Genomic DNA, 246,860 nt, shown 5'->3' with positions numbered 1-246,860 from the left:
GTTAGGTTCATGTGTCAACTTGGCCAGGTAATAGTACCCAGCAGTCTGGTCAAGCAAACACTGGCCTAACAATTGCTGCGAGGACGTTTGTGGCTGCTTAATAAACCAACAGGCTGGTTTATTAAATCATCAGTCAATTGACTGCAGCTGTGATTGATGACTCACCAAAGGGCATGTCTTCCACAATGAGAGAATGCAATTTGCTGGATTTAATCCAATTAATCAGTTGAAGACTTATAAGCGAGACAGAGGACCTTCACTTCTTCTTCCGCTGCCCAGTGAAGCGTTTCCTGAGGAGTTCATCGAAGTTACCAGTTCATTTCCTGAGGAGGTCCTCAAAGTTGCCAGTTCATTATATTGGACATCTTCCTTGGAGTTGACAGTTTGCTGACAGCTGTAAAGAATTTGGACTCGTGCATTCCCACAGTTGCGTGAGTCACTTTTATAAATTTTATAGTCATAGACACCTCTCATTGATTCTGTTTCCCTAGAGAACCCTAACTAATACAACTTGGTACCGGGAGTGGTTCTTGAGAAACAGAATCTTAAAATGGGCTTTTACAATTTGTTTTCTACTCTGATTAGATTCAGAGGCACTAAAGACTCTATTTCCAATAATCAAGAGGGCACTGACAGTCCGTGGCATGAATTGGCAAAGGAGATACGCAAAATAGCACCATTTGATTCTCCTAATCATACTCTAGTATGAAGCAAGGCTCTGGGTGACAGTGTTTTCGACACCTTCACTGAGTTTTGCAGAATTAAGAGGTATAATGATGTTGGCTGGCTGCTCTTAGATACTTTGGATAAAGTTGTAAGAGAAAGGGACACGCTAAAGGCTTCAAATTCAAAACTTAAATGCCATATGACTGACATAAAGGTTTCTATGTGTGCCTTGAAAGAAAATCTTATTTCCTGTGTCCGCAGACTTAAAGTTTCTGAAAACCAGACACAGACTCTCATTGTGCGAGTAGCAGATTTACAACGTAAACTAAATTCTCAACTTCTCAGGGTGTCTGCTGTTAAAGTAAAGGCATCAGTTGGAAAAGAATGGGATCTGGAAACTTGGGATAGGGACATACGAATTGATAATAATGGCAGTGAGGACATTGGAACCCTGGATTCTGCTGAGTCATTATTAGATTTCCCTGTAGAGGGCTGTCCTGAGGAAACAGCTTCCCCACCTCTAGTCTGCCCTAAGGAGCCTGCCATCCAACCCCCACCTAAATAGATTAACCCTTCAGTGCCTGCTAATCCTGTAGTCACCTCCCCTGAGGAAGCAGCCCTCACTCCTGTGTCTGGAGAAATTAATCCTGTTTTAAGAGATGAAAATGCAACAGAATGTCCTGAGGTAAATGGCTTGAGGGATAATTGTAACTCTTTTCGTGACCCACCACCACCACCAGTCTTTGCTTCAAGACCTATAGCTAGGCTAAAGTCCCAACAGGCCCTGAAGGGTGAGGTACAAAGTGTGACCCATGAGGAAGTACGCTATACTCCAAAAGAATTGTATGAGTTTTCCAACTTATACAGACAGAAACCAGGGGAATATGTGTGGGAATGGATATTAAGAGTGTGGGATAATGGTGGAAGGAATATAAGGTTGGATCAGGCTGGATTTACTGATATGGGCCCACTAAGCAGAGATTCTGCATTCAGTGTTGTAGCTCGAGGGGCTAGAAATGGTGTTAACAGTTTGTTTGGGTGGCTGGCTGAAACATGGATCAAAAGGTGGCTGGCATTACCAGAGGCTGAAATGCCAGAACTGCCCTGGTACAATGTGGAGGAGGGGATTCAAAGGCTTAGAGAGATTGGAATGTTAGAGTGGATTTTGCTCACACACCCCTGGAATGTCCAGAGGACACACCTTTTACCAGGACTGTGAGGAATAAATTTGTGAGACTAGCTCCATCATCCCTTAAGAGCTCTGTAGTTGCCCTTCTCTGTAGGTCAGATATTACTGTAGGAACTGCTGTCTCTGAGCTGGAATCCTTAAACACAATGGGGATAATCGGGTCCTGAGTCGGCAGAAGCCAACTAGCTGCAGTTAATCGCCACAGACAAGGTAGGCGTGGCTACCATAATGGAAAACAGGCTCAAAGCAGCAATCAAAATAATATGACTCGCAGAGACTTATGGCGTTGGCTAGTGGATCATGGAGTACCTAGTAGTAAAATAGATGGGCAGTCGACTAAATTCTTGTTTGAACTATATAGGCAGAAGAATTCTAGGTCACATGAACAAAAGTCTCCCTTGAATTACAAAAACAGAGAGTCACGGCCCCTTAATCAATTCCCAGACTTGAGACAGTTTACAGATCCAGAGCCCCTTGAATGAAGGGAAGGCTGGGTACCCTTGGGGAAGGACCCTGTTACACTGCCAAACATTTATACTGTTAATCTTCCTCCTAGCTTCCCCAGGGGGACCTACAGCCTTTTACCAGGGTAACTGTGCACTGGGGAAAAGGAAATGATCAAATATTTCATGGATTATTAGACACTGGTTCAGAAGTGACATTAATTCCCGGAGACCCAAAACATCTCTCTGGTCCACCAGTCAGAGTTGGGGCTTATGGAGGTCAGGTGATTGATGGAGTTTTAGCTCAGGTCTGTCTCACAGTGGGTCCAGTGGGTCCCCAGACCCCTGTGGTTATTTCCCCAGTGCCGGAATGCATAATTGGGATAGACATACTCAGCAACTGGCAGAATTCTCACATTGGTTCCCTGACTCCTGGAGTCAGGGCTATTATGGTGGGAAAGGCCAAGTGGAAGCACTAGAACTGCCCCTGCCTAGCAAAATAGTGAACCAGAAGCAATACCGGATTCCTGGAGGGATTGCAGAGATTAATGCCACTCGTAAGGACTTGAAGGATGCAGGGGTGGTGATTCCCACCACATCCCCATTCAACTCTGCTATTTGGCCTGTGCAGAAAACAGATGGGTCTTGGAGGATGACAGTGGATTATCATAAGCTTAACCAGGTGGTGACTCCAATTGCATCTGCTGTTCCAGATATGGTATCATTTCTTGAGCAAATCAACACGTCCCCTGGTACCTGGTATGCAGCTATTGATCTGGCAAATGCTTTTTTCTCAATTGCTGTCAGTAAGGACCACCAGAAACAGTTTGCATTCAGCTGGCAGGCCAGCAGTTTACATTCACTGTGCTACCTCAGGGTTATATCAACTCTCCAGCCCTATGTCATAATATTGTCCGCAGGGATCTTGATCGTTTCTCCCTCCCACAAGACATCACACTGGTCCATTATATTGATGATATCATGTTGATTGGACCTAGTGAGCAAGAAGTAGCAACTACTCTAGATTTGTTGATAAGGTATTTGCATGGCAGAGGATAGGAGATAAATCCAACAAAAATACAGGGGTCTTCCACCTCAGTAAAATTTCTAGGTGTCCAGTGGTGTGGGGCCTGTCAAGATATTCCTTCTAGGGTTAAGGATAAGCTGTTGCATCTGGCCCCTCCTATGACCAAAAAAGAGGCGTAACGCTTAGTTGGCCTCTTTGGATTTTGGAGACAACATATTTCTCATTTAGGTGTGCTACTCCGGCCCGTTTACTGAGTGACCAGAAAAGCTTCTAGTTTTGAGTGGGGACTGGAACTAGATGAGGCTCTGCGACAGGTCCAGGCTGCTGTGCAAACTGCTCTGCTACTTGGACTATATGATCCAGCTGACCCAATGGTGCTGGAAGTGTCAGTGGCAAATAGAGATGCTGTTTGGAGCCTTTGGCAGGCTCCTATAGGAGAATCACAATGCAGGCCCTTAGGATTTTGGAATAAAGCCTTACCATCCTCTGCAGGTAACTACTCTCCATTTGAGAAACAGATGTTGGCCTGCTACTGGGCCTTAGTAGAGACAGAATGCTTAACCATGGGCCACCAAGTTACCGTGAGACCTGAGTTACCTATCATGAGCTGGGTATTGTCTGACCCACTAAGCCATAAAGTTGGGCGTGCACAGTAGCACTCCATCATAAAATGGAAATGGTATATACGAGATAGAGCTCAAGCGGATCCTGAAGGTACAAGTAAGTTACATGAGGAAGTGGGCCAAATGCCCATGGCCCCCACTCCTTCCACCTTACCTTATCTTTCCCAGCCCACAGCTATGGCATCTTGAGGAGTTCCTTACAGTCAGTTGACTGAGGAAGGGAAAACTCTGGCCTGGTTTACAGATGGTTCTGCACAATATGCAGGCACCACGCGAAATTGGGCAGCTACAGCACTGCAGCCCCTTTCTGGGATGTCCCTGAAGGACGTGGTGAGGGGAAATCCCCCTAGTGGGCAGAACTTCAAGCAGTGCACCTGGTTGTTCGCTTTGCTTGGAAGGAGAACTGGCCAGAGGTGCATTTGTATTTGATTCCTGAGCTGTTGCTAATGGTTTGGCTGGATGATCAGGGACTTGGAAGGAACATGATTGGAAGATTGGTGACAAAGAAGTCTGGGGAAGGGGTATGTGGATAGACCTTTCTGAGTGGGCAAACAACATGAAGATATTTGTGTCCCATGTGAATGCTCACCAGAGGGTGACTTCAGCAGAAGAAGATTTTAATAACCAAGTGGATAAAATGACCTGTTTGGTGGATACCAATCAGCCTCTTTCCCCAGCAACTCCTGTCATTGCCCAATGGGCTCATGAACAAAGTGGTCATGGCAGTAGGGATGGAAGTTATGCATGGGCTCAGCAACATGGACTTCCACTCACCAAGGCTGACCTGGCCACAGCCACTGCTGAGTGTCCAGTCTGCCAGCAGCAGAGACCCACACTCAGTCCCCGATATGGTGCCATTCCCCGAGGTGATCAGCCTGCTACCTGGTGGCAGGTTGATTACATTGGACCACTTCCATCATGGATGGGGCAGTGATTTGTTCTTACTGGAATAGACACATACTCCGGATATGGGTTTGCCTTCCTTGCACGACATGCTTCTGCCAAAACTACTATCCGTGGACTTACAGAATGCCTTATCCACCATCATGGTATTCCACACAGCATTGCTTCAGACCAAGGAACCCACTTCACAACAAATGAAATGAAGGAATGGGCACATGCTCATGGAATTCTCTGGTCTTACCATGTTCCCCATCATCCAGAGGCAGCTGGTTTGATAGAATGGTGGAATGGGCTGTTGAAGACTCAATTACAGCAACAACTAGGTGGCAATACCTTGCAGGGCAGGGGCAGTGTTCTCCAGGAGGCTGTGTATGCTCTGAATCAGCTTCCACTCTATGGTGCTGTTTCTCCCATAGCCAGGATTCATGGGTCCCAGAATCAAGGGGTTGAAACAGGAGTGGCACCACTCATTGTCACTCCTAGTGATCCAGTAGGTAAATTTTTGCTTCCTGTCCCTGCAAGCTTAAGTTCTGCTGGTCTACAGATCTTGGTTTCAAAAGGAGGACTGCTTCCACCAGGAAACACAACAATAATCCCATTGAACTGGAAGTTAAGACTGCCACCTGGCAACTTTCGTCTTCTTATGCCTCTGAATCAACAGGCAAGGAAGGGGATTACTGTACTGGCTTGGGTGATTGATCCTGACTATGAAGGGGAACTAGCACTGCAACTACACAATGGAAATAGAGAAGAGTTTTCCTGGAATACAGGAGATCCCCTTGGGTGTCTCTTAGTACTACCATGCCCCGTGATTCAAGTCAATGGAAAACTGCAACAACCCAATCCAGGCAGGACTACCAATGGCCAAGAAACTTCAGGAATGAAGGTTTGGGTAACCCCACCAGGCAAAGAACCACGGCCAGCTGAAGTGTTTGCTGAGGGTAAAGGGAACATGGAATGGGTAGTGGAAGAAGGTAGTGATAAATATGAACTACGGCCACATGACCAGTTACAGAAATGAGGACTATGATGGCATGAATATTTCCTCCTTGTTTTGTTATGGTTATATTTGTATTTGTCTGTAAAGCAAATATCTTTGCTTTCTTCTCTGTCTTATCCCCTTATCATATGGCATAACCCGTACTGTTCATTTTGCTGTATTTAAGCTAAAGGAAATCAATTTTAAGCACTAATGTCACCCAAGGACTTGCACCCTATTCTGGAGAGATGTAGTGTGTTTCCAGTTGTATGCTGCACAATGGAGTATTGTTAGGCAAAATATATATCTGTTATTGTTATCTACTTAGAGATAAAGTATGGTTTTAGGTGATGTGTATAACTGCCAAGTTGACAAGGGGTGGACTGTGATGGTTAGGTTCATGTGTCAACTTGGCCAGGTGATAGTACCCAGCTGTCTGGTCAAGCAAACACTGGCCTAACAATAGCTGTGAGGACGTTTGTGGCTGGTTAATAAACCAACAGGCTGGTTTATTAAATCATCAGTCAATCAACTGCACCTGTGACTGATGACTCACCAAAGGGCGTGTCTTCCACAATGAGAGAATGCAATTGGCTGGATTTAATCCAGTTAATCAGTTGAAGACTTATAAGCAAGACAGATAGAGGACCTTCACTTCTTCTTCCGCTGCCCAGCAAAGCGTTTCCTGAGTTCATCAAAGTTGCCGGTTCATTTCCTGAGGAGTTCGTCAAAGTTGCCGGTTTGTTTTCTGAGGAGTTCATCGGACATCTTCCTTGGGTTGACAGTTTGCTGACCGCGCTACAGAATTTGGACTCATGCATTCCCACAGTTGTGTGAGTCACTTTTATAAATTTTATAGTCATAGACATCTCTCATTGATTCTGTTTCCCTAGAGAACCCTAACTAATACACTGACCAACAATCACATGGGCGTGTACTATGAGTTCTTTTATAGCTTTTAGGTGTGGACTTGCGTGTTCCATCCAGTTCTTGCCAGTTCCCTTTTTAACTGGATAAAACTTTAAGGTAGATGTATAGCTAGCAGCCTAGAACCAGTTTAAATGACTTGCCCAATGCCTCAAATAGAACACACACCCTTGGCCTTATTAGCATTGTGTTCTAATGAATTGTGCTATTGTTTCTGAGGGTAAGTGGCCTGGAAGGTAAATATGATGCTACAAAAAGCAGCTAGGCTGCAAGGTGGTCTAGCTATGGCATCTGCCACCTGGTTCATTCACAGGATTAATTGATCTGACATCCTAGCCGAGAATCCTCTGCCTCTGGGAACTCAATGTGCATCTTTCCCAAACATGTTAGCTCAGTCAAAAGAGTGATGTTTGCAGACTGAGAAAGACTATTCTTAATCAAGGTATATAGGGAGCAGTATTCCATGGCTAGATCATTCCTATAAGCACTAACCTCCCTTTGCAAGCAAGTGCCAGTTATTCAAATCTTTTTTACAAAGTACCTCTCTCCATCTGATATTTTGTTATAGTATCAGTCAAATCATAGCTCCATATTAGTTTTACTCAGAAAGCATATAAACTTTATAAGATGAATTCATACTAGCTTTGACCTTGATGAAATTCTAGTCATTTCAGAGATAAGATATCATGTTTTCCATTCAGCAGGGCAGATACACTTTCTGATTAGACTGTACTAATAGAAGCTGATAAAATACTTAAATTTACTTTACTTTCTTATTTGATTACTACTTATCCCATAAGCAAGACTGTGAATGTTAAAATGAAGAGAAGCTTCGTGTCTATAAAAAGGACTCAGGAAAATCAACATACCCATAAGAAATTCCATCAAGTGCAAATGTAGTCCACTCCTTTATATATTCGAAGGAAAAACTGACATCACTAATTTTTATTTTAAAAAACCTCAACATTATATTAGAAAACAAAATAGAAACTGTTAATTTTGATCTATACAGAAATGGAGGATTGGTTATCTAAGAAAAAAAAAAAACTGCTTAGAGGAGATGTTCTGACCCCAAGTCAGCCTCTGAAGCATCCAGTGGACTCAGTTGTGCTAAATCTAAGCTACATTGACAAGGGTCTCTTCAATATATAGGGTTGACAATAAAATTAGTTACAGAAACATTTTAGTTAGGGACCAAGTATACAACTCTTGATGATTTTATTTAATGAAAAAAAAATAGCTGTTGCTAATTAGAAGCTACTAGGCTTTTTAGCTCTCATCTAGTCTTTGAAAAGAGATTACCTATGATAATGATTTATTTATTGGGTTATTTCAATATCTACTTTGTGGAAATATTAGTATTGGTAGTATTTTCATCTTTAAGAAACAGATGAAATATTCTGTAAAACACCAAAGCATAATCTTTTAAAGAACACATTTTCAGCAAATAAAATAACTCTCAAGAGAATGTATTCTGCAGGCTCTCTGCAAGCTGGTTCTAGACACACAAGAAGCCCTAAAGTGAATCTGGTAAGGTAAAAAGAGATACAGGAATTAGCAGTACTGAGCTGTAGGAAAAGAACAGGGGCAGGTATTTGAAGCCACCACCTTGGCTTTCTGCCTGCCTTGCCTTTCTGCTTCCTCCTCCCCTCTGCCTTTCCTCCTTGCTTTTAAGTACTTTATGCCATTTGTGCCGGTTTGTATATATTATGTCCCCCAGAAAAAGCCACGTTCTTTGATGCAATCTTTTTTTTTTTTTTTTTTGGCTTGCTTTTTTTTTATTTTTTATATTGTGAAATATAACATATATACCGAAAAGTGATAACTTTCAAAGTACGATTTGAACAAGTAGTTACAGAACAAATTTCAAAGTATGTTATGGATTACAGTTCCACAGTTTCAGTTATTTCCTTGTGAAATATATTAGAAAAGTGATAACTTTCAAAGTACAATTAAACAAATAGAGAACGCATTTCAAAGAGTGTTATGGGTTACAATTTCGCCATTTCAGATATTTCCTTCTAGTTGTTCTAATACCCTAGAGAGTAAAAGAAAAATTTTATATAAAGATTCAGTATTTGTAATCCTTTGTTAAATCCTGTCTTGTCTGTTGCTACTCCTCCCTTTTATTTGATCAGTGTCTCAGTCTTCAGGGATATCTGGGCAGTGACCACCCTAACTTATTCATATTGAAAAGGGGTGTCGATGTTATGGTGAAGTGGTATGCATCTGGTTGATGTTATTGAAGAGGCTGTTGCCTCTGGGTTTTGGCACTTATCTGGCATAGGAACACTTTGGAGGATTTAAGTTTCTGAGAAATAAACTTAGTGAGTGAAACTTTTATAGAGCCTCTGATAGGGACCTGGGTATTCTTAAGGATTTGGGGGACTACTGTTCTTTAGGGCTTGGCATACCATGGCCATTTGGAATATCTAGCTGGAGCTTGCATAAGAATAATCTCCAGGACAGACTATTTGAAATCTCTTAGCCACTGAAACCTTATTTTATTACTTTTCTTTTCCCTTTTTGGTCAAGAAGGCATTCTCAATCTCTTGATATCTGGGCCAGGCTCACTCCTGGGAGTTGTGTCCCATGTTGCCTGCTTCATTTTTTTTTTTTTCTTTTTAAATCTTTTTTTATTGTATAACATATATACATAGAAGTGAAAACTTTCCAAGTGCAATTTAACAAGTAGAGAGGAAATTTAAAAAAATATTATTGATTACAGTTCCACAGTTTCAGTTATTTCCTTATTGTGAAATATAACGTATATACAAAAAACCCATATCTTTCAAAGTATGATTTAACAAGTAGATATATAGGAAATTTCCAAAGTTGTTGTGAGTTATAGTACCATAGTTTCAGTTATTTCCTTATTGTGAAATATAACATATATACAAAACGGTATAGCTTTCAAATTACAGTTTAACAAGTGGCTATAGAACAAATTGCAAAGGATCCTATGTGTTACACTTCCACCATTTCAGTTCTTTCTTTCTAGCTATTCTAATACCCTAGCAACTAAGAAAAAGAAAATTATGTAAAGATTCAGTATTCATAATCCTTTGTTAAATTCTGTCTTGTCTGTTGCTACCCCTTCCTCTAGTTTAATCACTTTCCTGATCTTCAGGGATGTCTCGGCAGTGACCACTCAACCTGTTGATGTTGAAAAGGGGTGTCAACTTTATGAGCAAAGGGGGCACATCTAGTTGATGTTCTTGAAGAGGCTGTTGCCTCTGGGTTTTGGGACTTAGCTGGCATAGGAGCTCTCTGAAGGATTTAAGTTTCTGACAAATAAACTTAGTGAGTGAAACTTTTATAGTCTCAGATAGGGATCTGGGTATTCTTTAAGGTTTTGGGGACTCCTATTGATTTGGGCTTATCATATTGTGGTCATTTGGCATATCTAGGTGAAGCTTGCATAGGAGTAACCTCCAGGACAGCTTCTTGACTCTATTAGAATTCTCTTAGCTACTAAAACCTTATTGTCTTGCCCTTCTTCTCCCCCTTTGGTCAAAAAGGCATTCTCAATCCGTTGATGCCAGGGTCAGGCTATTTCCCGGAATCCATGTCCCATGTTACCAGGAAGGCTCATTCTTATTGGGGTCCTGTCCCACTTCGGAGAGAGGGTGATGAATTTATTTGCAGAGTTAGGCTTAGAGAGAGAAAGTCTTCATTGAGCAACAAAAGAGGTTCTCTGGAGGTGACTCCTAGGCACAATTATAGGCAGAGTTAGCCTCGCCGTTATAGCCGTAAGTTTTACAAGAGCAAGCCTCAATATTGAGGGCTTGACTTCCAAAGTAGGGGGTTTGAGTGAATCTTTATATTGAGATATGAGAATATGAATGTGAGAATGAGAAAAATTGATAGATAATAACTCAAGGTTCATGAGAAGGCAAAATAAGGTTGTGGTACAGAGAGAGCACAGGTAGTACGGGATCAACCTGATAGTAAGGGATCAACCCTAGAAAGGAGAAAGGAGGTAAGGATGAATGCTGACTGAGGAAGTTAGTAATAAACAGTAGTAAAAGTGGAGGTTGTTGTTTTATGATTTGTGTGTTCTCCATGAAGTACAGAGTAAGTGTTTTCTGTTGTGAGTAAATGGGGATGTGAGGAGGATATTCAGGGTTTGAGGAGGATCCCAGAAATGTGAAATGCTATTGTTATTTTTGGAGAGTGGGAAAGTGAACTGACGAGCGAGGGATCCAGATAGCTGGACAATTTTGAGGGTCTTTTGAGGTTGGAGTACATGAATTCAGACTATTGAAGAGGAATATTCAGGGGAGAAATTTGGGCTAAGACTCAGAAATTATCAGCATGTAGAGGATAATCCAAGCCACAGAGCAGAAAAGAGAAGATAGTATAGCTCATTAAAAAGAGAATGGCCTTGGACAGACTAAGGCCCAACTGCATTTATTTTATTTTTTTTTTTAATCATCATTTTATTGAGGTATATTCACATACCACGCAGTCATACAAAACAAATTGTACTTTCGATTGTTTACAGTACCATTACATAGCTGTACATTCATCACCTAAATCAATCCCTGACACCTTCATTAGCACACACACAAAAATAACAAGAATAATAATTAGAGTGAAAAAGAGCAATTGAAGTAAAAAAGAACACTGGGTACCTTTGTCTGTTTGTTTCCTTCCCCTACTTTTCTACACATCCATCCATAAACCAGACAAAGTGGAGTTTGGTCCTTATGGCATTCCCAATCCCACTGTCACCCTTCATAAGCCACATTTTTATACAACTGTCCTCGAGACTCACGGGCTCTGGGCTGCAGTTTAACAGTTTCAGGCATCCACCACCAGCTACCCCAATTCTTTAGAACCTAAAAAAGGTTGTCTAAAGTGTGCGTAAGAGTGCCCACCAGAGTGATCTCTCGGCTCGTTTTGGAATCTCTCTGCCACTGAAGCTTATTTCATTTCCTTTCACATCCCCCTTTTGGTCAAGAAGATGTTCTCCATCCCACGATGCCGGGTCTACATTCCTCCCCGGGAGTCATATTCCACGTTGCCAGGGAGATTCACTCCCCTGGGTGTCTGATCCCACGTAGGGGGGAGGGCAGTGATTTCACCTTTCAAGTTAGCTTAGCCAGAGAGAGAGGGCCACATCTGAGCAACAAAGAGGCATTCAGGAGGAGACTCTTAGGCACAAATACAGGGAGGCCTAGCCTCTCCCTTGCAGCAACCGTCTTCCCAAGGGTAAAACTTATAGTAGAGGGCTCAACCCACCAAATCACCAGTCCCCTATGTCTGTGGTCATGCCAGCAACCATGGAGGTGGGGCAGGCGAACACCCCTGCATTCTCCACAGGCTCCTCAAGGGGGCACTACATCTTTTTTTTTTTTTTCCTTGTTTGTCTTTTTTCTTTTCTTTTTTTTTTTTTAACTTTCCCTTCTTTTTTAAATCAACTGTATGAAAAAAAAAGTTAAAAAGAAAACAAACATACAATAAAAGAACATTTCAAAGAGACCATAACAAGGGAGTAAGAAAAAGACAACTAACCTAAGATAACTGCTTAACTTCCAACATGTTCCTACTTTACCCCAAGAAAGTTACATAATATAGCAGCATTTCAGTGAACTTGTTCCTACTACATCCATCAGAAATTAACAGACCATAGTCATTTCTGGGCATCCCCAGAACGTTAAATAGCTTATCTGTTCTTCTTGGATTATTGTTCCCCCTTCCTTAATTGCTCTCTACTGCTAGTTCCCCTACATTCTACATTATAAACCATCTGTTTTACATTTTTCAAAGTTCACATTAGTGGTAGCATATAATATTTCTCTTTTTGTGCCTGGCTTATTTCGCTCAGCATTATGTCTTCAAGGTTCATCCATGTTGTCATATGTTTCACCAGATCGTTCCTTCTTACTGCCGCATAGTATTCCATCGTGTGTATATACCACATTTTATTTATCCACTCATCTGTTGAAGGACATTTGGGTTGTTTCCATCTCTTGGCAATTGTGAATAATGCTGCTATGAACATTGGCGTGCAGATATCTGTTCGTGTCACTGCTTTCCGATCTTCCGGGTATATACCGAGAAGTGCAATCGCTGGATCGAATGGTAGCTCTATATCTAGTTTTTTAAGGAACTGCCAGACTGACTTCCAGAGTGGCTGAACCATTATACAGTCCCACCAACAATGAATAAGAGTTCCAATTTCTCCACATCCCCTCCAGCATTTGTAGTTTCCTGTTTGTTTAATGGCAGCCATTCTAACCGGTGTTAGATGGTATCACATTGTGGTCTTAATTTGCATCTCTCTAATAGCTAGTGAAGCTGAACATTTTTTCATGTGTTTCTTGGCCATTTGTATTTCCTCTTCAGAGAACTGTCTTTTCATATCTTTTGCCCATTTTATAATTGGGCTGTCTGTACTATTGTCATTGAGTTGTAGGATTTCTTTGTATATGCAAGATATCAGTCTTTTGTCAGATACATGGTTTCCAAAAATTTTTTCCCATTGAGTTGGCTGCCTCTTTACCTTTTTGAGAAATTCCTTTGAGATGCAGAAACTTCTAAGCTTGAGCAGTTCCCATTTATCTATTTTCTCTTTTGTTGCTTGTGCTTTGGGTGTAAAGTCTAGGAAGTGGCCTCCTAATACAAGGTCTTGAAGATGTTTTCCTACATTATCTTCTAGGAGTTTTATGGTACTTTCTTTTATATTGAGATCTTTGGTCCATTTTGAGTTAATTTTTGTGTAGGGGGTGAGGTAGGGGTCCTCTTTCATTCTTTTGGATATGGATATCCAATTCTCCCAGCCCCATTTGTTGAAAAGACCATTATGGCTCAGTTCGGTGACTTTGGGGGCCTTATCAAAGATCAGTCGGCCATAGATCTGAGGGTCTATCTCTGAATTCTCAATTCGATTCCATTGATCTATATGTCTATCTTTGTGCCAGTACCATGCTGTTTTGGCAACTGTGGCTTTATAATAAGCTTCAAAGTCAGGGAGTGTAAGTCCTCCCACTTCGTTTTTCTTTTTTAGAGTGTCTTTAGCAATTCGAGGCATCTTCCCTTTCCAAATAAATTTGATAACTAGCTTTTCCAAGTCTGCAAAGTAGGTTGTTGGAATTTTGATTGGGATTGCATTGAATCTGTAGATGAGTTTGGGTAGAATTGACATCTTAATGACATTTAGCCTTCCTATCCATGAACATGGAATATTTTTCCATCTTTTAAGGTCCCCTTCTATTTCTTTTAGTAGAGTTATGTAGTTTTCTTTGTATAGGTCTTTTACATCTTTGGTTAAGTTTATTCCTAGGTACTTGATTTTTTTAGTTGCTATTGAAAATGGTATCTTTTTCTTGAGTGTCTCTTCAGTTTGTTCATTTCTAGCATATAGAAACATTACTGACTTTTGTGCATTAATCTTGTATCCCGCTACTTTGCTAAATTTGTTTATTAGCTCTGGTAGGTGTATCGTTGATTTCTCAGGGTTTTCTAGATATAAGATCATATCATCTGCAAACAATGACAGTTTTACTTCTTCTTTTCCAATTTGGATGCCTTTTATTTCTTTGTCTTGCCGGATTGCCCTGGCTAGCACTTCCAGCACAATGTTGAATAACAGTGGTGACAGCGGGCATCCTTGTCTTGTTCCTGATCTTAGAGGGAAGGCTTTCAGTCTCTCACCATTGAGTACTATGCTGGCTGTGGGTTTTTCATATATGCTCTTTATCATGTTGAGGAAGTTTCCTTCAATTCCTACCTTTTGAAGTGTTTTTATCAAAAAGGGATGTTGGATTTTGTCAAATGCTTTTTCAGCATCTATTGAGATGATCAATTGATTTTTCCCTTTTGACTTGTTAATGTGTTGTAATACATTGATTGTTTTTCTTATGTTGAACCATCCTTGCATGCCTGGAATGAACCCCACTTGGTCATGGTGTATGATTTTTTTAATGTGTCTTTGGATTCGATTTGCAAGTATTTTGTTGAGGATTTTTGCATCTATATTCATTAGGGAGATTGGCCGGTAGTTTTCCTTTTTTGTAGCATCTTTGCCTGGTTTTGGTATTAGATTGATGTTAGCTTCATAAAATGAGTTAGGTAGTGTTCCATTTTTTTCAATGTTTTGAAAGAGTTTGAGTAAGATTGGTGTCAGTTCTTTCTGGAAAGTTTGGTAGAATTCCCCTGTGAAGCCATCTGGCCCTGGGGATTTATTTGTGGGAAGATTTTTGATGACTGATTGGATCTCTTTGCTTGTGATGGGTTGGTTGAGGTCTTCTATTTCTTCTCTGGTCAGTCTAGGTTGTTCATATGTTTCCAGGAAATTGTCCATTTCTTCTACATTATCCACTTTGTTGCCATACAGTTGTTCATAATATCCTCTTATAATTTTTTTAATTTCTTCAGGATCTGCAGTTATGTCACCTTTTTCATTCATTATTTTGTTTATATGGGTCTTCTCTCTTTTTGATTTTGTCAGTCTAGCTAGGGGCTTGTCAATCTTGTTGATCTTCTCAAAGAACCAACTTTTGGTGATATTTATCCTCTCTATTGTTTTTTTGTTCTCTATGTCATTTATTTCTGCTTTAATCCTTGTTATTTCTTTTCTTGTACTTGGTTTAGGATTGGTTTGCTGTTCATTTTCTAGCTTCTTCAGTTGATCCATTAGTTCTTTGATTTTGGCTCTTTCTTCCTTTTTAATATATGCGTTTAGTGCTATAAATTTCCCCCTTAGCACTGCTTTTGCTGCATCCCATAGGTTTTGGTATGTTGTGTTCTCATTTTCATTCGTCTCTATATATTTAGCAATTTCTCTTGCTATTTCTTCTTTAACCCACTGATTGTTTAGGAGTGTGTTGTTTAACCTCCAGGTATTTGTGAATTTTCTAAGTCTCTGATGGTTATTGACTTCTAATTGTATTCCATTGTGGTCAGAGAATGTGCTTTGAATAATTTCAATCTTTTTAAATTTATTGAGGCTTGTTTTATGTCCCAGCATATGATCTATTCTGGAGAAAGTTCCGTGAGCACTAGAAAAGTATGTGTATCCTGGTGATTTGGGATGTAATGTCCTGTATATGTCTGTTAAATCTAATTCATTTATCAGATTGTTTAGGTTTTCAATTTCCTTATTGGTCTTCTGTCTGGTTGATCTATCTATAGGAGAGAGTGATGTGTTGAAGTCTCCCACAATTATTGTGGAAACATCAATTGCTTCCTTTAGTTTTGCCAGTGTTTCTCTCATGTATTTTGTGGCACCTTGATTGGGTGCATAGACATTTACGATTGTTATTTCTTCTTGCTGAATTGCCCCTTTTATTAGTATGTAGTGGCCTTCTTTGTCTCTCAAAACATCCCTGCATTTGAAGCCTATTTTATCTGAGATTAATATTGCTACACCTGCTTTCTTTTGGCTGTAGCTTGCATGAAATATTTTTTTCCATCCTTTCACTTTCAGTTTCTTTGTGTCCCTGTGTCTAAGATGAGTCTCTTGTATGCAACATATTGATGGTTCATTTTTTTTGATCCATTCTGCGAATCTATATCTTTTAATTGGGGAGTTTAATCCATTTACATTCAACGTTAAAACCGTGAAGGCATTTCTTGAATCGGCCATCTTATCCTTTGGTTTATGTTTGCCAGATTTTTCCCTCTCTCTATTAATATCCTTTATTGTACCCATACCGAATCTCTTTAGTACTGAACCTTTCTCCAAGTCTCTCTGTCCTGTCTTTGTTTCTCTGTCTGTAGGGCTCCCTTTAGTATCTCCAGTAGGGCAGGTCTCTTGTTAGCAAATTCTCTCAGCATTTCTTTGTCTGTGAAAAATTTAAGCTCTCCCTCAAATTTGAAGGAGAGCTTTGCTGGATAAAGTATTCTTGGCTGGAAATTCCTCTCACTCAGAATTTTAAATATATCGTGCCACTGCCTTCTCGCCTCCATGGTGGCTGCTGAGTAGTCACTACTTAGTCTTATGCTGTTTCCTTTGTATGTGGTGAATTGCTTTTCTCTTGCTGCTTTCAGAACTTGCTCCTTCTCTTCTATGTTTGACAGTGTGATCAGTATATGTCTCGGAGTGGGTTTTTTTTGGATTTATTCTATTTGGAGTTTGCTGAGCATTTATTATTTGTGTATTTATGTTGTTTAGAAGATTTGGGAAGTTTTCCCCAACAATTTCTTTGAATACTCTTCCTAGACCTTTACCCTTTTCTTCCCCTTCTGGGACACCAATGAGTCTTATATTCGGACGTTTCATATTATCTATCATATCCCTGAGGTCCATTTCGAGTTTTTCAATTTTTTTCCCCATTCTTTCTTTTATGCTTTCATTTTCCATTCTGTCATCTTCCAGGTCACTGATTCGTTGTTCAACTTCCTCTAGTCTTGTACTATGAGTGTCCAGAATCTTTTTAATTTGGTCAGCAGTTTCTTTAATTTCCATAAGATCATCCATTTTTTTATTTAGTCTTGCAATGTCTTCTTTATGCTCTTCTAGGGTCTTCTTGATTTCCTTCATATCCCGTACTATGGTCTCATTGTTCATCTTTAGTTCTTTGAGTAGCTGCTCTAGGTGCTGTGTCTCTTCTGGTCTTTTGATTTGGGTGCTTGGGCTTGGGTTATCCATATCGTCTGGTTTTTTCATATGCTTTATAATTTTCTGTTGTTTTTGGCCTCGTGGCATTTGCTGAACTTGATAGGGTTCTTTTAGGGTTTGTAGACCTATTGAAGTCCTTATCTCTAATTTATCAGATCTACAGCTTCTTGGAGTACACTTTCTCTAACTAACCAGCAGGTGGCGTCCACGAGCCACCTGTTCTCCACGAGCCAGTTCTCCCCTGCTTAGCCTTTTTGGTGAGTGGGGGAGTGAGTCTTGTGGGGCCCAATTGGTGTACCAAGCTTGCGTGTGTAGTTGGTGTTGCCTGCCCTGTATGTGGGGCGTGTTTCTGGGCAGTCGGGGAGGGGGGGGTGGCCCTAAGAATCAAATCTCCCTGATGATCCTAGAATTTTAAAGCTGCTGCAATAGTCTAATCCTTCAGTTCAGTCCTGCCACAGTTTGCCTCTGCCACTGACCCACAAGTCTTTGGTATTGGCGTATGGCTCCTGAGACTTGCAAGTGGGCCCCTCTTCCAGGCTGTGCACCCCGGGTCCTCTGTTGAGGGATGACTGTGCTATGTCACAGGTGAGTGCCGTCCCCCCAGGGCAGTTCTGGGCTGCTGGGCTGTGTAGGGAGGCTCCCAGTCTGCTGAAATGATGGCTGAATGGGGCTTTGTTAATTCACACTGCTCCACCTTCCCAGCTCTGGGACAATCAGCTGAGGTTGCAGGGAAGGCTAATGTCCACGCCCAGTTTTGTGGTGTGTGCCTGTTATTTGAAGCACTTCCGTCACACTAGGTTGTCTGTGGCAGCTCTGGGCTATGGGGCTGGCGATGGGCAGGAGTGTTTCCTGTCCACCAGGATGGTGGCTGTGAGGGGACACCCCCCTTTTCTTGGGAAGTTGTGTTGTTTAGTGAATTTTCTCAGCCACTGGATTATTGCCTTTTGTCTCAGAGCTCTCTTAGTTCTGCTCTTGACTTGACGTGCCCAAATTGCAATTCTTTGAAGCTTTCTGTATTGGGCTTCTTAGAGTAATTGTTTTAGAAAAAGAAAAAAGTATTAAAAAAAAAAAAAAAATAACAAAAAAAAAAAACGGCCCTCCTCAGAGATCTAATGGGTTATTGAAATGCTAATAGACAAAGCAACCAGGGCCATTAAGGAAAGGTCCACAGGGCAGAGAGATCAGCTTTGCTTCGGGATTTGCATATGCGCCTCAAGGCCTGAGCTCCGCCCTTCCCCTTTCTGTGTTCACCAGAACTCCAAAAATCCTCTGCTTTTATTTTGGAGTTTTTTGTGTTGTTTTTTTCTATGCCTGTCTCCTCTCTGCTGGGCTGGCTGCTCTCAGAGTCTCTGGTGTCTGGTCTCAGTCTATCTATGGTTGGAGTTTGAATCAGTAGAATGAGTTTCCGATAAGAGCAGCCACTGCAGTTCTCCCTTCTCCTTCCCGGAGCTGACAGCCCCTCCTCCCCCGGGACTGAGCCTGGCAGGGCGGGGCGCGGGTCCCCTAGCCGCAAAAACTTACAGATTTCGCTGATCTCAGCAGTTCCACGTTTTCATGAGTGTTGTATGAAGTATGCCCAAAGACAGATTGCTCTGTGGTGTCCAGTCCACGCAGTTCCTGGCTTTTTACCTACTTTCCTGGAGGAGTAACTAAAACTTACAGCTCACCAGTCTGCCATCTTTCTTTGATGCAATCTTATAGGGGCAGATTGATTAATCTTTTTAATTAGGGTGTGAACTTTTGATTGGATGTTTCCATGGAGATGTGACCCACCCAACTGTAGGTAATAACTCTGATTGGATTATTTCCATGGAGGTGTGGCCCTGCCCATTCAGTGTGGGTCTTAATTAAATCACTGGAACCCTACAAGAGCTCAGCCAGAAGGAGCTCAGGGCTAAGCCACAGCCAAGAGATACATTTTGAAGATGGCCATTGAAAGCAGACTTTTACTGAAGCTTTAGAAATGGCTAGCCCAGAGTTTGCTCCAGAGAAGCTAAGAGAGACATTTTGGGGAATGCCATTTTGAAATGCAACCTGGGAGCAAGCAGACACCAGTCATGTGCCTTCCCAGCTAACAGAGGTTTTCCGGTCGCCAATTGCCATCCTTCAGTAAAGGTACCCTATTGTTGATGCCTTACCTTGGACACTTTATAGCCTTAAGACTGTAACTTTGTAACCAAATAAACCCCCTTTATAAAAGCCAATCCATTTCTTGTGTTTTGCAAAACAGCAGCATTAGCAAATCGGAACACCATTAGAGCACCATTCTTAACTTTTTTTTTAAATCACCTACCCCTTTGAGAATTTGATGAAAGCTATCCATTGTCTCCTGAGAAAACGGTGCATATACGTTAAACACGCAATCACGAACACCATTCCAGAGGCTCAGGGACTTTGCACCGAGGAATGGAGCTGTGTACATTATGAAGATTTGCTTCAACCCCTCACCAAATCTCTCAATAAAAGAGTCCTATAAGCTCATTCATACTAAAGTACAGTAAGGTTTAATAGTTGGCTGCTCCTCTCCTAGAAGGGAATTTTAAATGAGGTCATTTTATCTCTACCTGTGGAATATAAGCATCATTGTACAGCATGGGAGCAAAATTTTATCCCCAGCGGTTCTCCCTGAAGCTCAAAGGTTAAACCCTCTTTGCCCATTTGGATGTATTATGTCCCCAAAAACTCCATGTTCTTTGATGCAGTCTTGTGTGGGCAGATGTATTAGTGTTGATTAGATTGGAATTCTTTGAGTGTTTCCATGGAGATGTGGCTCAATCAACTGTGAATGAAACGTTTGATTGGATAATTTCCATGGAGGTGTTACATCACCCATTCAGAGTGGGTGTTAATTGGATCACTGGAGTCATATAAAGGAGTTCACAGACAGAAGGACCTCAGAGCAACTGAGAGTGACATTTAAAAGAGGAGCTGCAGCTAAGAGAGGAAAAAACACCGCAAGAGCAACATTTTGGAGAATGCTATTTGAAATGCAGTTTGGGAGCAAGCAGATGCAGCCACATGCCTTCCAAGCTAACAGAGGTTTTCCAGATGCCAATGGCCTTTCTCCAGTGAAGGTACCCTATGGTTGATGCCTTACCTTAGACACTTATGGCCATAAGACTGTAACTTTGTAGCCAAATAAACCCTGTTTATAAAAGCCTATCCATTTCTGGTGTTTTGCAAAATGGCAGCATTAACAAACCAGAACACCCTCATATAGGGTAAGTTCGATTTGGAATGCCCTCCCTTGAACCCAGCTTAAAATAAATCAAACTGAACTCATCATCCTTCCCCCTGAATATTAATTCCCTTTCCATCGATTTTCAACTACTCTCCCCTCATCCAGTCAATTGTCAAATACTGTCACTTTTTCTTAACAATGTCTCTCATATCCTTGCCTTCTCTCTTAAGTTTCCTATTGCCACTATAAAAATCACCACAAACATAGTGGCTTGAATCCACGTAAATTTATTCTCTTACAGTTCTGGAGGTCAGAAGTCCAAAATGAGTCCCACAGGACTAACATCAAGATATTGGCAGAGCTGGTCCCTTCTGGAAGGACCAGGCGAGAATCATTGCTTCTTCCAGCTTCTAGCGGCTGCCCACACTCCTTGGCTCCTGGCTGCATCACTCCAATCTCTGCCTCTGTCCTCACCTCACCTTTCTCATAAATTTCACCCTCCTGCTTCCCTTTTGTAAAGAGCCTTGTGATTACATTGGGCCCACCTGGCTAATCCAGCATAATCTCCCCGTCTCAAGAGCCTTAACTTAATCACACCTGCAAAGACCCTTTTGCCATGTAAGGTAACAATTCACAGGTTCTGGGAGTTAGGACATGGACAGCATGAGGGGTGGGGAGTGATTTTTCAACTCACCACACTCTATACCCTCATTCTATCCTCATTTGTACACCTGGACTACTTCAACATTTCCCACCCTGGTTTCCCTGATCCCAGCCTCTCTCCAACACCCCTGCCATTCTACCTACCAATAACAAATATTCCTCAAAACTTAGATCTTTATCCTATTCCCCACACCCATTCCAAGGCATCCCTAGCTTACTTCAGCCCAGCATTGTCACTCTTGTCAAACTGATCTCCACATGTCCCCCTACCCATATAAACCAAGGATATTCCTGTATTTGTTCAGATTACTCCCTCTCTACTGCCCTAATTCTCCAATTATGCTCAAGTCTGACATAAATTCCACTTCATCCATGAAGTTATCTCAACAATTCTAACTGTTGAGATCTAATGATTTTTACTTTCTTTGTGAACAGCACTTTTTCTTGGAATGATGCCTCTAGCACTTATCACATGCTGCTACTGGATATGGATCCTGGCTCTAAGATTTTCCCATTATATGATTTTAGATGTCATTTCCCTTTCCATTTCTCTGCTTCCTCATCTGGAAAATTGATAATATTCATACTTTAATCATAAGGTTATTATGAGGGTTGCAAGAGATAACCATGCATTTTAAATACTTAGCATGTAGCTTTCAGTAAGTGTTACCTCCTCCTCCTTTTTGTTCTGATTTGTTTTCTTTAATATATAGCCTATATCCTTAGGGACATTCTGATATGGTTTTCAGAACACCAGTCTAGTTCTTGTCACTCTATTTCTCATTCTGGTCATGTAACTGAACAACTTCTATTAGGCTGTACACATGTCTATTAAATGATTACACTTCTACTAAGCTGTTTAGAGAAGATGAATATATATGCTTGGTTCACTGTAGATTCACACATAAGGATAATGCTGGCCTTCATCAAGAATTGGTTGAAAGAATGAACCGTCTAGTGTTTTAGATTCTGCCAGTTTATTGCCTCCTTTATCCCTACTTTATCACCTGAAAAATGAAGAGGTTGTATTTGAATTTGTAAAGTCCATTGAAGCACTAAAATTCACAAATTCTTTAATTCTGTAAATAGGGCCAGAAACTAACTTGACCAAGAAATAACTCTATCTTACCTTTCTGATTCTTTCCTTGAACCTCCTCTCTCTGTAAACAAGAGAGAAAACTCTTTTCTACTAACTGCTAGATATAATTGTCAATAGCTATTACGTGAGTAGCTATTATTTGAAACTTTGGTATTACAACTCTATTTTACGTATATATGTAATTATAAAGTATCTTTTGTTCTAATGCAAAGAATTTTTAAAAATAAATATATATGTAGTATATATAAAAATGTCTATTTGATTGACAATAATATAATGAAAGTGTACTTTAAAAAACATGTATAATTAAGATTGAAAATGCAGAATTACAATTAGTATGGTCTTTGTTAAGAAATATCTGAATCCTGTTCTAGGTCAGCAACCTTTGCCCTTAAAGTACTTTTAAGGGGAATATATGCACAGAGGATAAAGCAAATCAAAATAACATTTGTTAACTAGATAAGGCTTTAATCCAGTCCCCAGTGCAGAACTTTAGGAAGCTATTCTGGGACCTAGGGGAAAAGTACCTTTGCCTAACCCAAGTACCAAAACATGGGTATATCTACTTCTACCTGATAGCTCAAAGTCAAGTCTCAGATCTTGCTACTCTATTACCCATTACAATCTTCTTTATGCTTCTACCACAGGATCCTATTCTGAGAAAACATGGCCCAATTAGTGTTCTTTAACTTCACCAATACATAGCAGCTCCACCTCCTTGAAGGGAAAAAGTAATTGCTGTGGCCAACAATTTTGGGGGAAAAAAAAAAAGATAAATTCTTCCCTTTTACTATATAGCAAGGTAAATTCCGGGTGGGTTTAAGAAATAGCAACAAAATTTTCAGAAGAAAATAAAAAGCGAATACTTATAAAATTTGGGAGTAGGGAAGGGCTGTATAAGTATGTTGCCTCAAAACAAAATGAAAAAGACTGATGGATTTTATTACAGGAAATTTAAAGCAGAAAAATAAAAAAATAAAAAAGTTAAAAGAGAATGACCAATTTGAGGAAACATTTGTACTATTATATGAAATAAACTGCTTTTTCAAATGAATAATAAAAAATACTGCAACCAAAAAATGGCAAAGATCTTGAACAGGCTTTATACACACACACATTCATACACTTGTGTTAATGGGAAGATCTATTCAGTTTTTCCAGGGAATCCCTCTGTGGTAGATTGAATCATTTACCCCAACAAAGGGCATGTTCTTAATCTTAATCCAATTCCTGTTGGTGTGAATCCTTTTGTAAATAGTATCTTTGACTGTGTTAAGTTGAATCAGGATGTGGTTTCATTTGTGAATAGGCTCCTCTACAATCCTACTTAGGTAACCACATTGAATCAGGGTGGGCCTTAGTCCATATTAGTCCTTATAAAGAGAGGAAATTCGAATGCAGTCAGTCAGTAGAAACCAGAAACTGAAAGGACCTGGGAGACATAGAGGCCAGAAATCTGAGAAAGCCACAGAAGGAGAGACCGAAGCAGATGGCCATGTGATGAAGGAATGCCATCGCCAGAATGCTACCGACTCCTGGAGAAAGCATGGCTTTCCCCATGCCTGGATTTGGGACTTTGAGCCTCCCAAACCGTGAGGTAATAAATTCCTATTGTTAAGCCAACTCATTGTGTGGTATTGGCGTAGCAGACCTGGCAAACTACAATACCCTTCCTAAAGACAAAACATTTAAGGTTAAACTTTAAGAATGTGAGGAGATGCCAGTCAGGGGAAGAGTATCCCTGGCAGATGGAACTGCATGTTGAAAGCTCTGAGGCTGGGAAGAGCTTGTCATTGACAAGGTACTGAAAGGATTGCCGGTTTGACTAGAACAGAGTCGGCAGCAAGGGGACTGGCAGGGACACTCCAGAGTTTGTAAGGGTTTTGATTTTTACCTAACTGCAATAAGAAATCACCGGAATGTTTTAAACAGATCACTGGATCCTGGATGAATGGCAGGGGTGGGAGGGGAGCAATAGTAGAATTAGAGGGACCAGTCAGGAGGTTATTTGTCTGTCAGCAGACAAGACACTTAAAGAGATGTCAAGTTACTCCAAGAGAGGTGTTGGGGTCGCCAATAGAAGCACAACTCACACGGCACTGGATGGAACAATATTTTACTCACGTAGACAAGAGACAGAGTAAGGTCAGCTTCACTAGCTGCTGTTGGTTCCTGATAGCCAGCAGGTCTAAATCTATGGCCAACACAGGGAGATATTCTATGTAGAGCTCTCCTCTCTTATGCTTATGTGCCTTAGCTGAGGAACCCCACTCCCTTCTTGGCAGGGGATAGATACACCACCTGGATGTGAGCTGGGGGTCATAAAATAATCCCACCAGAGTCAGACTGTCTCCAGTGATTATTTACATATGCTTGGACAATAAGGGAAGAAATGTACTGGCAGTCCCATTACCTACTAGGGGACTGTGTTTTAACCCACCAGGCCGACACACCTGGTCTTGAGCACAGGAAGTATTTGTGGGTCCCAGGAAAGGGCGGCAGGCCATGCCCGGGCTGTTCCCTACCACACTGTAGTAATCCAGGCATGATCTGCTAGTGGTTTTGGTTCAGATGATGGCAGTGGAGATGAAGAAAAGTAGATGGAGCTTTTCGCCCACTACACACACACACACACACAGGCACCACTCCGCTTTCACAGCAACCTCTGAGCTCCTGCCATCGCTGTCGCCACCTCCCTCTAGCTGCCCTCATGATCATCTACCAGGAACTCTTCAGTCACAATGAGATGTTCTCCGACGTTTACAAGATCCAGGAGATCGTGGACGGGCTGTGCCTGGAGGTGGAGGGGAAGATGGTCAGTAGAACAGAGGTGGCATTGATGACACACTCATTTGGTGGAAACGCCTCTGCCAAAGGCCTGGAGGGTGAAGGTACTGAAAGCAAAGTCATCACCGGTGTTAATACTGTCATGAACCATCACTTGCAGGAAACCAGCTTCACAAAAGGAGTCTACAAGAAGTACATCAAAGATTACATGAAATTAGTCAAAGGCAAACTTGAGAACAGAGACCAGAAAGAGTAAAACCTTTCATGACAGGCGCTGCAGAACAGGTCAAGCACATCCCTGCTAATTTCAAAAACTACCAGTTCTATATTGGTGAAAAAATGAATCTGGATGGTATGGTTGCTCTCCTGGACTACCATGAGGATGGTGTGACCCCATATATGATTTTCTTTAAGGATGGTTTAGAAATGGAGAAATGTTAACAAACTTGGCAATTCCTTGGATCTATCACCTGTTATCGTAACTGACCACTGCTTTTCATCTACACAATACCAGGACTTGGACTGATGCCGTCTTGAACTCTTCATTTATTTTGACCTCAATTTATTTGGAGTAGAGGTATTGTTTTTAAGAAAAACATGTCATGTAGGTTATCTAAAAATAAAAATGTATTTAAACCTGTTTGAGAGAATGCCTCTTAGTTTAATAAATTTAAACTAAATTCATCCTGTAGTATACTGGAGAAGCTAGAGCCTGTTTGTAGATAACTGCTATACCGCATAAGATTGTCCTCAGATAACATCTGCAGTTAACTTACTTCTGGGACTGAAATATAAAAACAAGAACCAAAAGTCTCAATTCTGAGTTGAAGGGAGGAGACCATGTTCATAGCAGTGCCAACATTTGAAGTGGATCTGTATACATTTCATCTTCTACAAACGGAAGTAGTTAACTCTGGAAGAGTTTTACCAAAAGAATAAAGAGACTATAATACAGTTGGAAACTAAGTATTATCTGAGCTTATTTATCATAAGTCAAGTAGAACCAAGTTCTAGAGAAATCTAGAAGTCTCCTGGAATGAATGGCAAACTCCCTGGCGCTGGGATAGTAACTAGAACAGGGTTCAGGAAAACTGGCCTGTATTACCACCCATTTTTGTGCAACATATGAACTAAATGGTTTTATATTTTTTAAATGGTTGAAAAAAATCAAAAATACCTTGTGATGTGAAAATTATATGAATTTTAGATTTAAAAAAAAAAAGTAGATGGAGTCAAGATCTATTTTGGAGGTAGAAGAGAAGGGAGCTGGGAAAAATCAAAGTCCTAGATTTCTGGCTTGAACAGCTGGTTAGACAGTAAAGCCCTTTACCAAGGTGAAAGAGATTGAGAGAGGAACATGTTTTAGAATGTAAATAAAAAGTGTCTTCTCAAAATATAAGATCCTTGTGGGAGGGTCTACATCTAGATTTGCTTACTGGTACATACCCAGCACCTAGCACACTGCCTGACATAATAGGCAGTTGTTCTAGTTTGCTAATGCTGCCAGAATGCAAAACCCCAGAAATGGATTGGCTTTTATAAAAGGGGGTTTATTGGTTACAAAGTTACAGTTTTAAGGCCATAAAGTGTACAAGGAAAGTCATCAACAATAGGGTACCTTCACCAGAGGATGGCCAGTGGTATCCGGAAAACCTCTGTTAGCTGGGAAGACACGTGGCTGGCGTCTGCTCCAAAGTTCTGGTTTCAAAATGACTTTCTCCCAGGACATTCCTCTCTAGGCTGCAGTTCCTCAAAAATATCACTCTTGGTTGCTCGTGGGGTGTTTGTCCTCTTTCTTAGCTTCTCCGGAGCAAGAGTCTGCTTTCAACGGCCATCTTCAAAATGTCTCTCATCTGCAGGTACACTCTCAGCTTCTGTGCATTCTTCAAAGTGTCCCTCTTGGCTGTAGCTCCTCTTCAAAATGTCACTGTCAGCTGCACTGAGTTCACTCTGTTTGTCAGCTCATTTATATGGCTCCAGTGATTTAATTTACACCCACCCTGAATGGGTGGGGTAACACCTCCATGGAAATTAAACAATCAGAGTCATCACCCACAGTTGGGTGGGTTGCATCTCCACGGAAACACTCAAAAGAATTACAATCTAATCAACACTGATGTGTCTGCCCACACAAGATTACATCAAAGATAATGGTGTTTTGGGGGACATAATACATTCAAACCAGCACAGCAGTACTTGTTGAATTACTGAATACTGATTGACTGGGTTTAATGACAATCCTGTAACATCCTGACCATTCACCTCTTACAAAGAGGGATTCAGTAAATTTAAATGAAATATTAAATGGACATGGAATGTAATTAAAGAGTCACATTTTGGATTTCTGCATAAAGTGACAGTGACAAGTTAAAGTCTCATAATATATGAGTCTTATGTAAAACAAGGAACTTTTTTACAGAAGGTCTGATGTAAAGAACGCCTGATGCTGTAAATAGGAATTTCAGGAATAAAAAAGGTCATAAAAAGCTCACTTCAGGTAAGGGCTTTATTATTCTTTGAAGCTCTTAAATTCCATTGCTTTAATGAGTTGACTCCTGAAGGCAATGCAGCTTTGTACCCCTGACTTTTAGTAGACAGGGAGCAAACATGAGAGCAAGTGACATTGTCTTTCTGTCAGCTGTTGGTGCTTGTCAGATGTGACAGCTTAAGAAGAAGCCCGAGAATGACACTGAGACCAAATCGGTATTCAGCTTTTCAATTCTGAAGGCAGCATGGTTTTGAGCATAATTACATTAATATGCTCTGTGTATGCCCCAACTCTTCTAGAATATAGTTTATTCATTGTGTAAAAAGGAGAAATTCTATAAAGATAGGAAAGTGTATCTTTTTTTGGTATTCCTTCAAACAGCATCTACAGTCTGATCCTTTTCAAAAGGTAATTGAAATCTAATGTCTTTACTACTCCAGTAAACGCTTTACAAAAGTTGGCACTGGGTAACGTTGAAAATCAGAGGGAAAATCAAGGAGACCTCAAAATCAGTTAAATTTACCCAGAGCAAATTTTATATCTTGCCTAATTAGATTGAAACACACACACACAACTCGGGTATAGCCAAGCAAAACATTTTTAAAATATTCTGAAAGTTTTAAGAGAAATAACTATTAATTAACTTTAAGTAGCAAGTGGCCTGTCATATGAGCAACATTATAATAATCTGAAAGTATGAGACATTTAGGAGTGGGACGCTAGTTGTAAAACTGTCTTCTGAATGCCTAGCACAGGGAGTTTTAGTTAATAGTTGGGTCAATTTGAGACAATAGTGTGATGAGTGTGGTCACCTAAAAGCAAATGTGGTTTTAATATGCCCCATGGAATTATTTTATCTAGAATGAGAAAAGGGTAGTCCACCTCTCTGTTCTTAACAGACCACATGAGTTCTGCTTAGCTGTGGGGAAACCTTTTCAGAGAAACATAAATAAGCTGAAATGGGATCGGGCAGGAATAATCAGGAGAAATAAGGTACCTGAAAAATAGCTTATGACAAATAACTGAAGAAAGTCAGACTGGCTTTAATGAAAAAGGGTGATTTGTGGGTGGAAGAACAGAATTAAGACAAAAAGTTGGAAGCTATAATCAGACAGGTTTTTGATCAGTAAAAACTTCCTGACAATGTCTATAGCACTTTATCAGAATCTCTCTTGTAGAACTTTCCATCTTTAAAGTTACCTCCAGAAATTAGCTCAACATCCACAGAGCACCTGGTGGTACACATATTAAGTCCTGAAATATTTGTTGAATGAATTAAAGAATAAGAGAATGAGTAAACAAAAGACTATCAGAACTAGCTAAAGATGGAAACTGAGCTGTCACATGATGGAAGGTGCTCAAACGCAGGCTAGTTAACCACTTGGCAGAGATGTTATGCAGGAGATCTGAGCTTCATTTACTTAGTTGGATTAGCTTCAGACCCTAAGTTGGATTAGTTTCAGACCCTAAGAATCTATGGTTTCACGATCTAGTTAAGTCCTGGCTTTGCCACTGAGTAGCACTATGGCATTAAATGAAGTCACTTAGCTGCTTTAAAACCCAGTTTGCTCAAATAGGATTATACGGTATACCCTGCCTACTACATAAGTTACTTTAAGGATCAAAATAACATTTAAAAACAAAAGCAAAACAAAGCAAGAAGACCAAAAGTGTCCTTCGTGGTTGGCAAGAAGGCATGCGTGGACTTACAAGAGAGCCCTGGAAAGTTGGGTAGAAGCCTAGGCTGGGAGGGACAAGAACCAGAGGCAGTGACTGTATGAAATGGCATTCCCCTGATGGGTAAGGCAGTGTTAACAACCCCAAACACTGTGCCAGGGAACATAATATCAGTCTTGATTAGGGTCACAGTCCCTATCTGTAGAGAGCCCCAACAGGGAATAAAGCCTCAAGAATATGCTCCCATCTGCGGGGACTGAGCTTGTACCTCGACTTGCCGGGCCTGGGCCAGGGGACCTGATCACCCCCTGGGGAGGGTAGTAGGTACGGGCGTGAGTGCCCTCTGCAGCCCCCCCGAGCCTGGGGAGCGGGGTCGAGGCAGCTCCCTTTTCCTCACCCAAAATGCCACTGGCAGGGGAGGCTTGCCGGAGGAAACCGCCTTTCTCCCAACTGCCCTTTCCCCACTTCCTTATCTTACCCACTCACTCCCTGGTGCCAAGGCCACTCCTGCCACCGCCAGCGCGCATGCACCGTGGCCAGAACAACCCCCGCCCGCTGCAACGGCTCCTGCGTCCTCTCAGAACCAATCCTAGCCCCTCTCCCTTCAATATTGCCATTTAAGGCTACTTCACCTCTTTTCCAGCCCTGCCCTTCCTACCAACCTATATAACCTGTAATCACCCCTGAATAAAGCCTCTTTGGCGCATACTCCTACTGGATGAAGAGTGTCTTGTCCTTATCGCCGCCCTCCACACCTTGCACGCCTCTCGCCGAGGACCCGGCCACGTCCTCCGCCTCGCCCTCGCCTCCGGGAAAGAGCCCCCGCCGCCGGTACCCTTTAAGCAGCCCCGAGAGCTGAGGGCTCGGCTACCGGCCGCCACTCCCCCTAGAAGCAGTAACCCCGACCGCAACTGGTGCCCCGTGTGAGGGACGTCTCCACACAACAGTTTGGCAGGTCGCCCGCTCGCCCGGACGCCTCTCCAGCTTCCCGTTTCCTCGCCTGCAAGGTAAGGGCCGCCTCTCCTTCGCCGCTTCCGGAGCCGTGGGAGGTTCCTTGCTCCGAAGCCGCTCCTCCCTTCCCCCACGCTCTCTTCATCCAGTAGGAACTCCTCCCTTCCCCCACGCTCTCTTCGTCCTCTTGTATGCGCACTTCTATGACCCCCGTTCCTCCTAACGCTCTCCCTCTTCCCCTCCATTACTTTGCTGTAGTTCTTTGTATCTTTCTTTCCTCATTTGGCACCGTGTGCCTCTTTGCAACCGCCCCCCCTGACTGCTCCCGTTGCCAAAGGGCACTGCTTTCTGCTCTCACCGTCTCCTTCGGCCTTGCAGCCACAGTTTATCTCATTCTCTCTGCTCGGTAAACAACTCCTCCTCCTCCTCCCCGCCAGCCGGGCCGGCCCGGCTCGGGAACAAACCCCCCTCCTCTCCCCTCAGCTATGGGTAATCGTATATCTACATGTCAGGCACCTCAAGTTCGTGCTCTAGCGGGTCTCCTAGACACGCATCGCTGTAAAGTGTCTGTCCGGCAGCTGCAGATATACTGGGATCTCCTGCTGCCCTTTAACCCATGGCTCACCACTTGCCATCTTTGGGACCCTGTTATTTATGATCGTCTTATTGATCGAGTCACCAACGCCATGGAACATGAGAGCAAGCGTTTCCCTCCCGGCTTGCTCCCCACCTTAATAACCATCCGCTCCTGCCTTCAAGGCTCCCTCCCCCCTGATCGAGGCCCCGTTAAATCCAAAGAGGCCCTATCAACCCAGCCAACAGATTCAGATAGCGATACTAATTCAAATCATGACTCGGACACGGAGTCCTTAGTCGAGCAGATTAACAACGCGCTCGAGGTGACTCCCAAAAAGCAAAATAACACTGCGCCATGCCAAGATGGCGAACTTCCTCCTTCTTCTTCCATCGAGGGGAGGAAATGCTCTGGCGATGACATCAGCCCTAAGCTGGGCCGGAAACCGCATATGCTTTACCCCGCCCTTCCACAGGGCAGAGCTAGTCCACCATCTTGTGCCTTGAACCCCACCCTTTCACAGGGCGGGGCTGATCCACCATCTTGTGTCTTAGCCACGCCCACCGCGCCGCCATCTTGCGACGCTTGGGGCCTCCCACTCCCACCTCCCCCTTCGGCGAGCTCCCCCTCGGAGCCGCTACCGGCAGCTGCCGCCGCTCCTTCCACCCCACCGACTAACAACCCCTGGCTGCCTTCTACACCTCCAGGCAACCCTTGGGGCAACGCTCCCCCTACCCCCACTCCCGCGCCAGGCCCTCTGCAAGCGCGTCCTCCTTTCTCTCGTGCCTTTCACTGCTTTCCTCTTAACCTTGCCCCCACCCCACAGAAACCGTATGACTGGTATCCCATTGACTTAGATACTATCAAGCAGCTTCGCAGGGCCGTCAAGGAGGACGGGTTAGGTAGCCCATATGCTTCCCAAATACTGCAGGATCTCGCCATGGACTATTGCATCCCCCAAGACTGGGCCTCGCTTGCCCGTTCAATTTTTAACCCCGGTCAGTTTGTTGACTGGCGTGCTCACTTCCAAGCAGAAGCAGCTAAGCAAAGTGAGCAAGATGCAGCCATTGAAGTCTATCATCCCCCCGAAGCCTATCTAGGCACAGGAGCGTTTCTAAATGCGTCTGCTTATATTAATGCACCTGCCACCTTTTGGCCTATCCTTTGGGGAATCGCCTTACGAGCATTTGCCAACTGCTCTGCCTGTCGGCCTAATAAATTCACCAAGCTCTTCCAGGAGCCGAGTAAGCCTTTCGCCACCTTTGTCTCCAGAGTCGAAGAAACCTGCGCTCGAAAGGTAAGTGATCCCCAAGCCCAATATTACATGTGCCCATCCTCAAATCCTGAAAAATCGTACTGCAATTCCCCCAACGAGTACTACTGTGCATACTGGGGGTGTGAAACATTAGCCACTAATTGGAAGCCTCCTGTTCCTAATCATTACCTTACCTTAAAGTGGGCCCCTACAGGGTGCAAACTCCCTACTGTTAACTGGCTCGGCCAAGAAAGTAAGGGATCCTGCACACATCTTAATTTTACAGTGCAGCTCCCCACTGATCCCTCCTGGTTACTCGGTCAAACCTGGGGCTTCAAAATCTATTTGGAAGGAGCCAACCCAAGTTCCCTTATTTTGATAAAAAAGGAGGCTGTACTAAAAAACCCCTCTGCCATTGGTCCCAATAAAGTCATTAACCCCCTTTTTCCACAGCTCTCCAGCCGCACCTCAGCTCCAACCAGCCGCACCTCAGCTACAAACAACGCATCGCCAACCCCACCACCCCAGCTTCCTCTGCCCCCTTCTTGTTACTCCTCTCCCCTCCTCAGCCTCATCCAAGCCACCTTTGCCTCAGTGAACTCCTCCAACCCCAATTTTACCTCCTCCTGCTGGCTCTGCCTCTCCACCTCTTCCTCACTGTACGAGCCCGTTGCCTCCAACCTCTCCTTTTCAGAAAGCACAGAAGACAGCCCCTTGGAATGCAATTGGAATACCTCTGCCGTCCCCCTGACCTTTCATTCAGTCTCCTATACGGGAAAGTGCGTCCGCCCTCGCTCCATTAACTCTCCCGACCTCACTGCCTGTGCCAGCTACTCATCTCCCAGCAGCTCGGCAAAATTTCTCATTCCTCATAACTCCTCCCAATGGCTCTGTTCCTCTACAGGACTTACCCCCTGTCTCAGCACGAATATCATCAGTGAATATAAAGAAACTTGCCTCCTAATTGTCCTTATCCCTAGGGTCTTATACCACAGCGAAGAAGACTTCTTCCTCCGTCTAAAAAAAACTGCAGCTCCTACCCCACTGCTTTTCTTGGCCCCTTATTAATAATTATTCTAGCTCTCATCTTAGGACCCTGCCTCATCCGCAAAATTGTCCAGCTTGTAAGAAAACAAACGGATGCCATTTTTTCCTCGTTCGTGCAAATCCAGTATCAGCAACTCGCCACCTCTAACGCCCCCCACTCCAAGATGACAGCCAACCCTCCGCGACCTCAACGCCACCGGTCAACCCGCCGACCGCGAGGCCCTTCCCAATCACCTGAACATCGCTCTCGCCTCGAGTTCCAGCTTCTCTGAACCCCTGAACTTTAAACCCCTCACCTTCGCCCAGCCCGCTGCAGCGAAGCCATTGTCAAGCGCCCGGGCACCACACCAACACTGAGCTCCAGCCTCGCTGAGCCACCGTCAACCCCTTTTTCCCTTCCCTGACCTCCCCCTTCCCTCACCCTTAGTGGGCCTCTCCGGTAAAGCCTCTTCCTCTAATTAGAAAAGAAAGGGGAATTGCGGGGACTGAGCTTGTACCTCGACTTGCCGGGCCTGGGCCAGGGGACCTGATCACCCCCTGGGGAGGGTAGTAGGTACGGGCGTGAGTGCCCTCTGCAGCCCCCCCGAGCCTGGGGAGCGGGGTCGAGGCAGCTCCCTTTTCCTCACCCAAAATGCCACTGGCAGGGGAGGCTTGCCGGAGGAAACCGCCTTTCTCCCAACTGCCCTTTCCCCACTTCCTTATCTTACCCACTCACTCCCTGGTGCCAAGGCCACTCCTGCCACCGCCAGCGCGCATGCACCGTGGCCAGAACAACCCCCGCCCGCTGCAACGGCTCCTGCGTCCTCTCAGAACCAATCCTAGCCCCTCTCCCTTCAATATTGCCATTTAAGGCTACTTCACCTCTTTTCCAGCCCTGCCCTTCCTACCAACCTATATAACCTGTAATCACCCCTGAATAAAGCCTCTTTGGCGCATACTCCTACTGGATGAAGAGTGTCTTGTCCTTATCGCCGCCCTCCACACCTTGCACGCCTCTCGCCGAGGACCCGGCCACGTCCTCCGCCTCGCCCTCGCCTCCGGGAAAGAGCCCCCGCCGCCGGTACCCTTTAAGCAGCCCCGAGAGCTGAGGGCTCGGCTACCGGCCGCCACTCCCCCTAGAAGCAGTAACCCCGACCGCACCCATCCATTGCTTGGAGGCTTGGGGAATAGAAAACAACCCCTGGGGAAGACAATTGGACAGAACTGGATTGATCAGTCTCAGCCAGGAAGGTGGGGACTCAGAGCATCTGAAACACCTGGGGTATAGGCCAGCGTAGAGGTTAAATAGAGGAAGGCTGTGGTCCAACTTAGGCATTTCAGATTCTAGACTTAAAACATTAAAATGAATGTCAGGCCCTAACTAAAAAGTCTGAGTCTGTAACTGTACTGCCTGCCTTGGTCAAAATAGACTCATCACTGGCTTAAGGTTAAACCTGTAGGAGGAAATCAACATGGATTATGAGTGAATCCAGAGAGGCAGGACTGAAGTGGGAAAATGCCTTGTGAATTATAAAGAAATATACAGGTGTACCTTTTAATAGCTTAGTGATTCGAGTGCTTCCTCTACAGGTGGACTGTCTGGATTTGAATCATATTTGCCACTTAATGGTGGGGCTCTGCCTTACCTTTCTGTGTCCCAGATTACTCCACTGTAAAATGGAGGTAATGTATTGTTCCAACTTCATAGCATAGTGTGAGATTCATGAGATAAAGTGGTCAAGCACTTAGAGCAGTACATGGCATAAACTGAGCTCGCAATAAATATTAGCAGTTATAGATTTTTACCTAGGACTTGGTGATCCATTTCAATCTACACACCTAGGTCTTTTTTTCTGCTCATCTGTTCTTCAGTTAACTTTTTTAAAAAATATTTTTGCCTTTTATTTGGTCACACCAAGTAAGAAGGAGGCTAAAAACAAGGGACCCATACATTAGGTGTGTAGCACAAAGACTCCTGAGGTAGCAGGTGCTTCTCGACACCTTGTCTTCCCACCATCCCTCTGGCATATTCAATTTTTTTGACAAGTGCAGTCATTTCAACAACAGGGCCATTCAGAACCACTTCATTTGCTATTGACATCTAGTGGGTAGAAGCCAGAAATGTTCCAAAATATCCTATGATGCATGGTGCAGGCCCAGAAGAAAGAATTATTTGACCCCAAATGTCAGTAGCATCAAGGTTCAGAAACTCTAACCAAGACCCATTTCTAATAGCCAGCAGAATTTCACTTATTACAACTTAGAAGGAATAAGGCAATGTATTCTCCTTCCCTTACTTCCCAGGGCCCTAATACTCTGAAAAGATGGAGTGCACATAAAACTGCAGTTCCCAGTTTGCACTACCACAAGGAAACTCTTCCTATCCTTGTCTTTTTTGTTTGTAGTGCCCTGGGGTAGGGGACGGGTTGGGATTTATACATCTCAGGAAGCAAAGGGCAGCTTTGATTCCTTCCTATATCCTACCTAGTTGCTTTCAGGGAGGTGCAGTTCCCAAATGGATATTGATTTGGGGGTGGAGGTGGGTGGGTGTAGGGCAGTCAGTTCTCTGGTGCCTGAGAAAATACTGCCCACAGGTTCAAGTCATGGCACAGAGAGGGAAAATGCAGGGCCTTCATAGCTATTTTCAACTGGGAAGGATCATTCTGTTACAGCAGCATAATGTGGGTGCTCTGTCTATTTTCTTTTTCAATCGTGTTTTGTTTTGTCATGGATGATGGAAATTCTTTTTAGATCTGTAGAATAACCAATCCTGCAATTTTTAGAGGAGAGTTTGAGGTTTTACCTTTTCTGGAACATCACAGGTCTTTTCATGAACAGCTGCAACACAGGTGCCATTTAAAATAATTTCCTTCTCTATACTTTTGCTGATTTGGGGGGAAAGGACAGATTCAGGCACGGAAGTCTCTTTGGGGACCATCAATGAATATGCACCATTTGCCTTTCCTCAGATTCATTCTCAGAGATGTTAGAATTAGATTCCAAACCAGTGCAAAGATGGGGATGGGGTGGAGAAGGGAAAGCTCTGAGCTGTTAGGTCACCATCCTCTCATCCAGTCCCAGGAGGTCAGTACTCAAGTAAGCAAATGGTCCAATAGTTCACGAGTCCCCAATGATACTGCCTGGTAGCAATACGAATAAATTGTTACATTGTGTAGATTTCTAATTTCAGGATTAAAATATTCAACTAAAATGGCATCTAATCAAGAGATTAAGCTGTATAATAATTGGAATATTGGCCAGATTCTAAACATGATGAGCTTTATGGTCCATGTGCACATAAAGAATGTTTTTTAATTACTGATGAGTAAGCCTAATTTTCATCTTCCATTCCAAATGGCTATGAATTTTCTTTTTCTCAGTTAACATTAATCTTGAATACGCTCAGATGTTAAGACCCAGCTGTTTCTCTTTGTGAACAAAAAGCAATCTTAATTAGTTTTTATAACATACACGTCTTTCACTCTAGAAAAGTGCAACACTCAACAAATAGCATTTTAAGTAAAATCCAGTGAATGCTTTTTCCTGTTCTTTTTCTCCATTTTAATCAAGGCCTATATTTTTTGCATCTGTTCCCAACGGAGAGTTATCTCCAAAATATAATTTTTCAGGTAACAGAATCAAACAATCAGATTTTGATTGTACAATTTATGATTGAAATGTCTCCATTTATTTAACTTTAATTATAGGCTTCACTAAGGAAAATACTGCAATTATATCATGCAATTATATCAGTTTTACATATTGATAAAATCAGTTTTTGATTAGAAGGTGGCTTAAGGCCACAAACATTTTATTAACTGCCACCAGCTGAATAAGAGCCATAACTCTGAATTTCTGGGTCCTTATTACTTAGTAAAATTACCAGGAAAACTACATTATCAAAATAGACTATTTTGGAGGTTTTGTTATTAGGTACTCCCTATATTATCTGAATTGAATAAGTCTAATTGGTAATTCCACACCCTTTCAGCACATATGTGAAATCAGTTCATAGACTTCCCATGTTTTTCATTTTGATTTTGATGGAATAAAGTAGTCCCAGGTGATAACTGTTTCCATACAGACAAATTAGACATAAACTATATTCAAACTGGAGTCAAATTATATAACAAGGAAAGGTTGTTTGGAGACTCCCATATGCTAATTATTAAAGATGGCAAATTTCTGAACTAACAAATCTCACAAACCTGAGAATATTAAAGGCCTATTCAGAACAATGGGGCCCTGAATACAATGGAATTGAAATGCAGGCTGATCTAAAATCTATGTTAGTTATATCTGAGCCTTTGTACCTGGATCCTCCAGTCTGCACACCAAGTTTGTCCTTCTAGGACAAAGACAAAAGGGTGATTGAGAGTTCAGAATAAATCTGGAGATATTTTAAAATCAAAGCTAGTTTCTTCTTTTGCGGCTTAAAGTTGTGGGCATTTCAAGTGGGCAAAGGCAATCATTGGTCTAACATGGATCATCCCACTTACCTTTAGGATATTCTCATCACTAATTTCTATATTATCTGTTTATTCCACAGATGACTTATTTACTAGCTGTGACCCTTAACTTTCTAAGCCTTGTTTTCATTTCTAAAACAGGGATAATAATAATACTTACCTCATGGGTTGACTTGAAGATTAAATGTGATAATGCATGTTGATTGTCCAGCACAAAGTATGTGTGTAATAAATATTAGCCAACATCATGAAGGCAAGCACCACATCTGGATCAAACTACTGTGTACCCAGTGCCTGAAAGACAGGAAACACTCAATAAATATGGGCTCCATGGATGAAAGAATTAACCCCAATGACTTGGGGATCATTTAAACAAAAACATAGAGGCAGAAAGAAGAGGAGAGTGCTCTATTTTGATTTTTTAATGTAAGAAAGCTGTCAGTGTGTTTTAAAAGCATTTTATAAGGTAGTAGCCTTCTGACTTTAAGAGATAGTCCCATGCCTGAAAATTATTTTTTCATTCACACATTCATGAAACATTTCCTTCAATTCCACAATTGTCTAGGCTGTTTCTCAGAATTTATGGTTCTAGCTTTTTGTTGAGAAAAATAAAAACAGCACTGTATACTATCCCATTAAATTTTTTTTAACTTGAAAGTGATTATTTCTACCTCCACTCTCCACACTATAGATTTTAGGAATGCCAGTGGCTTGAAGAAGAAAGGAAGGAAGCTGTAATGGCTTTCTATCACTAGCTCAATCCTTGGGTATGTCCTCTTTCCCCTCCTATCTACCACCCTAGACAGGTGAGGTGGAGGCAGGAATGTTTAAAAAAAAAAAAAAAAAAAAAAAAAAGTGGTCACCGGACTGGATGGCACAGACATGTCCCCACATACTCATAATTAAATTAGGGGGGTAGCATGATAACCGTAGAGGAACCAGTGTCACTCCCTTTTGCTCACTTCACCTTCCCTGGAGGCCTAGGAGGAGGAGCTGTCCAATTCCTAGAGCAAGTGAACACACAGTGCTGGACAGTGCCACACAGAGCTCCTTCCCTGGCCACATCCCTAGGGCAGGGAGAACAGATGTGCACGGCCTGGAGGGCAGAAGATCAAGGTTCAGGCCACACACCATAATTTTCATAGATACATGGATATAAGTATGCAAGCAAATGGGAAATGAGTATGAATACATTCAAAGTAGTATACGTATGGAGAATATTTAAATGCCATAAACCACATATATACAAATGGCCAGATTCTGGGGTGAAGGTTAAATAAACATATAATTTATCAACTATTCAAGTTCTTGTTATGTACCAGGCACTGCTGCCACAAATTACCAATACGCGAAACAGAGCCATTTTATAAACTAAAACTCTTGCTAAAATACTAAGTGCAATTCTCTTCTTAATATTCTCAGTTCTTGTCACATAGAATTTCTCAATGAAGATTTTTTAAATAAAGGAATGAATAAATGCTCAGCATAGCATAATTGAAAACTCATGGACTTTGGACACTTAAAGATGCAGAGTTCAAATCTCAGCTCCTCAGCTGCAGCACCTCTGCGTCAGTTTCCTTAACTGTTAAATGGGAAAATATCTACCCCAAAGATTATACTGAGAATTAAATGGGCTCATGTCTTGAAAGGATTAGCACAGTTTCTGACAGAGGAGCTCTGAATTATTAGTTCTCTTCCCTCTCTGCTTCTTTCCCTTCCACTGAGTACATTAATGAAGACATTTGATTAAACTAAAGCATGAAGGAATGAATTGATATAAAGAAACAACTTTCCAGACAGTGTGTATTTTCATATATTATAACAGTTAACCCAGGAAGTTTGGGGCTTAAGGAATTTCTAGTTTCCTTCAGTAGAGATGAGCTGTTCAAAGCAGTCATGCAGATGGAAGAATGGAGTGAAGACTTAATAGAATGGGGGAGGAATAGAAAAGAGGAGACTTGTGACTTAAATTTTCAGTTTAACTCATTTTTTTTGAAACATAGCCTTTCACAATCCAATATGTAATTTTAATGCAATAAATCAGAGTAGAAAGATAATGGGCTAGGGATAGGCAGAAGATTGCATCCTAGCTATGTGTGACCATTGGTATATTATTTCACTTCTTTAAGGCTCAGTTTCCCCATTTATAAGTTGGACATGATAATACTTGCTGCAAGGTTGTTATGAGATTCATTTGAGGTATAGGCATAGTGCATCATACTCAATGAGTAAAACAAAGTTTAAATAAAACCAACCCTGAACTGAGGGAACTTGAGCCATTTATATTGAGAAATTTCATTGAGATGGTGGAAAGAGAAGTTATAAAAATGGAGGAAGTGTGTGACAAAACCCAATTTATTTCATTGGGAAGAAAATGTTCTAGATCTCTATAGCTCTGTTCATGACTATTAGCCTCAGTGCACTTGAGAAAAGTAAGTTAGATATAATACATAATAACTTGCTAAATTCTTTGCAAGAATCTTTGTTAACATGCTCTCATTGACCTCTAGGCTTTCGTGCATCCTATAGCTTTTGCTTGGGACAGTTTTCTCCTTCTCCTCCCAATGCTTAACACCTTCTTGTCCTATAAGTCTTGGCATAAACATCACTTCTTCTGGAAAGCTTACCTTGTCTTAACCCAGAATAATTTAAGAGCCCTGCTATGTGCTCCTGTCACACTCTTAACTTCTCCATTTGTAGCACTTTTCACAATTTATTGAAATTTTGACCATTCCCTGAGGGACTGGAAACTCTGAGAAACAAGTTGGCATCTTTTTTTCTTTTGTTGTATCCTAACACGTGATAGGGAAGTCACAGACTCTTGTTAAGCGGCCACCACCTAGACCTCGCCTACCCCCACCTCCTTTTCTGGAGAAGTCAAGAACACACACTAAGCAGCCATCCTCTTGCCTTCTGCTACCCCTACCTCCTTTTCTACTGTGTGCCATTCCACAACCTGGGGGAGAAGTTAAGTCTAATAAAATGGCCCAGTCAGACCTTTAACCCAGAAGCTGGGAATATGCAGCCCCAGATGCTTATCAGAACAGGAATTCTCAGTAGCAAGGCCCACTTCCCCCACCCTCCCGCCCCAGGTGGATAAAACCACACTCAAACAGTATAGGTTTGTCACTCTTCTCGAGCAAAGTGAGCTATGTGGAGCTGCCATCTATTGACGTGACCCAGAACAATTTTCGGTCACCCTGGGAGACCAGCCACGATGGCACTTCTTCCCCTGCTCTTTTGGACTCTTTGTGTAGTTTAAGTGACAAGGAAATTATTCACCCTTTCTGGATTCTTTATTCATGTGCAAGTAATAAAGGGATCATTTGCTGAAGTTTCTGTTGTGCCCCGAACCTAAGTTCCTACAACACACCGTTGTAGCAACTCACTCCACTGCACCTGGAACAGTGCCTAGAACATCCTAAACGCCCTTTTTTAAGTGAAGACAAGAATAAACATAAATTCTCAAGTGAAAGTCCGTGTATTTTGTCTTTATACTTAGTATTTATTATTATATCAGAAAGTGTCCATTGGAGTTCATTTCTTCATATTTAAAAATAACACAAGTGGCATTTGCAGGATGCTGTGGCAAGTTCTGTGCACTATATTGGGTCTTTGAACCAACTGCTGTATAAATTTCCTTCTATCTCAAATTTCTGGGATTTTATGATTCTTTGATTTTAAATTCATAAAAGTCAGTCTCCCTATATTCAAATCATTCCAAGATAGTAAATTTGGAGCACCAAAAACAAATTATTTCAGAATATTATTATGATAGCATGATGACACAATTCTTAAAAAGTAAAGATGACATTGGTAGAAGTAGATAGAGGACATGAAGGTTTATTTCTTCCAGCAGTGATGGCTAACTGGTGCTGAACCATCTGCACTCCTTTTCACCATCTTCCTTGTGACCCATGTCCCATATTTCAAGATGACTAGTTAGCATGAGTATTTATAGCCATGAAAAAAACGTGAAAGCAGCTGGGTTACAGGAAACATAAACTGCTACATTAGTCTCAAAGCTATACATTCTACCAATAAAATTGCTAAGCAAACCATATGACAAGTTGTTACAGTATTGTGGGAAGGTTGTGAATTTTACCCTTAAACATTAACTGCATCTCCCTGAATATCCATTTCATCATTAAAGGGAGACTTGAGTTCTAAGAACAATCTAGGAATGTGCTGGTGCCCTGAAAGAATTATTGAAGTTTTTCAAACCATGTAACTTGCAATCTGGGAGCAGGTATCATAGACCATATTTGCAGAAATGTATATTTAACTCCTTCCACAAATCTTTATTGAGCATGCATATTCTAGGCACTGTATTGAGAACTGTGGAAATGAGTCAAAGAGCTTAGATTATTGGGATTTAGATGTTACCATTTATAAAAATTGGGAAATGTGAAGGAAAAGCTACTTCCTATGTTATTGGTATTTTTATGATAATTGTTCTAAGAAATGTATTCTTAAAAAGTATATTCTTTATTAATAGTTATACTATATATATACTCTATATATATACCTTATATATTAATAGTTACACTATATACATACACACACACACACTCTCTATATATACTCTCTAAATTAATAGAGTTATACTATATATATTGGAAAGAGCTCTTTGTCTGCACTCACCATGTAGATATGTGCCTGTCGTGCTCTCTCACATCTTCCAGGCTTCTTCTCAAAGGACGCTTCCCCTGAGACAGTTTCCCTGACCACCCAACTCTTACTCTCCCCGTACCCTGATTTATTTGTCTTCATAGCACTTATTATTAACATTGTGTCATATATTTATTTGTTTTTAAGCCATATAATGGCCGAGGCTTTTAAGCATTTTCTTTACCATTCTATCCCTGGGACCTAAAACAGAGTCAGGCACATGGTAGGTGCTCAGTAAGTATTTGCTGAAGGAAGAAAGAGGTAAGGGAAGAGGGGAAGGAAGGAGGGAGATTCACAGGGTTGTGCAACCATAACCACAGTCAATTTAAGAAAATTGTTGTCCCCTCTAAAAGAAACCCCGTACCTATTAGCTGGCACTCCTCATTCCTCCCATCCCCTTCCCCAGCCCCTGACAACCACTAATCTACTTTCTGTCTCTATGAATGTAACTATTCTGTACACTTCAAATATATGGACACAATGAACTTACAATGGAATACTTGCAATGGAATATTATTCAACCTTAAAAAGGAATGAAGGACTGATAACATGCCACAACATGGATGAACCTCAAAAATATTATGCTATGTGAAAGAAGGCAGACATAAAAGGTCAAAAGTTGCATGATTGCATCTATATGAAATATCCAGATTAGATAAATCCATAGAGACGAAAGTCAATTAATGATTACCAGGGGCTGGGGGCGGGGGGGGGGGAAATATAGTGGTAACAGAAGTTATTTTAGGAATCCAGCTCGAGTTAAGGCAGTAGCAATGGGTATAGGGAAAAGGAGACCCTTATGAGAGATATTTAAGAGGTTGATTTTGACTGCATGTATGGCCACTTATTGATCCCATGCTATGAGTCAGGCACTATACCAACTACTAAGGGAATAGATAGGAAAGAAATAGCTCTTGTCTTTTAAGAATTTCTAGTCCCGTGGTGGATGGAAACAGTTAAGCCAATTACAAATCAATATGGAAAGCATTATGATGAAGGTATGATCAGGTGCTATGATTGCCCAAAGAAGATGTAATAAACTCAGAATGGGAAGGGGAAGGGAGAAGAGAGAAAAGGTAAGGAGAGGGCAGGGGAGGGGAGGGGAAAGAAGAAGTGGGTGATTCCCAGATGAAATGAAACTGGATGTGTTACACAGAGGGAAGGGTAAAACGTATGGTTATTTTGCAGAGCTGCAAATAGCTTCCTATGGCTGACCATAAGGTACATTAGAACACATGATGAGAAATAATGATGGAGAAACCAAGATGAGAATATTGCCATGGAGAGGAGTTTAAAATTAGTTCTGAAGTTTGTAGGGCCCCATTGAAGAACTGTAAACAGGTATGTAACATGATCTAATTGGTGCTTTGAACGATGGCTATGGAGGCAGGGTGGAGGAGGGATTACAAAAGGGTGAACAAACAACATCAATAATGGGGTCAGAACTGAGTGCAAGTGAGGGACTAAATGAAAGCTAGGTTAAGAGGTAGAATTTATAGGACTTGTGACCAATCTAATGAGGTTTTAGAAAATAAAATAATTGAAGAATGCCTCTTCTTCAGCTTTTACCACAATGATTATTTGGATACAATAATACTCATTGATAGAACATAGTTAAATTGCCATTTTTCTTTGAATGAGTTTGACTCAACCAACTAATTCTTCCAAAATAAAAGTATTTGTTTAAGTTAATGCTGCAGAAAAGGTGTCGTTTTTAAAACTACAAGGGTTTGCTATCATTTTATTCATGTTTTAATCCATTACTGCAAATGCTTGCACAAAGCTTTGGGAATACTAAAGAGGAGGTAATGTTCAAAATGATTACTTTTCACAGTGACACACAGTTTAGAAGCTGCAGTGCAGCTCCTATGTAACACATATGCTCCTACCCAGATTGCTTCATTTTTCATTGAAAGATATGAGAGAATAGCAAGACATTTGATAAGCCTAGAAACATTTTATGTATCATGTAAAGGAGCTGTAGCATGGAAAGCTAGCATCAACAAAGGAAGAATAATTTTGGTTCTTTTTCCTATTTTTAGAGCTTCCAACATTAATTTCAAAGCTTATCCTAGCCCCCATTTCGGTTTTACTTTTAACTCTTGTTATGACCCCTCTCCCTAAATCTGACCAATTATAACTATAAATTAAAAACTCCCATTCACTTTTTCTATATCTTATTTATCAGCTGATTCTATTCCTAATCTAGATAAGCTTCCCAAACTAAGAAGCTTCTCCTTGGAATTAACAACCCACCAATTTCACTATCATTCTTCTCTCTACTTGTCCTCATCATCTCAAACTTAACTAAGGAATATAATATTCTCACTCAATCTCTGATAATGATGGGATTTATCTGCATCCTTAATTTACACAACCACCATCATACATAACAAGAATTAAATTTAAATTTATTTAAGGTTATACAAAAAAATTCTTCAGCTTGGAGGTTCCTCAAAGAGTAAACACAGAATTACCATATGACTCGTATACCACTCCAAGGTATATACCCAAAAGAATTGAAAACAGGGACTCAAGCGGATGCTTGTACACTAATGTTCATAGCAGCATTATTCACAAGAGTCAAAAGGTGGAAACAACCCAAATGTCCATCAACAAACGAATGGATAAACAAAATGTGGTATATTTGTACAATGGAATGTTATTCTGTCCTGATATATGCTACAACATGGACAAACCTTGAAAACTTTATGCTAAATGAAATAAGCCAAACACAAAAGGACCAATATTACATAATTTCACTTATATGAAATATGTAACATAGGCAAATTCATAGAGACAGAAAGTAGATTACGGGATACTAGAGGATGGAGAACAGGAAAATAGGAAGTTATTGCTTGATAGATACAGACTGGGGTGATGAAAAAGTTTTGAAAACAGATAGTGGTGATGGTTCTACAATAATGTGAAAAGAAATTGTAAACTTAAAAATAAATTTACACTTAAAAATGGTTAAGATAGCAAATTTTACGTTATATATGTGTTACCACAACAAAATTTTAAAAGTTAAAAAAATCTTCATACCTACATGAAATGTCTTATTAGATTATGATAATATCATTTTTAATAAATATACCAAATATTTTTTCTAGAGTGCTTTATATCAATTCCTATCACAATTAACAAGAAATAGCCATATAAAAACATGCACCCTAATTCCATGAGTTTACTCAAATCCCTGCTTGTGACATACTCAAAAGCCATCTGGGAAAAAATTTTCTTGACCTTAAATCATGTGTCTTTAACATATCTCAAACTGAATAATAATAACTTATATATACAATCATAAATATGAATGATGAGAGATACTTTGGTGGAATAAATGTTACGACTCAAACCTGTATGCAAAAGTGCAAAAGTTCCATGCATTTACACTTCACTACATTCAAGTGAAGTCAGTTACTTAAATTGCTGAATCCACACTCTAAAAATGTTGTTTTATACCATTTAATTTCTGTACTAAATTTCACCTGTGTGATAATTGTTTTATTTAGTTTGATTCTAGATATAATCTTGTGTGTGGCTCTCAGTGAACATTGGTTTGAGAAAGACTGGAAACTCTCATTTTACCCAAAAACCACCATTCATAATAAACAAAAGCAGAAGCACATTCTAGTAATATTTGCTATAATTAGCTAGGCATTATTACCAGGCCAATAAATGCAGTGTAAGCCTCACAGTTCAACTCATAATTCTGACTCTATCCATGAAGCTAGGCCTTATGTGCTTCACAATTAAGTGTCAAGGCATCCCATTTAATTCTCATATTCATTCTCATATTGCCCGCAATCTCAATTACATACTAACTTTCCATCATTAGCTTTTCCAACCTTCCATTAGTAAAGTCCTTAACTTTATTTTGCAGCTGAGAAGGCTTAATCAAATTCAACTGGGAAAAATTATAGCCTATGTCTCAATTTTTCACAAAGACTAAATAGTAGTCATTATTGCTTTAAAGCCCAATACTATGGGTCAATAGTGGGGGAGGGGTATGGGAGGATTTGGGTTTACAATTTTGTTTTTGTTTCTTTTCTGGAGTAGTGAAAATGTTCTGGGATTGATTAAGGGGTTGTATGTGCAGCTGTGGGGTGGTGAGCCAGTGATTGTGCACTTCAGATGGTTTGTGTGGTGTGTGAACATGTCTCAGCGAAACTGCATTAAAAAAAAAAAAAATGGGGGTGAAGGGGAGAAACCCACAGCTAACATCATCCTCCTTCATGGTGAAAGATTGAATATTTTCCTCCTAAGATCAGGAACAAGACAAGGATGTCTACTCTTGCCACGTCTATTCAACATTGTACTAGAGGTTCCAGCCAGGGCAATTAGGCAAGAAAATGATAAAAGGTATCCAGATTGGAAATGAAGAAATAAAAGTATCTCTATTTGTAGATGACATGATCTTGTATATAGAAAAATACATAACAAATTCACTAAAAAACCATTAGTGTTAATAAACCAGTCAGCAAGTTTGCAAGATGCAAAATCAATATACAAAAATAATCACGTCTATAAAAAAAGCCATGAATAAACCAAAATTGAAATTAAGAAAACAATTTGATTTATAATAGCATCAACAGGAATAAAACACATAGTAACAAAAAGTGCTAAACTTATGCTCTGAAACTATGAAACAAGAAATTAAAAAATTTCTAGATAAATGGAAATGCATCCTATGCTCATGTATCAGAAGACTTTATATGGTTCAGATTTTAATACTCTTTATCAAAATCCCAGCAGACTTATTTGCAGAAATTGACAAGCTGATTCTAAAATACGTATGTAAATTCAAGGGACTCAAAATAGTCAAATAAAACTTTAAAAAGAAAAGGAGGACATACACTTCCTGATTCCAAAACTTACAAAGCTACAATAATCAAGACAGTGTGATACGGGCATAAAGATTGACATATAGATCAATGAAATAGATCAATGAGAGTCCAGAAATGTACCTTCACATTTATGATCAATTTATTTTCAACAAAGGAACCAAGACTATTCAACAAGGGACATAATAGTCTTTGCAGCAAATGGTGCTGGGACAAGCAAATATTCCTATGCAAAAGAATTCAGTTGGACTCCTACTTCACACTGTATACCAAAATTTAACTTAAAATGTTTCAGACATATAAATGAAAAGATTTAAACTATAACTCTTAGAAGACATGGGTATAAATTTTTGTGACCTTGCATTAGGCCATTGTGTCTCAGATATGACACCAAAAGCACAAGGAGCAAAAGAAAAACTAAAAAACCTTTCTGCTTCAAAGGATACCATCAAGAAAGTGAAAATACAACCCAGAGAATGGGAGAAATTATTTGCAAATCATATATCTAACAAGGGATATAAATGTCCATGTATCCAAAATATATAAAGTATATATATATATATAGCATCCAAACTGTATAAAGAATATATAGAATAAATATAAAAATTCTTACAATTCAATAATAAAAAGACAACCCAATTCAAAATATGCAAAGGATATGAACAGACATTTTTACAAAGAAGATATATACAAATGGCCAATAAACACACGAAGATGTCACTAGCCATCCAGGGAAATGCAAATCAAAACCACAGTGAGATACCACTTTCCTCCAACTAGGACTGCTATAATCAAGAAGAGGGTTGGCAAGGATGTGGAAAATCCTCATACAGTGGCACCCTTATACGTTGCTGGTGGGAATGTAAAATGGTGCAGCTTCTTTGGAAAACAGTCTGGCAGTTCCTCAAAAGGTTAAACTTAGAGTTTTCATATGATCCAGCAATTCCATTCCAAGGTATACAACCAAAAAAATGAAAACATATGTCCACAGAAACTTGTATATGAATATGCATAACAGTATTTTCATAATGGCCAAAAGTTGTTAAACAACCTAAATGTCTATCAACAAATGAACACATAAATGGTACGTGATATATCCATAGAATGAAATATTATTTGGCAATACAAAGGAATGAAGTACTGATACATGCTAGAATATGGTTAAGCCTTGAAATTATTATCTAAGTGAAATAAGCCAATCATAAAAGACCACATACAATATGACCCCATTTATATGAAATGTCGGAGAGGCAGGGCAAGATGGCGGATTGGTGAGTTGTATGTTTAAGTTACTCCTCCAAGAAATTAGGTAGAAAGCCAGGAACTGAGTGGACTGGACACCGCAGAGCAATATGACTTTGGGCATACTTCATACAACACTCATGAACACGTTGAACTGCTGAGATCAGCGAAATCTGTAAGTTTTTGCAGCCAGGGGATCCATGCCCCTCCCTGCCAGCCTCAGTCCCGTGGGTGGAGGGGCCGTCAGTGCTGGGAACGAGAAGGGAGAACTGCAGTGGCAGCTCTTATCAGAAACTCATTCTACTGATCCAAACTCCAATCATAGATAGACTGAGACCAGACACCAGAGAATCTGAGAGCAGCCATCCCAGCAGAGAGGAGATAGACATAGCAAAAAACAGCAAGAAAAACTCCAAAATAAAAGCGGAGGCTTTTTGGAGTTCTGGTGAACATATAAAAGGGGAAGTGCAGAGCTCAGGCCCTGAGGCTCATATGCAAATCTTGAAGAAAAACTGATCTCTCTGCCCCCTGGATCTTTACTTAATAGCCCTAATTGCTTTGTCTCTTAGCATTTCAATAACCTATTAGATCTGACAGGAGGGCCTTTTTTTTTTTTTTTTTTTCCTGTTTCTAAAACAATTACTCCAAGAAGCCCAATACAGAAAGCCTCAAAGACTTGCAATTTGGGCAGGTCAAGACAAGAGCAGAACTAAGAGAGCTCTGAGACAAAAGGCAATAATCCAGTGGCTGAGAAAATTCACTAAACACGACAACTTCCCAAGAAAAGGGGGGTGTCCGCTCACAGCCATCATCCTGGTGGACAGGAAACACTCCTGCCCATCGCCAGCCCCATAGCCCAGAGCTGCCCCAGACAACCGAGTGTGATGGAAGTGCTTCAAATAACAGGCACACACCACAAAACTGGGCATGGACATTAGCCTTCCCTGCACCCTCAGCTGGTTGTCCCAAAGTTGGGAAGGTGGAGCAGTGTGAATTAACAAAGCCCCATTCAGCCATCATTTCAGCAGACTAGGAGCCTCCCTACACAGCCCAGCAGCCCAGAACCACTCTGGGGGGACGGCACTCACCTGTGACATAGCACAGTCATCCCTCAACAGAGGACCAGGGGGTGCAAGGCCTGGAAGAGAGACCCAATTGCAAGTCTCAGGGGCCATATGCCAATACCAAGGATTTGTGGGTCAGTGGCAGAGACAAACTGTGGCAGGACTGAACTGAAGGATTAGACTATTGCAGCAGCTTTAAAACTCCAGGAACACCAGGGAGATTTGATTGTTAGAGCCGTCCCCCCTCCCTGACTGCCCAGACACATGCCCCTTACAAATGGTGGGCAACACCAACTACACACGCAAGCTTGGTACACCAATTGGACCCCACGAGACTCACTCCCCCACTCACCACAAAGGCAAAGCAGGGGAGAACTGGCTTGTGGAGAACAGGTGGCTCGTGGACGCCACCTGCTGGTTAGTTAGAGAAAGTGTACTCCACGAAGCTGTAGATCTGATAAATTAGAGATAAGGATTTCAATTGGTCTACAAATCCTAAAAGAACCTATCAAGTTAAGCAAATGCCAAGAGGCCAAAAACAACAGAAAATTATAAAGCATATGAGAAAACCAGACGATATGGATAACCCAAGCCCAAGCACCCAAATCAAAAGATCAGAAGAGACACAGTACCTAGAGCAACTAATCAAAGAACTAAAGATGAACAATGAGACCATAGTACGGGATACAAAGGATATCAAGAAGACCCTAGAAGAGCATAAAGAAGACATTGCAAGACTAAATAAAAAAATAGATGATCTTATGGAAATATATGAAATGTCAAGAATAAGCAAATCCATAGAGATAAAAAATAGATTAGTGGTTGCCTGGGGCTTATGAGGGCAGAATGGGAGTAACTGCTAATGATTATGGGGTTTCTTTTGGGGGCAACAAAAATGTTCTAAAATTGATTTTGGTGATGATTGTGCAACTCTGTGAACATACCTAAAACAATTGTACACTTTAAATTGGTGAATTTTATGGTATGTGAATTTATCTCAATAAAGCTGTTATTAAAAAAAGATTTACAAGCAACATAAAGGGTCATGTTACCCAACCAGCTGACTCCAGTAGTGGAGGAGGGGACTGGAGCTTTTGGAGCCACAGTTGCCCATCCAGGGACCGCAGCCCAACAGATATCATCAGAATACTGGGCAAAGACCAAACAGACCTTTCCCTTACAAATGACAGACCTTTATGAAGGCTCAATTAAAAAGAACACAGGACAGGTAAACACTTCCTGAAGAAAAAATCTGATACCTTGACTGGTCAATTTCAACAGATCTTAAAGAAGATAATAGGGACTAAAATATTGATGGGTGAAGTGAAGAAAGAAGTTGCCTTTTCACTCACTGAGGCCAAGTTCACAGCTAGGGACTTCAGTGCCACGGTTATCCAAAATGTGAATAAAGCCCAAGGGAAGTTTCGTGCAAAGAAAGATAATGTAACAGGTATTATCATGCCAGTGTTTGAACATTACCATAAAGGAAGTGACAGTTTTGAATTGATTGGTGCAGCCAGAGGTGGGTAATGACCAGCTGTTAGAGACTAGTTACCGCAAAGCAGTGGAACTCCTGGTGGGACTAGCTTCACTGCAGACTTCCTTTGTTACTCTGGATGAAGCTATTAAGGTAAAAGGTATGCAAATGTCATTGAGCATGACATCATTCCTCAGATTGAACATTCACTTGCTTCTCTTATCACAAAGCTGGAGGAAAGAGAGAGAGAAGAGTCTCTAAGTTAAAGAAAATACAGAAGAAAAAGATTCTCAAGGAAAAACCTGAGAAGAACTTGGAGCAGCAGAGAGCAGCTGAGAGGTGATGGAGCCTTCCTGCCGAAGAGAAAGATAAGGATCTTCTGTTTGGATAATCTTTCCTGCTCTGCTCCTTTCAAAAGCTCTAACACTGATGCCATTTTAAGTCACAGTGTGTAGGTGTGTAATGCGCAGCTATTTATCTTTTGTCTTAAGAATTTTTACTGGTTGCAAAATATCCCTAGACATCAGTGTGGAGCAAGTTGCTACATGGTGTGTCATGGGAACAGGCTCAAGCACAACAGAAACTGTCAGCAAATGACTGCTTTATTATTTGCACAGCACAAAGGATCAAAAGAGTAGGGGTGGTCTCCCAGCAAGGCCAACTACTCAGGTCAGAATCAGTGGATGGCAGCTCTGCCTATCGCACTCACATAGGAGGGAAGAGGCAAGTCTGTGCTGCCAAGGGTGGGGAATGTATACAACCGGGGATGAGGCGATGGAGTGGGGGGGACACTACCACTGAGATTTCCTGCACTGATTGGCAGCTGGGGCTGCTTGTTTCCAGGTTTCTAGGTTTAAGGTATGACCAGGCCTTTTCACTGGACCTAACATTTCCCCACAGCTGCGGAATGGAAACGTACTGAAACAACGGAAAAGGAGTTAGGGGTAAGCCAGAGCTGGGAAATGGCAGCTGAACATGTATCTGTGACTTCCCCAGCAGTCTGTTCATGGGATTACTTTTGCAGAATCGCAATTCAGCAACCATTTATCACAGATAAAAGAGATTTGTAGAAACTGCCCAGGAATGTAAACTTTACCAGGCAAAAGTGGCACCATGTAACAAGTGGTCTGCTTACTCAGTGCTCTCAGGCCAAGTACCCTGTATGTACCCTTTATTGCTACTCACTTGCAAAAGTTCATGCTGTTGTCTGAGATTGCTGCAGTCATCCTGTATTAGCATGGTACTTGTCTTCTCAAGCTTCACAAATACCTTCACTTATTTTTTCCTTGCATGCAGTCTGTCATGGTAGCAGGTCTGCCAACTTAAACATGACTATAATATAAACAGAGTAAAATGATTTAAAAAAAAAAGATTTGCAAGCATACATTCTTTGGTATTGGTTACCATAATGCAGTTACTAATTACTTGTTATGCTGTCCAACCAAAAATTTTAAGGCAACTCTTATACCACTACTATAGTAAACAATACGATACTAGTATTAGCATAGAATTATACTATAATTAGAACTGGAATTTCACTAGACCAATAACTTCTTATGTGGCGATCAACTAGTTGATAAAGATGTCTGATACTTCATTACTGAACATAGATATTGTCTGAAACACTTCAATATATTATGTTACATTTACTATAGTATATTACATTGCAAGATTTGATGATATACAATATGATATTAAATGATCTATTACCAGTTTGGGATGGATAAAAGGAAAAAAGTTAAGCAATTACTGAAATATGATTCCTTCAGAGTCTGTAGTGGAATTCCAATTCTAGATCCCCAGTTTGAAAAACAGCCCTGGCCTGGAAATTAAATTACATGTTACAGAGGAACATGACACATTATTGAAGAGTAACTCCAGGAACCAACTATTTTAACAATAGCAAGTTCCAAAAACTATTTCTGAAACCCTGTGACTTGATCTATTTGAATAACATACTATTTATCTGGAATTAACAATGCCCAGGGTATTTCAATTTATATAGTATACAAAAATAATTGTCTGTATAATTGAGCCATGTCTTTCTTTATAAAAAGTTATATAATGCATGAAAGGACTAAAAAAGTATTTAAAATCATTACTACTGGGTGACACTGACATAAATACTACCAGATTTGGTAGTTATCAGTATTCCAAATTCTCTTCTGGCACAGGGAAGTGCTTCTCCACTTTACTGATGTTAGACATGGCCTCATGACTTTTTTTGACTAATGAAATCTGAGTATAAGTCACATGTGCTAGATTCCTTTCCTTCTGCCAAGGTAAACCAAGAACATTCTAGCTGGTGGAATCTCCATTAGACTATACCCCCTGACAACATGGAGTAGAGACCCCAATCAACATGTGACTGATTTGGACCAGGTTGAATCAAATAAAATTGCAGTTTCTCTTGTTAAAAAATGGTCAAAAACTGGCAAATTCATATGTATCAGTCTAATAGCGTGAACACAAAATAAACCATTTGTGATGGTGTGGAGCTGTTATGTACCCCAGAAAAACGTGTTCCTAATATCTTAATGTTCATTCCTGTGTGAACCCATCATTAAGTAGGACTTTTCAATGAGGTTACTTCAGTTAAGGTGTGGCCCAACTTAATCAGGATGGGTCTTAATCCCATCACTGGAGTCCTTTATAAGGACTCTGAATGAAATTCAGAAAGCCACGAGAAGCAATAAGCTGAACACCAACTGTACCCAGAAGAAAAAGGAGAGGCCAGAAGTTGCCATGTGCACTGCCACGTGACAGAGGAGCCCAGGACTAAGGATCACCTGCAGCCAGCCCCAGAATGCCAGTCTTTGAAAAGAAAGCATCATCTTGATGATGCCTCGATTTGGACTTATTCCTAGTCTCAAAACTATGAACTAATAAATTCGCATTGTTTATGGTATGGTTTATGGCATGTTATTTGCCTGAGCAGCCAAGGAAATTAAAACACCATTGTATTTTAAGCCACTGAAATTTGAGGATCATTTTTACTGTAGTATAACCTAATCCATCTTAACTGATTCAGTCTCAAAGGGCAAGGAAGTCCCTTCTAAAATATTTGGTCAGGATTCACATTTCTACCACCCTTACGAGGGCATGAGATATGAAGAGCTCTTATAGATCTCATATCATATCACAGTGTAATTATTTACATTAGGAGAAATTTATATTGGGTTTTGATTTAGAATTTTTCCTGACAAAAATTTTGCTTTTTTTTTTGTTTTGTTCTTAGTTCAGACTGTAAAAGCTCTGTATAGTTAAATTACCTTGAAGAATATGAAAAAGAGAAAACAAATATTCTCCTAGAGCCATCATTACTTTAAAAATTTAAAAGTTTCTCATATATAATTCCCTAATTATTGAGAAATCTCCAAATGTCTTACTTCCTTTAAAAAATTAAAAAAATTAAATATGTATTATAAAGTCTATTAAGGGAGTTTAGAGAGTGTAATGCTTTCCTTTAAGTCCCATAGAATTTGTAAAATAACCAAACCATGTTATGCAGTGTTCCAAAGAAGATTTCAAAGTGAAAGAGGACTTTAGTAGGTGAAATCTAGTGAGGAAAAGAAGTGTGGTACTCACAATTGTATGATTCCTTTACTATGACATAGAACCACTTGAAAGAATAGTTTCAGAACATCTCCATTTATTATTCTTGATTATAGCTCAAAAAAACAAGTAACCATGTATCGCATCACCTGTACAATTTCAATATTGTTCTCCCTTAAAAGAACATGTGGGTTGAACAAAGAGGCTGGAAGTCAGGAGTCATGATTTTAATACCAATGTAAACCTGTTCTTTTGATTGTAAAGTATGACTAATACCACAGGACATTATCTTGCTGCCAGAATATTTTTGAAGAATGATCCAATGGTGAGCCAAAGGCTCATAGAAACAGCTGGTTTTCTGTTATTCAAGCTTTCACCTCCCTGAGTAGATGCTGAATGCAGAACTACCATTTACTTAAGGCTATAATATTCAGTTCTACTGAATTCATACCTACATTTTACTTTAATAAATAAATATGAGGTCAAAGCACTAAAAATGTCAGAAGATCACCATTTTAAACAGTCTTCTAATTTTTATATATAATAAGGTTGAATCACAGAGCTAAACAATTTCCCATTAGATCACTTAGGAAAATTTCCTCTTTTGCTTATCCTTAATATAACCTCATTCCCATATAATACTTATTATTACACAGAGGAAACAGTAATTTACAGTGGAGACAACTCACAGATGCCAACTTAATAAAATGATCAGAGTTACTGAGAAGTACATAGTATCACTTCTGTGGTATTCCTGGCAAGAATGCACAAACCTGAATCGAATCATGAGGAAATGTCAGAGAAATCCAAATTAATGGATGGCCATTTCTGTGAAATGGTACTCTCAAACTGTTAAGGTTAGGAAAGACAAAAAAAAAAAAAAAGACCCAGGAACTGTTTCAGATTAAAAGAGATTGAGGAAACATGACAACAAAATACAATGTTTGATCCTGGATTGGAGAGTGGACCAGAAATACTTTTCCTTTTGCTATAAAAGTACATTAAGGGAAAACTGCCGAAATCAAAGTGTGTAGATTATACAATAAAAGAAACTTTTATTATTGGGGTTTTAAAGAAGAAAAAAATTAGAGATAAAGAAGTTAGGACTATATTAAGTTAGCCAAAGTTTTGAATCACTGAGGCTTAGATTAGATCAGTGACTATTAAAATCAGAAGGTTTATGCATTATATAGATATTCCTTTTTAATTTCTAGTGTATTAGAATAGCTAGAAGGAAATACCTGAAACTGTAGAACTGTAATTCAGTAGACTCGATTCTTTTTTTTAATCAATTGATATATTTTTAATAAGATAGAAGTAGATAGGAAGATCTAGTAGACAACAAAATTACAAAGCATAAACCTATATATGATGCAGCCCCAGTTCCTGAAGATGAGAAATCCTTACAGTAAAATTACAACTGGTTAAACAAGAGTAACACAGGCATTGTAAAACAGACATGGAAAACATTAATCAAATCCAGTGCTAGGTAAGTGGCTTAGCAACACTGGAGAAACCCCAAATCAGACCCAAATCAAATGACCATTTTGTGATTCATACAAGTCTCACCAATTAAATGAAAAATGGCTCAAACACTTTATGACAACTGGCAGAACCGACACATGAAATAACCTAATCTCACCAGCATGAAGGCAGCGAAAAGAATTAGCTTCACACTGCCAAAGGCGGCTCGATGAAGTTACCAACAGTTCATGTCATTAATAAAATGCTTAATTAGACTGGATTCTTGATGATGACTGTATAACTATTTGCTTTTATTGTGTAAACATGTGATTGTGTAAACCTTGTGACTAAACTCCCTTTATCCAGTGTATGGGCACATGGGTAATAAAATAAAGACAATAAATAAATAAATAAATAAATAAATAAATAAATAAATAAATAAATAAATAATGGGGGGGTAAGAGATATGGGATGTTTTGGGTGTTCTTTTTTATTTTTATTTTTTTCTTAAGTAATGAAAATGTTCTAAAATTGTGGCAATGAATGCACAACTATATGATGATACTATGAGCCATTGATTGTATACTTTGGATGGATTATTTGGTGTGTGAATATATATCAATAAAATTGCATTTAAAAAAATCAAAGAGTACAAGTCAGAAGACTTATGAAGATACCAAATTGTGAGAAATGGTGACCAGCTGGGTGTGAAAAAAGGTAACATAGATTTGGTATGCCATTTCTCATATGGTCACCTTCCAAGATAGGCCTCATTATCCCATACAAAACCTTGGGAGATGACAGAAGATTGATTAGTACTATGAGTACTATCAAATTACTTGCTTAGGCCTCAGCTGACATCAGTTTTAACCTCCATTTATCCCTTCAATTTTACTTATAAATAACAAATAATAAATAATTTACTTACAATCTTTTACCCAAACTGTTTCCAACTGTTTTTCCTAAATATTAAAAATTTGTGTCAAGAGGCTAAATGTTTTCATGAGTATTCACACTCAGCATTCTTTTGGATAGTTCAGAACAGGTGTTCGCAAACTTTATCTGTAAAGGGCCTGATAGTAAATATTTTAGGCTTTGTGGCCCATACAGTCACTGCTGTAACTATGTCATAGCAGTACAGCAGCCATGGACAGTATGTAAACAAATGAGCATGGCTGTATTCCAATAAAACTTTATTTACAAAAACTAGCAGTGGGCTGGATTTCGCTGGCAAGCCATAGTTTGCCAAGCCCTGGTCTAGATTGTTCTTTTCAGGTTGAACCCATCCCCCTAATAAAAGTTAAAATAGCTAACATGTTTTGAGTGCTAAGTGCCAGGCACTGTTCTAAGTGATTTACATATATTATTTTATTTAATTCTTACATCAACACTCTAGGGTAGTTTATCACTTAAGAGACCAGGGTAGGAAAAAGAAACCACTCTACATGTTTCTAGCATAAACAACTCAACTGTAAGGTAGGTACTATTATTATTCACGTGAAATAGAGACAGAGAGTTTGAGTAACTTTCCCAAGGTCACACAGCTAATACAGTGGTTAAGCAGGACTCTGGAGCCCACTTATTGTTCTATTACATGTGTGCCTGAGCCTATTCAATGGGAAAATTCAGAGTCATGTCAATAATACTAAAATGAAAGGACTAACATCTGAAAGAACAATTCCAGTCCCATGAGATTTCAAGTCTTTGTTCAGTTTATTATACTACATTGAGAAATGACTTGTATTCCTAAATTGGTGAGTGCTGTTTAGGATTACTTTGGTATCTTTTGACATTTTGCCACTTAATATATACATGGTTTGGACCACTACAGTCACACACTCAGATACTCCTTGAATATTGTTGATTCAAGGATGCTTTCAATACTTTGTTGTTACTCTTCATTCTTCCCCAAAACTAATATAAACTAAAGTCAACTGATTTGCCTCAAACCTTCTAAGTGGATGCAAGCAGAAACTAATTTAATCATAGACTGGTTAGAAAATCCAGTTGATAGGGATCTGTCTGCTAGGCTAGCTAAGGGTAACATGGCCGGCTTTAAGCATGGTTGCCCACCCTTATCCCACAGGGGCCATGGCCGGGAGTCTGCCAGCCAGGACTGGACTCACTCAGTGCTGACCAAAGCCAAGATCTGCTTTCCTGCACCTTGATGAAACACATGTTTCCTATAGTTCACCCACTCTTCAACTGAAAAATTAATTCCTGCTACTGCCCTAGTAGTAAATAGTGTGAAGGTAAGATAGTCCCTCTTGAGACTGCATCCTTGACAGCTGCCCATGCCCAAAAAGTTCTGACTATGAAGGATTTTTTTTTGTCATGGAAGGAAGGCTTGTCAACCAGAACCTTTCAATAGCTCTTAAATATCTATTCTGCCCAGAGAAAAGAGTTTCCTTTTTCAGTATCCTATATGCTACTTTAGCGTTCAGAAATCTTTTGAGTATTAGTGAACAGAGGGCATCAAATAATTTAGTGAATTTAATAGGATGAACAATATCAAAATTTCTCTATTTTAACATTGCTGATTGGAAAAGAAATTTGAAACTTGTAAACTTGTATTTACATCTTTTATCGGTCAGGGTTCTTGAGAGAAACAGAACCAACAGGATATATGTATGTATGAGTTTGTATGTGTGTATAAAGAGATTTATTTTAGGGAATTGGCTCACAAAATAGTAAGGGCTGGCAAGTCTGAGATTTGTAGGCAAGCCAACAGGCTGGAAATTCCCATAAGAGTCGATGTTGCCATCTTGAGTCTTGAAATCTGCAGAGGATTTGCAGGCTGGAAAACCAGAGAGGAACAGATACTATAGTGTTGAAGCAGAATTTCTTCTTCCCTCCATAATTCTTAGTTCTTTGCTCTTCAGGCCTCCAACTAATTAGATTAGGTCCACCCATATTGTTGAGGATAATCCCATTTACTAAAAGTTAAATGATTGTAGATTCTAATCCCATCTAGAAAATACCTCCACAGTAACATATAGACCAATGTTCCACCAAACAACTGGACACCAAAACCTAGCCAAGTTGACACATAAAATTAACCATCACATTGTATATCCCTTCACTCCCAGTGCCACCCACCAGGAACTCACAAGTGTGAAATGATAAAGCCCAATGATGTAAAAAAAAAAAAAAGGTTAGTCACCACTCAGCAAAACAAGGGTAAAAAAAAAGATGACTAACAAAAAATCTTCAGGTACACTGAACTACGAAGAAAAGATTAAATAAAAATAACAATAGATAACATCTACTGAGCATTAATTTGTACCAAGCACTCTTCTAAATACTCTTTGTATGCACTATCACATGTAATGGAGAGGGGGGTGGAAATTCACAAGGCAGGTACAATTATCAACCTTCTTCTACGTATAAGGAAATTGAGCAAATGTGCAATGAAGTCATTTGCCGAAGGTCACTCAGCTAGCACTGTGGAGCTGGAACCAAGTTGTCAGGTCCCAGGGACCAAACTCCTACCTACTAAATTACAAGAAAGAAATCAAAACCTGCAACCTCCTTGGAGAGTCAGCGACAGACGTAGGGTAAAAAATCTTTTGAACAGATGACCCTTTTAACTAATGGACACCTTCCTGATCGCACAGTTATTTAGATTCTTTGCCACCCGCTGTCATAGAAGTAAATTCGTTGTGCTTTATTACGCAATCGAATTGAATTACATAGGGTAAGAAATGTGAAAAATATGGACATCTTGAAGGTTAACAGACCTAAGCCATTCTTTTCAGGTTTTTTTTTTTTAATGAAAATTAAAAAGCCAAAACAAGATTACAGAACTGTGGTATAGTAAATATGCATATTAAACAAATAGATTTTAACGCACTCATACGACGGCGCGTTTGAAGTCTCATTTGGAAATAATGTACGTTCAAGCCTAACGCTGTATAACTCCGAGACCCGGCCACTGGCTTACTGTGATAGACTCCGGTGAAAACTGAGACACTCCGACTTAAGCGCAAGTTTCGTTTACAGTTTCATAAACAACCAGCAGCCGCAAGCAGAAGCCTCCGGCCCAGGTTGGGCTCTTAACCACGTAGCGGTGCACGCGGGGAAGTCGTCGGGTCAGGAGCAAACCCCGGAACCAAAGCGCCGGCCTCCGGCTGCTCGGGGACTGCGTTTACAGAGCACCGGGGTGGGGCGTGGGGGTGAGGGAGCGGAGTCTGGCGCACCGGGCTAGGCAGGACAGAGGGCAGGGAGCGTGGCCCCGAGTGGCTGAGGGCGCGGTAACGTGCAGTCGCTGGCTGCCAGACCATGCTGAGCGGACGGTGCGTCAGGCTTGCCTCAGCGCTGCGGGGCACGCTCACGCCGCCCTCCGCGGTCTCCCGTAGGTGGGTGCACGCGTCAGGGTCGCGGCCTTCGTCTGATCAGAACAGGAGAGCGGAGGAGCCGTCCCGCGCCTTCGACCCGGCGCTGCTGGATTTCCTGGTGTGCCCACTGTCCAAGAAGCCGCTCAGGTGAGACTGCGGGTTTCGGGTTTCCCTTCGCGGCCTCCCGCTGGGGGAACGGGCAGGTGGCCCCTCACAGCCATTGTGGGAGCCTTTCAGGTCAGTCCGGGTGTTCTCCGCTGCCATTTTCTGGGTCCGGGCCCCTGAGGCTGGAATGGCGGGTAGGAGGCCTGGGGTTGGGGGCTGGGCAGGCTCCCAAATCAAACCGGCGACTGGCTGTAATGGATCGAAGAGTTAAAAGGTTCTCCACTGGCTGCACAGTAGAATCAAAAGACCTTTTAAAAATGCCGATTCGCCTGTATCATCCCAGGCTGGCTGAAATGAAACATCTGGGGGTGAGCCGTGGGCACTATTTTCTTAAAAGGACCCTAGGTGATTTTAAGAATCCTTGGGCTAGACTGGGACCAAGCTTGCAACCCTCCAGCCTTTATTTGTGAAACGGAACCAGGATTCAGCACAATCCAATGCATTCAGGGTTTATTATTATCATTATTATAATATTTATAATTATTATTATTAATAGAGAATTTGTGGCTTTTCAGAACAGTGACGCATAATACACTTTGTTACCATTTACTACCCTATTAACACCTTGCATTGGTGGGGAACATTTGTTATAATCGATGACAGCACTTTTTTACAGTCCTGTTAACTGTAGTCCGTGGTTTAACTTAGGATTCACCGTGTAGTGCAGTTCCGTGGATTTTTTTTTTATTTTTATTGTTACCATACATACAACCTAACATTTCCCCTTTTAACTACGTTCAGAGATGTATTCCAGTGCTGTTAGTTATGTTCACAATGTTGTGCTACCATCACCACCATCCCTTACCAAAACATTTCCATTGTTCTATATAGGAACTCTGTATATTTAAGCATTAACTTCCCATTCCCTATCCCTTCCCACCTCCTCTGCTAACCTATATTCTGGATTCTCTGAGTTTGCTTATTCTAATTATTTGCTAACAGTGAGATCATACAACATTTGTCCTTTTGTGTCTGGCTTATTTCACTCAACCTTGAAATTCTGCAGCCTTTGTGAAACAGAACCAAGATTCAGCACAAGGCCAAGGCATTCAGATTTTTAATCCAAGATGATGAAAAATATTATAATAGCCTCCAGGTCCTTGAGAAAATGCTGTACACAACTAATGCTGACAATCAGCTTTAAGCTGTGTTTACTGCTGGTTGGCTCTTGTCTTGGACTATCTGTTTTTGTAAAAGCTTTTTTAACCTTTAACCTGGAGTCTTTGGGAAAACAGCTCTACAGTTCCAGGTTGCTAAAACTGAACATAGACAACAATATTGTTACAAATTGCATAAATTAAACAACAGAATGTTAACAGTGGTTATCTTTGAGTAGTAGAGTGCCCTTTTTTCTAATTTTTCCCATAAGAACATATTAGTCATTCAGTTAAACCTTGAAATTATCTTTTAATCTATTGTTTAGCTAATTGCCTAAATAGTTCACTGTAGACTCGCTTCTTACCAAAGTTTCCTCATTTCTTCCTACTCATCTTTCTCTAAATTTTGCTTTGCACATTTTTACTTTTTAGTGGCTTCCTACTTAGCATGTATTCCAAAACCAAGAAGTTGAAATTTTTCCTACTTTTTGTTCTGTAGTAAATTGACTGGGATGGTTTGGGGGTTGACCATAGCAGTGAAGGAATATTTAGATGAAAAGGGGAGATCTTTTCTGAGTGGTATTGAGGGGAAAAAAAAAAAAATGAAGTGAGGCATAACTCAGGAATAAAGTGTAAATTAAAAAGTATATAAGAGAAACAGACTAAAATGGGAACATTATAGATTGATTTTCTAGATGGTTGCATTGGCTATTACAACTTTTAGAAATAAAGAATACCGTTCAGGAATGCTCCAAGTCAAGAATTGGGTAAATAATTATTTATTGAACATCAAGCACTTCCAAACATTTTGTTCTCTAAAATTCACTATTTTTTCCCCAGATATGAAGCATCAACACACGAATTGATTAATGAAGAGTTGGGAATAGCGTATCCAATCATTGATGGCATTCCTAATATGATACCACAGGCAGCTAGGATGACACATCAAAATAAGAAGCAAGAAGAAATGGAGCAGCACTAGATCATAATTGAAAGAAAATACAACAGTTAAATTCTGTTAATGCTGTATACCTTTTAAAAAGTCAGGGTGGCGGGTAATAAGTGGGGAAGAAGAATGTTTCTGTCTCTTCCTACATTGACTGTCCTTATTCCACTGGTCTCTTTAGCAGGACTGTTCTATTCAGCCTCTGTTGAAGAAAACTTCCCACAGGGCTGCACTAGCACCACCAGCCTGTGCTTTTACAGTCTGCTCTTGCCAATTACCATACCAGTTTATGTGTTCTTCCATCTTTGGACTTGGATGGGTATTAAACTTTTCAGACATAATTAATGTAACCAGAGCCAAAATGGTATATATGTAATGATGATATGTGTTGGGCCTCTATCTCTTCAAGCTCAACTAGATGGAAATACTGGAGGCTATTTAGTTTGCAGGAAGATGCTTTGCCTTGCATCTGTCAGAGGCTTAGGCCTATGGAATGCTTGAGCTGCAGAAGTTTCTGTTATTATACTCTTGTTCTGCCCTTGTTTTTTGAAGGTTCTAACTGTCTTAGAAGACATGTTTTGACAAAGTGTCTTATTTAAGAGTAACAGCCCCAATCATCAGCTGATGACTATTTCTTGTTTCACTCATTTGAAATTTTGTTTGTTTGGGTACGAGCTCTTTGGTAACATTACATGTTAGGGATGACTAAAATAATTCCAAAGGAGCAGTGCTAGAGTAGTTTTAGGGAATTGAATACATGTTATGTAAACCTTACAGTAAAATGGAAATTTCATGTAGTTGCAAAAGTTTTGAGTTTGGAAAACTAACTTAATTTCTTTGACATTAAATGCAGACATTGATAATAAAATAAGATGTTAATATTTTCCCATTTAAAAAGTTTCAAGTGTTTTTTTTGTGTGTGTTTTTTTGTCACAAGAGTGTGGTACAAAAAGAGGGAAAATGTAGGAATATTCTAAACAGGAAATGTAGGCTACATTTAGAGAGACACCTAATACCCAAAATAGAATCTTTTCCCAGGGAAGTGGGCCTTACACGGTATGTTTGTGGGGTGGATGGAATTAACAAACAGCTTATTGTGCCCAGTTGTGCTTAGAGTCATGTTTTAAGCCACATTTCAGTTTATTTTCCTGCCCTAATCAGGAGACTGACTTAGCACTTCCAAGGCTTGAATATTTGACACTTGCATCAATAGTTACTCATTTTCCAGAAATTTCTCAACAAGACTGAGCATGGTACAATAACTGTTTCAGAGGTATGGCATAAATGCTTGAATAGTTACCCTAAAGAAATCTAAGAATTGAATATAAATTTGAATATAAATTTAACTGATTCTTATTAGAATCTTAAAGTGGTTTAATTTAACCAAATCTTTGGACAGTGATTCTTCCCCTTCAAAAAAAATAAATAAACAAATAAACTAAAACATGAGGTTAGGTGTGTTTTCTGCTGCATTAACTAAATGTATACTATGGCACAAATCACATTTTTAATTACTCTATGACAGTATACAAATAACCTGGAAGACTAGCGATTCTAGGTTCAGGAAATAATTATTTCCTGAAGTGAAGTTGTCTTTGTTTTTAATTTACCTTTAATTTCATGATTAAACAACTTAGGAACAATGGTCATATAAATTAAGAAATTTTACAGATAAGGCAAGCACTAAATCCTGAAAAGTCAATGATTTCACCTTTTTAAGTTTAACATTTTAGATGAAACTGGTAAGCATGCTTCTGGGGGAGTTCAGTACTTTATCAGTACTTACTTCATCCTCTAACTAATAGAATTTATTTAGCAAACACTTGTACATATAGTCATCTTTAATCTTATAACCTAAGGGGTAAGTGATAATTGGCACCATTTTATAGATGAGGAAACTGAAGCATGGAGAGGCTAAGTGACTTACCCAAGGTCATACAGCTAGTAATCCTATTGAAATTCAAGCTTAGGCCACCTGACTGGTCTGTTCTTAACCACTATACATCCTGCCTCTTTTGAGCAAACTCATCCTTTTCTGTTTACAAGAAAAAGAATTAAGAACCAAGATGCTTGGATTCTAATTTTTACTCAAGATGGGATAAGGTACTCCTCTGACTGTGCTCCAGAGCATCATGTGCTTTATCCTAGCACGTAACATTGTACTGTAATTGCTTGCTTATTGTCTCTAGACAATAAGCTCTTTTTGTTCAACATTTTTAATCTCATATTTAGCATAGCAGGTGTGCCAGTTTGAATGTATTATGTCCCCCAAACGCCATTATCTCTGATGTAATCTTCTATGGGCAGACATAATGGGATTAAGTTGGAACGTTTGGATTAGGTTGTTTGCATGGAGATGCGCCCCACCCAACTGTAGATGATAACTGATGGGATATTTCCATGGAGGCATGGCCCCACCCATTCAGGGTGGGCCTTGATCAGTGGAGCCATATAAATGAGCTGACTCAAAGAAAAGGAACTCAGTGCAGCTGTGAGTGACGTTTTGAAGAGGAGCAAGCTTGCTAGAGAGGACAGTCCTGGGAGAAAGCCATTTTGAAACCAGAACTTTGGAGCAGATGCCAGCCACGTGCCTTCCCAGCTAACAGGTTTTCCGGATGCCATTGGCCATCCTCCAGCAAAGGTACCCGATTACCGATGTGTTACCTTGGACACTTTATGACCTTAAGACTGTAACAGTGTAGCTGAATAAACCCCCTTTTTATAAAAGCCAATCCATCTCTGGTGTTTTGCATTCTGCAGCTTTAGCAAACTAGAACAGCAGGTAATCAATCCATACTTCACAAAAGAGTGAACAAATGATTGTGACAAGCCCTGTAACTTTGGATAAGTCAGTTAACATTTCAGAGCCTCATCTTTAGGGCTAGAAATCCTGCCTGCTTTTTTCATTAAATTGTGAAGATTGAATTAAATTTTACATATGAAAGTACTTTGTAAAGAATTAAGCAATATTGACTTATGGGATGGTAGGGTGAGGAACTCCATGGACCAATTCCCCAGCAAAACATAGCTGGTGAAAATTATAAACCAACCAGTCTGTGGAAATTGTCCTGGGGACATACAGCCAATGAAGAAACATATATTCAAAAAAATCTAGTAAAACTTGGTCAGAACAGCAAGAATCTGTAGTTTGAACCATGACTCACTTCCTATCCCTCCCAGCTCAGAGTGATGGAAACTACTCCAGGAAGGTGCAGCCAAGAATATAGGGTTCTCACTCCATTTCTTAGTTGAAGGCTATGTTATCTTTCCGGGAGGAGCAGGATGCAAGCATTTCTCATCCCCCCTGGCTACATGTTGCAGAGGTTAAATTCTGACCACCTGTGAGGATGGGAAATCTCTTCCACACAGAAACCACTTAGAGTGAAGGCTCTACCTCAGGCATAACCTGGTGAGATTATGGGGCCCAGTTGCCTTTGTCCAGCTTGTTCATAGGGCAAAGACTACATTGGGAGAGGCAAGCTAAGAAGACTAAAGGCTACTGCCCCCAATAGTGTTGCTCCTAAAGCAGGGGTGTCAGAAGTGTGCCACTGTTCCTGTGCCCAGCTCCAGAGCTCTAGCTCAGAGCTTTTGCCATGGGTAGATGCAAGCTGTAAAGCAGATCCAAAGCTCTCCCCAAAGGAACTGACTTGAAACAGTGTGGAGAAGTTCAAGCCTAAGGGCACTCAAAAACAACAGAAGTTTTGATAGGAAGCAACTACAGGAGGCTGGTAGCTTCATGAGAGATACAAACTGAACTACCAGGCCAACTTCTTGATCACACTAGACCAAAGAGATAAGGGAAAGGAATCTAACAGCCCTCCTGGGATCAGAACAAACCTCAAAAACTACCTGCAAAGAAGCTGAATTGAATTGGATCAGACTGTGGAGCAATTTATGCCCCAGGGCATTGTCAAAAAGAATAGAACTATCAGTCAGCAATTAGTGTAGCTGGATGTGATCAGAGAAGGAGTCAGAGAGCCCTGCTAAAATCACTATCATCCCAGAATCACTGTGCACATGCCCAAACTCTGCCCTCTGAGCAGCAACATCAGAGGCTTCACACTGGAGGGGAATAAAGGTCACTAAAATAGTCAAGACAGTCACTAAACAAAGAAGCAAATAATCAACTATCAAACAAGTCCAGAAGAGGGGCAGTAAACTAATATGCAGAATTGCTACAATATATGATCTAAAATGTCCAATTTTCACCAAAATTATAAGGCATGCAAAAAAACAGGAAAGTGTGACCCACACACAGAGGAAATGGCAGGCAACAGGAACTGCCTGTGAGACAGGCAAGAGTTGGATTTAACAGATAAAGAATAAAGAGTAGCCATTATAAACATGTTCAGAGGACTAAAAAAAAAATGCTTAAAGAAGAAAGGTATGATGACAATATCTCAATAAATAGAAAATGTCAATAAAGACATAAAAATTATAGAAGAAAACCAAATGAAAATTCTAAAGTTGAAAAATAAAATTAACTGATAAAAACATTCAGTAGCAGGGCTGAAAAGTAGAGTTGAACTAGCAGAATAATCAGCAAACTTGAAGATAGCTTGATAAGGATTATGCAATCCATAGAACAAAGAAAAAAGAGTGAAGAAAAATGAACAGAATCTTGGAGAAATGTGGGACGTGATTAAGCACACAAGCATAATGGGAGTACTAGACAAGAGAGAGAGGAGCAGAAAAAATATTTGAAAAAATAATAGTTTAACACTTCCAAAATTGATGAAAACATTATTCTACACTTCTAAGAACCTCAGTAAACTCTTATGTAGGGTAAACACAAAGAGACCCAAACTCATAATAAGAATGTTGAAAGACAAAGAAAATCTTGAAGGCAGAAAGAGAGAAAGACTCATCATGTACAAGGGAAACCACTCTAAATAAAATTAACAGCTGACTTCTAATTAGAATGAATGAGGGACAGAAGTACTGGGGTAACATATTCAAAGTGCTGAAAGAAAACAAATTATCAATCAAGAACCGTGTAACCAGCAAAACTGTTTTTCTAAAATGAAGACAAAATAGACATTCCCAGATGAACAAAAACAAAGTATTTGTTACTAGCAGACGACCTGCCTTATAAGAAATGCTGAAGGAAATTCTGTAGGCTGAAAGCAAATGACTCCAGACAGCAATCAAAATTCACATACAAAAAAATAAAGAGCTTCAGTAAAGGTAATTGTGTTATTATAAAAGAGTATAAATGCATGCTTCTCCTTTCTTCTCTTAACTGGTGTAAAAAGCAATTGTATAAAGCAAAATATATTATTGGGAATATAACATATAAAACATATTGCTTATTATCAGCACAAAGGGAGTGGATAGGAGCAAAGCTGTATTGGAGTAAGGAAATGACACCAGAAGATAACTTGAATCCAAAGGAACAAATGAGAAACAGAAATGGTAAATAGGTTAAAATAACAAAAACCATGCTTGCTCTCCTTTCTTCTCTCAGCTTCTTTAAAAGACAAAAAGTTAACAACTGGATTAACAATAATAGCACAAAAAGAAGGGAAAGGAATTGAGCTATATAGAAGTGATGTTTCCGTATCTCACTGGAATTAAGTTGGTATCAATCTGATATAGATTCCGGTAAGCTATGATGTATGTGATAAGTCCTAGAGCAACCACTTAGAAAATAATGAAAAGGAGAAAAAAGGTTAAAAAATCATTAAAGGAATTAATATGTTACACAAGAAAATATTCACATACTACCCAAAAAGTAGTTGAGGAGTAGAGGAGTAAAAAAGACTTGAGACATAGAAAAAAAAAAAAAACGACGGGAGTAAATTTAACTACATCAACAGTAACATAAATGTGAATAGATTAAACAATCCAATAGAAAAACAGACTGTCAGACTGTGTTTAAAAAAAATCAAGACCAACCATACATTATCTATTGTAGATGTACTTTAGAGTCCAAGATAAAAATAGGTTAAATGTAAAAGAATGGAAAAAAATATATCATGAAAATAATAACCATCAGAAAGCTGGAATGGCTATATGAATATTAGACAAATAGATTTTTTTAAATTAAATTCAGTTTTATTGAAATATATTCACACACCACACAGTCATCCACGATGTACAACCAACTGTTCACAGCACCATCACATAGTTATGCATTCATCACCCCAATCTACCCTTGAACACCTTCCCCACATCAGAAAGAGTCAGAATAAGAATAAAAAATAAAAGCAAAAAAGAACAACCAAATCATCCCCCCCATCCCACCCTATTTTTCGTTTAGTTTTTGTCCCCATTTTTCTACTCACCCATCCATACACTAAATAAAGGGAGTGTGATCCACAAGGTTTTCACAATCACACTGTCACCCTTTGTAATCTACATTGTTATACAATCGTCTTCAAGAGTCCAGACTACTGAGTTGGAGTTTGATAGTTTCAGGTATTTACTTCCAGCTATTCCAATGCATTAAAACCTAAGAGGTGTTATCTATATAGTGCATAAGAATGTCCACCAGAGTGACCTCTCAACTCCATTTGAAATCTCTCAGCCACTGAAACTTTATTTCATTTCATTTTGCATCCCCCTTTTGGTCAAGATGTTCTCAATCCCACGATGCTGGGTCCAGATTCATCCACAGGAGTCATATCCTGTGTTGCCAGGGAGATTGACACCCCTGGGAGTCAGGTCCCACATGGGGAGGGCAGTGAGTTCACCTGCTGAGGTGGCTTAGTTAGAGAGAGAGGGGGCCACATCTGAGCAACAAAGAGGAACTCACGGGGAGATTCTTAGGCACAATTGTATGCAAGTTTAGCCTCTCCTTTGCAGTGATGAGCTTCATAAGGGCAAGTCCCATGATAGAGGGCTCAGCACATCAAACCACAAGTCCTCAATGTTTGTGACAACATCAGCATTCATCCAGGTGAGGAACTCCAACACTTCCGCATTTTCCCCCAGCTCCTCAGGGGGACCCTGCAAATATATTTTTATTCCGTCCCTAAATTACTTTGGGATGTTAGACAAATAGATTTTAAAGCAAAAAAAATAAATGTTACTAGCAATAAAGAGGGACTTTTAATTATGATGAAAGGGTCATTTCATCAGGGAGATATGACAGTTATAAATACACTTGTGCCTAAAAATAAAGCCCTGAAACACATGAAGTAAAAACTGACAAAAGTAAAGGAAGCAATAGACAATTTAACAATTACAGTTGGAGATATGAATATCCCACTTTCAAAAATGAATAGAACAACTAAGCACAAGAACAAGAAAACAGGACTTGGAAGAAGTAAATCTTTCACTATTTGCAGATGACATGATCCTATATATATAGGAAGTCACCAAAAATCGACAACTAAACTCCTAGAGCTAATAAATTCAGCAAAGTGAGTTGAAACACACAAAAATCAGTAGTGTTTCTATACACTAGTAAAGAGCAATCTGAGGATGAAATCAAGGAAAAAAATCCATTTCAATAAGAACTAAAATAATCAAGTATCCAGGAATAAATTTAACCAAAGATGTGAAGGACTTGTACACAGAAAACTACAAAACATTACTAAAAGAAATCAAAGAAGACCTAAATAAATGGAAGTTTGTTCTGTGTTCATGGATTGGAAAACTAAATAGATGTTAATTACACCCAAAAAGATTTACAGATTCAACAAAATACGTATCAAAATTTCAGCATCCTATTTTGTGAAATGGAAAACCCAATTTTCAAATTTACATGTTAGGGTAAGGTGCCCATATAGCCAAAAACATCTTAAAAAGGAAGAATGAAGTCAAAGGACCCACACTTCCTGACTTGAAGTGTCAGTGTACAAAGCTGCAGTGGTCAAAACAGCATGGTACTGAACCAGGGATAGTTATATTGATATGTAATTGAATTGAAAGTTCTGAAATAGACCCTCATATCTATGGCCAATTGATTTTTGACAAGACTGCCAAAACTACTCAATTATGAAAGAACAGTGTCTTTAACAAATGGTGCTGCGAGAAATGGATATCCATATGCAAAAGAATGAAAGAGGACCCCTATCCCACACCATATACAAAAATTAACTCAAAATGGATCAAAGACCTAAATATAAAAACCAGGACTATAAAACTCCTAGAAGAAAACATAGGGAAGCATCTTTAGGATCTTGTGTAAGACAATGGTTTCTCAGACTTTACACCCAAAGCAGGAGCAACAAGAGAAAAAAAAATGGATAACTGGGACTTCCTCAAAATTAAAACCCTTTTGTGCCTCAAAGTACTTCGTCATAAAGTGAAAGGACAATTTACTCAATGAGAGAAAATATTTGGAAACCACATATCCAGTAAGTGCTTAATATCCAGAATAAACAAATCCTACAATCAAAAATAAAAGACAAACAACCCAATTAAGAAATGGGCAAAGGACTTGAATAGGTATTTCTCCAGAGAGGATGTACAAATGGCTAAAAAGCACATGAGAAGAGGCTCAGCATCACAGGTGATTAGGGAAATGCAAATCAAAACCACAATAAGATATCATTTCATACTGACTAGAATGGTCACCATGAAAAACCAGAAAAGTGTTCGAAAGGATGTGGACAAATAGGAATACTCATCCATTGCTGACGGGAATGTAAAATAGTGCGACTGCTGTGGAAGACAGTTTGACCGCTCCTCAGAAATCTGAGTACAGAATTACCATGCAACCCAGCAATCTCACTTCTAAATATGTACCCAGAAGAACTGAAAGTAAGACTTGAACGGATACTTGCAAACCAATATTCATAGTGGCATTACTCATAATTGCCAAAAGATGGAAGCAACCAAAGTGTACATCAGTTGATGAATGCATAAACAAAATGTGATATATTATTTAGCCATAAATAAGAATGAAGTCCTGATTCATATGACAACATGGATGAACCTGGAGGACATTATGCTGAGTGAAATTAGCCAGACACACAAAAGGGCAAATATTGTATGATCTCACTGATGTGAACTTATTATAATAAGCAAATTTGTAGAGCTAGAATCTAGATTATAGTTTACTAAGGGATACATAGGGATTAGAGAATGGGTAGTTGATGCTTAATTTTTACAGAATTTCTACTTAGGTTGATTGTAAAGGTTTGGAAATGGATGGTGGTGATGGTAGCACAACATTGTGAGTGTAATTAACAGCACCAAATTATATAAGTAAATGTGGTTAAAAGGGATAACTTCAGGTCATATATGTTACCAGGGTAAAAATTAAAAGGTAAAACATAGGACTGTATAACACAATGACCCCTATAATAGATGATGGACTATAGTTAATAGTACAACTATAAGAATATTCTCTTATGGATTATAAAAAAGGTGTAACACTAATACAAGGTGTTAATAATAGAGTGAAATATGGTGGAAAAAACACCCAATGCAAACTATGGATGGTAGTTAACAGCACTATTTTAATAATATTTCATCAATTGTAACAAAGGTAACTACTGTTAAAAAATTGTTCAATTATTAAAGACTGCTATCAATTTTATCAAATGTTCCAACCAATGCAAGGTGTTGGTGATGAGGCAGTGTTTTGGTTTGCTAAAGCTGACAAAATGCAATATAGCAGAAATGGATTGGCTTTTAACAATGGGGATTTATTAGCTTACAAATTCACAGTTCTAAGACTGTTAAAATGTCCCAATTAAGGTATCAACAGGATGACACCTTTCTGAAGACTGAGTACTGGCAAGCTTGAGCTCCTCTGTCAGATAGCAAGGGACATGGCAACATCTGCTGGTCCTTCTCTCCCAGGTTTTGTCACTTCAGTTTCTGGCTTCTCCCTCTGTGGCCTTTTCTCTTAACTTCTCTTGGTGTTTCTCTGTGAGTTTCTCCTAATTTCATCTCTTATCCTTCTTTGTCTTTTATCCTCTCATAAAGGACTACAGTAGGAGGATTAAGACCTACCTTAAATGAGGTGAGTCACATCTCAATTGAAATAACTTAATGAAAAGTTCCTGCTTACAATAGGTCTATACCCACAGGAATAGATTAAAAGAACATGGCCTGTTCTGGGGTATATAACAGCTTCAAACTACCACAGGCAGTATATGGGAATCCTGTATTTTATGTATGATTATTCTGTAAACATACAACCTCTCATAAAAAATATTTTTAAGAAAACAGAAGACTTGAATAACACCACAAATAAACTAGATCTAACAGACATCTATAGAACACTCAACAACAGAACGTACATTCTTCTCAAGTGCTCATGTAACATTCTCCAAGATAGGCCATATGCTAAGCCATGAAACAAGTCTCAATAAATTTAGAAGAATCAAAATAAATGAAGTATGTTCTCCAACCACAGTGGAAAAATATTAGGAATTAACAACAAAGAAATTTAGGAAATTGTTAATATGTGGAAATTAAACACTCTCCCAAATAACCAACTGTTCAAAGAGGAAATCACAAGGGAATTTAGAAAATAATTTGAGATGTATGAAAACAAAGATAGAGCATACCAAAACTTATGGGATTTCACTAAAGCAGAACTTAGAGGGAAAATTATAAATCTAAATCCCTATAATAATTAATAGTATAACCTGTGACCTTAAGATGCTGAGAAAAGAAGAGAAACTAAAGCTAAGGCAGGTGAAAGGAAGGGAATTATGAAGATTAGAGCAGTGAAGGGCTGTGGGAAGATGGTAGAATAGGAAGCTCCAGAAATCAGTCCCTCTACCAAAACAACTATTGAAGTGGCAAGAACTATCTAAATCAACTATTTTGAAACTTTGGAGTCTAGTGGAACACTGTGCACCATCCACAGAGGAATGGGAGGAAGAGACTGGTAAATTGCTGTAAATACTGGTGCATTCCACCCTCCCTGCAGGACTATGATCCCACATCCCTGAGCCTCATAGCAGACAGCAGTTGGGATTGCAGCTCACGCTCCTGATACAGCTTGCTGGTGCTAGGGTAGGACATAAAAGATCTAGCCCTCCAAATTCTGGGGTTGTGTGATCTGATCACTGATCACTGTTTTTGATTATCTACTTCAGGTAGCTGGAGCCAGGTCTGAGGGTGGTCCTGTTCCAACTCCTTAAGACAAACGCAGCTGAGGAATCCTGAGACAGTAACTTTTCTCAAAACTATGGAAAACAGTAAAGGGCTACATTAACTGGACAAATGCTGAATCAAGAAAATTGCCTTCTGCTTTCAAAAGCCATAGAAGAAGCTCCTGGTGCCCTTGCTGGTCCCTTCCCCAACCCCTCCACAATGTGGGGTGGAGCCATCTTACATTCCCATTGCAGGTACACCTGGCCCTGTGGTCATACCGGGGTTCATATATGTCAGGGCCAATCTATCAAGTGGAAGTCGGAGGGACTGAGCCAGGGAACTTGTCTCAAGCACACCCTCCCAGAGTTTGTCCAGAGGGCAGAGAAGTGGCTTGCACATAGCTGGACAGAGTGAAAAGCAATTAAGTTGAAGTGGCCTGGGGCAAAGGACTACCTATATTAAGTCACATAAGAGAGTAACCAGGAGGGGATGAAATTCTATTTTAAAGAAAGTAGAGGGATCATTCTCTCAAACTCCTATAAACTATAAATGGGGGAATTCCTAAAGCCATAAGTAAGACAAGCCCAGGAAAAGAAGCCAGTTCCATGGTCATGTAGGCTGGGTAGGACAGAGAGGACCATGCAGTTCATATCTGCCTCAGGCTGATCTTCTTATTAGAATTTCTTAGCTTTGAAGGAGATCACCAGCCAATGAACAGCCAGTTTTCAAAGACAGCAGTGGATAGTGCTTTTTGCTTTGATTTGTTTTAATAAGCTCTTGGCATTCAAGAAAATCTCTGCGATATCACTAGTTGGATACAAACAAAAAACAGCTCAGGGACTAAATTCCAGAGTTAACTCTTTAAAATACTAAAATGAACAATGTGCAATAAAAGATGATGAGACAAAGAAAGAAACAGGCAATGATGACCCATCCAAAGGAACAAGATAAGAATCCAGAAACAATCAACAAAGAGGTCCAGACTTGGAATTTACCAGACAGAGACTTTAACAAACGATACTCAGTATGCTCAAGGAGATAAGGAAAACATGGAGAAAGGACTAAAGGATAGGAGGAAAACAATGAATGAACAATATGTGAATCTTTTTGAAATCTAGACTGTTATAACAACAGTTTGGAGGTAGGAGAAGAAAGAATCAGTGACCTTGAAGATAAAACAATTGAAATGATTCAGGCTGAGGCATGGAACTTAAAAAGAATGGAAAAGAGTGAACAGAGCCTAGAAGACATATGGGACACAATTGACTGTACCAGTATAGGCATATGGGAGTCCCAGTGGGAGAAGAAAGAGAGAAAGGGGCAGAAGGAATATTGAAAGAAACAATGGCAGAAAACTTCCCAGTTTCACAAAAGACATGAATACGTGCATGATGGAAGCCGGACAAACAACAAAGAGAACAAACTCAAAGAGAACCACCCAGACATGCAGTAATCAAACTGTCCAATGCCAAGAGAAAGGAGAGACTACTGAAAACTAAAAGAGAAAAGCAGTGAGTTACATACAGGGGAATCCCAATAAGATTAAGTGCAGATTTCTCATCAGAAATCACGGAGAAAAAAGGCAGTTGTAAGAAATGTTTACAGTACTAAAAGAAAATAATTACCAACTAAGAATTTTATATCTGGCCTGACTTTCTTTTAAAAATGAGGGAGAGATTAAGAAAGACAAAAGCTGAAGGAGTTCATTACCACTAGACCTGCCCTACAAGCAATGCTAAAGGGAGTTCTCCAGACTGAAAGGAAAGGACACTAATAAGTGGATCAAAGTGGCCTTAAGGAATAAACATTTTGGTAAATAATTTCATAAAAGTAATTATACATGCTGGTACTTTTGTATTATATATATATATTTTTTTATGTAACTCCACTTCTTACTTCCTATGGGTGCTAAAATCCAAATTCATAAATAATAATGATAAGTCTATGGTTTGGACATGCAAAGTACAAAGATATAATCTGTAATTACTAGGACAAAGAAAGGTGAGGGGATGAAGGACTATAGGAAAAGTGTATGTGTATGTAATTGAAGTTAAATTGGTATCAAATAAAAAATTATTGGAAATTAGATTTTAACCCCATGCTAACCAAAAAAGAAAATAACTGAAAAATATATTCAAAAACAAATAAGAAGGGACCCAAAATGGTGCAATATGAAAAATCAAGTAAATATGAAAGTAGGCATTCATGTAAAAATGGAGAGTCAAAAAAGGTATAAGACAAATACAAATAGCAAAATGGCAGAAAAAAGTCCTGCATTATCAGTAGTTACTATAAATGTAAAAGGATTGAACTCTTCAGTCAAAAGGCAGATATTGGCAGAATGGATTAAAAAGTATGGCCTAAATATAGGCTAATAACAGGGGACGTATCTTAAATTCAAAAACATTAGTAGTGTGAAAGTCAAAGAATGGATAAAAACATAATAAGCAAGTAGTAAGCAAAATAGAGCTGGTATAGCTATACTAACATCAGATAAAATAGTCTTTAAGTCAAACTGTTATGAGGGACAAAGAATGTTATTATATACTGATAAAGGGGTCAATTCAACAAGAAGACATAATAATTCTAAATATACATGCATCAAACAGCAGAGTTCCAAAATATTTGAAGCAAATATTGACAGATTTATAGAAAGAAATAGATTGTTCTATCTTAATAGTAGGAGAATTCAATATACCATTTTAATAATGAGTAGAACATCTAGACAAAAGATCAATAAGGAAATAGCATACTTGAATGATACCCTAAACAAACTAGACTTAAGAGGCACATACAGAACACTTCACTCTAGCAGCAGAATACAGCAGCAGAATACAAATTCTTCTTGAGTGCACATGGATCATTTTCAAGGATAGACCATATTATAGGCCAAAACAAAGACCTCAAAAACTTCAAAAATATTCAATTCCTACAATGTATCTTCTCTGACCACAATGGAATGAAGGAAGACATCAACAACAGAAGGAGAAATGGAAAATTCACAAATATGTGGAAATTAAATAACATACTCTTAAATAACCAGTGGGTCAAAAAAGAAATCACGAGGGAAATTAGAAAATATCTTGAAGCAAATGAAAATGAAAACACATCATACCAAAACTTATGAGATGTAGCAAAAGAAGTGCTGAGAGGAAAATATATTCTTCTATTGCTTACATTAAAAAAGAAGTAAGAGAGAGGCGGGGCAAGATGGCAGACTGGTGAGCTGTATGTTTTAGTTACTCCTCCAGGAAAGTAGGTAGAAAGCCAGGAACTGCATGGACTGGACACCACAGAGCAATCTGTCTTTGGGCATACTTCATACAACACTCATGAAAATGTCGAACTGCTGAGATCAGCGAAATCTGTAAGTTTTTGCGGCCAGGGGACCCGCGCCCCTCCCTGCCAGGCTCAGTCCCGTGGGAGGAGGGGCTGTCAGCTCAGGGAAGGAGAAGGGAGAACTGCAGTGGCTGCTCTTATCGGAAACTCATTCTACTGATCCAGACGCCAACCATAGATAGACTGAGACCAGACACCAGAGAATCTGAGAGCAGCCAGCCCAGCAGAGAGGAGACAGGCATAGGAAAAAAACAACAACACGAAAAACTCCAAAATAAAAGCAGAGGATTTTTGGAGTTCTGGTGAACACAGAAAGGGGAAGGGCGGAGCTCAGGCCCTAAGGCGCATGTGCAAATCCCGAAGAAAAGCCGATCTCTCTGCCCTGTGGACCTTTCCTTAATGGCCCTGGTTGCTTTGTCTCTTAGCATTTCAATAACCCATTAGATCTCTGAGGAGGGCCCATTTTTTTTTTTTTAATCCTTTTTTCTTTTTCTAAAACAATTACTCTAAGAAGCCCAATACAGAAAGCTTCAGAGACTTTCAATTTGGGCACGTCAAGTCAAGAGCAGAACTAAGAGAGCTCTGAGACAAAAGGCAATAATTCAGTGGCTGAGAAAATTCACTAAACACCACAACTTCCCAAGATAAGGGGGGTGTCCGCTCACAGCCACCATCCTGGTGGACAGGAAACACTCCTGCCCATCGCCAGCCCCATAGCCCAGAGCTGCCCCAGACAACCCAGTGTGACGGAAGTGCTTCAAATAACAGGCACACACCACAAAACTGGGTGTGGACATTAGCCTTCCCTGCAACCTCAGCTGATTGTCCCAGAGTTGGGAAGGTGGAGCAGTGTGAATTAACAAAGCCCCATTCAGCCATCATTTGAGCAGACTGGGAGCATCCCTACACAGCCCAGCAGCCCAGAACTGCCCTGGGGGGACGGCACTCACCTGTGACATAGCACAGTCATCCCTCAACAGAGGACCTGGGGTGCACAGCCTGGAAGAGGGGCCCACTTGCAAGTCTCAGGAGCCATACGCCCATACCAAGGACGTGTGGGTCAGTGGCAGAGACAAACTGTGGCAGGACTGAACTGAAGGATTAGACTATTGCAGCAGCTTTAAAACTCTACGATCACCAGGGAGATTTGATTGTTAGGGCCACCCCCCCCTCCCCGACTGCCAGAAACACGCCCCACATACAGGGCAGGCAACACCAACTACACACGCAAGCTTGGTACACCAATTGGGCCCCACAAGACTCACTCCCCCACTCACCAAAAAGGCTAAGCAGGGGAGAACTGGCTTGTGGAGAACAGGTGGCTCGTGGACGCCACCTGCTGGTTAGTTAGAGAAAGTGTACTCCACGAAGCTGTAGATCTGATAAATTAGAGATAAGGACTTCAATAAGTCTACAAACCCTAAAAGAACCCTATCGAGTTCAGCAAATGCCACGAGGCCAAAAACAACAGAAAATTATAAAGCATATGAAAAAACCAGACGATATGGATAACCCAAGCCCAAGCACCCAAATCAAAAGACCAGAAGAGACACAGCACCTAGAGCAGCTACTCAAAGAACTAAAGATGAACAATGAGACCATAGTACGGGATATAAAGGAAATTAAGAAGACTCTAGAAGAGCATAAAGAAGACATTGCAAGACTAAATAAAAAAATGGATGATCTTATGGAAATTAAAGAAACTGTTGACCAAATTAAAAAGATTCTGGACACTCATAGTACAAGACTAGAGGAAGTTGAACAATGAATCAGTGACCTGGAAGATGACAGAATGGAAAATGAAAGCATAAAAGAAAGAATGGGGAAAAAAATTGAAAAAATTGAAATGGACCTCAGGGATATGATAGATAATATGAAACGTCCGAATATAAGACTCATTGGTGTCCCAGAAGGGGAAGAAAAGGGTAAAGGTCTAGGAAGAGTATTCAAAGAAATTGTTGGGGAAAACTTCCCAAATCTTCTAAACAACATAAATACACAAATCATAAATGCTCAGCGAACTCCAAATAGAATAAATCCAAATAAACCCACTCCGAGACATATACTGATCACACTGTCAAACACAGAAGAGAAGGAGCAAGTTCTGAAAGCAGCAAGAGAAAAGCAATTCACCACATACAAAGGAAACAGCATAAGACTAAGTAGTGACTACTCAGCACCCACCATGGAGGCAAGAAGGCAGTGGCACGATATATTTAAAATTCTGAGTGAGAAAAATTTCCAGCCAAGAATACTTTATCCAGCAAAGCTCTCCTTCAAATTTGAGGGAGAGCTTAAATTTTTCACAGACAAACAAATGCTGAGAGAATTTGCTAACAAGAGACCTGCCCTACTGGAGATACTAAAGGGAGCCCTACAGACAGAGAAACAAAGACAGGACAGAGAGACTTAGAGAAAGGTTCAGTACTAAAGAGGTTCGGTATGGGTACAATAAAGGATATTAATAGAGAGAGGGGAAAATATGGCAAACATAAACCAAAGGATAAGATGGCTGATTCAAGAAATGCCTTCACGGTTATAACGTTGAATGTAAATGGATTAAACTCCCCAATTAAACGATATAGATTCGCAGAATGGATCAAAAAAAATGAACCATCAATATGTTGCATACAAGAGACTCATCTTAGACACAGGGACACAAAGAAACTGAAAGTGAAAGGATGGAAAAAAATATTGCATGCAAGCTACAGCCAAAAGAAAGCAGGTGTAGCAATATTAATCTCAGATAAAATAGACTTGAAATGCAGGGATGTTTTGAGAGACAAAGAAGGCCACTACATACTAATAAAAGGGGCAATTCAGCAAGAAGAAATAACAATCGTAAATGTCTATGCACCCAATCAAGGTGCCACAAAATACATGAGAGAAACACTGACAAAACTAAAGGAAGCAATTGATGTTTCCACAATAATTGTGGGAGACTTCAACACATCACTCTCTCCTATAGATAGATCAACCAGACAGAAGACCAATAAGGAAATTGAAAACCTAAACAATCTGATAAATGAATTAGATTTAACAGACATATACAGGACATTACATCCCAAATCACCAGGATACACATACTTTTCTAGTGCTCACGGAACTTTCTCCAGAATAGATCATATGCTGGGACATAAAACAAGCCTCAATAAATTTAAAAAGATTGAAATTATTCAAAGCACATTCTCTGACCACAATGGAATACAACTAGAAGTCAATAACCATCAGAGACTTAGAAAATTCACAAATACCTGGAGGTTAAACAACACACTCCTAAACAATCAGTGGGTTAAAGAAGAAATAGCAAGAGAAATTGCTAAATATATAGAGACGAATGAAAATGAGAACGCAACATACCAAAACCTATGGGATGCAGCAAAAGCAGTGCTAAGGGGGAAATTTATAGCACTAAACGCATATATTAAAAAGGAAGAAAGAGCCAGAATCAAAGAACTAATGGATCAACTGAAGAAGCTAGAACAGCAAACCAATCCTAAACCAAGTAGAAGAAAAGAAATAACAAGGATTAAAGCAGAAATAAATGACATAGAGAACAAAAAAACAATAGAGGATAAATATCACCCAAAGTTGGTTCTTTGAGAAGATCAACAAGATTGACAAGCCCCTAGCTAGACTGACAAAATCAAAAAGAGAGAAGACCCATATAAACAAAATAATGAATGAAAAAGTGACATAACTGCAGATCCTGAAGAAATTAAAAAAATTATAAGAGGATATTATGAACAACTGTATGGCAACAAACTGGACAATGAAGAAGAAATGGGCAATTTCCTGGAAACATATGAACAACCTAGACTGACCAGAGAAGAAATAGAAGACCTCAACCAACCCATCACAAGCAAAGAGATCCAATCAGTCATCAAAAATCTTCCCACAAATAAATGCCCAGGGCCAGATGGCTTCACAGGGGAATTCTACCAAACTTTCCAGAAAGAACTGACACCAATCTTACTCAAACTCTTTCAAAACATTGAAGAAAATGGAACACTACCTAACTCATTTTATGAAGCTAACATCAATCTAATACCAAAACCAGGCAAAGATGTTACAAAAAAGGAAAACTACCAGCCAATCTCCCTAATGAATATAGATGCAAAAATCCTCAACAAAATACTTGCAAATCGAATCCAAAGACACATTAAAAAAATCATACACCATGACCAAGTGGGGTTCATTCCAGGCATGCAAGGATGGTTCAACATAAGAAAAACAATCAATGTATTACAACACATTAAAAACTCAAAAAGGAAAAATCAATTGATCATCTCAATTGATGCTGAAAAAGCGTTTGACAAAATCCAACATCCCTTTTTGATAAAAACACTTCAAAAGGTAGGAATTGAAGGAAACTTCCTCAACATGATAAAGAGCATATATGAAAAACCCACAGCCAGCATAGTACTCAATGGTGAGAGACTGAAAGCCTTCCCTCTAAGATCAGGAACAAGACAAGGATGCCCGCTGTCACCACTGTTATTCAACATTGTGCTGGAAGTGCTAGCCAGGGCAATCCTGCAAGACAAAGAAATAAAAGGCATCCAAATTGGAAAAGAAGAAGTAAAACTGTCATTGTTTGCAGACGATATGATCTTATATCTGGAAAACCCTGAGAAATCGACGATACAGCTACTAGAGCTAATAAACAAATTTAGCAAAGTAGCGGGATACAAGATTAATGCACATAAGTCAGTAATGTTTCTATATGCTAGAAATGAACAAACTGAAGAGACACTCAAGAAAAAGATACCATTTTCAATAGCAACTAAAAAAATCAAGTACCTAGGAATAAACTTAACCAAAGATGTAAAAGACCTATACAAAGAAAACTACATAACTCTACTAAAAGAAATAGAAGGGGACCTTAAAAGATGGAAAAATATTCCATGTTCATGGATAGGAAGACTAAATGTCATTAAGATGTCAATTCTACCCAAACTCATCTACAGATTCAATGCAATCCCAATCAAAATTCCAACAACCTACTTTGCAGACTTGGAAAAGCTAGGTATCAAATTTATTTGGAAAGGGATGATGCCTCGAATTGCTAAAGACACTCTAAAAAAGAAAAACGAAGTGGGAGGACTTACACTCCCTGACTTTGAAGCTTATTATAAAGCCACAGTTGCCAAAACAGCATGGTACTGGCACAAAGATAGACATATAGATCAATGGAATCGAATTGAGAATTCAGAGATAGACCCTCAGATCTATGGCCAACTGATCTTCGATAAGGCCCCCAAAGTCACTGAACTGAGCCATAATGGTCTTTTCAACAAATGGGGCTGGGAGAGTTGGATATCCATATCCAAAAGAATGAAAGAGGACCCCTACCTCACCCCCTACACAAAAATTAATTCAAAATGGACCAAAGATCTCAATATAAAAGAAAGTACCATAAAACTCCTAGAAGATAATGTAGGAAAACATCTTCAAGACCTTGTATTAGGCGGCCACTTCCTAGACTTTACACCCAAAGCACAAGCAACAAAAGAGAAAATAGATAAATGGGAACTCCTCAAGCTTAGAAGTTTCTGCACGTCAAAGGAATTTCTCAAAAAGGTAAAGAGGCAGCCAACTCAATGGGAAAAAATTTTTGGAAACCATGTATCTGACAAAAGACTGATATCTTGCATATACAAAGAAATCCTACAACTCAATGACAATAGTACAGACAGCCCAATTATAAAATGGACAAAAGATATGAAAAGACAGTTCTCTGAAGAGGAAATACAAATGGCCAAGAAACACATGAAAAAATGTTCAGCTTCACTAGCTATTAGAGAGATGCAAATTAAGACCACAATGAGATACCATCTAACACCGGTTAGAATGGCTGCCATTAAACAAACAGGAAACTACAAATGCTGGAGGGGATGTGGAGAAATTGGAACTCTTATTCATTGTTGGTGGGACTGTATAATGGTTCAGCCACTCTGGAAGTCAGTCTGGCAGTTCCTTAGAAAACTAGATATAGAGCTACCATTCGATCCAGCGATTGCACTTCTCGGTATATACCCGGAAGATCGGAAAGCAGTGACACGAACAGATATCTGCACGCCAGTGTTCATAGCAGCATTATTCACAATTGCCAAGAGATGGAAACAACCCAAATGTCCTTCAACAGATGAGTGGATAAATAAAATGTGGTATATACACACGATGGAATACTACGCGGCAGTAAGAAGGAACGATCTCGTGAAACATATGGCAACATGGATGAACCTTGAAGACATAATGCTGAGTGAAATAAGCCAGGCACAAAAAGAGAAATATTATATGCTACCACTAATGTGAACTTTGAAAAATGTAAAACAAATGGTTTATAATGTAGAATGTAGGGGAAGTAGCAGTAGAGAGCAATTAAGGAAGGGGGAACAGTATTCCAAGAAGAACAGATAAGCTATTTAACGTTCTGGGGATGCCCAGAAATGACTATGATCTGTTAATTTCTGATGGATATAGTAGGAACAAGTTCACAGAAAGGTTGCTATATTATGTAACTTTCTTGGGGTAAAGTAGGAACATGTTGGAAGTTAAGCAGTTATCTTAGGTTAGTTGTCTTTTTCTTACTCCCTTGTTATGGTCTCTTTGAAATGTTCTTTTATTGTATGTTTGTTTTCTTTTTAACTTTTTTTTTCATACAGTTGATTTAAAAAAGAAGGGAAAGTTAAAAAAAAAAAAAAGAAAGAAAGAAAAACAAGGAAAAAAAAACGATGTAGTGCCCCCTTGAGGAGCCTGTGGAGAATGCAGGGGTATTCGCCTACCCCACCTCCATGGTTGCTAACATGACCACAGACATAGGGGACTGGTGGTTTGATGGGTTGAGCCCTCTACCATAAGTTTTACCCTTGGGAAGACGGTTGCTGCAAAGGAGAGGCTAGGCCTCCCTATATTTGTGCCTAAGAGTCTCCTCATGAATGCCTCTTTGTTGCTCAGATGTGGCCCTGTCTCTCTGGCTAAGCCAACTTGAAAGGTGAAATCACTGCCCTCCCCCCTACATGGGATCAGACACCCAGGGGAGTGAATCTCCCTGGCAACGTGGAATATGACTCCCGGGGAGGAATGTAGACCTGGCATCGTGGGACGGAGAACATCTTCTTGACCAAAAGGGGGATGTGAAAGGAAATGAAATAAGCTTCAGTGGCAGAGAGATTCCAAAAGGAGCCGAGAGGTCACTCTGGTGGGCACTCTTACGCACACTTTAGACAACCCTTTTTAGGTTCTAAAGAATTGGGGTAGCTGGTGGTGGATACCTGAAACTATCAAACTACAACCCAGAACCCAAGAATCTCGAAGACAGTTGTATAAAAATGTAGCTTATGAGGGGTGTCAATGGGATTGGGAAAGCCATAAGGACCACACTCCACTTTGTCTAGTTTATGGATGGATGAGTAGAAAAATAGGGGAAGGAAATAAACAGACAAAGGTACCCAGTGTTCTTTTTTTACTTCAATTGCTGTTTTTCACTCTAATTATTATTCTTGTTATTTTTGTGTGTGTGCTAATGAAGGTGTCAGGGATTGATTTAGGTGATGAATGTACAACTATGTAATGGTACTGTAAACAATCAAAAGTATGATTTGTTTTGTAAAAAAAAAAAATAAATTAAAAAAAAAAAAAGAAATAAGATCTTCATTCAGAGACCTCAAAACTGGAGTATGTCGGAAAAAAAGACGAAAAAATTCAACTCAAAGCAAACAAAAGGAAGGAAATAATCATTAATTTAGAGCAGAGATAAATGAAATAGAGAATACAAAACAATAGAGAGAATCAACAAAAGCAGAATTCGGTAATTTGAAAAGATCAATAAAATCAACAAACCTTTACCTAGACTGACAAAGAGAAAAGAGAGGACATAAATATCTAAAATCAGAAATAAAAAGAAGACATTACTACCAGTCCTGCTGAAATAAAAAGGACTATAAGAGCATACTATGAACAACTGTATGACAACAAATTAGTTAACCTAGAAGAAATGGACAAAGTCCTAGAAACAAAAAGACTACATATACTGACTCGAGAAGAAATAGAAGATCTCAACAACCCAATAACTAGGAAAGAGATTAACTTAGTAATCAAAAACATCCCAATGAAGAAAAGTCTGAGACCAGGTAGCTTCATAGGGGAATTTTACCAAACATTCCAAGAATTAATATCAGTCCTCTTCAAACTTTTCCAAAGAATTGAGGGGGAGGGATCACTCCTTAACTCATTCTATGAGGCCAACATCATCCTCATAACAAAGCCAGATAAAGATAATATAAGACAAGAAAATTAAGAGCAATATCCCTTATGAGTATAGATGAAAAAAACCTAAATGAAATACTGGCAAATAGAATTCAATAGCATATCAAAATAATTCTACACTATGAGCAAGTGGGATTTATCCCAGGTGTTCCAGGGTGGTTCAACATAAGAAAATCAATTAAAGTAATATACCACATAAACAGAATGAAGGGAAAAATCACATGATCTTCTCGATTGGGGACACAGAAAAGGCATATGACAAAATCCCTTCTTGATAAAACTCTATGAACACTAGGAATAGAAGGAAAATACCCCAACATAGTAAAGGGCATACATGAAAAACACACAGCTAGCATCATATCCAATGGTGAAAGACTGAAAGCTTTCCCTCTGAGGTCAGGAACAAGATAACAATGCTCACTCTCACCACTGTTATTCAACATTGTACTGGAAGTGATAGCCAGAGCAATCACACAAGAAAAAGAAATAAAAATTACCCAAATTGGAAAGAAAGAAGTAAAACTTTCCCTATATGCAGAGGACATAATCCTATATGCAGAAATCCTGAAAAATCCACAACAAACCTACTGGAACTAATTAATGCATTCATCATAGTGGCAGGGTACAAGATTAACAAGCAAAAATCAGTAGTGTTTCTATACACAAGCAATGAACAATCATAAGAAATCAAGAAAACAATTCCACTTACAATAGCAACTAAAAGAATCAAATATCTAGGAATAAATCTATTCAAGGATGTAAAAGACTTGTACAGAGAAAATTACAAAACATTCAAAGTAGACCTAAATAAATGGAAGTACATTCCATATTCATGGGTTGGAAGACTAAATATTGTTAAGCTGTCAGTTCTACCCAAAGCAATTTACAAAGTCAGTGCAATCCCAATCAAAATTCCAACAGCCTTCTTTGCAGAAATGGAGAAAGCAATCATCAAAGATTAAGGGACCCCAAATAGCCAAAGCCTCATTGTAAAAGAATGAAGTGGGAAGACTTACACTTTCTGATTTAAAAAATTATTACAAAGCCACAGTAATGAAAACTTCCTGGTACTGCAACAAGGACAGACATATAGACCAAAGGAATCAAACTGAGAGTTGAGAAATCAACTTTTGTGTTGATATTTGTCATGGGTGCGAAGTCCACTCAATAGAGTATAGTCTGCTCAACAGATGGTGCTAGGATAATTTGGATGTCCCATATGCAAAAGATTGAAGATAGACTCCTACCTCAAATCTTATACAAAAATCCACTCAAAATGGATCAAGCACCTAAATATCAGAGCAAGGATTAGAAAAATCTTAGAAAAAAATTGTAGGGAAGTGTTCCAGTTTGCTAATGCTGCCGGAATGCAAAACATCAAAAATGGATTGGCTTTTATAAAATGGGGCTTATTTGGTTACACAGTTACAGTCTTAAAGCCATAAAGTGTTCAAGGTAACACATCAACAATCAGGTGCCTTAACTGGAGGATAGCCAATGGCATCTGGAAAACCTCTGTTAGCTGGGAAGGCACATGGCTGGCGTCTGCTCCAGAGTTCTGGTTTCAAAATGTCTTTCTCCCAGGACATTCCTCCCTAGGCTTCAGCTCCTCAAAAATGTTACTCTTGGTTGCTCTTGGGGCATTTGTCCTCTCTTAGCTTCTCCAGAGCAAAAGTGCTTTCAAAGGCCATCTCCAAAATGTCTCTGTAAGCTGACAGTTCCTGTGTGTTCTTCAAAGTGTCCCTCTTCACTTTAGCAAGCTTGCTCCTTCTGTCTGAGCTTTTATATGGCTCCAGTGAACTAATCTAGGCCCATGCTGAATGGGTGGGGCCATGCCTCCATGGAAGTTATCTAATCAGAGTCATCACCCACAGTTGGGTGGGTCACATCTCCATGGAAATACTCAAAGAATTACAATCTAATCAACACTAATACATCTGCCCACACAAGATTGCATCAAAGATAATGGCGTTCGGGGGGACATAATACATTCAAACTGGCACAGGAAGCATCTTCAGGATCTAATTTAGGCAATGGATCCTTAGATATGATACCAAAAGCACAAGCAACAAAAGAATAAATAGATAAATGGGACCTCATTAAAATCGAAAACTTTGGCAACTCAAAGGACTTTTTCATGAAAGTAAAATGACAACTTACACAATGGGAGAAAATATTTGGAAACTACATATTTAATAAGGGTTTACTATCCAGAATATATAAAGAAATCCTTCAAGTCAACAACAAAAAGACAAACAATACAGTTACCAAATGGGCAAAAGATTTGAATATAAATTTATCCAAAGAAGAGATACAAATAGCTAAAAAAGCACATGAAAAAATGTTCAACATCATTAGCCATTAGGGAAATGCAAATCAAAATCACAATAAGATACCATTTCACATTCACCAGAATGGCTACTATTTTTAAAAGGGGAAATTACAAGTGTTGGAGATGATGTAGAGTAATAGGAACACTTGTTCATTTTGGTGGGAATGTAAAATGGTACAGCTGATGTGGAAGACAGTTTGGTGGTTCCTGAGAAAGTTAAGTGTAGAATTATCATATGACCTGGCAATCCCACTTCTAGGTATATACCCAAAAGAATTGAAAGCAGGGACTCGAACAGATATTTGCACACAGATGTTCATAGTGGCATTATTCACAATTGCCAAAAGATGGAAACAACCCAAGTGTCCATCAACCAATGAATAGATAAACAAAATGTGGCATATACAGTCAATGGAATATCATTCAGCCATAAAAAGACTGAAGTTCTGATACATGTGACAACATGGATAAACCTTAAGACATAATGTTGAAGGAAACAAGCCAGACACAAAAGAACAAATATTAGATGATCTGACTGACTGGAAACAATTAGAATAAGTGAACTCACAGAGTCAGAAACTAGAATATAGTTTACCACTGGCCTGGATGGAGGCAGGGAATGGCAAGTTAATGCTTAAATTGTACAGCGTTTCTATTTGGCTTCTTGGAAAAGTTTTGGTAATACATGGTTGTGATGGTAGCACAACATTGTGAACATCCTTATCAGCACTGAAATATATATTGGAATGTGGTTAAAAAGAGAATTTTTTTACTAGAATAAACATTTTTTAAAAACCACCAAACCTTTGGATTATACAGCACAACAGTGAACCCTAATATAAACTGTGCACTATTGGTAATAGTGCAATTACAAAAAAGTTCTTTCATCAATTGTAAAAAATATACTACACTAACGCAAGGTATTAATAATAGGGTTGTATATAGGAATCTTGTATTTTATGCATGATTTTTCCATACATTTACAGCTTCTCTAATAACAAAACAAAAAATTATCAAAGAAAAGCAAACAAAAACTAAAAAGATTAGTGCAGACATAAATGAAATAGGGAAAAGTAAAACAACAGAGAAAATCATTAAAACCGAAGATGGTTCTTTGAAAATACCAACAAAATTGATAAATTTGTAGCTCGACTGGCCAAGAAAAAAAAAAAAGAGAGAAGCTTTAAATTACTAAAATAAACTCAGAAAAAGAGTACCTCACTATCGATATTACAAAAATAAAAATGATTATTAGGGAATATTATGAACAACTGTCCACCAACAATTAGCCTAAATGAAATGGACAAATTCCTAGAAAGACACAAACTACTGCAACTGACTTAAGAAGAAGTAGAAAATTTGAATAGCCATGTGCAAGGACAGAGATTGAATTACTGAAAAATAAAATAACTTCCCACAAAGAAATATCCTGGCTCAGACAGCTTCACTGATGAAGTATACCAAATATTAAAGAATTAACACCAATTCTTCATGAATTCTTCCAAAAACTAGAAGAGGAGGGAACACTTCCCAACTCATTCTAACACATCAGTGTTATCCTGATACCAAAAACCAGACAAAGTCATCACAAGAAAAGAAAACTACAGACTAAAATCCCTTATGAATATAAACAGGAAAGTCCTCACAAAATACTAGCAAGTCGAATGCAGCACTATATAAAAAGGAGCATATACCACAACCAGGTGGACTTTATCCCAGGAATGGAATGTTGGTTCACACATGAATATCAATCAATGTAATGCTTCATATTAATAGAATAAAGGGGGAAGGAGACCACACAACCACCTCAACAGGGAGAGAAAAAAAAGCATTTGACAAAATCCAACACCTGATAAAAAAACACTCAACAAACCAGGAGTAGAATAGAACTTCCTCAGCCTGATAAAGGGCATATATGAAAACCCTATATTATACATTATACTTAGAGAGAGACTAAAAAATTTCCACTTCAGATCAGGATCAAGACAAAAATGTTCCCACTTGCCTCTTCTATTCAACATTGTACCAGAAGTTCAAGCCAGGGCAAGTAGTCCAGAAAAAGAAATAAAAGGCATCAACATTGAAAAGGAAGATGTAAAACAATCTCTATTTGCAGGTAACATGATCTTGCATACAGAAAATCCTAAATAATAACCCCCCCCCAAAAAAAAACTATTAGAAATAGAATTGCTATGGGAGAGTCCTTCTCCAAGGAAGGTTTTTTCAATGTGTAACAGGTTGCCTAGGATTGCTTCTGATAAACAAAAAATAACCTATTAGAACAAATGAATGAATTCAATATGGTTTCATGATACAAGAACAATATATTAAAAATAAATCAGTTATATATCTATACACTAGCAATGAACCCTCTGAAAATGAATTTAAGAAAACAATTCCATTGATAATAGCATGAAAAATAATAAAATACTTAGGAATAAATTTAACAAAAGACCTGCAAATTTTAAACTCTGAAAACTACAAAACGTGGTTGAAAGAAATTAAAAAAGATTTAAATAAATGGCAGGATACCCATGCTTATGGATCAGATTCAACACAATCCCTACTAAAATCTCAGCTGGCTTCTTTGCACAAATTGACAAGCTGATCCTAAGATTCATATGGAAACATAAGGGACCCAGAATAGCCAAACAATCTTGAAAAAGAGGAACAAAGTTGAAGGACTCATACCTTCTGCTTCAAAATTTACCTCAAAGCTACAAAAATAAAGACAATGTAGTACTGTCATAAAGATACACATAAAGATCATTGGAATAGAATTGATAATCCAGAAATAAACCCATACATCTGTGACCAATTGATATTTGGTAAGATTGCCAAGAATATTCAATGGGATAAATATAGTCTTTTCAACAAATGATGCTAGGAAAACTGGATATCTGCATGAAAAAGAATGAAGTTGGACTCTTACTTCTTATCGTGTACAAAAATTAACTTAAAATGGACCGATGACCTAAATGTAAGACTATGAAACTCTTAGAAGAAAACATAGAGGTAAATCTTCCTGACCATGGATTTGGCAATGGTTTCTTAGATATGTCACCAAAAACACAACAAACAAAGAAAAACAAATTGGACTTCGTTAAAATTAAAAACTTTTGTTTCAAAGGATGCCATTGAGAAAGTGAAAAGAGAACTCACTGAATGGAAGAAAATATTTCCAAATCAAATATCTAATAAGAGAATTGTAGATATAATATCAAATAAAGCACTTTAAAAATGGCAAAGTATCTGAACTAGAAAATTATCAAAAAAAAAGATACAGAAATAGCCAATAAACACATGAAAAATGCTCAACATCATTAGCCATCAGGGAAATGCAAATCAAAATTCACAATGAGATAACACTTAACTCCCACTAGGATGGCAATAATAATAATAACAACAACAACAGATAATAAGTATTGGCAAGTATTCAGAGAACTACCATACATTGGAACCCTCATACATTGTTGGTGGGAATGTAAAATGGTGCAGTCACTTTGAAAACAGTTTGTCAGATCATCAAAAGATTAAACATAGTTACCATATGACCCAGCGATTCCACTCACTCCTAGGTATGTACCCAAGGGAAATGAAAATATATGTCAGCACAAAAACTTACAGGTGAACTCTTGTAGCAGCATCATTCACAATAGCCATAAAGTGGAAACAACCTAAAACATTATGCTAAGTGAAAGAAGGTAGTCATGAAAGACCACATATCGTTCTATTTATATGACATATCCAGAATAGGCAAATCTAGAGAGGCAGAAGGATTAGTGGTTGTTTAGTGCTGGGAGGGAAGAATGGAGGAATTGGGTAATTATGGGTAAGTATGGGTTTGCTCTTTGGGGTGATGAAAGTGTTCTAAAATTGATTCTGGTGATGGTTGCACAACTGTAAATATACTAAAAACTGTTAAATTGACTAAAAACTGTTAAATTGGTGAACTGTACAGTGTATATCTCAATAAAGATGTTAACACACACACACAAGAATCAAGCAATTTCTAAATATCCAGTCTAAGACTCAGTGGTTCCAAGTCACTTGCCATAGGTCAATTGCTCAAGTCATGACCAAAGTGGAAGGCAGGTCTTTCAGGATACTGACTTTTGTCCACCACATTGTGCTACTTTTAGTTTCTCTCTCAGCTGTGACGGCCTCTCTTGGGAATCCTTCAATAGGTTTCCAGTGTACCTCACTGGCAAATCATCCTGGCTCCCTATCCACTAATAGGATCTCTCCACTAGCATCCCATAAAATAGCTTATGCCACACTCACCATGATATTGACCCCACCACATCTAATTGTTGAACTGTAGACCTATCAAGAGAAATATTATCATATTCCCTCCCTAATTAGGACTCTTCTCTACTCTGCCTCCTCAGTAATTGGCTGATCTCACAATGACAGGGGACCTCCTGCCACAAGATTAACACTCTAGATTCCTCAAATGCATCACTGACAGGGACCATCTTTAATCACCTAGTTAATAAGATCCTTCCCACCAGCTCTAAGTGAGAACGTCTCACCTTGAAGGAACAGAAAGGGACTGTCAAGACCTGCTCTCCCTCTTCATTTGCTTCCTATCCTGTTAAGTGTGAGCTTGTAAGGAAGACTCCCTGAACTTCAGATTCTGCATTTGTAAGATGGAAGTGATGATGCCTACTTCCAGACCAGGTAGCAGTTTTATGCGAGGTAGAAATATGAAATTACCTGGCATAGCCAGTACTGAATGAGTTAAGGGAAAAGACCTCTCTCCTTTCTCTTCCAAGTCGTGTCCCTCAGTGAAATATTCCATCTGGAGATGATTGCTGTCTTCCACTTATGCCACTAGGTGGCAATTTTGGCTAACTCATGGGGTCACTGGCAACCAGCCACTCAGAAGGAACCAGTAAGAGGACTACACTTGCGAAACACTGATAGGTAGCCATATTCCACAAACATTTATTAAGCCTCTACTAGATAGTCGTGACACCTGAAATGAATCATGAAGAATGAGTGGGAATACCCCAGACAGGGGGAACAGGACTTGAAGAGACAGGAGGTGAGGAATGGGGATAAATGGGGGTGGGATGGGAAGAGAGTTCTGGGCAGAAGACAAAGCATGTGTGAAAACACAGGAAAGAGACTACAGCTCATTAAAGAAGCTGAAAGTAGTCGCAAAGAGCTAGAATAAAGCATGATCTGGTCTGTGTGCAGGAGAGTGGTTGGGGCTACGGCTGTTGCTGCAGGCAGGGGCACATCATGAAGGATTTGGGGCTGTAATGACAGTGTTAATGAAATCAGACTTTATCCCCTGATTTTCAAATATTTTTGATTTGTACAGCTGATCAATACTATGGATCATCATGGGAAAACAAAGCTCCTGCACAATTACAAGGGGTTTGTAGATTACCAGTACCTACTGTGGCAAGCGCACATACTTCTATTTGCACTGTCCAATCCAGTAGCCACTAGTCACGTGTGAACCTTAAGTGCTTGAAATGTAGCTAGGGTGACTAAGGAAATGGATTTTAAATTTTATTTAATCTCATGTGCATCTGCTCTCACCCTATGGCTCCCTACCTTTACCTTCTCTGTGTCCCTTCTGGGATAGCAGTTCTTCCTTAATGCCTTCTCACCCATTACAGTGCCACTTTTAATTCATTATTTTTGTGTCAGTAAGGAATGTGCTTGATTGTTAACAAAGGCTTTACCACAGCACCTTGAACACAAAATATTAGTTTTTTTACACCAGAAGAAGTTCAGATTTAGGCAGTTTCTGATAATTTGGTGACTTAGAATATTAGGGGTAAGGTTTTGCTCTTTTTTTACTTTTCTTTGGTGGTCTGAAGATAGATGTGAAGCCTTTGCTGTCATGCCTGTGCCCCAGGAGGGAAGAATAAAGATGAGCAAAAAAGATTCCTTCCAGTTGAAGAACTCCCTTTCAAGAGCTTCTTCAGAAGTTTCTCCCAATGACTTTTACATACCATTGCCACCCTCTCCCACCTTCAAGGAAGGTTGGGAAATGAATGTGTTTTGTTTAGCTAGACACATTGCCACTTCTAACCATAAAAGGGGTCTTTAAAGATAAAGGTAGAATAGATACTACACAGACAATTACACTTTTTAAAAAAAATACTCTTAAGCTAAGGAGTCTCTTTTAGGCCAAATCATGCTAATATTTGTCAGAGGCTGCTAGTTTTACCCTAATTTCAATTTCTCCTTCTTGTATATTATTAGAAAAGTTTTAGCTGAGGATATGGTCACATAAGTAAAGACAGTAATTCACACCCTCCCTTGCAGCTAAGTGTGCCAACAGAATGTGAGCAAAGTGATGTGCAACTTCTGGGCAACCCATTAAAAAGAAAGGGCCAGCTCTCCCTTTCCCTCTTGTCCTCTTTCCAATTTAGGAAGTGGACATAGTGGCAGAAGCTGCAGCAACCATCTTGGACCAGGAGAGAGAAGCCATGCATTGAGGATGCAGAACAAGTCTCTGATAACATCAAGCACTATGTCAATGAGCCCTGGACAAACTACCCACTTTTTTTAAAATGCAATTTTATTGAGATATATCCACACACCATACAATCCATCAGAAGTATGCAATCAGTGGCTCACTTTATCATCACATAGTTCTGCATTCATCACCATGAACAATTTTAGAACATTTTCATTACTCCAGAAAAAGAAATAAAAAGAAAAAAGAAAACCCAAAACATCCCATACCCTTATCCCCCCTACTATTGACGTGGTACATTTGTTACTGTTGATGAAAGAATATTAAGAAATTACTGTTAACTACAGCCCATAGTTTGTAATAGGTACATTTTTTTCCATATACCCCTCTATTATTAACTTCTTGTAGTAGAGTTGTACATTTGTTCTAGTTCATTAAAGAACTTTTTAAAAAAAATATTTGTACAGTTAATCACAATCATCATCCACTATAAGATTCACTGTTACACAGTCCCATACTTTAACCTCCAGCTTTCCTTCTGGTGACATACATGACTCAAAACTTTCCCTTTCCACCACATTCACTCACAATTCAGAACCGTTAATTATATTCACAATAACATACTACTGTCACCTCTATTCATTTCCAAATGTTTAAGTTCTGCCTAAACATTCTATATTCTGGTAACCTATATTCTATATTTAATGTCTATGAGTTTAAATATTATAATTAGTTCAAATCAGTGAGATCATACAGGATTTGTTCTTTTATGTCTGACTTATTTCACCTAACATAATGTCCTCAAAGTTCATCCATGTTATCACATGCTTTAGGACTTCATTCCTTCTTACTGCTGAATAATATTCCTTTCTACGTATATTCCACATTTTGTCTATCCATTCTTCTTTTGATGGACACTTGGGTTGTTTCCATCTTTTGGCAATTGTGAATAATGCTGTTATGAACATTGGTGTGCAAATGTCTGTTCGTGTCCCTGCTTTCAGATCTTCTGGGTATAAACCAAGTAGTGACTACCCAGACTTTTTTGAGAGAGAAACAAACTTCTGTCTTGTTTAAAGCACTGTGGTTTAAGGTTCCCTTGTTGTAACAGCCTAATCTATATCATAACTAATACATTTCATGTGCAATTACAGCAACTCTAAAAGAACAAGTAAACACACAGAATAGCCAGCAAGACTTTTATGCTAATCCTCAAATTCGTAATTTTAGTTTAGAAAATATTTCCAAAAAGAGGTAAAGAGCCTGTTAAAAGGTCAGCCAAATCCTCTGTTGTTGTTGATGGCTACTTGAAGTGCTTCTTCCATTCTTTCCATTGTAGAATATTTAGGGAGGTAGAGGAAACTAATACATGTCTGTGCTCTTATGGGATCTTTTTCATTCAAATTTTCAGGACAGCAAACAGTTATTTTCATATTCTCTAAACCTTTTATTTGCACTCTGTCAGTTCCTGTAAGAAATACTAAAAAGAAAATAAAATTGTATAATCTGTTCCACATAGAGACCAAAATCCCTAGAGGAAAAATCTGTTTATTCAAAAATATTTATTGAGGGCCAATGTGCAGAGTCTAACATCAGACAGTGGGGATTATATTAGGAAAAAGTTTGATATACAGTCACTGCCCTTAAGCAGCTTATAGTTTGCTTTGGAATATCAGATTCCTGAACAGAAAAAAAAAAGAAAAGAAAAGAAAAGAAAAGAAAACAAATAGCAAGAGAAATTCTGTTGGGGACGATTAAGGTAGCATGTATAAAATCCACCCTCAGCGATGCTGGAGATATGCAACATGGCCGCTAGGGCTGATGCAATAACGGCTTAAGTTGCCCTCAGCCTTCTACGGAAGTGATAGCTGTTCGCGCCTAAGATTCGCGCCTAGAGTGCTAGCTTTACAATCTGCCTTCTACCCCAGCAACAGTAGCTACCAATCCTGTGCTAGCCTTACATCTGCCATCCGCCCTAGCAACAGCAGCCACCAATCCTAGACCACCACCCGCCCTTGCTAGCCACTCCCCCTCTCTCCTAGAGTATATATGCTCTGCCCCTTCAATAAAGATTTGCAGCTTGACCAGAAACCTGTCTTGCTGTCATTCCTCGTGTCTCTTGTCCCATACCATTCCTCCCTCACAGGACTCGGAGCCTCCGTTGAACGTCCCGCCGGCCGGGACAAAATTCAATAGGTATAAGGAAGACAAACAAAGTCCATGAAATTAAGTCTAATTGCTGATGTAATTGCTTGATTCAGAGCAGAGAGAAAGCCAGCCTGGGATCACAGGGAAGACTTCTCAGAGTTCAGAATTAAGCTAGACCTTTAAAGAGGGGAAAGGTACAGAGAGGCAAAAAGGAAGTGGATGAAGGTTCAAGGCAAGGGAAAGAGCTTCAGAGAAATTCTGGAGGTGGAAAGATGCAAGGTGAGCTCAGGAGTATACAGACAATGCAACTGTTTGACTAGAGCAAAGATATCTGTTAGAGGTAAGATTGGAAAGGAGGGTTGGGCTTCTGGAGAAGTCTGAATATCTTTCAACATGGATGTTATTCACATAAGCAAGAACAAGAAGAGTAATGTTTCTCAAAAAGAATAAGGAAATGAAGTAAGAAAATGAGAGAAAGTTACTAAACCTGTCTCATGAAAACTACTGGGTAAGCATGAAACAGATCAAAATCTGAAATGTGAGGTAAAAAGACTTACAGACAATGACATCATAGAGCTTGGCTAATCCCACAGGGCCCAGTAATTGAATGACAGGGACTATTCAAAGAAGGTTTAATATTTAGCTTGGATGAAGAAAAGAAAAAAAAATTAAATGCAAGAGGCAGGAATGAAATCATAGGAAAAAATATCATCCATATTAACATTTGTTCTCTTGATACTGGGGACAACTGGGCATAGAGAACATTTGATCGGACTAGAGTGGCTCTGACATTAACTATGACCTGTTACAAATGGTGCTGATCACAAATGAGATTTTTTATACCATTAAAAAAGACATGATTACAGATCTACTTCTTGATGTAATACTTACTGAGGAATTTTTTCTTCTCCTCCAGAGTTAATTTGTGTAAAGCTTTCCAAAACATGATTATGGTGGGATGTGAACTGTTATATCCATCTTTGTAACATGCATTCTAGAGAAAAAGGCAAAAAAATTATTCAGGAAACAGAAAATAAAACTATATTTGAACAACTTGGCCTTTATGACATACCTTTTCAAATGCTTCCCAGTCATAGTCTGTACTCCCAATAATCACTTCCTTTAGTTCTTCAGGGTGGAAAAGTTCAATAATTTCCTTGTCACACACTTTGTAAAATCCTCTCTGAAATTCATCATAAACTGTCTTTACAGAGATGTTGAAGACATAATCAACACACTTAGAAACATAGTCCCTCCTATAATGAAACAAAGAATTATCTCAACTTACTGTAATATCCTGAACAAAACTGGGGGGAGAGGAGGCGGATAAAAATAAAAAGACAATTACAATGCCTAATAGTTACTGAGTGCTTACCATGTGCCATGGATGGTTATGGTTACTTCTCACATTTAATTTTTTAATTTAATTATCATAGCAACTCCATAAGGCAGATTCCCATACTATGCACATCTTAGTGAGAGGAAACTGAGACAATGTGAAGGTAGGCGATTGCTTACGCAAAGTTAAAAGAATCAAGATTTGGATTAGAACGGAAAAACTTTGAAAGAATAAAACCTGACCTGGTAATAGTGATTTCCTCTGGGGAATGGACTTGGGAGATAGGGGAAATTTCATTTTATTTTGTACTTTTCTGTACTGTCTGGATTTTTCAGTAATTAGCCAATATTAATTGCAGTTAAACACAAATAAAGAGGAGATTTCCTCTCTTAGCTATGATGCAGTAGTTTGTAGCAGACAACTGCTCCCACTGAGAGGAACTAGAAAAGCCAGATAAAATACCAAAACACATCTGGCTCAAGGCTGCTAAATCTGAGTCAAGATTCTCAAGCAGAGAAAACAGAAGCTGCAGAAGGAAGGGAAGCTCATCCAGCATTCTGCTTGCTGTTTTTCCCTTTGGGAGAATTTGCCAATTCTTAATGCTGGGAAAAGGACCAGGCAACAAGCAGTTGTTATGAGGCAGAGAAGTCAGTAAAATTTCAGCAACTTCATAGGGCTTGGTAGAAAAAATTAGGCGTGGGGCTACCAAAGTAACCAGGATTTAAGGTGCTAAGGACCCTGAAAGAAGACAGATACAGAGAAGGTAGCCTGGATGTGATAGTTTGGAGGATATATGTAACCCAGAAATGATGATGTTCTTTTAATCCATTCCTGTGGGTGCAGACTTACTGTAGGTCGGACTTTTTGGTTACTTTATTTCAGTTGAGGCCTGCCCTCTTATTGAGTCCTTTGTAAGAGGATAAAAGACAGAAAGAGACACAGAAACTAAGAGATGAAATTAACAGAAGGTCACAGAAAAAGTCCCAGAAAAGCTCAGAGGAAGCCACTGAAGCCAGAAGCTGGAAGCATCAAAACCTGGGAGAGAATGATCAGCAGATGCCGTCAAGTGCCTTGCTATCTGACAGAGGAGCCCAAGCTCAATGGTAACTGGTGATCAGAGAAGGTATCGTCTGGGTGATGCCTTAACTGGGACATTTTGACAGCCTCAGAATTGTAAACTGTAAGCTAATAATTCCCATTGTTAAAAGCCAGTCCATTTCTGGTATACTGCATTTCATCAGCTTTAGCAAACCGAAACACTGGCACTCAGCAGTTTTCTCTGTGAGGTATTTGTGAAATTCTTAAGCTATGCAAGGAAGACACAAAGAAACCAAGTGGAAAATATCTGAAAAGCAGAGCAGAATTTTCAGTAGTCTCATGATGCCAAGGAAACAAGGAGTCCATCAAGGAAAAGGAGACCTAATAAATACTATGGACTATTAGTTGGGATTCCTGGAGAGCTACACTCTAGGTGTAGGTGAACCAGAGGTATGCTGAGCCTTACAAAGTCTGCAACTCTGCATCAGGTCAGCTTAGTCCTTAACTGGGTTCAAGTGATCCTTGCTACTGTAGCATCCTATGAGAGGACAAAGTGAATCTTTTCTGGAGGAAGATAAGATCATTCAAAGCCATTATAATTTTTTATACAAAAGGTCCACCATGAAAAGGTACAAAAAGAAAAATACACAATAAAGACAGTGACCAAAATGCTGGTGAATAAGTGTGATTAGTATGTTCAGGAAAAGAAGCGGCAATATGGATAATTTCAAAAGGAAATAGAAATCTTAAAAGTAATAAAATCACTGAAAAACACAATCACCAAAAAAGTCACTAAAATGAAAAGTTCAGGAAATAGGCTTAATGGTAGACTTCATACATTTTAAGAGATTAGAGAAGCGGAAGATATGTCAGTAGAAAATTTCTATGCAGAAGCAAAAAGGAGCAAAATGGATGGTAAAATACAGAAGGGAATAAAACTGAAGAATATACAGGACACATGTAATTGGAGTCCTAGAATGGAAGGAGAGAGAGGAGCTGGGTAGTCAGTATTCATTTAGAATTCAAAGTGATAACAACCAGGAAATTTTTTTCAAACCTGAAACATCAAGCCACATATTAAAACCTATGAACAGAGGATTGTGGGGAGATGGTAGAGTAGGGAGCTCCAGGAATCAGTCCTTCTATCACAATTATTAAACAGGCAGGAACCATCTGAATCAACTATTTTGAAACTTGGGAGTCCAGTGTTAGGAACACTGTAAAGCATCCAGGCAAGAGCAAGAGGAAGAGTCTGGTAAGTTACAGTAAACACAAGTTAACTGCTCTATCTGCTTGGTGGTTACTGGCATCCATCCCCCACTTTCATGGCTGGCACAGTGGGGTCCAGTTGCCCTTGCTCTAGCTGCAGAGGACAGCTGCCAGGTTGCATTTGCTAGGCAGGTAAAGAGAGCACAGTTTCAGTGAGCCATAGACATAGAAGCTCCTGGTGCCTTCCTGGCCTCTCCCTCATGCCCTCTCCAGGGCAGTTTGCAGGTAGCCTGCACTCTCTTTGTGGGACTCTGGCCTTGTCCTGGCTGGGAAAGACTATCATTGGAAACCGCTCTCCAGTGAGCTGCCCCACCCAGAAATTGCCCTCCAGGCAAAAGCAGCTTGATAAAATGAAAGCAGTGTAAGAAACAATTGAGGACAGCCTGAGCAAAAGCTTACTTGCTTTAAATCCAGCAGTGGACCACACAGGAGAGGGAGAAAGTCTGTCTCCGGGAAATTACAGGGGGCATTCAAACTCTGGTAAACAGGGGAACCCTAAGTAATAAGAACACAAGCCCAGGACAAGACACAGGCTCAGATAAGACAGGGAAAACCTTGCACACTGCAATTGCCTTGGACAGACCTTCCTGATAGGAGGACTAAAGCTCAAGAAAACCTCTATCCTATCACCAGCTGGTTACAAAATCAAGAAGCAGATATCTAAGGGAATAAATTCCAGAGTTAACATTCTAAAATATTAAAATGTACAGTGTTCAACAAAAGAGGACAAGACAAACAAAGAAACAGGAAATGATGGCCTATCCAAAGGACGAAGATAGAAATCCAGAAAACATCAATGAAGAAGACCAGAATGTGGACATACCAAACAAAGACTTAAAAAAACTGATCTTGAAAATGCTCAAGGAGATGAAAGATGTGATGGTTAGGTTCATGTGTCAACTTGGCCAGGTGACCCAGCTATCTGGTCAAGCAAACACTGGCCTAACAATTGCTATGAGGACGTTTGAGGCTGGTTAATAAACCAACAGGCTGGTTTATTAAATCATCAGTCAATTGACTGCACCTGTGACTGATGACTCACCAAAGGGCGTGCCTTCCACAATGAGAGAATGCAATTGGCTGGATTTGATCCAATTAATCAGTTGAAGACTTATAAGCAAGACAGATAGAGGACCTTCACTTCTTCTTCGGCTGCCCAGTGAAGCATTTCCTGAGGAGTTCATTGAAGTTGCCAGTTCGTTTCCTGAGGAGTTCATCAAACACGTTCGTCGAAGATCCCAGTTCATTTCCTGAAGAGTTCGTCGAAGTTGCCGGTTCGTTTCCTGAGGAGTTCATTGGACATCTTCCTTGGAGTTGACAGTTTGTTGACGGCTCTACAGAATTTGGACTCGTGCATACCCACAGTTGCGTGAGTCACTTTTACAATTTGATAATCAGAGACACCTCTCATTGATTCTGTTTCCCTAGAGAACCCTAACTAATACAAAGGAAAATACAGACAAAAAACTATAGAATATAAGAAAAAATGAATGTGCAATATGAGAATCTCAATAAAGAGATAAAAATTTGGAGAAGGAACCAAACAGAACTACCAGAGTTGAAGACCACAGTAACTGAAATGAAAAATTCCCAGGAAGGTTTCAACAGCAGAGTGGGGCTGGAATAAGAAAGAATCACCAAACTCAAAAGACAAAACAATTGAAATGAGTCAAGCTGAGAAGCAGAAAGAAAAATAATTTATAAAAAGTGAAAATAGCCTAAGAGACCTTGGGGATACCATCAAGCATACCAACACACACATTATGGGAGTCCAGAAGGAAAAGAAACAGAGAAGGAGGCAGAAAGAATATTCTATGAAATAATGATAGAGAATTTCCCAAGCTTAGCAAAATATGTGACTATGCACATCCAAAAAGCCTAGAAAACATCAAACAAAATAAATGAAGAAGACACACCCCACACATATTAATCAAACTGTTGGATGCAAAGGACAAGAATTGAGTTCTGAAAGCTGCAAGAGAAAAGCAATGTGTTATGTACAAGGGAATCCAATTAGATTGAGTGCCAATTTCTCATGAGAAACCATGGAGGCAAGAAGGCAATGCGCTGAAATACTTAAAGTGCTGACCCCACAACATAAAAAAGACTAAAGAGGATACCAAGAGCAATTGTATGACAATAAATTAGATAACCTAGATGAAATGGGCAAAGTCCTAGAAACACACAAACTAGCTACACTGACTCAAGAAGAAATAGATCTCAACAAACCAATAATCGGTAAAGAGAATAACCGAGTCATAAAAAACCTCCTGAGGAAGAAAAGTCCAGGATCTGATGGCTTCATAGGAGAATTTTATCAACATTGCAAGAAGAATTAACAACAATCCTGCTCAAACTCTTCCAAAAAATTGAAAAGGGAACACTCCCTAATTCATTCTGTAAGGCCAAAACCCTCATACCAAAGCCAGATAACGATAACACAAGAAAAGAAAATTACAGACTGATATCTCTTATGAATATAGATGCGAAAATCCTCAACAAAATACTAGCAAACTGAATCCAACAGTACGTCGGAAGAATTATATACCATGATCAGGTGGGATTTATCCTAGGTATGCCAAGATGGTTCAAGATAAGAAAACCAATTACTGTAACACTTCAAATTAACAGAATAAAGGGGGGAAAACCACATATCACCTCGATTGACAAAGAAAAGGGATTTGACAAAATCCAGCATCATTCCTACTTGATATAAACACTTAAAAAACTAGGAATAGAAGGAAATTTCCTCAACATGATAAAGGGTATATTCGAAAAACCCACTGCTAGTATCATACTCAGTGGTGAAAGACTGAAACTTTTCCCTCTAAGTTCAGGAACAAGACAACAATGCCCACTGTCACCACCACTGTTATTTAACATTGTGCTGGAAGGTCTAGCCAGAACAATTAGATAAGAAAAAGAAACAAAAGGTATCCAAATTGGAAAGGAAGAAGTAAAACTTTCCCTAACTGCAGATGTCATGATCCCATATACAGAAAATCCTGAAAAATACACAAGGAATCTCCTACAGCTAATAAATGAATTCAGCAAAGTGGTGGGGTACAAGATCAATACCCCAAATCAGAGTGTTTCTATACACAAGCAATGAACAATGAGAAGAAATCAAGAAAAAAATTCTAAGAGGCCAAGGATACATACTGTAATCTAAAAATAACCTGCAGTAGAATAGTAAAAGAATGAATAACTAAGCAAGCAAACAGAAAGGTGCCATGAATACGTACATTAAAAAATTCTAAAGAATCTACTGAAAACTATTAATATTATTAAGTGAATTTAACTTAGTAAGATCTCTGGATCTGGATATACCAAAACCAGTCACATTTCTATATGCTGGCAATAAACAATTGGAAAGAGAAATTTTAAAAATGATACAATCTGCATTAGCATAAAAAACACCAAATACCTAGAAATAAACCCAATGTAAGAAGTAGAAGATGCCTACACAGAAAACAACATAACATATTTGAGGAAAATTAAAGAATATCTAAACAAATGGAGGGCTATAGTATTTTCATGGATTAAAAGACTTAAATACTTTAAGATGTCAACTATGCCCCAATTGATACAGATTCAATTCAATCACAATAAAAATAACCAGCAAGTTTTATTTATTGTTGTTGCTGTGCAAACTGGGAAGCTGATACTAAAATTTTAATGGAGATGTAAAGAGGCAATAATAGCCAAGACAATCTCAAAGAACAAAGTTGGAAGACTTAACCAGATTTCCAAAGTACCAGTATTAATACTGTATGGTACTGGCATAGGAATAGAAAAAATAACTTGATGGAATAGAAAAGAGAACTAGAAACAATTATATGGTCATTTTTTAAAAAAGAGAAAAATGACATGCAGAACAACAGTAAAGGATGAACTTTTTAATAAATGGTGTTGGATCAACTGGATATTCATACATGAGAAAAAAGTGAATCTTGACCCTTACTTAGCATATTCAAAAATGTATTACAGGTGGATTTTATAACTAAATGTAAGAAGTAAAACAATAAGCTTTTAGAAGAAAATACAGGAGAATATATTCATGACCTTGGGATAGGAGAAGATTCTTTTTTAAACAGGACACAAAAAATACTAACCATTAAGGAAAATTTTGATAAAGTATACTATTATAATTATAAATTTTTGGCTCATCAAAAGACACAAAGAAAGAAAAGGCAAGTCACAGAGTGGGGGAAGTTATTTGCAGTACATTTATCCAACAAAGGATTCATATCTAGAATTCATATAAATCAATAAGAAATTGAACAGCCCAATAGAAAAGTAGATGAAAGATGAATAAGTACTTCCCAAAAGAGGATATCCAAATGGGCAACTGGCATATGTAAAGATGCCCAACCACATTAGTCATCAGAGAAATACAAATTAAAACCACAAATGAAATACTACTATAATGGATAATATTAAAAAACGGCTAATATTAAAAAGACTTATGATACAGGTATTAGAGATGATACAGAGCAATTAGAGCACTCTTACTCTGCTGATGGAAATGTAAATTGATACAACCACTTGAGGAAGTCTGCTTGGCAATATCTATTAAAGATGAACATAAAGAAAGTCTATGACATAGTGTAACAGAGTCTGCCTTCATTTTTGGTGTTTGCTGACAACTCTCACTTCCCCATCTGCCTCTTTTGCTCTGTATCTATACAACCTGCTAAGAAAGCCCACATGTGCTCTCCCTTGGTGCCAGTGGGGAAGTTTAAACCATGCAAGCTCCGGACTGCATGGGAAACCTCACCCTGGTCTAACCGCAATAAAAACCAGAGCCACTTGCGCCTTCTTTGCTCCAAGCCAAATAGACTAGCTTGGGGGTCTCCCCTGCTTGCCCCCAAAGGCCTCATTATTTGAGTAATAAATGTCTTGGTACCCTCTTGTATATGTATGGCATCATCAGTATCAACACCGAATGCATTTTGGGTGGAAGACTGATCCTGCCCAGCACAGGGCAATGACAAGATACCTAGAAATCCCACTCCCAGTTATATACCAATAGAAATGCATGCAATAAGCAACAAAACACATGTAAGAGAATGCTCACAGAAGTGTTATTCATAATAGCCCCAACATGGAAACACACTACACCCACCAATAACACAGTGGATAAATAATAAATTGTGATTATAGTCACACAATACAATACTACTATGCAGCTGGAAATGTTCTATTTCTTGATCTGGTTGGTAATCACACAAGTGTGTTTCCTTTATGAAATTCATTGAGCTGTAGTATGATTTGTATATTTCTCTGTATGTATGTTATATTTCAATACAAATTTTTTTAAAAAATTAAAATTAAAGAAAAAGGCCTGACCCAGGCCAAACTGTTCACTAGAGAGAGATCTCTTTGCCACACGGCATCTGGTAAGGTGATGGGAAGTCAAGATACCACAGTAACTTTCTCAATAATGCACCACTGTAGATTTCTCTAGTTACAGAATATAATTGGTGAACAAGACAGACCAAGTCCCTTTGGTCATAGTGGGAGAAACAAAGATTAAATCAACCAAGCAAGCAACTGATCATAAGTAATGTGTGATTTTTATAAAAGGAAAAAATAAAGGAGGGTATGGTGGTTTTAAGCTGTATGTACCCAAGAAAAATATGTTCTTAAATTTTGATCTATTCCTGTGGGTGTGAACCCATTGTAAATAGGACCTTTTGATGGGGTTACTTCAGTTAAAAAGGTATGGCCCACCTCAGTCAGGATGGGTCTTAATCCTATTACTGGAGTCCTTTATAAGCAGAATGAAATTCAGACACAGACAGAAAAAGCCAGGGAAGCAAGAAGTTGAAATCAATGGAATTCAGATGAGGATGGAGAGGCAGGAGAGGCCACCATGTGCACTGGCGACAGGGTTGCCAATGAACAAGGATCACTGGCAGCTGGCTAGTCATAGAACACCAGTCTTTGGGAAGAAAGCATTACCATTATGGAACCTTGATTTGGACTTTTTTTGGGGGACCTCAAAACCATGAGCAAATAAATTCCCATTGTTTAACCCAACCATTTCACTGTATTTGCTTGAGCGGCCTACGAAACTAAAAGAAAGGGTTAGGAGGAAAGAGGCACAGAGATTGGTGGTATAATTTTAAATAGGATAAGGGTAAGCCTCTCTGAGAAAGCCATTGCCTTTCCTTACCAGAATATAAACTCCATGACACACACACACACACACCACATACCAGCTTCTCTATTGAAAATGATTAATGGGGATAGTTGTAAGAAAGGAATTTTTAGAGCCCAATCAAATAAATATTGTGCATACACAAAACAAAGATTACATTTCTTTGTACCTACTTGTTAGTCTGGTTGACAATTATGTGACTTCCATTTGGAATTAAGTCGACATCATTTTTGTCCCAGTGTACCTGCAAATCACAAATGAACTCAGATAATATCTCCAAAATAATTCTGAACAATCTTTCATTAACAAAACACTTTGGAACATACCTATTTTCCTAAAGAATTTTTAATAATATATATTTTCATCATAGAAATTTGCAAGAAATCTACCAAAAAATTACTACTATATCATGCAGAATAAAAAATGATTTTATTTCAAAAATTGAATTATCTATTTTAACTGATCATATTGACCAAATCAATTAGAAACTTGCCATATCTCAGTATTCACTTCATAAGGTGCAGATTCTGGGTAGTAGAGTGCAAAAATGTCCCCATATTCCTCCCACCCCGGCATTTGTGCCCCTTGGTAATGTGGCTTTATAATACTTTCTGAAGAGAGTCTGTTTCTCTACCCCTTGAATCTGGATATGGTCATGTGCATTGCTTTGCCAAAGGGATGTGCCACAAGCAGAAGATGGAAAGGAGCGTATGCACTGGAGCTCTTGCCATCTCTTGCTGCTCTTTGTAACCCTAAGACCACTATGTGAAGAAGCCTCAGCCATCAGACTGGAGGGTAAGAGACCATGTGGGGTAGGGATGAGCTGTTGCAGCTGAGGCCCATAAACCAACCAGCCTGCCAACTTCAGGCTTGTGAGTGAGGCCACTGTAGACAATCCAGCCCAGCTAAGTCGGCCCAGTCTAGAGAATCATGTTTGTTGTTTTAAACCACTGGATTTGGGTTGTTTGTTATACACTAAGATCTACTGATATACCCAGATCATGAAAAATAAAGAACAAAATCTTTTTTACTGCTCAAAAAGGAGATTTTTTTTAAGGGGTGACATGTTTAGGTAAGTATGGAAAAGATTAAAAGGTAAAGCAGATTAAAGTTGATCTGTAATCTGGCTTTAATTGTTACTCACATTAAAGTGGATGTAAAATACTTCTCCAAAGTCATCACCTTCATCATCCAGAAGTGTTTGCAAACTCCTAAAGAATAATATATAAAAAAAAGGTAATAATCATTATCACTAGATACACCATCTCAAATGTCAAGTGCATTGCTATTCTGTAGTTGGAGGTCAGGCATGGCTTATAGCACCTATTTCTCTTTGTACTGATAGTCTAAACAGGGCAAGCCTCAGCTAAAAGTATAAGGTTTAGGAAGTTTATCTTCAATTCTGCAGGCCCCCTTCCTGATTCCTAGCTCTCTTCCCTCTACCCTAACTTCCTTTACCCAGTGATTATCACTTTCTATTTAGAAAAGGATTGACAACATTTCTACCGATAACTGAAATTCATTCAAACTCGTGTTACCTTTATTTAAGCTTTTGATCTTTACTTACAGAATAAATAAGTCTCCTATTAAATATCAGGTATAATTGAGGAAATTTGCATAATGGGTAGGTAAAAGGATCCTCTCTATATCTCTGGTCCAAATATCATCAAGCTTCAGAAAGATCTGAAATTCGACTACCTTAATTGTTTCAAGGCATCTGCGAAAGCAGAGCTTATTTCAGAATGGCTAGTAGCCAGTCTTTTTCTATATCTACTTCTGTGGTCCCATGGTACTTTATACATACATTTCAAGTAACATGTCTCATTTATTGTTTGCTCATTCATTCATTATTCATTTAACACATATTTATCAAGCACCTAATACGGCAGACACAAGGGATGTAAAATTCCAACTAAGATATTATTGTCAATAAATCCTCAGACTAACAGATGAGATATGCTGATGAATGCCTCACCTACAGTACAGGATATGTGCAGCCAGAAAAAAATATGAAAATGGATATAGATATAGCTTGGTTAAATCTTTCCAAAGGGATGTGTGTCATTGGGGAAAGCCTCTGGAAGAAGGTGGAATCAGAGTTGACTTTTTCCCCACACTGGATTTTTTTGTTACTGCATTGTGACAGAAGAGACCATCTCTTATTCACTGTGTTTTGGGGGAGGAAGGCAGGGTGATGGGAACTTGGCAGACAGAACTGGATTAATCATAATCCTTAATTCATGTTACTTTGTCATCATTTGTCCATATATGACTTATTTCCTATTTATTTATGTGTGTGTTTATGATGAACACCTGTGAATCTGCCTCCCAAAACAAGAACTAAAACACTGCCAATATCTTATATCTACATATAGGGGGTACCTCCCCTATCCCAAAATGTGTTACAAATATTGACCAGTTTGATATTTCATTAAAGAATATTCTGAGAAACAGAAAAGTTCTTTAATCTCATGGCAGTTAAATCTGTTGATCTTTTCTTTAATGTTGGTATTTTTTGTGTGTCTTGCTTAAGAAATCCTGTAACCCAAAGTGAAAAATATATTCCCCTGTATTTTAATCATTTTTGCATTTAGTATATAAACCCTTAGTCCACATGGAGTAGTTTTTTTTGTGAATGGCATAAGGTAAGGATCTGCTTTTATTTTTTTTCCCAGATGGAAAACATTTCTTTCCAGCTCTATTTATTGATGGTACCTCCTATGCCCACTGATCTACCATGCTACTTCTAATAAAGTTCCATATGAGCACAGATCAGTTTCTGAGCTCTCTCTTCTGTTCCACTGGAAAACCTGAACCAATACCATACTGTCCTAATCAATAGGGCTTTCTAATAATTCTTGAAATCTGGTAGGCTATGAATATGATTAAAAGAGAAAATGTTAGATTATATATATGGTTAACAAAATAAATTTTTTAAAAAAAATCATGGAACTACACTATACAGTGAACCCTAAGTTAAACCATGGATTATAGTTAATAGCATAATTATAAAAATGTGCTATCATCGATTGTAACAAATGCTCTGCACCAATGCAAGGTGATAATAAGAGCATGATTGTTCTGTAAACCCATAACTTCCCTAATAAAGGAAAAAAAAAATCATGCTGGGAGTAAAATCGGAGTTTTATTGATCAGTGATTCTCAAAGTGTGGTTCAAGCCTAGGAACTCCAAGAAATCCCTGAGACATTTATAGGAGGTCTGCAAGGCCAAAACTATTTTCTTAATAACAGTAAGATGTTATTTGCCATTTTCACTCTCATTCTGTCATGAGTATTCAGTGGAGTTCTCCAGAGGCTACATGACATTGTGGAATGTTCTGATTGCTAACAGAATGAGTGTTTGTGTATTCCTACATTTAAAACATCTCACTTTTAATATTTAATATTTTAAATATTGACAGATGTAACCCACTAATCAAAAGCTTTTTGAATCCTCAATAACTTTTAAGAGAGTCATGGGACCTAAAAGTGTGAGAACACTGATACAGATCAATTAAACATCTTTGGGTGCTTTAAGTCTATATGAATTAAGTTATATGGTATTAAGTCTTCTTAGGAGTAAGCATTATTAGGCCATCTTCAATGTTTTCAGTAAAACAAAAAAAATGACAATTTTATCTCCTTCTTTCCAAATCTTGTGCTTTCAACATTTTTGTCCTTGTCTTATAGTGTAATAATTAATAGCTGACTCTGGAACCAGATGGCCTGTGTTCAAATCATGATTCTGCCACTGTAGGGTTCTTGCCACTGTGTCTGCTTCACCTTCTGTAATATGGGGATAATAATAATAGGATCATACCATTGTTCTCATTCTTTAAAAATTCTCCATAGTACTCCATTGTACAAATATACAGAAAATATATGATTCCCCTACTGAAGGACATTTAGGTCATTTTTATATATTATTGATTATAATGCACTCTAGATTAGTATACATAAGTCATTTATGGTAAGTATTTCTGAAAAGAGAAATGTCCAGAGGTAGAACGTCTCCGTTGAAGGGGCAAACACATTTTTTATTTTCCTAAGTACTGCCACATTATTCTCTGAAAAGGAATACCAGTTTCTACTTCCAAAAACAATAAATGAAATTAGAGTAAAGCTTTTTTCAAACCTTTGCTAACACTATTTAGTATCAGTATTTTAAACCACTGTCAATCTGTGGCATAAATTAACTTCTCATTTTAACATGCATTCACTGATCACCAGTGAGGTTGTGCATCTTTTTATTTAGGAGCTATTTCTATTGCTTCTTTTTGTGAATTGCCTCTTTGGATACTTTGCCAAGTTTTCTTCTGTATGGGTAGGAATACTTTATACAGCAGGGATTTTAACTTTTTATATTATTCAATGTTGCCAGTATATTTTTCCAGGTGGTGGTTTGCCTTTTAACTTAGGAATAACAGTTTTCACTTTAAAGGTGAACTCATAATACAACATTTAAAATAAACAAGACTTCTGAGTGTTTCTATACAGATAAAGTTGAAAAGTTAATGCAGTAATTAAGAATTAGTCAGAGAAACAATAAAATTTTCTTAATTTTAAAAAGTTAAATTATTATCCAACAATTTTTATCAAAGATTGGTTTAAATTACCTGAATGCTACTGTCGAATATGAAAATATTGGGGGGTGTGTGTGTGTTTAAATACTTATCTCAATATATATTAGATAGGGACACGAAAAAGGAACTATATTCACTTACATTCCCAAAACAGGACTGAGTTCTTTTAAGTCTTCCAATGATGGTGTTTGGCCCAAAAGCTTCTTAAACAGTGCCAGTGGGAAAGGGACGTTGGAAAAATTGTAATTGAATAGGGAGAGTCCACATAGTACCCCAAAGAAGAAATATCTCTTCTCCTCAAATTTAGGCTTGAAAAGAAAGAGAAAAAAAAATCTGAAAGTATTATGAATTTTTACCAATACAATGGAATATTTATTTTAGATAAATATTTTTTTCCCCTCTCCCAAAATCAAATCACAAACTAAAGCCAAAAAGCTTGAGATAAGAATATTTAGGGTTAATTTCAGTCATTAAGTCAATTTAAATCCCTGCCATTGTCGTGGTTACTAAAAGCATAAAAGGAATAGAACACTTTAGGCTCAGGAATCCTTATGAACTAAAGTTTTCACTATTTTTTTTTATTGCTTTTGTCTTCAAATTCAAGTCTGAGAAAAGAGAACTAGAACAAAGAATAAGTAAGTGCCTGAGAAAGGAAGGGTTCGTTTTTTCTTCTACAGTCTATAAATGCTAAAAACATTTACTGCTTACGTCTTCCTGCGTGAACAGACATGGAAACCAAGGGAAAGGAGACTCCATTTTAAAGAAAATAATCACTTTACTAGAATTGAAGATCATTTTACAATTGTATCAATAATTCCTCTCCTATTATGAAACACTTTAGACAAGCTAATTTGCTGTGGTACACGATCACCTTTTCTGTCATGGGACACCATAAGCAAAAAAGAAAACTCACCCTGACAGGAAACCACATGTAGGAACCCTCTTCAGGATACATGAACATCCCATATTCTGGCTGGTTCATCTCTTCAAACAGACAGTAGAAGAACTCTGTCCTGACCCCTCCAAAGCTACTGCCAATTTCTTCCCTAAATGAAACCTGAGGAAACAGAGCAAATAATGCATCACTTTCAGAGCTCTGTATTGCTACAGGTTAAATCTCATTTAGTAATAGTAAAAGCTAACATTAATTGTGGACCCAAGTATTTGGCAGGTACTGTGATCAGCATCTTACTTATATAATACATTTAATCTCCCCATCAATTCTATGATGGTAATGAGGCTTCAAGAGTTTAAAAAACTTTCCCAATGTTACACAACAGCTAAATGGTACAGCCTGGATTTAATCTGATGTCTGTAAAACCCCAAAACCTGAGGTCTTTGCCAGTAAACTGACTTCAATTGGCATGACTATTATAGTCATCAGGACATTAAGTATAGTGACAAAAAATCAAAAATATATAAATATTAGGATTTTTACAACACTGAAAACCCAGAGCATGCATAAGGTATTTAATGGAGTTCCTAGCTTGGCTGTGTATTCCTTGAGGAGGCAGCATACCACCTGTTGACACTAACTCTTCCCCAAGATAATTCCATTTTAACCAATCTTTGCTCCTTCAATTACTCCCTCCATTCCTTCTTGGAAACTTTAACTTCAGTTTACAAATGTGTTAAGGTCTCCCTTATCCTAAGAGAGAAAAGAAAAACAAAACCCAAAACCATTGCTTCCAATACACACACTGCCAGCTCCTGGCTCCATCTACTCTAGCGTGCCAAACTTAGAGAAGAATGTACACCAGCTTCCAAACTCACTTCTCTACTTAAAAGGTGTTCTCCAAGATGGTCAAGAACCTGTTTACCCCCAGTTTCAATACTTCTTCACGTCTCATCTCCTTGATTTCACTAACTCATTTTATACTTCTGACCATTTCCTCTTTATTGACACTCTCTTCTCCCTTGCTTTCTTTTATGCAGCACTCTTCAGGTTTTTCCTTCTCTCTTTTTTTTTCCTGCAGCCAAATACCAGAATTTCCTGAGGCTCAATCAGTGTTATTTCTGTCCTTTCTCTCTGCTCTTTCCCTGAATGCTCATTTTCTCTTTAAACTTCATTTATCACTTTCAGACATTTCAACTTCATATACATTCTCTCTCCTGATAGAAAGACAGTGATTCCAAAGCCTGCTCAACATTTCTATCCAGATATACCACTAGCATCCCCCAAAAGCCCCTCTTATAGGCCTCTTTATTTGGATGAATGTGTCCTCCTTTCCCCTAGAGATGCATGTTTCAAACCTCAGTGAAATGTTCAAAATCTTCATAAGATCAGGTGTCAAACTTGCCCTCCCCCTTACTATGCACAAGGGGCTTGATCTCTCAATCAGTTTCCCCACAAGATTATCAGAAAGATTAAATGGCTAGAACCTGTAAAATGCCTCACAGACCTTGTGAATATATTTAGCACCACTAAATTGTATCCTTGAAAGTGGTTAAATGATTAATTCTAGGCTCTAAAATGTTATCAGAATAAAAATTAAAAACAAAACAAACCATAGTACAACACAAACTGAACCCTATTATAAACTATGGACTATAGTTAATAATGTAACTATAATAGTATGGTTTCGTCAATTGTTAAAAAGTACTTCACTAATGCAAAATATTTATAAATAGGGAAAATAAAGAAAACTCTGTATGTGTGTGTGTGGTGTTGGGGTGTGCATTTGGCAACTCTGTACTTTCTGCATGATTTTTCTGTAAACCTACAAGAGTCCTGATTAAAAAATGTTTTTAATGTCTCAGAGTAGAGAAAATGGTAAATGCTCATCAAATGTTACCTGTATTTTAAAACGGATGAACGAAATATTAAAGTGGAATTAAAATAACTGAGTGGCAACTGGCTTGCTAGCACAAGTTAGAATCACATAGTAAGTTTTCTAGATTTATAAAACTATCTGTGTGCAAAATATATGGAAATGTCAATTCTACATGCAAACCTCAGCATAATACCTACTTCTATGTTTTCATTCTCACCATGAACATTCATAATACCAAGGTAATAGTTAAGGATCATAATTTCATATTCTAAGTGTATGAGCTAACATTCAAAGTTATTTTCTGATTGATCCAAATATTTTTTGTTTAGAACTGCATAAAAACAAAACTAGGACTTGGCCAACATATTAGATTTTCAGGAACAATATTTGTTGCTTATAAATATGCAAGTACTAATCTATGGAATTAATCTCACTTCATTTTACTTCTTACAAAATTCATCATTCAGTATAATACCAATGACACTTCACAATTCTACATTGTTATCCTACATAATTTCAATAGTAAGTCTTGATCAAAATTCTTGACTCTTTGCAGAACTAAGTGATAAAAGGTTCACATAAAGTATTTATGTAACCCTATGAATTTTCTGATGTAAAATCCAGCTGAAGATTCTCCTAAATTGACATTAGGGTTGTTGATTCCTCAGCATAAAAATATTAATGCTAAGGAATTAGTGATCACTGAAAACATGCCTTCATTCATGGCACTGATAAGAGTTTTATACAGTGTGAATTCACACTTGCCCTAGAAGTGTTGCTGTATGAATAGATGATTTTGCGTGATTTTTCATAACATCTCCAACATGCATTATCTGGCATTCTCTCAAGGGGCTTCATCCTTTGGTAAAGACATGTCTCTCTATCAGGTGGAGCAGTGGATGTAGACTCTTTCACTTACATTACATGTATGTGTTCTCTCATGTTGTATATTGTCAGACCATCTACTAAAGGTGTTTATGCATGGGTGACATTTACATAGACCCTCTCCAGTATAAATCAGCTTACACTGACACAGTAGTCAGGATGACTAAAAGCTCTACCAGATTGAGTACAGTGTTTTCCCAAAGAGTTTTCTAGCATGTTTAATGGTTAACTCAAGGAAATTTTCTAAAATTGATTGTGGTGATGAATGCACAACAATATGGTGATACTGTGAGCCACTGATTACATAGTTCGAATGAATTATATGCTGTGTGAATATATCTCAATAAAATTGCATAAAAAAATGTTAACTCCAGAGCCAAAATCTCTTCCATATACAAAACATTTATAGTATGAGTTCTCCCATGTCATCTAAGGTCAGAATATTGACTGAAGCCTTTCACATATATGGCATTCATAGGGTTTCTCTCCAGTTTGGGTTCTGTCATGTTATCTAAGGTTACAGAAATAAACTAAGGTTTCTGCACATAGATGATATTCTCATGGTATCTCTCCAGAGTGAGTTTTCTTATGTTTTCCAAAGGTGGAATGATAACTGAAGGCTTTCCCATAATGATGACATTCATAAGATCTCTCTCTACTGTGCATTCTCTCATGTCATCTCAGGGAAGAACACTGACTAAAGACTTTCCCACATCGATGGCATTAATATGGCTTCTCTCCAGTGTGAGTTCTCTTATGTTGTGTCAGGTTAGAACAGTGAGTGAAGGCTTTCCCACATGGATGGCAGTCATATGGTATTGGGCCCAGACCCAGTTTACACAGAACCTGGGACAGTACGGCTGCTAGTCCAAAAAACACCCCAGGCACAGAAAAGGACATGGGTTAACTGGAACTTAAGAACAGGAAAAGTTCTCGGGTGGCAGCTGGCTTCCAGAACAGAAATGCATGTGGCAATACATTATTTCAGAACAAAGGCATTCCATATAGTATGAGGACATTGAGTCTCTATTATAATCATTAAAGGGGCCTAACACCTAATATTTTACTAAAGTTAGTGTTTAAGACTAAGATAAAGTCAATGCCATTTTTACATCCTTCCCCCTCCAGGGAGATTGTTTACTTTCTTGACCATTGTCCTTGGCTAAAGGTTTTCAGGAAGGTGCCTGGGCTTTGGACGGCCACATACAGTTTCTCTCTACTGTGAGTTCTCTCATGTACTCTAAGATAAGAACAAAGAGTAAAGGTTTTCCCACATAGATGGCATTCATATAGTTTCTCTCCAGTGTAAGTTCTCTCATGTCTCAGATGAGAACAGCAAGTGAAGGCTTTCCTATATAGATGATATTCATAGGGTTTCTCTCCAGTGTGACTCCTCTCATGTTGTCTAAAGATCGTATAATGGGTGAAGGATTTCCTACTTAGGTGGCATTAATATTGTTTTTCTCCAGTGTGAGTTCTCTCATGTTGCCTCTTGGCCGAATATAGAGTGAAAGTTTTCCCACATAGATGGCATTCATATGGTTTCTCTCAGTGAGGGTTCCATTTTAATGTGTAAGGCCAGAGCTCTGAGTAAAGGATTTGCCAATTAGAAGACATTCATACTGTTTATTTCTAGTGTATATTTGCTTTTGTTTCTCAACAGACGACTGGTCACAGAAAGCTTTTCTAATGAGATTGTTGAAGTAGGGTTTCTTTCCATTGTGAGTCATCTCTGGATCTGCAAGTAAAATCTGGCAATTCATTAAATATAATGCCATTCTTTTGAGTATGAGAATTCTGCTTCAATAACATGATTGTAGCTGTGTCTTTCCTGCAGTTAGTTGCATTTATAATGTTTCTTTTTTCAAATGACCATTTTGTCTGCCTGAATTCTGGGATTGGAAAAACCCAATTCCTTCTCTTCACAGTTTCTCTCCTTGCTCTAAGTGGGAACATACATCTGATTTGGAGACCAGAGGTCCCAGTGAGACAAGATGACTGATATTTACAGCATCACATCTCTGAACAACTTTCTCTGGGATCTGTCCAACAGGGACCACTCTTCCTGGGTGCAGTCGATAACTACATCTTTCAAGTTCACTAACTCCAGTGGCTGCACTGTCAATAGCTCAGCTGACAACTGTCTTCCTCTGGGTTTTCACTCACAACCAGATAAGCATGTGGACCAGCAAGATATCCCAGAGCTACAGACGCCTCCTTGGTGGGTCCTGTGGGGTCAAAGCTTGATCCTCACTGTGGAGGTAGCAACAGTCTAGGGAACTGAACCCCCAGACATTTCCCAGGTCTGAGTCAGAAAAGGTGGGTTGGGGGCCCGCTGGAAGGTATACCCTTTCCCATCCATCTGGCTGAATCCCTGAAACTGGGCTGAGGTTCCTCAACATCAGTGACCCAGCTGAGTGAAGTGGACTCCTCAGCACAGTCAGCTGGGAAGACATTGGGAAGGAAGGATGTGCAGAAGGAACAGGATTGGGGGAATCTCTGCTCTGGGCCCAGACTCCTCTGTCCACATCAGGCTCAGGCCACAACATACTTTTAAAATTGTACATTGAGCTTTAGTAAAGTCAGTGTTTCTGAGTAGGACACATGATAAACTGGAGTCTCCTATCAAAAACACTCAAATATTATCAGGTAAATCATTATTTGTCTTGATTAAGTGGGGGTTCAGGAACCTAATGGTGGGGTTCAAATCCTCCTCTGGTACTTATTAGCTGTGTTACTAGTGGATATATTGCCTAGCAGTTCTGTACCTCAGTTTTACCATCTGTAAAATGGGGGCAAAATGGAACCTACTACTTGGTGATGCTGAAAGGAAAAAAATCAGTAAGTGTAAAGCATTTAAAAGAGTTTCTGGCACAAGGAAAGCATTCAAAGATCTACTAGTGACTATTATTACCCTGTGTGTCAAATATCTACCTAGTAAGACAAGTTATATGGTAAATAAACCAAAAATCATTCATGAATTTATGAATGTTCAGACATGGTTATATCTACAATTATACCCCAAAATAACTGTAGTCAATAAAGCCCTCAGGAGGGACTAGATCTCTTAGGGCTAATCCTGGACTTTCTACCTGAGCCAGCTTAGAGAGAACAACCATTTCATCCACTGTTCCTTAGTCCAACTGTACTGAGTAAGTGCCCACAGCCACCATCTAAAACCCAAAGACAGACAACCTCAGTGGCAAAGGGAGATAATGTTCCCCTTAGGAGACCTTTTGTTATATTCTTTTATGTCTTTCCTCTCTCAGAAGCAAAAATATTAAGTCAGAATTAACACTTTACCGATAACTCTCTCCTCAGGTCTTCATTCTCAAACTGATTCAGCTGATTCAAAACATCTTCAGTCAAGTGACTTCTTCTGACTGTTAGATCAGAGAAGGGCAGCAAAGATGATTCGGACCCCTCTTGTTCTGCAGTTCCTGACAAGCTTTTAAGAAGTCTCTCCTAGAAAATGGGAAATGTTTCACTTCATTTTGTCATTTGCCCTCTCTATGTAGAAATTTTTAAGGTAGAACATATTGGTCATATTGGTTTAGTTTATAAATGCATGTAACATTTATGAAAAGGGCCTTGGCTATACCACTGGAGAAAAGCCATACGTTTAGTATTCACTTTCAGCAAGAAGAAGAAAAATGGGTTCTATGGAATAGAAAGCTTTGTGGAGCCAACCTGGGTGAGCAGGTAAATGACCAAATGCAGGTTCCACTGGACCATTTTGTCTTATAAACATGATTATTAATACTTAAATTACAAAATCTAATTATTATCAATAGCCTAAGGGATAGATTAGTGTCCAAAGAAAGAGTACACTGCACCAGAATAATTTAATTCAGAAGGGAAGTTCAGGTACTTAGAAAGGAAGTAGACTGCAGCGAAAAAAAAAGAGGTATGAGAGAACTCTCCAAGGATATCACATTTTAGAAGGAAAACTCACAGAAAAGATTTCTTAGAGGATAGTTAATCTAAGAAGGGGCTGTCTATTCTGAGGCCAAATGGCAACTTGGGGTTATTAAAGCCTGTGGCTCTTAGCAAAACAAAGAACAATCAAATACCAATTTTCTTAAAGTTGTCACTGGAAGCTTATTTAAAAACAGGGCAATAGGTTATAAGAATTCAAAACAAAATAAAAAAAGAGTTCTTGTATCTTTTTCTTCTTTTACCTTCCTTTGTTATATATTTCATTAACGGCCATATGCAGAAATAATAAATCAATTTAACTATGTCATTAAATCACACATGGTTTTTGCTGGGCAAGGGTTGATGGGCTAGTAGGAGCAGAATTATAACCTTAAGAAAAAAGGGGGAAAAAACTTGTTTTTTAACATAAGCTTTGCTTTATTATGGTAAATGCAAATTTATGTAAAGTATCTACTTTTGTAACATATTTGAATACAATGCATACGTATACACATCCTGCATATATAACAGTAAAAGTGATGATGATAATAACAGCTTTAACATTTGAGGGCACTTATTTCATGTGAGGTGCTGTTCTGAATGCTTTTCTATATTTATGTGCCTAATTCTTATGAAAATTCAGTGAAATGGAGGTTATCTGACACATTTCCCTGGGCATTTTCAAATGTCCAATTTTACATTCAAAACCACTTTTGCTGGATAGGCTGACAGACAGAACTGACTTGGCTGGCAACAGCACATTGAAACAGGGTACTTTTTACAAACTTTATTATGATACTATCACAGAGTTCCAAGCATTTGTGGGGGTCCTAATCTTAAGGGGCCTACAGGCCATAATGTCTTTGCATTCTGACTTCAGGAATCCTCTGCCATCCCTATTATTGTTGCTATGTTTTTTCATTGGACTGGACCTCCTTCAGTACTGGAGTTAATCCCAAACAAGCCCAAGCTTGCTGTGCCTCTTTGAATACTATTCACACAGACTGACAACTTCAGGTAAAAGCCCTACAAGTAGGCCAGTTGCCCAAGCTCTATCTTTTGCTACTGAAGCCCTAATGTGCCTCAAGGCTGAGCCAACTCAATGTACGACAGTCTACCTAGCCTTCTTCATTAGAGTTTAAGCTCTTTGAATGCTATGACCATTGGTTTCACCAGTGGGTATCTCTCTCATTACCCTCAAATGTCATATGCATAAAAAAGATATTTAGCATGTGAGTTATGTTAATGAAAACAATAAAAATAGGCATACATACCTGTTTTTTAAAAAGTAAGTCTGCATATAGTAGTTTAATTTTTGACAGAATATTAAAAATAAATGGAAAGTGACTGAATATGACAGGACATGGGTTCTTTATTGAAGTTTCCTAAAAAATGGAAATGACAATGGTTTTGATAAATTAAAGGATAGAGAAATCTTACATCTTACATCATAGCCTTAAATACTTAATGGTTTAAGGTCTCGTACTTCAAGCCAAAGCAATCCAAATTTGCTGATCTATAGTATTTAGGGATGTAGAATTGTAAGAAAATGAGCTTCGTGTTTATCAATAGAAAGTATATAAGCCTAGTATTTTAAAAACCTGTTAATTTTAGCAATTAATTATAAACTTTGGACACTTTCCCAGAGTCTGCTTTGCTGCAACCTGTGTTTCTATGAATGTGAATTAGCTCAGATGTATTTAGTAAACAGGGGCATGAAAGAATGTGGAAAGCTGGTTCGCTCATACATGATTTTTGCTGGGTAAGGGTTGATGGAGTAAAAGTATAACCTTCAGAGAGAAGGAAAAATACTTCAGATGAGCCCTTTAGCTGTGTTTTAAGAAAATAAAAAATGATTATCTGCACCCAGGGCACCCTCCACAAAGTCACAACCCTATACAGCCAGCTATTGGCTCCTGGGGAGCTGTGCTGTCTTCTGTGCCCAGCTCAGCAGTCTTGGGCTCAGAGCTCTTTTTGCATCTGTATTATCTCAGTACCACTAGTCCTTCCCTAATTGGAGTATGGATAGATTTCTACCCATTGGCTTTTGTGCATTTTTCATATTCTCAAGTAAGTCTTCAGTGATCCAAGTTATCTTCCCAGGTATCTTGTTGCAAATTTGCATGAGTTTTGCATGAGTTTTGAGGGGTCTTTCTTAGTTTTTTCTTAGTTTTCCCATAAGCCGCGATATTTTTATTGCACAATTTTGCAGAGTGCAATGTTTATCAGAAACTCATATAGAAAGTTACAGCAGAAATGCTATATTAACCCACTGATTATTAGTTTCTCCCTTTAAATATGCCATACTTACCATTTTCAACAAGTACCTTTTACGTACTTCAGTATGAAAATTGAGCCAGTGTGAGAGTTCATTTATGCTGAAAGTAATTTCAGGTAGGTAACATTTAGCCTGGTTTACCTTAAATAAAATATGAAAGTTTTATATTTAGACAATTTTTAATGGCCATTAATTAGATTATCAGAATAAACAGCAAGACAAATGCTCTTTTAATGATGAGGATAAAGTCCTATCCAATTCTTCCATTGGCAAAGCCCCAAATTTTCATGAACATAAAGAATATCTATGGTGCTATGATGATAAATTTCTACTTTTTGATTCATAGAAAAATGTTTAAGGAACTTTAATTGCAAAGGAAGAAAACGCAGTATAATATGAATCCAAAGTACTCTGGAGCCCAATTCTTCCAGTCTTGTTTTTCAGAGCTTAACAATATGTTATTTATAGATGCTTCCTCTACCACAGAATATGTGGAACACTTCCTTATTAAACCCTGGGGAAATTTTCTATCCCCCTCATCCCGTGAGACAATCAGAATTATTATGATGTGCACATGAACACCATAGCATAGTGCTAATTATCAGTCAGTGGAGATGCTTTGAACATTAGTGACCAAGAGTTTTTGACCTTGATGGCCTATCCAGACCTGGAATCAATGATTCTTAGGAGAAGGTCTTCTGAAAACCACTCCTGGCTGTATAGTCAAAGGGCCAATTCGAGAAATGCAACAAAGCTGGGGGTGCATAACTTGATAACATGACTCTAAAATTTATATGGAAGAACCAAGTAGAAACAAAAATAGCCAAGATAAGCTTCAAGAACAAGATAGGGGTACTTTTCTTACAAGACACAAACAATTATTATTGAGCTCCAATAATTAAGGGAGTATGGTACTGGAATCAGCATGTACAAAATGACCAACAGTACAAAATAGAGAGTCCAGAAATGAATCCCATATATGGAAATTTGATTTATGACAGAATTTGCATTGCACATCAGTGGGGAAAGGACAGACTTTCTATAAATGGTGTTAGTGTAATTATTTTTCATACGGAAATTAATAAAAATAAAGTTAAAATAATTTTCAAATTGGATTAAACATCAAATTGTAAAAGACAAAGCTAAAATAAACAGTCCCTTTAGACTTAGGAGAGAGTAGACTCTTACTTTAGGACCATAATTTAAAAGTTCCTGCCCTGGCCTTCCTCCCACAGGGTAAGGGGTCTGCAGAGCCAAGGAGACATGTCTACTCACAGCCACACATCCCTTTCTAGACTGGTCTCCAGACACCCAAGACCCAGAATACCACACTCAAACTGCTCAAAGCAAGCATCCACTATCTGCACTGGCCTATTCAGAGCTTGGTCTCTGAGACTGAATTGTGCCACTGGTGAGCACACTCCTAGACTCTGGAGGTGGCTAAGGAGCAGCTGTTAGGGGGAGGGGATGTAGTTTGGACAGAAGGGCTCCAACATGTACATGTGATACCCCTTATTGTGCTGGACAGAATCAGGGTGGGAAGAGAATGGCACAGGGCCCCAGACTTGGGAGGGCTCTAAGACTCTACTTTCCAGTACAGAAAATGTTGGTCTCTATGAAGAGACCAACATTTTTAAATTCAAACCTGGCCTCCCCTGTCATGAATAAGGTTCATCTGTCAAGGTGCTTAGATAGGGTATATTATATTTTACTTAATAGTTAGTTAGCTAGATCTTTAACTTTTTAAATATTAGACATAGAGTATGAAGAGAGAGACTCAAGAGAAAGAGATAGATATATGATATATGAGCCTCCATTTGTATCTTGCTCTGGGCCCTGACTATAATCCTATTAGAAGACTCTCTAAGGCAGGGGTCAGCAAACTATAGTCCAAGAGCCAAATCCAGCTCTCTATTTTTGTCAACAAAGTTTTCCTGGAACACAAACATGTCCATTCATTTATGTAGTCTATGGCTGCTTTTGCACTCCAACAGCAGAGTTGATTAGTTGCAACATAAAGCATATGGTTCATGAAGCCCAAAATAGTTATGATCTTGCCATTCCAGAAAAAAAAAATTGCTCACCCCTGATCCAGGGTGATAATTTAAAACCTTGGAGTGGGAAGAGTTTAAAACAAGACATAATGAAGTAAAAACTATAAAGGAACAGACTGATAAATTTATCTACATTAAAATTAAGAATGTGAGTTCATCAAAATACACCATGAAGGGAAAAGACAAGCTACAAACTGGGATACAATATTTGCAACACATAAAACTGACAATGAACTAGTATCCAAAATGTAAAGAACTCCTAAAATTAGTAAGAAAAAAGACAACCCATTTGAAGTGGGCAATAGTCAAGGACAGGCATTTCACAGAAAAGGAACCGAGTATTGCAACTGCAAATATGAAAAGATGCTCTAATGTATTAGAAACAGAGGAATGCAATTAAAACCATAATTCAGTACCATTTTATACTTAAAATATTTTCAAAAATTTAAAATCAGATAGGGAGCAAAAGGAACTGCTATATACTCCTAGTGGGGATTTAAATTTGTCCAAACACTTCTAGAAAACAGTTTGTCATTATCTGTAAAGAAGATTATACACATATCCTACAACCTATAAATTCCAAACTAAAAAACAATTATTGACATCCAAATACCAAGAGATATGTATGCTAATGTTCAGAGCAGCCTGTTTTCTAAGAGGGGGGAGAAAAGCAAAAGCAAAACCAAAACAGAACAAAAGTAAGAACTGCAAACAGCACATATATCCATTAACAGTAGAATGGATAAGTAAACTATGGTATACTCATACCATGGACTGTCATGTTGAAGTGAAAATGAATAAAATACAGCTATAAGCATTAATACAGATAAATTTATAAAATAAACGTTGACTGTTAAGAATCATATATTCCATTCATATAAAGTTCAAAAACAGCAAAATGAAAAAACATAATTTCTAAAGATAGATACATAGAGTCATAAAATAATAAAGAAGGGCAAGGAAATGATTACCCCAAAATCACCGAAAAGAAGAGCATGGCTACCTCTGGGAGGTGGAGGGGGTGGGGTCTGCAATCCGTGGGGCATTTTAAAGTACCGGAAGTGTTTTATTTTTTAGCATGGATGGTGGGTACTCTGATTTTTTAAAGTTACTTTTCTTCCAACTATATATAGACATCAAGCATACTTTTGTACGTATAATAATACACACAGACAAAATTTAAAACTAGCAATATAAATTTTGAATATTTAGTATGCGTCTGCTTAAGATACAGGCCATTTGAAAACCAGGGACTTTTTATTGCCAAATAAAGATATGTGGGTTTCTAAATAAACCCTTACCCTGTGCAACCTTTTCAGCATTTCTAGGAGAGCTCTAATATTACAGATGTTTTCAGCACTCTCAGTCCAAGAATTCATTTGAGAGATGATGGCTCTTTTAAGCATCTGGACCAGCTTGCTGAAAGCAGGTTCTGGCAAAGATACCCAGTGCTTCTCTGAGGGATACAAAGAGGGTAAATATAATTGTTGGGGAAATATATCAATAGCACATAGTTTCTCTTGGATTCTGGAAGGTGAAAAAATAGTCAATACTTTCTAAGACTGATGACACAATATTTAATATATATATATCACAATTAGAAAAACACATTGTAATAAATTTTTCAGTGAATAAATACAATTGCAATTAAAAGTTTAGAATGTAATGTCCTAGAAAAAATTCCTTGACAGTTCAAGGACCTAAAAACTTGATTTAGTTAATTTGTGAAAAACACAGGCAAAATTAATCATATTTTCTGCCCAGATGGAAAAACATAACTGTCTTTAAAAACTAGATCAAGGACAGTTTGTGATTGCACAGTTTTCTTTTTGTGCTCCCAGCTTGTTTTTAACTCTTAAAAGCATTAAAAAACAAACCAAAAATTTCAAAATAGCTTTTCATCACTAGTCATCTAGATGAAGCCATCTAGATTCAGTAAAACATAAGAAATAATGGACTTCCTTGGGCTGAATATAGTATGTATGTCGAAAACTTTGTGATAATCTAATCGAGTCCCCAGACCTAACTCCCAGTGTACTGGAAACATAGGAAAATGAGGAAAAACCAGACAAATCTAGATATAGAACATTCTACAAGACAACTGATCTGGACTCTTAAAAAAATAAGGCTGAAAATACCTTTTGGGACAAATGGAGAAATGTGAATATGGTCTGAATATTAGATAATATTATGGAATTATTGATCACTTTTTTTAGGTGTGATGGTGTTGTGGGAGTATAGGATACCATATTCTTAGAAGATGCATGCTGAAGTGTAAGGGGTGAGATGTCAAGAAATCTTCAACTTTCAAATAGTTTAGCAAAACTAAAATGTAACTTGTTCATAAAGAGAGATAAATTACATATGGCTACACGTTAGCACTATTATTGTACTATTCTTTCAAGTCTCCATGTATCTGAAATTTTTCATAATGAAAAGTTGGGGACAAAAGACTTTATGACCAAGCCTTACATGCATCATCCCAAGAATTACAAAAAAGTACTAAAACCATCTATTTTGGATGACCACACACACAGTAATCATTACAGCCACTTTGGAATATGCCAAGAATACAAACTAAAAAACATGAACACATTTACAATCACATTTAAATTTTGCCATAACTTTACTAGAAGGCAAGACATGTCTTTCTATTGTATTTGTACTTCAAATACATATGAAAAAATTTTTAAATGTAAATAATCATTCTTACCCAGAATCTCTGAAGACTGGTCACTCATTTTACAAACAGCCTCTGCAAATGGAACCACTAGGCTCTCCCAGTTGTCAGAATCATACATCTCAGGCCATTCTGGGAGCAGGACGAAAACTTCTAAAGCTTCTTGGAATGGAGAACAAAACGGAAGATTTCTGAGAAGAGTATTCCTGAGACATGTGGTTATCTGTAGTCAAAAAGTAACAGGGAAAAGGTACTCAATACACAAAAGGAACTGGGTGCAACTTACTGTATAAAACACCATGAAATTGAAAATAATCCTTTAGATCTTCTGAACCCATGTTTAAACCCCATGTCACCTAGCCTCCCAAATGCCTGAGGTAAATACGTGACAATTTTTCTCCCATTTTAACTGTTGGGGTTACATGAAGGAGAGATCAAAAAGAAATTACATGTGCAAGAGTCACACTGAATAAACAATGGATTCAGAACTAATAAGCCAGCCTTCCAGCAATAAGTACTACATTCTACCCTCCAACTATCAAATATCACACACCTCACTTTTTTTTTAGAAGAAGACTGTATCAGTACCAAAAAAAAAAGAGGCAAAACCAAAAAAAAAAAAACAAAAACAAAAACAAAAAAACCACACACACAAAACAAACAATAAACAAAAATAACTAAAACTAAAAATCAACATAGTTTCCTAGTTTTTCTCATAAAAGCACCAGTCATATCATAAACTCCCTCCACAATAAATCCTAGTTTTCTAGCCCTTCTGACCTCCTTGTAGTTTCTCCAATTCAGAATACAACTGTTAGGGAAAAATAAAATGGAATTCTGAATTTCTATTTGATATGTCTGCTCAGATAGTAATACTTTTGTTGAAAAAAACCCTACTGAAAAGATAAAGTGATATGTGTGGAGTACTTATTATATGTCACATAGTGTGCTAAGTGATTTATCTATATTGGGTCATTTAATCCTCACAGTTTCTCTAGAATATAGAAAATAACCTTAATCCCATTTTATAGATGAGGAATCTACACCTTGGAGAAATTAAGTAACTTGCTGAAGATCACACAGCTAAGTAGGAGTGTATCCTGGATCTGACTCTAAAACTCAAACTCCTAATCACTAAAGTATAATGAGGCATTGGATAAATGATATCTCAGTATATAGAAATTCTTAAAATGATCTCTATTTTTATATCAAGACATTATATTGGGCGCCTCCTATGAGGTTTGGTCCTTGTAGTATGCTACTTGACAACTATCTTAACATGTATCAATGGCACACATCCCTCCTACCTCTTTACTCATCATTAGCCTCACCCCACAAACCTCCCTCCTCCACCCCCAAACCCTTAAAGTGGGCCATTTTTTTTTGGATTTATCAAGCCATTTGCATTGTTTCATTCTCTGTGCCTTGATGCATACTTTCCTGGCTGCCTGGAATGTCTTTCCCCATGGAGGAAACTGGCAAACTCCTACTTCCTCTGGACAGCTGGTTCTGAGTACTCCGGCTAGAGGTGATCATTCACTGCCTTCGTGTTGAATGAATTCATTCATTCAATAATATTTATTGTACATATACTAAGTTCTAAACTAGGCACTACGGAAGACAGTGGAGTGTAAAACAAACCCAGTCTTCATACTTCATCTGCATGTACGTCTCCCTTACCAAGGGCTTCTAAAAGACAAGGGGCATGTCTTTTTCATTTTTCATCAAGAGTACTCATTACAGAAACTCAAGATAGAAGAAATGTTACAAGTCTTCTAATCCAACTACACCTTTCTGAAGCAATGGAACACTGCCCAATGATTATGTCACATGTACATTATATGTTATTTTTCTGGCACGACCAAGGTAAAATTAGGACATGGAAAGGGACCTTTGTTATAAATTGGTCCAACTTCTTCCCCTCATAGGTGCAAAAATGGCCTTCTATTTTTAGTGATCTTTCCATGGCTCTATTCAGTAACACTGATTCTGAACCTTACTGAAAGAAAGTTAAAACTGGCCTCGACAGAAGGATTTTAAATAATCATTAGAAAATGAGCAAGAACAAATGTTGACAAATTAGTCCACAGACTTGTTCTTAGGGTAATGTTACAGGTAGCACTAAGTGCTACAGAACCCTAACAAAGGTGTTCATTGAAATTGTCATGATGCTGCACAGTTAATGATGGGGATTGAATCATGTTCCCCATAAAGACTGGTTCAAGTCTTAATCCACGTTCCTGTGGATGCAAACACATTTGTAAGTAGGGCCTTTTGAAGATTTTATTAGTTAGGGTGTGGCCAAATGGAATCAGGATGGGTCTTAATCCATATGACTGGAGGCTTCATAAAGAGAGGAAATCTGAATGCAGCAAGTCAGAAGAAAAGTCTGAAGAAGTCTGAGAAGAGTGAGAGATTGCCAGGTGATGAAGGACTGCCATCACCAAAACCTACCAACTCCAAGAAAAGCATGAACTTGATGATATCTGGATTTTGAATTTCTAGCTTTCAAAACTGTAAGACAATAAATTCTTGGTGTTTAAGCCAAACTATTGGGTGGTATTTGTCAGAGCATACCTAGGAAACTAAGACTACCAGGGACCATTTTCACCTCATATCCCTCTTGGATTATGGTTCTGCCAAAGTCAGCAGAATCAAACTTTCCATCTTCCCATGAGAAAAGGGAGTACAAGAGAGAATTTGCAGCTAAGATACAGAATGTTGATTATAGCAGACAGAGCAAGAGAGCAGGTGAGGGAACTGAGAGGAGGGAGAGTGACAGGAAGGCAGAAAGAAAAGAGCAAAACTGAGGGGGAAAGAGAATGAGAACGATAGAAAGGAGAGACAGAAAAAGAGAAAAGCAAGGAGAAGAGGAGGGAAGGAGAGACGATGAGAGTGAGAAAAAGAGAAAAAGAAGAAACGAGAGTGAGATCCAGAAAGAACCAGGTTGAGAGAAGAAATAATATAGAAAGTACTATCCCTAGATTAACCAGTACAACAGAATAGGGAAATAAAATCAATAAAGGCTAAATTCATAAAGGAAGCATACATGTTTGGAGAATGTGCGGGTACAAAACCTAAAAATAGTAATTATGGTGCTGAAACAAGGATAGAAAGTTCCAAGAAAGAACAGGAAAATTCTGAACATACAGAAAAGGAAGTACAATGGAATAAAACACATAGAGGAAGAATCCAGCCAATTTCTTGGTGAGGAGAATGTTCCTATCAGAAAAATTATTCTCATATCTATATTTATGCTTAAAATAATTTCATATAAAATGCTCTTATCCTAGTGTGCCAATCTCAACAAATCTTTACTTATCTTTCTAAAGCCATAATTTGAAAAAAACTCTATTGTGTGTGTGTGTGTGTGTGTATTATGTATGTGTGCACAAATGAACTAGTTGGACTATTTGTAATCCATCTGATCACCACACCAATTACTTTGCCCTAAATGGACAGACTCCTGAATGCTGAGTTTCACTTAATCTGAAAATACTATGTGGTCTCAGAGAATCTCTCTGAACAAAATATTTCTTCTGAAATGCTGAGTTCTCATAAGAAATGCTCTAGAGTATTTTCTTTTTCCAATTAACAACGCGAAGAATACCAGGCTAGTAATCCAGTCCTTTTGGGTTAACTCCTTAAAGGTGTTTCTTGCTTTATTTAAGTCCACATGAATAGACATTGTTTCTGCAATTATTCTGTGGAAGCAAGAAAAATAAATGGATAGATAAATAAATGGCAAAGGACACTTCCGAATTAAGTAAATCATTTTATTAGATTATCTATTTAGATGTAAAGCTTCTTCTAAATGCCTCATTTCAATAAAATTGCTTTTTTATTTACAAGAACTATATTAATTTGCCTGAATACAATTACAACTGAAAATGTTGCAGACAACAAATGATTATTTCTAAAATGCTATTAAGGCTGCATTAACAATATATATAATGTCAGACTAACTCAGGTATTGTATTATCTAAAATGCATAGTTGGTAAATATTTATTATCTAGAGCAAAAGAAATAGTCACAGAAGAAAATTACAGGTTTTTCCTGTTTCTGAAGAAATATGACCATTTCTCTGTTACATGAACTGCCAGTGGGAACAAATAAAGGGGCTTTATTTAGAGAACATAAGCTAAGTTAAAAAGTATGGTAAATTCTTCATATATTAATAGAAAATAATTAGCGAAACGTATGAATATCTTAACAACCTATGAATTACATTTATACTGGACCAAATACACCCATTTTCTAAAAAGAGAGGCATTCTTTGTAAAAACAATATATATCTAGTGTTGAAAAATTCTCTTTTAAAGAAATAAACATAATATTATGCAAAGATTTAGGAAAAGAAGTGCAAAGAAGTTCTTTCATAGTATTTAAAAACTAAAAGAAACCTTAATACCTAGCAATAAGGAAATGATTAAATTAAGGTATGTCTTTCTCATGTAATACCATGCAGCTATTTAAAAAGATGCATAGAAAAATAATGAATAGTATGGAAAATGGACAAATATATTAAGTGTAAAGCAAGATATAAAACAATATTACCCCATTTTTGGTAAAAGAATATATTTGCAGAGAAAAAGGATATGTACATAAATGCTAGCTATTACTCTTAAGTGGTGGGGTATGGGTGATTTTCATTCTCCTCTTGTTCCATGTCTATATTTTTGACATTTTCTATAGCAAGCATATATGTGCTTTTGCTAAATAAATAAATAAATGTACTTTTTAAAAAGAGATAAACACATAGCTAATTATTTTAACCTTCAAATCAATTTTTTTACAAGTCTTTCACAATATCTTAAATAGAATTTTATTTTATTGTATGTATTACCTTTTCTCTAAAAAACTTCCAGTCAGACAAGCAGGATATGAAAATATCTCTCTGATTTCCCTACACAAGGAATAAGGCAGTGGTTAAAACAATGCATTCTGTACAGTATGCCTCTTTATACCATGAGGCGTAACAAATAAAATATCTTATAATTGTCAATCAGATTTCTCCCTCTGTCTCGTATATGTATGCATAGTACCTTGGGCATCTAAAAGTCTATTCCATTTGCTAAATCTCAAAATTTCAGTGGCAAGTATGGGAAATAAAGAGAGAATATCAGAGGAGCCACAGAGAAAGAGGAAAAGGCTTGACCAAGGGTTAATGTTTTCTGGGACAAAGTAAACATTCCTACCCCACCCAACTTTCCAAGACTTGTTTATCTTTGTTTGGTAGCAATAAAATGAAAACAAAAAAAAAATTACCAGAAATTAGAAAGTATTGGGCTATACTAAGTCTCATCTTAGAAGTAACAGTGCAAATCATTCTTGATCATTTATGTTCTACAAATTATAATGTGCAAATATGTCTCAGAAATAGAAAGCCATAGCTATAAATATTTCTAAAAGAGAATGTTTGCAAGTATGAATATAATCTTTACAGCTGGTAGGAGTTCTATGGTTTCCAGCAGCATTATCCAAACTGTTCAGGTGTGAATAGGAGGTGTACAAACAAGTGGTTCCTTGGTCAGTCAGGGTTGGGAACCACTGTAGACTATATTTTCTGCTCAGAGACTCACAACATACATAAGCATATTACAGACCCAGAGAAGTCCTGTAATAAACAAAGCTTTATTTAAGGACTTAAGTCCTGTGGAATTGACATGTGAATGGACTACAACATCTCATATCTCTTCTTTTTTGCAGAACAAGTTTGGGAAATACTACTTACAAGCAGAAAGGCACATGATGTGTACCTTTTTGTACTCTGCCACTCTTTAGTCCCCACATCATCAATCCATCGCTTTACAGTCCTGTCATTCAAAGTAGGAATTTTCCTCCTCATATTAACATAGGAATTCTGTAAACAAACAAGAAAGTAAAATACAATAATATAGATAACACAGAGACAGCTATCCTACTTTTGGGCACATTCTAAAAATATAGGGTAGTATTGCCTTTTAAATTTGGACAATAAGCTCTGAGATCTTCACGAAGTGAGACTCTACCAAGGAGTAATCCATCATTTGCCTGGTGTGCCAATTTCTTGTCCACAGGGGTTAAACCCCAAATAAATTGTTTGGAGTGTCTCAACACTCAGCACTTAATACATGTAAAATCAGATTAAACTAAATATCAGCCAGCCTGGAGAGGGAGATCTTAAAAGAGCTGTGTGTAAAAGAGGGAGAACTCACTTTGTCTTGGTGAAGTAGGGCAGGAAGGTGATGGACTGATTTTATGTAAGCCTATGAAAGTCAAATCTTTTTTAATTCTAGCTGACAGTCATTTTAGAATCTGTCCACTGTAGGCTCACTCAGACACTGACTAAATACCACTTGTAAGGATCCCCCCAAAAGGTAAACATTATCTAAGGAAATCACTCTGATTCACCATTCAGCAGGGATCACTCTGCTGATTTCTGTGGGCAAGTATTTATGTGGTTTAGACAAGAAAGGATCAAAAATGTCCAGCTACTCCTAAAAAAAGTCAGTCTACTAATGTGATGTTTTTGTAATTCACCAAACATGGATTCTGAAACCCTTAGTTTTGTTTAAAATACCATATTATAGAACATTTAGAGATAGATGTTTACCTCCTTTTCTATCCAGAGCAAGATGCTTTGATTCCCTCCAGCAATCATTATTAACTCCTTTTCTGAGGTGTGACTTTCTGAAAGGGATGTACAAAAAGAGTTTAGGAAATTATTTGGCATAAATGTGCACATTCGATTTAAAATAATTTCAGATTCTTCCTAAATGTGGTGATTTTATCTTTTTTAATAGACAAAGACCCAGCACATTTCCCATAATTTAAGAAGCAGAAATACATATATTTCAGGTTGGCAAATACAGGTGATTTACAAGGTTGCCGTATGACATAGTTAATATAAATGCTATTTATATTAGCAAACAAATATTTGATTAGTTGACTATTCCCTAGTTTAATTCAGCTCCCATTACTGAAAACCATATTCTACAACTCAAGATTTAACCAGTGACTGCTGGATAACCAATGGCAAGTGCTTCAAGTCCACGTAGCTGGTCATGAAGGAACCAAAAAAGAAAACGTATGAACTGCTTAGGGAAAGAATTCTACTGTTCATTTCTCCAGAAGAATGACATAATTTTGTTCACTTTATGTCACCACCAAGCTTTCAGAAACAAGTAATGAAAGTTCTCAGAGGCACAATTATAGTAGAGTGTTTCCGAATTCAGGGTCTTCTGAATTTAAACAGGACACAGTTCAAATTCAGACAAACCACTTACTAGCTGAGATACCCTGGTTAGTTTTGCTACCCAAGCTTCTGTATCCTCCAGTAAAGTGGGAATAATAGTACTCATCTCCCAGTAATTGTTAGGTGAGCTGGTTGAGATAACACTGGTAAGTGCTGAGCACGGTTACGGGGCCTGGCATATGTTAGCTGTTCATAATCCTGAGGGTTCTACCTGATTACAGGTTAATTTAACCAGGTGATTAGGTTAGGAAAACTAATCACCACTGAATTAATAAATCTCTTGCAACCTGGAATCAGAGTTGCAAGTGCCTCTGAATTTATCATCTATTTTATTCTGTATCGTTTGAGTTCATATTAATCCAGATCTGAAAGAGTTAAGAGAAAAAGAATGGTTATTTTGACTTGATAACGGAGTCAGTGTTTAGAGAAACCCCCTTCATAGTCATACGTTGCTGTCCTTGCCACATTGTGCACTTAGAAAAATTAATTTCTCTTAAAAGGTATTTATGCCAAATACTGTGCTTCTCACAGAATTTACCAAATTTGAGTTCTTCATTTGATGGCAATTTCATGAGAAGTGGTATCAGCTGATTACGTGTTCCACCGTTTCCCAGTTGTCCTTCTTTTCCAGAACCAAAAGCAAAGACCTTTCCCAAATCAGAAGCAAAGGCAAGTGTGTGCCATCTATTAATAAAAGCACATAGGGTCAATTCTCAATTATCCATGTTGACGAGAGTATGCAGAAATACAGTAAGCTGCCAAGATTAGGTTATCCAGTGAGAATGAAATTACTTAACCAACCCCCAATGGGTGGAATTAGGTATCTGGAAACCAAGAAATCATTCATGTGTGGGTGAGAAGATTTTGGACCCCCAAGTCCACTCAAGGCTTCTGCATGGTGCCGTACGTTAGCAAATGGTGTTCTCTCTGTCAGGAAAACATCTTCCCTTGCCCTCTACCCCTTTTTTAAGCCTCAGTTTCAGAATTACTACCTCTTGGAAGCCATCTCCAAGTCCCTTCTTTCCCACCCTAAGGAGTAAATAAGATGACTCTCTCTGAGCTCTCATTCCCAAAGATCTTCATCACACTAATCATCTTGCTCATTTGTTCATTGGTGTTTCCCACTACCCTGGGAATTCCTGAGAGCAGGGGCTGTAAGTTGTGTATGTCCCCATCTTCAGAAACTAGCACCACATCTGACTTTGAGTATATGGTCAAAAATAATTGTTGCGTAATGAAGATAACTAGGTTTAAACTGTGAGCATGTATACTACTGTAACTAGAAAGTTTTAAACCCACTCAACATTACAGCACCTCATTTAAAGGAATAATGTATCAACAGAGGTGGGCTATTAACACAGTATAAAACAACACATTACCACATCTAGAAAAGCAGAATTCTAACCAGAAACAGACAATGTTTTTGATTCCCAGCATAAAAAGACACTAAATCTGGTGAGGATGAGAATTTTTCTTACTAAAGGGGTAGACTATGTTATGTGGGGCATAAAATAAGATTAAGTAAGTACCCCAAGTTCCCTAGAACAGGGACACTGTTTCACTGGTCAAAAAAACAAACAAAACAAAACAGAAACTATGCTTCATTGGAATAACTACACAGATACTAGTTTTTTGTTACTTTGGTTATCATACACCACTCCTTAAGGAACTATTCAACTCTGGGCTCTGTGACAAAATTGAGCTCCTGTATCAGCCAAGAAGAGCACTACCTGGAGAATGGTTGTCTTACTCAGACTGTCAGTCAGCTGTTGCCTTATGCAGGGGCCACCCACTAAGTCTTCCTGAGATAGAGCTTCTCAAACATGAAAGTTAACAACTTTATTTACTCTTTGGGAAATGGTATAAACACTTTTTCCTAATAGAACAAACAGATATATAATGAGGTAGCATGAAAAATTTTAAAATTTAAATGATAAGCAAGAGATCCCAAAGGAATGGGAAGATTTAGGTGGATGGCTTCAGACTCTTCTCCTGCGTCTGTAGGGGTTCAGCCCCATTTGCATTAAGACATCGCTACCTCGGCTCTTTCTCTTGTAATACAAGCTACTAAAAGGAATGTGTGTTGTGAAGAATATAAAGTGGTGATAACGCTTCTTTGGTTTCTGCAGAGATATCGAACGCAGAGAATCATACCATTCCAATGATCTAGTCTAATATACATTTATGTAATTCCATTCCAGGATCATAAAAGAATATGTCCATAGACTGAAAGTATATATACCAGTTTCTTAATATTTTATAATAAGGACTTCAGTAAACTAACAAATAAATCCAAAATTCAGTAATTCTGAATTTGCTTGTATTTAATGAGGAAAAACTACCCAAAGAATAAGTGTATCCGTATGAAAATATTTCTTAACCTCACCAACACCCAATATCCCACAGACAAGCAGTGGATTGATGAATCTGATGATTAAAGAAGAAAATAATTAAGTTAACCAAGGACTTCAAGCAAAGGTTTTGTCTGTTTGTTTTTGCCTTTCTATAAAAAAGAACTGTTAAAATCAAACTTCTCAGGAACATTCCATTCAAATCACCACTGACTTTGTCTTATACTTTACTGTGACCACAGCAGGCCACCCTGAAAGAATTATAGCAACTAAAGAGTATAAAGGCCCTGAGATGGTGATTATACTAACGAATAATCCTTAGTGATTCATGTTTGCTATTTTTCCCCAAATAAATAAATAAATGACTTATTTTTTTAAGATAAAAGTGCATTAGAACAGTTACAAAGGTATTTCACTAAAAGAGCAATAGAAAGAAAATTGTATTTGTTCATTTTAAAAAAATCAATTAAAAAACATATATACTAAGATTAAGATTTATGACGATTACCTAGTAACATAAATTAAGCATCTTCACCCATTTGCTAATGTTTAATATTTATATTTCAGTCAAAAAACTGTTTGAAATTTTACTAAATTATCTATTTAAATTGTATTGATTTTTACGAATTTTCATTGACACTTTACAACTTACCTTCCACATGCTATCTGGGTCACTCTATTCCCAACGAGCTCAGTCACCAAACGGGGTCTTAGCTCATTCTGTGTTGAATTGTGACCAAGTTGCCCATATTTTCCACCACCAAAAGTAAACACCAGCCCATCCTAAGAGAAAGGGAACTGCGTATCAGATGCTAGAGAAGTATGATGTAGAAGTAACAGTCCTTGTATCAATGAATACTTAAAAAAAAGCACTGTAAAGCCCTCAAGTTATCAAGAAACTGCATGTGGGAAGTGACCCTCCTTTCCTAGCAAACACTAAGTGCTCATATCTAGAAGGTCTAGTGCTTTCCCCCTCTACAAAGAGTTCCTTACAGATGTACAGTCAAAAGCAGACAATGATATACCCACCTCCGTGAGCAAGGCAGTGTGAGAGCCACCACAAGTGAGAAATTCAACTTTCTGATTGTCTAGTTCTTCAATAAGGGAAGGAGAATCCTTATCTATGCAAAAGAAAGAGTTGAAGTGACCAAAAAGAAATGTTGAATTTCACAATGGAGTTAAGTAAAATACCTGGACTGTTCCCTCGTGATCCAGCAATAACAGTTCCCATCACACTCAGACAAGAAAGGCTCTATGTTGGCGTGTTTAGTTCTAGGCCTAAAGGTGAGTGGGGCAGTGGTAAACAGGCCCACACCTACAGGAATTTACCTGTGAAAGGTCAGGCCGCTTCCCAGAGCCTGTCCTCTTTACAACTTAACTTGATTAACTTAAACTACTGCATATTTGATATTTCCAATTTGCATTAGAATGATCCTTTTATGAACATAAAAGTTCTTCTCTTCTTTTACATCCCCCATTACAATGTCACGGCCTCAAACTACTTCTTTTTCCTTTCACAATTATTTTCCTTTCAAAGCACTGAGTTATTATTCAGCAGAAATAGTTTAGCTGCCCCTTTAGTCCTTTCTCTCCTTTGAATATTTTTCTAACATTGACTTTGGGTTATCCTGCATAATCAGCACTGGACCATGTAGGGAGAAATGTCAGGGAGAAGTGCAGTGTGCAGCCGGTGATCTGGGGGATATTGTGAACATTACTGGTGAAAGCAGTAGAGTTCGTTATCAGAGTTTGAAAACTCTAATAAGTTGTTGGGACTCATGAGAAATTTTGCCATCTAATTATTTTTTCGTGTGTGTGTGTGTGTGTGTGTGTGTGTATAGTTACATACGTAATTGATACCTTATACAATATGTGAGGTTTTTAATAGAATCTCAGAGTCTTATTGTAATAATATTATATAATGATATTAACAGACATTAAAGTGTTTTTTTTCTTTCTTTTTCTTTTTTCTTTTTTTCTCACCCTAAGGAAGAGGGAGTCTGTTGACAGCACCAGCTTTCTCTATGGACAGTTGCTTGGTGTGGGAGAGGAAGAGCAGTTGTGAGGATGGCAGAGCTGAAGGAGCAGAGAGCTGCAATGCTCTGCCCATTAGGTGAGGGCCTCCGACCAGACCATATCAGGGCTCAGAACTGAGAGTTCTGGGCAATGAAGTGGTCTCTTCAACAAGAGAAACCAGTACATGTCAGAGAGAAGCCCAGACTGCATCTCTGACACACTTTGGAAATCATCTTGCCTAAACTTGTTGCTTTACAGAAAAACAAATTAAGGCCTAGGAAAGGTTAAGTGACTTGGCAAGCCCCCGCAGTTACTAACTTGCAAAGTGGGGATCAGAACCCAGGTATTCTGATGCCCAGGTTGATGTGCCTTCCTCTTTCTCACACGGACCTGAAATGTGTCTCAATTATATTAACTCCTTTCACACTGTTCATGTATCTTGGACTGATTCTGCCCTGAAGACAGAGACACAATAGGAAGAAAGTGCAAATGAAAGTGAAGATTTGAACCATTTTGGATAGGAAAGTCTGTGTTAAATTCATCCCTTATCTAACAAATATTCCTGTTGATAATACAAATTTGAAAATATGTTTCCATTACCATTGGTGTGGCCAAGACCTAGTTGTCCCAAATCATTCTTTCCCCATGAGTAAATGTTTCCAGACATAGATAAGGCCATGCTGTGGGCTTCTCCTGCAGAAATCTGAACCAAGGGGACTCCTGAAAGATGCTCCACAATCTGTGGTGTGGAGGTTGAGACAAATGTTCTTCCAACTCCAAGTTGGCCGTGTACATTTTGCCCCCAGGCAAAAAGCTCACCACCTTGACATAAACAAAGAAAATGCTCTCTTACTAAGTTGAAAATGCAGCAGACAATACCCTAAAACTTTATATATGCTATACAGAGTATAATACCAACATCTCTTGCATTTGATCTGACAGGACTCTCAGAAACCCTGTGTCTGAATCAGAAAAACACAGAAGTATCTTCTTAGCAGCAGTAACAGTTTACCTCTTTATCCCCCACCATAAAGAGTGTAATGAAGCTATCTGAACGTATTACAAGCAAATATAATCTAGAACTATTGTTTCCTCAATCCTCTTTTTTTGTATGCCTAAAGATCCCAAATAAACAATTTAAATATTCATTTGAAATTACAGCACAGTATCTTGAGTCAGCTTCTTCTTCCATTAATTGAATATACAGTGCAGAGTTTTCAAGTAAATATACCTAGACCTAATCTAATTGAGTTGATGCTATCTAATGGGGTCTGAAAAAGTATATCAGAGAATTAATGTTTACTGAGCACTTATTTGCAAGACACTGTGCAGGATCTGGTGGGAGAAAGAGACTTTCCTTCTAACATAATTATCAGTCACCTGGAATATAACTAGGAACATGATCAGTCTTTTCCTTGTTTCCTCAACTTTCATTCTTCCTACACGGGAGTTTACCAATAATAAACCCTAAATACCCCACCCCTATTAGACCATGAACTTCTTGAAAGGAGGTATGTCTGTTTCATCTTCATAATCTGAACATGGTAGGTATTCAAAATGAAATATCTGTTCATGAATGGGTAAAGTCAAATGAACAGGTCAATTTTTTCCAGTGCAAGTTCACACCCTCAAACCCTCAGCAGAGGTCAAATACTTGCTTATTTACTCCCCAACAATCCTGACTTGTATTCCAACTTTGTGTCTGTCCTCTATATTTAAAACAATGCCCTTGACCCTGAATTCCTCTCTATCACTCTCCTATATTAATTATTCCTTTCACAGTCAAGTTTCCTTAGGAAATAATCCATATTCACTGCTTCCATTTCCCACCATTACAATGTTTGAGGAAATACGAAATAATAAAGGGCTGGGGAGAGTCCTTGAATTGAAAAGGTAATTGTTAGAACACATCACAGGCCTGCAACTTGGCCACAAAAGCAAACCTGGGGTATCCTGAGCAACTTCCATGAGAGCTGGAGAAGAGCTAGAGAAGTGTGATCCAGGCTTGGTCCCGATTAAAGAAAGAATAATTTTTGATTATTGAGAAAATTTTCCTTGTTTCATATTTGAAAAATAAAAATATGTAACAAAATGTGGGAAAAGTAATTCTGGAAACCTGAAGATTTTATAGGCTATTTCTCTTCCATTTTACATCTCCTTTAGGTAGTGCCTCAAACTGTATCAAATCCAAATTGGTTACATTCCCCTAACCCTACATAAACAAACTCCTTCTAAAAAACAATTACTATTCCAGAAAAGTACCTTTTGAGAGTGCAAGAGAATGATAATCTCCACATGTGATCTGAATTATATTTTTTTCTTGTAAAACACATTGAGCCCTGATGAAAGAAAAGATATTTTATGTCACTCACCATAATGTAAATCACAATATCAATGTTAAAACGATTAACTATATTTAATTAGGACTGATGCACAAGAAAAAAATTATCACTACATGTAAAATTTAAAAATACTAATATGCTCTAATTGGTGATTTAAAAGGAAAATAATGAATCACATATTATGAAAAGATAATTCTAAAAGACTCTTTTGCAAACAATAAATTTATGATGCAGGAATAATGCAAGATGAAAATAAGTTCTAATTTACATGATCTACTAGGAAACTCTCACAAATAATTTCATGATTGTGATGGTTGGGTTCATGTGTCAACTTGGCTAGGTGGCCTACCTGTCTGGTCAAGCAGGCACTGGCTTGAGGATTGCTGTGAGGATATCTGAGGCTGGTTAATAAACCAACAGGCTGGTTTGTTGGATCATCAGTCAATTGACTGCAGCTGACTGATGACTCATCAAGGGGCGTGCCTTCCACAGTGAGAGAATGCAATTGGCTAGATTTGGTTCGGGTGATCAGTTGGAGGCTTATAAGCCGGACGGTTAGAGAACCTTCACTTCTTCTTCGGCTGCTCAGTGAGGCATTTCCTGGGGAGCTCATCGAAGTTGCCGGTTCGTTTCCTGAGGAGTTCATCAAAGTTGTCGGTTCGTTTCCCAAGGAGTTCGTGGAACGTCTTCCTTGGAGTTGACGGTTGTTGACGGCTCTGCAGAATTTGGACTTGTGCATGCCCGCAGTTGCATGAGTCACTTTTACAATTTGATAATCTCTCATTGATTCTGTTTCCAAGGAGAACCCTAACTAATACCATGATAAATTCATTTTTTTTTTTGAGGCTAAAACTTTTATTTTTGGATATCTAACTGCTTTAGTTTCCCAGGCTGCTAATAAAGCAAATACCATGAAAATGGTTCAGCTTAAACAATGGAAATGTATTCACTCATGGTTAGAGTCCAGGAAAATGTCCAAATCAAGGCACCATCAAGACACTGCTTTCTTCCCGAAGACTGGCTGCTGGCAATCCCTGTGTCCTCTGCCACATGGCAAGGCATGTGGCAGCATCTGCTGGTCTCTCCCTTCTCTTCAGGGTTTCGTCGCTTTCAGCTTCTTGCTTCTGCAGCTTTCTCCTCTTTGTCTAAATTTCATTCTCTTATGAAGGACTCCAGTAAAAGGATTAAGCCTTTTATGAGGTGGGTCACACCTTAACTGAAGTAGCCTCTTCAAAGGTCCTACTTACAATGGGTTCACACCCACAGGAATGGATTAAATTTAAGCACATGTTTTTCTGGGGTACAGACAGCTTCAAACCACCACACCAATAGGATTATTGTGAGGATCAAATGAGTTAATGAATACAAAAGCCCAATTTGGGACTAGGTCAACTAACCATTTTCTTTACAGGTCAAAACATCACAGGAGACAACTGGTTTGTAGTTTACTGATGGACTTCACTGGTCAATTCAGAATTCATCCTTTACTTTAAGTTACTATGCATAAGGAAGGGGATAAGGATCACCTAAGGTAACATTTTCCTACAAAAATTATAATTGACCTTTGAGTAAAATTAAAATAATATTTAATAAAAGAAGAAAAGTTCCCTACCTTGCATGTTCTATGGTAAAGTTGTATTCAAATGGTTTTCCATCTGAGGACAGAATCAGCATGTGTTCTGCTCCCTGGTCCATGGAATGTATCTTCATTTTTTTCTGTAACTTAATATTCTCTGCAGAGCAAATGCAACCAGAAATTTTGATCACTCTGACTGTTACCACTGTTGTTCATTATAATATACTTAAAACACCTGGAAAATTTTCAAGTAGACAAATTTTGACTTAACATGATTTTTCTTTAAGGAAATTCAAGTACAAAAAGTAGAAAAATTAGGAATGATTATTGTCTCGACAATTTTTCATTTTGGGGAAACATTGATTCATAATTGGTTTAAATGGAATACACCCTTAAAATAGCCAATTAAATATTTGCTTTTAGATTCTTGTTTAATAAGTTGAGACAGATAAATCTAAATTTGAAATGGTCAAAACGAAAAGACCTATAAAAATACAACTACATTTACGACAACATAACTCTCACATAAATTTTCAGGAACAAATACATTGTGTATTTTGAGAAACACTCTTTCCTAAAACAAACAAAAAAATAATAAACCCCTCTGGACTGCTCCAAACAGAATATACACCTATTTTTTTTTTTTAAATAAAAGCAAGGATGTTTGAGGAACTATTTTAAATTATTTTATTAGAGAAGTTGTGGCTTTACAGAACAATCATGCTTAAAATACAGGATTCCCATATACCACCCTATTATTAACACCTTGCATTGGGGAGGAACATTTGTTAAAATGATGACAGCACATATTTGTAACTGTACTATTAACTATAGTTCATGCTATAACTTAGGGTTCACTGTATGGTACAGTTCCATGGACTTTTTTTTTTTTAAATCTTCATTTTATTGAGATACATTCACATACCATGCAGTCATACAAAACAAATTTTACATTCGATTGTTCACAGTACCATTACATAGTTGTACATTCATCACCTAAATCAATCCCTGACACCTTCATTAGCACACACACAAAAATAACAAGAATAATAATTAAAGTGAAAAAGAGCAATTAAAGTAAAAAAGAACACTGGGTACCTTTGTCTGTTTGTTTGTTTGTTTCCTTCCCCTATTTTTCTACTCATCCATCCATAAACTAGACAAAGGGGAGTGTGGTCCTTATGGCTTTCCCAATCCCATTGTCACCCCTCATAAGCTACATTTTTATACAATTGTCTTCGAGATTCATGGGTTCTGGGTTGTAGTTTGACAGTTTCAGGTATCTACCACCAGCTATCCCAATTCATTAGAACCTAAAATGGGTTGTCTATATTGTGCGTAAGAGTGCCCACCAGAGTGACCTCTTGGCTCCTTCTGGAATCTCTCTGCCACTGAAGCTTATTTCATTTGCTTTCACATCCCCCTTTTGGTCAAGAAGATGTTCTCCACCATGGACTTTTTTTTAAATGCAATTTTATTGAGATATATTCACACACTGCATAATCTATCTAGGGAATACAATCAATGGCTAACAGCATCACCACATTGCTGTGCATTCATCACCACAATCAATTTAGAACATTTTCATTACTGCAAAAAGAAAGAAAGAAAAAAACTAAAAGAAAAAAGAACACCCAAAAGCACCCCATACCCCTTATCCCTCCCTATTATCTATTTTTCTTTATTTTATTACTCATCTGCCCACACAGTCACAAGGATTTCACAATCAAATGCTCACCCCATAAAAGCTATATAGTTATACTTAACATCATCAAGAATCAAGGCTACTGGATTACAGTTCAACTGTTTCAGGTATTTCCTTCTATCTATTCTAATACACTCAAAACAAAAAAGGAATGTCTATATAAATACATCAGAGTAACCTCCAGAATGATCTCTTGACTCTATTTGAAATCTCTGAGCCACTGAAACTTTATTTTGTTGCCGTTCTCTTCCCCCTTCTGGTCCAAGGAGGCTTTCTCAATTTCATGATGCCAGGACCACATGGCCAGGGAGACTTTCATCCCTGGGAGTCATGTCCCACGTAGGAGAGATGGTAGTGAGTTTATTTACAGAGTTGGCTTAGAGAGAGACTACTTCTGAGCAACAAAAGAGGTTTTCCGGGGGTGACTCTTAGGCATACTCATAGGTAGGTTTAACTTCTCCTTTGCAGGAATAAATTTCATAAGGGTAAACCCCAAGATCAAGGACTTGGCTTATTAAATTGGGAGTCCCTAATGCTTGTGAGAATATCCAGAGTTCCCCAGGTAGGGAAGTTTAATACTTCCACATTTTTCCCCAGTCCCTCAAGGGGACTTTGCAAATCCTTTTTTACTTTCTGCCCCAAATACTCTGGAATATATTGGGGTATTACATTAACCTATACAGAACAACAGGTTGTCATTCCCTATTCTAGGTTCCATGTAATTATGTTGTTTAAGTAAACTGACTGTAAGGGTTAAATTAGGTAGTGTGCTACAGCAAATTTAAATTTTATACCAAATAAGTATCTCTTCTTTTGGTCTCACACAAAAGTTGAAGTTTTAAAACACAGTCAATATAATCCTTTATGCTGTACTCTGATTTATCTAGTCCTAACGAAGTCCATTTCATTCGTATCTCTAATTGAAGTCTGTTCTCTTTTGCAGCTTCTTTAGTAGTTGCTGTATGGAGTAGTGCTGCCTTTCACAGCTGCAGAACTCTAGTTCTGGGTCTCAGGTGTCACTCAGATACTCAAAGTTTAGGGAAATAACCATTAAAATAACCATTAAAAGTCAGGAATAGATGTGACTGCTGTAAGAGCTTACAATCTAGGAACCTTTACAATGAGCCTTATTGAACATTCTGTATTCTTAAATCATTGATTGCCCACTCTCTGCCTAAGTTCTATCCCCTGATAACCTATGCCCTTGAATTCAATTCTCAGCATTTGCTTTTGTAGTTAGTTTATAGTAGTGAGACCATACGGTATTTGTCCTTTTGGATCAGGCTTATTTCATTCAACATGATGTCCTCAAGGTTCAGAACTTCATTCTTTTTATGGCTAAACAATATATTCCATTGTATTTAAATACCATGTTTTGTTCATCTATTGACTGATGGACACTTGGATTGATGCCATCTTCTGGCAATTGTGAATGATGCTGCTATGAACATCAGTGTGCAAATATTTGTTTGAGTTACTGCTTTCAGTTCTGCTGGGTAGAGTAGTAGAGTAAAAGAGTTTGTGCACGAGGTCCTATTCATCCATTTTTTCTTTTGTTGCTTCTGCTTTGTGTGTAAACTCTAAGAAACCATTGCCCAACTCAAAGTCCTGAAGATGCTTCCCTACATTTTCTACTAGGAGTTTTATAGTTCTGTCTCTTATATGTAGGTCTTTGATGCACTTTGAGTTGATTTTTGTTTATGGTGTGAGGTAGGGGCCCTCCTTCTTTTTGTTGCAAATAGAGATCCAGATTTCCCAGCACCATTTGTTGAGGAAATTATTCTTTCTCCATTGAATGGTTTTTGCCTCCTTGTCAAAAATCAGTTTATCACAAATGTGATGATTTATTTCTGAGCCTTTGACTTGATTTCATTGGTCTATCTGTCTGTCCTTGTGCCAGTACCATGCTGTTTTGATTACTGTAGTTTTGTAATAAGTTTTAAGATCAGGAAGTGTGAGTCCTCCTACATCATTCTTTTTCAAAATTGCTTTAGCTTTTGGGGGCTCTTTTCTCTACCATATAAATTTGGTGATTGCTTTTCCATGTCTGAAAAAAAAAGACTGAAAAAAAAAAGAAATAAAAAAAGAATTTTTATTGGGATTGCATTGAATCTATAAATTGCTTTGGATAGATTGACATCTTAATGATATTTAATCTTCCAGTCTTTGAACCTGGAATGTCCTTTCATTTATTTAGGTCCCCTTTGATTTCTTTTAGCAATGTTTTGTAGTTTTCTGTGTATAAATCCTTTAAATCCTTGGTTAGATTTATTTCTATATACTTGATTGTTTTACTTGCCGTTGTAAATGGAATTTTTTTTCTTGATTTCTTCTCCTGATTGTTCATTGCTTGTGTATATAAACACTACTGATTTGCGGGTGTTGATCTTGCACACTGCCACTTTTCTGAATTCATTTATGACCTCTAAGAGCTCTGTTGGTTGTAGATTTTTCAGGATTTTCTGTATATAGGATCATGTCATCTCCAAACAGGGAAAGTTTTACTTCTTCCTTTCTAATTTTGTTACCTTTTATGTCTTTCCTTGCCTAATTGCCCTGGCTAGAACTTCTAGTACAATGTATAACATTGGTGACAGTGGGCAACTTTGTCTTATTCCTGATTTAGAAAGAAAGCTTTCAGTCTTTCACCATTAAGTAGGACGTTATCTGTGGGTATTTCATATATGCCCTTTACCATGTTGAGGAAGAGTCCTTCTCTTCTATTCCTAGTGTTCTTTGTGTTTTTTTCAGGAAGCGGTGCTGGATTTTATCAAATGCCTTTTCTGCATCAATTGAGATGATAATTTCTTTCCTTTGTTCTGCTTATATGGTATATTACACTAATTGATTTTCTTATGTTCAAGCAATCTTGCATACCTGCGATAAATCCCACTTGACTGTGGTATATAATTCTTTGAATGTGCTGTTGGATTCAGTTTGCTAATATTTTGTGGAGGGTTTTTGCGTCTATACTCATAACAGATGTTGGTCTGTAATTTTCTTTGCTTGTGGTATCTTTATCTGGCTTTGTTATGAGAGTGGCGTTGGCCTCATAGGAAGTGTTCCCTCCTCTTCTACTTTTTGGAAGAGTTTGAGCAGAATTGAAGTTAAGTCTTCTTGGAATGTTTGGTAAAATTTCCCTGGGAAGCCATCTGGTCCTAGGCTTTTCGTTTTTGGGAGGTTTCTTTATTACTGATTCAATCTCTTTACTAATAATTGGTTTGTTGAGAGCCTCTATTTCTTCTTGAGTCAGGGTAGATAGCTTGTTTCCAAGAATTTGCCCATTTCGTCTAGGTTATCTAATTTGTTAGCATACAGTTCTTCCTGGTATCCTCTTACAGTCCTCTTTATTTTGGTTGTGCCAGTAGTTACGCCCCCCTTTCGTTTCTGTTTTCTATTATTTGTATCCTCTCTTTTTTTCTGTTGGTCCAACTAAAGTTGTGTCAATTTTATTATCTATTGAAAGAACCAACTTTTGGTTTTTTTGATCCTATTTTTTTAGTTCTCTATTTCATTTATAATTGCTCTATCTTTGTTATTTCCTTCCTTCTGCTTGCTTTGGATTTAGCTTGCTCTTCATTTTCTAGTCATTCCAGTTTTCAGGTTAGGTCTCTGATGTCTTCTTTTTTAACATAAGCACTTAGAGCTAAAAATCTCTCAGCACTGCTTTGCTGTTACATTTTCATTTTCATTAGCCTCAAGCTGTTTCCTAATTTCCCATGTGATTTCTTCTTTAACCCATTGGTTGTTAAAGAATATGCTGTTAAATTTCCACATATTTGTGAATTTCCCATTTCTCCCTCTGTTCTTGGTTTTAGCTTCATTCTGTTATGGTTGGAGAATATACACTGTATGATTCCAATATTTTTTAATTTATTGAGACTTGTTTTATGACCTAGGATAGGGTCTATCTTGGAGAATTATCCAAGTGCACTCAAGAAGAATGTGTACTCTGCTGTTGTTGGGTGAAGTGATCTATATATGTCTGCTACTTCTGGATGGTTTAGAGTATCATTTAAGTCTTGTATTTCCTTACTGATCTTCTGACTAGGTGTTCTATCCATTATTGAAAAAGTTGTGTTCAAGTCTTCTCCTATTAATGTAGAACCATCAGTCTCTCCCTTCAAAACTGTCAGTATTTGCTTCATATATTTTGGGGCTTACTGTTAGGTGCATATACATATTTATAACTGCTAAATCTTCTTGTTGAATTGACTACTTTATCAGTATATAATGACCATCTTTGTCCCTCATAACTATTTTTGACTTAGAGTGTATTTGATCTGATATTAGTATGGCTACCCCAGCTCTCTTGGTGACCACTTACATGGCATATTTTTTTTTTTCCATCCTTTCACTTTCAACCTACTTGTATCCTTGACTTTAAGGTGACTCTTTTGCAGATAGCATTTAGTTGGGTAGTACTTTTTTTTATCCATTCTGCCAATCTCTGTCTTTGGAGTAGCGAGTTTAATCCATTAATATTTAAAGTTACTACTGGTCATGTAGGACTTTCTTCAGCCATTTTACTATTTTGTCTTTGTAAGTCTCATACTTTTTTGTCCCTCAATTCTTCCGTTAATGTCTCCTGTTAGATTTACTTGATTTTTTTTGTGTTGTACCACATTAAGTGTCTTCCCTGTTCTATCTGGATATATTTTTCATATAGTTTCTTCATGGTTACCATTGGTTTAAAATTTAACATCCCTAACAGATAACAATCATATTTGGTTTGTTTCAACTTGACTTCAATAGCATACCCATACACTTTCCCTATACCCCTCTCATCCCAACACTTACCATGTATGTCTTTGTACAGTATGTGTCCAAAACCATAGATTTATCATTACTTTTTATGCATTTGCATTTTAGCACCTGTAGGAAGTGAGAAATGAAATTATATATCAAACAATACAATACAGTAATATTGGAATGTATAATTACCCAAATGGTTACCTTTATCAGAGGTCTTTATTTCTTTACGCCACTTTGAGAAACCATCTATTGTCCTTTCCTTTCAGACTGAAGAACTCTCTTTAGCACTGCTTGTAGGGCAGGTCTAGTGGTGATGAACTCGCTTGGCTTGTGTATGGGAATGTTTTAATCTCTCCCTCATTTTTAAAAGTAAGTCTCAACAGATAAAAAATTCTTGGTTGGCAGTTGTTTTCTTTCAGGACTTTACTGCCTTCTTGCCTCCGTAGTTTCCGATGAGAAACTGGCACTCAATCTAGACTCCTTTACAGATAACACATTGCAGCTTTCAGAACTCTCTCCTTGTCCTTTGTATTTGACAGTGTGATCAATATATGACGCGCTATTTTCTTCATGTTCATCCCATTTGGTGTTCTCTGGGCTTCTCAGACGTGCATATTCAGATCTTTTGCTAAGTTTGGGTAATTTTCTGCCGTTATTTCTTTGAATATTCCTTCTGCCCCCTCTTCTCTTTTTTCTCCTTCTGGAACTCCCATAAACTTATATTGGTATGCTTGATAGTGTCCCAGAGGTTCTTAGGTTATTTTCACTTTTTATAATTCTTTCATCTTTCTGCTTCTCAGCCTGACTCATTTCAATTGTTTTGTCTTTGTGTTCAGTGATTCTTCTGCCAGCTTCCATTTGCTGTTGAAACCCTCCTGGGAATTTTTCATTTCAGTTATTGTGGTCTTCAACTCCAGTAGTTTTGTTTGATTCCTTTTTAAAATTTCTATCTCTTTACTAAGATTCTCATATTGCTCATTCTTTGTTTTCCTGATATCCTTTAGTTTTCTCTGTATTTTCCTTCATCTCCTCAAGCACTTTTAAGATCATTTTTTTAAGGTCTTTGTTTGGTATGTTTATATTCTAGTATTCTTTGTTGGTGTTTTCTGGACTTTTATCCTCTTCCTTTGGATAGGCCATCACTTCCTATTTTTTTGTTTTCCTTGTAATCTTTTGTTGCCATTATCAGAAACTGTCTGTATCTGCCACTGGTCTTGGGGAAGAGAACTTTTATGTCCCTTTCTGTCACCACTGAGCTAGCCAGGGGCTGGGCTCCATGGCCTGCCACGAGAATGGGGGATGGATGCTAGAAGAGGAGAGAGGGCAATTTACTGGTCTTTACTGTAACCACTAGCCTCTTCCTCCTAGTCCTCCCTGGAAGCTGTACTGTGTTCTACCTGTCTCTGGAGTTTCAAAATAGTTGTTTCAGAAAGTCCCAGTCTGTTTAATAGCTGTTCTTGTAGAAGGACTGAATTCTGAAGCTACCTACTCCGTCATCTTCCCACAATCCTTGATGAACTATTTTTACAGAGATTCTGTTGAAAAAGTTTTTACTGGCATTAGTGCCCCTTTAGTCCTTTCTAAAAGTTAATAGATTTAAAATTTTCCTCTACTTACTATTTATTCTCTTTTCATTTAATTTTTTCACAAAAATTAATCTTTAGGGTAGTTGCACTTTCCAGTTCTAATGAAATAGAATCTATTTATGTAAAAATCTCAAAGCACAAGCCTCTTCATATGAAAATGCTAAGGGAATCAAAACCGTTTGGTAACAGAGAAGAAACAACCCAACACACTAATGAGTTTTAGAAACTGAGCATTTCAACAGTTTGAAAAAGAAGAGTTATTCAAGAAATGTATTGGGACATCCTGCTAGCCATTTGGAAAAACAATTAAATAAATCTAGACTCCTACCTCATTTGTTAAATCAAAATAAAATTCCAAATGTAACAAAAAATTAAGAAAATAAAACCAAGAGATGGGTACATTAAAGAAATAATGGAATGTGGCTAGCTTTCTAACTTAACACAAAATTCACAGACCTTAAAGGAAAAGATTGATGAAGCAGACTATATAAAAAAATTTTAAATTGTACATAGCAGAAATTAACATCAACAAAAGGCAACATGGGAAAATTATTACAATATAAACAGTACATGATGGACAAAGCTATTTTTATTCAATATTCAAATAACTCTTCCAAGTAAATAAGGAAAAGAGTAACAGCTCAATTTTTTAAAAGCCAGGCAGATATGAAAAGGTAGATTACCAAGAAAAGAATGCTAGTGACGAAAAGAGAAGTGTAAAAGACACTCAAGTTCACTCAAGTTAAATGAGAAACAAACAACAGCAAGATATTATTTTTCCACCCATCAGATGGGTCAAATTTTAAAGATTACAAGTGTCGGAATTTATTTTTCCCAGCCTGTAAAATCGGAACCACAATATCTGACTGAATTCTGGAGAATTAAGGACCTTGAAGTTCAACTGAAAACAGTCTTTACGCTGCCCATAAATGTAAAATATTATGATTGCGAACAAGACAACTATGTTCCCAAAGGCTCACATCTTCAGAGCAGACGTTCTAAAAAGCAGTAAAAAAAAAATTTTTTTTTAAAAGAAACCAATATAAACACTAAGAAAGATGAAGATGCTGCCTGCATTCCTTTTCTCCCTTGGTGCCCCGTCAATTTGGAGAGGACGATGTGACTATTTCTAGTCAACATTCTGCAAACTGCGCAAACCAGGAACAGGGACAAGAGACACCTCAGGCGCGAAAGGGGCAAACGACCCAAGCCCGGACTGTTACCGCGGCAACCGGGTACGAATGCAGAGCCTGGTCCCCTTCTGAGCTTTCATTCCCGCGTGAAGGACCGCACACCCCAACTCCGGTTACTTTAAGAAGTGTCCGTGCTGGCCCCAGCCCAGGCAAGGCCCTCGACCGCACGCCTTCACAAGAACCCCCGACCCCAGGCGGGAAGGCCAAGAAGCGCCGCCGGTCCCCTTCACTCGACTTACTGGCGTCGCCGCATCCCGCCGACAGCTGGTGAACCTCGACGCCAGCCCCGCCACGCTCCAGCACAGCCAGGCGCCCCCGCGTGCAACAGATCTGGCGCGTCGTCTCTAGCCTCTTGGGCAAAGCGCTGCGGAGGCCCGCGGGGCTGGGAAAAAGCCAGAGCTCCGCGCTTGGGGACTCCATGGAGGCCCCGGGGTCCGGCTTGGGTTCCCGGAGCGCGCGGTCCCGCGAGCTTCTCCGCGACCTCCGTCCCATTGCGCCCGGCGCCGCTTTCCCGGGCTCCACGGACGCCCCTGCGGTCTCCGGTCCTTCGAGGGAAACCGAGGTACAGCTGGCCGCAGAGAAGAAGGTAAGGGGAAATGGACAATAGCTGAGCGCGTCCACTGCCCCGAGGCGTCGCGAGAGGAACTGACAGGCGGCGTAGGGCGCTGCTACTTAGAGCGCCCGCAGCCTCGCGTTCTCCCGCCCCTTTCCGCTGTTTGGGGACTGGGCGGACAGTTCAAGTGGGAAACGAAACTGATTTTTTCGTAAGGAGGCGGAATCGAAATAGAAAAGAAAAAAGTAAACTGAAAGAGAAACTGGCTTCAGAGGCAACAAAAGTAAACAGGTCGCGGAAGAGTAGGCAGGACTGAGAAAGTGTCCCCGAGGGCGCAGTGGTCACTGAAAAGAACTCCGGGACTGAATGGTCTTCGAAGAACACTGCAATTCCACTAGGAGGCGCCCTGGCACAGGCCGGTTTATGGAATTTCTAGAAAATATTGTGATAAAAGGACGCTAACGTTTGTTAAGCTTTCTATGCCAGGCTCAATCCACAAGATAGTAGTTAAGCTGAATAAGGGAGCTATGCAGTTAGTCCCTCCCCGCCCCCTGCCTCCACCCCTTGGTGCCTTAGCAACCAGTGACTGGTTTTCTGTCAATGTAGTTTTGCCTTTTCCAGAATTTCATAGAAATGTAATCATACAGTATGAGGTCTTTTATGTTTGGCTTTATTTTTTTTCCACTTAGCATAATGCCTTTGAGAGTCATCCTGTCTTTTTTTAAATCTGTACTTCCTTTCTTGTTATTGCTGTGTGGCATTCCATTATAGCAATATGCGACAGTGTTTATACCCATTTACCAATTGATGGACATTTCAGTTCTTTCCAGCTTTTGGCTACAATGAATAGCAGTGCTATTTTGAACAAGTCTTTGAGTGGACAAATAGAATTTTCATTTCTATTGGGTAATACCTAGAAGTGAAATTGCTGAGACATATGGGAAATGTATTCATATTTTTATAAGAAACAACCAAACTGTTTTCCAAAGTGGCTGTGCCATTTTGCATTCCCTGCAGCAGTGTGTGAGATTCCCTGTTGTTCCATATCCCCACACCCACACTTGGTATTTGTCAGTCTTTTTAATTTTAGCAATGGTGGTCTGTAGTGATATCTCATTGTAGTTTAAATTTGCATTTCTCAAATAACTAATGATGTTGACCATCTTTTCATGTGATTATTTGCTCTCTCTCTTTTTTGGTGAAATGTCTATTCAAGTTTTTTGTCCACTTATTGTCTTATTATCCAAGAATCTTTATATAATACATTAGAGTTCTTTATATGTTACACTTCACACCCTTTATTAAATAAATGTTTTGAACTGTGTTCTCCCTGTTTGTGGTTTGTCTTTTCATTTTATTATGTGTCTTTTGAAGAAATAACATTTTAAATTTTTATCAGGTTCAATTGATGAAGTTTTTTTTTTTTTTACCTATTTGTATTAGTCTCCTAGGGCTGCCGCAAGAAATTACCACAAACTTGGTGGCTTAAAACAACAGAAGTTTGTTCTGTCACAATTCTGGAGGCCAGAAGTCTAAAATCAAAGTTTTGTCAGGGCCACATTCCCTCCAAAATCTCTAGGAAAGAAAGCTTCCTTGCCTCTAACAGTTTCTGGTGACTCCTAGCATTCCTTGGATTGTGGTGATATAATTCCAACCTCTCCTTCTGTCTTCACATGAGCTTCTTCCCTGTGCCTTTAAGTCTTATCCCTCTCTTTTCTCTTAAAAGGACACAAGTCATTGGATCTAAGGCCAACCCTAAATCCAGCATGATTTTATCTAAAGATCCTTAAATTAATTACATCTGCAAAGACCCATTTCCAAATAAGGTCACATTCACAGGTACTGGGGCTTAGGACTTGGACATGTCTTTTGGGGGCACATGATTTAACTAATACAATAGTTCAGGCCTTTTGGGGTCCTATTTAAGAAATTTTTATATATTTTTTAGGATCAGATTATCAATTTCTACAAAACAGATGCTGAGATCTTCATTGGGATTGTATTAGAGCTAAAGATCAACTAGAGAATTGGTGGGCTAACAATATTGAGTCTTCCAGTCCATGAGCATGATATACCTCCATTATTTAAAGCTTCTTTCTTTCAGAAATATTTTATAGTTTTCAGTGAACAGTTGAGCACATTTTGTTAAATTTATCCTTAAGTATTTCTTATTTTATTGATGATATTGCAAATGGTCCTTTTTAAAATTTCATTTTATGGTTGTTGTTACTGAAAAGAAATACAATTGGTTTTTTTTATATTGACCTTGTATCCTATATGTTCTTTCTATGTTATTATTTCTAGTTTTTTCTTTTTTTTGGTAGATTCCTCAGAATTTTCTGTATAGACGATCATGCCACATACAAATAAGATAGTTTTAAATCCCTTCTTTTCAATCTTTATGTCTTTTCTTTCTTTTCCTTGCTTTATTATATAGACTATACCCCTAATGCAGTTTAAAGCTGTGAGAGTGAACATCCTTGTCTTGTTTCCAATCACAGTGGGGACAAGCCTTAGTCTTTCACCATTAACTATGAGGTTAGTGCTGGGCTTTCCATAGGTGCTCTTAATGAGGCTGAGAAACAGGAACCCCTTCTGTTTCTAGTTTGCTAAGAGTATTTATCATGAATTGGTATTGGATTTTGTCCAATGCTTAGTTCTGCAACTACTGAGGAAATCATACAATTTTTCTTTGTTCCATCTCTTTTTATATTGTCCATGGTAAAATAGAATTGACTGATTTTCAAATGCATTTCTGGGCTAAATTTCACTTGGTCATGATGTATTCTCCTCCCTCTCCTTCTGTTTTCTGGAAGAGTTTGTATAGAATTGGTAGTATTTCTTCATTAAATGTTTGGTAGAACTCACCCATTTGTTTTAAATAAAGTTATATTGGAGTTGAAAGGCCTAAAGAGCACAATCCAAAAGGTGCCTGGGGATCCCTAAGATTTCAGGATCACTCTTCCCTTTAAAATTCAGTAGAATAAATTTGGGCCTTCATTCCATTTTCTTGTAGAAACCAGACATGTCCAAAATAACTCTGAGGATTTGCTGGGGGCTGATGTTTCTATTAACCACCTCATACCCTAGTGTCCTTGTTCTTGTGGACTCTGTGCCTCTGCTCTGTGTCTTCCCTTGGGTGATTCCTGCCACTTTCCACATCAGACTTCAGGTGTACCCCGCCCCATATTCTTTCATTCCCCAAAGTATGGCTAACACAAGGCTCCTGTGTATGGTTTGGAGTAACAGTAGGCATTTATAGCATAGCTTAAAATTAAAATTTATTAAATATAACTGCTCCACAAAATTCACTGGCCATCTCCCACCAGGGTCACATCTCTCCATAAATTCAACAGATAGCCATGATGCTGAGACATACTTCATCCTCTTCACATTGCCCTAATTACAATTACCCAGAAGTTCCTGGGCTCAGTGTTAAACCAAAAAATGACATCTGCATTCCTGGGACAGAGAATTGCATACACATAATTATTTAATGAATTAATGAATCCCTTCATGTTTAGATTTGTCAAATAACTTATTGAGCAATATGCTAAAACCAAAGCTGTATAGACGTTCATGAATTTAAAATACATAAGCTACACATCTACATGCCACAAAAAACATAATGTTAAGGTGTTAGTTTATATTTTTGTTTATTTTATTCAAACTTTAACCTGTGTTTCATACTTATAGACAATGTTTATTAGATGTAGCATAATATATTTTTTAAAAGCTCTCAGCTTTTAATATTCACAAATTGTTTTTAAATGATAATTATTATTCAGGAAACAAGTCAATAAAAAGCAAACATTTAAATAGCAAGTTTAGGAATATAGGAATTGTTTCACATACTTTTGTTTAATAAAAAATATTATCCTTGCTTCATCATTTTATTGTTTATCCCAACATTTATCAACTAATCTTAACAAAAATTAATTAATCTCTTGTACTAATTAGATATAGGAAGAATAGAAAAATCCAAGGGTGAGGGGGCCTGAGAATCTGAGGCCTCACTGAGACTCTTAGAGATAATTATGGTGTAATCCTGGGTAAGACAAATCCTTTGTTGCTGTTGATGGCTATTTGAAGTGCTTCCTCTACTCTTTCCATTGTAGAATATTTGGGGAGATATAGGATGTTATGACACGTTACTGCTCTTGGGCAGTCATCTTCACTTAATGTTTCAGGACAGCGAAATACTATTCCCATTTCCTGCATACCTGTTACATGCATCCTATCACTTCCTGTAAGGAAAACTGGAAAGGAATAAAATTTAGTTAAGATATTTAATAGAAAGAGCAAACCTTAAAATTAAAAGTAGGAAATTAATCACTTTATTCAATAAAAATTTATTAAGTTCAGACAGGACTACACGGGGCCATGCAGAGTACAGAAAAATGATGACATTTGGTCACTATCCTCAATGAGTTCATGATCTAGTTGGGGTAAAAAAAATATACATGAAAGGGAAGTTTAACTTAGCTTAACAAGGAAGAATGAGATTAAGAACCTAATGAAGGGACTGAGACTCAGAGCAGGGAGAGAGACACCAGTTGGGATAGTTAGGGAGATTTCACAGAGGTCATACCTGGCTAGTTGCTAAAGGAGTGGAGTACATGGAGAGGCAGAGAGTAGTTGAGTGAGTGTCCAAGGCAGGGGAAAAGTCCAAGGAAAAGCCAGAAATGAGAAGGTATTAAGGTGAGCTCATTGAATATACAGACAATAGAATCATTGTGCTGTGGTAAGAGAGAATATTGGAAAGGTAGGTTGGGCTTATGGAAAGGCTTATGGAGTAATTGGAATGTCATATAACATCCTCAATAGGAACAAAAATAGCAAGAAGAAAGATTTGGTTTGTAACAGAAAATAAATATATTGAAATGAAAAAAAAAAAAAAAAAAAAAAAAAAAGAAGAAAGATTTGTACCTCAGAAGAGGTGATAAAATGGGATAAGAAGGTTAAAGAATAAGTCATTAAGTCTGTCCTTCTTAGGGTTCCCACCAAGAGAAGTTCTCATGCCAGGAGGTCAAGAGCCTGTCAGTTTCAAATTTTGAGTCTGACACTAACCAGCTGTCTGAAGATGGACAAGCTACTAAATGTTCCAAGCCTCTTTTTGTATGAAATGAGAAAAATTAATAATGCCTACCTCACAGGTTTGATATGAAGAAAATAGAGGTAACAGATAATAAACTAATCAGTACTGTGCCTGGCACAGAGTAAACATGCAATAAATGCTGTTATCATCATCAGTTGTCATTGCTATTACTATTTCTAATATCCTAATACCATAGGACTTATATAATTAAAGAAAGGTAGAGATGGGAGATAACAGGCTTGATTATGAGCCAACTGAAGTGAGAAAAGATGACGCGATCTAAAAACTGGAGGTGGATTATAATCAGCAACAAAAGAGGGGTAAATAGCAGTATCTTTATTATTATGAATATTTTACTGAGAAATAGGCTTCTGTAAGAGAAGGAACTGGTCTAGAAGACAGGGGATCTGGGTTCTAACCCTTGTTCTGTCATTAATATGTGTGACTCACCATTAATAATGGCTTCTTCACAAATAAAATATTTAACTTTTTAAAAGATACATAATTGTAGATCCATCTATTAATGTAATACTTACGGAGGAATTTTTTCTTTTCATCCAAAGTTAATTTGTGGAAAGCTTTCCAAAACATCAGTATAGTAGGATGTGATTTGTGGTATCCTTGGTCATACTTTGAGTTCTTGGGAAGAAGAGGGTGAAAATTGTTTTTTGGGGGGGAATATGTAGAAATTCAGAAAATATGAAGCATTTTAGGCCTTACCTACCTTTTCAAGTAGTTTCCAGTCATAATCAGTATTTCCAACTATTGCTGCTCTAAGTTCTTCAGGCTGAAAGTGTTCAAGTATCTCCTTGTTACAGACTCTGTAAAATCCTCTCTGAAATTCCTCATATAGTACCTTTACAGAGGTGTTGAAGATGTAATCGACACACTTAGAAACATAGTCTTTCCTTGAGGAAAGCAAAACAACAACAAACAAACAAACAAAAAATCAATGACATATTTTATCACTGACTAAAATATTCTCTACTTTGTCCTTTTACCATTTCTGTTGAGAAAGAAAAATAAATTATTTCTGCATAGTATACAACTCTGTACCATGCGGGGATATAAAAACAACTGGTCAGAGAGAAGGGACTTCAGAGAATAAAGCTGAGGGATTAAAACTTTGTTTTGCTCTCATTTTCCTCACCGCACCCAGGATGATTTTTAAAAACACTAATCTGAATATGTCATTCTCCTACTAAAACCTTTCAAAGTCTCCCCATTGCCGTAGGGTCAATTCCAAACCTCTTTAACAGAGATCAAAAACCCCTCCTCTATCTGAGCCTTGCCAGACTCAGCAGCTTCTTCCCACTTCCATTTTCATCTCCATCCTAATGCCTTACTGTCTCTTGCAGCTAAGCCACAGCATGCAGTGTTTCCTTTTTACCTGACAACTTCTATCATCCATCAACTCTCAATATGAACTTGACTGTATGAGGGTTGATCCTTCTGCCCTTCTCCCTCTCCCTTCTCACAACATTTGTCACTTTGTGGAAATTATTTCTCCACTACCTGGTGAATTTCTTGATGGCAGGGACTGTGTCTTCTTATTCCACATTGTATTTAACATACTACGTGACCTAAAGTATATGTGCAATGAACACCGTCAAGAACATGCAAATGAACATGCAAATGAACACCCAGGTCAGGACAGCAATAGCTATCCCTGGGTTGACCCCAATTCAGAAAGACTATCTGCTGCACCAGGCCATTCATTCCATTAGATTTCCTTCATCTCACAATCTTATCACACAGTGTAGCAAGAGGAAAATGGTGTGTGAAGGTTTACATTATTAGACAGCCAGAACATCATCATAATCTCCCCACTGAAGCTACACATGCCTTGACAAGCTAAGGGAGCCAGAATGGCCTTATTTACATGGCTGCCCTAACAACACTGGCCAAAAAAATATAGCTTCACCCAGGTTTGTTCTTTTCTGAAAATCAAAAGCTCTTCTTACACATTAGGCAACTTGCTTAAGAATTTATTTATTGAACATTTGCATTCTGGCCTCTTCATCTCATAAGCCGTGTATGGTCAGTCAACATACAAATTCGTATATACACGCAGACATTGAATACAGGCAATCACAGGAAACAAACAAAAACCCAACATAACAGAGAATTTATGTAATTTATTTCAATTTACCACATTTAATCTGGAACCACTAAGAGTAGAAAACAACCACACCTTGATTGCTAGATACTGAGATGGGTCTTGTTTTCCTTCTTATGTTTCAATCATAACATGTAAAGTTTGAGCTCAGAAATGTATTGTGGCCTGGATTGAATTTTATTCATGTATATCTTTAGGTATATGCATATATATTTATTGAGGTTCATGTATTTTAAATATAAACTCTTCTCAATGTTGATCTCTCTCTCTAACCATGAAATCCCCAAATCTGTCATTCCTGACCTATGGAGGCCAGTTGACCTGGCACTTGATGCATGGTGTGATGGAGTGAAGACTAAACAAACAGGAATAGGAATAAAGATCCTTCTTCCACTTCTCTTACCCTCCCTCCTTCCACCTACTCTCCATTCTTCTTCGTCCATTCATTCATCCACATTCATCCACCCAACTCACCAATCAGTATTTACTGGACTTATATGATCATTAATAAAAACTGCTGCAAAGGAAACATTTAATCTTTACCCTTTCTCCCCTTTTCTTACCCAATAAGCTTTTAGTCTTTCTGAAAGATGAGTAACTGAAATGGTATTCTGAGAAGCAAAAATACATTTATAAAGTCTAGTGATATAAACATTTTATGTATATTCAAAACTTACTTGTTGGTTTGGTCCACAGGTATGGAGATCCCATTTGGAATTAAATCAACATCATTTTGGTCCCAATGTATCTGTAACCATAGTGTATTCAGGTACCAAGCATGAAAGTCTGAATAATCAATCATCTCTAATACCATTATTGCCAGTGCATTTTCCCCATAGAATTTAAAATAACAGGGAGCTATATATTTATTCAGTTCAGCCTTTTTACAGATCATCTTACTCTAATACATGCTGCACATTGTTTTTAGGCATAAATTATTCAGTTTAGTTAATTATATTGTTCACATTAATTGAACAACTGTTATATCTTCACTTCAGTTGAAAGTATATGGAAATAGTTGTCAAATGAAGAAGGGATGGGGAATGTCCTGCAGTACAGAAATAAAAGACCCCTGAAAAAAAAGGATCCCACCTTTAAAATACAATAGTAAGAATTACTTTTAAAAAACAGATTAAAGCTAAATTATAATCTGGCTTTCATTAATACTCACAGAGAAATGTATATAAAGTTCTTCTCCAATGTCATCAGCTTCATCATTTAGAACTTCTTGCAAACTCCTAATGAAAATTTTGGTTTAAAAAATTATATCTATTGATCTCATAAAATGTTTAAAGTAATGTTCTTTGGAAAAAATTTCAAACAGTATAGAAATGTAAAAAATGCAATGTAAATTTCCTCTTCTCCACTTTCCGCACCCTCTACCTAGAGTAAACTTCTGATTACGCTTTGATTTGTCGTACCACTGCTACCACTTAGACACTGCTGTGTCTTTGTGGAAATTACAAAAAGGCCTCCCTTCCGCTAGACAAGTGATTTTCAACCAGGAGTGATTTTGACCTCCAGGGGTCATCTGGCAAAATCTGGAGACATTTGTAGTTGTTGCAAGTGGTGGAGAGGGGATGCTGTTGGGATCTAGTGAGTAGTGTCCACAAATGCTGCTAAACTCCTACAATGCCCAAGACAGCCCCCACAGCAAAGAATGATCTGGTGCAAAATGTCAATGTTGCCGAGGTTAAGAAACCCTATGCTAGACTGTCAGGGCACAAGTGTAAGTTTGCCAGTTTATTTTTCCGCTAATAATACATGAGAACACAGAGTCCTTTTCCCTAGTCTGTTGCCAATACTATAACTTATGAAAAACTTTTTAACAGTGCTCAATCTGTAAGCAGAAACATGACATCTCATTTGCATTTGTATTTCCAAGTGAGGTTGAGCTTATTTTCATTTTTTGATTAGCCATATGTATGTGTACATATATATACAGCTGTGTGTATATATGGGTGTTTGTATATGTAGGTGTATGCATATATTTAGTTTTATATAGCCATATATATTTACATGTGTGATGACACACATATATATTTATGCATCAGAGATACTAACCTTTGTCTATCATGCATGTTGCCAGTATTTTCCTGACCAGATATAGTTTGCTTTTTAACTTAGAACAAGTACTCTTTTTAAAAAAATGTTTTATTTTTAAATAACTTCAAACTTACAGGTCAGTTGCAAAAACAATACAAACCCCATACACTGAACTCCAACAGAAACCCAAAGGCACCAACTTTTAAGGTTTTGCAACATTCGCTGTATCATTCTATCTTTCTGTCTATCTTTCTATTTTCTGAACATTTGAAAGTTGGTTATATACAGTGTGCTCCTTGAACACTTACTACTGACGTGTACATTTCCTAAGAACAAAGATATTCAGTTATGTAATCATCTTAAATACAGTTATCAAGTTCAAGAAATTTAACATGGATATAAAGCTTGCAGTCTATATCCCAATTTTTTCATATGTCCCAATAATGTCCTTTTGGGCATTTTCTCTTCCATTATTAGATCCAGTCCAGGATCATGTATAGATTTAGTTGTAATTGTCTCTTTAGTCTCTCTCTCTTTAAATTGCATCCCCAAGAGAGAATACCTTTTCTCAATTTAGGCAGGAAAATAAGATGGAAAAGAATCCCTAATGTATTATAAATAATAATACAAAGGGATAATAAGATAGACTTTCCCATATCAACCACTCCCAACCATATAATTCAGTGGGATTAATCACACTTATGATGTTGGCTACCCTTGCCAGCATCCATTACTGGAAATTTCCTGTCACTCCAAATAGAAACCTGTACCTATTGTGCATTAACTCCTCCTTCTCCCTCCTCTCCTGACCCAGTAACCTGTATTATCGTTTTTTTCTCTATGAATTTGCATATTCTAGCTATTTAATATAAGTGGAATCATATAATATCTGTCCCTTTGTGTCTGACATTTTATTCCATCTGATGTCTTCAAGAGAACAAGTATTCTCCAACACTTAAAAAATTAAGTTGATGACATGCTGAAACATTTAAACTAAGCATGCATTCTCACTAAAGATATCTTGTACTGTTCAAAGTAACTGTTTGCCCCTGGATAAATTTAAGGGACTGACCCATAGCTCTGTTTATTGTACTGGTTGATAATTAGAGGAGCACTCAGCTTCTCTTCATTTTTGAAGTTTTACTATTTTAAAAGTCATGATAAAATTCACATACATCTAAAGTGCATCCATTTACTGAAATTGAAGACCTTGTCTGTGTGCATGTGTGTGTGTATGACATTTCTTTATGCCTAAACATAAATATTTATACCTGAGGCTTATGAGGTGTGGTCCTGGAAAAGCAATTATATTTACTTACTTTCCCAAAAGAGGACTCAGTTCTTTTAAATCTTCAAATGACGGCTTTTGGCCCAGGAGTTTCTTAAACAGAGCCAGGGGGAAAGGAAGATTGGCAACATTTAAATTGAGTAGGGAGAGTCCACACAGTATCCCCAAGAGGAAATATCTCTTCTTCTCAAATTTAGGCTGGAAAAGGAGATGGGAAAGAATCCCTAATGTATTATAAATAATAATACAAAAGGATAATAAATTAGTAAGATCTTTTTTGTCGTCTTTTCTAAAAGTCACAAATTAGAAACAAAATGAGCTTCAGGAAAATAAAATTTTGAGGCTCTTAAACAGGTTACAATACAATTTAAATTTCTTCCATAGTTTTAATTACAAATTAATGGTTCAGAACTCAAAATGGATCAAAGACCTAAATATGAGAACCAGAACTAACAAACTCCTAGAAGAAAATATAGGAAAGATCTTCAGGACCTTGTGTTACACAATGGTTTCTTATACTTTATACTCAAAGCACAAGCAACAGAAGAAAAAATAGATGAATGGGCCCTCATTAAAATTAAAAACTTTTGTGCACCAAGGACTTTATCATAAAAATATTTGGAAACCACATGTTAAATAAGGATTTAATATCCAGCATATATAAACAAACCCTAGAATTCAACAATAAAAAGACAACCCATTTTAAAAATGGGCAAAAGAATCTAATAGACATTTCTCCAAAGAAGATATGCAGATGGACAAAAACCACAAGAAAAGATGCTCAATATTGTTACCCACTAGGGAAATGCAAATCAAAACCACAATGAAATGCCATTTCACTCCCACTAGAATGGCTACTATTTTTTAAAAAAAGAAGGAAAATTACAAGTGTTGGCGATGATGTGGAGAAATAGGGACACACATTCATTCTTGGTGGGAATGTAAAATGGTGCAGCTGCTGTGGAAGAAAGTCCAGTGGTTCCCTCAGAAAGTTAAGTCCAGAATTACCATGGGACTCAGTAATCTCACTTCTAGGAATATATCCAAAATATTTGAAAACAGGGACTCGAACAGATATTTGCACACTGCTGTTCATAGTGGCATCATTCACAATTGCCAAAAGATGGAATCAACTCAAGTGTCCATCAACCGATGAATGGATAAATAAAATGTGATGTATACATACAATGGATTATTCAACAGTACATAGGGATGAAGTCCTGAAGCACACAAAACATGGATGAAACTTAAGGACATCATGTTGAGTAAAATAAACCAGACAAAAAAGGACAACTATTGTATGCAACTATTGTATGATCGCACTGATATGAAATAATTAGAATAAGCAAATTCATAGAGTCAGAAACTAGAATGTTGGTTACCGGGGCCCAGGGTAGGGACACTGAATGGGGAGTTAATGATTAAATTGTACAGTGTTTTCATTTGGGTGGATAGTAAAGTTTTGATAATGGATGGTGGTGATGGTAGCACAACAATGTGAATGTTAGCACTGAATATTATATGTGACTATGGTCAAAAGGGGAAATTTCAGGTTGGATCTACGTTACCAAAATAAAAATTAAAAAAAAAAAACAAAAAACAAGATTGTGTAACACAGTGAACCCCATTGTAAATGAAGGACTACAGTTAATAGTACAATTATAAAAATGTTCTTTAATTGTAATGAAACACTAATGTTCATGAAACATTAATGCAAGGTGTTAATAATATGGTGGTACATGGGAACTCTGTATTTTATGCATTATTTTTCTGGAAACCTAAAAAAACATGAAAAAAAGTAATGGCAAATACATTTATTTTTTGTTACTGATAGCAAATCTGGAGTATAAAAAATATACTCAGCTTTCCTTAGAAATTTCCTTCAAATTCATATAGAAAAACAAGAAAGTATCTACACTTTCAATAGGTGCCAGGCATGTTAGGTGAAAGTCAGATAAGTCGTGCTGCCTTCAACAATGCAGCCTGCAACCTTGGCATGCTCACAGGTAGAAGCATTTGGGTGAGGGAGGGTGACTAATGCTGCTGACAGTGAAAGCAGATGGAAGAAAGAAGGGAAGAGCCTTGATGAAGTTTGCTTTACTTTGTAGTCATGGATGAGAGAAAATACTGGCAACGTCTGTACAAACTCTCACTACCGTCCAGCAGAGAGATCCCTAGCCTGAAAATAGTGAGATCTGGATTCAGTACTAGCCCTGATGTTAGTAGCTGCATGACCTAGGGCCACTCACGTAAAATATTCTATGCTTCATTCTACTTGCCCTATTTACTTCTTAGAGTTACAGTGAGAATAAACATTAAAAATACATTTGGATTTGAAAATGAGTGAAAACTACAAGTAATTTCCAAAGATGGCCTCCCTAACCTAATCCAGCCTTTTCCCCAAGATTTGTAATGTGCCCCCAGATTCCAGTCCATTTTATCTCTTCAGTAAGCCATCCAAAAATCAGACTCATTTTTGTCTCTGTTCTATTTTCTATCCAGCAGCAAAGCATAATTCTTATGTATAAGAGCTTTGGGATCAGACGGCCCTGAATTCAAACCCTGGCTTAGTCACTTGCTTGTTGTATCTTCTCCAGCAATTTATTTTACTCTATCTGAGCCTCAGTTGCTTCATCTGTTAAACAGGAATAAACCACCTACCTCATAGTGTTGATGCAAGGTTTATTCCACCACCACCACCACCACCCACGATTCTACACTCACATGTCTTTGACCCATTTCGTCCCTATCCTTCAATACCATCCTCAGGTATCCCCTTCTCCATGACATTGTCCCAACCACTTCATTCATCCTTGATTTCTTTCTGTCCTAATTAAGAACCCCTTGAATTTGTATAGTGCCACCTTAAAGTTTTCATGATGCTTTCATACTTTCACATACCTTATCTTGTTTTATTCTCTCAATCATGAAGAGCAGAAATTATGATGTTCATTTTATAGGTGAAAAAACTGAAAACTCAGGTGAAATGACTTGCCCACAACCACTCAAAACTAGAACTCTGGGCTTTTGATCCCACACCAGGGCTTCTTTCCCTACTGTGCCATGTTTCCCAAAAACCATTACACGTAAATAGGACAAGCCATAATTTGGAGTAAAGTTGCTGGTATTTTAGTCTTATTATTCTATCTGCATATGTAAAAGCTTCAGGAGGAAAGGAATTGTGTCTTAAACTGATTTGAATATGTCACATATTTAATACAACATGGATCCTCAAGAAACATTCAATAAATGCTTGTTGATTGATAAAAATATAACAATTGGCACATCTTAGCCTTTCCTATCTTTTAAGGGTTTATTCTTTCTCAGAAAGATACCAAACACTTTTCAGTATTTTTTCACACCCATTCATGTTTCTCCCCTTTCTTCCCCTATCTCCCCTTTCTCCACCTTTTGTCCTTTCTGGATTCCAAATCTCCACCATGTCATTTGAAAGAACATTTAGAAGTCTATGGGAAAGGGGGCCAAAAAATAGAAGTTCAACATGTGATTCTCTTTGGAACTATTTGCTTGCTCTGTTTTACTAATAGAGAAATGAAGACAAGTACTTTATTACTTTAAGGAAGAAAATGTTTACATTTCAGAGAGCTTTATAAAAAAAAATCATTAAAGAAATTAATCACCTTCTTAGAATTGGAGATTATTTCTAGGATTCTATCAATAATTTCTCTCCTTATTTGAAAATAATCTAGATTAGTTCTCAAAATCTGACAAACACCCCCAATATCCATCAAGAGGAGACTGGATGAACAAATTGTAGTATATTCACACAATGGAATACTACTCTGCAATAAAAAGGAATGAACTGGGGTGGGGGCGAGATGGTGGAGTGGTGAGGTGTGGGTTTTAGTTACTCCCCTGAGGCAGTTGGTAGATAGCCAGGAACTGTGTGGAACAGGCACCGCAAAGGAATGTGAGATTGGACACACATCATACAACACTCATGAGTGCATGGAGCAGCTGAGATCAGTGAAATCTGTGAGTTCTCACTGCCAGGGGGCCCATGCCCCTCCCTGCCAGGCACAACAGACTGTTTTGTGGCTAGTCTCCAGAGGGAGGAGGGGCCCTCAGTGCTGGGAACGAGGAGGGAGAACTGCATTTACAGAACTGATTAACAAACTCAGACCACTAAACAGAAACTCCAACCATAGATAAACTGAGACCAGAAACCAGAGAATCTGGGAGCAGTTAACCCAGTGGAGACGGGATAGAGCTAGCAAAAACTGCAAAAACAAACAAACAAACAACAAAAAAAAAAACCACAGACACACAAAAACAAAAATAAAAACAGAGACTTTTGGAGTTGGGGGTGAACATAATATGGAGAAGGGCTGGGCTGAAACAGAATCAGGCACATATGCAAACCCAGAGGGCCAGGGCCCTTCTCTGAGAAGTGGATTTTTCTGGTTTCTTGATTGTTCCTCAGTTGCTCTCTAACACCTTGTCTTTTTGCATTTCAATAGCCCATCAGAACTGCAAGGACTGAATTAAAGCGCTTTTCTTTAAATAGTCTGTACTGGGCCTTTCTTTTTCTTTTTTCTTTCTTCTTTTTTTTAAAATCTTTTCCTCCTTTTTTCAAAATAATTATTCTAAGGAGCCCATTACAGAAAGCCTCAAAGACTTGCAATTTGGGCCCAGGCAACAGCAGAGCTAAGACAGCTCTGAGGCACAAAGCAATAAGTCTAGTGGGGGAGAAAATTCACTCAAGACCGAAACTTCCACAAGGAAAGGGGACTGTGGCCCAGCTCCAGTGGCAGTCCTCCTTTGGGGAGCTCAGACCCTAGGGGCTGGAATTCAGAAACCAGCTTCAGTCAGCCGTGCCCCTGACAGGATAATGGTCACCAGGAGAATTAAAGGCTCCATATTTCCTCACACTGGTGGGGGAGCTGCAGGCTGGCAAGTGCCACCTGCTGGACAGCATAGGAAAAGTACAGAATATAAAAGCCTCACAGGAGGGTCTCATTCTCAAGGAAACTCCACACCCTCCTTCTGAGACCTGGGCCTCTCTGGACTAGCAAAACCTGACTGGGGTTGACAATATCTGAGAAGACCCTCTCACAAAAAGGCTACATAGAGGCAGGTCAAAAAAACAGAAAAAAAAGAGGTGAAAAATTCCAATCAACTAAATAGAAACCTAAGTTAGAGGCCTAGAATAAGCTGAACTGAACACCAAAGGTCAGAGAACAAAGCCAACCAACAAGAAAACCCTAGGTAAAAAGAGTGAAAATGAGCTCCAGAATAAACTAATCAAGTAAGCCATATGCCTAGACAGTTCAAGATAATGAGCCATACTAGGAAACACAAAAATATGGATCAGCCAAAGGAAGAAACTAATGGTTCAACCAAGATACAGGAGTTGAGGCAACTAATGCTAAATCAATTCAGTGAACTGAAGGAAGAACTAATTAAAGATGTTCAAACAAATCTCCTAAATCAATTCAAAAATCAAGTCACTGAACTGAGGGAAGATATAGCAAAAGAGATGAAGGATATATGGAAGACACTGGATGACCACAAAGAAGAATTCATAAACTTGAAAAAACAAATGGCAGAACTTTTGGGAATGAAGGGCATAATGGAGCAGAAGAAAAAGACAATAGAGGAATACAATAATAGATTTGAACAGGCAGAAGAAAATATCAGTGAATTAGAAGACCAAAGATTTGAATTCATACACACAAAAGAACAGATGGTGAAAAGAATGGAAAAATATGAGCAGGGTCAATATGAAGTCCACGAATATACATGTTATGTGTCCCAGAGGAAGAATAGAGGGGGAAAAGGGTCAGAAAGAATAACAGAAGAAATATTCCCTGAAAATTTCCCAGCTCTTATGAAAGACAGAAAATTACAGATTCAAGAAGTTCAGCACACCCCAAACAGAAAACATCTCAGTAATCCTACTCCAAGACACTTACTGATCAGATTGTCCAATGTCACAGACAAGAGAATTCTGAAAGCAACAAGAGAAAAGCAATCCACCACGTACAAGGGAAGCTCAATAAGAATATGTGCATATTTCTCCACAGAAACCATGGAGATGAGAAGACAGTGGTATGATATATTTAAGATACTGAAAGAGAAGAACTGCCAACCAAGAATTCTATATCCGGCAAAACTGTCCTTCAAAAATGAGGGAGAGATTAAAATATTTTCAGACAGACACTGAGAGTGTTTGTGAGTAAGAGACTGGTGCTACAAGAAATACTAAAGGGAGTGCTACAGGCTCATAGGAAAACACAGGAGAGAGAGGTTTGGAGAATAGGGTAGAAATGAAGATTATCAGGAAGGGTAAAAGGAGAGAGAGGGAAAAAATAAGACATGACATACAAAATTCAAAAGACAATATGATAGAAGAACATACTGCCCTTACAGTAATAACACTAAATGTTAATGGATTAAAGTCTCCAATAAAAGACACAGACCAGCAGAATGGATTAAAAAACGGGACCCATCTCGATGCTGTCTACAAGAAATTCACTTTAGACACAAGGACAGAAATAGGCTGAAAGTGAAAGGTTGGAAAAAGATATTTCATGCAAACAATAACCAGAAAAAGGTGGGAGTAGCTATATTAATATCAGACAAATTAGACTTCAAAAGTAAAACAATTAAAAGAGACAAAGAAGGGCACTATACATTAATAAAAGGGTCAATTAAACAAGAAAACATAACAATCATAAATATTTATGCACCAAGCTAGAGTGCCTCAAAATTCATGAGGCAAACACTGAGAACAATGAAAGGAGAAGTAGATAACTCTACAATACTAGCTGGAGACTAATACAATAAGGAAATGGAGATGTTGAACTGTATGATAAATGAACCAGACTTGACAAACATTTATAGAACACTACACCCCTCAATAGCAGGATACACATTTTTCTCAAGTGCTCTTGGAACATTCTCTAGTATATACCACATATTGGGTCACCAAGCAAGTCAACAAATTTAAAAATATTGATATTATAAAAAACACTTTCTCGGATCATAATGGAATGAAGTTGGAAATCAATAACAGGCAGAAGACTGTAAAATTCACAAACATATGGAGACTAAACAACATACTCTTAGAAAACCAGTGGGTAAAGGAAGAAATTACAAGAGAAATTAGTAAATACCTTGAGGCAAATGACAATGAAAACACAACATATCCAAACTTATGGGATGCAGCAAAGGTGGTGCTGAGAGGGAAATTTGTTGCCCTAAATGTCTATACTAAAAGAGAAGAGAGAGCAAAAATTGAACAATTAACTGTTCATCTGGAGGAACTAGAGAAAGAACAGCAAACTAACCCCAAAGCAAACAGAAGGAAAGAAATAACAAAGATTAGATCAGAAATAAATGAAACTGAGAACAGGAAAACAATATAGAGTATCAACAAAACCAGAAGTTGGTTTTGAGATGGACCCCTAGCTAGGCTAACAAAAAAAAAAAAAAAAAAAAAAAAGCAGATGCAAATAAATGCAATCAGAAACAGGAAAGGAAACATAACTACTAACCCTGCAGAAATAAAGGAGATAATGAGAAGATACTATGAACAACTATATGCTAATAAACTAGACAACTTAAACAAAATGGACAACTTCCTAGAAAAGCATGAACAACCAACATTGACCTGAGAAGAAACAGACATCCTTAAGAAACAATCACAAGTAAAGAGTTTGAGTCAGTCATCAAAAAGCTCCCCCAAAAGAAAAGCCCAGGACCAGATGGCTTCACAAGTGAATTCCACCAAGCAGTCAAGAAAGAATTAATACCAATCCTGCTCAAACTCTTCAAAAGCCCAGGACCAGATGGCTTCACAAGTGAATTCCACCAAGCAGTCAAGAAAGAATTAATACCAATCCTGCTCAAACTCTTCAAAAAAATTGAAGAGGAGGGAAAGCTACCCAAACTCATTCTATGAAGCCAACATCACCCTAATACCAAAATCAGACAAAGATACTACAAAAAAAAGAAAATTATAGACCAAACTCTTTAATGAATATAGATGCAAAAATCCTCAATAATATACTCGCAAATCAAATCCAGATCACATAAAAAGAATTATACACCATGACCAGGTGTATTGAACCAAGGCTGGTTCAACACAAGAAAATCAATTAATGTGATAAACCACATACAATAAATCAAAGCAGAAGAACCACATGATCATCTCGATCAATGAAGAAAAGGCATTTGACAAAGTTCAACATCCTTTCTTGATGAAAACATTTCAAAGGCTGGGGATAGAAGGGAATTTTCTCAATATGATAAAGGCAGTATATCAAAAACCCACAGTTAACGTCATACTCAATGGGAAGAGACTGAAAGCTTTCCCTCTAAGATCAGGAACAAGACAGAGATGCCCACTGTCGCCATTGTTATTCTACATTGTGCTGGAAGTTCTAGCTAGAGCAATTAGGCAAGAAAAAGAAATAACAAGACATCCAAATTGGAGAGGAAGAAGTAAAACTTTCACTCTTTGCAGATGACATGATTCTATATGTGGAAAATCCAGAAAAATCTATAGCAAAGCTATTAGAACTAACCAGTAAATATAGCAAAGTGACAGGCTACAAGATTAACTCGCAAAAATCTGTAGTGTTCTTAACACAAGAGGAAGAAATCAAGAAAAAAAATTCCATTTACAATAGCAACCAAAAGAATCAAGTATTTAGGAATAGACTTAATGAAGGCCACAAAAGACCTATACACAGAAAACTACAAGAAACTGCTAAAAGAAATCTAACAGGACCTAAAAAAATGGAAGAACATACTGTGTTCATGGATTGGAAGACAAAATATAATTAAGATATCAATTCTGCCTAAACTGATTTATAGATTCAATACAATACCAATTAAAATCCCAACAACTTACTTTGCAGAAATAGAAAAACCAATAATCAAATTTATTTGGAAGTGCAAGGTGCCCCAATGAGCCAAAAATATATTGAGAAAGAGGAATGAAGTGGGAAGTCTCAGACTACCTGACTTTGAAGCATATTACAAAGCTACAGTGCTCAAAACAACATGGTACTGGCATAAGGATAGATATACCGACCAATGGAATTGAGTTCAGTGTTCAGAAATAGACTCTCACATCTATGGACAATTGATCTTTGATAAGACAGTCAAGCCAAAGCAACTGGGACAGAGCAGCCTCTTCAATAAATGGTGTTTGGAGAACTGGACCCCTATGTCACACCTAATATAAAAATTAACTCGAAATGGATTAAAGACATAAGCATTAGTGCTAACACCATAAGACTCTTAGAAGAAAATGTAGGGCAATTTCTTAAAGATCTTGTGACAGGAGGTGGTTTCCTAGACCTTACACCCAAAGCGCAAGCAACCAAAGAACAAATAGACAATGGTATCTCCTCAAAATTAAACACTTTTGTACATCAAAGGACTTTGTTAGAAAAGTAAAAAGGCAGCCTACATAACGAGAGACACTATTTGGAAACCGCATATCAGATAAGGGTTTAATATCCCAAATATATAAAGCAATACTACAACTCAACAATAGAAAGACAAACAAGCCAATCAAAAAATGGGCAGAAGACATAGACACTTTTCTGAAGAGGAAATACAAATAGCTCAAAAACATATGAAAAAAGGCTCAACTTCACTGGCTATTAGGGAAATGCAAATCAAAACCACAATGAGATATCATCTCACACCTACCAGCATGGTCATTATCCAAAAAACAGAAAATTACAAGTGCTGGAGAGGATGTGGAGAAAGAGGCACGTTTATTCACTGTTGGTGGGAATGTAGAATGGTACAACCACTCTGGAAGACAGTGTGGCAGTTCCTCAGGAAGCTAAGTATAGATTTGCCATATGACCCAGCTATTCCATTACTAGGTATATACTCAGAGGAACTGAAAGTTAAGACACGAATAGACATTTGTAAATCTATGTTTATCGCGGCATTATTCACAATAGCCAAGAGATGGAAACAGCCCAAGTGTCCATCAATGGACGAGTGGATAAACAAACTGTGGTACATACACATGATGGAATATTATGCAGCTGTAAGACAGACAAAGACATGGAGCATATAATAACATGAATGAACCTTGAGAACATTATGTTGAGTGAAGTTAGCCAGAAACAAAAGAACAAATAATGTCTGGTCTCATTAATATGAACTAACGTTAATGAGCAAACTTAGAGAGTTAAAAGCTGATAACACAGGTTACCAGGAGATTGAAAGAGGGTAGAAATTGGGCATTTGATTCTGAAGGACTACAGATGTTCAGCAGGCTTGACAGTATACACCCAGAAACAGATAGCATAATACTGTGTGATGGTAGCACAATATTGTAACTACACTGCACAAAGATGTCCATGAGTAAAGCTGAAAGAGGTGGGCTAGAAGCATGTATGACACCTGAGGTAAATATAGAAGATAAAGACTGGGACTTTTTAACTTAGCAAAAACTGGAGAGGTCAATGATTGTGACTAAATGTACAAATATCAAACTGTTCTTGCATGTGGGAGAACAAATGAATGTCAACCATGCAGAGTGTTGGAAAGGGGATGGTAGTGGGGAAAAAATACAATCAAAGCAAACTGGAGTCTATGGTCAACAGTAACACTACAATATGCTTCCATTAAATGTAACAAAGGCAATATACCAAAGCTAAATGAGTATGAGAGTAGGATATAAGGGAAGGACATAGGATTCTTGGTAGTGGTGTTGTTGTCTGACCCTACTATTACATTGTATTGTATGATATTTTATTTTTCTTTTTATTAGCTTTTTTTATTATTTGTTACAAAAAAACAAAAAAAACTTTTTTTTCTGTAGTAATCAATATGTTCAAGTGCTGATAGTGGTGATAAATGCACAACTATATGATGATACCGTGAACAACTGATTGTATACTGTGGATAATTATATGGTATGTGAATATAGCTCTATAAAATTGTATGGAAAAATATACACAGGGTTAAAAGTGCTGGAGAAAACATGGAGAGAGGGATGTACGTATTTACTGTTGGTTAGGAGGCAGAATGGTATAGCCTTTCTGGAGGACAGTGGGGTGGTTCCACACGAAGCTAAGTATGTGGGTGCCATAAGGTCCTGCAACCTCATTGGGGGCATTTACTTGGAGGGTTAGAGAGCAGGGACATGAATGGGCATTTGCACAATGATGTTTATGGAAAGAGTATACATGATTTGCAACGGGTTGAGGTGGCCTAAGGGTACATCGACTGAGGAACAGAATGGTGAACTGTTAATGTGTGCATACAAGGAAATATTGAGCTACTGTGAGGAGGATGAAGCTGTGAGACACGTGACGTGAATGGAACCTGCAGACACTATTTTGAGTGAACTACGCCAGCAACAAAGGCAAACACTAGAATGCCCCACCGATACGGACTAACTGCAAGTGTAAACTCAGAATTGAACCTTAGAGCACAGCTTATCAGGAGAACGCTTATGGTAACAGTCCCTATATTGTAAGCTCTTGTAGCAATCATATCTATTCTTGAATTGTAATGGCTGTCTCCAAACTCTGAGATGCTGATCCCTTTGTGTATAACCTGATCGATTCCTGGAACTTTGGGTATCTGAAACTTAGAGCTAGAACTCGGCAGATAAGAATGTCAGTATTAGCACATATAGCAACTGTTAAAAAAACTGAAAAAGAATCCAGACTTCAAATAGAGATTTGAATGAAGCAGATGTGCTTGGGACTAGGACAAATCAGTCCAAAGGGTAATGGACAATACTGATTACGTTTTAAAACTTCAAATTCCATGTGAGGCCAAGGGAAGAGATGTTTAGTTGGAGCAAGATCTATATTTCCTAAACAATCTCACTTGCACAATTCATTCAAATACTATAATTACATGAAACAAAAAATAGGAAGTAAGACCTGGTAGGTTTGCGTAGTTTAGTGTGAAATAGCGACACATCCCAAAGTAATTTGGGCAGAGAATAAAAATATGTATGCAGAGCCCCCCTGAGGAACTGGGGGGAAATGCAGAAGTGTTGGGCTTCCTCACCTGGACTGTTGCTGACGTTCTCACAAACATTGAGGACTGGCGGTTTGATGTGCCGAGCCCTCTGTCGTGGCACTTGCCCTTATGAAGCTCGTCACTGCAAAGGAGAGGCTAAACCTGCTTACAATTGTGCCTAAGAGTCTCCCCGAGTACCTCTTTGTTGCTCAGATGTGGCCCTCTCTCTCTAGATAAGCCAACTCGGCTGGTGAACTCACTGCTCTCCCCACTACGTGGGATCTGACTCTCAGGGATGAACCTGGACCCGACATTGTAGGACTGAGAACATCTTCTTGACAAAAAGGGGGATGCAAAATGAAACGAAATAAAGTTCAGTGGCTGAGATTCCAAATGGAGTCAAGAGGTCACTCTGGTGAGCATTATTATGCACTATATAGATAACACTTTTTAGGTTTTAATGCACTGGAATAGCTAGAAGTAAGCACCTGAAATTATCAAACTGCAATCCAGTAACCTTGACTCTTGAAGATGATTATATAGCAATGTAGCTTACAAGAGATGACAGTGTGATTGTGAAAGCCTTGTGGATCACATTCCCTTAATCCAGTGTATGGATGGATGAGTAGAAAAATGGGGACAAAAAACTGGATGAAAAATAGGGTGGGGGGGTGTTTTGGGTGTTCTTTACTTTTATTTTTTATTCTTATTTTCACTTTTTCTGGTACAAGGAAAATGTTCAAAAAATAGATTGGGGTGATGAATGCACAACTGTATGACGGTACTATGAACAACTGATTGTACGCTTTGGATGATTGTATGGTATGTGAATATATCTCAATAAAATTGAACTAAAAAAAGAATGATCTATGAATACATGTTACAACATGGGTTAATTAAGCTGAGTGAAAGAAAACAAACTCAAGACTACATTAGCATTCCCTTTATATAAAATTCTGTGAACACCAAACCAGTCTACAGTTACAAAAAGCAAATCAGTGGCATGGTGGGAAGGGGCAGGGAGGAGGGATTAGAAAGGTGTGCAAGGAAACTTTGAGGGATGATAGATATGTTCATTATCTTTATTGTGGTGATAGTTTTCATTTGTGTGTACATACATCAAAATTCATCAAATTGGACACTAAAAATGTGCAGTTTAGTGTATGCCAATTATACTTTAATAAAGCTGTTTTAAAAATGTAATGTTCACACAAATCACCTGGAGATCTTATTAAAATACAGGTTCTGATTCAGTAGGTCTGGGGTGGAGCCTTAGATTCTGCTTTTCTAATATTCCCAGATGATGCTACAGCTACTGTGCTGTGGACCACATTTTAAGTAGTAAGATTCTATGTGACCTAATTTTACATAGTTCTATGGTTTTAATTTTACTGTATCTGGTATACTTTTGCTTCATCTCATCATGTACATTTTATGAAAAAAAAAATAAGGTTAAAAAAAAGACAAATACTTACTCTGACAGGAAACCATATGTAGGAACCCTGTTCAGGATAAATGAACATTCCATATTCTGACTGGGTCATCTCTTCAAATATACAGTGGAAGAACTCTGCACTGACCCCTCCAGCCTCAGGAACAATTTCTTTAATAAATTCAACCTGATGAAAGAGAACACACTCCTAGATCCAGATTTAAAATATAATAAACCTCCAATGACCATTCCTGTGAACTAGAGTTACCAGTCACTTGCTCTACATTATTAAAAAAAAACTCTATGTTTATACAATACATACATATCTCCGGTTAAAGTTCCTATCTGTACTTTTTTATTCCTCTACTTTCACTGAGGATACACCCTCTTTGCTAAGAATATCATGTCTAGTTATATTCTAACCACCCCCCTGACTTCTCTGAGATTTTTATGTCCCTAAATTTCCAATGCCCACTCTCTACTCTTTTTACATTTTCAGGGATGTTACCCCTAACCTAAAAATAAGCTCAGATCTTCTTTACTCCCCAGGTAGTTCCCTTTTCCCTCAAGATAATGTTATCTTTCTATTTACTTTCTCTTTCGTCCCCCTAGACACATTTTTTTAAAACTTTTATTTAGAAACACTTCCAAACTTACAGGACAGTTACAGAAATAATACAAACCTTATACAGCGAACTCCAGTACAACCCATCCCCTCAGATTCCTGGATCCACCAATTTTAACATCCTGCCATATTTGCCATCTCATTCTATCTATCTACCTATAATCTACCCATCCATTTATCTGTCTGTCTATTTATCAATCTATTTTCTGAACACTTGAGTGTAGGCTGTATATATCATGCTCCTTGAACACTTAACTACTGTCATGTACATTTCCTAAGAACAAGAATATACGCTTAGGTAATCACTTTAAGGGCAATGATCGAGTTCAAGATAGAAAGCTTACAGTCTACATTCCAATATTTTTATATGTTCCAATAGTGTCTCTTTGAGCCTTTTTTCCTCCCTTGTTAGGTCCCATCCAGGATCATGTATTGTATTTAACTGTCATTGTCTCTTTAGATACTCTTTGTTATTTTTTAAAATTGTGAGCATAAAATCATTCTTACTTCCTCATAATCTGTCTTCCACCCTGAACTTGTACTGAGCAGATCATGCCATAAACCTGTTTACTCTAAGATTACCGTATAATGAGTGCAAGAATCCTTTACACCACCACATCATCCCATGTGCCAAATGAAGAGGGACTCTAGCAAGACCTCACATTCACCAATTAGGCCAACCAGCATCTTGAACCAAATGTTGATGTGCTTCAAACATCTGGGCCCACCAAATTTCCTGATTATTCTAATTTTCTACTTTCATCTCATCATTCAGACTTTGCAACCTTGACTCCAGGCCACATTATTTGGTTTCTCCTTCCTCTACCTTCATTGGGCCTCTGGATTGGGACCTTGGCAGGCAGCCCTCAGACCTAACTGCCCAAGCCCTTGGATGGGAAATCAATATTAATCAGCCTCTCTTCCATGAATCTTTCTCTACCTTTGGACTTTGTGGCCAAGTATTATCCTGGTTTTCCTCCAACCTCTCTAACATCACTTCTCTGGCTAATTTCCTTTCTCTTATCCTTTTAATATAAGCATCAGTAAGCTTTATTTTTGTTCTCTTTTTATTCTCTTTGCCTGGGAGAGCTTATCTATTGTCACTTCAATTAACTTGACTCCTTGGCCACAGACCATCATCTTCAAGGGCCACCTTACAATTCCACAGGGATATCCCTGTAAGAGATTAAACTTATTTCCAATTTTCTTATTTCTGCTAATTTCCATCAGCAAATCTGCCTATGTCGTGGTCAGGACCCACTCATAATAGGCTTTGACAACCTTGCCATGTTTAGAGTCTACATTTTGATTAGACCTGCCTTGAAATTTACATTCTTACCTCTTTGTCATCTCCTGTATAGAAAATAATTTTCCATTAATGTCCTCTTAATCAAGATTTAAAGGAAAATAAATTCAAAGAGAGATATACAACTAGAAAGTCAAGTTTATGAATTAATTTCTTTGTTTTCCACTAGGTCCCCCACTTGGAAGTATCCCTTTCCTATCTGAGTCCCAAACTCCAGATCCTGGTTTCTTCTCCAAGTACCTAACTCTTCCCTACTGGCTGATACCAGGAAAATATACCCCCATGTGGACAGACTCCAGTTCCTACCCACTGAATTAGTCATTATGCTATGGTCTTGAGAAGGCAAACAATCCGAGGTACCACACAATAAAAATCTTACAGACAAAACAAACAAAAACCCTTACAGGCACTCATGAAGGATGAAGTGGAGGATGGCTAGAATTGGAACCCAAGAGAGTGGTAGGTTAATTACTAAAACCAGAACCAAGATGTAAGAAAAGTGTCCATTCCACTTGCTAGTGGTTGATTGCATTAATGGCCTAATTCTTCATCCCTTGATCCATGTATTCTGCATCTAATTTTGTGGTTCTTCCCGTTAAGGAGGCTGAGTATACTTCCCCACCCCTTGAGATGGGTTCACCCATGTGACTTGCTTTGATTAAAGCAATGTGTGTTTCATGATTGGGGTTGCTATATCTTGCACCTCTGCTACTGCTGTGAGCAGAACATGTTTGTTGGTTCCTGGGTGGAGGATGAAAGACACACAAAACAGAGCTAAATTGCCCCAGCCCTGGCCAACTCCAGGACTTGTAAGTAAGTTCAGTAAAGATATGCAAACCTACCCAGATGAGTCCAGCCTAGATCAACAGATCTTTAGCTGAACCACATATCTGTAAAAATAAACAGTTTTATTTTAAGGCATTAAGTTTTGGGATGGTTCACTATGCAGCATTTTTGTTATCCTAAGTGGCTAACAGTTAACTCATAACCCAATGTGCAATTAAACATCCCATAGCTGTTCTTCTGAAGGGTAAAAGGAGAAATTTGGAAACCATAAAACCGATGAAGAGAAAGTAATCAACAGTTACCTCAGATTGCTTATTCTATTAAACATGATAGAGACAACAATGGTATTTAATATGCTGAGACATTCATCCACCATAGCTGCAAATGCAGGCTCTTTTAAGAAAACTCTTGCTACCTGATATAAATGTTTCCCTTTCACATCAGTAAAAATGCCCATTAAGACTTTTTACTGTACCACTAATGGTTTCCATAGGTCAGTAACTTCAAGTTGACTTAATTGACGCAGAGCATCTTCAACCAAGTGACTTCGTCTGACTCGAAGTATCAATTGGTGTGGTGAAAGAAGTTTGTCATTTCTTTGCAGAACTGTTTGCATCAAAACCTGGTATTTGTCCTCTCTGTCTTCTGATCTCTAGAAAAAGAAATATTTACTCACTTGAATGGCTAAAATTAAAATTCTGATAATTCTTTGAAGTTATTAAATAAAACGTTGATGAGAAACTTTACATTGGAAGAATCTTGTGGTTATCACCTAACCCACTGATGGATCTCAGCATTAACAAGAATGAGATAACCAGATATATGCACTGAAGTATGGAAAAGTGACAAAGAAATTGGACCTGGGATTTGCTTTAAAATACTTCAGTGAAAAGTTAGTTAATTATAACTACAAAAACAACAAAAGTGACAGAGGAAGCAAATGTTTTAAAATATTAATTGTTATTGAATCTTGGTGATGGGGTTCAATATACAATTATCTCTACTTTATGTGTGTTTGAAATTTTACATAATAAAAGAATTAAAATCAGGGCATACACTAAGAGTCTCCCCCAGAGAACCTCTTTTGTTGCTCAGATGTTTCCTCTCTCTCTAAGCCCACTAGACAGGTAAACTCACTGCCCTCCCCGCTACATGGGACATGACTCCTAGGGGTGTAAATCTCCCTGGCAACATGGGCTATGACTGCTAGGGATGAGCCTGGACCCGGCATCATGGGACTGAGAAAGTCTTGACAGAAAGGGGAAAGAGAAATGAAACAAAATAGTTTCAATGGCTGAGAGATTTCAAATGGAGCTGAGAGGTCATTCTGGAGGTTATTCTTATGCATTATATAGATACCCCTTTTTAGTTTTAGTGTATTAGGATCGCTAGAAGGAAATACCTGAAACTGGTGAACTACATCCTAGTAGCCTTGATTCCTGAAGATGATTGTATAACATAACTTACACAGTATAATTTTGTGATTATGAACACCTTGTGGCACATAGTCCCTTTATCCAGTGTGTGGACAGATGATAGAAAAATGGGAAAAAAATTAAATGAATAATAGAGGGGATGGGGGATGGGATGTTTTGGGTATTCTTCTTTACTTGTGTGTTTATTCTTATTTTTATTTTGGGGGGAGATAATGAAAATGTTCAAAAATTGTGGTGATGAATGCACAACTATATAATGGTACTGTGAACAACTGACTGTACATTGTGGATGATTGTAGGGTATGTGAATACATCTCAATAAAACTGAATTGATAAAAAAATCAGGTCATACATACCAATATTTTTATATATGAATCAGCTTGCAATAATTTAATTTTGGATAGCAAATTAAAGACAAATGGAAAGTCACTGAAAATAATGGGACTGGGATTTTCTGCAGGTACCTATAAAATAAACAGAAATAATGGTTTTGATCATTAAAAGAAAAGAAAACTTCATTCCTTTGCCTCATTACCTTAAATTATTGCCCTCTATACTTTCTGGAATCTGTTCTTAAGAATTCAAATTACATATAAACAAATTCCAAGAAAATTCATTTGTTCTGTAAGTGAAAGGTGTTAAAGTTTTCAGTAATCATCAAATTTAGAAAATTCAACATTAAAATGAAAAATATTTAAAATCTTTTGATTTATCAAAAAGATATATCACAGCTACTAAAGTGTTCATCTTTAAAGAATGAAATTTCTCAAATGTTAATGTTAGTCTTACCAGGTTTTCATTCCGAGCAAGGAATCTAGTTCTCTCTGCAAAGAAGTTGAGAAAGTAGGAGAGTTCATTTATGTTGAAAGTATTTTCTGGCAGTTGACAGTTAGCTGTGTTTACCTTAAAGAGAATGCAACCCATGAATTTCATTTTTTATCAATGAATAATTTAATCTATTATATAGATTTGTATGGCTATTGTAGAAACAGTCATAACAAAGAAATATAAACCTAATAATTTGTTGATGAATAGAGTTCTGTAAGATTTCCATTTGTTAATCTGTAATTTCTCCAGTTTCCACATAGAAATATTGTCAAAAATAGAAGATATCCATAGAAGGGGTTAATGAACCAAGTTTTTAAAAACTACAGGTATACTTTAAGCAGTTTAAAGATATTAAGAATAAAAGCACCCTGAAAATCCAAGATACTTTTGACAAATTTAGCACTTCATCTATAATTATTCATCAATTAGTAAATATTAATTTGGCACACACTGTTTTCCAGTCATGGACCAAACCATATGATAAAAATGCTCCTGACTGAATGGGAGCTGATGATTTAATTTGTACAGATTTTTTAATAAGATTGATTGTAAATGTTTGGAAATGAATAAGGGTGATAGTAGCATATTACTGTAAGTGTAATTAACAGTCCTGAATTATGGGTGTGATTATAGTTGAAAGGGGGAATTTAGGGTTGTGTATGTCACTAGAAGGAAAGGTAGAGGATAAAACACGGACTATATAACAGAGTGAACCCTGTTGTGGACATGATAGTGGCTAATTGTACAAATATATGAATGTTCTTATATAAACTAGAACAAATTTATGTCACCATTACAAGGTGTTAATAATAGGGTGGTATATGGGAAGAGATACAACTAATACAAACTATGAACTATATTTAACAGTAATATTGTAATTTCTTTCATCAATTGTAACAATGAGAATGTTCTCAAACTGACTGTGGTGATGAATGCACAACTCTGTGATTATACTGAGAGTCACTGATTGTACACTTTGGAGGGATTGTATGGTGTGTGAATAAAACTTAAAAAAAAAAAAAAAAAAAAAAACCTCCTGACCCATACAGAGCTTACTGTCTAAGACAGGGCTCAGCAAACTTTTTCTTAGAGCCAAACAGTAAACATTTTAAGCTTTAAGGGACATATGGTCTCTGTTGCAATTACTCAAGTCTGCCAGTGCACTATGAAAGCAGACATAGACAATACATAAACAAATGGGCATGTATGGTTCCAATAAAACTTTATTTATAAAAACAGGAGACTGACATGTGGGCATAGATAGTGGTTAATAATGAGAAATAACCAGCCACCTAGGATTTGCTGTATTCGTATTACGATTAGGGAAGGAAGATAGAAGGCTCCCCAGATAATGTAATGCCTGAAAACAATGATCTAAGCCTCTATCACATCAAATTAATTAATCCAAAAGACGGAAGACAGGAATTAAGAAAGCTAAGAACAGAAACTAAGGAAATAGAAACAAATGTACAATAAAGGGGATCAACAAATAAAAACGATTAGTGCTTTAAGAAGAAAAAAACTTCTTGATAAGACTGGTCAAGAAAAAGAAAAAGAAACAAATAACCAATATCAAGAAAAAAGAATGGGACAAAATTTCAGATTGTGATGAGAATGAAAAAGATAAAAAAGAGGATATCATAAACAAATTTATGCCGAGAAATTTGAAAACTAAAATTAAATAGACAAATTCCTACAAAAAATATAACAGTCACAAGAAGAAATAGAAAATCTGAATAACCCTGTGACTATTGAATAAATTAAACTCATGATTTAGACACTGCCCACAAGAAATTTCCAGATCCAAAAGGATTTACAGGTTAATTCTAATAATCACCGAAGGGAAAGTAATGCCAATCACACACAATCTCTTCCATAGACTAGGAAAAAAGGGAATACTCTCCAGGTCATTTAAAGAAACCAGATTCACCTTGATCCAGAAATCTGGGAGGGTGATTATGAGAAAATAAAATAACAGGTCAATCTTACTCATGAACATAGATACAGATATCCAAAACAGTCTTAGCAAAGTGAATCTATTGATACATATAAAATACATAACACATCATGAGCAAGTTTGGTTAATTCAAAGAAAACAAAGGTGATTTAATAACTGAAAATCTGTATATTTTGCCACATTAATAGAATGAAAGAAGAAATATATGCAGAAAAAAAATTTAATAAAATTCAATATCCATGTGTAATTTTTAGCAAATTAGGAATAGAATGGCACTTCCTAATCTTTTTAAAAGTTATTCACAAAAACCTGTAACAAACATAAGGCAATGTTAAAGTATTCCATTTGAGATAAGGAACAAGATAATACAACATTGTATTGGAAATCATAGCCTGTGAAATAAGTTAAGAAAAAGAAAGGAAGAAAAAAAAACTTATTTTTCTCAAGTGAGATGATTGTGTGCACAGAAAACCTAAAACAATCCACAGTTTAGTAGTAATATGTGAATTTAGCATGATTGATAAAAATCAAGATTAACATACAAAAATTAACTGCATTTCTGTATACTGGTGACATCTTTTGATATTGAACTTTAAAAAAACATCCAATATCATAAGATAAAAAAAAGATAGATAGTTAGCCTTGATCAAAATTTAAAACTTTTGTGCTTCAAAGGACACCATTAGAGTGGGAGAAAATGTTGCAAATCATATAGCTGATAAGGGACTTATAGCCAGATATAAAGAAATCTTTCAATTCATTAATATAAAGAATGAATAAGTCGCCCAATTAAAAATGTGCAAAGGATCTGAATAGACACTTCTCCAAAGAAGATATATAAATGGCCAATAAACACATGAAAAGATGATCAGCATTATTAGCCATCAGGGAAATGAAAGTCAAAATCACAATAAGATACCTCTTCACAACCACTAGGATGACTATAATCTGAAAGACAGATAACAAAAAGTGTTGGGAAGGATGTGAAGAGATTGGAATTCTCATACTTTTCTGGTGGGCATATAAAATGGTTCAGCTGCTTTGGAAAACAATCTAGCAGTTCTTCAAATTGTTAAAAACAGAGTTGCCGTATGACTGGCAATTCCAAAACTCAAAAACTTGTATATGAACATACATGGCAACATTATTCATAATAGCCAAAAAGCAGAAACAATCCAAATGAAAAGGATAAATAAAAGACGGTATATCCATACGATGGAATGATATTTGGCAATAAAAGGAATGAAGTAATAATATATGCTGCAACATGGATGAACCTTGAAAACATTATGCTATATGAAAGATGCCAGTCACAAAAGCCACATGTTGTATGAATCCATTTATATGAAATATACAGAAGAGGCAAATCTATAGAGACAGAAAGTAGATTAGTGGTTGGACTGGGGAGGACTGGGAAGACTGGGGAAGAACTGATAATGAGTATGGGGTTTCTTTTAGGGGTGATGAAAAGATCCTAAAATTGCTTTTGGTGATGGTCACACAACTCTTGTGAATATACTAAAAACCACTGAATTGTACACATTAAATGGGTGAATTGTCTGGTTTAAAAAGGTACCATGTACAACTACATCTAAAATAATTAACCTAATAAAAGGTTGTAAGACTTCAACATAGAAAATTATAAAATATTGTAAGAAAATAAAGTAAATGGAGAGATAAATCATGATCAGACTTAGAAGACTCAATATTGTAGAGTTGTCAATTCTCCCTCCACTTGTTCTATAAATTCAATTCAATACCAGGTCAAAAGTGCAAACAGAAGTCCAAGTGATGGAACCTGCAGAATGAAAAGTTAATTTTCAAGTTTAAATGGAAATGAAAAGCAAATACTGAAGAAGAATAAAGTGTTAAGACTTGTTCGACCACATGTCAATATTTACTTTAAAGATACAATAAGTCCCTTACCTCACACCATATACAAAAATTAACTCAAAATGGATCAAAGACCTAAATATAAGAACTAAAACTATAAAATTCTTAGAAGAAAACACAGGGGAGTATCTTCAGACTTTGTATTAGGCAATGGTTTCTTAGATTTTATACCCAAAGCATGAATAATGAAAGAAACAATAGATAAATTTGACTTCATCAAAATTTAAAACTTTCTTTAATGAAAGAATTATCAGAAAGTGAAAGAACAACTAACAGAATGGAAAAAAAAAAGAAACTTGCAAATCACATATCTGATAAGCACTTAACATCAAGAATATATAAAAAACTCCTCAAACTCAACCACAAAAGACAAACAACCCAATTGAAAAATGGGCCAAGAACTTGAATAGACATGTCTCCAAAAAAGATATATAAATGGCCAATAAGCACATGAAAAGATGCTCAACATTATTAGCCATTAGGGAAATGCAAATCAAAACCACAGTGAAGTGAAAAACTTCACCCCCACTAGAATGCATATTATTAAAAAAACAGAAAATAACAAAGGATGACAAGAGAAATAGGAACCCTTGTACATTGTTGGTGGGAATGTAAAATGGTACAGCTGCTATACATGGAATATGACTCCTGGGGAGGAATGTAGACCCGGCATCGTGGGATGGAGAACATCTTCTTGACCAAAAGGGGGATGTGAAAGGAAATGAAATAAGCTTCAGTGGCAGAAAGATTCCAAAAGGAGCCGAGAGGTCACTCTGGTGGGCACTCTTACGCACAATATAGACAACCCTTTTTAGGTTCTAATGAATTGGGGTAGCTGGTGGTGGATACCTGAAACTATCAAACTACAACCCAGAACACATGAATCTTGAAGACAATTGTATAAAAATGTGGCTTATGAGAGGGGACAGTGGGATTGGGGGGGCCATAGGGATCACACTCCCGTTTGTCTAGTTTGTGGATGGATGAGTGGAAAGGTGGGGGAAGGAAACAAACAAACAGACAAGGGCGCCCAGTGTTCTCTTTTACTTTAGTTGCTCTTTTTCACTTTAATTATTATTCTGTTTATTTTTGTGTGTGTGGTAATGAGGGTGTCGGGATTGATTTTGGTAATGAATGTACAACTATGTAATGGTACTGTGAACAATCAAATGTACGATTTGTTTTATATGACTGTGTGGTATGTGAATATATCTCAATAAAATATTAAAAAAAAGAAAAAAAGAAAAAAAATGGTGCAGCTGCTATGGAAAACGCTTTGGCAGTTCCTCAGAAAGTTTCGTTTAGAATACCCTGTGACCTGGCCATCCCACTTCTAGGCACATATTCCCAAAGAATTGACAGCAGTCACTTGGACAGATATCTGTACACCAATGTTCATAGCTACATTATCTCACAATAGCTAATAGGTGAAAGAAACCCAAGTGTCCATCAATGAATTGATAGATAAATTAAATGTGGTATATACAAACAATAGAACATTATTCAGTCACAACAAGAAATGAAGTTCTGAAACATACTACAACATGAATGAACCTTGAAGACATCATGTTGAGTGAAATAAGCCAGACCCAAAAGGACAAATATTCTGGTAATGGATGGTGGTGATAGTAGCACAATATTGTGACTGTAATTAATACCACTGAATTGAATGTTTGAAAGTGACTAAATGGGAAATGTTGTGTTGTATATATGTTACCACGATAAAATTTTTTAAAAAGGATAAAATGACTAAGGCAATATGGTATTGATGCAAGGGTAGATTAATAGATCCACAAATAAATGAGTACTTGATTTTCAACCCAGGTAGCACTACACAGCACTGGGGAAAGAGATGTACTTCAGAAAGAAATAAAATGAACTTAGAAGGAGAAAAAAGTTAGATGTAAGAAATACTGCCCTGCCATAATGCCCCGTATGTAGTAAAAGAGAATGGAACCTCAAAAGAATGAAGTATAAGGAGAGAGAAAGAACAAGAACTGATGGCTTTGTTTGGACCCAGAATGCAAACATGCCTGAAGTTAGCAAGACTTAACACTATGCTTTCTCTACCGACAACATCAGTATCACAAATACAGACTTCCATTTGTCCATAAAACTGAAGAGACCATTGGAAGGTCTCAGATCAATGATCATGTTTATTAATTACATTTTAACCATAGTAAATTACAATTTAATTATCTCAATTACTGATTTTTAATTACAGTTTAATTGCATTACTTCTGAGGCACAAGAAAACGAAAGTATAAATCACTGCCCATGTGGAGAAAGATGAATATCAAAGAATACTATCCTTTGCTATTTAAAGTGTGGTCCTTACCCCAATAGCATTGACATCACCTGAGAGCTTGTTAGAAATGCAAAATCTTAGGCCCCACTCTAGGCCTATTGGCTCAGAATCTCCATTTTAACAAGACCCTGGGGTAATTCCTAAGCATTATTCGATTTTGAGAAGCACTGCACTGGATGCTTTTGACTTTAATGCCTATCAGTATCCAACGAAACTAGGCTCATTCCTGCTACTACGTCTCTGGAGCTCTTCTGCGAATCCCTGATTCATGTGGGAATTCAGTCAGTTCCTCTGGAATATTCTTGTGTCCTTAGATCTGCTCAGGAGTGCAATTTAATTCCTATTTCCCAGGACTACTACCCAAAGCAGAATGAGAATGATATAATCAAGCCCTGCTAGAACAGACTTTTCACACTGGTGACACCAATGTGTCCAGAGCTACAAAGCACATAGACACCAAATCCTGATGGCCTCATCTGATCCGCTGATAAGGGGTTTAACAAATACTCTGATCAACTGTTAGAATCACTAAATATAACACTGAGCTGTTCTTTGTTCTGGCCATAATGCTCCACAGACTCTTTCTTCTTTTCTTTTTGTTTAATTTTTACTGAGTTATAACACATATTCACTAAAGTACATAGTTTTTAAATGTACAGCTTGATGAGTTTTTATATACACATATACTTGTGTAAGAACCACCAGGAAAAAGACGTGGAACACTTCCAGCAGCCCCTAGCAGACTCTCTCGAGCTCTTACAAGTCAATCACTCTCCCCACCAACAGGTAACTACTATTCTGACTTTTATCACAATAGATTTGCTTTGCCTGTTTTTGAAATTCATATAAATGAGATCACAGAGTATGCAATCTTTGTGTTTGTCTTTAGTTCATTACTACGTCAGTGAGATTAAATCCATCTTGTTGCACATAGCAGTACCCTTAGCCTACTTTTTCTTAATGATAAAAGCCCATTACAAAACATCTTCCTAAGCACTCAAAGTTTCTCACTTTTTAAATCCTCATATTCTGCCAAACATTTCGCTTTTATTAAAGAAAATAATTCCTCATGATTCTTATTTGTCTTTTTAAGTCTCTGATTGGCTGAGACCTAATGGATTTTGATTTAGCAAAATGGTATATCCATTCCTTTAGACGAACCCTTACCTTATGCACTTCTTTCATCACTCCTAGAAGAGCTTTAAGATTACAATGACTCTGCATGGTTTCAGTCCAACAATTAAGTTGAGAGACGACGGCTGTTTTAAGCATTTGGACCAGTCTATTCAGAGAGGACTCTTGCAAAGATGCCCAACACTTCTCTGAGGGGTGTAAAATCAGCAACAGTAAATATGGCCCCTTCCAGAAATCTCTCAGTTTCTACCTGGTTCTTTAATGTAAGCAATATATAATATTTTCCATTTCTGATGGCAAATCCCACAAAATATCTTTTCTGAGGATATAATCCAGGACAACATTCATTTTCCACAGATGTGAGAAAAAAATTTATCCTCTAATTAGTATCATTAGAATTAAAAGCTAGAATTCAGGATGCTGAAGAAATTTGTTGATTGTTCATATTTATGCTGGATTAACTGATTTGACTGATTTCATGATTTTCAAATTGACAGTTCTATAGGGTGTCTTATAAAGACTGAAAACATGGGTGAACACATATATATAATGTCATGAAGGACATTTTCAATCTGTAAAAAATTAAATATTATTTGTGTTTCTAGACTTTATTATAAATACCAGATTTCTGTACGTTTAAAGGACAACTCAGAAAACAAACCTATAGAGTGTTATAGTATCAAGTTAATATAATTAAAACAGTATGACCCAGATGCATGAAAGGTATCTAGATGTGCCAGAAATGGATCCAATACCCGCGACTCCAGGATATGATAAAGGTGGCATTGCATATTAGTGGGAATAAAACAGATCATTCAGTAAATGTGCTGGAATAATCAAAGAGTGATCCAGAAAAAAATAATGCAACCCACATAAACTTTATATAGATCAAAGATTTAAACATAAAAATGAAACAATAAGAATTCTAATAGGCACATGGGAGATTTTTTGTTTTAATTTCAGAGTGAGGTAGACCTTTCTAAGTATGAACTCGAACCTAGAAGATCTGTTAAGTGGGAAAAAGCAAGCTGCCAAAGAATGTGAAAAGTATGTTATCATTAAAAAAAGAAAATATGCTCATATGTGCTTGTTTATATACTCGTGTGTGTGTGTGTATAATATCTTTTGAAAGCTACACAAGAAACTAGAATCCCCGCCTTCTGGGAGGGCAACTGGGGGGCTTACATTTCATTGAATAACTCCTTTTTGACCTTGAACATTAGCTTAAAACTGTAAAAGGTCATTCCATAGCACTAAATAAAATAAACAAGAATAACAAGGTTTAACATTTGTGTATTATCACCTCTGGTCAAAATAATCTAACATCTCAAAACAACATGAGCAAAAAGTTTTAAAATATGCAGTTATCTTGACTAGATACTCTATGGTTCAAACGCTTATGTAAAAGCCATGTCCAATTCTAAGAACTTCACCTGCTTCATATAATAAGAGTAACGCTCATAATAGCTTTAGGTTAATCTTTCCAATAATTCACAGACCATATACTCAAAAGTTGTATATCTGAAATCTTCTATACAAACAGAAGTAGAGCTACAGCCTCTACTTCTGACTTTCCAATGAGAGTACAGATGAAGTGACATAACACATAATCAAACTTACTCAGGACCCGTAAAGACTGGTCACTCATTTTACAAACAGCTTCTGCAAATGGAACCACCAGGCTCTCCCAGTTCTTAAAATCATGCATCACAGGACATTCTGGGAGCAGGAGGAAAACTGATAAAGCTTCTTGGTGTGGAGAATGAAATGGAAGAGCTCTGAGCAGATCATCCCTGAGACACATGGTTATCTGTAGTCAAAATAGGGTCAAGGAAAAGGCACAGAATATGTTAGATACTGAGTATTGTGAGAAACAAGCTATGGGACCAGAGGTTGCATTCCACCATGTTCTAATTAGAATAATGGCTTAATCTTTCTGAAACCTACTGTGTAAACCCCATCATTCCTAGCCTCCCAAATGCCCCTGAGGTGGTGTGTGACAACCATCCACCTCATTTTAGATCAGGGTACATGAAGATAATAAAGGTGAAATCACAGGTGCACAGAAATACTGAGTGAATAGTGATTCAAAACTAAAAGCCATCCAATATCAATATTTTATACAAATCACCCTACTGCAGCCACCCTCTCCCACACACTCAAAAAAGAGCTCATTTCTAATTTTTTTCTCATATATTAGTAGAAAATTTTTCAGAGGAAAAATAACTCTGAATTTTTAATAGTATTTATTTCATCCAAAGGTTAACTTTTAAAATGGAACATACCTCTATAGCAACACAAATTTGTTACAGTAGTCTATTTACATTTGTTTGAACGTTCATTGAGTTGTGTAAAGTGATCTCATGTAAATCACTTCTAATTAATCTTCTTTACAGTCATGTAAGGTTGGTTTTGCTTTGTTTGTTACCTTGTTTTTACAGATGAGGAAGGAGTGAATCATCATAATTACTTAGTTAGAAAGTCACACAGCAGGGATCCAAACTCAGATTAACCTGACATAAAATCTACCATGGTAGAGACAATGCCCTGTGTTCACCAATCTGCTTCATTCTCTTCCTTGTGAGTTCACAGAAGACCACATTTCCCAGCCTCCCCTGCAGTTAGGGAGCCATGTGACAGTTCCAACCAATGGAATGTGGGCAAAAGTGATGTATAAAACTTCCAGACCTGGCCCCTAAGGCCTCTTCTGTGATCTTCTGTACTCTCTTTCCTCATCTGCAGAAAACAAGAGATCCAGTGGAGGATATCATAGTCCTAGGGCCTAGGGACTCCAAAAGGAAGGGACCTGCCTCCCCCACTGAATGAATTCATGCAGCAGTGCCTCCTACATCCGATCCTCATTGGACCATGTTGTGGGAGATAAACCTTTATTGTGTTAAGCCACCAGATTTGGAAAGTATTTGTTAAAGCAGCTAGTGTTATTTATTCTAATAGACATGCTTTTTCAAAACCTATAGTGTTTGTCTCTACATGTCACAGGGTTAAATAAGGTGATATATACAATAGTGCCTAGTCAAGTCAACTGTGAACTACTATATATTATTAGTAGTTTTACATTAATGTTTTAATTATGTGTTTTTATCAAATGTCCAACAGAATGCTATTTCTGTGGAATGCTAATAGGTATTAAGAAGAAAAAAAATAGGGTCACAAAGTCAAATAACTTTGAGAAAAATAGGATCAAACAAGTTAGATTTCTTTCAGTATATGACATCACAGAATCTTTGATTTAGTAATGTGCATCATGACTCCATAATAGTATGCAGCATTCCCAAAGTTATTTCACTAAGAACCCTTTTTCATGGAACCTTCATGAAACTAATGTTCCTTAGAACTTACACTGGCAATTGCATCCCAAGTCATCTCCCACATCACCTAAATAAATTCATTTTAAACATATACCTGATAATTTCTACCATTCTTACTTTTTTATCTTGAAAATGAAAATGTAGTATCAACTGCACATTAAGGAACACTTTCCCAGCTTTCCTTCCAACCCAGAATCACAAAATATTAAACTGGAATGGACTTCAAAAATGATCTCAACTTATGGGTGAAGAAAATGTGACACAGAGAGGATAAGGGATGAATCAATAGCAGAGCCCGAAGTGAGAATGAGCTTTTCAGTGTCCTAATACAGAATAAGATTGAGATGAAGACAATCTTATCTTGCTTCCCAAACCAGAGTTCTTTTCATTTGTCATGCTAGAGATTATTAATCTCCCAAGCACTGGTTCTCGTATTGAAAATTAAAATAAAGTACCTATTGTACATTTAAGGGATCAATGAGCAAATAAATGCCAGAACCTATGAAATACAGTAAACTTACAATGAACATCAGTCTCCTCTCCCAGCCCCAATCATAGACCCCTCTCAACCAGCCAACAAAATTAAACTGCAATCATTGGTTACTATAAAGAAATGCTATTTTTATATTTCTCAAGTAAGTATTGACTATTACCATGAAAGAAACCCATTCTGTTTTTGTTAACTTCTTGAAGATATCTCTTGCCATTTGTAAGTCTACGTCAATGGAAATCATTTCTCCACTTCCTCTTTGGATACAGGAAATGCAAAAAAAACACACAAACAGAAAGGGTTATTTCTTTTTTTTTTAAATCTTCATTTTATTGAGATATATTCACATACCACGCAGTCATACAAAACAAATCATACTTTCGATTGTTCACAGTACCATTACATAGTTGTACATTCATCACCTAAATCAATCCCTGACACCTTCATTAGCACACACACAAAAATAACAAGAATAATAATTAGAGTGAAAAAGAGCAATTGAAGTAAAAAAGAACACTGGGTACCTTTGTCTGTTTGTTTCCTTCCCCTATTTTTCTACTCATCCATCCATAAACTAGACAAAGTGGAGTGTGGTCCTTACAGCTTTCCCAATCCCATTGTCACCCCTCATAAGCTACATTTTTATACAACTGTCTTTGAGATTCATGGGTTCTGGGTTGTAGTTTGATAATTTCAGGTATCCACCACCAGCTACCCCAATTCTTTAGAACCTAAAAAGGGTTGTCTAAATTGTGCGTAAGAGTGCCCACCAGAGAAAGGGTTATTTCTAAACTTCCTATATCACTATTTGTTATTTTCTTTTATTACATATCAGATTCCAAATCTTTTCTTCAAACTTCCCTTTCAAAATAATTTATTTGACACTAATAATCCTCCTTGACACAAAAAACTTACAACTTTTATGTTCCCTTCATTAAAAAAGAATAGGTAACATGTAGCCAAGAGTTACAAATTAACAATTATGACTACTGAATCATTATATAGATGCTTTTCTTACTTTCTCATATATTGTAAAATGACCAAAGAGAAATGCTTGAGGTTGCTGAACTGCGGCCCAGCTGCCTTGATCTTTGATAATGATTGTATAACTATATGGCCTTTATCCTGTGATTGTAAAACCTTGTGACTGGCCCCCATTTGTACCCCCAATCCTGTTTTTCAATTTTAGAGTCTTATGATCACAAAAGACAGTCCCTGATGTTTATTAATGAAGGAATTTGAGTCAGCCCAATACTAACCCACCCTAATTCCTAAACTATCTTGCTAGATGAAGATGTATCTAACCAAAACTGGCCCACATGACATGCACAATAGCTTAAACTTTAACCTTTAAGTGACCTATATCTCATTATAATACTAAAAATCACGCCCATCATCATATTAAGACTGCCATTTTCTGCCATATGTTCTGTGACTAATCATGTAATAAATGTGCATATGCTCAATAATTAGATCACCTCTCATTACATCATGTAGAGCCACTGTGCTCCTTATTCTAAAACCTGCCCATCTTTTGATACAATAAAACTATCAGGGTTACTGCAGTTCAGGGAGACAGATTTTTAGGTCCTCTCCTGCTTCACACTTAGCAATAAACTCTTTCTTTCTTTGAAACCTGTTGTCTCAGGAGTTGGTCATTTGAGCACATTGGGCAGAGAACCCACCATTTTTGATCGGTATTAACAGTTTATAATCTCTATAGTGGCTACCACAAGTTTGGGCTGAAACCACCTACCCCTTCACTTAGCCTGCACAAGGGAAAGTGAAACTACCTATGGCCCACCTACCTTAACATCTATATTAACCTAACTTTTGCTATTCCATTGTTTTTATTAACATGACTTCACTATTCCAAGAGACTCTTGCAAAGGCAAATGGCTTCATGGTTCATTACAGGAACTACCAGACATTTCCATGCACTCTTCAATAGAAAGCAGATTTTTCGTTCTAAAGATTCTTTGAATCCTTTGCCTCAAAATCCTTGTCTTGCTGTTTTCACCAATCCCGAACCACCGTATTGTGATCCGTACTCATTCCTAAAGGAGCTGCCAGCCTTTCCCTCTTGCACTGAGAGACCCACCTTAAACTAAATTCACATTTCTCAATACATTCCTACCTTGCCTACCCTATCAGAGACCCTGCCAAAGCTCTGTCAAGGCAGTAATGTCCCTGATCTGTCTTATTTACAGGTAGTGTTGGTGGTATTTGGGGAGCCAACAATCAAAAAATCTAACAATTTTTTTTTAAATAATGTACAATCAATAAATACTTTAGGATTTAAAGTATTCAACTAATTTAACTAATTAACTGATCAACAGTAATATGAAGACTAAAATATTTTTGCAATTACTAAAGCAAAGTATTGAAAATTTCCTCTTAAAATATATTCTCCTTTACAGCCTTTGGTGTCTTAAGACCAAACCTTGAGACTCATCATCTGTGGGAGGGGGCATGGATACTTTTCCACTTAAGCAAGGATAATATTCTTAGTGCATTATTCCTCCACTAGAGTTTCTCTGAAGTGTAGAGATTTCCCTACATGCATTCAGGATTATCCTGAGGCTGGTATGGGAAGATTCCTTCCCTTCTAGCTTAGAAGTATGGAAGTACGGCAAGGAGAAGAAGGCAGATTAGAGAGAAGGACTGGAAGAGGGAAAAGAGAGAAGCAGCCAGGTGCACGTGTCATGATTTCCTTTCTTCTGCCTTTGGCCGGGATATAGTCGAGATGAATGGGGGTACCTTTTGGACTCTAGGAAAACACTGCTTCATTAGCTGCCAGTGGGAGGCCAGAACATTTAGTTTTCCTGCTCTTCTTTAGTTCCCGATGAAGTTCTTGGGACCCAAAATTCCCTCTAGTCTCCCAGGGAGTGAGTCAGAATGCAGTAGGGCAAGTAGTATCTGCAATAGGGGTTAAAAGAGTACCACCTTTGCAGTCAGGAGGGTATATAAGATGTGTACAAGAGTCTTCTGAAAGAGTGACCCAAGTTGAGGCCAACTTAACAAGGGAGGGATGTGACCTAACAAAGCAAAGAAAGACCAGAATGAGATAAACCAGCTGCAGACAAATCAGCAAGGATCTAGCCTCCAGAGAAGGCAGAGGGCAGCCAAATGGCCTCTTATACACCCAAGAGCCATATTGGAGAGCACGGAAGGAGGGGAGGAAATAGAAGATCCAAAAATTGAGTATTTTAGACCAAGTGTTAAATCAAATAGGAGAGGAGTTATATTTCCCCTGTAGCAGTGGGGCTGGTTAGAGACAACATAAATAAGATCTATATTCCCTACTGAGTCCACTACAGTAAGAACTATAAAGTGTAGCCTTGGTCTCTAAGTATTAAAGCTATGGTAGATTGAACCAATTACTTGTAGATAAAAAGATCCTGAAAAAACACCATTCTTCGAATCAGGTAATAGGAGAGTAAGGCAGAGTAAGTGTACAATCTTAACAGTAATTACAATTCATAATGCTTAATAGAAAATTACTTAGAAAATGGAAGAATTTTATAACAATCTATGAACTTTTCTGTGCTATGTTGGACTTTTTGTCCATAGATACAAAACTCACAAATGAACATAACTGACTTGAAACATTTCATTTTAAATAGTCCCCAGTGTTTTAAAAAATGGTAAATCTCATGTGTTACCTTTCCTTTAAAAAACTTGCAGTCAGACAAGCAGGAGATGAAAATATCATTCCAATTTCCCTGCAAAAATAATGAAGTAAAGAAAGGTTAAATCACAATATACTATATAATAAGTATGCCTCATTTTATCTTATGTCTGATGATGTGGAATTATTATTATGATAATAGCTAGTCTCCTAAGAGTTTCCCAAATTCTGTGTACTTTGTCCATATTGTTGCTAAATCTCACAAAAACCCTTCATAGTTGATTTGTTCAAGTCGTCTAAATTTAAATAAATCTATCCTATTAAAAACCCAAATTTATAGAATTCCAGAGGGTTAACTATGAAGATATAAAAACAGTCCACCTTACTGAAGGCCTTTGTGAAGACAGAAAGCTTTTTTGATTCACTCCTGCATCTCTATCACCTACCAAGTTGCCTGGAATATGGTATGTCCTTTGTTAAATAAAAGATGAACGAATGAATGAATGAATGAATGAATGCATTAGTGAGTTCCTCAAATTAAGAGATGGTACACGAGAATCATGATTGAAATGCAAAAGGCCTTCACAATAAAGACAAAGCCTTTCTTGTATCTAGGATAAAATGACCAAGACTTCAGAACCGGATAAGATTGGTTAATAAGTTAGACCAAACAACCTCTTAGCCACTTCATGTTCAGTACTTCCTCTTTTCACTGCTATCCATTTTTCTGTCAGGGACTGGTTGATTCGGCTAATTTCTGGGAGGGTTTTCCTGGAAACACTTGTAGAACTAGCTTTCTTCAAGGAAAAAAAAAAGAATGATCAGAAAAACACGCAAATGCCAAGTAATAAATCATCCAGGAAAGTCAATGGCACTGGTGGTAAATAGGTCCCACCCTCTCAGGCAGTGCTGTTTGGTTGGGAAATTTTTAGCATCAGACTGGTCTGCCTGTTTACTTCCTAGTCTTAACTACTTTACTAAGTCTGAGTCTCAGTTTCGTCATCTGAAAAACAGGATAACAATACTTACTTCACTGGGCTCTTGTTAAGAGTAAATGATATTAAGTATACAAAGCCTTTGTTAGTTTCTTTCTCCCCTTTCATCACCCGCAGATTTTCACTTCTATATCAGGTTCTCAAACTTTAGAATCAGAATCACATTGCAGGGCTTGTTGAAGTACAGATTGCTGGGCCTGACCCCCAGAGTTTCTGATTCATTAGTTCTGGGGTCAGGCTCAAGAATTTGCATTCAACAAGTTCCCAGGTGATACTTTGAGAGCCGTGGTTCCATATAATTCCTGAGACCAAAGAGCCCAGTTGGAGGTGTCAAAAGTCACTGTCTGGAAGGAAATATCTGTCTGCAATATAGTCTTCCAAATGTATCAGTGTTCAGTTATATATTATAGCTATGCCACCACTGAACTTGTCAGTCAGGAAATTCTGTATCACTTTTTTTTTAATACTCAAATAAAGACCCCTTTAAAAAGGTGCAGCCATGCCTCTTCCCTTAGTTTCCTTCAGATCTTGAGCTGAGTCTTGGATGTCCAGTGTTGTTCATTCTAAAGGAAGCTTTTTTTCCCTCCTATATCCAAGGAACATTAGGTCAAAGAGGTGCTCCAGGTTGGCACTTACAAGCCATTTCTTTTCACTTTCTTCTGCAAAACCCCCTGTTCCACTGAAGTGTATGACATCACCCTACACTGTCTGCCTCATCTTTTACAACCATCTCCCAAGGTCTTGGGCACTCCCCTTCATTCAGTGAAAACTGCAGCACCTGGCTTTCTGTCTTCCTCAGCACTTCTACCCCTGTCATCACTCTTCCTGTTGTCATTCTTGGCAGCTTCACAATTGATGATCAAATTTCCTCTCTCACCTTCATCTCCCAATTCCTGATCTCATTTCCACTTTTCATTTGCCCCATCTCAACCACCCATGCCCCGATCAGGGTTTCTCAACCTCAGCACCACTGGCATGTTGGGCCAGATAATTCCTTGTTGTGGGGTGCTGTCTTGTGCATTATAGGATGTTTAGCAGCATCCCTAGTCCTTACCCACTAGAGGCCAGTAGCAGCCCACCCTCCTTCCCCAGTTATGACAATGTAAAATGTTTCCAAATATTGCCAAATGTTCCCTGGGGGACAAAATCACCCCCAGGTGAAAACCACTGCCCTAGGTCTAGGTGATACTCTGGACTATAATCATCAACCACTGTTCCACCTTCTAAATTTGGAAACATTCTCCTCTCTGGCCATTATATACTATCATTCTAATTCACTTGCTTACAGTAGAACCCCCAGTCCAACATTCTTTGATGCCACTATCTCCACTGACCCTACTGTTTGTTCATTATCCATCACCTTCCTCATGTCTACCTTACCCAGCTTAGTTTCCACGATTCAGCACAATAATCAGCCCCTTGCAAATAACTCTAACTTTTTTGTCCCTTTCCCATTTTACTTACCTAGCAACATACCATCTGTAGTTAAACTCAACTTTTGATTACTCCAAAATTGAATCCAAGCAATTTAGTATCACTGGCTAAAATCACACAATTGTGCTGGATGACTTCACTTTAAAGTTTTTGACCACAGATTTCAAAATAGGCACTCAACACTGTCTAGTGTTTTCCAGGAGTTTGCTTTCTCACTCTCTGAGGCAACTATTACACACCTTCCTTTGACTCCTGAATCTATGATGCTCCTGTACTCCTCTCACTCTCAGATGGTGACCTTGCCTTGTGCGTCACTGAGAAAACTAGAGCACATAGGCAAGAACTTAATCATGCTCCCACCATCAACCTACCCTCATCTGCACTGTCCTGGTTAGAATGGAATAAATACTTTGGTTCAAACCCCTCAATCCTGCAGTGGATCCTGCTTCCTGTCTCCTATTCTAAGACACTGCTTCTGCAATTATTGTTTTTTGTTTCTTATGCATGATCTTTTCACCATCCAAACTGACTCATTCTCATTGTCATACAAACATGACTCAAACAACAAAACTCTCCCATGATTCTCTATTCCCCTTCACAACAAAACTTCCCAGAGTTCTCATAGTCATTGTTTCCACTTGCTCTCTTCCTATTCTGTTCATCCCACTTGGTCATGTTTTTATGGCCTCTCCACTGAAATAATCCATCTTACCCAAGCAAAAATAAACACTGCATTCATCCTGCTTGGCTGCTCTGCAGTATTTTAAAGATTGGCTGCTTCATCCTTCTATAAATACTTTCTTCTCTTGGCTTGATGAGCCACCACTTCCTGTTTTTTCCCTACCTTAGAGACCAGTCCTTCTCTGTTTCCTTTTCTGGCTCCTCCTCTAATGTCTGATCTCTAAATAAAGAAGTCCTTCAAGGCTTGATTTTGTCTCCCATCTCTTCTCAGTTTTACTCTCTTTCCAAGTGACCTTTCATCCAAGCCCCTGGCCTTAAATCCCATCTACAACTTGATAACTACAGTGTTTACATCTCCAGTGCTGACATCTTCCCTGCACCCCAGATTTGAACATCCAACAAAGACAGTGGATCTCCTCTTCAACGATTTCAAACTGACCCCATCTCATCTAACTGAACAGTCTCACATAACCAGCTCCATCTAATTCTTCACCCTGTCTTACTATGCTCTGCCTCACTGGCCTTCTTTCTGTCCCTCACACATGCCAAAGTCATTCTTGCCTCAAAGCTTTTCTATGAGCTCATCTCTCTACCTGGAATGCTCTTTTCCCGGAGCTAAGCTTGGCTAAGGTCTCTGCTCAAATGTCACATCCTCTTGGAGGTCTTCCTTGATTGACATTTCTAAAGAAGCTTCACCTCATCAATCTCGGGTGGCCTGTTTTGTTTTCTTTAGTACACTCTTTAATACAGTCTTATTTATGTTTGCATTCACATGTTTATTGTCTATCCCTCCTTCAAGAATCCAAACTCTATAAATGAGAGCAATTGGTCTGCATTATTCATTTTTATCTCTAGCACAAAGAGCAGAGCCTAATAAATGAGAGGCACTCAATAAATATTTATAGAATGAATGAATGAATGAATGAATGGCTCTAACGCAGCAACCAAAGTATAGTATAATCTCCTAATTATCCCCAGCAGCACAGAAACCATTGCTTCTGACTATTTTCTCTCTCAGGGACTATAAAAAGTGTGTATATGGATGTCAAATTTAAAACATTCCTGATAATAAGAAAAAAATACACAGGAAAATACCTATGTATGCTTTTGTCTCCATATACATATTTCAGAACTCATACAGAAATACAGTATTAAAATTCTCTGTGTTAACAATTAGGAAGGCAGTATAGCATATGGGTAGTGGTATAAGCTTTGGGGCTAAACTGCTTGGGTCTGAATCTAGCTCTGCCATTTATAAGCAGTTTAACTATGGGTAAGTTCGCCTCTCTGAGTCTCAGTTTTTTAATTTGTAAAATGCAGGAAATAAGACCATCTGGAAATGATGTGAGGATTAAACATGTTGATCCACTTAAAGTACTCTGATTGATACCTGACATGGAAACTGCAATTAATATTAGTTGTTAGTTGTCATCATCATTTATAGTGTTACTTGTCAATACAAAGTATAAAAGTAATGACTTTTGTTTTGGGAGTCTCATCTGTTAGGAAGACAGACAAATGAAGAAGTGAATAATATATTTTAAAAAGCATTCCAACAGAGGAACTTATTAGTTACTAAATCTGAATATATATGAATAATATAATATTTCAAATACCACCCTGAAATCTAGAGGAAAAGGATGATTTTTAAAAGAAATATGAATTTTAATAGATACCTGATAAGTTGTCACAAAGTTGGCATACACTCCAGCAAAAATGTGTTTTACTTGAACTTTTGCAAGATCTAAAAGAGAGCATAAATCCATGCTTGAAATAAAATTAAATCTGATGTTACCAAGTCAAATTTACTTATTTATTTATTGACTATTTATACTCCCATAAATGGATGCTGACTACAAACAGTATAAAATATCAATCTTGATCAGATGGCATCTCACATAAATCACTTAGATTAAAATTTAATTTTTAATGCACCTGTATACTGAAACCAGGTTGATATGTCTTAGAAGAGGTTTGATTAAATATAAAAAAGTATATCATTCTGATGGCTTAAGTGACCAATTTAGCATCTTTTTTGCATTACTTTAATCTTTAGAAATAATTGCCAAACACTCCAGGAATCATTGCATTAAAAAAAGGTACAATGTACATATTTAAAATAAAAGTATTAGAAGATACACAGTTTTATGGGCTCCTTTGATAGGACACTAATATTTCTTCTCCAGTGGCATTAATTAACATGAAAATATGAATTGGTGGAACCACTCATACCTTCAGCAGAAATCAGGCAACTAATGTCAAAGTTCTTTGTCAGGGCCTCTGGCTGACTTGGGCTGCTTGTGTGACCTGGTCCACGACCAAAACATACCACCTGACCAGAGGTGTAAACATATGCAAGGGTGTGATAACTACGGGAGAAAGAATACATTCTAATGAAGAACAAGGCACTCATGGTTTTGAGAAAGATTATATTTCTTAGCATAAAATAATAGACTTATCTTATACTAAGTACCCAGATCTCCTATCACAATGCCAGTGTTAGAGGGGTACCAAATAAAGTAGAAACACAAATGGTAGGTGAATATTAACTTATTACTAGCCTTAAACATAGAATTTTATTGATAGGTGACAAAGGCCTTTACCATGGTTTCTATCATTTTTGCTTTAAATGTAAACAATTAAAAAAAATAAATTAGGTGGGTAAAGCTCAATAATAGCCATAATCAAGTTATGCAAATAGACATCATTTTTGACTGCATAAGATTATCCCATAACCCAGCACCTAGTAAGGTAGTTTATACACAATAGACCTCCAATAAATTATTGCTAAATGAAATGTTTAGGATAATGAAGGAAAAAAAAACAACAGAAAAATTAAAGTGTATTTGAAAGAAGCAAATTTTCAGAAAGGAAAATAACCTCTAAAAATATCAGGCATATTTTTAGGGTTTTAAGGTTTGAAGACATGCCATATGAGTCATTTCTAGGTCATAAAATATAACACTTTCTGCCCGAGCTAAATAAATAAAGCCTATTACCTTCCACAGTCTATCTGTGAAACTAAGCCACCAATTCTTTCCACAAGTTGTGGGCCTCTCTTCTCAGCAGAGGGGCTATGTCCCAACTGTCCAGAGCTATTGTCTCCAAATGTAAACACTTTACCAACCTATTTTAAAAAGGAAGAACTGGATTAATTTTAGGTTGAAAATATTAAGTATCATAAGAGAGTTAATATGAGAGCACTATATGAAATATAAACTCTCTATAAATAGGAAGTCTCCTTTATTATTTTTAATAGTGAATATAGAGTTAACACATTAAACATGAAAAATCACTGGCATTCCCTTAAGATCTAGGCACTTAATAAATGTCTGCTGAATGACTGAATGCACAAATTAACCAGTTCAAGAATAACACCCAAATGATTATGGTTTACAAATTTTCTTGGGTATGGAAGGGACATGTTGGAAGCAATGTAGTTATTTTAGGTTGTTTTTCTAATTCCTTTGTTTTGTTGGGGTTTGTTAATTTTCTTGGGGTATGGTAGGGACATGTTGGAAGCAATACAGTTATTTTAGGTTAAAAAAAAAGAATAATACCCACATTTAGGTATAGTGTTGTTTTATTTATTTGAGCATTCTCCTGAAAATAATTTCTTTTGAAAAGATTATTCTGTGCACAATACTGTGAACATAATTAACAGCACTGAATTACATATTTGAATGTGGTTAACGGGAAATTTTAGGTTGCATATATATATTACTAGAATAAAAATTGTTCAAAAAAAAAAAAAACCACAGGACTGTACAACACAAACATGAACCCTAATGTAAACCATGGGCCATAGTTAATAACACAATTACAATAATATTCTTTTATCAGTTGTAACAAACATACCACATTAATGCAAAGTATTAATAATGAGGGAAGGTATGGGAACTTTGTATTTTCTCCATGCTCTTTCTGTAAACCTACAACTTCCCTACAAAAAAAAGATGCTTCTGTGATTTAAAACAATTCTATATTTATTCTGCCAACTAAGAAAAACATAATCCAAGCAACTGAGGGCTTCCTAATTCAAGATATGTTTTTAAACAAAAAATAAAAATTATTTTAGGTATATAGTTTTGAAACAAACATTTCAACCATACAGTCTCCAAGTGTATTTCTTATGGCTATGGAGAGAATCCATCCTGTTGGAATATATCAGATGGCTAATACAAGAAGGGGAGGAAATATTTCAGGAAGCCAGCTCAGAATTGTGTTGAGCAAAAAATGGAGCAAAGTATGTTCTAGTCTGCAATGCAGATTATTGAAAACTAAAAATTACCTTGTTCCTTCTATAAGAATTTTCACCTATAAAGCTATGTTACCAATGAATAATTGCTAATAGGATTAGCACCTGTTTTTTTAAATTTTTTATTGCAGTCATATATATACAGCATAACATTTCCCATTTCACGTGTACAATTCAGTGATATTAATTACACTCACAATATTGTGCTACCATCACCACCATCCATTACCAAAACTTTTTTATCACCCCAAATAGAGACACTGTACCCATTAAGCAATAACTCCCCATTCCTCCCCCTCCCAGTCCCTGGTAACCTGTAATCTACTTTCTGTCTCTAAGAATTTGCTTATTCTAGTGATTTCATTTAAGTGATATCATACAATATTTGTTCTTTTGTGTGTAGCTTATTTCACTCAACATGATGTCTTCAAGGTTCTTCTATGTTATAGCATGTATCATAATTCCATCACTTTTAATGGCTGAATAATATTCCATTGTATAAATATACACATTTTGTTTATCCATTCACCTGTTAGTGGACACATGGTCTGCTTCCACATTTTGGCTATAATGCTACTACAAATACTAATGTACAGATATCTGTGGAATTGTCAAGCCATATGGAAATTCTATGTTAAACTTTTTGAAGAACCACCAAACTTGTTTTCCACAGTGGCTACACCATTTTACATTCCCACAAAGCATGCACGAGGGTTCGCTTGCCACCACTTGCTATTTTTTGTTTTTTTTTTTAATAATAGCCATCCTAATGGGTGTGAGATAGTATCTCACTGTGGTTTTGATTTGCATTTCCCTAATAGATAATGATGTTGAACTTCTTTTCATGTGCTTATCAGTCATTTGTGTATCTTCTTTGGAGAAGGGTCTGTTCAAGTCCTTTGCTGATTTTGTAATTGGATTGTCTGTCTTTTGTTGTTGAATTGTAGGAGTTCTTTATATATGATGGCTATTAAACTCTTAGCAAATATGTGATTTGCAGCATTTTCTTCCATTTTATAGATTGTCTTCTAATTGTCTTGATAATGCCTTTGATGCAGAAAGGTTTTTTAATTTTGATGAGGTCCAATTTACCTACTGCTTCCTTTCTTGCTTGTGCTTTGTGTGTCATATCAAAGGATCCATTGCCTAATACAAGATCCTGAAGCTCTCCCCTTCCTCTGTTTTCTTCTAAAATTTTTATGGTTTTAACTCTCATCTCTAGGTCATTGATTCATTTTTTCAATTAATTTTTTTTGTAGCATGTGAGGTAGGGGACCAATTTCATTCTTTTGCATGTGGATATCCAATCTTACCAGCAGCATTTGTTAAAGAGTACCTTTTTTAGTTTCCTAGGCTGCTAAAACTAATACCACATAATAGATTGACTTATATAACTGGAATTTATTGGCTTACAGTTTTGAGGCTGGGAGGAGTCCAACACTGAGGCATCAGCAAGTTGATACTTTCTCCCAGAAGACTGCGGGTTTCTGGGGCTGGCTGCTGGTGATCTTTGGTCCTTGGCTTTTCTGTCACATGGCAATGCACATGGCAGTGTATTCCTTCTCTTCCAGGTTCCACTGACTTCCAGCTTCTGGCTGCTCCCCTGGCTTCTATCTGTCTGACTTTCATTAACTTATAAATCACTCAAGTGAACTGAATTGAAGCCCAGCTTGATTTAGTTGGGCTACATCTTTACTGAAGTAATATCTTGAAGAGATCTTATTTACAGTGGGTCCAAACCCACCAGAATGCCGACCAAGACCACAAACATGTCCAAACTGGGGTACACAATTCAATCCACCACAGTAGCTTCTATATCTATCCAATTTAATAAGTACCTAAAAATGTTTCCTAATGCTGAAATTAAATTTTGTTTTAGGATCTTGAAAATCTCATGGTTAATATTTAGTTTTCACATTGAATGGATATGTCCAGATATTGATCTATATCTTGCTGTCAATAATAATCAGTATATACACCTTGTGGTAACATTTCTCTGAGATTAAAAAAAAAATAGCAACACATTTTGGATTACCTGGGTGAGCACTGCAGTGTGCTCATAACCACAGCTGATATAAATCACATCTAGATTCTTCAATGCCCCAATAGAACGAGGTTTGTAGATTTGCTCTGTTGAAAGAAAGCAGAATTTCTAAAGTTTGAGAAACAGATTCAGATTTTATCTTTGCTAATAAAATATCTTATATAATTCATTTAAATAATATAAAAAACTAAACAGTCAGGAGCATCATCAAACAGAGGGAAAACCCTGCTTTGGAAAAGAAAAAAAAAAAGTGTCACATAGTAGGTATTACTGCAAATATGTAATGACAATTGGGATGATAAGCAAACCTTCCTTAGGCTGACAGAATTAAATGAAATGAGGTGTAAGTACTCAGCATATGCTGACACATATAGGTGTTAAATATAAATTAGCCAAATGTACAAACTGAAAAGAGGAGGATGGAGTTCATGGGAAAGACTTCATGGTGAGTCTGTTTTAGAATTGCTATAGAAACTGGTTGTTTTCCTTATGGCCAGTAGTCTTCTAATCCAGCAGTTCCCAAACACTGCTACACATTGGAATCACCTATGGAATTTATAAAAACTATGGATGTCTGGATTTCCACCCCCAGACATTCTTATTTAATTGGTATGGGGTACAACCTGTGCATCAGGATTTTTAATTGCTCACACAGTAGGCAAAATAATGGCCTCCCAAAAATGTCCACTTCCTAATTCCTGGGGTTTGTGAATATATTATGTTACATGGCAAAAGGAAATTAAGATAGTAGATGGAATTTAGGTTGCCAATCTGCTGCTCTTAAAATAGGGAGATTATCCTGGATTTTTTCTGGGTGGGCCCAATGTAATCACAAGGGTCCTTAACTGAGGAAGAGAGAGGCAGAAGACTCATTGTCAGAACAACAGGATGTGAAAAAGACTTGTCTGGCTATTGCTGGAATTGAAGATGGAATGTGGGAAGCCTCTAGAAGCTGGAAAAGGCAAACAAACAGACTCTCCCCTAGTTCCTCCAGAAAGGAACACAGCCCTACTGACATCTTGATTTTAGCTCAATGAGGCCATGTCAGACTTCTGACCTCAAGAACTGTAAGAGAACAAATTTGTATCATTTTAAGCCACTGAATTTGTGGTAATCTGTTAAAGAGCCAACAGGAAACTGACAGCTACCCAGGTGATTCCAATGTTATATAAATTTTGGGAACCTCTATTTCAACCTTTGAGACTGTCCTTTGCAGAGCTGGTTTTCCAATGGGGGAAAAAAAACAATGGTTTACTACAAGAACAAGGCTATCTTGTTACCTGGTACATTATTTCCACTGAGGGCCAGCTGGCCTGCATTGTTGTTTCCCCAGCCAAATGAAGTACCAGAGAGGGACAGGGCAAAGCTGTGAGCCCCTCCTGCAGCCACCTGAGCCAGGGGTATCCCCTCCAGGGACCTCACTCTCTGTGGACTGGCTTGGGAGGGGAACTCCTTCCCAAGGCCCAGTTGACCTTGGCTGTTCTTTCCCCATGAAAACACTTTGCCATCTATAAAAAATAAAGACAAATTCAGAATTGCATACACATTGGAATACCAAATTCAAGTAGAAAACACCTTCACAATCTACAAATCTTTAGAAAGTAAAACAGGGATAAAGGAGGGAACAGGATTAAAATATTCCCACTGAATATAAGGGGGAGGGGCAAGATCACCTTCAATAGTCCCTTCCACAACATCCACTCTTTTTCCTCAGTCAAAGGTAACTCTGTTCTTTTAGCTGCTCAGACCAAAAAATCTTGGACTGTTCGTTGATTCCTCTTTTGTTCATACCCCTTAACCCAGCAAATCTTAAAGCTTCTATCTTCAAAATCTACCTGGAATTCAACTTCTCCACTGTTACCACCTTAGTCTAAGACCCATCACTTCTCTCCTGGAAAACTGGTCTCCCCAATTCTACCTTTGCCAACAGCAGTCTGTTCTCCAAAGAGCTGCCAGAGAATTCTTTATTTTTTTTTATTGTGGTAAAATACACATAACATAAAATTTACCAATTTAACCATTTCAAAGTGAGCAATTCAGTGACATTTAGTACATTCATAATGTTGTGCATACATCCCCAGTATCTAGTTCCAGAATATTTTCATCACCTCAAAAAGAAACCGTGTACTCATTAAGCAGTCACTCCCCATTTCCCCCTTCCCCTCAGCCCCCGGCAGCCACTAATCTGCTTTCTGTCTCTATGAATTTGCCTATTCTGGATATTTCATATCAACAGGATCATATTAATGTGCGGCCTTTTGTTTCTAGTTTCATTCACGTAGCATAATGCTTTTAAGGTTCCTCCATGTTGTAGCATGTATCAGTACTTCAATCCTTTTATGGCTGAATAATACTCCACTACATGGGCAGAACACATTTTGTTTATCCATTCATCAGCTGATAGACATTTGGGTTGTTTCCACATTTTGGCTATTGTAAATCATGCTGCTATGAACATTTGTGTACCAGCTTGTATTTTAACACCCATTTTTTTAAATTCATTTTATTGAGATATATTCACATACCATGCAGTCATCAAAACAAAGCATACATTCAGTTGCTTACAGTACCATTATATAGTTGTGCATTCATCACCAAAATTAATTTTTGACATTTTCATTATCACACACACAAAAATAATAAGAATATAAATTAAAGTAAAAAAGAACAATTAAAGTAAAAAAAAGAAAACTGGATGCCTTTTTCTGTTTCTTCCTGCATTTTTCTATTCATCCATCCATAAACTAGACAAAGGGGAGTGTGGTCCATATGGCTTCCCCAATCACATTGTCACCCTTCATAAGCTACATTTTTATACAATCGTCTTCAAGATTCATGGGTTCTGGGTTGTAGTTTGATAGTTTCAGGTATCTACCACTAGCTATTCCAATTAATTAGAACCTAAAAAGGGTTGTCTATATTGTGCATAAGAGTGCCCACGAGAGTGACCTCTCAGCTCCTTTTGGAATCGCTCTGCCACTGAAGCTTATTTCATTTCCTTTCACATCCCCCTTTTGGTCAAAAAGATGTTCTCCATCCCACGATGCTGGGTCTAGATTCCTTCCCAGGGGTCATATTCCACATTGCCAGGGAGATTCACTCCCCTGGGTGTCACATCCCACGTAGGAGGGAGGGCAGTGATTTCACCTACCAAGTTGGCTTAGCTAGAGAGAGAGGGCCACATCTGAGCAACAAAGAGGCATTCAGGAGGAGGCTCTTAGGCACAATTATAGGGAGGCCTAGCCTCTCCTTTGCAGCAACAGTCTTCCCAAGGGCAAGTCCTGTGGTAGAGGGCTCAGCCCATCAAACCACCAGTCCTGTGTCTGTGAGCACATCAGCAACCATCGAGGTGAGGAAGCCCAACACTCCTGCATTCTCCACTAGCTCCTCAAGGGGACTCTGCATTTTTTTCATTGTTTTTATTTTTTTAATTAACTTTTTTTTAAATCAACTATATAAAAAAAATTTTTTAAAAACATACAATTAAAAAAACATTTCAAACAAACCATAACAAAGGAGTAAGAAAAAGACAACTAACCTAAGATAACTACTTTACTTTCAACATGTTCCTACTTTACCCCAAGAAAATAACCTAATATAGCAACATTTCTGTGAACTTGTGACTATCATATCCATCAGAAATTAACAGACCATAGTCATTCCTGGGCATTCCCAGAACGTTAAATTTACCCATGATAGCTAATCTGTTCTTATGGGTTATCATTCCCCCTTCCTTAATTGCTCTCTATCACTAGTTCCCCTACTTTCTACATTATAAACCATTTGTTTTACATTTTTCAATGTTCACATTAGTGGTAGCATATAATATTTCTCTTTTTGTGCCTGGCTTATTTCGCTCAGCATTATATCTCCAAAGTTCATCCATGTTGTCATATGTTTCACGACATCGTTCCTTCTTACAGCCACGTAGTATTCCGTCATGTGTATATACCACAGTTTATTTATCCACTCATCTGTTGAAGGACATTTGGGTTGTTTCCATCTCTTGGCAATTGTGAATAATGCTGCTATGAACATTGGCGTGCAGATATCTGTTCGTGTTACTGCTTTCAAATCTTCCAGGTATATACCGAGAAGTGCAATTGCTGGATCGAAGGGTAACTCTATATCTAGTTCTCTGACTTCCAGAGTGGCTGAACCATTAAACAGTCCCACCAACAATGAATAAGAGTTCCAATTTCTCTACATCCTCTCCAGCATTTGTAGTTTCCTGTTTGTTTAATGGTAGCCATTCTAATTGGTGTGAGATGGTATCTCATGTGGTCTTAATTTGCATCTCTCTAATAGCTAGTGAAGCTGAACATTTTTTCATGCGTTTCTTGGCCATTTGTATTTCCTCTTCAGAGAAGTGTCTTTTCATATCTTTTGCCCATTTTATAATTGGGCTGTCTGTACTATTGTCATTGAGTTGCAGGATTTCTTTATATATGCAAGATATCAGTCTTTTGTCAGACACATGGTTTCCAAAAATTTTTTCCCATTGAGTTGGCTGCCTCTTCACCTTTTTGACAAATTCCTTTTAAGTACAGAAACTTCTAAGCTTGAGGAGTTCCCATTTATCTACTTTTTATTTTGTTGCTTGTGCTTTGGGTGTAAAGTCTAGGAAGTGTCTGCCTAATACAAGGTCTTGAAGATGTTTCCCTACATTATCTTCTAGGAGTTTTGTGGTACTGTCTTTTATATTGAGATCTTTGATCCACTTAGAGTTAATTTTTGTGTAGGGTGTGAGGTAGGGGTTCTCTTTCATTCTTTTGGATATGGATATCTGACTCTCCCAGCCCCACTTGTTGAAAAGACTGTTATGTCCCAGTTCAGTGGCTTTGGGGGCCTTATCAAAGATCAGCTGACTATAGATCTGGGGATCTATTGCTGAATTCTCAATTAGATTCCATTGATCAATATGTCTATCTTTCTGCCAGTAGCATGCTGTTTTAACAACTGTGGCTTTATTATAAGCTTCAAAGTCAGGGAGTGTAAGTCCTCCCATTTCGTTTTTCTTTTTTAGACTATCTTTAGCAATTTGAGGCATCTTCCCTTTCCAAATAAATTTGATTACTAGCTTTTCCAAGATGGCAAAGTAGGTTGTTGGAATTTTGATTGGGATTGCATTGAATCTGTAGATGAGTTTGGGTAGAATTGACATCTTAATGACATTTAGCCTTCCTATCCATGAGCATGGAATATTTTTCCATCTTTTAAGGTCCCCTTCTATTTCTTTTAGTAGTTATGTAATTTTCTTTGTATAGGTCTTTTACATCTTTGGTTAAGTGTATTCCTAGGTACTTGATTTTTTTAGTTGCTATTGAAAATGGTATCTTTTTTTTTGAGTGTCTCTTCAATTTGTTCATTTCTAGCATATAGAAACATTACTGACCTATGTGCATTAATCTTGTATCCCACTACTTTGCTAAATTTGTTTATTAGCTCTAGTAGCTGTATCATCGATTTCTCAGGGTTTTCCAGATTTAAGATCATATCATCTGCAAATAATGACAGTTTTACTGCTTCCTTTCCAATTTGGATGCTTTTTATTTCTTTGTCTTGCCAGATTGCCCTGGCTGGCACTTCTAGCACAATGTTGAATAACAGTGGTGACAGCAGGCATCCTTGTCTTGTTCCTGATCTTAGAGGGAAGGTTTTCAGTCTCTCACCACTGAGTACTATACTGGCTGTGGGTTTTTCAGATATGCTCATACTGAGGAAGTTTCCTTCAATTCCCACCTTTTGAAGTGTTTTTATCAAAAAGGGATGTTGGATTTTGTCAAATGCTTTTTCAGCATCTATTGAGATGATCATTTGATTTTTCTCTTTTGATTTGTTAATGTGTTGTATTACATTGATTGATTTTCTTATGTTGAACCATCCTTGCATGCCTGGAATGAACGCCACTTGGTCATGGCGTATGATTTTTTTAATGTGTCTTTGGATTTGATTTGCAAGTATTTTGTTGAGAATTTTTGCATCTATATTCATTAGGGAGATAGGCCTGTAGTTTTCCTTTTTTGTAGCATTTTGCCTGGTTTTGGTATTACATTGATGTTAGCTTCATTAAAAAGTTACGTAGTGTTCCATTTTCTCTGATGTTTTGAAAGAGTTTAAGTTAGATTGTTGTCAGTTCTTTTTGGAAAGTTTCATAGAATTCCCCTGTGAAGCCATCTGGCCCTGGGCATTTATTTTTGGGAAGTTTTTTGATGACTGATTGGCTCTCTTTGCTTGTGATGGGTTGGTTGAGGTCTTCTATTTCTTCTCTGGTCAGTCTAGGTTGTTCATATGTTTCCAGGAAATTGTCCATTTCCTCTACATTATGCAGTTTGTTGGCATACAGTTGTTCATAGTATCCTCTTACAATTTTTTAAATTTCTTCAGGATCCACAGTAATGTCACCTTTCTCATTCATTATTTTGTTTATATGGGTCTTCTCTCTTTTTGATTTTGTCAGTCTAGCTAGGGGCTTGTCAATCTTGTTGATCTTCTCAGAGAACAAACTTTTGGTGTTATTTATTCTATTGTTTTTTTGTTCTCTATGTCATTTATTTCTGCTTTAATCCTTGTTATTTCTTTTATTCTACTTGGTTTAGGATTGGTTTGCTGTTAATTTTCTAGCTTCTTCAGTTGAACCATTAGTTCTTTGATTTTGGCTCTTTCTTCCTTTTTAATGTATGTGTTTAGTGCTATAAACTTCCCCCTCATTACCGCTTTTGCTGCATCCCATAGTTTTTGGTATGTTGTGTTCTCATTTTCATTCATTTCTATATATTTAGCAATTTCTCTTGCTATTTCTTCTTTAACCCACTGACTGTTTAGGAGCGTGTTGTTTAACCTCCAGGTATTTGTGAATTTTCAAAGTCTCTGATGGTTGTTGACTTCTAATTGTATTCCATTGTGGTCAGAGAAAGTGCTTTGAATAATTTCAAATTTTAAATTTATTGAGGCTTGTTTCATGTCCCAGCATATGATCTATTCTGGAGAAAGTTCTGTGAGCACTAGAGAAGAATGTGTATCCTGGTGATTTGAGATGTAATGTTCTATTTATGTCTGTTAAATCCAATTCATTTATCAGATTGTTTAGGTTTTCAATTTCCTTATTGGTCTTCTGTCGGGTTGATCTAGCTATAGGAGACAGTGATGTGTTGAAGTCTCTCACAATTATTGTGGAAACATCAATTGCTTCCTTTAGTTTTGCCAGTGTTTGTCTCATGTATTTTGTGGCACCATGATTGGGTGCATAAACATTTATGATTGTTATTTCGTCTTGTTGAATTGCCCCTTTTATTAGTATGTAGTGGCTTTCTTTGTCTGTCACAACATCCTTGCATTTAAAGTCTATTTTATCTGAGATTAATATTGCTACTCCTGCTTTCTTTTGGCTGTAGCCTGCATGGAATTTTTTCCATCCTTTCACTTTCAGTTTCTTTGTGCCCTTGTGTCTAAGATGAGACTCTTGTATGCAACATATTGATGGTTCATTTTTTTTTCAATTTTATTTTGAAATAAATTCAAACTTACAGGAACAGTTGCAAAAACAATACAAAACTCATACACAGAACTCCAGCATACCCTGACCCCCCTCCTCTGATACCCCGATCCACCAACTTTAACATCCTGTCACACCACCATTTCTTTCCCTCCCTCCCTATCATCCATCATCTATTGCTCTGTCTTCTGAACATATGACAGCAAGCTGCACACATACTTGAACAAACAATATAATTCACATACACAATTCCCATGAACAAGAACATTCTTTTATGCAATCCCATTAAGCGCAGCTAAGAAGTTCAAGAAATTCAACATTGATACAAAGCTTACATTCTATATTTCCATTTTTTTTTTCCTTATATCCCCACTGTGTCCCTTTGAGCCTCCTCTCCTCCATCCTCAGATCCCATCCAGGATCATCCTTGGCATTTAATTGTCATTGCCTATTTAGACTTTTTTTTTTTCAATTGTGGAAACGTATATACAGCCTAAATTTTCCCATTCCAACCCCTCCCTAGCACTCCATTAGTGGGATTAATCACATTTAGAAGGTTGTAACGCTATCACCTTCCCACCAGCCATTACTAGAAATTTCCCTTCACCCCAAACAGAAACCCTACACTCATTTCTTAACTCCCCATTGCCCCTTCCCCCACTTCTCATAACCCATCTCTATGGTCATATTCTCTGATCATTTCTTTGTGTTTACTGTGAGGCTTAAATTTAACCTCTTAAATCTATAACAATCTTGTTTTTCTTTGATACCAACTTAACTTCAATAGGACACATAAACTATGTTCCTATACTCCTCCATTCCCCCACCTTTATGTAGTTCTTGTCAAAAATTACATATTTTACACTGAGTCCAAAACCACTGATTTGTCATTAGAATTTATGTATTTTATATCCTGTAGGAAGTAAATACTGGAGTTGCAAATCAAAAATTATTGACTTCTATTTGTATTCCATTGTGGTCAGAGAATTTGCTTTGAATATATTCAATTTCTTTTTTTTAATTTATTGAGGCTTGTTTTATGTTCCAGCATATGGTCTATTCTGGAAAAAGATCCATGATCACTAGAGAAAAATGTGTGTGTCCTGGTGACTTGGGATGTAATGTTCTATATATGTCTGTGAAATTTTTCTACATATGTCTCTCCTTTCTTTGTTTCTCTGTCAGTAGGGTTCCCTTTAGTATCTCAAGTAGGGCAGGTGTCTTGTTAGCAAATTCTCTCAGCATTTGTCTGTCTGTGAAAATTTTAAGCTCTCCCTCAAATTTGAAGGAGAGCTTTGCTGGAAAAAGAATTCTTGGTTGGAAATTTTTCTCTCTCAGAGTTTTAAATATGTCATGCCACTGCCTTCTTGCCTCCATGGTGGCTGCTGAGTAGTCACTACTTAGTCTTACGCTGTTTGCTTTGTATGTGGTGAATTGCTTTTCTCTTGCTGCTTTCAGAACTTGCTCTTTCTCTTCTGTATTTCACAGTGTGATCAGAATATGTCTCAGAGTTGTTTTATTTGGATTTATTCTATTTGGAGTTTTCTGGGCATTTATGATTTGTGTATTTATGGTGTTTAGAAGATTTAGGAAGTTTTCCCCAACAATTTCTTTGAATACTCTTTCTAGACTCTTACCCTTCTCTTCCCCTTCTGGAACACCAATGGGTCATATATTTGGACGTTTTATATTATCTATCATATCCCTGAGGTCCATTTCGATTTTTTTTTATTTTTTCCCCATTCTTTCTCTTGTTCTTTCTTTTTCCATTCTGTCATCCTCCAGGTCAGTGATTCGCTGTTCAGTTTCCTCTAGTCTTGTACTATGAGTATCCAGAATCTTTTTAATTTGGTCAACAGTTTCTTTTATTTCCATAAGATCATCTCTTTTTTTATTTACTCTTGCAATTTCTTCTTTATGATTTTCTAGGGTCTTCTTCATGTCCTTTATATTCTGTGCCATGCTCTTCTTCATGTCCTTTATGTCCTGTGCCATGCTGTCATTGTTCATCTTTATTTCTTTGATTAATTGCTCCAAGTACTGTGTCTCCTCTGATCTTCTGATTTGGGTGTTTGGGCTTGGGTTATCCACATCATCTGGTTTTTTCATATGCTTTAAAATTTTCTGTTGTTTTTGGCCTCTTGTCATTTGCTTAACTCGATTGGGTTCTTTTAGGATATGGAGACCTATTCAAACCCTTATCTCTAATTTGTCAGATCTACAGCTTCGTGGAGTACACTTTCTCTAACTAACCAGCAGGTGGCATCTGCAAACCACCTATTCCCATCAAGCCAGTTCTCCCCAACTTTGCCTTTGTGTAGAGTGGGTGTGTGAGTTTTGTGGGGTGCAATTGCTGTACCAAGCTTGCATGTGTAATTGATGTGGCCAGCCCTGCATACGGGGCATGTGTCTGAGCAGTTGGGGAGGCAAGGCAGCTTTAATAATCAAACCTCCCAGGTGTTCCTGGAGATTTAAAGCTGCTGCAATAGTCTAATCCTTCAGTTCAGTCTTGCCATGGTTTGTCTTTGCTGCTGACCCACAAGTCCTTGGTATTGGCATGTGGTCCCTGGGACTTGCAAGTGGGTCCCTCTTCTAAGCCGTGCCCTTCTATGTCCTCTGCTGAGAGATGACTGTGCTACATCACAGGTGAGCACTGTCCCCCTAGGGAGGTTCTGGGCTGCAGAGCTGTGTAGGGGCATTCCCAGTCTGCTGAAAGGATTGTTGAATGGGGTGTGTTAATTTCCCCCTTTTCACACAGCTCTGCCTTCCCAGCTCCGGGACAATTAGCTGAGGGTGAGGGAAAGGCTATTGTCCATGCCTGATGTTGTGGTATGTGCGTGTGTTGTTGGAAACACTTCCTGTCACACTGGGTTGTTTGGGGCAACTCTGGGCTGTGGCGCTGGTACCAGGCAGGAGCATTCCCAGCCCACCGGGATGATGGCTATAAGGGTACGCCCCCTTTTTATTGGGAAGTTGTGGTGTTTAGCAAATTTTCTCAGCCACTGGACTTACTGCCTCGTGTCTCAGAGCTCTCTTAGCTCTGCTCTTGTCTGGGCCCAAGTTGCAGGTCTTTGAGGCTTTCTGTAATGGGCTCCTTAGAGTAATTGTTTTAGAAAAAGAGAAAAAGATTAAAAAAAAAAAAAAGAAGGGCCCTCCTTACAGATCTAATGGGCTACTGAAATGCTAAGAGACAAGGAGATTAGGGCTGTTAAGGAACAATCAAGAAAGCAGAGAAACCAGCTCTTCAGACAAGGAAACTCACCTTCTTGATTTGCATATGAGCCTGACTCTGTTTGAGACCTGCCCTTCTCTGTTCTATGTTCACCTGAACCCCCAAAAAGTCTCCGCTTTTATTTTGGGTGTTTTTTTTTTTGCTGTTTTTGCTAGCCCTATCTCCTCTCTGCCGGGCTGACTGCTCCCGGATTCTCTGGTGTCTGGTCTCAGTCTATCTATGTTTGGAGTTTGGATCAGCAGACTGAGGTTTCAATAAGGGCCGCAACTGCAGTTCTCCCTCCTCATTCCCAGCACCAATGGCCCCTCCTCCCACGGGACTGAGCCTGGCAGGGAGGGGCATGGGTCCCCTGACCGCGAGAACTTACAGATTTCGCTGATCTCAGCTGTTCCACGCATTCACAAGTGTTGTATGAAGTATGCCCAAAGTCAAATTGCTCTGTGGTGTCCGGTCCATGCAGTTCTTGGCTTTCTACCTACTGCCCTGGAGGAATAACTAAAACCCACACGTCACCACTCCGCCATCTTGCCCCTTCTTCACAACACCCATTTTTTATTCTTTGGGGGTATATACCCAGCAGAGTGATCTTTTAAAAATTTAAGTCAGATCAAACCCTTTAGGACAATAAATTCACACAATAAAGGGCTGATTCTTGTTCTCTCTATAGCCATCCCTTGGACCTCATCTCCCCTTGGCTCACTCCTCTCCGACTTCCCTGCTGCTCCTGGAGTACACCCCTCAGCATACCCCTACCCAAGGCCTTTCCACCTGCCACTCCCCTTGCCTGGATCATGGCTGCCTCTTTCTCTTCCCACAGGTCACCTTATAGGAGAAATCTTTTCAGACCTCTTATATAAAATGGCAACCCTCCTTCCCTCCACCCAGGTACTTACTCTCTGTCCTCTTACCCTGCTTTACTTTTCTCCACAGCCCTGATTGCTGTCTGTTACACTACGTAACTATTTGCTTAGGTGGTGACTGGCCTGCTTTCCACACTTCTACCCAGAATATAAGCTCCATGAAAGCAGCATCTTAGGTTTGTCCATTGCTGAATCCTCTTAGCCTGGCACACTAAAGGCACTCAATAAATATTTGTGGAATGACTAAGTGGGAAAAAATAACATTGGGTTGAATGTGATCAGAGATGGACACTTTATACCAGGTTAAAAATGACGCTTTTCTTAATTTGGGCAGAGAATAAAAAAGCATTTGCAAAGCCACTTGAGGGACTGGGGAAAATGTGAAAATATTAAACTTCCCCACCTGGGGAATCCCTGATATTCTCGCAAGCTTTGGGGGCTCTCAATTTAATAGGGCAAGCCCTCAATCTTTGGGCTTGCCCTTATGAAACCTAGGCTAAGCCTACTCACAATTATGCCTAAGAGTCACCCCCAGAGAACCTCTTTTGTTGCTCAGATGTGGCTCTCTCTCTCTAAGCCCACTCAGCAGGTAAACCCAATGCCCTCCCTCCTACATGGGACATGACTCCTAGGGGTGTAAATCTCCCTACCAATGTGGGACATGACTGGAGATGAGCCTGGGCCTGGCATCATGGAATTGAGAAAGCGTTCTTGGACCAAAAGGGGGAAGAGAAATGAAACAAAATAAACTTTCAGTGGCTGAGAGATTTCAAATAGAGTTAAAAGGTCATTCTGGAGGTTTTTCTTATGAATTATATAGATATCCCTTTTTAGTTTTCAGTGTTATCAGAATAGCTAGAAGGAAATACTGAAACTGTTGAACTATAATCCAGTAGCCTTGATTCTTGAAGATGATTGTATAACTATATAGCTTATACAGTGTGACTGTGTAATTGTGAAAACCTTATGAATGACACTCCCTTTATCCAGTGTATGGACAGATGAGTAAGAAAATAAAGACAAAAAATAAATAAATAATGAGGGGGGGAATAAGGGATATGGGATGTTTTGGGTGTTCTTTTGAAATTTTTATTAATTTTTTTGGAGTAATGAAAATGTTCAAAAATTGACTGTGGTGATGAATGCACAACTATATGAGGATACCGTGAACCACTGATTATACATTTGGATGATTATCTGGTATGTGAATATATCTCAATACAATTTCATTTAAAAAAAACCTTTGCATCTTCTAAAAACAATGAAGTTCTTCTAATATTTAATTACATATCCAGAGAAACACCAATACAGGCCAGATTTTTATGTTATTTTATCCACTTTTTATCTTTAGCTCTTCTAAAGGTATTTCTACTGCTGAACAGAATTTCTGAAGACAAGCTGCAAAATGACAAAATCCCATGAAGATCTGTAAGAACTCACAGTTCACCATAGCAAAGGAGCCTGGACTCTATGCTGCCTTTATGGTCCAGACTAATGTAAAGATAAATCAATATCCCAAGGAAATAATTTTAAAAATTAACAATTAAGAAGAAGGAATGTGAGGAAGGGAGGAGACTAAAATTTATCATACCACTACTATGTGCTAGGGACTGTACAAGGGATATTATACCCTTTCTCAATGCGTCTTGTAAACAACCTGTAAGCCAGGCATCAATATTTCTACAGATGAGAAAATTAAGACTTGGAAGGTTACATAACTTGCCCATGAGCAAACAGCTAGAAACAATAGGTAGGAGGAATTACACCATGGCCACAGAATGTTTGTGATCTCGCAGTCTGTGTGGTACAGTGGTTTAGCACTTGGGGTTGGAATGTAAACAAATATAGATTCAGATCCCACCTCTTCTACGTCTTACTGTGTAGTCTTGGGCAAATTATTTAAAGCCTCCGAGCCCAAGTTTCCTCATTGGTGAAAAGAGGATATGAAAAATACCTGGCTCCTGGGTTTGTTAGGTGATTAATGAGAGAGCACATGTAAAGCATTTAATACAGTAGCTGGCACATAGAAGGCAGTCAGTAAATGTTGGTGCTTCATAGCCCCTGTGGCACAGTTGCAATGCTGCATAAGACATCACCTGAGGGACACGTTAATGTTACATGTCTCTCCATTTAGAAATTGGGACTGCGAGTGGGAACAAGATGGAGGAGGTGAATAGAAAAAACTGCAGTCATGATTCTGACATCCTGACTTTCCTTTCTTTGATCTAAGTCAAAAAGACAAAGAGCCCTTAGTCTGGTTTGCCAGTATGGGTGAGTTACTCAGCATAAAAGGCAAAGGGCTGGAAACAAAATCTCTTCTAAGTTCTGAAAGAGTCAGTCAGCGATGTCTTTACGGCAATGAAATACGAATTAGATGCAACTTAGAGTACAATGAGTACAAAGAAAATTGAAAAAAAAAATGAGGCCCAAAACATATGAAACCTGGAGAGTTAAAAACTTCTGAATGCATTAAAAATGAGCCCCAAATCATTAGAAATCAAGTTCTCATTCCTTTTCAGAAAGTTACTTTCTGCTGCCACTCAGAAGATAGCAAAAGCCTTTTACCTTGTGATAATGCCAGGGAGTGGAAGTGTCCACATGAAACTTGTATTATTTTTGTACCAGTCAGAGTGTTTATTTTCCTACAATAAAAATGATACAAAATCTATTAATCCTTCTTTAGGGTGGGTTACCAAACAGACTATAAATATTTAAAACTAACCCAGGTAATACATCTGGTCTAGGAAAATAATTTTATTTTCTTTATATTTCTGTAGTGCCTTTATTCAAAAGCCCTCAAACTGTTTTTAACATGACTCAACAAGTACAAAGGTATAGGAGAGAATCCAAAATGGCACATAATGTAAATGTGATTTTTATTGGACTTTTAACACATTACATAATATATTAACTTTTATTCTATACTTATTGGCCTAAAAGAAAAATAAATTTTTCATACATATATAGCATAGGGCTTTAGAATTTATACAACACTGTCATCTATATCACCCAATTTAAGTTCTGCAAGATAAAGAAACCTTCTATAAATAATATGTTTTATATCACAGTATTATTTGTAAAAGCCACACTAATCATGAGAACCCAGAAGTATTTCACCATTTTCCCCACTCCTCCCTTGATCTTTTGGTTTTACTTTGAACCCTGCGACAAAGCTGGATAAATGTCTCGAAGATTGCAGGGGTGTATTTTTTTTTTAGCGAATATGATTTGCATGTTGTGTCAGGAATTAAGCAGCCTCTGTAGGGTGTCAGAGAAATACTTTTCTTTCTTTCCCTTTGTTTTTTGTGGGGTGGCGATGGGGGAGGGCATTGATGTTCTACAATTTTGGAATAGTTAGTAGTACATAATACACTTATCTTTGGTTACACATTGAACTTTTACAACTGAAGAATCCATGAGTGTCATTTAAAGAAATGGCTTAAGTATTCAATACAAAAAAAAAAATACTCCTATTCCAGTGTTTTAATATAATTGTATAACTAGGAGCAAAAATATATTCTGCTTTTCAACTGTAGGTGCACCAGACTTGCTCTCTTTCACCAACACTAAACGTGCTGTTTTCCTTATATTTTCATCAAATATCTAAAAACAAATCTATGTACTTTTCTGTAAATTCTTTCCCTTTTAATTTCTCAGAAAAATCTAAAAGGGGAAGAGAAAATAAAGCCCAGGAGAACAAAAATTTTTCATGGTTTTAGTCAAGAAGGTAATAGATCCTGCCTATAGAAGGTGTGTTTTCATGCAAACTATACCCCTGAGCTCATTAGCTTTGAATTATATCTTAACAAATATAATTTATTACTAGAGTAGTAAATGGGTTTTTTAAAGGAAAATAATGTGAACTTCTGAAAATTTTTCTTTTAGGCAGAGAAGAGTGTAAACCCTGTCATTTCATCACATGTCCATCCTGTTGCACTGCAGATTGTGTATAAGCATGCTAAAATAAATTTGTGTGTGTGTGCAGAAACTAAGGGTCCAATTTAAGATTGGGTGATGTTAGTGGCATAAAAACAAGTTCTCTGTCCTGACATCACAGACACAGAAATTACATCACATCACACACACAGAAATTAGTATATCCATGTATGTCAAATACAGGTTAAAATAGCAGGGTATTTATATAGAGAGGTGTAATCTAATAAAAGTAGACTGGGCTATTTTAGGGAGAAAGTAACTACTTTTGTTCTACCCCTCTGCTTAAGAAATGTCTGGTTTTGAGAGAGCATAGCATGTCTGGTTTTTCTTATTTTGTTGGTTGAGGCTTTTAACTAGTAGTTTGTAAAAGAAGCTGTTAGACTCAACATAGAGTAGAGAAATTAAAATTATCCTTCTAGTCTGGATTTCTTCTGCCCTGCTTAGATTTTAAAGTATAAGCATGGATTGCCAATCCACTTGGTGTAATCAAAATTTTTGATACCTAATATACATAATAATTTATTCTTATTGTACCAGTCCAGGTTCAGAAACTTGTGGTAGGCCAGTTCCAAATAGTTTCATTTCACCTGTAAACTTTACCACTTTTACTGATACTGTAATTTTCAAATGTATAATTTGTTTATAGATGTGCCCTACATTTAGTTTGCCTTGCTTTTATTTTGATGTTTGTTGAATCTCCTGCCTGCTTGCCAAATGCTAGGATGCTTCAGGCCCATGTACAATTGAAAGCAGAAGCATCCTAGAGCTTTAAAGCACTGAACAAACTGGAAAATGCAACATACTACATACTGTAGTGAAAGAAAGAAGTCTGTTTTTGTATTTTTTAAATAAAAATTTCCAAAATGTTAAAAAAAAAATTCAGGTTGATTAAAGGAAAAAAAGCCTCCAGTTTGTTTTATAGGTTTTAAAGTTCCACTGCCTTGTGTAACCACTTGTTGCCTTAGGGCCAGATGCCTTTTTTTTTTAAAAAAAAAAAAACACCCGGAATTTTAAAGCTCTCCTGGCTCACAACTCACAAGAAACTTTTCTGGGGTTTGTGACATACAGAGGTTGAATGAATATGTATTTTAAAAAGAATTTTAAAAAAAAAGCCCCCATCTGAATTGGGCTTTTTAATTTAGAAGCAACACTTAAAAAAAAAAAATCTTTAAAAAGTTGTGGCTTTCCAACTTCCCTTCCATATCCCTCAGGCCTCCATGTTCAGAATGTATCCTTTTTCTGTTTGTCCAAAGGTTTTTGAGAGTCCCACTTCTAAATAAAACAACGCAACATTTCATTCTGAGTTTTCCACTGAAACTTCCTTGATTATATGGCTAGAGGTATGCAGTTGGGAATGTCTCCCTCACCTTGTGGGAATCCTAATGCTCCATCAAATTAACTGTCAGTATTTTTTGGGCATTGGGTTAATGGGCTTAATTGCCTGGGTACAACAGGACTTTGGGACAGGTCTCCTTTGTACTGTGATGTAACATTTAACTCCACTTGTCACAATCTTTCTCCTTAGGTCCTCACACAATTCCTTACGGGAGCACTTATGTAAAAAAAATAAAAATAAAAAAATAAAAAAAAAACCATTAGGTTGAATAATTTGATATTGCTATTTTTGTGGATCAAAATTATTGGCAATTTCATATGGTTCAACCTGATGGATGTCAGAGAAGTCAATTAGGCATCAAGTTGTAGAACTAGACTCAAACTCTATTTCATTCCAAATTCAGTGGTTATCCTCCAAGCCACAGTGATCTCTTAAAGGAGATCACTTACCTTCTCTTAAAGAAGGTAATACGAGATAACTTCCTAACATTAAGAAATAGGCTTTTAAATATCCTGTAAGAATGTAATTCATGAGCACACAATAGGGGTTGGCTGCTTGCACATCAGTTGTTCTGGGAAGCTACTTGTGAGGATATGTGATTTTTTTTTTCCCTTCCCATTCCCATATAGATATCCATTATCCATTCCAATAGATAAGATTAAGACCAAAGTGTTCCATGTTCTCTTTCACCCTGTCCTTTTCTTTCATATGAACTCCAATTAAATAGTAACTGGTGTCATAAGTTATTTCTTGTCTTCTGCCTTCACTGGACTGTAATTGCTGAGGTTGGGGTCTATGTCATAGTCATCTTTGTACCTCAGCATCTTGCGTGGTGCCTGGCACAAGGTATTCAAAAATATTCAATGAATGAATTCATGAATGAATGAATGAATTAAATACTTACCTAGGTGTAAAACTTATTTCCTTAAATTCTCCAATCCCCAGCTGTCCTTCAGAACCAGCTCCCCATGCGAAGACCCTTCCTTTGTGACAAACAGCTAGGGAGTGCTCCTTTCCACAGCTCACAAGATCAACTTTCAGAGTTTCCAGCGCCCGAATTGGTTCTTTGGATACAAAAACAAAGAAAAACCCACAAGAGTATTAATTGACTACAAGTTTAAGACAGCATTTTTCTTCAAAAAGAAGAGTCACCCGGATTCCTTGTCTTTCCCAATTAGCTTTTATATCAAGGCCTAAACTCCAATCTAAAGGTCTGAAATAAATAAGCTCAATGGTGTTACACTTCTTTATGGGAACATGGCTGCTATTCAAAATGACGGGCATGGAGGGGGGTGGGTGGGGCGATCTCTAGGGACTATCGAGCCTGGCCAAACTAGCTGTTTCTTTATGATGGTAGGAACAAAACCCAACAAAATGTAGGGAGCCCGAGAGAACACCAGAGCTCCTCTATTCCACTCTGCTCTTCCCGCTTCCCAGGCCATGAACTGAGAGCTGCTGCATCCCTTGCTCTGGAAAAATGGGCAGGGAGCCTGCATCTTAACCATGCCAAGCTTATGCTGGATTCTCTCGCAGTGATGACTACTGCACTATGCCCCTAAATGGGCCAGCGAAGAAAAAAAACCTCCTCACATTTTCCTATAAGCATATCTAAAATGTGCCTCACAAGCTGTTTTCCAGAAATTTCTGTCTCTGAATTCTGGGAGGCTTGGAGTATTCTGGAGGTCTAGTTAACACTGAAGGTTTTTGTTCGATCTTTCTGATCAACTATTTTTTTTTTTCAATTAATGCAACACTAAAGGATTTCCCAAACATTCATACACTCATGGAAGTAGACATTGGTACCATCTTTCTGGAGAATAATTTGGCATTATCAGTAACATTAAATGTTACCCCTCATCTCCACCTCTTGGAATTTATTCTAAGCAAGTAATCAATGGTCAAATGTTTGCTTACAAGAATGTCAATCACAGTATTATTTATAAAAGCCACAAATTGGAAGCAGTCTAATTTCCACAAAAGGAGAATAATCAAACTGTGGTATTCTCAGAGCCTGCAATGTTTTGCAGCAATTTAAATTTTTCAAAGGATGTATTTCCAAAGGATACATAATCAAAGTGGAATAGCTTCATGATATTCTGTTTGGTGAAAAAAGCAATCTACAGAGCAGTATAAACATTGTATATACAAAACTGTATAATGACCATAATTTTTAAAGAGTAAATATATACATAAAAAATAAAGATAAGAAGGAAGTGCAATGAAATTTTGGTTGTCTTTGGATGTTGGAATTATAGGTCATTTCTTTCCCCATGTTTCTACAGTAATCGGTAACGGTAATTATGCTATTATCTATTACTACCGTTTCAAGGAAAAAAAAAAGATGCTCCAGGGTATTTCTGAGGGAGTTCCAGGTGTCCAACCCACACGCCACGTTTGGAAGGCCGGTTTAATTCCTCCAGGTAGACACGCACAAGCGAGGAGAAGTCTCAGAAAGGTAAGCGGGATAAACCGCATCTCTGTCAAGAGGGGCGCGGTCCCGGTTAGTTTCGGCTCTCAGTTTCCCTTTGAAAATAAACTAGAAACCGAAACAAACCCCAGGCGTGTCCGGAAAACGAAACCGAGAACGTCGTTCTCAGGCTGCGCTGAGCGCTGTTTGCGCCTCTCCTCCCGCCCAGCCGGCCGCAAGCTCCCAGCATCGCCAACTGCCCTTCCGCGGCGGCCCGGCCCCCGCGCCCCGCTCACCTGGCCGTTCCCCTCTCGGTGCGCCCCTCCGGCCCAGCTGGCCCCGGCTGTTGTCCCCATTCGAGTGGACGACGCCGTCACTCATCAGCAGCAGCGAGTGGCGCTCTCCGCAGGCCGCCTGCAGCAGCTCGGCGCCGCCTGCGCCTGTCGCCCCCCGGCGCCGGGGTCTCGGGGAGTCGGCGCCCCAGCAGAAGTACATCCCGCTCGCGCACCCGGCGCCTGCTCCGAGTTCTGTCAGCTCTGCCGCACACAGGCACCCAAAAGCTGGTTACCGAAGTGCTTTTATCTCCAAATATCGGTCCCGCCCTGGTCCCACCCCTGGTCTCGCCGTGCCTTCCACCTCGCCCGCAGTAGCGCAGCCTGTCACGCCTTTCAGGAAACAGACTTGAACTCAAAGTGAAGAGTTTTGAGGAGCGCCCAGGACTAAGCCACTTGCAGTGGCTGACTGGCTCTGGGCAAGGTAGCCTCAGCTACCACATCTATGAAATCCGTACAGTAATAGGGTAAAGCTGATATAGTTGTTAGGATAATTAAATAGACAATATATACATATATATATAGTGTTAGAATAAAACCTAGGATGTGTAATCAAAACACCGGAGTGTCTACCCTCTTTCAGACACTATTTTTAGCACTAGACATACAGTTGTGAAAGAACAACAAGCAAAATCCTCATTCGTGGTGCTTACATTTTCCTGAGGGAACGAGAACATAAGCAGATAAACAAATATATTGTATAATGTCCTAACCAAGTCCATTTTGTTCGTATCTCTTATTGAAGTCTGATCTCTTTTTCATCTTCTTTAACATTTGCTATGGGGTAATATAGACATTCATAGCTGCTGAACTCTGGCTCTGAGTCTCAGGTGTCAAATTCCCAAAGTTCAAGGGACTGACCAGATTATACACAGAGAGCACAGCAAATCAGAATTTAGAAATAGCCATCACAATTCAGGAATAGACATAACTGCTGTAAGAGCTTACAATCTAGGAAACTTTACCATAAGCCTTCCCCTGATAACCTATGATCTCAGATTCAGTTCTCAGAGTTTGCATATTGTAGTTAGTTTGTATCCTCTCTTTTTTATTGTTAGCGTAGCTTTTTTGAAGAGTTTGAGTAAGGTTGGTACTAATTCTTTCTTGAATTCTTGGTAGAATTCAAATGTGAAGCCATCTGGTCCTGGCCTTTTGTTTTTTGGGAAATTTTTTACAACTGATTCAATCTCTTTACTTATGATTGGTTTGTTGATGTCATCTATTTCTTCTTGAGTCAATGTTGCTTGTTCATGCTTTTCTAGGAAGTTGTCTGTTTTGTCTAAGTTGTCTAGTTTTTTAGCATATAGTTGCTCATAGTATCCTCTCATTATCTCCTTTATTTCTTTGGGGTCAGTAGTTATGTCCCTTTTCCCCCTTATGATTTTATTTATTGTATCCTCTCTTTTTTATTGTTAGCATAGCTAAGGGTCCATCAATTTTATTGATATTCTTAAAAAACCAACTTCTGGTTTTGTTGATTCTTTCTATTGTTTTCATGTTCTCAATTTCATTTATTTCTGCTCTAATCTTTGTTATTTCTTTCCTTCTGTTTGCTTTGGGGTTAGTTTACTGTTTAGTTTCTTTCTCTTGTTCCTCCAGGTGAACAGTTATTTCCTCGATTCTTGCTCTTTCTTCTTTTTTAGTATAGGCATTTAGGGCAATGCATTTGCCTCTCAGCACCACCTTTGCTGCATCCCATAAGTTTTGATATGTTGTGTTTTCATTTTCATTTGCCTCAAGATATTTACTAATTTCTCTTGTAATTTCTTCCTTGACCCACTGGTTGTTTAAGAGTGTATTGTTTAGCCTCCAGTTATTTGTGAATTTTCCAGCCTTCTGACTGTTATTGATTTCCAACTTTATTCCATTATGATCTGAAGAAGTGTTTTGTATAATATCAATATTTTTTAAATTTATTGAGACTTGCTTTGTGACCCAACATGAGGTCTATCCTGGAGAATGATCCATGAGCACTTGAGAAAAATGTATATCTTTCTGTTCTGGGTGTAGCATTCTATAAATATCTATTATGTCTACTTCATTTATCATACTACTCAACATCTCTCTTTCCTTATTGATCCTCTGTTCTATCCATTGAAGACAGTGGTGTATTGAAGTTTCCAACTATTATCATAGAGGTGTCTGCTTCTACCTTCAGTGTTGTCAGTGTTTGCTTCCTGTATTTTGGGGTACTCTGGTTCAGTAAATAGATATTTATCATTGTTATCTTCTTGATGAATTGTCCCTTTTATTAATATGTAGTGTCCTTCTCTGTCTCTTTTAATTGTTTTACATTTGAAGTCTAATTTGTCTGATATTAATATAGCTACACCCACTCTTTCCTAGTTGTTGTTTGCATGAAATATCTTTTTCCAACCTTTCACTTTCAACCTATTTTTGTCCTTGTGTCTAAAGTGAGTCTCTTGTAGACAGCATAATTCTGGGTACTGTCTATTAATCCATTCTGCCAGTCTATGTCTTCTTACTGGGGAGTTTAATCTATTAACATTTAATGTTATTACTGTAAGGGCAGTACTTTCTTCTGCTATTTTGTCCTTTGGATTTTATATGTCATATCTTATTTTTTTTTTCTCTCTCTCTCCTTTTACCCTTCCTGATAGCCTTCATTTCTACATTTTTCTCCAGACCTCTCTCTCCTGTCTTTTCCTATCAGCCTGTAGCACTCCCTTTAGTATTCTTGTAGAGCAGGTCTATTCTTCACAAACTCTCTCAGTGTCTGTTTGTCTGAAAATATTTTAAACTCCCTTGGTTTTGAAGGATAGTTTTGCCAGATATAGAATTCTTGGTTGGCAGTTTTTCTCTCTCAGTATCTTAAGTATATCATACCATTGCCTTCTTGCCTCGATGGTATCTGCAAAAAATTCATTCATACTCTTATTGCATTTCCCTTGTATGTGATGGATTGCATTTCTCTTGCTGCTTTCAGAATTCTTTGTCTTTGACATTGGACAATCTAATCAGTAAGTATCTTGGAGTAGATCTATTCAGATCTATTCTGTTTGGGGTAGTACACTGTGCTTCTTGAATCTGTAATTTTATGTCTTTCATAAGAGTTGGGAAATTTTCAGTGATTATATCCTCTAGTATTCTTTCTGTCCCTTTTCCCTTCTCTTCTCCTTCTGGGACACCCATAACACATACATTCATGTGTTTCATGTTGCCATTCCGTTCCCTGACACCCTACTCATATTTTTCCATTCTTTTCCTTACTGTTCTTTTGTGTATATGATTTCAGATGTCTGTCTTCTAGGTCACTGATCCTTTCTTTTGTCTTCAAATCTGCTTCTGTATGTCTCCATTGTGTTTTTTATCTCTCCTATTGTACTTTTCATCCCCATAAGTTCTGCCATTTGTTTTTTTCAAGCTTACAAATTCTTCTTTAGGGTCACCCAGTGTCTTCTTTATACCCTTCATCTCTTTGCCACATTTTCATTCAGCCATGAGATTTGATTTAGAAGATTGTTTGAACATCTTTAATTAGTTGTTTCAACTCCTGTATCTCAGTTGAAGTGTTAGTCTGTTCCTTTGGCTAGTCCATATCTTCATGCTTCCTAGTATGACTCATGATTTTTGCTGTCTAGGCATTTGATTTTCTTGATTAGTTTATTCTGGAATTGTTCACTTTTACCTTGGGTTTTCTTGTTGGTTGGCTTTGTTCCGTATCTGTTCTTTGGCATTCAGTTCAACTTATTCAGCATGGCTTCTAATTAACAGATCAGAATTTTTCAGCTCTTGTTTTTCTGGTTCTCACCCTGCCTATATGGAACTTTTTGGAGAGGGGGGTCTCCCCAGATACAGTCAACCCCAATCAGATTTTCCCAATCCAGACAGACTCAGGTCTCAGGAGGAAGGTGTAATCTGTATCAAATTTCCCTGAGAATAAAACCCAGCAAGTCACACCTTCCTGTGAAGCCTCTAGACTTTGTGCTTTGTGCTTTTCCTATCCTATCCAGCAGGTGGCGCTTGGCAAGCCCATAGCTACCCACAGGGTAAAGAGTTGTGGTGCCTCTAATTCTCAGCAATGCCTGTTCCTGCCAGGGGTGTGGTTGACTCAAGCTGTTTCTGTTTTCCAGTCCCTGGGGTCTGAGTTCTCTGAAAGAGGGCCACCACTTGAGCTGGGACCTGCTGCACCTTTTCTTGGGGGAAGATATGCCATTTAGGGAATTATCTCCCCCACTAGACTCATTGCTTTTTCTCTCAAACTTATCTTAGCTCTGCCCTTCACTGGGTCCAGCTGCCAATTGAAAATATCTGAGGTGTTCTCTAATGAGCTACTTAGAATATTTTTTAAAAAGAAGAAAAGCTAAAAAGAAGAAAAGAAAACAGAAAAACAAGGAAAAGTAAAAGAAATCCCTTTTCAGAGACTTTCCCCAGCCCCCAAGTTTTGCCAGCCAAGAGCCAGAGTTAGTACCTAGCTCTGTCCATCCCCCTTCTTGGCACAAGCTCCTTTCCAGTACTCTGAGCTTGGCTGACTCCAAAAGCTTCAGTCTTTATTCTTTTTTATTTTATTTTATTTTATTTTATTTTATTTTATTTTATTTTTTTCCATCAGCCCTGTGTTCTAGTTTGCTAATGCTTCCAGAATGCAAAACACCAGAAATGGATTGGCTTTTATAAAGGGGGTTTATTTGGTTACACAGTTACAATCTTAAGGCCATAAAGTGTCCAAGGTAACACATCAGCAATTGGGTACCTTCACTGGAGGATGGCCAATGGCTTCCGGAAAACCTCTGTTAGCTGGGAAGGCACGTGGCTGGTGTCTGCTCCAAGTTCTGGTTTCAAAATGGCTTTCTCCCAGGACATTCCTCTCTAGACCACAGCTCCCCTTCAAAATGTCACTCTCAGTTGCTCTTGGGGTGTTTATCCTCTCTTAGCTTCTCCAGAGCAAAAGTCTGCTTTCAAAGGTCATCTTCAAACTCTCTCTCATCTGCAGCTCCTGTGCTTTCTTCAAAATGTTCCTCTTGGCTGTAGCAGCTTGCTCCTCCGTCTGATCTTATATAGTGCTCCAGTAATTTAATTCAGACCCACCCTGAATGGGCAGGCGAACACCTCCATGGAAATTATTCAGAGTCATCACCCACAGTTGGGTGGAGTGCAAAGAATTACAATCTAATTAACACTGATAGGTCTGCCCACACAAGATTACATCAAAGATAATGGTGTTTGGGGGGACATAATATATTCAAACTGGCACAACCTGCCTTCTCCCTGCTGGGATTAAAGCCACAGTTGGAGCTTGGCTGAGCTACTTTCCAGTGGTCCCAGTAGAGACTACTTAAAGATATGCTCTTTAGGGAATTATCTCCTTCACCTGACTAGTTACTCTTAGACATACCTTAATTCTGCCCTTGCCTGGGGAAGTTCTGAAACCTGAGAGTTCCCACAGCTCTAATGAGCTATTGAAAAGTAAAACTAAAAATAATAAAAATAATAAAAATAATAAAGAAACAGAGAGAAAGAAAAGGAAAACAAAACAAAACAAAACCCTTTCACAGCCAGACCCTAGTTCCCTGGGTTTGCCAATCAAGACCCAATTCTAAATGCTCCTTTTCTTGTTGCCCAGTCCTTTTCCAGTATTGTGAGATCCTCCAACTCCATAAGTCTCTGGTTTTTTTTTGTTTGTTTGTTTGTTTTGTTTTGTTGTTGTTGTTGTTAACCCTGCCTCCTCTCTGCTGGAGCAGAACCTCCCAGTTCCTTTCATGCTTGCTCTTGATTTATCTGTGCTCAGAGCTTTTATTCCCAAATGCCTCATCTCTCTGAAGACTTTCTTGGACTCTACAACATCAATTACTCCTCTTTCTAGGCTCCGATAACAAATGTTGTCCTTTGTGCATTCATGCCTCCCACTCACCCCCACCTGCAATTTGTAACTAACTTCACTCTGTTTTGTCATATGATTCCATCTTTGCCAATCAACACTACAAGGACCCATAATTGTCTTTGTCTCTTAAAAGCCTAGCAAAGTGTCTGTTACATAATACATGGCAAACATAGTGTCTGGCACTTAATAAAGGCACTCAATGACTATTTGGTGTATTACTTAGTTAATAATCATGTTTACTACTTTTAAAGAAAATCTTCCCTGAATATCCACTATGTGTAAAATGTGGAGCAACCAAAGATAATAATGATCACTGACTTAAGTATATTCCTTAGAATTCCAGCTATTTTACCTTGTGTGTCCTCATAACCACAGGTAACTAGGCACTAGAGGGAACATTGACCCTGTTGCACAGATGAAGCACTTAGGCTCAGAGAACTGAAATTGATAACAGTAAATGGAATAGACCATGCTTTTTCTTTCCACTACACCATGTTGCCTAATGAGTTACTCTTTCTCAAGGAACACCAGGCAAAAATCAGGAAATCGACCTAAATTGACTGTCTTCATACCTTTAAAATCAAACTTTGAAGTTTATTAATACCTAATATTTCATACCAATTGTTTATTTTTCTTTTTTACTAATTTTCCCCTAACAGTGATTTGTGGAGGACAAAGAAATGAGAAAAAGAAAAAAATTTTCCTATTTACCTAACACATACCAGTTTCTTTCTTAATCCACTTCCCCATTTAAGCTTTGCAGCCATCCTGTGAAGTCCATATTATGTACCTCCATACAGACCGGAATTACCTGAACCTCAGGAAATTGAAGCAACATGCCCCAGATATATAGTAAGGTAAGTGGGAGACCCCAGACTGAAACCCACACTTCCCTTCTCCACCATCTTTCCACCAAAGAGCACTGACTCAAAGTGAGGTGAGAAGGAGTTTTAAAAGAGGATGAGAGAGAGGATGAGCTTACAGAGGGTCATCATAGAACAAATAAGATTGAGGAAAGACGAAGAATAAAACAGTTATGAGGCAGGAAAATAGTTATGAGGTAAATCCTTGAGGATCACCCAGAGGAGAACATCTGAGAAGAGATAGGGGCATTGAAAGTTTCTATTGCTTACCTCTGTTCTCTCCCTAGACCCTCTTGTACTTTAACCCTCACTTTTCTGAGTTCAAAGCCACAGTGCTACTGCTCCCAGCCTCAGATGGGACAAATGGAAATGGAACGCATTTCATTATTAGCACGGTTTATGATTACACTCCCACTGCCATACCTGTCAACTCCAGGTGGCTCTGTGGCAAATGGCGGTTAGTGTTTCTTCATACGTGCACAGGTTGGCCCTGGGAGAAAAATGGCCCACTCAAATCCAGGCCTTTCAAGCTCTTCATAGACAATAAGTGGAAGTTTTTAGTTTTAACTCTAGATGGCTGTCTTAGTCAATCTGATTATCTCTTTTATCTTAGGAAATGAACTATTTTTCATGGTTGGAAGGTAGACTAATGGTGACATCTCTTCTGTGTAATAGTCTTATAGTGATCCATATAGATTATCTTGATTTTCTTCCATATGTTCATTGCAGGGTTTTGTTATTTAAATTATTTAGAAAAAATATGAAAAGCTTCCTTCACAAGTTGTTGTTATTGTAACACCTCATTTATCTGGAGTCTACCGGCAATTTCAAAGCTCCAAAATGCAGTCCTGAACTAGGAAGAAAGAGGAAAATCGCCTCTGAATCCTAGAAATAGTTGCCGCTAAAGCTTCTAAACATGTTGCCCAATAACAAATTGAGAACTGCTTGAGATTTGTACTTAAAAAATTGTTGAACTTAATTCATTAGCCTATGTGAACTAAGAGCCTTCCCTGTAAGCTAAGTAGAATTAGTTTTTTGCTACATCTAATAAAAACTCCAAATAATGCTGATTTAACAAGATAAGTTCATTTTTCTCTTACATAAAAAGTCCAGAGGTAAGCAGCCAAAGTAAGGCAATTTTTTTTTTCAGGGACTCAGGTACCTTCTATTTTTCTACCTCATCTGAGGACTTAACTTCCATCCTCAAGGTCACCTCATGTTCTAAGATGGCTGCTGGAGTTCAAGCTGTCACAAATCTATTCTAGTCAGCTAGAAGGAGGAATGAAGCCACTATCACAGAAATCCCATACATTTCTGCATATATCTGATTAACCAAAATTTATTCCTATGGCTATGCTAACTGCAGAGGATGTCAGGAAATGTTGTTTTTAGCTAAGCAAATTGCAACACCAAATAAAACGGAAGTTCGATGGGACAACAGAGCATGCATGCAAACAGAGGAATTAATCACAGTTTGTGTCTCCGCTATTCCTTGCTGTCCCATTTGGATATATGGTCAGCCATGCCCTATGATCATGGTATTCTGACAGACTCATGATGGATGGGAATTAAGCAGCCATGCTTTCTGTTCAAACCAGAACTTGCCTCAAAAGCAGAAAGAAAGCAATGGTGTTTTAAGGAACACGAACAATCAAGGAATTCTGTTATATCCTTTCTTATTTGTGTTACTTCTCTGTATTCGCCAACCACTTATGCTGAAAATGATAATGTACAAGGAAAAAGGAAAGATAAGGCAACCAATAATTCCTTTTCCTTTCAGTCCTTCCTACTCATCACTAGCTAAAAATGGAGTGATGGTAGACTGTGTGAGTATCAAGAAGTGAAATAAAAACAGTTAATTTAGTTCTGTGCACTATTTCCTTTGTTCTGATAAGAATGAAATACATATACGAAGCTATAAAATGCAAATTATATAATTACAGTGATTCTGTATATGAGTTAAATGCTCTTATATTTGCACTTAAAACTGACATTGCACAATGTAAAGATGAATGGTAAAATTCATGCTAATAATTTAAAATTATTTTCTTTACTTAGAACAATATTAAATAGAAAATTTAAAACGTGACAAGTTGTGAGAGAGAGCCCATGGAAGAAAGCAATTTATATTTTAGTATCTTTAATGGTAATTTTTTCCTGCTTTTTGAAAAAGGGGACTCACATTTTCATTTTGCAATGGGCCCCGCAAATTATGTAGCTGGCCCTGGTGACAGGGTTGATTGTTTACTCAGCCTATGCCAAAACATACATATTTCTTACAACTCATTTCAACTTGTTCTTAAGCCTGTATACTACTTGGTGAGCAGAGATTTTTAAATACTTAAATGATTTCTCTTTTGGTTTAAACTGTTGTTTACACGTTAAATACTCTGTAGTAGTTTGAAGCTGAATGGGCCCAGAAAAGATCATGTTCTTAAAGCTAATCCATTCCTGTGGGTATAGAGCTATCATGGGTGGAACCTTTTGATTAGGTTATTTCAGTTGAGGCATTCCCCACGTGGGTCTTAAACCTATTACTAGAGTCCTGTGTAAGAGAGAAAAACCAGAGAAGCACAGAGAGAAGCTGAGAAAGAAGGACAGAGAGAAGCAGAGAGAAACCACAGAAAACAGAGAGGAAGTCACTGAAGCAAGAAGCTGGAAGCAACAAAATCTTGGAGAGAAGGGAGAGACCAGCAGATGTCACCATGTGCCTTGAGGATTGCTGGTAGCTGGTCTTCAGGGAGAAAGCATTGCCTGTTGATGCCTTTGATTTGAACATTTTCATGGCCTCAGAACTGTAAACTTGTAAGTTAATAAATCCCCATTGTAAAAGCCAACCCATTTCTGGTATATTGCATTTCATAAGCTTTAGCAAACCAAAATATACTTCATCTTCTAGACATTTCCACTCCCCACACTTCTGAGTCAATATGGGCATTACAGTGAAGGGTTGAGAGAAAAGACAAAGCCATTTATTCAAGCAAAAATAGAAGGCTGTTTCCATGTGATTAATTCCTCTGCTTACATGCATGCTCTGTTGTCCCATTGGACTTCACTTACAAAACACACATTCAAAGTTAAAATTATTAAGAAATTATTATTAAGAATTCCATGATAGCAACAGCAAAACATTAAACCAAGTGTGAGGCCTTCCTAAGAGAGGAGTCCTACATCACTGCTCAGGTTTCATGTCCGTGAAGCTGGCCCCGACTGCCATACATGTCTGTACCAAACATCTCAAATTCCCTGCTCTTCATGCTTGTGCCTTTAACGAACACTGATTTGTAATATGCAGGAAAAATTAAATCAGAATGTACAGATTCATGGGAATTTTGATTGAGCAAAATGACAGTGTAGGATAGTCCAGGGTTCCATTTCTCCATATAATCTTTGAACAACTAGCAAAAACTGGCAGAGCACACATTGGAATAGATGTGCAGATGTCATATTTGCCCCCAATAACTATATCTTTACTATGGTCTCTGCTTTCAATTTCTTCTGTTTACTCCTGGTTACAGGTGAGCACATGGCCCAACTGAATAAATTATAATGCTCTCTGGCCAATCAGAGTATTTTTTCCCTGAGATTTTTAAAATTTAAAGCCAGAGAGAGGTGCTCATTTTACATGTACTTAGGTTATCAGACTGCGAGGTCAGACTCCAAAGCTAATGTGTTGTCAGCTCCACACTATGTTGGAAAGCTTGTTTGAAGGAGAAGACAATTCAGTCAACACACAGAAAGAAGCACAAGCAAAAGAAAGTCCTGGTAAACTGGAGTGCTGGATCTAGCAGTTCTTAAAGCCAGCTTCACCTCTCCTCTCCGTACTTCACTTTATATGAATCAATGAATTGCCTTTTTAAAAAATTGAAGTCTTATTATAATTGATTTGCCTAAGCATTTTGTTACTTAGAGTTGGATGAGTTCTTAATGCCATGTCTCTGGCTTAAAATAAACTATTGACTTTTTCTGGAGCAGCATACCTATGTGGATCCCTTTTATGTATTTCAACAAAAACATGAAAATAGTAAGGTAGAACTCTAAGGAATTGGGGAAGGAGATGTTAGAAGTTGACATAAAGAAACTACAGTCAGTGAAGAACCACATAATCATACAAGAGAATGATGATTGATTTTAATGAGGACATTAACCTCTCAAAACATGAATAAGCTTCCGTTTTCTGTAAAATTTAATTATGTTGTCTAATTGCTAAATCCAATAGCTGCTTCTCTGTCCTTCTTCTACTGAAATTATATACCACATTTAACTACTATTGACCTTTTCTTCCCATAATATTCTTTCCTGGCCACAGCCCTCTTGCTCCCTCATAATTCTCTCACTGTTCTCTCTCAGTCTCCTGAGCATCATCTTCTTCTACTCTTTGCTTATTAAATGTAAATGTAACCCAAAGTTCTGTCTTTAGCCCTTCCTTTTTTTTTTTTTTTTTACCTTGCTCTAATCTCCCTTTTTGGAATCTCATCCATCCCAGGGCCTCAATAATTCCTAACTATATAGTAGCAGCCCTGAACTCTGCCCATCTGTCCAGATATTTGTTGTACATATCTACATAGATGTCCTGCCAACTCAGCATGTTCAATACCGAAGTGCTAAACTAATTCCATGCCTTGAATCTCACTATTTGTTTAGCCACAACTTCAGAGACCTCTTTATCCTCAATTTCCCCCTTCTCTCCCAGTAAATCAGACATCAAGTCACATTAATCAACGTGACATCTATTTCTCAAATCAGATCTTTCATTGCAGTTGCCATTGCTACTGCTCCCATTCAAACCCTCCTTACCTCTCATTCCTACTTTTGCAGGTGTCCTATCTCATGTCCTTATCCTTGGAAGCCACAATCCATCCCACCCATTTCTGTGGGATGGTGTGCATGCTATTAAGTAAGTAACCCAGGTTATGTTGTAGATAATCATTTCACATTATTGTAAATTTCCCAAATAGGCCTGACATTGCTGTTATATCCTTTGGGATATGAGGACAGTCTTACTGCCATGTTATCCAATACATGACCAGGGCTGCTTTGGCTGATCTGGCCACCCAGGAGAGGAAATCAACTTTCCACTCTCACCTCTCCATGCTTACACTTTCCTGTTCTCAGTGACCCTGAGTGAGCTGGAGGGTTTAAAAGTGGTAGAAACAACTGATCCTAATCTCTCTAAGAACCCCCATCAATCAGAGAGAATGTGCACTATTGGTCTCTTAAAAGTGAAAACAGGAATATTTGTTGGGTACAGGGGACAACACAAAAAAGAACAGACCCAAATTCCTTTCCCCTGGAATCTACCATCCTTGGTCCCACAGCAGTATACTCTCAAGATGTGGACATTTTCCTTCAGAAGAATGTGATTGGAGACTGGAGAAGTGGTGGCAATGGTTCCTGCAGAATATTTGGCTGCAGTGTTTTCTCCATGCTGGCAGGGCTCCACGTATATCCTCTTGAGCTTTCACTCTCAGCATTGGCTAACATCTGGGACATTGCATTGATGGCCTCTCCTCCATCTGCCAGAACCTGCTTTGCCTGCCTGCTTGGAGAGCTGTGTGCTGGGATTACATGCCTTAGGGGCAGCTCTTAACTAAGGGATACAAACATCAAAATACCTTCCTTAGCCTGAGGAATCATCTTGACCTGCTCTATCCAATACAGTAGCCGCTCGCAACCTGTGGCTACTGAACATTTGAAATGTGGCCAGTCTGTATCGAGATGTGCTGTAAGTTTAAAATACACACTGAAATTTCAGAGAATTATATGAACAAAAGAATGCAAAGTGGCTCCATAACTTTTGTATTGATTACATGTTGGAATGATGGTGCTTTTAATATATCGGATTAAATAAAACATGTATTAAAATTAATTCCATCTGCTTTTTAAATGTGGATGCCTCAAATTTTAAAATGACATACGTGGCTTGCATTATATTTCTACCAGACAGCATTGGCTTATACTATCTCCAGGACTCCATGTGCTCAATATCTCACCCTTGCTCAGCCTCTTTTCCCTCCCAGTTCCTCTTCCCCATACCCGTAGAGTTTTTCCTGGAAATACATCCAAATAAGTCACTTTCACACCCTCACTCAGAAAGTGCTTTCTGGAAAACCCAACACAGGTGGCTCCATCCCAGGGAAGACAGAGTTATAGGATTGGATTTAAGGACTCCATCTAAAAAGAGTTGTATAGAACAACCACTGCTGTCCCACATTGTAATCAGGGATTAATCTACTAAAAATATTTATCCCCACGTCCTTGTCATCAGAAGTAGGGACCTGCTGTTTACATCAGAAGCTGGGGATTATTTCTTTTAAGACGTACCATTTGAAGCAGGGTCTTCATTACTATTTGCTCATCAGTTTCCTCTACCTTAGGAGTAATGCTAAGAACTAAAATATTCTTGTAGTCTGGTGAGATGACAGCACAATAGGATAACTTTGCTTTCTTGTTGTAACACTAGCCACTAATAAACAGGCTGACACTTGTTCTCATTGTTTTAGCTCCCAAGTAGAACTTTAAATATTTCCTTCTAAATTTCAACCTAAATCAAAAAGTTGTTTCCTCAATAAGGAAAAAAAAAAAGTCACTCTCTGTTTAAGGAGATATTCACTGTAAGTAGTTTACAGGATAGCTTAAAGTCTTTACCCAGAAAATGTGAGGGGCTGCCTATCTTGCTTTTTTTGTTCATTTCCAGTCATTCATTTATTTCCCATTTATTGAGCATGCCACTTAATACAAGATGCCACTTGAGAAAGTTTATGGAATTTCTGTAGCAAGATGATGAACTCTAATAAATAGATGAGGTATGGGCACAAATAACTATAGTAAAGGCTGTATATGAAGAGTAATTAGGGAGGAAACAAAGGGGTATAGCCATTTAGAGATGGAAGGGATCATTTTTGGCTAAGGAGTTTGGGGTAAGTTACATAGAGGATGTTGCTACTTCAAAAGTACCTTACAGAATGTGTGGAAGATTTCAACTGACAGACATGGAAGCAAAGAATCTGAGACAGAGAAATGACACAAACAAAGGAGCAAAGATGAAACATGCAGAGTGATTTCCTAAATAATATTCAAGTTTTAAAATCAAAGAGCCAAAGGTCTTTAAACCCTCCTGTCTGAACACAATTTGCCAGGGGCCTGAAATGATTGTAGAAGTACAGGTGATAAGCTAGAAAGATAGGAAGGCCACAGTAGGATTCTGAGTCCAGGGCCTCAATATGGATTTTATTAAGCACTGGGGAGCCACTGAAAGGAACTGAATAGGGAGCACCACTATTCAATCAACTGTGGGACCTGATTATTTTAGGTTTAAATCTAGAGAAATTTCTCAAATGCCAATTTATCTCAAAATTGCTGAGTACCAGCCACAAATATCAGGCCCTAGAATAGGTGCTCTGGAGCACACACATTAAAATACTTGCCCTTCTGACTTCATGCTTGTAATTTACTTTGCTAAATCATCATACGAGTTATAATTTAGTTATGGATTTAAAATAGCCCTTCAATCTAAAGAGATATATGGAGGTTGAGAGATAAAGGTGGAAGAAATTAAGAGGAAGAAAACTTAGCATTTAAGGAGTATCAAATTCTGAGCTACAAACATTGTACATTATTTCATTTAATCCTCTTAGTCATAATGCAGCATGGATATTAGAAAGTCTAGTAGGAGTGACGTGTGGAGCGGAGGTCATTCAGTGTAAATACGGAGATGAGGCAAACCTGGGAGGGGAGCAGACTTTTCTCAGTCCCATCCCACTCCCTGACATTGGCTCCTCATTTGGGATTAGTGAGGTTAAACTTCTCTTATATTTCTTTCACAGTTAGTTCCTGAGAATTTCCACCTCTTGGACTCAGATGGATTTTTTAATTTCTCTGAACCTCAGTCTTCTCATCAGAAAAGTGGGAACAACATTCCTACCTTATATAAAATTCCTAGCAGAGTACTTGCCACCTAAGTGGTTGGTTAATAAATGACTGTTCCTTTCTTCACTTCCATTAACTGAAAGTGGTCAAACAGGTCTCTGTTTAACCTAAGGTAATAATTGCTATTTTTTCCCATAGTTTAGCATTGTAAACCTGGGGGATTAGGAAAACGTGGGAGCGATGATGGAAGTACATCAGAAAGCAATGGGAAACCCATCATGGAACTCATGTGGCACAAAAATGCAACTAGTCACTGAGTAAAGTAAGCAAGAGAGCACAGGAAACCTGTACATACAATCAAAATGATAACAAAGAAAAAAGAAAAAATTCAGGGAGCATGGCAAAAGAATGTCTACAGTCTTGTTGACTGAAGTTTGATTTTAAAAGGAGCTATAACAGTACTGGTTGGAATTAATTAGTTCCTGAGTATTAAGCATCCGCAATTGCTGTGGGCTAGGATTTACAGAGAATAAGGAATCTCATCAGGAATATAATACAAACACATATAAAACTGAGAAAAATAAAGACACACCAGAATTAAGAACTAAATAAAGTGTCACTGACAATTGTGGTACAGAGAAAGAGAGGAGCCCACGAGAGCCCAGTGGAGTCAGAAAAGGAAAATGACCTTGAAGGGATGCTGGCATTTGGAAATGTGGAAAGAAGGGAAGGGAGAGTCCAAGAGAGAAAGAACAAGATCAAACACATGTGGCAAGCAATGAACCTAGTTTCTTGGGTGGACAGTGAGGAGATCTGTCTGGATCCATGCAGTGTATGTATTTGGAGGAAGTGTGGCACATACATTTCAATAGAAAGGGTGAGGCCAAAATACAAAGGACCCTGAAAGCTTGTCCTTGATGTGTTAAGCTGGAGGTGCTTGAGCAACTGACAGAAGTGAGAAAACAGTACATTTGCAAGAGCCTTCTTAAGGCTTCAATGGTTTATTTCAGGGGTTCCCAACCCAGTCCTCGCCAGTTTTTGTATGGTCTGTAAACTAAGAGTGTTTTTTACATTTTAAAACGATTGGAAAATAATTGAAAGAATAATATTCCTTGACACATGAAAATTATAGGACTTTCAAATTTCAGTATCCATAGGTAAAGTTTTATTGGAAACCAGCTACAATCACTTGTTTACTTATTATTTATGACTATTTTTGCACTACAGTGGCTGAGTTGTGACAGGGACTATATAGCCCAAAAAGCCTAAAATGTTTTCTGTCTGACTATTACAGAAACCATTTACAGACCCTTGGTTTACACTATGACTGAGGAAAGAGGAAAAAGAGAGCCTGTCAGAGCTGGAAGTAGGGTGAGGTGAGTGAAACACACATCTTGGGCACAAAATTTAAGGGAGTGGGGGTTGCCGCCAAAAACCCAGTAATCAAATAATATTTTAATGTAATATTTTTAAAATCAAAATTAGTACAATAAAACATGATGAACAGAGATTAGATTGGAGATAAATGATACAGAGCACAGGAAAACAAGAGAGAATTGATGAAATGAAAATTTAGTTCTTTAAAGATCAAGAAAATTGACAAACTTTTAGCTGGATTGATAAGGAAAAAAAAGAGAAGTTACAGATAACTAAAATCAGAAAATGAAAGTGGGAACATTACTACCAGCAGTACAGAAATAAAAAGTGCTATAAAAGAATACTATGAAAATTGTACACCAACAAATTAGATAGCCTAGATGAAATGACAAATTCTTTGAAACACACAAATTACTAAACTGACTCAAGAAAAAGTAGATCTCAACAGAACAATAATCAGTCAAGACACTGAATCAGTAATGGAAAAAAAAAAACTCCCCCCAAAAGAGAAAAATCTAAGATCAGATGGCTTCACTGGTGAATTCTACTAAACATTAAAAGAATCAACATCAATCCTTTTCAAACTCTTCAAAAAAAATGAAAAGAAAGAAATACTTCCTAACTCATTCGGAGGCCAGCATTACTGTAATATCAAAGCCAGAGAGAGACATCATAAAAAAAGAAAATTACAAACCTATATCCCTTATAAATACAGAAGCAAAAGTCCTCAACAAGATATTAGCAAACTGAATCCAACACCATATTAAGAGGCATCATGACAACTGGGATTTATCCCAGAAATGCAAGGGTGGTTCAACATAAAAAAAATCAATTAATGCAACACACTGCATTAACAGAATGAAGGGGAGAAACCACATGACCATTTCAATTGTTGCAGAAAAGGCTGCATACTTTCTTAATAAAGAAACACTCAGAAAACGAGGAATAGAAGGGAACTTCTGCAACTAGATAAAGGGCATATATGCAAAACCGACAGCTATCATCATACTCAATGATGAAAAACTGAATGCTTTCTCCCTAAGGTCAGCAACAAGACAAGGATGCCTGCTTTCATCACAGTTATTTAACATTAAACTGAAAGCTCTAGGCAGAGCAATTAAGCAAGAAAAAGTCACTCAAATTGGAAAGGTACAAGTAAAACTATTCCTGTTAACAGATTAAATTATCCTTTATACAGAAAATCCCAAAGGACCAACAAGAAAGCTACTACAGCTAATAAACTAATTCAGAGAAGTTGTGGGGGACAAGGTCACCATGCAAAAATCAGTGGTGTTTCTGTACACCAGCAATGAATAATTTGAAAAGGAAATCAAGAAAACAATTCCATTTACAACTGCATCTAAAAGATTAAAATATCTAGGAAAAAAAACTTAACCAAGAAGGTGAAAGTTCTTATACACTGAAAAACTATAAAGCATTGCTGAAAGAAATTGAAGATCTATATAAAGGAAAGCTACCTGTGTTCATGGATTGGAAGCTAATATTGTGAAGATGTCAATATACCTAAAGCAATTTACAGATTCATTAGAGTTTTAATTAAATTTGAGCAGTCTGGAGGCAGCACACCTATTCCAGCTGGAACAGCCTGCCTGGACTGGAGATTCCTGAGGATTGGAAACCCAGATGGAGACACAGAACGCTGGGGGCCGAGGATAGCTTTCACCCGGGTCACCTGCAAGGGTGGCTGGCAGGCAAAGAAATGGCAGGCGGAGCAGGTGTCTGCAGTGGGGGAAGACGGGGACATGGAAAAGGCCCAACCTGCCCCTTCTGGGGACGGGCCCCTGGGTAGGAAAGAAGAAACTAGGAAAATCCCAGTCCCAGCTAACAGATTTATGCCACTAAAAGAAAATTGGATGAAAAACATTTAGGACTTCAGATATGCTTTAATTTGAAATCAAGGAATGTAGAAATCAGGATTTGTAAAGAAACCAAGGATGCTGGTGCTCTGACAAAAGCAGCTGATTTCGTGAAAGCCTTCATTCTCAGATTTCAGGTGGAGGATGCACTTGCCTTCATCAGGCTGGATGTCCTCTTCCTAGAGTCTTTTGAAATTATAAAAATTTAAGCTTCTAAAGTGAGACCACCTCTCAAGGACAATAGAAAGAATCACTGGCAAAGGTGGCAAAGGAGGGAAAATCAAGTTCACCATAGAGAATGTGACCAGGATGCAGATAGTTTTGGCTGATTTGAAAGTTCACATCCTTGACTCTTTCCAAAACATCAAGGTGGCAAGAACTGCCATTTGCAAATTTATCCTGGGAAATCCTCCATCAAAGGTTTATAGCAATATCAGAGCTGTGGCTAGCAGAGCAGCGGATCAATTCTGATTTCAAATCTGAGACCCTTTGTTTTGTCTTTGGACTCTAGTGAGAAAGACCTTACATTCTACAAGTGTTCACAAGAAACCAAGGGAAGGATTTTTCAGTCACCTTAAGTCTTGGTGCCTTCTTCCATTCTCAGTCAGAAGCATGAAAACAAAGAAAAAGTGATAATGTTCACATTCAACAGCTTTCGGGATAGTTTAAATATCAAAATTTAACACCACTGTTATACTTAGACATTGAATATAATTTATATTTTCATTTTAAATCACATATGTAGCAGATTTTCATTATTTATAATTCTCACATGGAGAGAAACTTCTTGCTTTAACAGTTCGGTATAAATTTATAGGTATTTAAATTTATAAGTGTATAACTTTTTATAGATTTATAAGCATTTCTTCTCTATAGATTATAATTAAAAGAGTTATCTCAGAAAACCTCTCCATGTATCATGTCCCTTCCTTAATATTGGGGACAGGATGTGAAAATGTTAGAATCAGGTTGTTAGCAGTAGTTTGGGCTATACTGTGTGAATCAAGACAAGCTAATCTTTGTACCTATTTTTCAGTGTTTAAAATTAAACACCTGTGCCAGAAGAAAAAAAAATCCAGCAGCCTTTTTGAAGAAATTGAAAAGTCAATTCTCAAATTCATATAGAATTGCAAGAGGCCCTGAATAGCCAATACAATCTGGAATGAGAACGAAGTTTGAGGATTCACACTTCCTGATTTCAAAACCTACTACAAAGCTATATCAAAATAATGTGGTACTGACATAAGATAGACATACAGACCAATGGGATAGAATTGAGAGTTCAGAAACAAACCCACACATCTATGGCCAAATTGATTTTGACAAGGGTGCCAAGTCCAGTTGATGGGGAAAGAACAACAAATGTTGCTGGGAAAACTGGATACCCACATGCAAAAGAATGAAATTAGGCACTTACCACACATCATAAAAAAAATTAACTCAAAATGTACCAATGACTTAAATATAAAAGCTACAATCATAAAACACTTAGAAGAAAACATTGGGGAATATCTTCAGTATTCTGTATTTAGCAATGGATTCCTAGATAGGATACCAAAAGCATCAGCAGTAAAGGAAAACATAGATAAATTGGACTTCATAAAATTTAAAAACATTTTCACATCAAAGAACATGATCAAGAAAGCGAGAAGACAGCCTACAGAATGGGAGAAAATACTTACAAATCACATATCTCTGATAAGTGCTTACTATCAAGAAAATAAAAGAACTCCTAAAACTAAATGACAGAGAGACAAACAACCCAATTGAAAAATGGGCCAAGAACTTGGATAGACATTTCCCCCAAGAAGATGTACAAATAAGCACATGAAAAGATGCTCTACATCATTAGCCATTAGGGAAGTGCAAATCAAACCCACAAATGAGCTGCCACTTCATCCCCACTAGAATGCCTATTGTTAAAAAAACAAAAAATAAATGCTGCTGAGGATGATAGGAGAAACAGGAACCCTTATACATTGTTGGTGGGAATGTAAAATGGTGCAGCTGCTGTGGGAAACGTTTTGGCAGTTCCTCAGAAAGTTAGGTATAGAATTACTCTATGGCTTGGCCATCCCACTTGTAGGTATACACCCAAAAGAAATGAAAGCAGCCACTTGGACAGATATCTGTACACCAATGTTCAGGGTAGCATTATTCACAATAGCCAAAAGGTGGAAGCAACCCAAATGTCCACCAATGAACTGACAAAATGTGATATAAACATACAATGGAACATTATTCAGTCATAAAAAGGAATGAAGTTCTGAAAACACATTACAACATGGATGAACCTTGAAGACATGTTGAGTGAAATAAGCCAGACATAAAAGGACAAATACTGCATGATTTCACTCATATGAAATAACTAGAATATGCAAATTCATAAAGATAGAAAAAAGATTACAAGGCACCAGGAGTGGGTGTAGGGGTGGGAAATAGGGAGAATGCTTAATGGGTACAGAGTTTCTGTTTGAGGTGACAGAAAAGTTTTAGTAATGGGTGGTGATGATTGTAGCACAACATTGTGAATGTAATTAACATCACTGAACTGTATATTTGAAAGTGGCTAAAATGGGAAATATTATGTTATATATATGTTACCGTATATATGCACAAGGTTTTACTAACATTTTTAAGTTGCCTTTTCCTTGATTTGGCACACACCCAGTTACAGCAACTCTAACTGTTTTCCTGAGCATTTTACCCATGCTTGCTGGTAATTCAAAGCTTCTGGGGTTGGGTTGGGGATGGGGTGGGGCCCTGAGCATCTCATTCTGCCATCTCCGTGGGGGCAGGGCTTCCCATTTTATATATATATATATATATATATATATATATATATATATATATTATCAGGATTGTGTTTGTGGCAGATTAGGCAAGTTGATGTTACTTGCTTAATATGAGGGCTAAAACTTCCCCAGTATTTGTGGAGACTTTTAAGATTTTCTTTGCCCTGATATGTAATCTTTTGGAGACTGTGAACTAAATTTGGGGTAAGGGACTGAGGAGAGACCAAGGGGCCATGTGGGTGTCTCCAAGGTCCCTCAGAATAGATAAAATATTTAGTCTATTCTGATTGGTTTTTTCAGCCTCACGTAGTTGTTCTTGGGGTTCGTGAGCCCCTGAAGAGCCCCTAATGAGGAGAGTAGGGCTCAAGCTCGAGTGACTATAGTGAATTGAGGAGCAAGAGTAGAAAGGGAAAGGATTCAAAGGAGCTGAAGCAAAGATTGGAGGTGGTAAAAAGAAGGAAGAAAGAGGGGACTGAGGAAAAGGGAGAGGTCTTAGATGAGCCAGTTTGGGGAGATCTCAAATTTCCCAAAGAGGCCACTGAAGTTCTGGGGAGTCCTTAGTTAAATCATGCCATGGAGAAGGAAAGCAGAATTTGCATTGTAGTGGCAAAGCATATAATCAACAGGAGTCTTCAGAGAAGAATCAGAAAACTTAGAATTTCCCCCTAGTGAAGGGAGATGCCAAAACAAAGACCAAATTTCAAATGAGATTTCAACAAAAGGGGAAGATCAATATTTAAATGAAACAAAGAAGACAGAGAAGCAGAGGGCTTCCAAAAAGGGCCAGGAAGCATCCTCCCCGGTGGAAGGGGTCAGAGACTAAATCCTCATTCAAAAGAGCCAAGAAGACCTCCCTTCAGGAAGTTTCTTATTCAAACAGAGGAGCCAGGAAGAATCCTGCTCAAACCAAATGAGTCAGGGAGTGAATCTCCACTCAGTATAGGAAAATGGTACTCTAGAAAGAATAAAATCAAGTCCTTCTCATGCTTCAGTGGACCCACAGTGCTTCACCATGGATCCCCAATATCCCGTCAGTCAGGAGGGAAGTCTTCAGAGGTCTGCATCTAGGAGTCCTTGGGTCCAGTGATGAATTTCATTCTATCGGAGTCATGGCACCAAAAACTGTCAAAGAAAAAAACTGCCCTGGACAGTGTGAAGCAGTGAAGGATGAGGTTATGCATAGCTACCATAGTAAGGGAGAGAGACTATGACTCAACTCCATGGAGACAAAGGACAGCCAGCATTTGAAGGGCTGGAGGGATTGGAGGATGGTAGGGATGGGCACGATCACTGGGGTGATGAGGTTGCATCAGGACCACTTGGTTTGGAATGTTTTCCTTTGTGGTAATTCGGTCACCTGGAGCCTGTAAAGTCTGTGGGGGTGGGGGCGGGAGGAAAAGAGAGAGGAGAAGGGTGGGGGCCGAAGTTGATAACTTGGAATAGCTAGTGTCTGAAATTGTCTTTTTCCTTTTTTGTTCCTGCAGTCTGCTGTTTTTCTCTACAGTCCCGCAGCTGCAAGATTAGTTTTAGGGTTGTCAGGAAGGGGGAGGGAACAGGTAAGGGTGTGTGTGGAGCAGGACGAGAGAGCGAAAAAAAAAAAAAGACTTGATCAATATGTTACCTTAATAAAAATGAACAAGCAAATAAAAACCCATGATGAACAAAATGTCAAAATGTACATGAAGACAGGATCAACACCAGTGCTCTGCCGCACCACAGGCTAAAGAAACATCAGGAATTACTGAGACTTTTGGCCTCCTCTCATCCCTTAAATTTTAAATTAAATTAAATTTAAATTAAATTTTGCATGTGGAAGGCAAGTGTTTCACTCACCTCACCCCAGCCCCTGCTCTGGTGAGCGGCCGGTAGGATATTACAGTGATATTCAAGAGAGGGACAAAACAGGGTGGCGGAAGTTAAGGAGAATTAGGAGTGGATCTCAGATACACTTAAAAGGAGAAAATGTCACCTAAAGTAAAAGCCAAAGACTTGGCATAGTTCTACAAGGCTTTACAATCTAGCCACCTGCCCCTTAACTGTCTAACCCAAGCTTAAGTATTCTCCTGGCTTGCTCCCCTCTGACCACCTGAAATCCTCACAGCGCCTTTACAGCCAGTAATCCCCTCTACACCTCTTCCCCGGCGGTCTCTGCCTGGAGCGCGGGTCCCTGACGTGCGCGTGCTCGGGCCTCACCTCCATCAAGTCCTTGCGCTTTGTCCTTCTCAGAGAGACCTCGCCTCTCGGCTATTTAAAATTATACCCACTTCTCCACCTCCATGTCCTCTCCCTGCTTTACTTTTCCCCTTGCATTTATCGGCCTCTAAATATTACAGAATGTGCCGATTTATTCTGTTTGTGGATTCTCATCCCCCGCCAGATTGCACGCTGCACGAGCGATTTCTTACGTTTCTTCCGTTTTGTCAGGACAGAATGCCCAGTGCCTAGAACAGTGCCTGCAGTCAGTCAGTGCTTGGTGATGATTTACTGACTAAACAGAACCAGTAGACCTTGCGATGGCAAAGGGGATAGGAGGGATTGTTGTATTTTAAGTCCTAAGGTATTACTTCTACTAACAGTGAGCAAATAGGCGGCTTGCTTAAACAAACAAACAAAAATACAGCATTCAAAATGGTGAAGTTGTTACAGCTGCACCTTCTGACCAGTTACCAGTCTTCCTGGGTGCTCATTTTCCCCCTGCCTTTCAGAATGCTTAACTTGAAGTAAAATCCTAAGGCAGTTGCTTTCTTTTTCAAGGGCAATTTTAATCAGAAGAGCCAGCCTTCAGGATGACTCTACAGAAAAGGAAAATCCATTATTTCTGTATGTAGCCATAAAAAAAATATGTATTTTCATTGGCATTTCCTTTAGCTCCATAATCATGCAAGTCTTTCTGTTCAGGGCTGAGGTAATCCATCTACATCCAGTATCCTCTTGCTGGATTCTGCCAAGTATAAGTCATAAGCCATTCTGCTTGCTTGCTCACACTTTTTAGCATCTCCTTCTCACATTAAGCTTCCCTGTTGTCCCTGCTTATTTTAACCTGGTGTTCAAAGTAGTAGTCTGCTGCCTGGCTATCCCCTGTCAGCTAAAGGCATTGTGGATAGGTTAGACAAGAAGAAGGAAGGCATTAACTGAGCTTGATTCTAAAATTTCTGTCATCAGTCTTACGACTAGAGAAACAAAAGTCTTTTTCCCTAACTGCAACCTCTCTGAGCACCCCATATGTTATACCTATGCTGGTAGCTATTAAAACTAAAATATCAAGGTATTTTCATACACAGAGTATTATCAATACATGCCCTTTTCTGATAATGGCCTTCAATACATGCCCCAAATTCC

At 38.0% G+C, this 246,860-nt stretch overlaps 4 protein-coding genes and 3 pseudogenes across 7 annotated transcripts; 5 read left to right on the top strand and 2 right to left on the bottom strand.

Annotated features, from left to right (window-relative positions):
- Window positions 1-22,604: 22,604 nt before the first annotated feature.
- Window positions 22,605-26,617, top strand: LOC119529641 (annotated as a pseudogene).
- A 23,900-nt stretch (window positions 26,618-50,517) lies between these two features.
- LOC119529640 lies at window positions 50,518-51,223 on the top strand (annotated as a pseudogene).
- An 8,762-nt stretch (window positions 51,224-59,985) lies between these two features.
- PYURF (PIGY upstream reading frame) lies at window positions 59,986-62,433 on the top strand. The gene is made up of 2 exons (XM_037830242.1): window positions 59,986-60,301; window positions 62,257-62,433. Exons 1-2 carry the CDS (start codon window positions 60,099-60,101, stop codon window positions 62,396-62,398), a joined length of 345 nt encoding a protein of 114 aa, XP_037686170.1. The 5' UTR covers window positions 59,986-60,098; the 3' UTR covers window positions 62,399-62,433.
- Window positions 62,346-63,259, top strand: PIGY (phosphatidylinositol glycan anchor biosynthesis class Y). The gene has a single exon (XM_037830243.1). The coding sequence runs from the start codon at window positions 62,492-62,494 to the stop codon at window positions 62,705-62,707; it is 216 nt and encodes a 71-aa protein (XP_037686171.1). The 5' UTR covers window positions 62,346-62,491; the 3' UTR covers window positions 62,708-63,259.
- Window positions 63,260-94,667: 31,408 nt separating this feature from the next.
- HERC5 (HECT and RLD domain containing E3 ubiquitin protein ligase 5) lies at window positions 94,668-150,339 on the bottom strand. Of its 2 annotated transcripts, none has more exons than XM_037830239.1 (23): window positions 149,890-150,339; window positions 140,448-140,568; window positions 138,756-138,832; window positions 137,094-137,315; window positions 135,507-135,598; window positions 135,130-135,260; window positions 132,665-132,810; window positions 131,485-131,561; window positions 130,649-130,752; window positions 129,736-129,795; window positions 128,499-128,592; window positions 124,922-125,111; window positions 123,510-123,664; window positions 120,188-120,295; window positions 119,151-119,261; window positions 117,262-117,423; window positions 111,213-111,356; window positions 110,441-110,607; window positions 106,861-106,927; window positions 105,890-105,960; window positions 96,977-97,160; window positions 96,796-96,898; window positions 94,668-95,236 (listed from the first exon to the last, which is right to left on the bottom strand). In XM_037830239.1, exons 1-23 carry the CDS (start codon window positions 150,140-150,142, stop codon window positions 95,031-95,033), a joined length of 3,045 nt encoding a protein of 1,014 aa, XP_037686167.1. In that variant the 5' UTR covers window positions 150,143-150,339; the 3' UTR covers window positions 94,668-95,030. The 2 variants fall into 2 exon arrangements, with proteins under 2 accessions (XP_037686167.1, XP_037686168.1); XM_037830240.1 differs by lacking the exon at window positions 149,890-150,339 and adding an exon at window positions 146,917-146,935.
- A 3,135-nt stretch (window positions 150,340-153,474) lies between these two features.
- Window positions 153,475-223,150, bottom strand: HERC6 (HECT and RLD domain containing E3 ubiquitin protein ligase family member 6). Of its 3 annotated transcripts, none has more exons than XM_037830236.1 (23): window positions 222,863-223,148; window positions 221,064-221,223; window positions 217,453-217,529; window positions 204,581-204,808; window positions 203,292-203,389; window positions 199,998-200,125; window positions 199,231-199,367; window positions 198,675-198,742; window positions 194,564-194,685; window positions 193,923-193,982; window positions 190,421-190,514; window positions 188,059-188,248; window positions 186,472-186,626; window positions 179,108-179,221; window positions 178,675-178,782; window positions 177,358-177,534; window positions 174,209-174,352; window positions 160,786-160,952; window positions 158,592-158,658; window positions 158,098-158,168; window positions 156,026-156,209; window positions 155,838-155,940; window positions 153,475-154,462 (listed from the first exon to the last, which is right to left on the bottom strand). In XM_037830236.1, exons 1-23 carry the CDS (start codon window positions 223,059-223,061, stop codon window positions 154,239-154,241), a joined length of 3,075 nt encoding a protein of 1,024 aa, XP_037686164.1. In that variant the 5' UTR covers window positions 223,062-223,148; the 3' UTR covers window positions 153,475-154,238. The 3 variants fall into 3 exon arrangements, with proteins under 3 accessions (XP_037686164.1, XP_037686165.1, XP_037686166.1); XM_037830237.1 differs by having other exon boundaries at window positions 203,292-203,386; window positions 222,863-223,147; XM_037830238.1 differs by lacking the exon at window positions 155,838-155,940 and having other exon boundaries at window positions 154,292-154,462; window positions 222,863-223,150.
- A 6,645-nt stretch (window positions 223,151-229,795) lies between these two features.
- Window positions 229,796-241,197, top strand: LOC119530361 (annotated as a pseudogene).
- Window positions 241,198-246,860: the final 5,663 nt, after the last annotated feature.

Source organism: Choloepus didactylus, chromosome 3, assembly GCF_015220235.1.
Source record: "Choloepus didactylus isolate mChoDid1 chromosome 3, mChoDid1.pri, whole genome shotgun sequence".
Classification (NCBI taxonomy): Eukaryota; Metazoa; Chordata; class Mammalia; order Pilosa; family Megalonychidae; genus Choloepus; species Choloepus didactylus.
This window is presented reverse-complemented; position numbering and strand designations above follow the sequence as displayed.

Coding starts and splice junctions, on each gene's coding strand:
- PYURF (XM_037830242.1), top strand. CDS start 60,099: ATGCTGAGCGGACGGTGCGTCAGGCTTGCCTCAGCGCTGCGGGGCACG. Junction 60,302..62,256: donor CTGTCCAAGAAGCCGCTCAG/GTGAGACTGCGG, acceptor TTTTTTCCCCAG/ATATGAAGCATCAACACACG.
- PIGY (XM_037830243.1), top strand. CDS start 62,492: ATGTTTCTGTCTCTTCCTACATTGACTGTCCTTATTCCACTGGTCTCT.
- HERC5 (XM_037830239.1), bottom strand. CDS start 150,142: ATGGGACGGAGGTCGCGGAGAAGCTCGCGGGACCGCGCGCTCCGGGAA. Junction 106,928..110,440: donor CTCAGTCCTGTTTTGGGAAT/GTAAGTGAATAT, acceptor ATTATTCTTTAG/GAGTTTGCAAACACTTCTGG. Junction 105,961..106,860: donor TATTTTACATCCACTTTAAT/GTGAGTAACAAT, acceptor TGTGATTTGCAG/GTACACTGGGACAAAAATGA.
- HERC6 (XM_037830236.1), bottom strand. CDS start 223,061: ATGTACTTCTGCTGGGGCGCCGACTCCCCGAGACCCCGGCGCCGGGGG. Junction 194,686..198,674: donor ACTTTGTGACAACTTATCAG/GTATCTATTAAA, acceptor TTTTCCTTGAAG/AAAGCTAGTTCTACAAGTGT. Junction 177,535..178,674: donor ATTCATATATAAAAATATTG/GTATGTATGACC, acceptor TTCTTTTTCTAG/AGATCAGAAGACAGAGAGGA.